Source organism: Neolamprologus brichardi, chromosome 18 (assembly GCF_056152115.1).
Source record: "Neolamprologus brichardi isolate AB-2024 chromosome 18, ASM5615211v1, whole genome shotgun sequence".
NCBI lineage: Eukaryota > Metazoa > Chordata > Actinopteri > Cichliformes > Cichlidae > Neolamprologus > Neolamprologus brichardi.
Window position 1 is genome coordinate 32,667,298 of NC_142121.1, and position 288,358 is coordinate 32,955,655.

The window sequence follows — 288,358 nt, forward strand, 5'->3', positions numbered from 1 at the left end:
ATGTGGATACTGGATTGTTCTTTGTTTATTTGTTTATGTTTAATTGTTTATGTTTAAGTTGCTTTTTAGTTTATCTGTTTTTTCCAGTGTTTCTGAGCTGTCATACCTTCATATAGGAAACAGTAAGATGAAATTTTCAAGGCTGAAAAACCGCCAAATCAATTTTACAATCAGTATAAGTACTTTTAAGTCCCTTTCTATAACCCACTTTGAACATTAATCAACAAAACTGCACCAATTTAACACTCTGAGGTCTAAGTCATCATATGTGCTCAAACTGAACCAAATCCCCCAATCCCAAATATCTGTAAAGGGGATCTAAAATAAAGCACTAAATGTGAAAGAACATTTTTAATTTTGTATAGTTTAACAGTAACTTTATCACGTAAATATCTGCAAAGCTTTTGAGTTATTTACGGTTAGATGTGTCCACAACATAGGCATGGTTATTTTGTCAGCTTCAATCTATTTTTATAGTGCAGAACTTATATGCACCATACTGTTAGGATTAAAAGCTGCTGCATAGTTTGAATTCCATACTTTGGACACAAGTGGAGACGGAGACTTAGTGAGGCTGCAACGTGCTGGGGCGTCCGTTGGCTCCAGAGGGTTAACGTCTGTGAATCAGTGTGATGCCATATTAACTCTATTTAATCTACATTTCAATACAAGCTCATCTTGGCTATCCTCAATTCCTTCTGTGCCAAAATTATTTTCTACTAAAGTCTTACTTTACGCTCAAAAATGTGTTAGTTACAAATGGGTTACTTAAATGTGTTTCAAAGCCCTAAGTGTCAGGATCCTGGATCTCCTGATCCAGTGTTTTGAGTTTCTTGTGTCTCAGGGTTTTTGTATTATGATGTAAGTTCTCTTTGTTGCCCCAGTTTATTCTATAGTCTAGTGTCTTGGTTTGGGTTTCTTGTATTCTGTTTAGTATTTAGTAGCTGCCCTCTGTGCCTCCTTTTTGTTGGTCTCTGTATTTCTTAGTTGCTCTGTCTCCCCTAGTCAAGTCCGCGTCTGTGTTACATTTCCTGTTTCACTTTGAAGGTCTGTGCCCTACGTGAATGTATTGAGTTTCGCTTCCCTTGGGTCTCATTATGTCAGATTTCTCACAGCTGTGTGTGTGTGTGTTGTTAGATTCTTCCCAGTTTAGGTTTTGTACAGTTTTCTGGTCAGCAATAAAAGCTGCCATTTTGAGTTCAGTTCTGTTTCCAGTGAGTTCGCGTTCGGGTCCAATTCCTGCCTGCACACAGCCAGATCATGACACTGAGATTGTATTTTTTATTTCCTAGACTTAAGCTAACCCTTTGAGCCACTGATATTTAGGGGTCAGATTGATTGTTCATGGCTTGACCCACATATATTTTGTAGTTACATGTGGTCAGGGCTTAAGGCTCTTCATTTTGTTTTGTTTTTTTCACAAATAAAGGTCAACCTCTATTCTGTAATACACGAGATATGTGCACCAATTTTGTCAAGAAAAACAGATTAAACAAAATCTCTGAGCTTCAGTCGTTGGATAAAGTAAGCGCAAAATAACACAGACTAAAAATGACAACGTTAAAGATATACTGCAAAATAAAATAAAAACACGGCTGGCCTAAGCTTACGTAATCTATGTGCCAGTTCATTTCCTCTGCCTTTATTTAAACCCACCATCCCCCCTCTACAAAAAGAAACCCTGATGCTCCTCATCAAAAACAGAGAAACACATTTAGCACGAGGAAGGGAGCAGACAGATATTTTGTTCTAAACCTTTGTGCTGATGAATCTACTCGCTAGGTGGATTATAAATTCTGACGTACCAGCTTAGTTGTTGAGGTCAGATTAGACTCCAGCAAAAATAAAACAAACGGTTTATTTTCCAAGCATAAATTCTCACATTTTCCAATATTTTTCCATAACCAGTGGTCAGGGGTTGTGATGTAGGAAGACCAGGTGATGGACGCAACTCAGCCTCAAATCAACAAGGACTCTCATTAATTCTTTCATGTTTCTAACCTATTTCCTCTCCAAGCTCAGCCAGATTAATCCCGTTCATTCCTGTGTGTTTGGGTGTGTTTGTGATGCAACAATACCTTACCAGGGGTTTTACGCCTAATGTAAGATGGAAAAAAGGGGAATACAAAGCCTGTTTTATGAAAATTACTTGTATATTCATCTCATTCAGCGAAAATGAGTGAAAACTTTTGCAGAAATATTTATGTGCATATATCTATATGTGACTGTGTATATTTAGTTAGTTAAACTGTGGCACTGCTTTGCTACACAAACACATCACAGATCATAGACTGTATATTAAGATGGACACAGCCACTCTGACATCATCAATTAGTTTACAAAGACTATTGTGAAACATCAGCATTGTGCAGCATTTTTGGCCATATCTGCTTTAGCTTTTGTTTCTTTCTTTCTTTGCTTGTTTTTGTACCACAACTGACCAGATTAAGTCATGAAGGTGAAGTGCTAAGTTATTAGCTAAAGCTTAGTTAGCAAAGCATCCACAGACTGAGTGCAAAAAACACAGAGTGACAGAGCTAATCAGCCATTAATAAAATACAAATTAAGTGCTATATAGTACAATATAAACATGGCAATGTACTGCATGGGCTTTTAGTGAAGCTAACTAGTGTCCATCAATAATTTTATTAACCAAAAACTTGTGCATTATCAATAAATACTTGACCAAAAACCACCTTGTGGCCATAATATGCTTAAATAGAAATGACTCTAGAGTCAGTCTAGAGTGTGCACTCTTGTTAAATATTCTTTGCAAGCTTGTGTGCATAAGGATGAATTTATTCTCTCCTGCCAACCCCGACGGGTGGAATTAGATGGGAGATTAACATTTGGTATTAAGGAATCATTACATTTGATGTAAACACACAGAAAACAGCTTCTCCTGATCTGCTAATAATGCAAAACATCTTCTTAAAGGGACAATATATGTTAGAAGGCTGTTTGGAAAAAAAGTGCTTCGGTGTACAAAATATATATCCAAATCACCCTAATTAGCTGTAAAAACTGAAAGGGCATGTATATTATCTGAAAAATGTGGAATAGCTAATATTGCTAATGACATGCACATTTGGCAAACAAATTGTGGCAAACAATTTTGGAAAAAACAAAGAAAGAAGAAGAAGAAACAGCACAGGATAGACTCTTAGGGCTGGAGAGTAGAAAAGTGGAACATTCCTTTGTGGAATAAAAAGAATTATGTACTGAGACACAATCAAATTAAAAAAGAAAAAGGAAAGACGGATAGATGACAAACAGACAAAGAGATGCAGATTAGGCTTTGCCCCGTCAGTGTAGGTGGCCTATAAAATCTGCAGTTAATAAAGCATCTGTCTCGGACTCCCTTAAGCTGCTGCTGCGGCTCAGCGCTGACAAGCTGTATTCCCCTGAAGACAAGCTTTCATTAACTGTCCTGTGGGAAGGACTGCGGGAACAAGCCCCTCTGCGTGCGTGTGTTCACGAGTGCATACGCGTGCGTTTCCCTCCTCGTCTCTTGTTAGCTGCAGCTGGTGTGCCTGCACTGCAAATGGAAATGTGAGCACATTCCCAGCAGCATACTGCCAGACTACTATTAAAATTGCAACAGAATGCAACTTTTTTGACATCGTGCTGTCAATTAGCACGAGGGTGTGGTGTATATTTTTTCACATCCTTTAATGCAATCTGGGGATATAAAAAAAAGCTTCTGATGAGTTGAACTTGCAATTTAAGTGCACTGAAAAATACAAGCGTTGATTTGTTTTAACTGCACTCTCAATGACCAGGCAAACAAAAAGGTGGGGGTCAGAAGGGGTAAAAGAGGTGGCTGACTATGCTTTGGGTAGACAACAATGCCAAAGTCACAGCAGTGAAGACTGAGAGCGTGCCAAGGAAAGGAGACACAGGCTTAGAGCTGTGGTGATATTCTGAACAGCCAGCGGCCGCGACAGATGGAGCTACAGCCAGTATGATGTAAGAACAGCAAGATGGCAGAACTCAGGACAAAGTCTGAAAGACACGTTTTCCACTATTTTGTCATGCTCTCCAAAGAGGGTGAGTTCTGTTATAGGTTATTTAGTGAGTCTCCTTATTCCGTTCGATCAGCTGCATAGAAACTCGCTTCACTTCACTCATCAGTTTCTTATGCTTTTATAAGAAACACACAGAACTACAGCACAGAACTACAGGCAAAGGTCAACACTTAGTTTGGATAAAACCAGCCTATTAAAGTGGCTCCAGAGCTAAAAACAGCATGTCTTTTGTCCAGTCTCCCTCATCTCACCCCCAACCAATTGCAGCAGATGGCTCTCTGATAGCGGTGGGTGGATCGATCCAGATTTCGATAGTATTGATCCCAAGTCGGGATCGGTATTGGATCGACACTAGCCTGGTTAGATCGATTCTTTACTTTGAGTTCTGCTTGTTTGCTATGCTGTGCTTTCGGCAAAAACGAAACAGCCAGGTCGCTGGACTCGCCGCTCCTGTGTCAGCGGAGGGCAGGCACACTTTGCCCCCCCCCTCTCTCTTATGTTTCGGTGTTGTGCTGACACGTCACGTGACTTAGACACTTTGGGGGTTATTAAGTTGTTTACATATTAATTATATTTTTACCAATTGTTTTTATTGTTGAGAATTTTAATTGTAATTTTTGTATTATACTTTACCAACAGTATTTGTTTTAATTTGTTTACTGGTTTGCGTGCACTTAAGATTAACAAAAAACAAGAAAAGATCGCCACCACGGCAGGCCCGATGGCATTTTCATGCTTTGCCGCATCATTTATTCTTACAATAATCACACGGTTGCTGTAACAGTACATTCAATGGCTGCAGCTCTCCCGCTGGCAGCCGTACACATCACCACCACCAAACCTGCAGCGGCATTGCAGAACACGCCCTGCCACATACCCCCATCGCCCGCTTCACCCCACCCCGCGAGCAGGCGAGGAAATCGGCCGGACCGCGGCGGGGAAGTGTCCACCCTGGCGGTCGCCCGCGCCTCCGGCCTGATGGCCACCCACATGGCAAGCAGCGGCGGCGAAGCAGGAGTGGAAGTCAGCCGGGGCTCAGAGGCAGCAGGCTGCATGGTCCTGCGTGCCGAAACGGACAGCATGCCGCCCTCAGGCAGGACCCCCAAGCACCTGGCACACCTCCATCTCCAGCTTGGCAGGTCCCGCTGGCGCGCCAGCCTCCGGCTCACCCCGAGCCGAGCGCTGTCCACCCTTACAGTGATCACCCGGTTGCTGTAACAGTAGCCTACATTCAAGTGCTGCAGCCCTCCTGCTGCCAGCTATACACATCAACACCAAAAACAACAACAGCACAAGCAGCGCACAGGTTTTAAGCCAGTGAGGCATGATTGTAGATGCAGTGAAGGTGAGTCCATCTCATCTGCAGCAGCATCGCAGACCACGGCCCCATCACAATAATAAAGCATTTTTTATTTAATTATAAATAAATTATTTCTCCTAATTATGTCCTGGGTTTTAAGTAATTAATAATGCAAAAGGAAAAATCACAAAAAACACTTAAGGTCATGAAAATTAATTGCGATTTAGCAATTCAATGAGGAATCCACCTTTTTTATTGAAAAGTATCGGTATCGGTATTGGTATCGGCGATACTGGCCCGTATTTACTTGGTATCGGATCGATACCAAAATATGCAGTATCGCACACCACTACTCTCTGATCCTGGTTATGCCTGAGGTTACTTCCTGTTAAAAGGGAATTTTTCCTTCCCGCTGTCGCCAAGTGTTTACTCATAGGGGGTTGTCTGACTGTTGGGGTTTTCTCTGCATTATTTTAGGTCTTTACGTTACAATATAAAGTGCCCGGAGGCAACTGTTGTTGTGATTTGGAGCTACATAGATAAAACCAAATTGAATTACATTGAATAAATTGAAACTTTACAGCCAGTTGTCTGACTTTTTTTTATTAAGTCATTACTAAATTAAATAAATGATCAGTAGCGGTTTTTGATATGGGCGACACGGGCGGTTGCCCGGGGCGGCATCATGGTGGGGGGCGGCATCACGGGCATCTGCAAAAAAAAAAAAATTGCTCGTACTCATGCTGCCCTGACGTCATGCCAGCGCATACTGGGGATGGCATAGGCATCGATCGGTTTTCTATTGCCCATTTGCTGGGAGTAAGGGCGCCCTCCGTTTGCGAGGTGCGCCTGCTGCTTGCAGCACAGGGAGGAGAGGGCGGGGCGGCGGGGGATTCTCTGGCTGGCTGGAGCAGCATCTAATAACCAACTCGCAAAATAAAACAAAATAAAAACAAACCAACAAACACAAAAACACCAGACATTATGATACAGACTTATAATTTGCACTGATGTTTTTTTCGCCATTCTGTATGCGAAAAGTGAGCGTGAGAGCCCTCGGTGCGCCTGCTCGCTGCTGAAGTCAAAGTAAACTTTATTGTCATCTCCGCTACATACAGTCCAGTATATAGAGAGACGAGACGACGAGGCTCCAGTTACAGCAGTGCAAGTAAACAAACAATAAATATAAGAAGAGTAAGAAAATAAATATACACTTTAGGACTTGGGATAAAGGGATCAATAACAATTTAAAATTTATAGTTTGATGATTTAAAGTCTCACACACAACCCGTCGAAAGGGCAGGCGGCTGGCTGCTTCCAAATAGAGCACATTTCATTCATAATGTTGTCAGTCCAAGCCCATTATGTATTCATGATTTGAATCCTGGGTTGTGCGAAATCCCAGACATAAACCCTAGACAAAGTAAATCTGTGAACTAAGGTGTAGGTGTAACCCAGTGTTAATTTGGTTATCTGATATTGTGTGATATTCAGTATATATGTATATATCTATATTGGGTGTTCAGTTATAAAATGTTCTTCAATGATTTTGAGTTTTTTTTAATTGCTATTGGTTTGCGGCTCCTTTACGACAGTCGACTGTGGTAGTACTAGTGATGGGATTTCCGGCTCTTTTTAGAGATCCGGCTCTTTCGGTTCGGCTCACTAAAAAGAGCCGGCTCTTTCGGCTCCGAACCGGCTCTTCAGGTTGTTTTGTTGCTTTAATTAATTTATTATTAACAATAATATAAAATTATGCACAAAAGGAATTACTAATGTAAAAAAAAAAAGTGGTTTTGTTTATATATGTTTATATATAAATATATGCGGTGGCCCCTAGAGACAAAACACGTACAAACTCCAAAAAGCATGTACAAACTCCAAAACACATTTCTAGCATGAACTTCCAAAACAGAGCTACCTAGATCACTTAAATTACACAATTGAAAGCATGAAAGCATATGTGTATTGTTTGTATATTTATACACAAGCATTCATATATAGTCAAATAATAAAAAAATAAATAAATGTTAATTTACCTGTTATTACCACACACCAAATTCGGTCGTTGGTACTTGCTGGCTTGTGTAGCCACTAGGTAACAAAAGTTCAACACTGCCCCTAGCATCCTGAAGCACTTATGTTGTCTTTTGTACGTGTTTTGGAGTTTGTACGTGCTTCGGAGTTTTTACGTGTTTTTTACGTGTTTTGGAGTTTTTACGTGTTTTGGAGTTTGTACGTGTTTTTACTAGGGGTGCAACAAATCTTGTATCGATATTGAACCGTTCGATACAGTGCTTTCGGTTCGGTATGCATATGTATCGAACAATACAAAATTTTTAATTTATTTTATCAACTTTCCTTCTGACGGTGCTGTCTGTGTTGAGCGCTCAGTGGATCTGCACTCGACAGTGCAGCCTAGGCGGAGTAGTCGAACGCAGATTCACTGAGCGCAGGGCAAGCTAGCGAGACAGAAGTTAAGCTCTCCTTGCAACATGGCAAATTGAACCTCCCCCACCCTCATTCAGATCTGGCGTTTGAAACTATTTTGGTTTTCATGTGACGTATGACCCTGAAGGTAAGCGCGTCATGGACTGAAGTAAAACAGTATGTTGGATGTGCCACGCAATGCTCAATTACATGGGTGGGAACTAGTGTGTTAGCGCAGTTAGCTCGTTAACGTGTTGGCCATCCAGCCCCATGCACGGGGCGATCCGCGGTAGCTCGTTAACAGAGATTTGCCGTGTTGTGGTGTTAAAGTCATTTCAGATTAACGCTGACAGCACTAGTGGGAACACAACGAATATGACTGCACATTTACTCCGACATCATCCTAGTGCAAAGACAAGTGGAAGCAGACAAAAACAACAAGCACGCATGCTACAAACTTTAGCCGAGTCATTTAGACAGCCGTTAGCACATGATTCTCCTTATGGGGACCTGATATGTTTAATATGCTGCTGAGAATATAGCCCAGAAGAAGCGTATAGTATATGGAACGCCAGGACTGCCATAATGAATTAATTAAATACACCAATAAATAATTAATTAAATGTGGCAATAATTAATTAAAATTGGAAATAATTAATTACATAAATATTTATGACACATGTAATTAATTAATTAATGACACATTTAATTAACTAATGACACATTTAATTAACTATTTCTTTATTTCACATTTTAATTAATTATTGCACAGTTGACTCCTTCAGGTCTCACCATGAAATAATTTTATCTGTCAACCTCACCCATCAAACTCAGGGGGCGGGGCTAACACTGATCGAGTCAAAACCATTGCTTTGGCCTGGTGGCCATTGTTTTTAGCACACAACAAGCAGCATGTGGAAACTAACAGAACTGAACTTTGAAAAACCCTGTTTGTGTGTCACCAAATACCGTTTTAATATTTTTTTAGCCGAGAATGTAGTGGTTTAATCTTCATGTGTCTGGTCGGTTTCTCAAGATACAGCCTCTTTGCAAAAGTGCTTCGATGATTTCGGAGATGTCTGCCCAGTCTCACGGCAAAGCGTGGGATAGACCCGCTCGCCTTGCAAGCAATCGAGCTGTTATTACCACAGACAAAGCGCAGGCCCCGGTACACAGCTGTAATAACCCCCGCTGACACTGGCAGTAGCACAGAGAAAGAAAGAGAGCCAGGGACAACAACGTCACATTAGAAAGGTAGTAATCATCCACAACTATTTTCAGTTGCAGATGATAAAGGATTCAGAAAGTTTATTCATGCAGGCCCATATGACAGAGAATATGCATCTTTTTTACTGAGGTTATATTTATCGGGGTTTTATTTCCTGATGTTCTTATGTGTCCTATGTGTTTCAGTTGCCAATTCTGAATTATAACTAACATTAAAAACATGTTTAAGGAGGAGAGAGAGCAAATAAATTCGATTAACAGCTGATCTTTGGGTTTTTGTTCAGTCATCAGTGTGACCTGCGTATAAACACATAAAAGAAATAACGTTGGTGTTTCCGTCATGTAGTAACTGCTGGCTTTAACTGTACAAAGGTTGTTCGACACTATGAAACACATACAGACTTCATGATGTTCGGCTAATATTTTTATTGTGGATATTAATCATGAGGGTAAACGGACCTGTACACCACACGATATCTTCAGCTCTATGAGTTAACACAGAGTTTCCCAGCTGACTAATCTAACGGTCATCTACGAATATGTCACGGGTCATATCAATATGATTTTACAGAAAATCACCCTTATTACTGCCAACTATTCCAGAGATGTGAAAATCTACAGCATAAAGAACAAAACATCCAGAAGTCTGCACGATGTGTTTCATAGTTTGTAACAAGCCTTTGACAGTTAAACATAACATGACCGAAAAAGAAAAAAAAGAGAAAAATATAACAAATTATATGTTAACCTCATTTATTTTTATTTAAGTAAACTCTAAATATTCTAACAGACAGCTGGTGCTTAGAATACAGTTGCTATAAGTAACTATTAAAAAGCAGATGATATAATATTTCTGTCCAGGTTGCAGTGCTCATGATGAACACGCTGTTGCAAACTCTGCTCCTCTCGGTGGAAATGCGCCTTCTCTTCTCTTTCTTTAAAACATTTTATAAGTCAGTTTACTTTCAAGAGTAACTGTTAAATCCAAAACACACCAGATAAAGAAAAGCGAATAGTTCAGTCTAACACATGTGCCAGTGAACCATTAAACGTCTGTAAAACGGTGCAGTTATGAAACGTAACTTTAACCTCAGCCAAACCGATTTGCTCAGTTGTAAATAAAACAGCGAAGTAAACGTGACCTGACAGACAAAACCTGAGTGAATTAAGTCCAGCGTTTAACACTGAGAGCTAAAACTCAGGTGAGGTTTCAAAGCTGTGTGCCGGTGATTGGACATCAGCCACTGATAAAGTGGGTTCGCCTATAAAGTGCTCTGTTGGGAAACAAGCTCCAGCAGCTCTGCGCTCGGAAAAAAAAAAAATTTACTTATCTTTTGCAGAAAAATGTGCTGACATTGCGTTATATTGTGCACCGGCTGCCCAGTTAAACTGTGACTATCACCAGGTAACGTGGACGTGTTTCTTGAATTAGCAGCAGGTGTTAAACAACCGCTGACAGGTGAGGAGGAGGAGGATGCATGCAGGTAAACTGAGGGCCTGTTGAGCTGATCACTGGTGTCGTGAGAAACACGTCAGCTCGTTCTTTATGTTACAGAAGCACAGAGACACAAGACCAGGCGGAAAGAGACGATCGTTCGGTGAAAATGAGAATCTGCAAATGCAACATGTGGAACACAGAGAGTGGAGTATCTAAACAAACCGGTTAACGTAGCCCCCACCCCTCCAAAACAAACAAATACACACAAAATAAACAGTTAAGCTGGAACACCGGGGCTGTGAGCTCGGTGCACTCTGTCAGCTGACTGTTAGCAGAGCTAGTGAAATGTCTGAAAACATCTGACCACTTTTGCAAACATGTTCTATGTTGACAACCTGACCAGACATTCGCAGCTAAAACACTATTATTAAAACTACACCATTGCTGCCTGTGATTTGAAATGCATTCTGGAATACCAAGTCGACAAAAGCAATCGATTATCTAGGATTGACCTGTCTTGCCTTACTTTGCACGGCAACCAATAAGATGTTAGAGAAGCTGCATGGCAGCGTTAACCCCGCCCCCTGAGTTTGATGGGTGAGGATGGTTTGATGGCTGACAGATAAAATTATTTCATGGTGAGACCTGAAGGAGTCAACTGTGCAATAATTAATTAAAATGTGAAATAAAGAAATAATTAATTAAATGTGTCATTAATTAATTACATGTGTCATAAATATTTATGTAATAAATTATTTCCGATTTTAATTATTTATTGCCACATTTATTTAATTATTTAATGGTGCATTTAATTAATTCATTATGGCAGTCCTGGCGTTCCATAATAGTATAGCTTTTATTTTGGAAAGAGCCATTTCTCTGTAATAAACTCTCTTTTCCAAAGATGAGTGATTCCTCAATCAGATATGAATTTTTTTTATTACTTTGTTGTTTCAGCAACATTAAATTTAAAAACTGTACTTTTGAGTTAAAATATATATTTATTTTAATAAATGACAAATTAAAAAGGCATGAACATTTTTTTTTGTATCGAAAAAATATCGAACCGTGACACCAAAGTATCGAACCGAACCGAACCGTGAATTTTGTGTATCATTGCACCCCTAATTTTTATATATAAATATATGTGGTGGCCCCTAGAGACAAAGCACGTACAAACTCCAAAAAACACGTACAAATTCCAAAACACATTCCTAGAGTTAACTGAACTTCCAAAACAGAACTATCTAGATCACTTAAATTACACAATTGAAAGCATATGTGTATGGTTTGTGTATTTATACACAAGCACTCATATATATTCAAATAATTTAAAAAAAGTTTATTTACCTGTTACTACTACACACCAAATCAGGTCGTTGGTACTTGCTGGCTTGTGTAGCCACTAGGTAACAAAAGCTCAACACTGCACCTAGCATCCTGGAGCACTTCTGTTGTGTTTTGTACATGTTTTGGAGTTTTTACATCTTTTGGAGTTTGTACTTGCTTCAGGGTTTGTACGTGCTTCAGAGTTCGTACGTATTTTGAAGTTTGTACGTGCTTTGTCAATAGGGGCCACCGTAAATATACTTTTATTTATTCACTCCACATAAAATGTAATAAATAAATCATATAATACAAAAACCAGCTATTCACATTTCAACTTTTAACTATTTAAATTTTTAGCTTTTTCCTTTTAAACAAATTTAAAGTGAAACAACACAAAACACTGAAAACCACAACACAATTAAATATAAATTAAAATATGAAAACAAAAAGATGCATATTCTCTGTCATATGGGCCTGCATGAATAAACTTTCTGAATCCTTTATCATCTGCAACTGAAAATAGTTGTGGATGATTACTATACCTTTCTAATGTGACGTTGTTGTCCCTGGCTCGCTTTCTCTCTCTGTGCTACTGCCAGTGTAACTACCGCCCCTCCCACCTCTTCCCAGCGCAAAGCACAAGGCTCACGTGCGGAGTGAAGCGGGAAAAAAGTGCGAGAGAGAGGGTGAGAGAAAGGGGGGAAAAAAAACAACCCATGGCTTGCGATAAGGAGCCAGCTCACGTAGTTCACCTCAAAGAGCCATTTCGTTCGCGACCGACCCATCACTAGTATATTATACTATTCCATGTGTTATCATGTGTTTGCTATGATGTGATGTGTAGTAATGGTTATTAAGGTGCTAATCGCTAATTGGGGATAAGCTAGCAAGCTCGACAATTAGCCGCCATGCTAAGCAGACGTTGGTAGCCAAGTTCATATGTCACTGTGGGGTTACGAGCTCACATGGCTTGTAGCTGTGCCAGAGAGCAAGCTTGGGTGAGCTAGCCTTAAAAAAAGACTATTGTTCATTCTCCTGCCAGACGCCTCGCTGCTGTGCTGCCTCGCTGCTGTGCTGCCTTACTGCCGTGCTGCCTTACTACTGTGCTGTCTCGCTGGTGCCATTAAAGGACCGGCGGCTGCCATCCATTCATCCACCCGGTCCTCGATTATTTGGACCGAAGTACTCACACACACGCCCGCACTCAGTGCCACACTCTCTTTATTTTGCTGGCCAGCTAACACCATTGTTTTTTTGGGGGGGGTTTTGCATTCACAAAGACTATCCAAAGACATTTTGGTTATTGTCAAATAGACACTCTCTGATTACGGACTGAGGAGGTTGTGGTGTTACAACCCCAGGACTGAGAAAAAAAAAAGACTCTTTAAACAATATATTCACAAGTGGCTATTGATGGAAATATTTTTTTTCTTTTTTCTTCTTCTTGTCTTTGTTTACATTGTATCCCAGAGAAGTTTTAAGTTGTTCAGGTTGAAACATTTGCACTTAGAGTCTGTTAAGTTTCCTTTGATGTATCAGCGTCAAGCTGATGTTTAAGAGGGTAGGTTAAGGACGTATGTGCTCCAGTCCATCAATCCTTTAAAGTGCTGGACACAGATGGTAAATTGCCATCAGACCCTAAATAAATTGTCCTCTGCTGTTATCCATATTGCTTCACTCATTATTTGGTGAGTAGACGTATTGGTTACATAGGTCTATTAGGTTATGTTGAGGTGATCCTCGGGTTGGGGAATGGGTGTTCCTACTGGAGTGCAAAATTAAAACCAAGATGGACAAGAAAAGTTCAAAGCCATCAGGTACTCAGCTTAGAAAAAAGAGAAAAGAAGAGGAGGAGAAACAAGCAAAAGATACAGGTAATCAGATGTGTCATTGGATAATGGCAGGTCATGTATCCTGAAACTATCAGAATCAGAATACTTTATTAACCCCTAAAGAAATGATGTGGGCTACAGTTGCTCCAAGAAGAAATGGTAAAAATAGTAACAGTAACAGACTAAACTCCAAACAATACATTATGTTACAGATTATGTTTTAATATTAATTAGTCATTGTCAATTGTTGACTTGTCCTGTTTTCATTGTATGACAAATTATGATGGCTGTCTGGTAGCTGTTTGCATACTATGCATACTCACTCTCTCTCTCTTCATATGTGTGCGTGTGTGTATGTATATCTGGTGAAATTCAGTATGGTTCCGACAACAGTTTTATGTTTGTTATGTTTTATGTACAATCCTTAATATTTATACACACATTTATACACACACATACACATAAATTTTAATGTGTGTGTGTGTGTGTGTGTGTGTGGGGGGGGATGTTTGCCCAGGGCGCCAAACAGGCTAGGACCGCCACTGTAAATGATTAATAAAATACATGCAATAAATGATTAATACACTCATAATTCATCAGACATTACACTCGCAAATTATCCCTGATTTGATTGATTACCTTCCTCAATAAATTAGATTATACAGAACAATCTGCATTTTTCTTTTATTTTTCCTTCCTTTTTTGCAACCATGTTAGCATTCAGTCACATTTCTATTTAAACATACAAGTAAATGCAATCATATCTGTTTTGTCGATGTCAAGCAACGTTTTAGTCTGTGCTGAACCATTTGCATTTGGCAAACAGACACTGTTTGCCAAATGCTGAGTTATATTCTCCACCTAGCTATGCCTTTGACTCCGGGGAAGGTAATGTGCTTCAAATTTATTTAAACATTTTAATGCTTTGTTGATGGAGAACACTTAAGTACATCCTGACCTTAAAACTGAAAGAATGTGCAAGGCAATGCTCAAACTGAAGAGAACTTATTGGGCTACAGTTCTACAAGGGTTTGTCTCTTTGAGTGACTGATTTAAAAAATGATGCTTAATATTAACAATAATTGTTTAGTGTAAAATACAGCTTTTATGAAGACGAAACTTGCTCACGGCTTCATTCACTCACCTTTTGTGAAGTTATACCGTGCTGAGAAACCAATGGCCTCCAGTTCACTATCAGCCACAAATTTGATGTACAAGTACCTCCCACTGGAGCGGACATATGACGGGCTTTCCTGCCCGCAGTAGCGACCAATTATGGGAGAGAAACCAAAGGGACCATCGCGGACTTCAATGTGGTCGAACTTACACTCCCAGGAGGGCTCGATGGAATACTTCTCATCAAAGAACAGGTCGATGCACTGCCGAGGAGAGGCTACAACAGGCCAAGAGGTTGAGAGAAGGTGAAGTTAACAGCAGGAGGAGTGGGAAGTGGTACTGTAAGGATGCTAAAAAAACAAAACAAGATAAGGTCTCACCTTCTATAATATAGATGCATTCCCTCTCAGGTGGGTATTTCTCAGGGTAATTCGGTGATGTGAAATGCCCTCCATCAGGCTTCTTTACCCAGGTCCCACACTCCCCAGCTGGTGTCACACCCGAGTTGTTCTTTACTAGAAGCAGGTACACAGGCAATATAAAGTACACAGTTTACCAAAAGTAGATCACATCCTTGTATCTTTAGTTTTAAAACATCCATATTTTTGTAGCACAAATTGGATTTGTCAAACTTTTCCATCTTTTGAGAAGATACTGCCAGAAACAATGGAAAAAGGTTAAAATAGACTTTCAGCATTACAGGTTATATTCTTATATTAACACGACAAAGCAAATGCAAAGATTATTATTTACTATCTAATTAAAGACTCCCCAGAGAGATGAAGAATCAGGTGGAGCACTTTGATCCAGGAATACACACACCTTTTCCATTTGACTACTTTCAACGGAATCTAATATATAAAATACTTTGGATTAAGCATTTCTCCTCAAAAATTATTGTTATAATGTAAGTATGAATCAGGAATTATGAATGATCATGGTTAACTTTGCGTGTGGGTTGTCTTTTTTGACAAGTTCTACAAGACTGTGTAGATCATGAGAGATTCTGGAAAAGTAACTGTAGAAAAGAATTCCAGAAGCTGAGTTAGCTAATTATTTACTATACTGTGCTACAGTAATTTTTGGCACTATATTGATATTTTATTAGTTTAATATTATCACTGCACTTTTCTCATGAGATCATTATCACAAACTGTCACTCAATCTAATAATTAGTTTTATTATTTTTCATGATAGATTAATATTCATACATTTCACTACATTTTAGGTTAAAACCCAGAGTAGTATTCGAGTATCAGGCCACCTGCCCTCTGTGAATGAATGATATTCACAGAGGGCAGGTGAATGATATGGCAAGATGTGATAGATTACCTTGAGCTTTTGTTTTAGTAGCTGTGGCACTTGATAGCTCAGGTGAGAGGAGGCTTGCTGCTAAAGCTGACAGGACACAAAAAAGAAGACGTTAAAGATGACGTTGTTCGCCGGGAGTTGCTTGTATTTACTTTGAAATAGCAACAACAGATAACTAAACCAGCATAAACACCGGTTAGACTAGGAGACTGTAAATCGGTGGCTACTGTTTTTACTTTCTTATAGATAAAAGCTATTTGATATATTTATTTTTTAAATCACAAGCACGAACAACAAGGGTCGCTTACTTACTGAACTATGTTCAATAAGTGAACATGTTTCAGGGAACTTACCGATTTGCAGCATAAGTTTGTGCAGCATGTCTGTTCCCAGAGGATGTGTAGTTCAGTTTGCTGTTGGTTAAAGAGTGTCGATCAACCCACCAATTCCTCAGATAATTCGCCAAATCCGAGAGCTGGCTTGTCCATCTCTCCCGCCGTGCGTCCCTGTCGGCTCAAAAGATTACACTCTCGTCCGCCACCAACCTTCACAATTTTTGCTCCACCTTTAGGCTGCATTAATCCTCTGAAAAGCCTCCGGTCATTCACAAGGCTGCGCTGTCCCGAGGCTTGGTGCCTTAATCCAGCCTCCAGTAACGCAGTCAGCGCAGTTATCAATACACTGGAATCAATTCAAAAATATTAATAATAGTAACATTTTTTACTATAACAAAAATGCAGTTGTACCCATTAAATGGTTTCATGTTTAATTGGATGAAATAAAATGTTCAGCACTTATCAAACAGGCAAATTTATGTCTGTTTTCATGAAATCTGACGGAAAACCCGAAGGTATATCCAGTGGCGGTCCTAGCCACAACATAACCTAATAGACCTACACCTTAGTTCACAGATTCACTTTGTCTAGGGTTTATGTCTGGGATTTCGCACAACCCAGGATTCAAATCATGAATACATAATGGGCTTGGACTGACAACATTATGAATGAAATGTGCTCTATCTGGAAGCAGCCGGCCGCCTGCCCTTTCGACGGGTTGTGTGTGAGACTTTAAATCATCAAACTATAAATTTTAAATTGTTATTGATCCCTTTATCCCAAGTCCTAAAGTGTATATTTATTTTCTTACTCTTCTTATATTTATTGTTTGTTTACTTGCACTGCTGTAACTGGAGCCTCGTCGTCTCGTCTCTCTATATACTGGACTGTATGTAGCGGAGATGACAATAAAGTTTACTTTGACTTCAGAAGCGAGCAGGCGCACCGAGGGCTCTTGCGCTCACTTTTCGCATACAGAAAGGCGAAAAAAACATCAGTGCAAATTATAAGTCTGTATCATAATGTCTGGTGTTTTCGTGTTTGTTGGTTTGTTTTTATTTTGTTTTATTTTGCGAGTTGGTTATTAGATGCTTCTCCAGCCAGCCAGAGAATCCCCTGCCGTCCCGCCCTCTCCTCCCTGTGCTGCAAGCAGCAGGCACACCTCGCAAACGGAGGGCGCCCTTACTCTCCCAGCAAATGGGCGATAGAAAACCGATCGGTGCCTATGCCATCCCCAGTATGCGCTGGCATGACGTCAGGCAGCATTAGTACGAGCAATTTTTTTTTATTTATTTTTTTTGCCGATGCCCGTGATGCCGCCCCCCACCAAGGCATCATGGCCCGTATCAAAAACCGCTACTGTATCTGAGTCTTCTATCAAAAGATACAGCTAACTTCATGAAGTTGTACAAAAAGGCTTTATTTCGCCAAGACAGTGCGTTTCTTACGATTACATGCATTTGAATGGAGTTCTCGCCCGAAACAAAGTATAGGTTTTCATTTTGTGAATAACTTGAAAATCTTAGCTCAAACAGCTGCAAAACCTGTTTGTCCAACACGGGAATATTGAATTCTACAAGATAAAGCCATAAATACGTATATCTGAGTCTTCTATCAAAAGTTACAGCTAACTTCATGAAGTTGTAGTGTTATGACATGCATAGGTTCTTTCTCTTCAGCACCCTCTGCTGGTCATAGTGGGAATACTCACCAGCTTATATTTTGGTGGGGTTTTTCTGTGTTCCTGTGGGTAGAGGAAACAGGAAGCTGGTCGCTTGTTAGCCTGCAGAATATGTTGTTGCTCTTTAAAACGTTTCTGCCTTGGAGAGTTATTGCTTGTGAGTTATAATGTACAACATGTTTACAAGTTTATTTGGTGCATTCATAGATTTGTTTAGAAACCAGTTATTTCAACTGCTATGTTTATCTTTGAGGAAGCTAAACTCGCTAAGTTGTATTGTGAGCAACACTGAGTCGCTGTTGATTACATATACTATATAACAGTATAGTTCATATTCTAGAAGTGTGAGTAAAAAGGAGAAGAAATCTTGTGACATTTACTTTGTGTTTGTTTTTAGTTTTACGGGAAGAAAAGGATGTCAATCATTGAACTACTGACGAAGTAAAAAGCCTTAAACTTACTTCCGCCCCCAGTGTTCATTGAAACCGTTAGCTGTCTGTCAAGTTGGGCAAAGGGACGCACAATAAGGACAGAATATGTACAAAAAGGCTTTATTTCGCCAAGATCGTGCGTTTCTGACTATTACATGCATTTGAATGGAGTTGTCACTACCAGATCCGTACCGGAAACCCGATCGGTACCCCGCATGCGCGAAAGGTGTCTACTTCCGGTCATAGCGTTTTACGATAGTTACGGGTCAGAGTATCTGTTAAAATGTTAAGAATAATAAGTATATCTTAAAATGTTTGCAATAATGAAGCATTTCAGTACAATGTAGACAAAAACGAAAAATAAAAAGATAGTTACGTGCAAAGTCGGACCGTACAAATCGGGTCTACCCGATAAGTACCGCGCATGTGCAGATGTTTTCTTCTTCTTCTGTTCGTTTAATGGCAGTGTACTCCCCAGTGTACGAGGATACTGCCACCTGCTGACCCAGCGAATGAACCCCATTGTAAAATGAATTGGCGTCATTACAAACGTGTGTTAAATTTGATTTAGTGATAGTCGAGTGTGTTTATGCTTGTCTGTGAGGAGAGGATTGACTGGAATAGTGATGATGATGTCCGCTATCACTGTCAATTGTCAGTAAACACTTAATCTGGCTGATGAATCTTCACGTGACACATTGCTAAATCAATATTATTAAGTCTGTAATTAGGCGCCATTCTTCTTATTTTACGGCGCTGTTGTTCAATCGGGGAATGCTCTCTGTTGAGGAGAAAAGCATGAATTTGTTTGTATACGGATTATCCATTGTTTAAATGTCCCGGGCAGTCGAAAAGGAGGCAGAGCTGTTGAGAAATGCTAGGAGCTAACTGGGCGCTAACCGTATCATTCAAATATATTGAATGTCGCAATGTTGGCAAAGAGAGGAAGTGACGTAAGATTTGTGCATGCGGGGTACCGATTGGGTTTCCGGTACTGATCGGGTAGTTTTTTTTTTGTTTTTTGGGTTTTTTTTTTTTTTTTTTAAATTCGCTTTATTGACAAAGCACAAAATACAGATATACAAATACAATATAGGAAACACAATGTCAGGGGGTTCGTATAAAAAAAACAAAATAGACACAATCTATTAAAGAATCACATGATATTGAACAGGGAACATAAGTTTATGGTTTTGACAGCTTTTTGATTTTGAGAATGTTGTATCGTTTTAACATATTGTTTGGTTTCATTTAAAAAGCACCGAAAGGACGGTTTTGCGTTAGAGAATTTCGACTTATGTATATGAAATTTAGCCAATAATATCAATAAATTAATCAAATAAAATTCGTTTGCCCTGTACATGAGGTACTTAAAGAAACCAAACAATATTTTCTCGTAACAAAGAGAGAGCTCAGAAAAGATAAAGGAAACAACAAAAACACAAAATTCTTGCCAGAAAAGATTCGTGTATAAGCATGACCAAAATAAATGAGAAATATCTTCCTTCACACAATTACAAAATGTACAGTTAATATCAATGTCCTTTTTATAACGTACAAGAAAAGATCTGGTTGGGTAAAAACGATGAATAACTTTAAAGATCGGGTAGTGACAGGAGTTCTTGTCGCTACCTGATCCGTACCGGAAACCCGATTGGTACCCCCATGCGCAAATCTTATGTCACTTCCTCTCTATGCCAACATTGCGACATTCAATATATTTGAATGATACGGTTAGCGCCCAGTTAGCTCCTAGCATTTCTCAACAGCTCTGCCTCCTTTTCGACTACTGAGACATTTAAACAATGGATAATCCGTTTACACACACATTCATGCTTTTCTCCTCAACAGAGAGGGTCCCCCGATTGAACAATAGCGCCGTAAAATAAGAAGAATGGCGCCTAATTACAGACTTAATAATACAGACTTTGTAATATCTCACGTGAAGATTCATCAGCCAGATTAAGTGTTTACTGACAATTGACAGTGTAAGCGGACATCATCATCACTATTCCAATCAATCCTCTCCACACAGACAAGTATAAACACACTCGACTATCACTAAATCAAATTTAACACACGTTTGTAATGACGCTAATTCAGTTTACAATAGGGTTCATTCGCTCGGTCAGCAGGTGGCAGTATCCTCTTATACTGGGGAGTAAACTGCCATTAAACGAACAGAAGAAGAAGAAAACATCCGCACATGCGCGATACGGATCGGGTAGACCCGATTTGTACGGTCCGACTTTGCACATGCGCAGTAAGGATCAGGGAGTCCTGATCCGTAACTATCTTTTTATTTTTCGTTTTTGTCTAAATTATATTGAAATGCTTCATTATTGGAAACATGTTAAGAGATACTTATTATTCTTAACATCTTAACAGATACTCTGACCCGTAACTATCGTAAAACATAAAACGTAAAACCTTCGACCGGAAGTAGACACCTTTCGCGCATGCGGGGTACCGATCGGGTTTCCGGTACATATCAGGTAGTGACAGTTCTCGCCCGAAACAAAGTATAGGTTTTCATTTTGTGAATAACTTGAAAGTCTTAGCTCAAACAGCTGCAAAACCTGTTTGTCCAACACGGGAATATTGAATTCTATAGGATAAAGCTATAAATATGTGTGTCTGAGCCTTCTATCAAAAGTTACAGCTATTTATAGGAAGTTGTACAAAAAGGCTTTATTTCGCCAAGACAGTGCGTTTCTGACTATTACATGCATTTGATGGAGTTCTCGCCCGAAACAAAGTATAGGTTTTCATTATGTGAATAACTTGAAAATCTTAGCTCAAACAGCTGCAAAACCTGTTTGTCCAACACGGGAATATTGAATTCTATAGGATAAAGCCATAAATATGTGTGTCTGAGCCTTCTATCAAAAGTTACAGCTAACTTCATGAAGTTGTACAAAAAGGCTTTATTTCGCCAAGACAGTGCGTTTCTGACTATTACATGCATTTGATGGAGTTCTCGCCCGAAACAAAGTATAGGTTTTCATTATGTGAATAACTTGAAAATCTTGGCTCAAACAGCTGCAAAACCTGCCTGCCCAGCACGGGGATATTGAATTCTATAAGATAAAACCATAAATATGTGTGTCTGAGCCTTCTATCAAAAGTTACAGCTAACTTCATGAAGTTGTACAAAAAGGCTTTATTTCGCCAAGACAGTGCGTTTCTGACTATTACATGCATTTGATGGAGTTTTCGCCCGAAACAAAGTATAGGTTTTTATTATGTGAATAACTTGAAAATCGTAGCTCAAACAGCTGCAAAACCTGTTTGTCCAACACGGGAATATTGAATTCTATAGGATAAAGCCATAAATATGTGTGTCTGAGCCTTCTATCAAAAGTTACAGCTATTTATAGGAAGTTGTACAAAAAGGCTTTATTTCGCCAAGACAGTGCGTTTCTGACTATTACATGCATTTGATTGGAGTTCTCGCCCGAAACAAAGTATAGGTTTTCATTATGTGAATAACTTGAAAATCTTAGCTCAAACAGCTGCAAAACCTGTCTGCACAGCACGGGGATATTGAATTCTATAGGATAAAGCCATAAATATGTGTGTCTGAGCCTTCTATCAAAAGTTACAGCTAACTTCATGAAGTTGTACAAAAAGGCTTTATTTCGCCAAGACAGTGCGTTTCTGACTATTACATGCATTTGATTGGAGTTCTCGCCCGAAACAAAGTATAGGTTTTCATTATGTGAATAACTTGAAAATCTTAGCTCAAACAGCTGCAAAACCTGTCTGCCCAGCACGGGGATATTGAATTCTATAAGATAAAGCCATAAATATGTGTGTCTGAGCCTTCTATCAAAAGTTACAGCTAACTTCATGAAGTTGTACAAAAAGGCTTTATTTCGCCAAGACAGTGCGTTTCTGACTATTACATGCATTTGATGGAGTTCTCGCCCGAAACAAAGTATAGGTTTTCATTATGTGAATAACTTTAAAATCTTAGCTCAAACAGCTGCAAAACCTGTTTGTCCAACACAGGAATATTGAATTCTATAGGATAAAGCCATAAATATGTGTGTCTGAGCCTTCTATCAAAGGTTACAGCTATTTATAGGAAGTTGTACAAAAAGGCTTTATTTCGCCAAGACAGTGCGTTTCAGACTATTACATGCATTTGATTGGAGTTCTCGCCCGAAACAAAGTATAGGTTTTCATTATGTGAATAACTTGAAAATCTTAGCTCAAACAGCTGCAAAACCTGTCTGCCCAGCACGGGGATATTGAATTCTATAGGATAAAGCCATAAATATGTGTGTCTGAGCCTTCTATCAAAAGTTACAGCTAACTTCATGAAGTTGTACAAAAAGGCTTTATTTCGCCAAGACAGTGCGTTTCTGACTATTACATGCATTTGATGGAGTTCTCGCCCGAAACAAAGTATAGGTTTTCATTATGTGAATAACTTTAAAATCTTAGCTCAAACAGCTGCAAAACCTGTCTGCCCAGCACGGGGATATTGAATTCTATAAGATAAAGCCATAAATATGTGTGTCTGAGCCTTCTATCAAAAGTTACAGCTATTTATAGGAAGTTGTACAAAAAGGCTTTATTTCGCCAAGACAGTGCGTTTCTGACTATTACATGCATTTGATTGGAGTTCTCGCCCGAAACAAAGTATAGGTTTTTATTATGTGAATAACTTGAAAATCTTAGCTCAAACAGCTGCAAAACCTGTTTGTCCAAAACGGGAATATTGAATTCTATAGGATAAAGCCATAAATATGTGTGTCTGAGCCTTCTATCAAAAGTTACAGCTAACTTCATGAAGTTGTACAAAAAGGCTTTATTTCGCCAAGACAGTGCGTTTCTGACTATTACATGCATTTGATGGAGTTCTCGCCCGAAACAAAGTATAGGTTTTCATTATGTGAATAACTTGAAAATCTTAGCTCAAACAGCTGCAAAACCTGTCTGCCCAGCACGGGGATATTGAATTCTATAAGATAAAGCCATAAATATGCGTGTCTGAGCCTTCTATCAAAAGTTACAGCTAACTTGATGAAGTTGTACAAAAAGGCTTTATTTCGCCAAGACAGTGCGTTTCTGACTATTACATGCATTTGATGGAGTTCTCGCCCGAAACAAAGTATAGGTTTTCATTATGTGAATAACTTGAAAATCTTAGCTCAAACAGCTGCAAAACCTGTTTGTCCAACACGGGAATATTGAATTCTATAGGATAAAGCCATAAATATGTGTGTCTGAGCCTTCTATCAAAAGTTACAGCTAACTTCATGAAGTTGTACAAAAAGGCTTTATTTCGCCAAGACAGTGCGTTTCTGACTATTACATGCATTTGATTGGAGTTCTCGCCCGAAACAAAGTATAGGTTTTCATTATGTGAATAACTTGAAAATCTTAGCTCAAACAGCTGCAAAACCTGTCTGCCCGGCACGGGGATATTGAATTCTATAGGATAAAGCCATAAATATGTGTGTCTGAGCCTTCTATCAAAAGTTACAGCTATTTATAGGAAGTTGTACAAAAAGGCTTTATTTCGCCAAGACAGTGCGTTTCTGACTATTACATGCATTTGATTTGAGTTCTCGCCCAAAACAAAGTATAGGTTTTCATTATGTGAATAACTTGAAAATCTTAGCTCAAACAGCTGCAAAACCTGTCTGCACAGCACGGGGATATTGAATTCTATAGGATAAAGCCATAAATATGTGTGTCTGAGCCTTCTATCAAAAGTTACAGCTATTTATAGGAAGTTGTACAAGAAGGCTTTTTTTCGCCAAGACAGTGCGTTTCTGACTATTACATGCATTTGATTGGAGTTCTCGCCCGAAACAAAGTATAGGTTTTCATTATGTGAATAACTTGAAAATCTTAGCTCAAACAGCTTCAAAACCTGTTTGCCCAGCACGGGGATCTTGAACTGTATAAGATAACGCCTTAAATATGTGTGTATGCTTCTTCTATCAAGACTTACAGCTATTTATATGAAGTTGTACAAAGACGCTTTATTTGGTCAAGACAGTGCGTTTCCTACGATTACATGCATTTGAATGGGGAACTCGCCCGAAACAAAGTATAGGTTTTCATTATGTGAATAACTTGAAAATCTTAGCTCAAACAGCTTCAAAACCTGTTTGCCCAGCACGGGGATCTTGAACTGTATAAGATAACGCCTTAAATATGTGTGTATGCTTCTTCTATCAAGACTTACAGCGATTTATATGAAGTTGTACAAAAACGCTTTATTTGGTCAAGACAGTGCGTTTCCTACGATTACATGCATTTGAATGGGGAACTCGCCCGAAACAAAGTATAGGTTTTCATTATGTGAATAACTTGAAAATCTTAGCTCAAACAGCTTCAAAACCTGTTTGCCCAGCACGGGGATCTTGAACTGTATAAGATAACGCCTTAAATATGTGTGTCTGAGCCTTCTATCAAAACTTACAGCTATTTATATGAAGTTGTACAAAAACGCTTTATTTGGTCAAGACAGTGCGTTTCCTACGATTACATGCATTTGAATGGGGAACTCGCCCGAAACAAAGTATAGGTTTTCATTATGTGAATAACTTGAAAATCTTAGCTCAAACAGCTTCAAAACCTGTTTGCCCAGCACGGGGATCTTGAACTGTATAAGATAACGCCTTAAATATGTGTGTATGCTTCTTCTATCAAGACTTACAGCTATTTATATGAAGTTGTACAAAAACGCTTTATTTGGTCAAGACAGTGCGTTTCCTACGATTACATGCATTTGAATGGGGAACTCGCCCGAAACAAAGTATAGGTTTTCATTATGTGAATAACTTGAAAATCTTAGCTCAAACAGCTTCAAAACCTGTTTGCCCAGCACGGGGATCTTGAACTGTATAAGATAACGCCTTAAATATGTGTGTATGCTTCTTCTATCAAGACTTACAGCTATTTATATGAAGTTGTACAAAGACGCTTTATTTGGTCAAGACAGTGCGTTTCCTACGATTACATGCATTTGAATGGGGAACTCGCCCGAAACAAAGTATAGGTTTTCATTATGTGAATAACTTGAAAATCTTAGCTCAAACAGCTTCAAAACCTGTTTGCCCAGCACGGGGATCTTGAACTGTATAAGATAACGCCTTAAATATGTGTGTATGCTTCTTCTATCAAGACTTACAGCTATTTATATGAAGTTGTACAAAAACGCTTTATTTCGTCAAGACAGTGCGTTTCCTACGCACTGTCTTGTCCTTAAATATAGATGTAAGTTTTGATAGACGACTCAGACACACATATTTAAGGCGTTATCTTATACAGTTCAAGATCCCCGTGCTGGGCAAACAGGTTTTGAAGGTGTTTGAGCTAAGATTTTCAAGTTATTCACATAATGAAAACCTATACTTTGTTTCGGGCGAGTTCCCCATTCAAATGCATGTAATCGTAGGAAACGCACTGTCTTGACGAAATAAATTGTTTAAACAACTTCATATAAATAGCTGTAAGTCTTGATAGAAGAAGCATACACACATATTTAAGGCGTTATCTTATACAGTTCAAGATCCGCGTGCTGGGCAAACAGGTTTTGAAGCTGTTTGACCTAAGATTTTCAAGTTATTCACATAATGAAAACCTATACTTTGTTTCGGGCGAGTTCCCCATTCAAATGCATGTAATCGTAGGAAACGCACTGTCTTGACCAAATAAAGCGTTTTTGTACAACTTCATATAAATAGCTGTAAGTCTTGATAGAAGAAGCATACACACATATTTACGGCGTTATCTTATACAGTTCAAGATCCCCGTGCTGGGCAAACAGGTTTTGAAGCTGTTTGAGCTAAGATTTTCAAGTTATTCACATGATGAAAACCTATACTTTGTTTCGGACGAGTTCCCCATTCAAATGCATGTAATCGTAGGAAACGCACTGTCTTGACGAAATAAAGCTTTTTTGTACAACTTCATATAAATAGCTGTAAGTTTTGATAGACGACTCAGACACACATATTTAAGGCGTTATCTTATACAGTTCAAGATCCCCGTGCTGGGCAAACAGGTTTTGAAGCTGTTTGAGCTAAGATTTTCAAGTTATTCACATAATGAAAACCTATACTTTGTTTCGGGCGAGTTCCCCATTCAAATGCATGTAATCGTACACAGTAAATTTCCCAGTGTTAAATCAGCAGTGTTAAAGTGTATTTACTCTAATAGAGTCATTATAACAACAGCTGGAGCAAAACGCCCCCCAGTGTGGGTGATGATTCGTGGAGTTAAAAGAGGCAGTGTCAACGTTACTCTAGAAAGCTCCTCCCACCACAGACTCGTTTTCAAACCAAGAGGATTTTTCAGGACGTCATTTTCTCCACATCAGTTGCAGGGTAAGTTGTTCATATTTACTTATTAAACCAACAATTCGACATTTTAAGCACAGGTAGCACGTTAAAATAAGGTTACATTCCTTTTGTCCATGTTTATTATATATTTCATTTTGCACCAGAAGCAAATGTGACACTGTCTGTATGCTAATGTAAGGTTGTTAATTAGCTAAAAAAAGTTGACTGATATCAGTGTTGGACTGTAAGGCTTGTTATCAAAATTTATTTCAGTGTGTAGTGGTGATTGTGTTGTGTTCTAGCATGTTCGAAATTCCATTAAATTAAACCCTCCATGTGTTGGGATTTACATCTTAACATTAGCTAGCTAACTAGCATTTTGGCTAACCTCAGTGCGCGGGCAATTCGCTAGTTATCGTTAAATTTTAAATTACATAACCCAAGCATTAACTAATTAAAGGTTTACACTAAATGTTACATTTTTATTTTTTTGATACCTATGTACCAGATATAGAGGTCGTTTTCAGTAAGGTTATTGTCTTATTTTAACTCGGCTGTCTCCAGCGATTTTACAGTTACAGGAGTACAACCAGCAGGTGTTATAAGCTTGATAAAGTATCCAAAATGTCCAGGATTCAGTTTTTAATGCTTGTTTTTAGTAGGTTGAATTTAAGATGACAGCGTTTGTATTTATTGTGAGTTGATGGTATTGACAAAAGTTACCCCGCTCCTTTTTCCATTTTGGTTACCAGACTGTTCAGTATGTTACCTAATGATGACAAAATACTGACTGCCTAGTGCTAAGTTAGATCAGACAAATGGTAAAAAGTAGTAGTAATTATTTTAGTTTTGTATTGAGGATTATATCTCTTGTAAATGAAATACTCATTTAGTAAAGGGCTAAAAACTACCGCCAAAGAGCTGAAACACCTTGTTACATTGACATAAAAGTAACATACAGTAAGAAATAACATTGCAAGGCTATTTTGCTGGTATTTATTGGACTTTTTTAATATTCACATTTTCTGTTTACTGTAGTTCAATGAAGAGCACTGACTATAAGTCTGTCTACAGGAAGCATGCTGCTTAAAGCAAAACTCGGAGGTGTGCAGAAATTTGTTAGAGTATCTGAGCCAAGCCTTAAGGAGTTTTTGATTGCCGGTAAGAAACCAACATTGTATAAAAAAGGTGTACAGGGAGCTTTAAGTTCTTCTTGTTATTTAGTCTCTTCAAACTGCATTTTATGATTAATTGAAAATGATCTGTGTTTTGGAAGCATCTTAGTTATGAATGTATATTTAGTGGGGAAAAAACTGCATAATGTGAGTGTCACCCATTTTAATCTACCACTTATCAAGCATGTTAGTGGCGCTTAATAATTTAGCTTTTATTTATCTGACTCACTTTTGAAGAAGTATCTTGAAATGATCTTCATTTTAAGCTACAAAACATTAGATGTCATGTAATCTTTTTGTTTACACAAAGTTGTGTGCTTGTTTCCAGCATTTGCAAAGTTTGGTGTGCCAGCCGTAACAGAAGGAGTGAAAGTTTTTGATAGTTCAGGGACTGAGTTGGATGAGGATGTATTTGAGGATATAGTAACAGATCCCTCAACCGGAGTACTAACCATCAAATATGAAACAGGTTTGTTTGAGTGATGTGTGTTTCATTGGATGTCATTTTTGTGTGTGTCATTATTACATTGTTTATTCAAAGAGTGTATAAAATTAGTCTAAACTGATTTGTTTTGCTCCTATTCTTGAGGTCTGGAAACATCTGTTGCAGAAGTGTCTCCTGAGCGGTTCCAGTTATCATCGCCACATTCATCAGATTCACAGGATACTGTCATCCTTTCAGACAGCCCTTTGAGGAAACGTCAGAAGCTGGATGCAGAAGCTAAGCAAGTAAGAGTTAACAGATTTCCACATTCTTCTAATAGTGTCTTTTTTGTTTGTAGTTTAAGTGTTCTGAACTGTAGTGGTTATATCAACATGTAGAATGTTTTTATTGTTTTTTTCAGTTGGTGGAATCCATTCTCACCAGCAAACCTGGTGGAGAATGTATAATAAATGAGTACAATCGGACCAAGTCCCTGGTGGATGAAACCAGAAGAAAAATGGTCAACATACTGGTAGCTGACATGACAGAAAAAAATGGGTAATTTATTTCTGGCCCTGTGATTTTTACTATCATTTTCAAATTATTTTAAATCTCTATTAATTCCAGGGAAGCTGACTAGTTCTTTTCCTTTTGATCTTGCAGTACATCACCACCACGGCAGGTGAAAGAAATGTATGCCAGAGGAATTGTAACCTTTTTCCCTTACCTCAGTGACCCATACTCAAAAAATGGGTATGTAAGTAGTTAACAGTAATAACTGATACAACTAAAATCAAAATTTTTAAATCCTGCCAAAATGTATGTCCTTATCAACTGTTCATGGTTACATAACTTACTGATAAATTAAACAAAATGTCTGTATATGTCCCTCTCCAAGGAACATTATTATGATGGCGAGAGTGGCACTGGGTACTTGGCCTGGAGGATTAAAACCATACAGAGATGCACTGCTAAAGAGAGGCGATTATCATCTGGAGGTAACATTTATAATTAAGTGGAAACATATAATACAGTTCCAAATTGTGGTACTGTATTAATAATGGTTATTAAATGTTATTATTAGTTTTGGTAAAGTTGTATTTCATATTGTCTAGCACCAGGAGATGGATCATCGGGTGAAGACCAGTGTGGTGGACCAACTGTCAGACGAGAGTTGCAGTTTGTTACAGAGAACGTGCTGAGTGAGGATGAGTGTAAGGAAGCAATCTCTCTGATGAAACATTCAGCTGATGAAGACACAGTCAAGAAGAAGATGAAGTTGACATTTGTTTATCGACACAACATGGTCCTTGACCCCCTGCTGTCAAGCAACATACTGTCTGTTTTTCCACGTTTCAAAGATATCAAAGGCTTGGTGAATATTTTTCATTACGTTGACAATGTAAACACATTTTATTTTTTGCAGATAGCAGATATAATTCTCTATTCTCTATCCCTGTTACAGATCGAACAGGATTTTGTACTGATGTTTGGTGAGGATGTATCAGGCAGGTTGCTGGAGAGGTGGCCAACAACATTCAAAAGAAAGATTATCCAACAAGGCAGAAAGCTTCCTTCTACCAGTGACCTGGAAGAACTCTTGCTGGCAGCTGACTCTCCTGAGGATGCCACTGAAGTTAATGCTGACATTGGTGAGCTGTTATTTTTTAGCACATTCACAGCATATATAATGTTTGTCACAGAACAGCTGTCCTTTTGTATTTTGGGTCTACTCAAACATTTTGTCAATGCATTGAAATTTGTTATTGATGATGATGATTCAACTTTATTAAAAACAAATATTTTTTTCAGACTGGGACAGTGACCTCTCAGCGATTCTATTGCTATTACATCTGATTCCACCATCTGGTCAGGGTCGGAAGGGACCAGGAAAGGTGTCAGCTTCTCAAGCAGAAAGGCATCTTGTGGTCTTCAAGAAGGTTTGTTTCTTTTCTATTTTTATGGTATGAATTACCAGTTTAAGAAACACTTGATTCTTATTGCCTGTCTGTATTTGTCTTTTCAGACTGGAACAAATATCCAAGAGCATCTTGATGCCATCACTACCAGCACTCAACCCTACCTCCTGGCTGTTGGGGTGAAAAAGAATGACATCCACCAGTTCTTCATTATTCTTGACAAGAATGCCATACCATGCAAGTCTACCTCTTCACTTGGTGCTTTTGATGAACTGTTTAAAGCACATTTTGTGTTTGGCACATCTTACAACACCATGCTTCACAACATGTACACGTTCATCCAAACCACTGTGTACAATATAGATGTTGGCAAAGTCAAAGAAAGTCCCAGAGTTGCTGAAATAAGGGCAAGGTTGCTTCATTAGGGCTTGAAGGTTAATTCTCCATCATGAAGTGTTTTGTCTGTCAGGCTGAGTTTACTGGTTCAAACATGCTTGTTAGGCATTTACGGTTAGTCCATGGTTACTTACCTGGAAGAAATCTTCGCCTTAAATGTGCCCAGCGTGACTGTGGCTGTGTGTTTGGCACTTTTTCAGGTTTTAGAAAACATTTAAATACCAAACACCTTAACTATTTCGACCAACAGGCTGACACTGATGTTAATTTACAGCCTGATGTGGCAGTTAAAGAAGTTAGCACTACAGGGGAGGTGGTGTCAACTAATGTAGAAGAAACACCCACAACATCTGAAATGTTGAAAAGTTCAAATAAGAGCACTTTGGATATGTGTGCCTCTACTGTTGCACAGCTCAGGGCAGCTGGATTAAGCCAATCTACTGTGAATAGTTTTGTCTCCTCAATGGAGGAAGTGTTTTTTGAGATTCATACTCAGGCTAAAGATGCAGCTTTACAGAGCTTACCTTCACAGGACACTACAAGTAAAAAGAAATTAGAGCAGTCATTCAAAAACTTTGAAAATCCATTCACACTGTTAAATTCAGAAGCTAAACGAAATAGGCACTTTAAACAAAAATGGGCAACTGTTGAACCTGTTGAAATGGTGCTTGGCACAAGATTTGACAGTAGAAGAAACAAGATCACAGGGACTTTTGATCAAGTCATTGTAACTGATAGGTTTGCATATGTTCCTATTTTGGAAACACTGAAAACTATCTTTCAAAACCACCATGTTGTCGACATGTTCAAGTCAAGGAATATGTCCAGAGAAGGTGTGTATGCAGACTTAATCGATGCTGCCTATGTTAAAAGATGTCCCCTATTTTCTGCAGAAAAAGATGCCTTACAAATTCAACTGTTTTATGATGACTTTGAAACTGCAAATCCCCTGGGCTCTAAAAAGGGTGTACATAAATTGGGTGCAATATACTTTACACTAAGGAATTTTCCTCCAATCTTTAATTCGTTGTTGGTCAATATTCATTTGTGTGCTCTTTTTCATGCACAAGACTCAAAGCGTTATGGCTTTAATTCAATCCTTGAGCCACTTGTCAATGATCTGAAAGTTCTTGAGACAGAGGGACTGAAACTTCCCATGTTTAAAAACTTGGTTCATGGCACTGTAATCCAGGTCACTGGGGACAATCTTGGCTTGCATAGTCTGTTTGGGTTCGTGGAGTCATTTGCAGCTCGATATTGTTGTCGTTTTTGTCTGCTGGAGAAGGATTGTTTTCAAAGTGTGTTCTGTGAAGATGATTCTGGTGTTGCACTAAGAACTCTTGATATGCATAAGCAGCACTGTGAAAGTGTACAAAGAGATCCTACGCTACCTCATGTATGTGGTGTGAAACGCACTTGTCTCTTGAATTCACTTAAATATTTCAACACAGCCAACAATTTTTCTGTAGATATCATGCATGACATTTTGGAGGGAGTTGCTCAGTTAGAGGTGAAACTTGTGCTGCAGTACATAAAGGAGAACTTCCTAAGTGCTGAACAACTTGCTGGTAGAATACATGCCTTTGACTATGGCTTCAATCAGCAGCGAAATCGCCCACCAAAGTTGTTTGATGGCAGTAATGATTTAGGACTAAATGCAATTCAATCTTGGTGCTTATTGCGTAATGTACCTTTGATGTTTGGCGATTTAGTACAGGTGGGTGATAGCTACTGGCATCTTCTACTTCTGCTTCTACAAATTGTCAATATTGTGTTTTCACCAGTGCTGTCAGAAGGTATGACCATCTACCTCAAACATTTAATTATTGATCATCATCAGCTCTTTAAGCAGTTATTTCCTACACTCAGTCTCCTACCAAAGCATCACTTCATGATACATTACCCTCGCAGTATACGAAATATTGGCCCAATTCTGCACATGTGGTGCATGCGTTACGAAGCCAAACATAACTTCTTTAAGAAGCAATTAAAAAGCTTTAAAAACATTACAATGACATTGGCCAAGAAACACCAAAGTTGTATGGCCATGTATTGGGAGTCTTTTAGCCTTGAAAGATTAGCTTTAGGACCAGGAAAGATGGTGACACTTGGAGAGCTGAAAGAAGGTCCAGAAATTGCTTTAAAATTTGGAGCTGCGTTGTCTACCAGTGTTTTTTCAGCTAAGTGGATAAAGCATCATGGTATAGAGTACCGCCCTGACTTTATCATCTGTACAGAGGTAGTGTCTGAGATTCCAGTGTTTTATAAGATCAAAAGTATTGTTGTGAAAGATGACATTGTATTGCTCTGTGGAAAACTGATGGAAACCCTGTGTTTTGATGACCATTTTCATGCATTTAAGGTCAGAATGCACCCCAATATGGTGCTGAAGGTGTTGAACATAAAAGAGCTGTGTTACTTCAAACCATTTGATCTTCAAATGAAGTATGGCACTTCTGATTCCTCCCTGTATGTGGTTCCATATTGTCATTTTATGCCGAACTAAATTCATTGTTTTAAAGTGTTTTATGACTCTTTTTGTGTGTGTAGTGTTTTATGTACACTACATGAGATGTTTTAATATTTTGAGCCTGACATCAAAATAAAGCCGTTAAACGTATTATCTAGTTGTGGTTTTTGCTTACTTGTTTTATATTTTAAAGCATTATTAGAAACCAGGTTTTCATGCTGCAAAACACTAAATTGAGTGTAAAGGTAACACTACAGGAAGAGTTTTAGTAACACTACTTGGTGTAAAATTAATTTAAAATTTTACTCTATGAGAGCTAATTTTTCACTAGAGATTAGTGTATGAATAACACAGTATAGAGTAACATCAACACTCATCAGAGTTATTTGAACCCCCAGTGTTAATTTCAAATAACTCAATTCAGTGTTAAAAATGAGTGGAATTTTACTCAAATAGAGTTAATTTATCACTATGATAGAGTAAATAATATGACACTACTAGTAGTGTTAGGTTCATTTAACACTCTGCGGTGTTACTCAGTGTTAAATTTTTACTCTATTTAGAGTTAATTTTACTCTAAAATTTTAACACTATAGGAAGAGTCGATTTAACACAAATTCCGAATGGGACCAAATAGACTCGGGACCAGTGTTAAATTTAACTCTTTAAGTGTTATTTTAACACTCCGAATTTTACTGTGTAGGAAACGCACTGTCTTGACGAAAAAAAACGTTTTTGTACAACTTCATATAAATAGCTGTAAGTCTGATAGAAGAAGCATACACACATATTTAAAGCGTTATCTTATACAGTTCAAGATCCCCGTGCTGGGCAAACAGGTTTTGAAGCTGTTTGAGCTAAGATTTTCAAGTTATTCACATAATGAAAACCTATACTTTGTTTCGGGCGAGTTCCCCATTCAAATGCATGTAATCGTAGGAAACGCACTGTCTTGACGAAATAAAGCGTTTATACAACTTCATATAAATAGCTGTAAGTCTTGATAGAAGAAGCATACACACATATTTAAGGCGTTATCTTATACAGTTCAAGATCCCCGTGCTGGGCAAACAGGTTTTGAAGCTGTTTGAGCTAAGATTTTCAAGTTATTCACATAATGAAAACCTATACTTTGTTTCGGGCGAGTTCCCCATTCAAATGCATGTAATCGTAGGAAACGCACTGTCTTGACGAAATAAAGCATTTTGTACAACTTCATATAAATAGCTGTAAGTTTTGATAGACGACTCAGACACACATATTTAAGGCGTTATCTTATACAGTTCAAGATCCCCGTGCTGGGCAAACAGGTTTTGAAGCTGTTTGAGCTAAGATTTTTTGAAGTTATTCACATAATGAAAACCTATACTTTGTTTCGTGCGAGTTCCCCATTCAAATGCATGTAATCGTAGGAAACGCACTGTCTTGACGAAATAAAGCGTTTTTGTACAACTTCATATAAATAGCTGTAAGTTTTGATAGACGACTCAGACACACATATTTAAGGCGTTATCTTATACAGTTCAAGATCCCCGTGCTGGGCAAACAGGTTTTGAAGCTGTTTGAGCTAAGATTTTCAAGTTATTCACATAATGAAAACCTATACTTTGTTTCGGGCGAGTTCCCCATTCAAATGCATGTAATCGTAGGAAACGCACTGTCTTGACGAAATAAAGCGTTTTTGTACAACTTCATATAAATAGCTGTAAGTCTTGATAGAAGAAGCATACACACATATTTAAGGCGTTATCTTATACAGTTCAAGATCCCCGTGCTGTGCAAACAGGTTTTGAAGCTGTTTGAGCTAAGATTTTCAAGTTATTCACATAATGAAAACCTATACTTTGTTTCGGGCGAGTTCCCCATTCAAATGCATGTAATCGTAGGAAACGCACTGTCTTGACGAAATAAAGCGTTTTTGTACAACTTCATATAAATAGCTGTAAGTCTTGATAGAAGAAGCATACACACATATTTAAGGCGTTATCTTATACAGTTCAAGATCCCCGTGCTGTGCAAACAGGTTTTGAAGCTGTTTGAGCTAAGATTTTCAAGTTATTCACATAATGAAAACCTATACTTTGTTTCGGGCGAGTTCCCCATTCAAATGCATGTAATCGTAGGAAACGCACTGTCTTGACGAAAAAAAACGTTTTTGTACAACTTCATATAAATAGCTGTAAGTCTTGATAGAAGAAGCATACACACATATTTAAGGCGTTATCTTATACAGTTCAAGATCCCCGTGCTGGGCAAACAGGTTTTGAAGCTGTTTGAGCTAAGATTTTCAAGTGATTCACATAATGAAAACCTATACTTTGTTTCGGGCGAGTTCCCCATTCAAATGCATGTAATCGTAGGAAACGCACTGTCTTGACGAAATAAAGCGTTTTTGTACAACTTCATATAAATAGCTGTAAGTCTTGATAGAAGAAGCATACACACATATTTAAGGCGTTATCTTATACAGTTCAAGATCCCCGTGCTGTGCAAACAGGTTTTGAAGCTGTTTGAGCTAAGATTTTCAAGTTATTCACATAATGAAAACCTATACTTTGTTTCGGGCGAGTTCCCCATTCAAATGCATGTAATCGTAGGAAACGCACTGTCTTGACGAAATAAAGCGTTTTTGTACAACTTCATATAAATAGCTGTAAGTCTTGATAGAAGAAGCATACACACATATTTAAGGCGTTATCTTATACAGTTCAAGATCCCCGTGCTGTGCAAACAGGTTTTGAAGCTGTTTGAGCTAAGATTTTCAAGTTATTCACATAATGAAAACCTATACTTTGTTTCGGGCGAGTTCCCCATTCAAATGCATGTAATCGTAGGAAACGCACTGTCTTGACGAAAAAAAACGTTTTTGTACAACTTCATATAAATAGCTGTAAGTCTTGATAGAAGAAGCATACACACATATTTAAGGCGTTATCTTATACAGTTCAAGATCCCCGTGCTGGGCAAACAGGTTTTGAAGCTGTTTGAGCTAAGATTTTCAAGTGATTCACATAATGAAAACCTATACTTTGTTTCGGGCGAGTTCCCCATTCAAATGCATGTAATCGTAGGAAACGCACTGTCTTGACGAAATAAAGCGTTTTTGTACAACTTCATATAAATAGCTGTAAGTCTTGATAGAAGAAGCATACACACATATTTAAGGCGTTATCTTATACAGTTCAAGATCCCCGTGCTGGGCAAACAGGTTTTGAAGCTGTTTGAGCTAAGATTTTCAAGTTATTCACATAATGAAAACCTATACTTTGTTTCGGGCGAGTTCCCCATTCAAATGCATGTAATCGTAGGAAACGCACTGTCTTGACGAAATAAAGCGTTTTTGTACAACTTCATATAAATAGCTGTAAGTTTTGATAGACGATTCAGACACACATATTTAAGGCCTTATCTTATACAGTTCAAGATCCCCGTGCTGGGCAAACAGGTTTTGAAGCTCATTGAGCTAAGATTTTCAAGTTATTCACATAATGAAAACCTATACTTTGTTTCGGGCGAGTTCCCCATTCAAATGCATGTAATCGTAGGAAACGCACTGTCTTGACGAAATAAAGCGTTTTTGTACAACTTCATATAAATAGCTGTAAGTCTTGACAGAAGAAGCATACACACATATTTAAGGCGTTATCTTATACAGTTCAAGATCCCCGTGCTGTGCAAACAGGTTTTGAAGCTGTTTGAGCTAAGATTTTCAAGTTATTCACATAATGAAAACCTATACTTTGTTTCGGGCGAGTTCCCCATTCAAATGCATGTAATCGTAGGAAACGCACTGTCTTGACGAAATAAAGCGTTTTTGTACAACTTCATATAAATAGCTGTAAGTTTTGATAGACGACTCAGACACACATATTTAAGGCGTTATCTTATACAGTTCAAGATCCCCGTGCTGGGCAAACAGGTTTTGAAGCTGTTTGAGCTAAGATTTTCAAGTTATTCACATAATGAAAACCTATACTTTGTTTCGGGCGAGTTCCCCATTCAAATGCATGTAATCGTAGGAAACGCACTGTCTTGACGAAAAAAAACGGTTTTGTACAACTTCATATAAATAGCTGTAAGTCTTGATAGAAGAAGCATACACACATATTTAAGGCGTTATCTTATACAGTTCAAGATCCCCGTGCTGGGCAAACAGGTTTTGAAGCTGTTTGAGCTAAGATTTTCAAGTTATTCACATAATGAAAACCTATACTTTGTTTCGGGCGAGTTCCCCATTCAAATGCATGTAATCGTAGGAAACGCACTGTCTTGACGAAAAAAAACGTTTTTGTACAACTTCATATAAATAGCTGTAAGTCTTGATAGAAGAAGCATACACACATATTTAAGGCGTTATCTTATACAGTTCAAGATCCCCGTGCTGGGCAAACAGGTTTTGAAGCTGTTTGAGCTAAGATTTTCAAGTTATTCACATAATGAAAACCTATACTTTGTTTCGGGCGAGTTCCCCATTCAAATGCATGTAATCGTAGGAAACGCACTGTCTTGACGAAATAAAGCGTTTTTGTACAACTTCATATAAATAGCTGTAAGTTTTGATAGACGACTCAGACACACATATTTAAGGCGTTATCTTATACAGTTCAAGATCCCCGTGCTGGGCAAACAGGTTTTGAAGCTGTTTGAGCTAAGATTTTCAAGTTATTCACATAATGAAAACCTATACTTTGTTTCGGGCGAGTTCCCCATTCAAATGCATGTAATCGTAGGAAACGCACTGTCTTGACGAAATAAAGCGTTTTTGTACAACTTCATATAAATAGCTGTAAGTCTTGATAGAAGAAGCATACACACATATTTAAGGCGTTATCTTATACAGTTCAAGATCTCCGTGCTGTGCAAACAGGTTTTGAAGCTGTTTGAGCTAAGATTTTCAAGTTATTCACATAATGAAAACCTATACTTTGTTTCGGGCGAGTTCCCCATTCAAATGCATGTAATCGTAGGAAACGCACTGTCTTGACGAAATAAAGCGTTTTTGTACAACTTCATATAAATAGCTGTAAGTTTTGATAGACGACTCAGACACACATATTTAAGGCGTTATCTTATACAGTTCAAGATCCCCGTGCTGGGCAAACAGGTTTTGAAGCTGTTTGAGCTAAGATTTTCAAGTTATTCACATAATGAAAACCTATACTTTGTTTCGGGCGAGTTCCCCATTCAAATGCATGTAATCGTAGGAAACGCACTGTCTTGACGAAAAAAAACGTTTTTGTACAACTTCATATAAATAGCTGTAAGTCTTGATAGAAGAAGCATACACACATATTTAAGGCGTTATCTTATACAGTTCAAGATCCCCGTGCTGGGCAAACAGGTTTTGAAGCTGTTTGAGCTAAGATTTTCAAGTGATTCACATAATGAAAACCTATACTTTGTTTCGGGCGAGTTCCCCATTCAAATGCATGTAATCGTAGGAAACGCACTGTCTTGACGAAATAAAGCGTTTTTGTACAACTTCATATAAATAGCTGTAAGTCTTGATAGAAGAAGCATACACACATATTTAAGGCGTTATCTTATACAGTTCAAGATCCCCGTGCTGGGCACACAGGTTTTGAAGCTGTTTGAGCTAAGATTTTCAAGTTATTCACATAATGAAAACCTATACTTTGTTTCGGGCGAGTTCCCCATTCAAATGCATGTAATCGTAGGAAACGCACTGTCTTGACGAAATAAAGCGTTTTTGTACAACTTCATATAAATAGCTGTAAGTTTTGATAGACGATTCAGACACACATATTTAAGGCCTTATCTTATACAGTTCAAGATCCCCGTGCTGGGCAAACAGGTTTTGAAGCTCATTGAGCTAAGATTTTCAAGTTATTCACATAATGAAAACCTATACTTTGTTTCGGGCGAGTTCCCCATTCAAATGCATGTAATCGTAGGAAACGCACTGTCTTGACGAAATAAAGCGTTTTTGTACAACTTCATATAAATAGCTGTAAGTCTTGATAGAAGAAGCATACACACATATTTAAGGCGTTATCTTATACAGTTCAAGATCCCCGTGCTGTGCAAACAGGTTTTGAAGCTGTTTGAGCTAAGATTTTCAAGTTATTCACATAATGAAAACCTATACTTTGTTTCGGGCGAGTTCCCCATTCAAATGCATGTAATCGTAGGAAACGCACTGTCTTGACGAAATAAAGCGTTTTTGTACAACTTCATATAAATAGCTGTAAGTTTTGATAGACGACTCAGACACACATATTTAAGGCGTTATCTTATACAGTTCAAGATCCCCGTGCTGGGCAAACAGGTTTTGAAGCTGTTTGAGCTAAGATTTTCAAGTTATTCACATAATGAAAACCTATACTTTGTTTCGGGCGAGTTCCCCATTCAAATGCATGTAATCGTAGGAAACGCACTGTCTTGACGAAAAAAAACGGTTTTGTACAACTTCATATAAATAGCTGTAAGTCTTGATAGAAGAAGCATACACACATATTTAAGGCGTTATCTTATACAGTTCAAGATCCCCGTGCTGGGCAAACAGGTTTTGAAGCTGTTTGAGCTAAGATTTTCAAGTTATTCACATAATGAAAACCTATACTTTGTTTCGGGCGAGTTCCCCATTCAAATGCATGTAATCGTAGGAAACGCACTGTCTTGACGAAAAAAAACGTTTTTGTACAACTTCATATAAATAGCTGTAAGTCTTGATAGAAGAAGCATACACACATATTTAAGGCGTTATCTTATACAGTTCAAGATCCCCGTGCTGGGCAAACAGGTTTTGAAGCTGTTTGAGCTAAGATTTTCAAGTTATTCACATAATGAAAACCTATACTTTGTTTCGGGCGAGTTCCCCATTCAAATGCATGTAATCGTAGGAAACGCACTGTCTTGACGAAATAAAGCGTTTTTGTACAACTTCATATAAATAGCTGTAAGTTTTGATAGACGACTCAGACACACATATTTAAGGCGTTATCTTATACAGTTCAAGATCCCCGTGCTGGGCAAACAGGCTTTGAAGCTGTTTGAGCTAAGATTTTCAAGTTATTCACATAATGAAAACCTATACTTTGTTTCGGGCGAGTTCCCCATTCAAATGCATGTAATCGTAGGAAACGCACTGTCTTGACGAAATAAAGCGTTTTTGTACAACTTCATATAAATAGCTGTAAGTCTTGATAGAAGAAGCATACACACATATTTAAGGCGTTATCTTATACAGTTCAAGATCCCCGTGCTGTGCAAACAGGTTTTGAAGCTGTTTGAGCTAAGATTTTCAAGTTATTCACATAATGAAAACCTATACTTTGTTTCGGGCGAGTTCCCCATTCAAATGCATGTAATCGTAGGAAACGCACTGTCTTGACGAAATAAAGCGTTTTTGTACAACTTCATATAAATAGCTGTAAGTTTTGATAGACGACTCAGACACACATATTTAAGGCGTTATCTTATACAGTTCAAGATCCCCGTGCTGGGCAAACAGGTTTTGAAGCTGTTTGAGCTAAGATTTTCAAGTTATTCACATAATGAAAACCTATACTTTGTTTCGGGCGAGTTCCCCATTCAAATGCATGTAATCGTAGGAAACGCACTGTCTTGACGAAAAAAAACGGTTTTGTACAACTTCATATAAATAGCTGTAAGTCTTGATAGAAGAAGCATACACACATATTTAAGGCGTTATCTTATACAGTTCAAGATCCCCGTGCTGGGCAAACAGGTTTTGAAGCTGTTTGAGCTAAGATTTTCAAGTTATTCACATAATGAAAACCTATACTTTGTTTCGGGCGAGTTCCCCATTCAAATGCATGTAATCGTAGGAAACGCACTGTCTTGACGAAAAAAAACGTTTTTGTACAACTTCATATAAATAGCTGTAAGTCTTGATAGAAGAAGCATACACACATATTTAAGGCGTTATCTTATACAGTTCAAGATCCCCGTGCTGGGCAAACAGGTTTTGAAGCTGTTTGAGCTAAGATTTTCAAGTTATTCACATAATGAAAACCTATACTTTGTTTCGGGCGAGTTCCCCATTCAAATGCATGTAATCGTAGGAAACGCACTGTCTTGACGAAATAAAGCGTTTTTGTACAACTTCATATAAATATCTGTAAGTTTTGATAGACGACTCAGACACACATATTTAAGGCGTTATCTTATACAGTTCAAGATCCCCGTGCTGGGCAAACAGGTTTTGAAGCTGTTTGAGCTAAGATTTTCAAGTTATTCACATAATGAAAACCTATACTTTGTTTCGGGCGAGTTCCCCATTCAAATGCATGTAATCGTAGGAAACGCACTGTGTTGACGAAATAAAGCGTTTTTGTACAACTTCATATAAATAGGTGTAAGTTTTGATAGAAGAAGCATACACACATATTTAAGGCGTTATCTTATACAGTTCAAGATCCCCGTGCTGGGCAAACAGGTTTTGAAGCTGTTTGAGCTAAGATTTTCAAGTTATTCACATAATGAAAACCTATACTTTGTTTCGGGCGAGTTCCCCATTCAAATGCATGTAATCGTAGGAAACGCACTGTCTTGACGAAATAAAGCGTTTTTGTACAACTTCATATAAATAGCTGTAAGTTTTGATAGACGACTCAGACACACATATTTAAGGCGTTATCTTATACAGTTCAAGATCCCCGTGCTGGGCAAACAGGTTTTGAAGCTGTTTGAGCTAAGATTTTCAAGTTATTCACATAATGAAAACCTATACTTTGTTTCGGGCGAGTTCCCCATTCAAATGCATGTAATCGTAGGAAACGCACTGTCTTGACGAAAAAAAACGGTTTTGTACAACTTCATATAAATAGCTGTAAGTCTTGATAGAAGAAGCATACACACATATTTAAGGCGTTATCTTATACAGTTCAAGATCCCCGTGCTGGGCAAACAGGTTTTGAAGCTGTTTGAGCTAAGATTTTCAAGTTATTCACATAATGAAAACCTATACTTTGTTTCGGGCGAGTTCCCCATTCAAATGCATGTAATCGTAGGAAACGCACTGTCTTGACGAAAAAAAACGTTTTTGTACAACTTCATATAAATAGCTGTAAGTCTTGATAGAAGAAGCATACACACATATTTAAGGCGTTATCTTATACAGTTCAAGATCCCCGTGCTGGGCAAACAGGTTTTGAAGCTGTTTGAGCTAAGATTTTCAAGTTATTCACATAATGAAAACCTATACTTTGTTTCGGGCGAGTTCCCCATTCAAATGCATGTAATCGTAGGAAACGCACTGTCTTGACGAAATAAAGCGTTTTTGTACAACTTCATATAAATATCTGTAAGTTTTGATAGACGACTCAGACACACATATTTAAGGCGTTATCTTATACAGTTCAAGATCCCCGTGCTGGGCAAACAGGTTTTGAAGCTGTTTGAGCTAAGATTTCCAAGTTATTCACATAATGAAAACCTATACTTTGTTTCGGGCGAGCTCCCCATTCAAATGCATGTAATCGTAAGAAACGCACTGGCTTGACGAAAAAAAGCGTTTTTGTACAACTTCATATAAATAGCTGTAACTTTGGATAGAAGACTCAGACACACATATTTATGGCTTTATCTAATACACTTCTATATCCCCGTGCTGGGCACACAGGTTTTGAAGCTGTTTGAGCTAAGATTTCCAAGTTATTCACATAATGAAAACCTATACTTTGTTTCGGGCGAGCTCCCCATTCAAATGCATGTAATCGTAAGAAACGCACTGGCTTGACGAAAAAAAGCGTTTTTGTACAACTTCATATAAATAGCTGTAACTTTGGATAGAAGAATCAGACACACATATTTATGGCTTTATCTAATAGACTTCTATATTCCCGTGCTGGGCACACAGGTTTTTAAGCTGTTTGAGCTAAGATTTTCAAGTTATTCACATAATGAAAACCTATACTTTGTTTCGGGCGAGCTCCCCATTCAAATGCATGTAATCGTAAGAAACGCACTGGCTTGACGAAAAAAAGCGTTTTTGTACAACTTCATATAAATAGCTGTAACTTTTGATAGAAGACTCAGACACACATATTTATGGCTTTATCTAATAGACTTCTATATCCCCGTGCTGGGCACACAGGTTTTGAAGCTGTTTGAGCTAAGATTTTAAAGTTATTCACATAATGAAAACCTATACTTTGTTTCGGGCGAGCTCCCCATTCAAATGCATGTAATCGTAAGAAACGCACTGGCTTGACGAAAAAAAGCGTTCTTGTACAACTTCATATAAATAGCTGTAACTTTTGATAGAAGACTCAGACACACATATTTATGGCTTTATCTAATAGACTTCTATATCCCCGTGCTGGGCACACAGGTTTTGAAGCTGTTTGAGCTAAGATTTTAAAGTTATTCACATAATGAAAACCTATACTTTGTTTCGGGCGAGCTCCCCATTCAAATGCATGTAATCGTAAGAAACGCACTGGCTTGACGAAAAAAAGCGTTCTTGTACAACTTCATATAAATAGCTGTAACTTTTGATAGAAGACTCAGACACACATATTTATGGCTTTATCTAATACACTTCTATATCCCCGTGCTGGGCACACATGTTTTTAAGCTGTTTGAGCTAAGATTTTAAAGTTATTCACATAATGAAAACCTATACTTTGTTTCGGGCGAGCTCCCCATTCAAATGCATGTAATCGTAAGAAACGCACTGGCTTGACGAAAAAAAGCGTTTTTGTACAACTTCATATAAATAGCTGTAACTTTGGATAGTAGACTCAGACACACATATTTATGGCTTTATCTAATAGACTTCTATATCCCCGTGCTGGGCACACAGGTTTTGAAGCTGTTTGAGCTAAGATTTTCAAGTTATTCACATGATGAAAACCTATACTTTGTTTCGGGCGAGCTCCCCATTCAAATGCATGTAATCGTAAGAAAAGCACTGGCTTGACGAAAAAAAGCGTTTTTGTACAACTTCATATAAATAGCAGTAACTTTGGATAGAAGACTCAGACACACATATTTATGGCTTTATCTAATACACTTCTTTATCCCCGTGCTGGGCACACAGGTTTTGAAGCTGTTTGAGCTAAGATTTCCAAGTTATTCACATAATGAAAACCTATACTTTGTTTCGGGCGAGCTCCCCATTCAAATACATGTAATCGTAAGAAACGCACTGGCTTGACGAAAAAAAGCGTTTTTGTACAACTTCATATAAATAGCTGTAACCTTTGATAGAAGACTCAGACACACATATTTATGGCTTTATCTAATAGACTTCTATATCCCCGTGCTGGGCACACAGGTTTTTAAGCTGTTTGAGCTAAGATTTCCAAGTTATTCACATAATGAAAACCTATACTTTGTTTCGGGCGAGCTCCCCTTTCAAATGCATGTAATCGTAAGAAACGCACTGTCTTGACGAAAAAAAGCGTTTTTGTACAACTTCATATAAATAGCTGTAACTTTGGATAGAAGACTCAGACACACATATTTATGGCTTTATCTAATAGACTTCTATATCCCCGTGCTGGGCACACAGGTTTTTAAGCTGTTTGAGCTAAGATTTTCAAGTTATTCACATAATGAAAACCTATACTTTGTTTCGGGCGAGCTCCCCATTCAAATGCATGTAATCGTAAGAAACGCACTGGCTTGACGAAAAAAAGCGTTTTTGTACAACTTCATATAAATAGCTGTAACTTTGGATAGAAGACTCAGACACACATATTTATGGCTTTATCTAATACACTTCTTTATCCCCGTGCTGGGCACACAGGTTTTGAAGCTGTTTGAGCTAAGATTTCCAAGTTATTCACATAATGAAAACCTATACTTTGTTTCGGGCGAGCTCCCCATTCAAATGCATGTAATCGTAAGAAACGCACTGGCTTGACGAAAAAAAGCGTTTTTGTACAACTTCATATAAATAGCTGTAACTTTGGATAGAAGACTCAGACACACATATTTATGGCTTTATCTAATACACTTCTATATCCCCGTGCTGGGCACACAGGTTTTGAAGCTGTTTGAGCTAAGATTTCCAAGTTATTCACATAATGAAAACCTATACTTTGTTTCGGGCGAGCTCCCCATTCAAATGCATGTAATCGTAAGAAACGCACTGGCTTGACGAAAAAAAGCGTTTTTGTACAACTTCATATAAATAGCTGTAACTTTGGATAGAAGAATCAGACACACATATTTATGGCTTTATCTAATAGACTTCTATATTCCCGTGCTGGGCACACAGGTTTTTAAGCTGTTTGAGCTAAGATTTTCAAGTTATTCACATAATGAAAACCTATACTTTGTTTCGGGCGAGCTCCCCATTCAAATGCATGTAATCGTAAGAAACGCACTGGCTTGACGAAAAAAAGCGTTTTTGTACAACTTCATATAAATAGCTGTAACTTTGGATAGAAGACTCAGACACACATATTTATGGCTTTATCTAATACACTTCTATATCCCCGTGCTGGGCACACAGGTTTTTAAGCTGTTTGAGCTAAGATTTTCAAGTTATTCACATAATGAAAACCTATACTTTGTTTCGGGCGAGCTCCCCATTCAAATGCATGTAATCGTAAGAAACGCACTGGCTTGACGAAAAAAAGCGTTTTTGTACAACTTCATATAAATAGCTGTAACTTTTGATAGAAGACTCAGACACACATATTTATGGCTTTATCTAATAGACTTCTATATCCCCGTGCTGGGCACACAGGTTTTGAAGCTGTTTGAGCTAAGATTTTAAAGTTATTCACATAATGAAAACCTATACTTTGTTTCGGGCGAGCTCCCCATTCAAATGCATGTAATCGTAAGAAACGCACTGGCTTGACGAAAAAAAGCGTTCTTGTACAACTTCATATAAATAGCTGTAACTTTTGATAGAAGACTCAGACACACATATTTATGGCTTTATCTAATAGACTTCTATATCCCCGTGCTGGGCACACAGGTTTTGAAGCTGTTTGAGCTAAGATTTTAAAGTTATTCACATAATGAAAACCTATACTTTGTTTCGGGCGAGCTCCCCATTCAAATGCATGTAATCGTAAGAAACGCACTGGCTTGACGAAAAAAAGCGTTCTTGTACAACTTCATATAAATAGCTGTAACTTTGGATAGTAGACTCAGACACACATATTTATGGCTTTATCTAATAGACTTCTATATCCCCGTGCTGGGCACACAGGTTTTGAAGCTGTTTGAGCTAAGATTTTCAAGTTATTCACATGATGAAAACCTATACTTTGTTTCGGGCGAGCTCCCCATTCAAATGCATGTAATCGTAAGAAAAGCACTGGCTTGACGAAAAAAAGCGTTTTTGTACAACTTCATATAAATAGCAGTAACTTTGGATAGAAGACTCAGACACACATATTTATGGCTTTATCTAATACACTTCTTTATCCCCGTGCTGGGCACACAGGTTTTGAAGCTGTTTGAGCTAAGATTTCCAAGTTATTCACATAATGAAAACCTATACTTTGTTTCGGGCGAGCTCCCCATTCAAATACATGTAATCGTAAGAAACGCACTGGCTTGACGAAAAAAAGCGTTTTTGTACAACTTCATATAAATAGCTGTAACCTTTGATAGAAGACTCAGACACACATATTTATGGCTTTATCTAATAGACTTCTATATCCCCGTGCTGGGCACACAGGTTTTTAAGCTGTTTGAGCTAAGATTTCCAAGTTATTCACATAATGAAAACCTATACTTTGTTTCGGGCGAGCTCCCCTTTCAAATGCATGTAATCGTAAGAAACGCACTGTCTTGACGAAAAAAAGCGTTTTTGTACAACTTCATATAAATAGCTGTAACTTTGGATAGAAGACTCAGACACACATATTTATGGCTTTATCTAATAGACTTCTATATCCCCGTGCTGGGCACACAGGTTTTTAAGCTGTTTGAGCTAAGATTTTCAAGTTATTCACATAATGAAAACCTATACTTTGTTTCGGGCGAGCTCCCCATTCAAATGCATGTAATCGTAAGAAACGCACTGGCTTGACGAAAAAAAGCGTTTTTGTACAACTTCATATAAATAGCTGTAACTTTGGATAGAAGACTCAGACACACATATTTATGGCTTTATCTAATACACTTCTTTATCCCCGTGCTGGGCACACAGGTTTTGAAGCTGTTTGAGCTAAGATTTCCAAGTTATTCACATAATGAAAACCTATACTTTGTTTCGGGCGAGCTCCCCATTCAAATGCATGTAATCGTAAGAAACGCACTGGCTTGACGAAAAAAAGCGTTTTTGTACAACTTCATATAAATAGCTGTAACTTTGGATAGAAGACTCAGACACACATATTTATGGCTTTATCTAATACACTTCTATATCCCCGTGCTGGGCACACAGGTTTTGAAGCTGTTTGAGCTAAGATTTCCAAGTTATTCACATAATGAAAACCTATACTTTGTTTCGGGCGAGCTCCCCATTCAAATGCATGTAATCGTAAGAAACGCACTGGCTTGACGAAAAAAAGCGTTTTTGTACAACTTCATATAAATAGCTGTAACTTTGGATAGAAGAATCAGACACACATATTTATGGCTTTATCTAATAGACTTCTATATTCCCGTGCTGGGCACACAGGTTTTTAAGCTGTTTGAGCTAAGATTTTCAAGTTATTCACATAATGAAAACCTATACTTTGTTTCGGGCGAGCTCCCCATTCAAATGCATGTAATCGTAAGAAACGCACTGGCTTGACGAAAAAAAGCGTTTTTGTACAACTTCATATAAATAGCTGTAACTTTGGATAGAAGAATCAGACACACATATTTATGGCTTTATCTAATAGACTTCTATATTCCCGTGCTGGGCACACAGGTTTTTAAGCTGTTTGAGCTAAGATTTTCAAGTTATTCACATAATGAAAACCTATACTTTGTTTCGGGCGAGCTCCCCATTCAAATGCATGTAATCGTAAGAAACGCACTGGCTTGACGAAAAAAAGCGTTTTTGTACAACTTCATATAAATAGCTGTAACTTTGGATAGAAGACTCAGACACACATATTTATGGCTTTATCTAATACACTTCTATATCCCCGTGCTGGGCACACAGGTTTTTAAGCTGTTTGAGCTAAGATTTTCAAGTTATTCACATAATGAAAACCTATACTTTGTTTCGGGCGAGCTCCCCATTCAAATGCATGTAATCGTAAGAAACGCACTGGCTTGACGAAAAAAAGCGTTTTTGTACAACTTCATATAAATAGCTGTAACTTTTGATAGAAGACTCAGACACACATATTTATGGCTTTATCTAATAGACTTCTATATCCCCGTGCTGGGCACACAGGTTTTGAAGCTGTTTGAGCTAAGATTTTAAAGTTATTCACATAATGAAAACCTATACTTTGTTTCGGGCGAGCTCCCCATTCAAATGCATGTAATCGTAAGAAACGCACTGGCTTGACGAAAAAAAGCGTTCTTGTACAACTTCATATAAATAGCTGTAACTTTTGATAGAAGACTCAGACACACATATTTATGGCTTTATCTAATAGACTTCTATATCCCCGTGCTGGGCACACAGGTTTTGAAGCTGTTTGAGCTAAGATTTTAAAGTTATTCACATAATGAAAACCTATACTTTGTTTCGGGCGAGCTCCCCATTCAAATGCATGTAATCGTAAGAAACGCACTGGCTTGACGAAAAAAAGCGTTCTTGTACAACTTCATATAAATAGCTGTAACTTTGGATAGTAGACTCAGACACACATATTTATGGCTTTATCTAATAGACTTCTATATCCCCGTGCTGGGCACACAGGTTTTGAAGCTGTTTGAGCTAAGATTTTCAAGTTATTCACATGATGAAAACCTATACTTTGTTTCGGGCGAGCTCCCCATTCAAATGCATGTAATCGTAAGAAAAGCACTGGCTTGACGAAAAAAAGCGTTTTTGTACAACTTCATATAAATAGCAGTAACTTTGGATAGAAGACTCAGACACACATATTTATGGCTTTATCTAATACACTTCTTTATCCCCGTGCTGGGCACACAGGTTTTGAAGCTGTTTGAGCTAAGATTTCCAAGTTATTCACATAATGAAAACCTATACTTTGTTTCGGGCGAGCTCCCCATTCAAATACATGTAATCGTAAGAAACGCACTGGCTTGACGAAAAAAAGCGTTTTTGTACAACTTCATATAAATAGCTGTAACCTTTGATAGAAGACTCAGACACACATATTTATGGCTTTATCTAATAGACTTCTATATCCCCGTGCTGGGCACACAGGTTTTTAAGCTGTTTGAGCTAAGATTTCCAAGTTATTCACATAATGAAAACCTATACTTTGTTTCGGGCGAGCTCCCCTTTCAAATGCATGTAATCGTAAGAAACGCACTGTCTTGACGAAAAAAAGCGTTTTTGTACAACTTCATATAAATAGCTGTAACTTTGGATAGAAGACTCAGACACACATATTTATGGCTTTATCTAATAGACTTCTATATCCCCGTGCTGGGCACACAGGTTTTTAAGCTGTTTGAGCTAAGATTTTCAAGTTATTCACATAATGAAAACCTATACTTTGTTTCGGGCGAGCTCCCCATTCAAATGCATGTAATCGTAAGAAACGCACTGGCTTGACGAAAAAAAGCGTTTTTGTACAACTTCATATAAATAGCTGTAACTTTGGATAGAAGACTCAGACACACATATTTATGGCTTTATCTAATACACTTCTTTATCCCCGTGCTGGGCACACAGGTTTTGAAGCTGTTTGAGCTAAGATTTCCAAGTTATTCACATAATGAAAACCTATACTTTGTTTCGGGCGAGCTCCCCATTCAAATGCATGTAATCGTAAGAAACGCACTGGCTTGACGAAAAAAAGCGTTTTTGTACAACTTCATATAAATAGCTGTAACTTTGGATAGAAGACTCAGACACACATATTTATGGCTTTATCTAATACACTTCTATATCCCCGTGCTGGGCACACAGGTTTTGAAGCTGTTTGAGCTAAGATTTCCAAGTTATTCACATAATGAAAACCTATACTTTGTTTCGGGCGAGCTCCCCATTCAAATGCATGTAATCGTAAGAAACGCACTGGCTTGACGAAAAAAAGCGTTTTTGTACAACTTCATATAAATAGCTGTAACTTTGGATAGAAGAATCAGACACACATATTTATGGCTTTATCTAATAGACTTCTATATTCCCGTGCTGGGCACACAGGTTTTTAAGCTGTTTGAGCTAAGATTTTCAAGTTATTCACATAATGAAAACCTATACTTTGTTTCGGGCGAGCTCCCCATTCAAATGCATGTAATCGTAAGAAACGCACTGGCTTGACGAAAAAAAGCGTTTTTGTACAACTTCATATAAATAGCTGTAACTTTGGATAGAAGACTCAGACACACATATTTATGGCTTTATCTAATACACTTCTATATCCCCGTGCTGGGCACACAGGTTTTTAAGCTGTTTGAGCTAAGATTTTCAAGTTATTCACATAATGAAAACCTATACTTTGTTTCGGGCGAGCTCCCCATTCAAATGCATGTAATCGTAAGAAACGCACTGGCTTGACGAAAAAAAGCGTTTTTGTACAACTTCATATAAATAGCTGTAACTTTGGATAGAAGACTCAGACACACATATTTATGGCTTTATCTAATACACTTCTATATCCCCGTGCTGGGCACACAGGTTTTGAAGCTGTTTGAGCTAAGATTTTCAAGTTATTCACATAATGAAAACCTATACTTTGTTTCGGGCGAGCTCCCCATTCAAATGCATGTAATCCTAAGAAACGCACTGGCATGACGAAAAAAAGCGTTTTTGTACAACTTCATATAAATAGCTGTAACTTTGGATAGAAGACTCAGACACACATATTTATGGCTTTATCTAATACACTTCTATATCCCCGTGCTGGGCACACAGGTTTTGAAGCTGTTTGAGCTAAGATTTCCAAGTTATTCACATAATGAAAACCTATACTTTGTTTCGGGCGAGCTCCCCATTCAAATGCATGTAATCGTAAGAAACGCACTGGCTTGACGAAAAAAAGCGTTTTTGTACAACTTCATATAAATAGCTGTAACTTTGGATAGAAGAATCAGACACACATATTTATGGCTTTATCTAATAGACTTCTATATTCCCGTGCTGGGCACACAGGTTTTGAAGCTGTTTGAGCTAAGATTTTCAAGTTATTCACATAATGAAAACCTATACTTTGTTTCGGGCGAGCTCCCCATTCAAATGCATGTAATCGTAAGAAACGCACTGGCTTGACGAAAAAAAGCGTTTTTGTACAACTTCATATAAATAGCTGTAACTTTGGATAGAAGACTCAGACACACATATTTATGGCTTTATCTAATACACTTCTATATCCCCGTGCTGGGCACACAGGTTTTTGAAGCTGTTTGAGCTAAGATTTCCAAGTTATTCACATAATGAAAACCTATACTTTGTTTCGGGCGAGCTCCCCATTCAAATGCATGTAATCGTAAGAAACGCACTGGCTTGACGAAAAAAAGCGTTTTTGTACAACTTCATATAAATAGCTGTAACTTTGGATAGAAGAATCAGACACACATATTTATGGCTTTATCTAATAGACTTCTATATTCCCGTGCTGGGCACACAGGTTTTGAAGCTGTTTGAGCTAAGATTTTCAAGTTATTCACATAATGAAAACCTATACTTTGTTTCGGGCGAGCTCCCCATTCAAATGCATGTAATCGTAAGAAACGCACTGGCTTGACGAAAAAAAGCGTTTTTGTACAACTTCATATAAATAGCTGTAACTTTGGATAGAAGACTCAGACACACATATTTATGGCTTTATCTAATACACTTCTATATCCCCGTGCTGGGCACACAGGTTTTGAAGCTGTTTGAGCTAAGATTTTCAAGTTATTCACATAATGAAAACCTATACTTTGTTTCGGGCGAGCTCCCCATTCAAATGCATGTAATCCTAAGAAACGCACTGGCATGACGAAAAAAAGCGTTTTTGTACAACTTCATATAAATAGCTGTAACTTTGGATAGAAGACTCAGACACACATATTTATGGCTTTATCTAATACACTTCTATATCCCCGTGCTGGGCACACAGGTTTTGAAGCTGTTTGAGCTAAGATTTCCAAGTTATTCACATAATGAAAACCTATACTTTGTTTCGGGCGAGCTCCCCATTCAAATGCATGTAATCGTAAGAAAAGCACTGGCTTGACGAAAAAAAGCATTTTTGTACAACTTCATATAAATAGCTGTAACTTTGGATAGAAGACTCAGACACACATATTTATGGCTTTATCTAATACACTTCTTTATCCCCGTGCTGGGCACACAGGTTTTGAAGCTGTTTGAGCTAAGATTTCCAAGTTATTCACATAATGAAAACCTATACTTTGTTTCGGGCGAGCTCCCCATTCAAATGCATGTAATCGTAAGAAACGCACTGGCTTGACGAAAAAAAGCGTTTTTGTACAACTTCATATAAATAGCTGTAACTTTGGATAGAAGACTCAGACACACATATTTATGGCTTTATCTAATAGACTTCTATATCCCCGTGCTGGGCACACAGGTTTTTAAGCTGTTTGAGCTAAGATTTTAAAGTTATTCACATAATGAAAACCTATACTTTGTTTCGGGCGAGCTCCCCATTCAAATGCATGTAATCGTAAGAAACGCACTGGCTTGACGAAAAAAAGCGTTTTTGTACAACTTCATATAAATAGCTGTAACTTTGGATAGAAGACTCAGACACACATATTTATGGCTTTATCTAATACACTTCTATATCCCCGTGCTGGGCACACAGGTTTTGAAGCTGTTTGAGCTAAGATTTCCAAGTTATTCACATAATGAAAACCTATACTTTGTTTCGGGCGAGCTCCCCATTCAAATGCATGTAATCGTAAGAAACGCACTGGCTTGACGAAAAAAAGCGTTTTTGTACAACTTCATATAAATAGCTGTAACTTTGGATAGAAGAATCAGACACACATATTTATGGCTTTATCTAATAGACTTCTATATCCCCGTGCTGGGCACACAGGTTTTGAAGCTGTTTGAGCTAAGATTTCCAAGTTATTCACATAATGAAAACCTATACTTTGTTTCGGGCGAGCTCCCCATTCAAATGCATGTAATCGTAAGAAACGCACTGGCTTGACGAAAAAAAGCGTTTTTGTACAACTTCATATAAATAGCTGTAACTTTGGATAGAAGAATCAGACACACATATTTATGGCTTTATCTAATAGACTTCTATATCCCCGTGCTGGGCACACAGGTTTTGAAGCTGTTTGAGCTAAGATTTTCAAGTTATTCACATAATGAAAACCTATACTTTGTTTCGGGCGAGCTCCCCATTCAAATGCATGTAATCGTAAGAAAAGCACTGGCTTTACGAAAAAAAGCGTTTTTGTACAACTTCATATAAATAGCTGTAACTTTGGATAGAAGACTCAGACACACATATTTATGGCTTTATCTAATAGACTTCTATATCCCCGTGCTGGGCACACAGGTTTTTAAGCTGTTTGAGCTAAGATTTTAAAGTTATTCACATAATGAAAACCTATACTTTGTTTCGGGCGAGCTCCCCATTCAAATGCATGTAATCGTAAGAAACGCACTGGCTTGACGAAAAAAAGCGTTTTTGTACAACTTCATATAAATAGCTGTAACTTTGGATAGAAGACTCAGACACACATATTTATGGCTTTATCTAATACACTTCTATATCCCCGTGCTGGGCACACAGGTTTTGAAGCTGTTTGAGCTAAGATTTCCAAGTTATTCACATAATGAAAACATATACTTTGTTTCGGGCGAGCTCCCCATTCAAATGCATGTAATCGTAAGAAACGCACTGGCTTGACGAAAAAAAGCGTTTTTGTACAACTTCATATAAATAGCTGTAACTTTGGATAGAAGACTCAGACACACATATTTATGGCTTTATCTAATACACTTCTTTATCCCCGTGCTGGGCACACAGGTTTTGAAGCTGTTTGAGCTAAGATTTCCAAGTTATTCACATAATGAAAACCTATACTTTGTTTCGGGCGAGCTCCCCATTCAAATGCATGTAATCGTAAGAAACGCACTGGCTTGACGAAAAAAAGCGTTTTTGTACAACTTCATATAAATAGCTGTAACTTTGGATAGAAGACTCAGACACACATATTTATGGCTTTATCTAATACACTTCTATATCCCCGTGCTGGGCACACAGGTTTTGAAGCTGTTTGAGCTAAGATTTCCAAGTTATTCACATAATGAAAACCTATACTTTGTTTCGGGCGAGCTCCCCATTCAAATGCATGTAATCGTAAGAAACGCACTGGCTTGACGAAAAAAAGCGTTTTTGTACAACTTCATATAAATAGCTGTAACTTTGGATAGAAGACTCAGACACACATATTTATGGCTTTATCTAATACACTTCTTTATCCCCGTGCTGGGCACACAGGTTTTGAAGCTGTTTGAGCTAAGATTTCCAAGTTATTCACATAATGAAAACCTATACTTTGTTTCGGGCGAGCTCCCCATTCAAATGCAAGTAATCGTAAGAAACGCACTGGCTTGACGAAAAAAAGCATTTTTGTACAACTTCATATAAATAGCTGTAACTTTGGATAGAAGACTCAGACACACATATTTATGGCTTTATCTAATACACTTCTTTATCCCCGTGCTGGGCACACAGGTTTTGAAGCTGTTTGAGCTAAGATTTTCAAGTTATTCACATAATGAAAACCTATACTTTGTTTCGGGCGAGCTCCCCATTCAAATGCATGTAATCGTAAGAAAAGCACTGGCTTTACGAAAAAAAGCGTTTTTGTACAACTTCATATAAATAGCTGTAACTTTGGATAGAAGACTCAGACACACATATTTATGGCTTTATCTAATACACTTCTATATCCCCGTGCTGGGCACACAGGTTTTGAAGCTGTTTGAGCTAAGATTTCCAAGTTATTCACATAATGAAAACCTATACTTTGTTTCGGGCGAGCTCCCCATTCAAATGCATGTAATCGTAAGAAACGCACTGGCTTGACGAAAAAAAGCGTTTTTGTACAACTTCATATAAATAGCTGTAACTTTGGATAGAAGACTCAGACACACATATTTATGGCTTTATCTAATACACTTCTATATCCCCGTGCTGGGCACACAGGTTTTGAAGCTGTTTGAGCTAAGATTTTCAAGTTATTCACATAATGAAAACCTATATTTGTTTCGGGCGAGCTCCCCATTCAAATGCATGTAATCGTAAGAAACGCACTGGCTTGACGAAAAAAAGCGTTTTTGTACAACTTCATATAAATAGCTGTAACTTTGGATAGAAGACTCAGACACACATATTTATGGCTTTATCTAATACACTTCTATATCCCCGTGCTGGGCACACAGGTTTTGAAGCTGTTTGAGCTAAGATTTCCAAGTTATTCACATAATGAAAACCTATACTTTGTTTCGGGCGAGCTCCCCATTCAAATGCATGTAATCGTAAGAAACGCACTGGCTTGACGAAAAAAAGCGTTTTTGTACAACTTCATATAAATAGCTGTAACTTTGGATAGAAGACTCAGACACACATATTTATGGCTTTATCTAATACACTTCTTTATCCCCGTGCTGGGCACACAGGTTTTGAAGCTGTTTGAGCTAAGATTTCCAAGTTATTCACATAATGAAAACCTATACTTTGTTTCGGGCGAGCTCCCCATTCAAATGCATGTAATCGTAAGAAACGCACTGGCTTGACGAAAAAAAGCGTTTTTGTACAACTTCATATAAATAGCTGTAACTTTGGATAGAAGACTCAGACACACATATTTATGGCTTTATCTAATAGACTTCTATATCCCCGTGCTGGGCACACAGGTTTTGAAGCTGTTTGAGCTAAGATTTCCAAGTTATTCACATAATGAAAACCTATACTTTGTTTCGGGCGAGCTCCCCATTCAAATGCATGTAATCGTAAGAAACGCACTGGCTTGACGAAAAAAAGCGTTTTTGTACAACTTCATATAAATAGCTGTAACTTTGGATAGAAGAATCAGACACACATATTTATGGCTTTATCTAATAGACTTCTATATCCCCGTGCTGGGCACACAGGTTTTGAAGCTGTTTGAGCTAAGATTTTCAAGTTATTCACATAATGAAAACCTATACTTTGTTTCGGGCGAGCTCCCCATTCAAATGCATGTAATCGTAAGAAACGCACTGGCTTGACGAAAAAAAGCGTTTTTGTACAACTTCATATAAATAGCTGTAACTTTGGATAGAAGACTCAGACACACATATTTATGGCTTTATCTAATACACTTCTTTATCCCCGTGCTGGGCACACAGGTTTTGAAGCTGTTTGAGCTAAGATTTCCAAGTTATTCACATAATGAAAACCTATACTTTGTTTCGGGCGAGCTCCCCATTCAAATGCATGTAATCGTAAGAAACGCACTGGCTTGACGAAAAAAAGCGTTTTTGTACAACTTCATATAAATAGCTGTAACTTTGGATAGAAGAATCAGACACACATATTTATGGCTTTATCTAATAGACTTCTATATCCCCGTGCTGGGCACACAGGTTTTGAAGCTGTTTGAGCTAAGATTTCCAAGTTATTCACATAATGAAAACCTATACTTTGTTTCGGGCGAGCTCCCCATTCAAATGCATGTAATCGTAAGAAACGCACTGGCTTGACGAAAAAAAGCATTTTTGTACAACTTCATATAAATAGCTGTAACTTTTGATAGAAGACTCAGACACACATATTTATGGCTTTATCTAATAGACTTCTATATCCCCGTGCTGGGCACACAGGTTTTGAAGCTGTTTGAGCTAAGATTTCCAAGTTATTCACATAATGAAAACCTATATTTGTTTCGGGCGAGCTCCCCATTCAAATGCATGTAATCGTAAGAAAAGCACTGGCTTGACGAAAAAAAGCATTTTTGTACAACTTCATATAAATAGCTGTAACTTTGGATAGAAGACTCAGACACACATATTTATGGCTTTATCTAATACACTTCTTTATCCCCGTGCTGGGCACACAGGTTTTGAAGCTGTTTGAGCTAAGATTTTCAAGTTATTCACATAATGAAAACCTATACTTTGTTTCGGGCGAGCTCCCCATTCAAATGCATGTAATCGTAAGAAACGCACTGGCTTGACGAAAAAAAGCGTTTTTGTACAACTTCATATAAATAGCTGTAACTTTTGATAGAAGACTCAGACACACATATTTATGGCTTTATCTAATAGACTTCTATATCCCCGTGCTGGGCACACAGGTTTTGAAGCTGTTTGAGCTAAGATTTCCAAGTTATTCACATAATGAAAACCTATACTTTGTTTCGGGCGAGCTCCCCATTCAAATGCATGTAATCGTAAGAAACGCACTGGCTTGACGAAAAAAAGCATTTTTGTACAACTTCATATAAATAGCTGTAACTTTTGATAGAAGAATCAGACACACATATTTATGGCTTTATCTAATAGACTTCTATATCCCCGTGCTGGGCACACAGGTTTTGAAGCTGTTTGAGCTAAGATTTTCAAGTTATTCACATAATGAAAACCTATACTTTGTTTCGGGCGAGCTCCCCATTGAAATGCATGTAATCGTAAGAAAAGCACTGGCTTGACGAAAAAAAGCATTTTTGTACAACTTCATATAAATAGCTGTAACTTTGGATAGAAGACTCAGACACACATATTTATGGCTTTATCTAATACACTTCTTTATCCCCGTGCTCGGCACACAGGTTTTGAAGCTGTTTGAGCTAAGATTTCCAAGTTATTCACATAATGAAAACCTATACTTTGTTTCGGGCGAGCTCCCCATTCAAATGCATGTAATCGTAAGAAACGCACTGGCTTGACGAAAAAAAGCGTTTTTGTACAACTTCATATAAATAGCTGTAACTTTGGATAGAAGACTCAGACACACATATTTATGGCTTTATCTAATACACTTCTTTATCCCCGTGCTGGGCACACAGGTTTTGAAGCTGTTTGAGCTAAGATTTCCAAGTTATTCACATAATGAAAACCTATACTTTGTTTCGGGCGAGCTCCCCATTCAAATGCATGTAATCGTAAGAAACGCACTGGCTTGACGAAAAAAAGCGTTTTTGTACAACTTCATATAAATAGCTGTAACTTTGGATAGAAGACTCAGACACACATATTTATGGCTTTATCTAATACACTTCTATATCCCCGTGCTGGGCACACAGGTTTTGAAGCTGTTTGAGCTAAGATTTCCAAGTTATTCACATAATGAAAACCTATACTTTGTTTCGGGCGAGCTCCCCATTCAAATGCATGTAATCGTAAGAAACGCACTGGCTTGACGAAAAAAAGCGTTTTTGTACAACTTCATATAAATAGCTGTAACTTTGGATAGAAGAATCAGACACACATATTTATGGCTTTATCTAATAGACTTCTATATCCCCGTGCTGGGCACACAGGTTTTGAAGCTGTTTGAGCTAAGATTTTCAAGTTATTCACATAATGAAAACCTATACTTTGTTTCGGGCGAGCTCCCCATTCAAATGCATGTAATCGTAAGAAACGCACTGGCTTGACGAAAAAAAGCGTTTTTGTACAACTTCATATAAATACAGTGGGGCAAAAAAGTATTTAGTCAGCCACCGATTGTGCAAGTTCCCCCACTTAAAATGATGACAGAGGTCAGTAATTTGCACCAGAGGTACACTTCAACTGTGAGAGACAGAATGTGAAAAAAAAAATCCATGAATTCACATGGTAGGATTTGTAAAGAATTTATTCGTAAATCAGGGTGGAAAATAAGTATTTGGTCACCTGAAACAAGGAAAATCCCTGGCTCTCACAGACCTGTAACGTCTTCTGTAAGAAGCTTTTCTGTCCCCCACTCGTTACCTGTATGAATGGCACCTGTTTGACCTCATCATCTGTATAAAAGACACCTGTCCACAGCCTCAACCAGTCAGACTCCAAACTTCGCCATGCCCAAGACCAAAGAGCTTCCGAAGGACACCAGGAAAAGAATTGTAGACCTGCACCAGACTGGGAAGAGTGAATCTACAATAGGCAAGCAGCTTGGTGTGAAAAAATCAACTGTGGGAGCAATCATCAGAAAATGGAAGACATACAAGACCACTGATAATCTCCCTCGATCTGGGGCTCCACGCAAGATCTCATCCCGTGGGGTCAAAATGATCATGAGAACGGTGAGCAAAGATCCCAGAACCACACGGGGGGACCTGGTGAATGACCTGCAGAGAGCTGGGACCAAAGTAACAAAGGTCACCATCAGTAACACACTACAACGGCAGGGAATCAAATCCCGCAGTGCCAGACGTGTTCCGCTGCTGAAGCCAGTGCATGTCCAGGCCCGTCTGAAGTTTGCCAGAGAGCACATGGATGATACAGCAGAGGATTGGGAGAATGTCATGTGGTCAGATGAAACCAAAGTAGAACTTTTTGGTATAAACTCAACTCGTCGTGTTTGGAGGAAGAAGAATACTGAGTTGCATCCCAAGAACACCATACCTACTGTGAAGCATGAGGGTGGAAACATCATGCTATGGGGCTGTTTTTCTGCCAAGGGGACAGGACGACTGATCCGTGTTAAGGACAGAATGAATGGGGCCAAGTATTGTGAGATTTTGAGCCAAAACCTCCTTCCATCAGTGAGAACTTTGAAGATGAAACGAGGCTGGGTCTTCCAACATGACAATGATCCAAAACACACCGCCCGGGCAACAAAGGAGTGGCTCCGTAAGAAGCATTTGAAAGTCCTGGAGTGGCCTAGCCAGTCTCCAGACCTCAACCCCATAGAAAATCTGTGGCGGGAGTTGAAAGTCCGTGTTGCTCGGCGACAGCCCCAAAACATCACTGCTCTTGAGAAGATCTGCATGGAGGAATGGGCCAAAATACCAGCTACTGTGTGTGCAAACCTGGTAAAGACCTATAGTAAACGTTTGACCTCTGTTATTGCCAACAAAGGTTATGTTACAAAGTATTGAGTTGTGTTTTTGTTATTGACCAAATACTTATTTTCCACCCTGATTTACGAATAAATTCTTTACAAATCCTACCATGTGAATTCATGGATTTTTTTTTCACATTCTGTCTCTCACAGTTGAAGTGTACCTCTGGTGCAAATTACTGACCTCTGTCATCATTTTAAGTGGGGGAACTTGCACAATCGGTGGCTGACTAAATACTTTTTTGCCCCACTGTAGCTGTAACTTTGGATAGAAGACTCAGACACACATATTTATGGCTTTATCTAATACACTTCTTTATCCCCGTGCTGGGCACACAGGTTTTGAAGCTGTTTGAGCTAAGATTTCCAAGTTATTCACATAATGAAAACCTATACTTTGTTTCGGGCGAGCTCCCCATTCAAATGCATGTAATCGTAAGAAACACACTGGCTTGACGAAAAAAAGCGTTTTTGTACAACTTCATATAAATAGCTGTAACTTTGGATAGAAGACTCAGACACACATATTTATGGCTTTATCTAATACACTTCTATATCCCCGTGCTGGGCACACAGGTTTTGAAGCTGTTTGAGCTAAGATTTCCAAGTTATTCACATAATGAAAACCTATACTTTGTTTCGGGCGAGCTCCCCATTCAAATGCATGTAATCGTAAGAAACGCACTGGCTTGACGAAAAAAAGCGTTTTTGTACAACTTCATATAAATAGCTGTAACTTTGGATAGAAGAATCAGACACACATATTTATGGCTTTATCTAATAGACTTCTATATCCCCGTGCTGGGCACACAGGTTTTGAAGCTGTTTGAGCTAAGATTTTCAAGTTATTCACATAATGAAAACCTATACTTTGTTTCGGGCGAGCTCCCCATTCAAATGCATGTAATCGTAAGAAACGCACTGGCTTGACGAAAAAAAGCGTTTTTGTACAACTTCATATAAATAGCTGTAACTTTGGATAGAAGACTCAGACACACATATTTATGGCTTTATCTAATACACTTCTTTATCCCCGTGCTGGGCACACAGGTTTTGAAGCTGTTTGAGCTAAGATTTCCAAGTTATTCACATAATGAAAACCTATACTTTGTTTCGGGCGAGCTCCCCATTCAAATGCATGTAATCGTAAGAAACGCACTGGCTTGACGAAAAAAAGCGTTTTTGTACAACTTCATATAAATAGCTGTAACTTTGGATAGAAGAATCAGACACACATATTTATGGCTTTATCTAATAGACTTCTATATCCCCGTGCTGGGCACACAGGTTTTTAAGCTGTTTGAGCTAAGATTTCCAAGTTATTCACATAATGAAAACCTATACTTTGTTTCGGGCGAGCTCCCCATTCAAATGCATGTAATCGTAAGAAAAGCACTGGCTTGACGAAAAAAAGCATTTTTGTACAACTTCATATAAATAGCTGTAACTTTGGATAGAAGACTCAGACACACATATTTATGGCTTTATCTAATACACTTCTATATCCCCGTGCTGGGCACACAGGTTTTGAAGCTGTTTGAGCTAAGATTTTCAAGTTATTCACATAATGAAAACCTATACTTTGTTTCGGGCGAGCTCCCCATTCAAATGCATGTAATCGTAAGAAAAGCACTGGCTTTACGAAAAAAAGCGTTTTTGTACAACTTCATATAAATAGCTGTAACTTTAGATAGAAGACTCAGACACACATATTTATGGCTTTATCTAATAGACTTCTATATCCCCGTGCTGGGCACACAGGTTTTGAAGCTGTTTGAGCTAAGATTTTCAAGTTATTCACATAATGAAAACCTATACTTTGTTTCGGGCGAGCTCCCCATTCAAATGCATGTAATCGTAAGAAACGCACTGGCTTGACGAAAAAAAGCGTTTTTGTACAACTTCATATAAATAGCTGTAACTTTGGATAGAAGACTCAGACACACATATTTATGGCTTTATCTAATACACTTCTATATCCCCGTGCTGGGCACACAGGTTTTGAAGCTGTTTGAGCTAAGATTTCCAAGTTATTCACATAATGAAAACCTATACTTTGTTTCGGGCGAGCTCCCCATTCAAATGCATGTAATCGTAAGAAACGCACTGGCTTGACGAAAAAAAGCGTTTTTGTACAACTTCATATAAATAGCTGTAACTTTGGATAGAAGAATCAGACACACATATTTATGGCTTTATCTAATACACTTCTATATCCCCGTGCTGGGCACACAGGTTTTGAAGCTGTTTGAGCTAAGATTTTCAAGTTATTCACATAATGAAAACCTATACTTGGTTTCGGGCGAGCTCCCCATTCAAATGCATGTAATCGTAAGAAACGCACTGGCTTGACGAAAAAAAGCGTTTTTGTACAACTTCATATAAATAGCTGTAACTTTGGATAGAAGACTCAGACACACATATTTATGGCTTTATCTAATACACTTCTATATCCCCGTGCTGGGCAAACAGGTTTTGGAGCTGTTTGAGCTAAGATTTCCAAGTTATTCACATAATGAAAACCTATACTTTGTTTCGGGCGAGCTCCCCATTCAAATGCATGTAATCGTAAGAAACGCACTGGCTTGACGAAAAAAAGCGTTTTTGTACAACTTCATATAAATAGCTGTAACTTTGGATAGAAGACTCAGACACACATATTTATGGCTTTATCTAATACACTTCTTTATCCCCGTGCTGGGCACACAGGTTTTGAAGCTGTTTGAGCTAAGATTTCCAAGTTATTCACATAATGAAAACCTATACTTTGTTTCGGGCGAGCTCCCCATTCAAATGCATGTAATCGTAAGAAACGCACTGGCTTGACGAAAAAAAGCGTTTTTGTACAACTTCATATAAATAGCTGTAACTTTGGATAGAAGACTCAGACACACATATTTATGGCTTTATCTAATACACTTCTATATCCCCGTGCTGGGCACACAGGTTTTGAAGCTGTTTGAGCTAAGATTTCCAAGTTATTCACATAATGAAAACCTATACTTTGTTTCGGGCGAGCTCCCCATTCAAATGCATGTAATCGTAAGAAACGCACTGGCTTGACGAAAAAAAGCGTTTTTGTACAACTTCATATAAATAGCTGTAACTTTGGATAGAAGACTCAGACACACATATTTATGGCTTTATCTAATACACTTCTATATCCCCGTGCTGGGCAAACAGGTTTTGAAGCTGTTTGAGCTAAGATTTCCAAGTTATTCACATAATGAAAACCTATACTTTGTTTCGGGCGAGCTCCCCATTCAAATGCATGTAATCGTAAGAAACGCACTGGCTTGACGAAAAAAAGCGTTTTTGTACAACTTCATATAAATAGCTGTAACTTTGGATAGAAGACTCAGACACACATATTTATGGCTTTATCTAATACACTTCTTTATCCCCGTGCTGGGCACACAGGTTTTGAAGCTGTTTGAGCTAAGATTTCCAAGTTATTCACATAATGAAAACCTATACTTTGTTTCGGGCGAGCTCCCCATTCAAATGCATGTAATCGTAAGAAACGCACTGGCTTGACGAAAAAAAGCGTTTTTGTACAACTTCATATAAATAGCTGTAACTTTGGATAGAAGACTCAGACACACATATTTATGGCTTTATCTAATACACTTCTATATCCCCGTGCTGGGCACACAGGTTTTGAAGCTGTTTGAGCTAAGATTTCCAAGTTATTCACATAATGAAAACCTATACTTTGTTTCGGGCGAGCTCCCCATTCAAATGCATGTAATCGTAAGAAACGCACTGGCTTGACGAAAAAAAGCGTTTTTGTACAACTTCATATAAATAGCTGTAACTTTGGATAGAAGAATCAGACACACATATTTATGGCTTTATCTAATAGACTTCTATATCCCCGTGCTGGGCACACAGGTTTTGAAGCTGTTTGAGCTAAGATTTTCAAGTTATTCACATAATGAAAACCTATACTTTGTTTCGGGCGAGCTCCCCATTCAAATGCATGTAATCGTAAGAAACGCACTGGCTTGACGAAAAAAAGCGTTTTTGTACAACTTCATATAAATAGCTGTAACTTTGGATAGAAGACTCAGACACACATATTTATGGCTTTATCTAATACACTTCTTTATCCCCGTGCTGGGCACACAGGTTTTGAAGCTGTTTGAGCTAAGATTTCCAAGTTATTCACATAATGAAAACCTATACTTTGTTTCGGGCGAGCTCCCCATTCAAATGCATGTAATCGTAAGAAACGCACTGGCTTGACGAAAAAAAGCGTTTTTGTACAACTTCATATAAATAGCTGTAACTTTGGATAGAAGACTCAGACACACATTTTTATGGCTTTATCTAATACACTTCTATATCCCCGTGCTGGGCACACAGGTTTTTAAGCTGTTTGAGCTAAGATTTCCAAGTTATTCACATAATGAAAACCTATACTTTGTTTCGGGCGAGCTCCCCATTCAAATGCATGTAATCGTAAGAAACGCACTGGCTTGACGAAAAAAAGCGTTTTTGTACAACTTCATATAAATAGCTGTAACTTTGGATAGAAGACTCAGACACACATATATATGGCTTTATCTAATACACTTCTTTATCCCCGTGCTGGGCACACAGGTTTTGAAGCTGTTTGAGCTAAGATTTCCAAGTTATTCACATAATGAAAACCTATACTTTGTTTCGGGCGAGCTCCCCATTCAAATGCATGTAATCGTAAGAAACGCACTGGCTTGACGAAAAAAAGCGTTTTTGTACAACTTCATATAAATAGCTGTAACTTGGGATAGAAGAATCAGACACACATATTTATGGCTTTATCTAATAGACTTCTATATCCCCGTGCTGGGCACACAGGTTTTTAAGCTGTTTGAGCTAAGATTTCCAAGTTATTCACATAATGAAAACCTATACTTTGTTTCGGGCGAGCTCCCCATTCAAATGCATGTAATCGTAAGAAACGCACTGGCTTGACGAAAAAAAGCGTTTTTGTACAACTTCATATAAATAGCTGTAACTTTGGATAGAAGACTCAGACACACATATTTATGGCTTTATCTAATACACTTCTATATCCCCGTGCTGGGCACACAGGTTTTGAAGCTGTTTGAGCTAAGATTTTCAAGTTATTCACATAATGAAAACCTATACTTTGTTTCGGGCGAGCTCCCCATTCAAATGCATGTAATCGTAAGAAAAGCACTGGCTTGACGAAAAAAAGCATTTTTGTACAACTTCATATAAATAGCTGTAACTTTGGATAGAAGACTCAGACACACATATTTATGGCTTTATCTAATACACTTCTTTATCCCCGTGCTGGGCACACAGGTTTTGAAGCTGTTTGAGCTAAGATTTTCAAGTTATTCACATAATGAAAACCTATACTTTGTTTCGGGCGAGCTCCCCATTCAAATGCATGTAATCGTAAGAAAAGCACTGGCTTTACGAAAAAAAGCGTTTTTGTACAACTTCATATAAATAGCTGTAACTTTGGATAGAAGACTCAGACACACATATTTATGGCTTTATCTAATAGACTTCTATATCCCCGTGCTGGGCACACAGGTTTTGAAGCTGTTTGAGCTAAGATTTTCAAGTTATTCACATAATGAAAACCTATACTTTGTTTCGGGCGAGCTCCCCATTCAAATGCATGTAATCGTAAGAAACGCACTGGCTTGACGAAAAAAAGCGTTTTTGTACAACTTCATATAAATAGCTGTAACTTTGGATAGAAGACTCAGACACACATATTTATGGCTTTATCTAATACACTTCTATATCCCCGTGCTGGGCACACAGGTTTTGAAGCTGTTTGAGCTAAGATTTTCAAGTTATTCACATAATGAAAACCTATACTTTGTTTCGGGCGAGCTCCCCATTCAAATGCATGTAATCGTAAGAAACGCACTGGCTTGACGAAAAAAAGCGTTTTTGTACAACTTCATATAAATAGCTGTAACTTTGGATAGAAGACTCAGACACACATATTTATGGCTTTATCTAATACACTTCTTTATCCCCGTGCTGGGCACACAGGTTTTGAAGCTGTTTGAGCTAAGATTTCCAAGTTATTCACATAATGAAAACCTATACTTTGTTTCGGGCGAGCTCCCCATTCAAATGCATGTAATCGTAAGAAACGCACTGGCTTGACGAAAAAAAGCGTTTTTGTACAACTTCATATAAATAGCTGTAACTTTGGATAGAAGACTCAGACACACATTTTTATGGCTTTATCTAATACACTTCTATATCCCCGTGCTGGGCACACAGGTTTTTAAGCTGTTTGAGCTAAGATTTCCAAGTTATTCACATAATGAAAACCTATACTTTGTTTCGGGCGAGCTCCCCATTCAAATGCATGTAATCGTAAGAAACGCACTGGCTTGACGAAAAAAAGCGTTTTTGTACAACTTCATATAAATAGCTGTAACTTTGGATAGAAGACTCAGACACACATATATATGGCTTTATCTAATACACTTCTTTATCCCCGTGCTGGGCACACAGGTTTTGAAGCTGTTTGAGCTAAGATTTCCAAGTTATTCACATAATGAAAACCTATACTTTGTTTCGGGCGAGCTCCCCATTCAAATGCATGTAATCGTAAGAAACGCACTGGCTTGACGAAAAAAAGCGTTTTTGTACAACTTCATATAAATAGCTGTAACTTGGGATAGAAGAATCAGACACACATATTTATGGCTTTATCTAATAGACTTCTATATCCCCGTGCTGGGCACACAGGTTTTTAAGCTGTTTGAGCTAAGATTTCCAAGTTATTCACATAATGAAAACCTATACTTTGTTTCGGGCGAGCTCCCCATTCAAATGCATGTAATCGTAAGAAACGCACTGGCTTGACGAAAAAAAGCGTTTTTGTACAACTTCATATAAATAGCTGTAACTTTGGATAGAAGACTCAGACACACATATTTATGGCTTTATCTAATACACTTCTATATCCCCGTGCTGGGCACACAGGTTTTGAAGCTGTTTGAGCTAAGATTTTCAAGTTATTCACATAATGAAAACCTATACTTTGTTTCGGGCGAGCTCCCCATTCAAATGCATGTAATCGTAAGAAAAGCACTGGCTTGACGAAAAAAAGCATTTTTGTACAACTTCATATAAATAGCTGTAACTTTGGATAGAAGACTCAGACACACATATTTATGGCTTTATCTAATACACTTCTTTATCCCCGTGCTGGGCACACAGGTTTTGAAGCTGTTTGAGCTAAGATTTTCAAGTTATTCACATAATGAAAACCTATACTTTGTTTCGGGCGAGCTCCCCATTCAAATGCATGTAATCGTAAGAAAAGCACTGGCTTTACGAAAAAAAGCGTTTTTGTACAACTTCATATAAATAGCTGTAACTTTGGATAGAAGACTCAGACACACATATTTATGGCTTTATCTAATAGACTTCTATATCCCCGTGCTGGGCACACAGGTTTTGAAGCTGTTTGAGCTAAGATTTTCAAGTTATTCACATAATGAAAACCTATACTTTGTTTCGGGCGAGCTCCCCATTCAAATGCATGTAATCGTAAGAAACGCACTGGCTTGACGAAAAAAAGCGTTTTTGTACAACTTCATATAAATAGCTGTAAGTTTTGATAGAAGACTCAGACACACATATTTATGGCTTTATCTAATACACTTCTATATCCCCGTGCTGGGCACACAGGTTTTGAAGCTGTTTGAGCTAAGATTTCCAAGTTATTCACATAATGAAAACCTATACTTTGTTTCGGGCGAGCTCCCCATTCAAATGCATGTAATCGTAAGAAACGCACTGGCTTGACGAAAAAAAGCGTTTTTGTACAACTTCATATAAATAGCTGTAACTTTGGATAGAAGACTCAGACACACATATTTATGGCTTTATCTAATACACTTCTTTATCCCCGTGCTGGGCACACAGGTTTTGAAGCTGTTTGAGCTAAGATTTCCAAGTTATTCACATAATGAAAACCTATACTTTGTTTCGGGCGAGCTCCCCATTCAAATGCATGTAATCGTAAGAAACGCACTGGCTTGACGAAAAAAAGCGTTTTTGTACAACTTCATATAAATAGCTGTAACTTTGGATAGAAGACTCAGACACACATATTTATGGCTTTATCTAATAGACTTCTATATCCCCGTGCTGGGCACACAGGTTTTGAAGCTGTTTGAGCTAAGATTTCCAAGTTATTCACATAATGAAAACCTATACTTTGTTTCGGCAAAATTCCCCCATTCAAATACATGTAATCGTAGGACACGCACTGTCTTGACGAAATAAAGCGTTTTTGTACAACTTCATATAAATAGCTGTAAGTCTTGATAGAAGAAGCATACACACATATTTACGGCGATATCTTATACAATTCAAGATCCCCGTGCTGGGCAAACAGGTTTTGAAGCTGTTTGAGCCAAGATTTTCAAGTTATTCACATAATGAAAACCTATGCATGTAATCGTTGGAAACGCACTGTCTTGACGAAATAAAGCGTTTTTTTACAACTTCATATAAATAGCTGTAAGTCTTGAGAGAAGAGTCAGACACACATATTTACGGCGTTATCTTATACAGTTCAAGATCCCCGTGCTGGGCAAACAGGTTTTGAAGCTGTTTGAGCTAAGATTTTCAAGTTATTCACATAATGAAAACCTATACTTTGTTTCGGCAAAATTCCCCCATTCAAATTCATGTAAGCGTAGGACACGCACTGTCTTGACGAAATAAAGCGTTTTTGTACAGCTTCATAAAAATAGCTGTAAGTCTTGATAGAAGAGTCAGACACACATATTTACGGCGTTATCTTATACAATTCAAGATCCCCGTGCTGGGCAAACAGGTTTTGAAGCTGTTTGAGCCAAGATTTTCAAGTTATTCACATAATGAAAACCTATACATTGTTTCAGGCGCATTCCCCCATTCAAATCGTAGGACACGCACTGTCTTGACGAAATAAAGCGTTTTTGTACAACTTCATATAAATAGCTGTAAGTGTTGATAGAAGAAGCATAAACACATATTTACGGCGTTATCTTATACAATTCAAGATCCCCGTGCTGAGCAAACAGGTTTTGAAGCTGTTTGAGCCAAGATTTTCCAGTTATTCACATAATGAAAACCTATACTTTGTTTCGGCAAAATTCCCCCATTCAAATGCATGTAATCGTGGGAAACGCACTGTCTTGACGAAATAAAGCGTTTTTGTACAACTTCATATAAATAGTTGTAAGTGTTGATAGAAGAAGCATACACACATATTTACGGCGTTATCTTATACAATTCAAGATCCCCGTGCTGAGCAAACAGGTTTTGAAGCTGTTTGAGCCAAGATTTTCCAGTTATTCACATAATGAAAACCTATACTTTGTTTCGGCAAAATTCCCCCATTCAAATGCATGTAATCGTGGGAAACGCACTGTCTTGACGAAATAAAGCGTTTTTGTACAACTTCATATAAATAGCTGTAAGTGTTGATAGAAGAAGCATACACACATATTTACGGCGTTATCTTATACAATTCAAGATCCCCGTGCTGGGCAAACAGGTTTTGAAGCTGTTTGAGCCAAGATTTTCAAGTTATTCACATAATGAAAACCTATGCTTTGTTTCGTACGAGTTCCCCATTCAAATGCATGTAATCGTAGGAAACGAACTGTCTTGACGAAATAAAGCGTTTTTGTACAACTTCATAAAAATAGCTGTAAGTCTTGATAGAAGAAGCATACACACATATTTAAGGCGTTATCTTATACAGTTCAAGATCCCCGTGCTGGGCAAACAGGTTTTGAAGCTGTTTGAGCTAAGATTTTCAAGTTATTCACATAATGAAAACCTATACTTTGTTTCGGGCGAGTTCCCCATTCAAATGCATGTAATCGTAGGAAACGCACTGTCTTGACGAAATAAAGCGTTTATACAACTTCATATAAATAGCTGTAAGTCTTGATAGAAGAAGCATACACACATATTTAAGGCGTTATCTTATACAGTTCAAGATCCCCGTGCTGGGCAAACAGGTTTTGAAGCTGTTTGAGATAAGATTTTCAAGTTATTCACATAATGAAAACCTATACTTTGTTTCGGGCGGGTTCCCTATTCAAATGCATGTAATCGTAGGAAACGCACTGTCTTGACGAAATAAAGCGTTTATACAACTTCATATAAATAGCTGTAAGTCTTGATAGAAGAAGCATACACACATATTTAAGGCGTTATCTTATACAGTTCAAGATCCCCGTGCTGGGCAAACAGGTTTTGAAGCTGTTTGAGATAAGATTTTCAAGTTATTCACATAATGAAAACCTATACTTTGTTTCGGACGAGTTCCCCATTCAAATGCATGTAATCGTAGGAAACGCACTGTCTTGACGAAATAAAGCGTTTTTGTACAACTTCATATAAATAGCTGTAAGTTTTGATAGACGACTCAGACACACATATTTAAGCCGTTATCTTATACAATTCAAGATCCCCGTGCTGGGCAAACAGGTTTTGAAGCTGTTTGAGCCAAGATTTTCAAGTTATTCACATAATGAAAACCTATACTTTGTTTCGGCCGCATTCCCCCATTCAAATGCATGTAATCGTTCGACACGCACTGTCTTGACGAAATAAAACGTTTTTGTACAACTTCATAAAAATAGCTGTAAGTCTTGATAGAAGAGTCAGACACACATATTTAAGGCGTTATATTATACAATTCAAGATCCCCGTGCTGGGCAAACAGGTTTTGAAGCTGTTTGAGCCAAGATTTTCAAGTTATTCACATAATGAAAACCTATACTTTGTTTCGGCAAAATTCCCCCATTCAAATTGCATGTAATCGTAGGAAACGCACTGTCTTGACGAAATAAAGCGTTTTTGTACAACTTCATATAAATAGCTGTAAGTGTTGATAGAAGAAGCATACACACATATTTACGGCGTTATCTTATACAATTCAAGATCCCCGTGCTGGGCAAACAGGTTTTGAAGCTGTTTGAGCTAAGATTTTCAAGTTATTCACATATTGAAAACCTATACTTTGTTTCGGGCGAGTTCCCCATTCAAATGCATGTAATCGTAGGAAACGCACTGTCTTGACGAAATAAAGCGTTTTTGTACAACTTCATAAAAATAGCTGTAAGTCTTGATAGAAGAAGCATACACACATATTTAAGGCGTTATCTTATACAGTTCAAGATCCCCGTGCTGGGCAAACAGGTTTTGAAGCTGTTTGAGCTAAGATTTTCAAGTTATTCACATAATGAAAACCTATACTTTGTTTCGGGCGAGTTCCCCATTCAAATGCATGTAATCGTAGGAAACGCACTGTCTTGACGAAATAAAGCGTTTATACAACTTCATATAAATAGCTGTAAGTCTTGATAGAAGAAGCATACACACATATTTAAGGCGTTATCTTATACAGTTCAAGATCCCCGTGCTGGGCAAACAGGTTTTGAAGCTGTTTGAGATAAGATTTTCAAGTTATTCACATAATGAAAACCTATACTTTGTTTCGGACGAGTTCCCCATTCAAGAAGCATGTAATCGTAGGAAACGCACTGTCTTGACGAAATAAAGCGTTTTTGTACAACTTCATATAAATAGCTGTAAGTTTTGATAGACGACTCAGACACACATATTTACGGCGTTATCTTATACAGTTCAAGATCCCCGTGCTGGGCAAACAGGTTTTGAAGCTGTTTGAGCTAAGATTTTCAAGTTATTCACATAATGAAAACCTATACTTTGTTTCGGGCGAGTTCCCCATTCAAATGCATGTAATCGTAGGAAACGCACAGTCTTGACGAAATAAAGCTTTTTTGTAAAACTTCATATAAATAGCTGTAAGTCTTGATAGAAGAAGCATACACACATATTTACGGCGTTATCTTATACAGTTCAAGATCCCCGTGCTGGGCAAACAGGTTTTGAAGCTGTTTGAGCTAAGATTTTCAAGTTATTCACATAATGAAAACCTATACTTTGTTTCAGGCGAGTTCCCCATTCAAGAAGCATGTAATCGTAGGAAACGCACTGTCTTGACGAAATAAAGCGTTTTTGTACAACTTCATATAAATAGCTGTAAGTTTTGATAGACGACTGAGACACAAATATTTACGGCGTCATCTTATAGAATTCAATATCCATCCCCGTGCTGGGGAAACAGGTTTTGAAGCTGTTTGAGCTAAGATTTTCAAGTTATTCACATAATGAAAACCTATACTTTGTTTCGGGCGAGTTCACCATTCAAATGCATGTAATCGTAGGAAACGCACTGTCTTGACGAAATAAAGCGTTTTTGTACAACTTCATATAAATAGCTGTAAGTCTTGATAGAAGAAGCATACACACATATTTAAGGCGTTATCTTATACAGTTCAAGATCCCCGTGCTGGGGAAACAGGTTTTGAAGCTGTTTGAGCTAAGATTTTCAAGTTATTCACATAATGAAAACCTATACTTTGTTTCGGCAAAATTCCCCCATTCAAATGCATGTAATCGTAGGAAACGCACTGTCTTGACGAAATAAAGCGTTTTTGTACAACTTCATAAAAATAGCTGTAAGTCTTGATAGAAGAAGCATACACACATATTTAAGGCGTTATCTTATACAGTTCAAGATCCCCGTGCTGGACAAACAGGTTTTGAAGCTGTTTGAGCTAAGATTTTCAAGTTATTCACATAATGAAACCCTGTACTTTGTTTCGGGCGAGTTCCCCATTCAAATGCATGTAATCGTAGGAAACGCACTGTCTTGACGAAATAAAGCGTTTTTGTACAACTTCATATAAATAGCTGTAAGTCTTGATAGAAGAAGCATACACACATATTTACGGCGTTATCTTATACAGTTCAAGATCCCCGTGCTGGGCAAACAGGTTTTGAAGCTGTTTGAGCTAAGATTTTCAAGTTATTCACATAATGAAAACCTATACTTTGTTTCGGGCGAGTTCCCCATTCAAATGCATGTAATCGTAGGAAACGCACTGTCTTGACGAAATAAAGCGTTTATACAACTTCATATAAATAGCTGTAAGTTTTGATAGACGACTGAGACACAAATATTTACGGCGTTATCTTATAGAATTCAATATCCATCCCCGTGCTGGGCAAACAGGTTTTGAAGCTGTTTGAGCTAAGATTTTCAAGTTATTCACATAATGAAAACCTATACTTTGTTTCGGGCGAGTTCCCCATTCAAGAAGCATGTAATCGTAGGAAACGCACTGTCTTGACGAAATAAAGCGTTTTTGTACAACTTCATATAAATAGCTGTAAGTTTTGATAGACGACTCAGACACACATATTTACGGCGTTATCTTATACAGTTCAAGATCCCCGTGCTGGGCAAACAGGTTTTGAAGCTGTTTGAGCTAAGATTTTCAAGTTATTCACATAATGAAAACCTATACTTTGTTTCGGGCGAGTTCCCCATTCAAATGCATGTAATCGTAGGAAACGCACAGTCTTGACGAAATAAAGCTTTTTTGTAAAACTTCATATAAATAGCTGTAAGTCTTGATAGAAGAAGCATACACACATATTTACGGCGTTATCTTATACAGTTCAAGATCCCCGTGCTGGGCAAACAGGTTTTGAAGCTGTTTGAGCTAAGATTTTCAAGTTATTCACATAATGAAAACCTATACTTTGTTTCGGGCGAGTTCCCCATTCAAGAAGCATGTAATCGTAGGAAACGCACTGTCTTGACGAAATAAAGCGTTTTTGTACAACTTCATATAAATAGCTGTAAGTCTTGATAGAAGAAGCATACACACATATTTAAGGCGTTATCTTATACAGTTCAAGATCCCCGTGCTGGGCAAACAGGTTTTGAAGCTGTTTGAGCTAAGATTTTCAAGTTTTTCACATAATTAAAACCTATACTTTGTTTCGGGCGAGTTCCCCATTCAAATGCATGTAATCGTAGGAAACGCACTGTCTTGACGAAATAAAGCGTTTTTGTACAACTTCATATAAATAGCTGTAAGTCTTGATAGAAGAAGCATACACACATATTTACGGCGTTATCTTATACAGTTCAAGATCCCCGTGCTGGGCAAACAGGTTTTGAAGCTGTTTGAGCTAAGATTTTCAAGTTATTCACATAATGAAAACCTATACTTTGTTTCGGGCGAGTTCCCCATTCAAATGCATGTAATCGTAGGAAACGCACAGTCTTGACGAAATAAAGCTTTTTTGTAAAACTTCATATAAATAGCTGTAAGTCTTGATAGAAGAAGCATACACACATATTTACGGCGTTATCTTATACAGTTCAAGATCCCCGTGCTGGGCAAACAGGTTTTGAAGCTGTTTGAGCTAAGATTTTCAAGTTATTCACATAATGAAAACCTATACTTTGTTTCGGGCGAGTTCCCCATTCAAGAAGCATGTAATCGTAGGAAACGCACTGTCTTGACGAAATAAAGCGTTTTTGTACAACTTCATATAAATAGCTGTAAGTTTTGATAGACGACTGAGACACAAATATTTACGGCGTCATCTTATAGAATTCAATATCCATCCCCGTGCTGGGGAAACAGGTTTTGAAGCTGTTTGAGCTAAGATTTTCAAGTTATTCACATAATGAAAACCTATACTTTGTTTCGGGCGAGTTCACCATTCAAATGCATGTAATCGTAGGAAACGCACTGTCTTGACGAAATAAAGCGTTTTTGTACAACTTCATATAAATAGCTGTAAGTCTTGATAGAAGAAGCATACACACATATTTAAGGCGTTATCTTATACAGTTCAAGATCCCCGTGCTGGGGAAACAGGTTTTGAAGCTGTTTGAGCTAAGATTTTCAAGTTATTCACATAATGAAAACCTATACTTTGTTTCGGCAAAATTCCCCCATTCAAATGCATGTAATCGTAGGAAACGCACTGTCTTGACGAAATAAAGCGTTTTTGTACAACTTCATATAAATAGCTGTAAGTTTTGATAGACGACTGAGACACACATATTTACGGCGTTATCTTATAGAATTCAATATCCATCCCCGTGCTGGGCAAACAGGTTTTGAAGCTGTTTGAGCTAAGATTTTCAAGTTATTCACATAATGAAAACCTATACTTTGTTTCGGGCGAGTTCCCCATTCAAATGCATGTAATCGTAGGAAACGCACTGTCTTGACGAAATAAAGCGTTTTTGTACAACTTCATAAAAATAGCTGTAAGTTTTGATAGAAGAAGCATACACACATATTTAAGGCGTTATCTTATACAGTTCAAGATCCCCGTGCTGGACAAACAGGTTTTGAAGCCTTTTGAGGTAAGATTTTCAAGTTATTCACATAATGAAAACCTATACTTTGTTTCGGGCGAGTTCCCCATTCAAATGCATGTAATCGTAGGAAACGCACTGTCTTGACGAAATAAAGCGTTTTTGTACAACTTCATATAAATAGCTGTAAGTCTTGATAGAAGAAGCATACACACATATTTAAGGCGTTATCTTATACAGTTCAAGATCCCCGTGCTGGACAAACAGGTTTTGACGCTGTTTGAGCTAAGATTTTCAAGTTATTCACATAATGAAACCCTGTACTTTGTTTCGGGCGAGTTCCCCATTCAAATGCATGTAATCGTAGGAAACGCACTGTCTTGACGAAATAAAGCGTTTTTGTACAACTTCATATAAATAGCTGTAAGTCTTGATAGAAGAAGCATACACACATATTTACGGCGTTATCTTATACAGTTCAAGATCCCCGTGCTGGGCAAACAGGTTTTGAAGCTGTTTGAGCTAAGATTTTCAAGTTATTCACATAATGAAAACCTATACTTTGTTTCGGGCGAGTTCCCCATTCAAATGCATGTAATCGTAGGAAACGCACTGTCTTGACGAAATAAAGCGTTTATACAACTTCATATAAATAGCTGTAAGTTTTGATAGACGACTGAGACACAAATATTTACGGCGTTATCTTATAGAATTCAATATCCATCCCCGTGCTGGGCAAACAGGTTTTGAAGCTGTTTGAGCTAAGATTTTCAAGTTATTCACATAATGAAAACCTATACTTTGTTTCGGGCGAGTTCCCCATTCAAGAAGCATGTAATCGTAGGAAACGCACTGTCTTGACGAAATAAAGCGTTTTTGTACAACTTCATATAAATAGCTGTAAGTTTTGATAGACGACTCAGACACACATATTTACGGCGTTATCTTATACAGTTCAAGATCCCCGTGCTGGGCAAACAGGTTTTGAAGCTGTTTGAGCTAAGATTTTCAAGTTATTCACATAATGAAAACCTATACTTTGTTTCGGGCGAGTTCCCCATTCAAATGCATGTAATCGTAGGAAACGCACAGTCTTGACGAAATAAAGCTTTTTTGTAAAACTTCATATAAATAGCTGTAAGTCTTGATAGAAGAAGCATACACACATATTTACAGCGTTATCTTATACAGTTCAAGATCCCCGTGCTGGGCAAACAGGTTTTGAAGCTGTTTGAGCTAAGATTTTCAAGTTATTCACATAATGAAAACCTATACTTTGTTTCGGGCGAGTTCCCCATTCAAGAAGCATGTAATCGTAGGAAACGCACTGTCTTGACGAAATAAAGCGTTTTTGTACAACTTCATATAAATAGCTGTAAGTCTTGATAGAAGAAGCATACACACATATTTAAGGCGTTATCTTATACAGTTCAAGATCCCCGTGCTGGGCAAACAGGTTTTGAAGCTGTTTGAGCTAAGATTTTCAAGTTTTTCACATAATTAAAACCTATACTTTGTTTCGGGCGAGTTCCCCATTCAAATGCATGTAATCGTAGGAAACGCACTGTCTTGACGAAATAAAGCGTTTTTGTACAACTTCATATAAATAGCTGTAAGTCTTGATAGAAGAAGCATACACACATATTTACGGCGTTATCTTATACAGTTCAAGATCCCCGTGCTGGGCAAACAGGTTTTGAAGCTGTTTGAGCTAAGATTTTCAAGTTATTCAGATAATGAAAACCTATACTTTGTTTCGGACGAGTTCCCCATTCAAATGCATGTAATCGTAGGAAACGCACTGTCTTGACGAAATAAAGCGTTTATACAACTTCATATAAATAGCTGTAAGTTTTGATAGACGACTCAGACACACATATTTAAGGCGTTATCTTATACAGTTCAAGATCCCCGTGCTGGGCAAACAGGTTTTGAAGCTGTTTGAGCTAAGATTTTCAAGTTATTCACATAATGAAAACCTATACTTTGTTTCGGACGAGTTCCCCTTTCAAATGCATGTAATCGTAGGAAACGCACTGTCTTGACGAAATAAAGCGTTTTTGTACAACTTCATATAAATAGCTGTAAGTTTTGATAGACGACTCAGACACACATATTTAAGGCGTTATCTTATACAGTACAAGATCCCCGTGCTGGGCAAACAGGTTTTGAAGCTGTTTGAGCTAAGATTTTCAAGTTATTCACATAATGAAAACCTATACTTTGTTTCGGGCGAGTTCCCCATTCAAATGCATGTAATCGTAGGAAACGCACAGTCTTGACGAAATAAAGCTTTTTTGTAAAACTTCATATAAATAGCTGTAAGTCTTGATAGAAGAAGCATACACACATATTTACGGCGTTATCTTATACAGTTCAAGATCCCCGTGCTGGGCAAACAGGTTTTGAAGCTGTTTGAGCTAAGATTTTCAAGTTATTCACATAATGAAAACCTATACTTTGTTTCGGGCGAGTTCCCCATTCAAGAAGCATGTAATCGTAGGAAACGCACTGTCTTGACGAAATAAAGCGTTTTTGTACAACTTCATATAAATAGCTGTAAGTTTTGATAGACGACTGAGACACAAATATTTACGGCGTTATCTTATAGAAATCAATATCCATCCCCGTGCTGGGGAAACAGGTTTTGAAGCTGTTTGAGCTAAGATTTTCAAGTTATTCACATAATGAAAACCTATACTTTGTTTCGGGCGAGTTCACCATTCAAATGCATGTAATCGTAGGAAACGCACTGTCTTGACGAAATAAAGCTTTTTTGTACAACTTCATATAAATAGCTGTAAGTCTTGATAGATAAGATAAGATTTATTTTCCTTAAATATGTGTGTATGCTTCTTCTATCAAGACTTACAGCTATTTATATGAAGTTGTATAAACGCTTTATTTCGTCAAGACAGTGCGTTTCCTACGATTACATGCATTTGAATGGGGAACTCGTCCGAAACAAAGTATAGGTTTTCATTATGTGAATAACTTGAAAATCTTAGCTCAAACAGCTTCAAAACCTGTTTGCCCAGCACGGGGATCTTGAACTGTATAAGATAACGCCTTAAATATGTGTGTCTGAGTCGTCTATCAAAACTTACAGCTATTTATATGAAGTTGTACAAAAACGCTTTATTTCGTCAAGACAGTGCGTTTCCTACGATTACATGCATTTGAATGGGGAACTCGCCCCAAACAAAGTATAGGTTTTCATTATGTGAATAACTTGAAAATCTTAGCTCAAACAGCTTCAAAACCTGTTTGCCCAGCACGGGGATCTTGAACTGTATAAGATAACGCCTTAAATATGTGTGTATGCTTCTTCTATCAAGACTTACAGCTATTTATATGAAGTTGTACCAAAACGCTTTATTTCGTCAAGACAATTCGTTTCCTACGATTACATGCATTTGAATGGGGAACTCGTCGGAAACAAAGTATAGGTTTTCATTATGTGAATAACTTGAAAATCTTAGCTCAAACAGCTTCAAAACCTGTTTGCCCAGCACGGGGATCTTGAACTGTATAAGATAACGCCTTAAATATGTGTGTATGCTTCTTCTATCAAGACTTACAGCTATTTATATGAAGTTGTATAAACGCTTTATTTCGTCAAGACAGTGCGTTTCCTACGATTACATGCATTTGAATGGGGAACTCGTCCGAAACAAAGTATAGGTTTTCATTATGTGAATAACGGGAAAATCTTAGCTCAAACAGCTTCAAAACCTGTTTGTCCAGCACGGGGATCTTGAACTGTATAAGATAACGTCTTAAATATGTGTGTCTGAGTCGTCTATCAAAACTTACAGCTATTTATATGAAGTTTTACAAAAACGCTTTATTTCGTCAAGACAGTGCGTTTCCTACGATTACATGCATTTGAATGGGGAACTCGCCCGAAACAAAGTATAGGTTTTCATTATGTGAATAACTTGAAAATCTTAGCTCAAACAGCTTCAAAACCTGTTTGCCCAGCACGGGGATCTTGAACTGTATAAGATAACGCCTTAAATATGTGTGTCTGAGTCGTCTATCAAAACTTACAGCTATTTATATGAAGTTGTACCAAAACGCTTTATTTCGTCAAGACAGTTCGTTTCCTACGATTACATGCATTTGAATGGGGAACTCGCCCGAAACAAAGTATAGGTTTTCATTATGTGAATAACTTGAAAATCTTAGCTCAAACAGCTTCAAAACCTGTTTGTCCAGCACGGGGATCTTGAACTGTATAAGATAACGCCTTAAATATGTGTGTATTCTTCTTCTATCAAGACTTACAGCTATTTATATGAAGTTGTATAAACGCTTTATTTCGTCAAGACAGTTCGTTTCCTACGATTACATGCATTTGAATGGGGAACTCGTCCGAAACAAAGTATAGGTTTTCATTATGTGAATAACTTGAAAATCTTAGCTCAAACAGCTTCAAAACCTGTTTGCCCAGCACGGGGATCTTGAACTGTATAAGATAACGCCTTAAATATGTGTGTATGCTTCTTCTATCAAGACTTACAGCTATTTATATGAAGTTGTATAAACGCTTTATTTCGTCAAGACAGTGCGTTTCCTACGATTACATGCATTTGAATGGGGAACTCGTCCGAAACAAAGTATAGGTTTTCATTATGTGAATAACTTGAAAATCTTAGCTCAAACAGCTTCAAAACCTGTTTGCCCAGCACGGGGATCTTGAACTGTATAAGATAACGCCTTAAATATGTGTGTCTGAGTCGTCTATCAAAACTTACAGCTATTTATATGAAGTTGTACAAAAACGCTTTATTTCGTCAAGACAGTGCGTTTCCTACGATTACATGCATTTGAATGGGGAACTCGCCCGAAACAAAGTATAGGTTTTCATTATGTGAATAACTTGAAAATCTTAGCTCAAACAGCTTCAAAACCTGTTTGCCCAGCACGGGGATCTTGAACTGTATAAGATAACGCCTTAAATATGTGTGTCTGAGTCGTCTATCAAAACTTACAGCTATTTATATGAAGTTGTACAAAAACGCTTTATTTCGTCAAGACAGTGCGTTTCCTACGATTACATGCATTTGAATGGGGAACTCGCCCCAAACAAAGTATAGGTTTTCATTATGTGAATAACTTGAAAATCTTAGCTCAAACAGCTTCAAAACCTGTTTGCCCAGCACGGGGATCTTGAACTGTATAAGATAACGCCTTAAATATGTGTGTATGCTTCTTCTATCAAGACTTACAGCTATTTATATGAAGTTGTACCAAAACGCTTTATTTCGTCAAGACAATTCGTTTCCTACGATTACATGCATTTGAATGGGGAACTCGTCCGAAACAAAGTATAGGTTTTCATTATGTGAATAACTTGAAAATCTTAGCTCAAACAGCTTCAAAACCTGTTTGCCCAGCACGGGGATCTTGAACTGTATAAGATAACGCCTTAAATATGTGTGTATGCTTCTTCTATCAAGACTTACAGCTATTTATATGAAGTTGTACAAAAACGCTTTATTTCGTCAAGACAGTGCGTTTCCTACGATTACATGCATTTGAATGGGGAACTCGCCCGAAACAAAGTATAGGTTTTCATTATGTGAATAACTTGAAAATCTTAGCTCAAACAGCTTCAAAACCTGTTTGCCCAGCACGGGGATCTTGAACTGTATAAGATAACGCCTTAAATATGTGTGTCTGAGTCGTCTATCAAAACTTACAGCTATTTATATGAAGTTGTACAAAAACGCTTTATTTCGTCAAGACAGTGCGTTTCCTACGATTACATGCATTTGAATGGGGAACTCGCCCGAAACAAAGTATAGGTTTTCATTATGTGAATAACTTGAAAATCTTAGCTCAAACAGCTTCAAAACCTGTTTGCCCAGCACGGGGATCTTGAACTGTATAAGATAACGCCTTAAATATGTGTGTATGCTTCTTCTATCAAGACTTACAGCTATTTATATGAAGTTGTACAAAAACGCTTTATTTCGTCAAGACAGTGCGTTTCCTACGATTACATGCATTTGAATGGGGAACTCGCCCGAAACAAAGTATAGGTTTTCATTATGTGAATAACTTGAAAATCTTAGCTCAAACAGCTTCAAAACCTGTTTGCCCAGCACGGGGATCTTGAACTGTATAAGATAACGCCTTAAATATGTGTGTCTGAGTCGTCTATCAAAACTTACAGCTATTTATATGAAGTTGTACAAAAACGCTTTATTTCGTCAAGACAGTGCGTTTCCTACGATTACATGCATTTGAATGGGGAACTCGCCCGAAACAAAGTATAGGTTTTCATTATGTGAATAACTTGAAAATCTTAGCTCAAACAGCTTCAAAACCTGTTTGCCCAGCACGGGGATCTTGAACTGTATAAGATAACGCCTTAAATATGTGTGTATACTTCTTCTATCAAGACTTACAGCTATTTATATGAAGTTGTACAAAAACGCTTTATTTCGTCAAGACAGTGCGTTTCCTACGATTACATGCATTTGAATGGGGAACTCGCCCGAAACAAAGTATAGGTTTTCATTATGTGAATAACTTGAAAATCTTAGCTCAAACAGCTTCAAAACCTGTTTGCCCAGCACGGGGATCTTGAACTGTATAAGATAACGCCTTAAATATGTGTGTATGCTTCTTCTATCAAGACTTACAGCTATTTATATGAAGTTGTACAAAAACGCTTTATTTCGTCAAGACAGTGCGTTTCCTACGATTACATGCATTTGAATGGGGAACTCGTCCGAAACAAAGTATAGGTTTTCATTATGTGAATAACTTGAAAATCTTAGCTCAAACAGCTTCAAAACCTGTTTGCCCAGCACGGGGATCTTGAACTGTATAAGATAACGCCTTAAATATGTGTGTCTGAGTCGTCTATCAAAACTTACAGCTATTTATATGAAGTTGTACAAAAACGCTTTATTTCGTCAAGACAGTGCGTTTCCTACGATTACATGCATTTGAATGGGGAACTCGCCCGAAACAAAGTATAGGTTTTCATTATGTGAATAACTTGAAAATCTTAGCTCAAACAGCTTCAAAACCTGTTTGCCCAGCACGGGGATCTTGAACTGTATAAGATAACGCCTTAAATATGTGTGTATGCTTCTTCTATCAAGACTTACAGCTATTTATATGAAGTTGTACAAAAACGCTTTATTTCGTCAAGACAGTTCGTTTCCTACGATTACATGCATTTGAATGGGGAACTCGTCCGAAACAAAGTATAGGTTTTCATTATGTGAATAACTTGAAAATCTTAGCTCAAACAGCTTCAAAACCTGTTTGCCCAGCACGGGGATCTTGAACTGTATAAGATAACGCCTTAAATATGTGTGTATGCTTCTTCTATCAAGACTTACAGCTATTTATATGAAGTTGTACAAAAACGCTTTATTTCGTCAAGACAGTGCGTTTCCTACGATTACATGCATTTGAATGGGGAACTCGCCCGAAACAAAGTATAGGTTTTCATTATGTGAATAACTTGAAAATCTTAGCTCAAACAGCTTCAAAACCTGTTTGCCCAGCACGGGGATCTTGAACTGTATAAGATAACGCCTTAAATATGTGTGTATACTTCTTCTATCAAGACTTACAGCTATTTATATGAAGTTGTACAAAAACGCTTTATTTCGTCAAGACAGTGCGTTTCCTACGATTACATGCATTTGAATGGGGAACTCGCCCGAAACAAAGTATAGGTTTTCATTATGTGAATAACTTGAAAATCTTAGCTCAAACAGCTTCAAAACCTGTTTGCCCAGCACGGGGATCTTGAACTGTATAAGATAACGCCTTAAATATGTGTGTATGCTTCTTCTATCAAGACTTACAGCTATTTATATGAAGTTGTACAAAAACGCTTTATTTCGTCAAGACAGTGCGTTTCCTACGATTACATGCATTTGAATGGGGAACTCGTCCGAAACAAAGTATAGGTTTTCATTATGTGAATAACTTGAAAATCTTAGCTCAAACAGCTTCAAAACCTGTTTGCCCAGCACGGGGATCTTGAACTGTATAAGATAACGCCTTAAATATGTGTGTCTGAGTCGTCTATCAAAACTTACAGCTATTTATATGAAGTTGTACAAAAACGCTTTATTTCGTCAAGACAGTGCGTTTCCTACGATTACATGCATTTGAATGGGGAACTCGCCCGAAACAAAGTATAGGTTTTCATTATGTGAATAACTTGAAAATCTTAGCTCAAACAGCTTCAAAACCTGTTTGCCGAGCACGGGGATCTTGAATTGTATAAGATAACGCCTTAAATATGTGTTTATGCTTCTTCTATCAAGACTTACAGCTATTTATATGAAGTTGTACAAAAACGCTTTATTTCGTCAAGACAGTGCGTTTCCTACGATTACATGCATTTGAATGGGGAACTCGCCCGAAACAAAGTATAGGTTTTCATTATGTGAATAACTTGAAAATCTTAGCTCAAACAGCTTCAAAACCTGTTTGCCCAGCACGGGGATCTTGAACTGTATAAGATAACGCCTTAAATATGTGTGTATGCTTCTTCTATCAAGACTTACAGCTATTTATATGAAGTTGTACAAAAACGCTTTATTTCGTCAAGACAGTGCGTTTCCTACGATTACATGCATTTGAATGGGGAACTCGCCCGAAACAAAGTATAGGTTTTCATTATGTGAATAACTTGAAAATCTTAGCTCAAACAGCTTCAAAACCTGTTTGTCCAGCACGGGGATCTTGAACTGTATAAGATAACGCCTTAAATATGTGTGTCTGAGTCGTCTATCAAAACTTACAGCTATTTATATGAAGTTGTACAAAAACGCTTTATTTCTCAAGACAGTGCGTTTCCTACGATTACATGCATTTGAATGGGGAACTCGTCCGAAACAAAGTATAGGTTTTCATTATGTGAATAACTTGAAAATCTTAGCTCAAACAGCTTCAAAACCTGTTTGCCCAGCATGGGGATCTTGAACTGTATAAGATAACGCCTTAAATATGTGTGTATGCTTCTTCTATCAAGACTTACAGCTATTTATATGAAGTTGTACAAAAACGCTTTATTTCGTCAAGACAGTGCGTTTCCTACGATTACATGCATTTGAATGGGAAACTCGCCCGAAACAAAGTATAGGTTTTCATTATGTGAATAACTTGAAAATCTTAGCTCAAACAGCTTCAAAACCTGTTTGCCCAGCACGGGGATCTTGAACTGTATAAGATAACGCCTTAAATATGTGTGTATGCTTCTTCTATCAAGACTTACAGCTATTTATATGAAGTTGTACAAAAACGCTTTATTTCGTCAAGACAGTGCGTTTCCTACGATTACATGCATTTGAATGGGGAACTCGTCCGAAACAAAGTATAGGTTTTCATTATGTGAATAACTTGAAAATCTTAGCTCAAACAGCTTCAAAACCTGTTTGCCCAGCACGGGGATCTTGAACTGTATAAGATAACGCCTTAAATATGTGTGTATGCTTCTTCTATCAAGACTTACAGCTATTTATATGAAGTTGTATAAACGCTTTATTTCGTCGAGACATTGCGTTTCCTACGATTACATGCATTTGAATGGAGAATTCGCCCGAAACAAAGTATAGGTTTTCATTATGTGAATAACTTGAAAATCTTAGCTCAAACAGCTTCAAAACCTGTTTGCCCAGCACGGGGATCTTGAACTGTATAAGATAACGCCTTAAATATGTGTGTATGCTTCTTCTATCAAGACTTACAGCTATTTATATGAAGTTGTACAAAAACGCTTTATTTCGTCAAGACAGTGCGTTTCCTACGATTACATGCATTTGAATGGGGAACTCGCCCGAAACAAAGTATAGGTTTTCATTATGTGAATAACTTGAAAATCTTAGCTCAAACAGCTTCAAAACCTGTTTGCCCAGCACGGGGATCTTGAACTGTATAAGATAACGCCTTAAATATGTGTGTTTGAGTCGTCTATCAAAACTTACAGCTATTTATATGAAGTTGTACAAAAACGCTTTATTTTGTCAAGACAGTGCGTTTCCTACGATTACATGCATTTGAATGGGGAACTTGCCCGAAACAAAGTATAGGTTTTCATTATGTGAATAACTTGAAAATCTTAGCTCAAACAGCTTCAAAACCTGTTTGCCCAGCACGGGGATCTTGAACTGTATAAGATAACGCCTTAAATATGTGTGTATGCTTCTTCTATCAAGACTTACAGCTATTTATATGAAGTTGTACAAAAACGCTTTATTTCGTCAAGACAGTGCGTTTCCTACGATTACATGCATTTGAATGGGGAACTCGCCCGAAACAAAGTATAGGTTTTCATTATGTGAATAACTTGAAAATCTTAGCTCAAACAGCTTCAAAACCTGTTTGCCCAGCACGGGGATCTTGAACTGTATAAGATAACGCCTTAAATATGTGTGTATGCTTCTTCTATCAAGACTTACAGCTATTTATATGAAGTTGTATAAACGCTTTATTTCGTCAAGACAGTGCGTTTCCTACGATTACATGCATTTGAATGGGGAACTCGTCCGAAACAAAGTATAGGTTTTCATTATGTGAATAACTTGAAAATCTTAGCTCAAACAGCTTCAAAACCTGTTTGTCCAGCACGGGGATCTTGAACTGTATAAGATAACGCCTTAAATATGTGTGTATGCTTCTTCTATCAAGACTTACAGCTATTTATATGAAGTTGTATAAACGCTTTATTTCGTCGAGACATTGCGTTTCCTACGATTACATGCATTTGAATGGAGAATTCGCCCGAAACAAAGTATAGGTTTTCATTATGTGAATAACTTGAAAATCTTAGCTCAAACAGCTTCAAAACCTGTTTGCCCAGCACGGGGATCTTGAACTGTATAAGATAACGCCTTAAATATGTGTGTATGCTTCTTCTATCAAGACTTACAGCTATTTATATGAAGTTGTACAAAAACGCTTTATTTCGTCAAGACAGTGCGTTTCCTACGATTACATGCATTTGAATGGGGAACTCGCCCGAAACAAAGTATAGGTTTTCATTATGTGAATAACTTGAAAATCTTAGCTCAAACAGCTTCAAAACCTGTTTGCCCAGCACGGGGATCTTGAACTGTATAAGATAACGCCTTAAATATGTGTGTTTGAGTCGTCTATCAAAACTTACAGCTATTTATATGAAGTTGTACAAAAACGCTTTATTTTGTCAAGACAGTGCGTTTCCTACGATTACATGCATTTGAATGGGGAACTTGCCCGAAACAAAGTATAGGTTTTCATTATGTGAATAACTTGAAAATCTTAGCTCAAACAGCTTCAAAACCTGTTTGCCCAGCACGGGGATCTTGAACTGTATAAGATAACGCCTTAAATATGTGTGTATGCTTCTTCTATCAAGACTTACAGCTATTTATATGAAGTTGTACAAAAACGCTTTATTTCGTCAAGACAGTGCGTTTCCTACGATTACATGCATTTGAATGGGGAACTCGCCCGAAACAAAGTATAGGTTTTCATTATGTGAATAACTTGAAAATCTTAGCTCAAACAGCTTCAAAACCTGTTTGCCCAGCACGGGGATCTTGAACTGTATAAGATAACGCCTTAAATATGTGTGTATGCTTCTTCTATCAAGACTTACAGCTATTTATATGAAGTTGTATAAACGCTTTATTTCGTCAAGACAGTGCGTTTCCTACGATTACATGCATTTGAATGGGGAACTCGTCCGAAACAAAGTATAGGTTTTCATTATGTGAATAACTTGAAAATCTTAGCTCAAACAGCTTCAAAACCCGTTTGCCCAGCACGGGGATCTTGAACTGTATAAGATAACGCCTTAAATATGTGTGTATGCTTCTTCTATCAAGACTTACAGCTATTTATATGAAGTTGTACAAAAACGCTTTATTTCGTCAAGACAGTGCGTTTCCTACGATTACATGCATTTGAATGGGGAACTCGCCCGAAACAAAGTATAGGTTTTCATTATGTGAATAACTTGAAAATCTTAGCTCAAACAGCTTCAAAACCTGTTTGCCCAGCACAGGGATCTTGAACTGTATAAGATAACGCCTTAAATATGTGTGTATGCTTCTTCTATCAAGACTTACAGCTATTTATATGAAGTTGTACAAAAACGCTTTATTTCGTCAAGACAGTGCGTTTCCTACGATTACATGCATTTCAATGGGGAACTCGTCCGAAACAAAGTATAGGTTTTCATTATGTGAATAACTTGAAAATCTTGGCTCAACCAGCTTCAAAACCTGTTTGCGCAGCACGGGGATCTTGAACTGTATAAGATAACGCCTTAAATATGTTTGTCTGAGTCGTCTATCAAAACTTACAGCTATTTATATGAAGTTGTACAAAAACGCTTTATTTCGTCAAGACAGTGCGTTTCCTACGATTACATGCATTTGAATGGGGAACTCGCCCGAAACAAAGTATAGGTTTTCATTATGTGAATAACTTGAAAATCTTGGCTCAAACAGCTTCAAAACCTGTTTGCGCAGCACGGGGATCTTGAACTGTATAAGATAACGCCTTAAATATGTGTGTCTGAGTCGTCTATCAAAACTTACAGCTATTTATATGAAGTTGTACAAAAACGCTTTATTTCGTCAAGAAAGTGCGTTTCCTACGATTACATGCATTTGAATGGGGAACTCGCCCGAAACAAAGTATAGGTTTTCATTATGTGAATAACTTGAAAATCTTAGCTCAAACAGCTTCAAAACCTGTTTGCCCAGCACGGGGATCTTGAACTGTATAAGATAACGCCTTAAATATGTGTGTATGCTTCTTCTATCAAGACTTACAGCTATTTATATGAAGTTGTACAAAAACGCTTTATTTCGTCAAGACAGTGCGTTTCCTACGATTACATGCATTTGAATGGGGAACTCGCCCGAAACAAAGTATAGGTTTTCATTATGTGAATAACTTGAAAATCTTGGCTCAAACAGCTTCAAAACCTGTTTGCGCAGCACGGGGATCTTGAACTGTATAAGATAACGCCTTAAATATGTGTGTCTGAGTCGTCTATCAAAACTTACAGCTATTTATATGAAGTTGTACAAAAACGCTTTATTTCGTCAAGAAAGTGCGTTTCCTATGATTACATGCATTTGAATGGGGAACTCGCCCGAAACAAAGTATAGGTTTTCATTATGTGAATAACTTGAAAATCTTAGCTCAAACAGCTTCAAAACCTGTTTGCCCAGCACGGGGATCTTGAACTGTATAAGATAACGCCTTAAATATGTGTGTATGCTTCTTCTATCAAGACTTACAGCTATTTATATGAAGTTGTACAAAAACGCTTTATTTCGTCAAGACAGTGCGTTTCCTACGATTACATGCATTTGAATGGGGAACTCGTCCGAAACAAAGTATAGGTTTTCATTATGTGAATAACTTGAAAATCTTAGCTCAAACAGCTTCAAAACCTGTTTGCCCAGCACGGGGATCTTGAACTGTATAAGATAACGCCTTAAATATGTGTGTATGCTTCTTCTATCAAGACTTACAGCTATTTATATGAAGTTGTATAAACGCTTTATTTCGTCGAGACATTGCGTTTCCTACGATTACATGCATTTGAATGGAGAACTCGCCCGAAACAAAGTATAGGTTTTCATTATGTGAATAACTTGAAAATCTTAGCTCAAACAGCTTCAAAACCTGTTTGCCCAGCACGGGGATCTTGAACTGTATAAGATAACGCCTTAAATATGTGTGTATGCTTCTTCTATCAAGACTTACAGCTATTTATATGAAGTTGTACAAAAACGCTTTATTTCGTCAAGACAGTGCGTTTCCTACGATTACATGCATTTGAATGGGGAACTCGCCCGAAACAAAGTATAGGTTTTCATTATGTGAATAACTTGAAAATCTTAGCTCAAACAGCTTCAAAACCTGTTTGCCCAGCACGGGGATCTTGAACTGTATAAGATAACGCCTTAAATATGTGTGTATGCTTCTTCTATCAAAACTTACAGCTATTTATATGAAGTTGTATAAACGCTTTATTTCGTCAAGACAGTGCGTTTCCTACGATTACATGCATTTGAATGGGGAACTCGTCCGAAACAAAGTATAGGTTTTCATTATGTGAATAACTTGAAAATCTTAGCTCAAACAGCTTCAAAACCTGTTTGTCCAGCACGGGGATCTTGAACTGTATAAGATAACGCCTTAAATATGTGTGTATGCTTCTTCTATCAAAACTTACAGCTATTTATATGAAGTTGTACAAAAACGCTTTATTTCGTCAAGACAGTGCGTTTCCTACGATTACATGCATTTGAATGGGGAACTCGCCCGAAACAAAGTATAGGTTTTCATTATGTGAATAATTTGAAAATCTTAGCTCAAACAGCTTCAAAACCTGTTTGCCCAGCACGGGGATCTTGAACTGTATAAGATAACGCCTTAAATATGTGTGTATGCTTCTTCTATCAAGACTTACAGCTATTTATATGAAGTTGTACAAAAACGCTTTATTTCGTCAAGACAGTGCGTTTCCTACGATTACATGCATTTCAATGGGGAACTCGTCCGAAACAAAGTATAGGTTTTCATTATGTGAATAACTTGAAAATCTTGGCTCAAACAGCTTCAAAACCTGTTTGCGCCGCACAGGGATCTTGAACTGTATAAGATAACGCCTTAAATATGTTTGTCTGAGTCGTCTATCAAAACTTACAGCTATTTATATGAAGTTGTACAAAAACGCTTTATTTCGTCAAGACAGTGCGTTTCCTACGATTACATGCATTTGAATGGGGAACTCGTCCGAAACAAAGTATAGGTTTTCATTATGTGAATAACTTGAAAATCTTAGCTCAAACAGCTTCAAAACCTGTTTGCCCAGCACGGGGATCTTGAACTGTATAAGATAACGCCTTAAATATGTGTGTATGCTTCTTCTATCAAGACTTACAGCTATTTATATGAAGTTGTATAAACGCTTTATTTCGTCGAGACATTGCGTTTCCTACGATTACATGCATTTGAATGGAGAATTCGCCCGAAACAAAGTATAGGTTTTCATTATGTGAATAACTTGAAAATCTTAGCTCAAACAGCTTCAAAACCTGTTTGCCCAGCACGGGGATCTTGAACTGTATAAGATAACGCCTTAAATATGTGTGTATGCTTCTTCTATCAAGACTTACAGCTATTTATATGAAGTTGTACAAAAACGCTTTATTTCGTCAAGACAGTGCGTTTCCTACGATTACATGCATTTGAATGGGGAACTCGCCCGAAACAAAGTATAGGTTTTCATTATGTGAATAACTTGAAAATCTTAGCTCAAACAGCTTCAAAACCTGTTTGCCCAGCACGGGGATCTTGAACTGTATAAGATAACGCCTTAAATATGTGTGTTTGAGTCGTCTATCAAAACTTACAGCTATTTATATGAAGTTGTACAAAAACGCTTTATTTTGTCAAGACAGTGCGTTTCCTACGATTACATGCATTTGAATGGGGAACTTGCCCGAAACAAAGTATAGGTTTTCATTATGTGAATAACTTGAAAATCTTAGCTCAAACAGCTTCAAAACCTGTTTGCCCAGCACGGGGATCTTGAACTGTATAAGATAACGCCTTAAATATGTGTGTATGCTTCTTCTATCAAGACTTACAGCTATTTATATGAAGTTGTACAAAAACGCTTTATTTCGTCAACACAGTGCGTTTCCTACGATTACATGCATTTGAATGGGGAACTCGCCCGAAACAAAGTATAGGTTTTCATTATGTGAATAACTTGAAAATCTTAGCTCAAACAGCTTCAAAACCTGTTTGCCCAGCACGGGGATCTTGAACTGTATAAGATAACGCCTTAAATATGTGTGTATGCTTCTTCTATCAAGACTTACAGCTATTTATATGAAGTTGTATAAACGCTTTATTTCGTCAAGACAGTGCGTTTCCTACGATTACATGCATTTGAATGGGGAACTCGTCCGAAACAAAGTATAGGTTTTCATTATGTGAATAACTTGAAAATCTTAGCTCAAACAGCTTCAAAACCTGTTTGTCCAGCACGGGGATCTTGAACTGTATAAGATAACGCCTTAAATATGTGTGTATGCTTCTTCTATCAAAACTTACAGCTATTTATATGAAGTTGTACAAAAACGCTTTATTTTGTCAAGACAGTGCGTTTCCTACGATTACATGCATTTGAATGGGGAACTCGTCCGAAACAAAGTATAGGTTTTCATTATGTGAATAACTTGAAAATCTTAGCTCAAACAGCTTCAAAACCCGTTTGCCCAGCACGGGGATCTTGAACTGTATAAGATAACGCCTTAAATATGTGTGTATGCTTCTTCTATCAAGACTTACAGCTATTTATATGAAGTTGTACAAAAACGCTTTATTTCGTCAAGACAGTGCGTTTCCTACGATTACATGCATTTGAATGGGGAACTCGCCCGAAACAAAGTATAGGTTTTCATTATGTGAATAACTTGAAAATCTTAGCTCAAACAGCTTCAAAACCTGTTTGCCCAGCACAGGGATCTTGAACTGTATAAGATAACGCCTTAAATATGTGTGTATGCTTCTTCTATCAAGACTTACAGCTATTTATATGAAGTTGTACAAAAACGCTTTATTTCGTCAAGACAGTGCGTTTCCTACGATTACATGCATTTCAATGGGGAACTCGTCCGAAACAAAGTATAGGTTTTCATTATGTGAATAACTTGAAAATCTTGGCTCAACCAGCTTCAAAACCTGTTTGCGCAGCACGGGGATCTTGAACTGTATAAGATAACGCCTTAAATATGTTTGTCTGAGTCGTCTATCAAAACTTACAGCTATTTATATGAAGTTGTACAAAAACGCTTTATTTCGTCAAGACAGTGCGTTTCCTACGATTACATGCATTTGAATGGGGAACTCGCCCGAAACAAAGTATAGGTTTTCATTATGTGAATAACTTGAAAATCTTGGCTCAAACAGCTTCAAAACCTGTTTGCGCAGCACGGGGATCTTGAACTGTATAAGATAACGCCTTAAATATGTGTGTTTGAGTCGTCTATCAAAACTTACAGCTATTTATATGAAGTTGTACAAAAACGCTTTATTTCGTCAAGAAAGTGCGTTTCCTACGATTACATGCATTTGAATGGGGAACTCGCCCGAAACAAAGTATAGGTTTTCATTATGTGAATAACTTGAAAATCTTAGCTCAAACAGCTTCAAAACCTGTTTGCCCAGCACGGGGATCTTGAACTGTATAAGATAACGCCTTAAATATGTGTGTATGCTTCTTCTATCAAGACTTACAGCTATTTATATGAAGTTGTACAAAAACGCTTTATTTCGTCAAGACAGTGCGTTTCCTACGATTACATGCATTTGAATGGGGAACTCGCCCGAAACAAAGTATAGGTTTTCATTATGTGAATAACTTGAAAATCTTGGCTCAAACAGCTTCAAAACCTGTTTGCGCAGCACGGGGATCTTGAACTGTATAAGATAACGCCTTAAATATGTGTGTCTGAGTCGTCTATCAAAACTTACAGCTATTTATATGAAGTTGTACAAAAACGCTTTATTTCGTCAAGAAAGTGCGTTTCCTACGATTACATGCATTTGAATGGGGAACTCGCCCGAAACAAAGTATAGGTTTTCATTATGTGAATAACTTGAAAATCTTAGCTCAAACAGCTTCAAAACCTGTTTGCCCAGCACGGGGATCTTGAACTGTATAAGATAACGCCTTAAATATGTGTGTATGCTTCTTCTATCAAGACTTACAGCTATTTATATGAAGTTGTACAAAAACGCTTTATTTCGTCAAGACAGTGCGTTTCCTACGATTACATGCATTTGAATGGGGAACTCGTCCGAAACAAAGTATAGGTTTTCATTATGTGAATAACTTGAAAATCTTAGCTCAAACAGCTTCAAAACCTGTTTGCCCAGCACGGGGATCTTGAACTGTATAAGATAACGCCTTAAATATGTGTGTATGCTTCTTCTATCAAGACTTACAGCTATTTATATGAAGTTGTATAAACGCTTTATTTCGTCGAGACATTGCGTTTCCTACGATTACATGCATTTGAATGGGGAACTCGTCCGAAACAAAGTATAGGTTTTCATTATGTGAATAACTTGAAAATCTTAGCTCAAACAGCTTCAAAACCTGTTTGCCCAGCACGGGGATCTTGAACTGTATAAGATAACGCCTTAAATATGTGTGTATGCTTCTTCTATCAAGACTTACAGCTATTTATATGAAGTTGTACAAAAACGCTTTATTTCGTCAAGACAGTGCGTTTCCTACGATTACATGCATTTGAATGGGGAACTCGCCCGAAACAAAGTATAGGTTTTCATTATGTGAATAACTTGAAAATCTTAGCTCAAACAGCTTCAAAACCTGTTTGGCCAGCACGGGGATCTTGAACTGTATAAGATAACGCCTTAAATATGTGTGTTTGAGTCGTCTATCAAAACTTACAGCTATTTATATGAAGTTGTACAAAAACGCTTTATTTTGTCAAGACAGTGCGTTTCCTACGATTACATGCATTTGAATGGGGAACTTGCCCGAAACAAAGTATAGGTTTTCATTATGTGAATAACTTGAAAATCTTAGCTCAAACAGCTTCAAAACCTGTTTGCCCAGCACGGGGATCTTGAACTGTATAAGATAACGCCTTAAATATGTGTGTATGCTTCTTCTATCAAGACTTACAGCTATTTATATGAAGTTGTACAAAAACGCTTTATTTCGTCAAGACAGTGCGTTTCCTACGATTACATGCATTTGAATGGGGAACTCGCCCGAAACAAAGTATAGGTTTTCATTATGTGAATAACTTGAAAATCTTAGCTCAAACAGCTTCAAAACCTGTTTGCCCAGCACGGGGATCTTGAACTGTATAAGATAACGCCTTAAATATGTGTGTATGCTTCTTCTATCAAAACTTACAGCTATTTATATGAAGTTGTATAAACGCTTTATTTCGTCAAGACAGTGCGTTTCCTACGATTACATGCATTTTAATGGGGAACTCGTCCGAAACAAAGTATAGGTTTTCATTATGTGAATAACTTGAAAATCTTAGCTCAAACAGCTTCAAAACCTGTTTGTCCAGCACGGGGATCTTGAACTGTATAAGATAACGCCTTAAATATGTGTGTATGCTTCTTCTATCAAAACCTACAGCTATTTATATGAAGTTGTACAAAAACGCTTTATTTCGTCAAGACAGTGCGTTTCCTACGATTACATGCATTTGAATGGGGAACTTGCCCGAAACAAAGTATAGGTTTTCATTATGTGAATAACTTGAAAATCTTTGCTCAAACAGCTTCAAAACCTGTTTGCCCAGCACGGGGATCTTGAACTGTATAAGATAACGCCTTAAATATGTGTGTATGCTTCTTCTATCAAGACTTACAGCTATTTATATGAAGTTGTACAAAAACGCTTTATTTCGTCAAGACAGTGCGTTTCCTACGATTACATGCATTTCAATGGGGAACTCGTCCGAAACAAAGTATAGGTTTTCATTATGTGAATAACTTGAAAATCTTAGCTCAAACAGCTTCAAAACCTGTTTGCGCCGCACAGGGATCTTGAACTGTATAAGATAACGCCTTAAATATGTTTGTCTGAGTCGTCTATCAAAACTTACAGCTATTTATATGAAGTTGTACAAAAACGCTTTATTTCGTCAAGACAGTGCGTTTCCTACGATTACATGCATTTGAATGGGGAACTCGCCCGAAACAAAGTATAGGTTTTCATTATGTGAATAACTTGAAAATCTTAGCTCAAACAGCTTCAAAACCTGTTTGCCCAGCACGGGGATCTTGAACTGTATAAGATAACGCCTTAAATATGTGTGTCTGAGTCGTCTATCAAGACTTACAGCTATTTATATGAAGTTGTACAAAAACGCTTTATTTTGTCAAGACAGTGCGTTTCCTACGATTACATGCATTTGAATGGGGAACTCATCCGAAACAAAGTATAGGTTTTCATTATGTGAATAACTTGAAAATCTTAGCTCAAACAGCTTCAAAACCTGTTTGCCCAGCACGGGGATCTTGAACTGTATAAGATAACGCCTTAAATATGTGTGTATGCTTCTTCTATCAAGACTTACAGCTATTTATATGAAGTTGTACAAAAACGCTTTATTTCGTCAAGACAGTGCGTTTCCTACGATTACATGCATTTGAATGGGGAACTCGTCCGAAACAAAGTATAGGTTTTCATTATGTGAATAACTTGAAAATCTTAGCTCAAACAGCTTCAAAACCCGTTTGCCCAGCACGGGGAACTTGAACTGTATAAGATAACGCCTTAAATATGTGTGTCTGAGTCGTCTATCAAGACTTACAGCTATTTATATGAAGTTGTATAAACGCTTTATTTCGTCAAGACAGTGCGTTTCCTACGATTACATGCATTTGAATGGGGAACTCGTCCGAAACAAAGTATAGGTTTTCATTATGTGAATAACTTGAAAATCTTAGCTCAAACAGCTTCAAAACCTGTTTGCCCAGCACGGGGATCTTGAACTGTATAAGATAACGCCTTAAATATGTGTGTATGCTTCTTCTATCAAAACTTACAGCTATTTATATGAAGTTGTATAAACGCTTTATTTCGTCAAGACAGTGCGTTTCCTACGATTACATGCATTTGAATGGGGAACTCGCCCGAAACAAAGTATAGGTTTTCATTATGTGAATAACTTGAAAATCTTAGCTCAAACAGCTTCAAAACCTGTTTGCCCAGCACGGGGATCTTGAACTGTATAAGATAACGCCTTAAATATGTGTGTATGCTTCTTCTATCAAGACTTACAGCTATTTATATGAAGTTGTACAAAAACGCTTTATTTCGTCAAGACAGTGCGTTTCCTACGATTACATGCATTTGAATGGGGAACTCGTCCGAAACAAAGTATAGGTTTTCATTATGTGAATAACTTGAAAATCTTAGCTCAAACAGCTTCAAAACCTGTTTGCCCAGCACGGGGATCTTGAACTGTATAAGATAACGCCTTAAATATGTGTGTCTGAGTCGTCTATCAAAACTTACAGCTATTTATATGAAGTTGTACAAAAACGCTTTATTTCGTCAAGACAGTGCGTTTCCTACGATTACATGCATTTGAATGGGGAACTCGCCCGAAACAAAGTATAGGTTTTCATTATGTGAATAACTTGAAAATCTTAGCTCAAACAGCTTCAAAACCTGTTTGCCCAGCACGGGGATCTTGAACTGTATAAGATAACGCCTTAAATATGTGTGTATGCTTCTTCTATCAAGACTTACAGCTATTTATATGAAGTTGTACAAAAACGCTTTATTTCGTCAAGACAGTGCGTTTCCTACGATTACATGCATTTGAATGGGGAACTCGTCCGAAACAAAGTATAGGTTTTCATTATGTGAATAACTTGAAAATCTTAGCTCAAACAGCTTCAAAACCTGTTTGCCCAGCACGGGGATCTTGAACTGTATAAGATAACGCCTTAAATATGTGTGTATGCTTCTTCTATCAAGACTTACAGCTATTTATATGAAGTTGTATAAACGCTTTATTTCGTCAAGACAGTGCGTTTCCTACGATTACATGCATTTGAATGGGGAACTCGTCCGAAAAAAAGTATAGGTTTTCATTATGTGAATAACTTGAAAATCTTGGCTCAAACAGCTTCAAAACCTGTTTGCGCAGCACCGGGATCTTGAACTGTATAAGATAACGCCTTAAATATGTGTGTCTGAGTCGTCTATCAAAACTTACAGCTATTTATATGAAGTTGTACAAAAACGCTTTATTTCGTCAAGACAGTGCGTTTCCTACGATTACATGCATTTGAATGGGGAACTCGCCCGAAACAAAGTATAGGTTTTCATTATGTGAATAACTTGAAAATCTTAGCTCAAACAGCTTCAAAACCTGTTTGCCCAGCACGGGGATCTTGAACTGTATAAGATAACGCCTTAAATATGTGTGTATGCTTCTTCTATCAAGACTTACAGCTATTTATATGAAGTTGTACAAAAACGCTTTATTTCGTCAAGACAGTGCGTTTCCTACGATTACATGCATTTGAATGGGGAACTCGTCCGAAACAAAGTATAGGTTTTCATTATGTGAATAACTTGAAAATCTTAGCTCAAACAGCTTCAAAACCTGTTTGCCCAGAACGGGGATCTTGAACTGTATAAGATAACGCCTTAAATATGTGTGTATGCTTCTTCTATCAAGACTTACAGCTATTTATATGAAGTTGTACAAAAACGCTTTATTTCGTCAAGACAGTGCGTTTCCTACGATTACATGCATTTGAATGGGGAACTCGTCCGAAACAAAGTATAGGTTTTCATTATGTGAATAACTTGAAAATCTTAGCTCAAACAGCTTCAAAACCTGTTTGCCCAGCACGGGGATCTTGAACTGTATAAGATAACGCCTTAAATATGTGTGTCTGAGTCGTCTATCAAAACTTACAGCTATTTATATGAAGTTGTACAAAAACGCTTTATTTCGTCAAGACAGTGCGTTTCCTACGATTACATGCATTTGAATGGGGAACTCGCCCGAAACAAAGTATAGGTTTTCATTATGTGAATAACTTGAAAATCTTAGCTCAAACAGCTTCAAAACCTGTTTGCCCAGCACGGGGATCTTGAACTGTATAAGATAACGCCTTAAATATGTGTGTATGCTTCTTCTATCAAAACTTACAGCTATTTATATGAAGTTGTACAAAAACGCTTTATTTCGTCAAGACAGTGCGTTTCCTACGATTACATGCATTTGAATGGGGAACTCGTCCGAAACAAAGTATAGGTTTTCATTATGTGAATAACTTGAAAATCTTAGCTCAAACAGCTTCAAAACCTGTTTGCCCAGCACGGGGATCTTGAACTGTATAAGATAACGCCTTAAATATGTGTGTATGCTTCTTCTATCAAGACTTACAGCTATTTATATGAAGTTGTATAAACGCTTTATTTCGTCAAGACAGTGCGTTTCCTACGATTACATGCATTTGAATGGGGAACTCGTCCGAAACAAAGTATAGGTTTTCATTATGTGAATAACTTGAAAATCTTAGCTCAAACAGCTTCAAAACCTGTTTGTCCAGCACGGGGATCTTGAACTGTATAAGATAACGCCTTAAATATGTGTGTCTGAGTCGTCTATCAAAACTTACAGCTATTTATATGAAGTTGTACAAAAACGCTTTATTTCGTCAAGACAGTGCGTTTCCTACGATTACATGCATTTGAATGGTGAACTCGCCCGAAACAAAGTATAGGTTTTCATTATGTGAATAACTTGAAAATCTTAGCTCAAACAGCTTCAAAACCTGTTTGCCCAGCACGGGGATCTTGAACTGTATAAGATAACGCCTTAAATATGTGTGTATGCTTCTTCTATCAAAACTTACAGCTATTTATATGAAGTTGTATAAACGCTTTATTTCGTCAAGACAGTGCGTTTCCTACGATTACATGCATTTGAATGGGGAACTCGTCCGAAACAAAGTATAGGTTTTCATTATGTGAATAACTTGAAAATCTTAGCTCAAACAGCTTCAAAACCTGTTTGTCCAGCACGGGGATCTTGAACTGTATAAGATAACGCCTTAAATATGTGTGTATGCTTCTTCTATCAAAACTTACAGCTATTTATATGAAGTTGTACAAAAACGCTTTATTTTGTCAAGACAGTGCGTTTCCTACGATTACATGCATTTGAATGGGGAACTCGTCCGAAACAAAGTATAGGTTTTCATTATGTGAATAACTTGAAAATCTTAGCTCAAACAGCTTCAAAACCTGTGTGCCCAGCACGGGGATCTTGAACTGTATAAGATAACGCCTTAAATATGTGTGTATGCTTCTTCTATCAAGACTTACAGCTATTTATATGAAGTTGTACAAAAACGCTTTATTTCGTCAAGACAGTGCGTTTCCTACGATTACATGCATTTGAATGGGGAACTCGTCCGAAACAAGGTATAGGTTTTCATTATGTGAATAACTTGAAAATCCTAGCTCAAACAGCTTCAAAACCTGTTTGCCCAGCACGGGGATCTTGAACTGTATAAGATAACGCCTTAAATATGTGTGTATGCTTCTTCTATCAAAACTTACAGCTATTTATATGAAGTTGTATAAACGCTTTATTTCGTCAAGACAGTGCGTTTCCTACGATTACATGCATTTGAATGGGGAACTCGTCCGAAACAAAGTATAGGTTTTCATTATGTGAATAACTTGAAAATCTTAGCTCAAACAGCTTCAAAACCTGTTTGTCCAGCACGGGGATCTTGAACTGTATAAGATAACGCCTTAAATATGTGTGTATGCTTCTTCTATCAAAACTTACAGCTATTTATATGAAGTTGTACAAAAACGCTTTATTTTGTCAAGACAGTGCGTTTCCTACGATTACATGCATTTGAATGGGGAACTCGTCCGAAACAAAGTATAGGTTTTCATTATGTGAATAACTTGAAAATCTTAGCTCAAACAGCTTCAAAACCTGTTTGCCCAGCACGGGGATCTTGAACTGTATAAGATAACGCCTTAAATATGTGTGTCTGAGTCGTCTATCAAGACTTACAGCTATTTATATGAAGTTGTATAAACGCTTTATTTCGTCAAGACAGTGCGTTTCCTACGATTACATGCATTTGAATGGGGAACTCGTCCGAAACAAGGTATAGGTTTTCATTATGTGAATAACTTGAAAATCTTAGCTCAAACAGCTTCAAAACCTGTTTGCCCAGCACGGGGAACTTGAACTGTATAAGATAACGCCTTGAATATGTGTGTCTGAGTCGTCTATCAAGACTTACAGCTATTTATATGAAGTTGTATAACCGCTTTATTTCGTCAAGACAGTGCGTTTCCTACGATTACATGCATTTGAATGGGGAACTCGTCCGAAACAAAGTATAGGTTTTCATTATGTGAATAACTTGAAAATCTTAGCTCAAACAGCTTCAAAACCTGTTTGCCCAGCACGGGGATCTTGAACTGTATAAGATAACGCCTTAAATATGTGTGTATGCTTCTTCTATCAAGACTTACAGCTATTTATATGAAGTTGTATAAACGCTTTATTTCGTCAAGACAGTGCGTTTCCTACGATTACATGCATTTGAATGGGGAACTCATCCGAAACAAAGTATAGGTTTTCATTATGTGAATAACTTGAAAATCTTAGCTCAAACAGCTTCAAAACCTGTTTGCCCAGCACGGGGATCTTGAACTGTATAAGATAACGCCTTAAATATGTGTGTATGCTTCTTCTATCAAAACTTACAGCTATTTATATGAAGTTGTATAAACGCTTTATTTCGTCAAGACAGTGCGTTTCCTACGATTACATGCATTTGAATGGGGAACTCGTCCGAAACAAAGTATAGGTTTTCATTATGTGAATAACTTGAAAATCTTAGCTCAAACAGCTTCAAAACCTGTTTGTCCAGCACGGGGATCTTGAACTGTATAAGATAACGCCTTAAATATGTGTGTATGCTTCTTCTATCAAAACTTACAGCTATTTATATGAAGTTGTACAAAAACGCTTTATTTTGTCAAGACAGTGCGTTTCCTACGATTACATGCATTTGAATGGGGAACTCGTCCGAAACAAAGTATAGGTTTTCATTATGTGAATAACTTGAAAATCTTAGCTCAAACAGCTTCAAAACCTGTTTGCCCAGCACGGGGATCTTGAACTGTATAAGATAACGCCTTAAATATGTGTGTATGCTTCTTCTATCAAGACTTACAGCTATTTATATGAAGTTGTACAAAAACGCTTTATTTCGTCAAGACAGTGCGTTTCCTACGATTACATGCATTTGAATGGGGAACTCGTCCGAAACAAGGTATAGGTTTTCATTATGTGAATAACTTGAAAATCTTAGCTCAAACAGCTTCAAAACCTGTTTGCCCAGCACGGGGATCTTGAACTGTATAAGATAACGCCTTAAATATGTGTGTATGCTTCTTCTATCAAAACTTACAGCTATTTATATGAAGTTGTATAAACGCTTTATTTCGTCAAGACAGTGCGTTTCCTACGATTACATGCATTTGAATGGGGAACTCGTCCGAAACAAAGTATAGGTTTTCATTATGTGAATAACTTGAAAATCTTAGCTCAAACAGCTTCAAAACCTGTTTGTCCAGCACGGGGATCTTGAACTGTATAAGATAACGCCTTAAATATGTGTGTATGCTTCTTCTATCAAAACTTACAGCTATTTATATGAAGTTGTACAAAAACGCTTTATTTTGTCAAGACAGTGCGTTTCCTACGATTACATGCATTTGAATGGGGAACTCGTCCGAAACAAAGTATAGGTTTTCATTATGTGAATAACTTGAAAATCTTAGCTCAAACAGCTTCAAAACCTGTTTGCCCAGCACGGGGAACTTGAACTGTATAAGATAACGCCTTGAATATGTGTGTCTGAGTCGTCTATCAAGACTTACAGCTATTTATATGAAGTTGTATAACCGCTTTATTTCGTCAAGACAGTGCGTTTCCTACGATTACATGCATTTGAATGGGGAACTCGTCCGAAACAAAGTATAGGTTTTCATTATGTGAATAACTTGAAAATCTTAGCTCAAACAGCTTCAAAACCTGTTTGCCCAGCACGGGGATCTTGAACTGTATAAGATAACGCCTTAAATATGTGTGTATGCTTCTTCTATCAAGACTTACAGCTATTTATATGAAGTTGTATAAACGCTTTATTTCGTCAAGACAGTGCGTTTCCTACGATTACATGCATTTGAATGGGGAACTCATCCGAAACAAAGTATAGGTTTTCATTATGTGAATAACTTGAAAATCTTAGCTCAAACAGCTTCAAAACCTGTTTGCCCAGCACGGGGATCTTGAACTGTATAAGATAACGCCTTAAATATGTGTGTATGCTTCTTCTATCAAAACTTACAGCTATTTATATGAAGTTGTATAAACGCTTTATTTCGTCAAGACAGTGCGTTTCCTACGATTACATGCATTTGAATGGGGAACTCGTCCGAAACAAAGTATAGGTTTTCATTATGTGAATAACTTGAAAATCTTAGCTCAAACAGCTTCAAAACCTGTTTGTCCAGCACGGGGATCTTGAACTGTATAAGATAACGCCTTAAATATGTGTGTATGCTTCTTCTATCAAAACTTACAGCTATTTATATGAAGTTGTACAAAAACGCTTTATTTTGTCAAGACAGTGCGTTTCCTACGATTACATGCATTTGAATGGGGAACTCGTCCGAAACAAAGTATAGGTTTTCATTATGTGAATAACTTGAAAATCTTAGCTCAAACAGCTTCAAAACCTGTTTGCCCAGCACGGGGATCTTGAACTGTATAAGATAACGCCTTAAATATGTGTGTATGCTTCTTCTATCAAGACTTACAGCTATTTATATGAAGTTGTACAAAAACGCTTTATTTCGTCAAGACAGTGCGTTTCCTACGATTACATGCATTTGAATGGGGAACTCGTCCGAAACAAGGTATAGGTTTTCATTATGTGAATAACTTGAAAATCTTAGCTCAAACAGCTTCAAAACCTGTTTGCCCAGCACGGGGATCTTGAACTGTATAAGATAACGCCTTAAATATGTGTGTATGCTTCTTCTATCAAAACTTACAGCTATTTATATGAAGTTGTATAAACGCTTTATTTCGTCAAGACAGTGCGTTTCCTACGATTACATGCATTTGAATGGGGAACTCGTCCGAAACAAAGTATAGGTTTTCATTATGTGAATAACTTGAAAATCTTAGCTCAAACAGCTTCAAAACCTGTTTGTCCAGCACGGGGATCTTGAACTGTATAAGATAACGCCTTAAATATGTGTGTATGCTTCTTCTATCAAAACTTACAGCTATTTATATGAAGTTGTACAAAAACGCTTTATTTTGTCAAGACAGTGCGTTTCCTACGATTACATGCATTTGAATGGGGAACTCGTCCGAAACAAAGTATAGGTTTTCATTATGTGAATAACTTGAAAATCTTAGCTCAAACAGCTTCAAAACCTGTTTGCCCAGCACGGGGATCTTGAACTGTATAAGATAACGCCTTAAATATGTGTGTCTGAGTCGTCTATCAAGACTTACAGCTATTTATATGAAGTTGTATAAACGCTTTATTTCGTCAAGACAGTGCGTTTCCTACGATTACATGCATTTGAATGGGGAACTCGTCTGAAACAAGGTATAGGTTTTCATTATGTGAATAACTTGAAAATCTTAGCTCAAACAGCTTCAAAACCTGTTTGCCCAGCACGGGGAACTTGAACTGTATAAGATAACGCCTTGAATATGTGTGTCTGAGTCGTCTATCAAGACTTACAGCTATTTATATGAAGTTGTATAACCGCTTTATTTCGTCAAGACAGTGCGTTTCCTACGATTACATGCATTTGAATGGGGAACTCGTCCGAAACAAAGTATAGGTTTTCATTATGTGAATAACTTGAAAATCTTAGCTCAAACAGCTTCAAAACCTGTTTGCCCAGCACGGGGATCTTGAACTGTATAAGATAACGCCTTAAATATGTGTGTATGCTTCTTCTATCAAGACTTACAGCTATTTATATGAAGTTGTATAAACGCTTTATTTCGTCAAGACAGTGCGTTTCCTACGATTACATGCATTTGAATGGGGAACTCGTCCGAAACAAAGTATAGGTTTTCATTATGTGAATAACTTGAAAATCTTAGCTCAAACAGCTTCAAAACCTGTTTGCCCAGCACGGGGATCTTGAACTGTATAAGATAACGCCTTAAATATGTGTGTATGCTTCTTCTATCAAGACTTACAGCTATTTATATGAAGTTGTACAAAAACGCTTTATTTTGTCAAGACAGTGCGTTTCCTACGATTACATGCATTTGAATGGGGAACTCGTCCGAAACAAAGTATAGGTTTTCATTATGTGAATAACTTGAAAATCTTAGCTCAAACAGCTTCAAAACCTGTTTGTCCAGCACGGGGATCTTGAACTGTATAAGATAACGCCTTAAATATGTGTGTCTGAGTCGTCTATCAAAACTTACAGCTATTTATATGAAGTTGTACAAAAACGCTTTATTTCGTCAAGACAGTGCGTTTCCTACGATTACATGCATTTGAATGGGGAACTCGCCCGAAACAAAGTATAGGTTTTCATTATGTGAATAACTTGAAAATCTTAGCTCAAACAGCTTCAAAACCTGTTTGTCCAGCACGGGGATCTTGAACTGTATAAGATAACGCCTTAAATATGTGTGTATGCTTCTTCTATCAAGACTTACAGCTATTTATATGAAGTTGTATAAACGCTTTATTTCGTCAAGACAGTGCGTTTCCTACGATTACATGCATTTGAATGGGGAACTCGTCCGAAACAAAGTATAGGTTTTCATTATGTGAATAACTTGAAAATCTTAGCTGAAACAGCTTCAAAACCTGTGTGCCCAGCACGGGGATCTTGAACTGTATAAGATAACGCCTTAAATATGTGTGTATGCTTCTTCTATCAAGACTTACAGCTATTTATATGAAGTTGTACAAAAACGCTTTATTTCGTCAAGACAGTGCGTTTCCTACGATTACATGCATTTGAATGGTGAACTCGCCCGAAACAAAGTATAGGTTTTCATTATGTGAATAACTTGAAAATCTTAGCTCAAACAGCTTCAAAACCTGTTTGCCCAGCACGGGGATCTTGAACTGTATAAGATAACGCCTTAAATATGTGTGTATGCTTCTTCTATCAAAACTTACAGCTATTTATATGAAGTTGTATAAACGCTTTATTTCGTCAAGACAGTGCGTTTCCTACGATTACATGCATTTGAATGGGGAACTCGTCCGAAACAAAGTATAGGTTTTCATTATGTGAATAACTTGAAAATCTTAGCTCAAACAGCTTCAAAACCTGTTTGCCCAGCACGGGGATCTTGAACTGTATAAGATAACGCCTTAAATATGTGTGTATGCTTCTTCTATCAAGACTTACAGCTATTTATATGAAGTTGTACAAAAACGCTTTATTTCGTCAAGACAGTGCGTTTCCTACGATTACATGCATTTGAATGGGGAACTCGTCCGAAACAAAGTATAGGTTTTCATTATGTGAATAACTTGAAAATCTTAGCTCAAACAGCTTCAAAACCTGTTTGCCCAGCACGGGGATCTTGAACTGTATAAGATAACGCCTTAAATATGTGTGTATGCTTCTTCTATCAAGACTTACAGCTATTTATATGAAGTTGTACAAAAACGCTTTATTTCGTCAAGACAGTGCGTTTCCTACGATTACATGCATTTCAATGGGGAACTCGTCCGAAACAAAGTATAGGTTTTCATTATGTGAATAACTTGAAAATCTTGGCTCAAACAGCTTCAAAACCTGTTTGCGCAGCACGGGGATCTTGAACTGTATAAGATAACGCCTTAAATATGTGTGTCTGAGTCGTCTATCAAAACTTACAGCTATTTATATGAAGTTGTACAAAAACGCTTTATTTCGTCAAGACAGTGCGTTTCCTACGATTACATGCTTTTGAATGGGGAACTCGCCCGAAACAAAGTATAGGTTTTCATTATGTGAATAACTTGAAAATCTTAGCTCAAACAGCTTCAAAACCTGTTTGCCCAGCACGGGGATCTTGAACTGTATAAGATAACGCCTTAAATATGTGTGTATTCTTCTTCTATCAAGACTTACAGCTATTTATATGAAGTTGTACAAAAACGCTTTATTTCGTCGAGACATTGCGTTTCCTACGATTACATGCATTTGAATGGAGAATTCGCCCGAAACAAAGTATAGGTTTTCATTATGTGAATAACTTGAAAATCTTAGCTCAAACAGCTTCAAAACCTGTTTGCCCAGCACGGGGATCTTGAACTGTATAAGATAACGCCTTAAATATGTGTGTATGCTTCTTCTATCAAGACTTACAGCTATTTATATGAAGTTGTACAAAAACGCTTTATTTTGTCAAGACAGTGCGTTTCCTACGATTACATGCATTTGAATGGGGAACTCGCCCGAAACAAAGTATAGGTTTTCATTATGTGAATAACTTGAAAATCTTAGCTCAAACAGCTTCAAAACCTGTTTGTCCAGCACGGGGATCTTGAACTGTATAAGATAACGCCTTAAATATGTGTGTCTGAGTCGTCTATCAAAACTTACAGCTATTTATATGAAGTTGTACAAAAACGCTTTATTTCGTCAAGACAGTGCGTTTCCTACGATTACATGCATTTGAATGGGGAACTCGCCCAAAACAAAGTATAGGTTTTCATTATGTGAATAACTTGAAAATCTTAGCTCAAACAGCTTCAAAACCTGTTTGTCCAGCACGGGGATCTTGAACTGTATAAGATAACGCCTTAAATATGTGTGTATGCTTCTTCTATCAAGACTTACAGCTATTTATATGAAGTTGTATAAACGCTTTATTTCGTCAAGACAGTGCGTTTCCTACGATTACATGCATTTGAATGGGGAACTCGTCCGAAACAAAGTATAGGTTTTCATTATGTGAATAACTTGAAAATCTTAGCTCAAACAGCTTCAAAACCTGTGTGCCCAGCACGGGGATCTTGAACTGTATAAGATAACGCCTTAAATATGTGTGTATGCTTCTTCTATCAAGACTTACAGCTATTTATATGAAGTTGTACAAAAACGCTTTATTTCGTCAAGACAGTGCGTTTCCTACGATTACATGCATTTGAATGGTGAACTCGCCCGAAACAAAGTATAGGTTTTCATTATGTGAATAACTTGAAAATCTTAGCTCAAACAGCTTCAAAACCTGTTTGCCCAGCACGGGGATCTTGAACTGTATAAGATAACGCCTTAAATATGTGTGTATGCTTCTTCTATCAAAACTTACAGCTATTTATATGAAGTTGTATAAACGCTTTATTTCGTCAAGACAGTGCGTTTCCTACGATTACATGCATTTGAATGGGGAACTCGTCCGAAACAAAGTATAGGTTTTCATTATGTGAATAACTTGAAAATCTTAGCTCAAACAGCTTCAAAACCTGTTTGTCCAGCACGGGGATCTTGAACTGTATAAGATAACGCCTTAAATATGTGTGTATGCTTCTTCTATCAAGACTTACAGCTATTTATATGAAGTTGTACAAAAACGCTTTATTTTGTCAAGACAGTGCGTTTCCTACGATTACATGCATTTGAATGGGGAACTCGTCCGAAACAAAGTATAGGTTTTCATTATGTGAATAACTTGAAAATCTTAGCTCAAACAGCTTCAAAACCTGTTTGCCCAGCACGGGGATCTTGAACTGTATAAGATAACGCCTTAAATATGTGTGTATGCTTCTTCTATCAAGACTTACAGCTATTTATATGAAGTTGTACAAAAACGCTTTATTTCGTCAAGACAGTGCGTTTCCTACGATTACATGCATTTGAATGGGGAACTCGTCCGAAACAAAGTATAGGTTTTCATTATGTGAATAACTTGAAAATCTTAGCTCAAACAGCTTCAAAACCTGTTTGCCCAGCACGGGGATCTTGAACTGTATAAGATAACGCCTTAAATATGTGTGTCTGAGTCGTCTATCAAGACTTACAGCTATTTATATGAAGTTGTATAAACGCTTTATTTCGTCAAGACAGTGCGTTTCCTACGATTACATGCATTTGAATGGGGAACTCGTCCGAAACAAAGTATAGGTTTTCATTATGTGAATAACTTGAAAATCTTAGCTCAAACAGCTTCAAAACCTGTTTGCCCAGCACGGGGAACTTGAACTGTATAAGATAACGCCTTAAATATGTGTGTCTGAGTCGTCTATCAAGACTTACAGCTATTTATATGAAGTTGTATAAACGCTTTATTTCGTCAAGACAGTGCGTTTCCTACGATTACATGCATTTGAATGGGGAACTCGTCCGAAACAAAGTATAGGTTTTCATTATGTGAATAACTTGAAAATCTTAGCTCAAACAGCTTCAAAACCTGTTTGCCCAGCACGGGGATCTTGAACTGTATAAGATAACGCCTTAAATATGTGTGTATGCTTCTTCTATCAAGACTTACAGCTATTTATATGAAGTTGTATAAACGCTTTATTTCGTCAAGACAGTGCGTTTCCTACGATTACATGCATTTGAATGGGGAACTCGCCCGAAACAAAGTATAGGTTTTCATTATGTGAATAACTTGAAAATCTTAGCTCAAACAGCTTCAAAACCTGTTTGCCCAGCACGGGGATCTTGAACTGTATAAGATAACGCCTTAAATATGTGTGTATGCTTCTTCTATCAAGACTTACAGCTATTTATATGAAGTTGTATAAACGCTTTATTTCGTCAAGACAGTGCGTTTCCTACGATTACATGCATTTTAATGGGGAACTCGTCCGAAATAAAGTATAGGTTTTCATTATGTGAATAACTTGAAAATCTTAGCTCAAACAGCTTCAAAACCTGTTTGTCCAGCACGGGGATCTTGAACTGTATAAGATAACGCCTTAAATATGTGTGTATGCTTCTTCTATCAAGACTTACAGCTATTTATATGAAGTTGTACAAAAACGCTTTATTTCGTCAAGACAGTGCGTTTCCTACGATTACATGCATTTGAATGGGGAACTCGTCCGAAACAAAGTATAGGTTTTCATTATGTGAATAACTTGAAAATCTTAGCTCAAACAGCTTCAAAACCTGTTTGCCCAGCACGGGGATCTTGAACTGTATAAGATAACGCCTTAAATATGTGTGTATGCTTCTTCTATCAAGACTTACAGCTATTTATATGAAGTTGTACAAAAACGCTTTATTTCGTCAAGACAGTGCGTTTCCTACGATTACATGCATTTGAATGGGGAACTCGCCCGAAACAAAGTATAGGTTTTCATTATGTGAATAACTTGAAAATCTTAGCTCAAACAGCTTCAAAACCTGTTTGCACAGCACGGGGATCTTGAACTGTATAAGATAACGCCTTAAATATGTGTGTATGCTTCTTCTATCAAGACTTACAGCTATTTATATGAAGTTGTACAAAAACGCTTTATTTCGTCAAGACAGTGCGTTTCCTACGATTACATGCATTTGAATGGGGAACTCGCCCGAAACAAAGTATAGGTTTTCATTATGTGAATAACTTGAAAATCTTAGCTCAAACAGCTTCAAAACCTGTTTGCCCAGCACGGGGATCTTGAACTGTATAAGATAACGCCTTAAATATGTGTGTCTGAGTCGTCTATCAAAACTTACAGCTATTTATATGAAGTTGTACAAAAACGCTTTATTTCGTCAAGACAGTGCGTTTCCTACGATTACATGCATTTGAATGGGGAACTCGCCCGAAACAAAGTATAGGTTTTCATTATGTGAATAACTTGAAAATCTTAGCTCAAACAGCTTCAAAACCTGTTTGCCCAGCACGGGGATCTTGAACTGTATAAGATAACGCCTTAAATATGTGTGTATGCTTCTTCTATCAAGACTTACAGCTATTTATATGAAGTTGTACAAAAACGCTTTATTTCGTCAAGACAGTGCGTTTCCTACGATTACATGCATTTGAATGGGGAACTCGCCCGAAACAAAGTATAGGTTTTCATTATGTGAATAACTTGAAAATCTTAGCTCAAACAGCTTCAAAACCTGTTTGCCCAGCACGGGGATCTTGAACTGTATAAGAATACGCCTTAAATTTTTGTGTATGCTTCTTCTATCAAGACTTACAGCTATTTATATGAAGTTGGACAAAAACGCTTTATTTCGTCAAGACAGTGCGTTTCCTACGATTACATGCATTTGAATGGGGAACTCGCCCGAAACAAAGTATAGGTTTTCATTATGTGAATAACTTGAAAATCTTAGCTCAAACAGCTTCAAAACCTGTTTGTCCAGCACGGGGATCTTGAACTGTATAAGATAACGCCTTAAATATGTGTGTCTGAGTCGTCTATCAAAACTTACAGCTATTTATATGAAGTTGTACAAAAACGCTTTATTTCGTCAAGACAGTGCGTTTCCTACGATTACATGCATTTGAATGGGGAACTCGCCCGAAACAAAGTATAGGTTTTCATTATGTGAATAACTTGAAAATCTTAGCTCAAACAGCTTCAAAACCTGTTTGCACAGCACGGGGATCTTGAACTGTATGAGATAACGCCTTAAATATGTGTGTATGCTTCTTCTATCAAGACTTACAGCTATTTATATGAAGTTGTACAAAAACGCTTTATTTCGTCAAGACAGTGCGTTTCCTACGATTACATGCATTTGAATGGGGAACTCGCCCGAAACAAAGTATAGGTTTTCATTATGTGAATAACTTGAAAATCTTAGCTCAAACAGCTTCAAAACCTGTTTGCCCAGCACGGGGATCTTGAACTGTATAAGATAACGCCTTAAATATGTGTGTATGCTTCTTCTATCAAGACTTACAGCTATTTATATGAAGTTGTACAAAAACGCTTTATTTCGTCAAGACAGTGCGTTTCCTACGATTACATGCATTTGAATGGGGAACTCGTCCGAAACAAAGTATAGGTTTTCATTATGTGAATAACTTGAAAATCTTAGCTCAAACAGCTTCAAAACCTGTTTGCCCAGCACGGGGATCTTGAACTGTATAAGAATACGCCTTAAATATGTGTGTATGCTTCTTCTATCAAGACTTACAGCTATTTATATGAAGTTGTACAAAAACGCTTTATTTCGTCAAGACAGTGCGTTTCCTACGATTACATGCATTTGAATGGGGAACTCGCCCGAAACAAAGTATAGGTTTTCATTATGTGAATAACTTGAAAATCTTAGCTCAAACAGCTTCAAAACCTGTTTGCCCAGCACGGGGATCTTGAACTGTATAAGATAACGCCTTAAATATGTGTGTATGCTTCTTCTATCAAGACTTACAGCTATTTATATGAAGTTGGACAAAAACGCTTTATTTCGTCAAGACAGTGCGTTTCCTACGATTACATGCATTTGAATGGGGAACTCGCCCGAAACAAAGTATAGGTTTTCATTATGTGAATAACTTGAAAATCTTAGCTCAAACAGCTTCAAAACCTGTTTGTCCAGCACGGGGATCTTGAACTGTATAAGATAACGCCTTAAATATGTGTGTCTGAGTCGTCTATCAAAACTTACAGCTATTTATATGAAGTTGTACAAAAACGCTTTATTTCGTCAAGACAGTGCGTTTCCTACGATTACATGCATTTGAATGGGGAACTCGCCCGAAACAAAGTATAGGTTTTCATTATGTGAATAACTTGAAAATCTTAGCTCAAACAGCTTCAAAACCTGTTTGCCCAGCACGGGGATCTTGAACTGTATAAGATAACGCCTTAAATATGTGTGTATGCTTCTTCTATCAAGACTTACAGCTATTTATATGAAGTTGTACAAAAACGCTTTATTTCGTCAAGACAGTGCGTTTCCTACGATTACATGCATTTGAATGGGGAACTCGCCCGAAACAAAGTATAGGTTTTCATTATGTGAATAACTTGAAAATCTTAGCTCAAACAGCTTCAAAACCTGTTTGCCCAGCACGGGGATCTTGAACTGTATAAGAATACGCCTTAAATTTTTGTGTATGCTTCTTCTATCAAGACTTACAGCTATTTATATGAAGTTGGACAAAAACGCTTTATTTCGTCAAGACAGTGCGTTTCCTACGATTACATGCATTTGAATGGGGAACTCGCCCGAAACAAAGTATAGGTTTTCATTATGTGAATAACTTGAAAATCTTAGCTCAAACAGCTTCAAAACCTGTTTGTCCAGCACGGGGATCTTGAACTGTATAAGATAACGCCTTAAATATGTGTGTCTGAGTCGTCTATCAAAACTTACAGCTATTTATATGAAGTTGTACAAAAACGCTTTATTTCGTCAAGACAGTGCGTTTCCTACGATTACATGCATTTGAATGGGGAACTCGCCCGAAACAAAGTATAGGTTTTCATTATGTGAATAACTTGAAAATCTTAGCTCAAACAGCTTCAAAACCTGTTTGCACAGCACGGGGATCTTGAACTGTATGAGATAACGCCTTAAATATGTGTGTATGCTTCTTCTATCAAGACTTACAGCTATTTATATGAAGTTGTACAAAAACGCTTTATTTCGTCAAGACAGTGCGTTTCCTACGATTACATGCATTTGAATGGGGAACTCGCCCGAAACAAAGTATAGGTTTTCATTATGTGAATAACTTGAAAATCTTAGCTCAAACAGCTTCAAAACCTGTTTGCCCAGCACGGGGATCTTGAACTGTATAAGATAACGCCTTAAATATGTGTGTATGCTTCTTCTATCAAGACTTACAGCTATTTATATGAAGTTGTACAAAAACGCTTTATTTCGTCAAGACAGTGCGTTTCCTACGATTACATGCATTTGAATGGGGAACTCGTCCGAAACAAAGTATAGGTTTTCATTATGTGAATAACTTGAAAATCTTAGCTCAAACAGCTTCAAAACCTGTTTGCCCAGCACGGGGATCTTGAACTGTATAAGAATACGCCTTAAATATGTGTGTATGCTTCTTCTATCAAGACTTACAGCTATTTATATGAAGTTGTACAAAAACGCTTTATTTCGTCAAGACAGTGCGTTTCCTACGATTACATGCATTTGAATGGGGAACTCGCCCGAAACAAAGTATAGGTTTTCATTATGTGAATAACTTGAAAATCTTAGCTCAAACAGCTTCAAAACCTGTTTGCCCAGCACGGGGATCTTGAACTGTATAAGATAACGCCTTAAATATGTGTGTATGCTTCTTCTATCAAGACTTACAGCTATTTATATGAAGTTGGACAAAAACGCTTTATTTCGTCAAGACAGTGCGTTTCCTACGATTACATGCATTTGAATGGGGAACTCGCCCGAAACAAAGTATAGGTTTTCATTATGTGAATAACTTGAAAATCTTAGCTCAAACAGCTTCAAAACCTGTTTGTCCAGCACGGGGATCTTGAACTGTATAAGATAACGCCTTAAATATGTGTGTCTGAGTCGTCTATCAAAACTTACAGCTATTTATATGAAGTTGTACAAAAACGCTTTATTTCGTCAAGACAGTGCGTTTCCTACGATTACATGCATTTGAATGGGGAACTCGCCCGAAACAAAGTATAGGTTTTCATTATGTGAATAACTTGAAAATCTTAGCTCAAACAGCTTCAAAACCTGTTTGCCCAGCACGGGAATCTTGAACTGTATAAGATAACGCCTTAAATATGTGTGTATGAGTCGTCTATCAAAACTTACAGCTATTTATATGAAGTTGTACAAAAACGCTTTATTTCGTCAAGACAGTGCGTTTCCTACGATTACATGCATTTGAATGGGGAACTCGCCCGAAACAAAGTATAGGTTTTCATTATGTGAATAACTTGAAAATCTTAGCTCAAACAGCTTCAAAACCTGTTTGCCCAGCACGGGGATCTTGAACTGTATAAGATAACGCCTTAAATATGTGTGTATGCTTCTTCTATCAAGACTTACAGCTATTTATATGAAGTTGTACAAAAACGCTTTATTTCGTCAAGACAGTGCGTTTCCTACGATTACATGCATTTGAATGGGGAACTCGTCCGAAACAAAGTATAGGTTTTCATTATGTGAATAACTTGAAAATCTTAGCTCAAACAGCTTCAAAACCTGTTTGCCCAGCACGGGGATCTTGAACTGTATAAGATAACGCCTTAAATATGTGTGTATGCTTCTTCTATCAAGACTTACAGCTATTTATATGAAGTTGTACAAAAACGCTTTATTTCGTCAAGACAGTGCGTTTCCTACGATTACATGCATTTGAATGGGGAACTCGTCCGAAACAAAGTATAGGTTTTCATTATGTGAATGACTTGAAAAACTTAGCTCAAACAGCTTCAAAACCTGTTTGCCCAGCACGGGGATCTTGAACTTTATAAGATAACGCCTTAAATATGTGTGTATGCTTCTTCTATCAAGACTTACAGCTATTTATATGAAGTTGTACAAAAACGCTTTATTTCGTCAAGACAGTGCGTTTCCTACGATTACATGCATTTGAATGGGGAACTCGTCCGAAACAAAGTATAGGTTTTCATTATGTGAATAACTTGAAAATCTTAGCTCAAACAGCTTCAAAACCTGTTTGTCCAGCACGGGGATCTTGAACTGTATAAGATAACGCCTTAAATATGTGTGTCTGAGTCGTCTATCAAAACTTACAGCTATTTATATGAAGTTGTACAAAAACGCTTTATTTCGTCAAGACAGTGCGTTTCCTACGATTACATGCATTTGAATGGGGAACTCGCCCGAATCAAAGTATAGGTTTTCATTATGTGAATAACTTGAAAATCTTAGCTCAAACAGCTTCAAAACCTGTTTGCCCAGCACGGGGATCTTGAACTGTATAAGATAACGCCTTAAATGTGTGTGTATGCTTCTTCTATCAAGACTTACAGCTATTTATATGAAGTTGTACAAAAACGCTTTATTTCGTCAAGACAGTGCGTTTCCTACGATTACATGCATTTGAAAGGGGAACTCGTCCGAAACAAAGTATAGGTTTTCATTATGTGAATAACTTGAAAATCTTAGCTCAAACAGCTTCAAAACCTGTTTGCCCAGCACGGGGATCTTGAACTGTATAAGATAACGCCTTAAATATGTGTGTCTGAGTCGTCTATCAAAACTTACAGCTATTTATATGAAGTTGTATAAACGCTTTATTTCGTCAAGACAGTGCGTTTCCTACGATTACATGCATTTGAATGGGGAACTCGTCCGAAACAAAGTATAGGTTTTCATTATCTGAATAACTTGAAAATCTTAGCTCAAACAGCTTCAAAACCTGTTTGCCCAGCACGGGGATCTTGAACTGTATAAGATAACGCCTTAAATATGTGTGTCTGAGTCGTCTATCAAAACTTACAGCTATTTATATGAAGTTGTATAAACGCTTTATTTCGTCAAGACAGTGCGTTTCCTACGATTACATGCATTTGAATGGGGAACTCGCCCGAAACAAAGTATAGGTTTTCATTATGTGAATAACTTGAAAATCTTAGCTCAAACAGCTTCAAAACCTGTTTGCCCAGCACGGGGATCTTGAACTGTATAAGATAACGCCTTAAATATGTGTGTATGCTTATTCTATCAAGACTTACAGCTATTTATATGAAGTTGTATAAACGCTTTATTTCGTCAAGACAGTGCGTTTCCTACGATTACATGCATTTGAATGGGGAACTCGTCCGAAACAAAGTATAGGTTTTCATTATGTGAATAACTTGAAAATCTTAGCTCAAACAGCTTCAAAACCTGTTTGCCCAGCACGGGGATCTTGAACTGTATAAGATAACGCCTTAAATATGTGTGTATGCTTCTTCTATCAAGACTTACAGCTATTTATATGAAGTTGTATAAACGCTTTATTTCGTCAAGACAGTGCGTTTCCTACGATTACATGCATTTGAATGGGGAACTCGTCCGAAACAAAGTATAGGTTTTCATTATGTGAATAACTTGAAAATCTTAGCTCAAACAGCTTCAAAACCTGTTTGCCCAGCACGGGGATCTTGAACTGTATAAGATAACGCCTTAAATATGTGTGTCTGAGTCGTCTATCAAAACTTACAGCTATTTATATGAAGTTGTACAAAAACGCTTTATTTCGTCAAGACAGTGCGTTTCCTACGATTACATGCATTTGAATGGGGAACTCGCCCGAATCAAAGTATAGGTTTTCATTATGTGAATAACTTGAAAATCTTAGCTCAAACAGCTTCAAAACCTGTTTGCCCAGCACGGGGATCTTGAACTGTATAAGATAACGCCTTAAATATGTGTGTATGCTTATTCTATCAAGACTTACAGCTATTTATATGAAGTTGTATAAACGCTTTATTTCGTCAAGACAGTGCGTTTCCTACGATTACATGCATTTGAATGGGGAACTCGTCCGAAACAAAGTATAGGTTTTCATTATGTGAATAACTTGAAAATCTTAGCTCAAACAGCTTCAAAACCTGTTTGCCCAGCACGGGGATCTTGAACTGTATAAGATAACGCCTTAAATATGTGTGTATGCTTCTTCTATCAAGACTTACAGCTATTTATATGAAGTTGTATAAACGCTTTATTTCGTCAAGACAGTGCGTTTCCTACGATTACATGCATTTGAATGGGGAACTCGTCCGAAACAAAGTATAGGTTTTCATTATGTGAATAACTTGAAAATCTTAGCTCAAACAGCTTCAAAACCTGTTTGCCCAGCACGGGGATCTTGAACTGTATAAGATAACGCCTTAAATATGTGTGTCTGAGTCGTCTATCAAAACTTACAGCTATTTATATGAAGTTGTACAAAAACGCTTTATTTCGTCAAGACAGTGCGTTTCCTACGATTACATGCATTTGAATGGGGAACTCGCCCGAATCAAAGTATAGGTTTTCATTATGTGAATAACTTGAAAATCTTAGCTCAAACAGCTTCAAAACCTGTTTGCCCAGCACGGGGATCTTGAACTGTATAAGATAACGCCTTAAATATGTGTGTCTGAGTCGTCTATCAAAACTTACAGCTATTTATATGAAGTTGTACAAAAACGCTTTATTTCGTCAAGACAGTGCGTTTCCTACGATTACATGCATTTGAATGGGGAACTCGCCCGAATCAAAGTATAGGTTTTCATTATGTGAATAACTTGAAAATCTTAGCTCAAACAGCTTCAAAACCTGTTTGTCCAGCACGGGGATATGAACTGTATAAGATAACGCCTTAAATATGTGTGTATGCTTCTTCTATCAAGACTTACAGCTATTTATATGAAGTTGTACAAAAACGCTTTATTTCGTCAAGACAGTGCGTTTCCTACGATTACATGGATTTGAATGGGGAACTCGTCCGAAACAAAGTATAGGTTTTCATTATGTGAATAACTTGAAAATCTTAGCTCAAACAGCTTCAAAACCTGTTTGCCCAGCATGGGGATCTTGAACTGTATAAGATAACGCCTTAAATATGTGTGTCTGAGTCGTCTATCAAAACTTACAGCTATTTATATGAAGTTGTACAAAAACGCTTTATTTCGTCAAGACAGTGCGTTTCCTACGATTACATGCATTTGAATGGGGAACTCGCCCGAAACAAAGTATAGGTTTTCATTATGTGAATAACTTGAAAATCTTAGCTCAAACAGCTTCAAAACCTGTTTGCCCAGCACGGGGATCTTGAACTGTATAAGATAACGCCTTAAATATGTGTGTATGCTTCTTCTATCAAGACTTACAGCTATTTATATGAAGTTGTATAAACGCTTTATTTCGTCAAGACAGTGCGTTTCCTACGATTACATGCATTTGAATGGGGAACTCGTCCGAAACAAAGTATAGGTTTTCATTATGTGAATAACTTGAAAATCTTAGCTCAAACAGCTTCAAAACCTGTTTGCCCAGCACTGGGATCTTGAACTGTATAAGATAACGCCTTAAATATGTGTGTCTGAGTCGTCTATCAAAACTTACAGCTATTTATATGAAGTTGTACAAAAACGCTTTATTTCGTCAAGACAGTGCGTTTCCTACGATTACATGCATTTGAATGGGGAACTCGCCCGAATCAAAGTATAGGTTTTCATTATGTGAATAACTTGAAAATCTTAGCTCAAACAGCTTCAAAACCTGTTTGCCCAGCACGGGGATCTTGAACTGTATAAGATAACGCCTTAAATATGTGTGTCTGAGTCGTCTATCAAAACTTACAGCTATTTATATGAAGTTGTACAAAAACGCTTTATTTCGTCAAGACAGTGCGTTTCCTACGATTACATGCATTTGAATGGGGAACTCGCCCGAATCAAAGTATAGGTTTTCATTATGTGAATAACTTGAAAATCTTAGCTCAAACAGCTTCAAAACCTGTTTGTCCAGCACGGGGATATGAACTGTATAAGATAACGCCTTAAATATGTGTGTATGCTTCTTCTATCAAGACTTACAGCTATTTATATGAAGTTGTACAAAAACGCTTTATTTCGTCAAGACAGTGCGTTTCCTACGATTACATGGATTTGAATGGGGAACTCGTCCGAAACAAAGTATAGGTTTTCATTATGTGAATAACTTGAAAATCTTAGCTCAAACAGCTTCAAAACCTGTTTGCCCAGCATGGGGATCTTGAACTGTATAAGATAATGCCTTAAATATGTGTGTCTGAGTCGTCTATCAAAACTTACAGCTATTTATATGAAGTTGTACAAAAACGCTTTATTTCGTCAAGATAGTGCGTTTCCTACGATTACATGCATTTGAATGGGGAACTCGCCCGAAACAAAGTATAGGTTTTCATTATGTGAATAACTTGAAAATCTTAGCTCAAACAGCTTCAAAACCTGTTTGCCCAGCACGGGGATCTTGAACTGTATAAGATAACGCCTTAAATATGTGTGTATGCTTCTTCTATCAAGACTTACAGCTATTTATATGAAGTTGTATAAACGCTTTATTTCGTCAAGACAGTGCGTTTCCTACGATTACATGCATTTGAATGGGGAACTCGTCCGAAACAAAGTATAGGTTTTCATTATGTGAATAACTTGAAAATCTTAGCTCAAACAGCTTCAAAACCTGTTTGCCCAGCACTGGGATCTTGAACTGTATAAGATAACGCCTTAAATATGTGTGTCTGAGTCGTCTATCAAAACTTACAGCTATTTATATGAAGTTGTACAAAAACGCTTTATTTCGTCAAGACAGTGCGTTTCCTACGATTACATGCATTTGAATGGGGAACTCGCCCGAATCAAAGTATAGGTTTTCATTATGTGAATAACTTGAAAATCTTAGCTCAAACAGCTTCAAAACCTGTTTGCCCAGCACGGGGATCTTGAACTGTATAAGATAACGCCTTAAATATGTGTGTCTGAGTCGTCTATCAAAACTTACAGCTATTTATATGAAGTTGTACAAAAACGCTTTATTTCGTCAAGACAGTGCGTTTCCTACGATTACATGCATTTGAATGGGGAACTCGCCCGAATCAAAGTATAGGTTTTCATTATGTGAATAACTTGAAAATCTTAGCTCAAACAGCTTCAAAACCTGTTTGTCCAGCACGGGGATCTTGAACTGTATAAGATAACGCCTTAAATATGTGTGTATGCTTCTTCTATCAAGACTTACAGCTATTTATATGAAGTTGTACAAAAACGCTTTATTTCGTCAAGACAGTGCGTTTCCTACGATTACATGCATTTGAATGGGGAACTCGTCCGAAACAAAGTATAGGTTTTCATTATGTGAATAACTTGAAAATCTTAGCTCAAACAGCTTCAAAACCTGTTTGCCCAGCACGGGGATCTTGAACTGTATAAGATAACGCCTTAAATATGTGTGTCTGAGTCGTCTATCAAAACTTACAGCTATTTATATGAAGTTGTACAAAAACGCTTTATTTCGTCAAGACAGTGCGTTTCCTACGATTACATGCATTTGAATGGGGAACTCGCCCGAAACAAAGTATAGGTTTTCATTATGTGAATAACTTGAAAATCTTAGCTCAAACAGCTTCAAAACCTGTTTGCCCAGCACGGGGATCTTGAACTGTATAAGATAACGCCTTAAATGTGTGTGTATGCTTCTTCTATCAAGACTTACAGCTATTTATATGAAGTTGTATAAACGCTTTATTTCGTCAAGACAGTGCGTTTCCTACGATTACATGCATTTGAATGGGGAACTCGTCCGAAACAAAGTATAGGTTTTCATTATGTGAATAACTTGAAAATCTTAGCTCAAACAGCTTCAAAACCTGTTTGCCCAGCACGGGGATCTTGAACTGTATAAGATAACGCCTTAAATATGTGTGTCTGAGTCGTCTATCAAAACTTACAGCTATTTATATGAAGTTGTACAAAAACGCTTTATTTCGTCAAGACAGTGCGTTTCCTACGATTACATGCATTTGAATGGGGAACTCGCCCGAAACAAAGTATAGGTTTTCATTATGTGAATAACTTGAAAATCTTAGCTCAAACAGCTTCAAAACCTGTTTGCCCAGCACGGGGATCTTGAACTGTATAAGATAACGCCTTAAATATGTGTGTATGCTTGTTCTATCAAGACTTACAGCTATTTATATGAAGTTGTATAAACGCTTTATTTCGTCAAGACAGTGCGTTTCCTACGATTACATGCATTTGAATGGGGAACTCGTACGAAACAAAGTATAGGTTTTCATTATGTGAATAACTTGAAAATCTTAGCTCAAACAGCTTCAAAACCTGTTTGCCCAGCACGGGGATCTTGAACTGTATAAGATAACGCCTTAAATATGTGTGTATGCTTCTTCTATCAAGACTTACAGCTATTTATATAAAGTTGTATAAACGCTTTATTTCGTCAAGACAGTCCGTTTCCTACGATTACATGCATTTGAATGGGGAACTCGTCCGAAACAAAGTATAGGTTTTCATTATGTGAATAACTTGAAAATCTTAGCTCAAACAGCTTCAAAACCTGTTTGCCCAGCACGGGGATCTTGAACTGTATAAGATAACGCCGTAAATATGTGTGTCTGAGTCGTCTATCAAAACTTACAGCTATTTATATGAAGTTGTACAAAAACGCTTTATTTCGTCAAGACAGTGCGTTTCCTACGATTACATGCATTTGAACGGGGAACTCGTCCGAAACAAAATATAGGTTTTCATTATGTGAATAACTTGAAAATCTTAGCTCAAACAGCTTCAAAACCTGTTTGCCCAGCACGGGGATCTTGAACTGTATAAGATAACGCCTTAAATATGTGTGTCTGAGTCGTCTATCAAAACTTACAGCTATTTATATGAAGTTGTATAAACGCTTTATTTCGTCAAGACAGTGCGTTTCCTACGATTACATGCATTTGAACGGGGAACTCGTCCGAAACAAAATATAGGTTTTCATTATGTGAATAACTTGAAAATCTTAGCTCAAACAGCTTCAAAACCTGTTTGCCCAGCACGGGGATCTTGAACTGTATAAGATAACGCCTTAAATATGTGTGTCTGAGTCGTCTATCAAAACTTACAGCTATTTATATGAAGTTGTACAAAAACGCTTTATTTCGTCAAGACAGTGCGTTTCCTACGATTACATGCATTTGAACGGGGAACTCGTCCGAAACAAAATATAGGTTTTCATTATGTGAATAACTTGAAAATCTTAGCTCAAACAGCTTCAAAACCTGTTTGTCCAGCACGGGGATATGAACTGTATAAGATAACGCCTTAAATATGTGTGTATGCTTCTTCTATCAAGACTTACAGCTATTTATATGAAGTTGTATAAACGCTTTATTTCGTCAAGACAGTGCGTTTCCTACGATTACATGCATTTGAATGGGGAACTCGTCCGAAACAAAGTATAGGTTTTCATTATGTGAATAACTTGAAAATCTTAGCTCAAACAGCTTCAAAACCTGTTTGCCCAGCACGGGGATCTTGAACTGTATAAGATAACGCCTTAAATATGTGTGTCTGAGTCGTCTATCAAAACTTACAGCTATTTATATGAAGTTGTACAAAAACGCTTTATTTCGTCAAGACAGTGCGTTTCCTACGATTACATGCATTTGAATGGGGAACTCGCCCGAATCAAAGTATAGGTTTTCATTATGTGAATAACTTGAAAATCTTAGCTCAAACAGCTTCAAAACCTGTTTGCCCAGCACGGGGATCTTGAACTGTATAAGATAACGCCTTAAATGTGTGTGTATGCTTCTTCTATCAAGACTTACAGCTATTTATATGAAGTTGTATAAACGCTTTATTTCGTCAAGACAGTGCGTTTCCTACGATTACATGCATTTGAATGGGGAACTCGTCCGAAACAAAGTATAGGTTTTCATTATGTGAATAACTTGAAAATCTTATCTCAAACAGCTTCAAAACCTGTTTGCCCAGCACGGGGATCTTGAACTGTATAAGATAACGCCGTAAATATGTGTGTCTGAGTCGTCTATCAAAACTTACAGCTATTTATATGAAGTTGTACAAAAACGCTTTATTTCGTCAAGACAGTGCGTTTCCTACGATTACATGCATTTGAACGGGGAACTCGTCCGAAACAAAATATAGGTTTTCATTATGTGAATAACTTGAAAATCTTAGCTCAAACAGCTTCAAAACCTGTTTGCCCAGCACGGTGATCTTGAACTGTATAAGATAACGCCTTAAATATGTGTGTCTGAGTCGTCTATCAAAACTTACAGCTATTTATATGAAGTTGTACAAAAACGCTTTATTTCGTCAAGACAGTGCGTTTCCTACGATTACATGCATTTGAATGGGGAACTCGCCCGAAACAAAGTATAGGTTTTCATTATGTGAATAACTTGAAAATCTTAGCTCAAACAGCTTCAAAACCTGTTTGCCCAGCACGGGGATCTTGAACTGTATAAGATAACGCCTTAAATATGTGTGTATGCTTCTTCTATCAAGACTTACAGCTATTTATATGAAGTTGTATAAACGCTTTATTTCGTCAAGACAGTGCGTTTCCTACGATTACATGCATTTGAATGGGGAACTCGCCCGAAACAAAGTATAGGTTTTCATTATGTGAATAACTTGAAAATCTTAGCTCAAACAGCTTCAAAACCTGTTTGCCCAGCACGGGGATCTTGAACTGTATAAGATAACGCCTTAAATATGTGTGTATGCTTCTTCTATCAAGACTTACAGCTATTTATATAAAGTTGTATAAACGCTTTATTTCGTCAAGACAGTGCGTTTCCTACGATTACATGCATTTGAACGGGGAACTCGTCCGAAACAAAGTATAGGTTTTCATTATGTGAATAACTTGAAAATCTTAGCTCAAACAGCTTCAAAACCTGTTTGCCCAGCACGGGGATCTTGAACTGTATAAGATAACGCCTTAAATATGTGTGTATGCTTCTTCTATCAAGACTTACAGCTATTTATATGAAGTTGTATAAACGCTTTATTTCGTCAAGACAGTGCGTTTCCTACGATTACATGCATTTGAATGGGGAACTCGCCCGAAACAAAGTATAGGTTTTCATTATGTGAATAACTTGAAAATCTTAGCTCAAACAGCTTCAAAACCTGTTTGTCCAGCACGGGGATCTTGAATTGTATAAGATAACGCCTTAAATATGTGTGTATGCTTCTTCTATCAAGACTTACAGCTATTTATATGAAGTTGTATAAACGCTTTATTTCGTCAAGACAGTGCGTTTCCTACGATTACATGCATTTGAATGGGGAACTCGTCCGAAACAAAGTATAGGTTTTCATTATGTGAATAACTTGAAAATCTTAGCTCAAACAGCTTCAAAACCTGTTTGCCCAGGACGGGGATCTTGAATTGTATAAGATAACGCCGTAAATATGTGTGTCTGAGTCGTCTATCAAAACTTACAGCTATTTATATGAAGTTGTACAAAAACGCTTTATTTCGTCAAGACAGTGCGTTTCCTACGATTACATGCATTTGAATGGGGAACTCGCCCGAAACAAAGTATAGGTTTTCATTATGTGAATAACTTGAAAATCTTAGCTCAAACAGCTTCAAAACCTGTTTGCCCAGCACGGGGATCTTGAACTGTATAAGATAACGCCTTAAATATGTGTGTATGCTTCTTCTATCAAGACTTACAGCTATTTATATGAAGTTGTATAAACGCTTTATTTCGTCAAGACAGTGCGTTTCCTACGATTACATGCATTTGAATGGGGAACTCGTCCGAAACAAAGTATAGGTTTTCATTATGTGAATAACTTGAAAATCTTAGCTCAAACAGCTTCAAAACCTGTTTGCCCAGCACGGGGATCTTAAACTGTATAAGATAACGCCGTAAATATGTGTGTCTGAGTCGTCAATCAAAACTTACAGGTATTTATATGAAGTTGTACAAAAACGCTTTATTTCGTCAAGACAGTGCGTTTCCTACGATTACATGCATTTGAATGGGGAACTCGTCCGAAACAAAGTATAGGTTTTCATTATGTGAATAACTTGAAAATCTTAGCTCAAACAGCTTCAAAACCTGTTTGCCCAGCACGGGGATCTTGAACTGTATAAGATAACGCCGTAAATATGTGTGTCTGAGTCGTCAATCAAAACTTACAGCTATTTATATGAAGTTGTACAAAAACGCTTTATTTCGTCAAGACAGTGCGTTTCCTACGATTACATGCATTTGAATGGGGAACTCGCCCGAAACAAAGTATAGGTTTTCATTATGTGAATAACTTGAAAATCTTAGCTCAAACAGCTTCAAAACCTGTTTGTCCAGCACGGGGATCTTGAACTGTATAAGATAACGCCTTAAATATGTGTGTATGCTTCTTCTATCAAGACTTACAGCTATTTATATGAAGTTGTATAAACGCTTTATTTCGTCAAGACAGTGCGTTTCCTACGATTACATGCATTTGAACGGGGAACTCGTCCGAAACAAAGTATAGGTTTTCATTATGTGAATAACTTGAAAATCTTAGCTCAAACAGCTTCAAAACCTGTTTGCCCAGCACGGGGATCTTGAACTGTATAAGATAACGCCTTAAATATGTGTGTATGCTTCTTCTATCAAGACTTACAGCTATTTATATGAAGTTGTATAAACGCTTTATTTCGTCAAGACAGTGCGTTTCCTACGATTACATGCATTTGAATGGGGAACTCGTCCGAAACAAAGTATAGGTTTTCATTATGTGAATAACTTGAAAATCTTAGCTCAAACAGCTTCAAAACCTGTTTGCCCAGCACGAGGATCTTGAACTGTATAAGATAACGCCGTAAATATGTGTGTCTGAGTCGTCTATCAAAACTTACAGCTATTTATATGAAGTTGTACAAAAACGCTTTATTTCGTCAAGACAGTGCGTTTCCTACGATTACATGCATTTGAATGGGGAACTCGCCCGAAACAAAGTATAGGTTTTCATTATGTGAATAACTTGAAAATCTTAGCTCAAACAGCTTCAAAACCTGTTTGCCCAGCACGGGGATCTTGAACTGTATAAGATAACGCCTTAAATATGTGTGTATGTTTCTTCTATCAAAACTTACAGCTATTTATATGAAGTTGTACAAAAACGCTTTATTTCGTCAAGACAGTGCGTTTCCTACGATTACATGCATTTTAATGGGGAGCTCGCCCGAAACAAAGTATAGGTTTTCATTATGTGAATAACTTGAAAATCTTAGCTCAAACAGCTTCAAAACCTGTTTGTCCAGCACGGGGATCTTGAACTGTATAAGATAACGCCTTAAATATGTGTGTCTGAGTCGTCTATCAAAACTTACAGCTATTTATATGAAGTTGTACAAAAACGCTTTATTTCGTCAAGACAGTGTGTTTCCTACGATTACATGCATTTGAATGGGGAACTCGCCCGAAACAAAGTATAGGTTTTCATTATGTGAATAACTTGAAAATCTTAGCTCAAACAGCTTCAAAACCTGTTTGCCCAGCACGGGGATCTTGAACTGTATAAGATAACGCCTTAAATATGTGTGTATGCTTCTTCTATCAAGACTTACAGCTATTTATATGAAGTTGTACAAAAACGCTTTATTTCGTCAAGACAGTGCGTTTCCTACGATTACATGCATTTGAATGGGGAACTCGCCCGAAACAAAATATAGGTTTTCATTATGTGAATAACTTGAAAATCTTAGCTCAAACAGCTTCAAAACCTGTTTGCCCAGCACGGGGATCTTGAACTGTATAAGAATACGCCTTAAATATGTGTGTATGCTTCTTCTTTCAAGACTTACAGCTATTTATATGAAGTTGTACAAAAACGCTTTATTTCGTCAAGACAGTGCGTTTCCTACGATTACATGCATTTGAATGGGGAACTCGCCCGAAACAAAGTATAGGTTTTCATTATGTGAATAACTTGAAAATCTTAGCTCAAACAGCTTCAAAACCTGTTTGCCCAGCACGGGGATCTTGAACTGTATAAGATAACGCCTTAAATATGTGTGTATGCTTCTTCTATCAAGACTTACAGCTATTTATATGAAGTTGTATAAACGCTTTATTTTGTCAAGACAGTGCGTTTCCTACGATTACATGCATTTGAACGGGGAACTCGTCCGAAACAAAATATAGGTTTTCATTATGTGAATAACTTGAAAATCTTAGCTCAAACAGCTTCAAAACCTGTTTGCCCAGCACGGGGATCTTGAACTGTATAAGATAACGCCTTAAATATGTGTGTATGCTTCTTCTATCAAAACTTACAGCTATTTATATGAAGTTGTATAAACGCTTTATTTCGTCAAGACAGTGCGTTTCCTACGATTACATGCATTTGAACGGGGAACTCGTCCGGAACAAAATATAGGTTTTCATTATGTGAATAACTTGAAAATCTTAGCTCAAACAGCTTCAAAACCTGTTTGCCCAGCACGGGGATCTTGAACTGTATAAGATAACGCCTTAAATATGTGTGTATGCTTCTTCTATCAAGACTTACAGCTATTTATATGAAGTTGTACAAAAACGCTTTATTTCGTCAAGACAGTGCGTTTCCTACGATTACATGCATTTTAATGGGGAGCTCGCCCGAAACAAAGTATAGTTTTTCATTATGTGAATAACTTGAAAATCTTAGCTCAAACAGCTTCAAAACCTGTTTGCCCAGCACGGGGATCTTGAATTGTATAAGACAACGCCTTAAATATGTGTGTATGCTTCTTCTATCAAGACTTACAGCTATTTATATGAAGTTGTATAAACGCTTTATTTCGTCAAGACAGTGCGTTTCCTACGATTACATGCATTTGAATGGGGAACTCGTCCGAAACAAAGTATAGGTTTTCATTATGTGAATAACTTGAAAATCTTAGCTCAAACAGCTTCAAAACCTGTTTGCCCAGCACGGGGATCTTGAACTGTATAAGATAACGCCGTAAATATGTGTGTCTGAGTCGTCTATCAAAACTTACAGCTATTTATATGAAGTTGTACAAAAACGCTTTATTTCGTCAAGACAGTGCGTTTCCTACGATTACATGCATTTGAATGGGGAACTCGCCCGAAACAAAGTATAGGTTTTCATTATGTGAATAACTTGAAAATCTTAGCTCAAACAGCTTCAAAACCTGTTTGCCCAGCACGGGGATCTTGAACTGTATAAGATAACGCCTTAAATATGTGTGTATGCTTCTTCTATCAAGACTTACAGCTATTTATATGAAGTTGTATAAACGCTTTATTTCGTCAAGACAGTGCGTTTCCTACGATTACATGCATTTGAACGGGGAACTCGTCCGAAACAAAATATAGGTTTTCATTATGTGAATAACTTGAAAATCTTAGCTCAAACAGCTTCAAAACCTGTTTGCCCAGCACGGGGATCTTGAACTGTATAAGATAACGCCTTAAATATGTGTGTATGCTTCTTCTATCAAGACTTACAGCTATTTATATGAAGTTGTATAAACGCTTTATTTCGTCAAGACAGTGCGTTTCCTACGATTACATGCATTTGAACGGGGAACTCGTCCGAAACAAAATATAGGTTTTCATTATGTGAATAACTTGAAAATCTTAGCTCAAACAGCTTCAAAACCTGTTTGCCCAGCACGGGGATCTTGAACTGTATAAGATAACGCCTTAAATATGTGTGTATGCTTCTTCTATCAAGACTTACAGCTATTTATATGAAGTTGTACAAAAACGCTTTATTTCGTCAAGACAGTGCGTTTCCTACGATTACATGCATTTGAATGGGGAACTCGTCCGAAACAAAGTATAGGTTTTCATTATGTGAATAACTTGAAAATCTTAGCTCAAACAGCTTCAAAACCTGTTTGCCCAGCACGGGGATCTTGAACTGTATAAGATAACGCCTTAAATATGTGTGTATGCTTCTTCTATCAAGACTTACAGTTATTTATATGAAGTTGTATAAACGCTTTATTTCGTCAAGACAGTGCGTTTCCTACGATTACATGCATTTGAACGGGGAACTCGTCCGAAACAAAATATAGGTTTTCATTATGTAAATAACTTGAAAATCTTAGCTCAAACAGCTTCAAAACCTGTTTGCCCAGCACGGGGATCTTGAACTGTATAAGATAACGCCTTAAATATGTGTGTATGCTTCTTCTATCAAGACTTACAGCTATTTATATGAAGTTGTATAAACGCTTTATTTCGTCAAGACAGTGCGTTTCCTACGATTACATGCATTTGAATGGGGAACTCGTCCGAAACAAAGTATAGGTTTTCATTATGTGAATAACTTGAAAATCTTAGCTCAAACAGCTTCAAAACCTGTTTGCCCAGCACGGGGATCTTGAACTGTATAAGATAACGCCTTAAATATGTGTGTATGCTTCTTCTATCAAGACTTACAGCTATTTATATGAAGTTGTATAAACGCTTTATTTCGTCAAGACAGTGCGTTTCCTACGATTACATGCATTTGAATGGGGAACTTGCCCGAAACAAAGTATAGTTTTTCATTATGTGAATAACTTGAAAATCTTAGCTCAAACAGCTTCAAAACCTGTTTGCCCAGCACGGGGATCTTGAATTGTATAAGATAACGCCTTAAATATGTGTGTATGCTTCTTCTATCAAGACTTACAGCTATTTATATGAAGTTGTACAAAAACGCTTTATTTCGTCAAGACAGTGCGTTTCCTACGATTACATGCATTTGAATGGGGAACTCGCCCGAAACAAAGTATAGGTTTTCATTATGTGAATAACTTGAAAATCTTATCTCAAACAGCTTCAAAACCTGTTTGCCCAGCACGGGGATCTTGAACTGTATAAGATAACGCCTTAAATATGTGTGTATGCTTCTTCTATCAAGACTTACAGCTATTTATATGAAGTTGTATAAACGCTTTATTTCGTCAAGACAGTGCGTTTCCTACGATTACATGCATTTGAATGGGGAACTTGCCCGAAACAAAGTATAGTTTTTCATTATGTGAATAACTTGAAAATCTTAGCTCAAACAGCTTCAAAACCTGTTTGCCCAGCACGGGGATCTTGAATTGTATAAGATAACGCCTTAAATATGTGTGTATGCTTCTTCTATCAAGACTTACAGCTATTTATATGAAGTTGTACAAAAACGCTTTATTTCGTCAAGACAGTGCGTTTCCTACGATTACATGCATTTGAATGGGGAAGTCGCCCGAAACAAAATATAGGTTTTCATTATGTGAATAACTTGAAAATCTTAGCTCAAACAGCTTCAAAACCTGTTTGCCCAGCACGGGGATCTTGAATTGTATAAGATAACGCCTTAAATATGTGTGTATGCTTCTTCTATCAAGACTTACAGCTATTTATATGAAGTTGTACAAAAACGCTTTATTTCGTCAAGACAGTGCGTTTCCTACGATTACATGCATTTGAATGGGGAACTCGCCCGAAACAAAGTATAGGTTTTCATTATGTGAATAACTTGAAAATCTTATCTCAAACAGCTTCAAAACCTGTTTGCCCAGCACGGGGATCTTGAACTGTATAAGATAACGCCTTAAATATGTGTGTATGCTTCTTCTATCAAGACTTACAGCTATTTATATGAAGTTGTATAAACGCTTTATTTCGTCAAGACAGTGCGTTTCCTACGATTACATGCATTTGAATGGGGAACTTGCCCGAAACAAAGTATAGTTTTTCATTATGTGAATAACTTGAAAATCTTAGCTCAAACAGCTTCAAAACCTGTTTTCCCAGCACGGGGATCTTGAATTGTATAAGATAACGCCTTAAATATGTGTGTATGCTTCTTCTATCAAGACTTACAGCTATTTATATGAAGTTGTACAAAAACGCTTTATTTCGTCAAGACAGTGCGTTTCCTACGATTACATGCATTTGAATAGGGAACTCGCCCGAAACAAAGTATAGGTTTTCATTATGTGAATAACTTGAAAATCTTATCTCAAACAGCTTCAAAACCTGTTTGCCCAGCACGGGGATCTTGAACTGTATAAGATAACGCCTTAAATATGTGTGTATGCTTCTTCTATCAAGACTTACAGCTATTTATATGAAGTTGTATAAACGCTTTATTTCGTCAAGACAGTGCGTTTCCTACGATTACATGCATTTGAACGGGGAACTCGTCCGAAACAAAATATAGGTTTTCATTATGTGAATAACTTGAAAATCTTAGCTCAAACAGCTTCAAAACCTGTTTGCCCAGCACGGGGATCTTGAACTGTATAAGATAACGCCTTAAATATGTGTGTATGCTTCTTCTATCAGGACTTACAGCTATTTATATGAAGTTGTATAAACGCTTTATTTCGTCAAGACAGTGCGTTTCCTACGATTACATGCATTTGAATGGGGAACTCGTCCGAAACAAAGTATAGGTTTTCATTATGTGAATAACTTGAAAATCTTAGCTCAAACAGCTTCAAAACCTGTTTGCCCAGCACGGGGATCTTGAACTGTATAAGATAACGCCGTAAATATGTGTGTCTGAGTCGTCAATCAAAACTTACAGCTATTTATATGAAGTTGTATAAACGCTTTATTTCGTCAAGACAGTGCGTTTCCTACGATTACATGCATTTGAACGGGGAACTCGTCCGAAACAAAATATAGGTTTTCATTATGTGAATAACTTGAAAATCTTATCTCAAACAGCTTCAAAACCTGTTTGCCCAGCACGGGGATCTTGAACTGTATAAGATAACGCCTTAAATATGTGTGTATGCTTCTTCTATCAGGACTTACAGCTATTTATATGAAGTTGTATAAACGCTTTATTTCGTCAAGACAGTGCGTTTCCTACGATTACATGCATTTGAATGGGGAACTCGTCCGAAACAAAGTATAGGTTTTCATTATGTGAATAACTTGAAAATCTTAGCTCAAACAGCTTCAAAACCTGTTTGCCCAGCACGGGGATCTTGAACTGTATAAGATAACGCCGTAAATATGTGTGTCTGAGTCGTCAATCAAAACTTACAGCTATTTATATGAAGTTGTACAAAAACGCTTTATTTCGTCAAGACAGTGCGTTTCCTACGATTACATGCATTTGAATGGGGAACTCGCCCGAAACAAAGTATAGGTTTTCATTATGTGAATAACTTGAAAATCTTAGCTCAAACAGCTTCAAAACCTGTTTGCCCAGCACGGGGATCTTGAACTGTATAAGATAACGCCTTAAATATGTGTGTATGCTTCTTCTATCAAGACTTACAGCTATTTATATGAAGTTGTATAAACGCTTTATTTCGTCAAGACAGTGCGTTTCCTACGATTACATGCATTTGAATGGGGAACTCGCCCGAAACAAAGTATAGGTTTTCATTATGTGAATAACTTGAAAATCTTAGCTCAAACAGCTTCAAAACCTGTTTGCCCAGCACGGGGATCTTGAACTGTATAAGATAACGCCTTAAATATGTGTGTATGCTTCTTCTATCAAGACTTACAGCTATTTATATGAAGTTGTATAAACGCTTTATTTCGTCAAGACAGTGCGTTTCCTACGATTACATGCATTTGAACGGGGAACTCGTCTGAAACAAAATATAGGTTTTCATTATGTGAATAACTTGAAAATCTTAGCTCAAACAGCTTCAAAACCTGTTTGCCCAGCACGGGGATCTTGAACTGTATAAGATAACGCCTTAAATATGTGTGTATGCTTCTTCTATCAAGACTTACAGCTATTTATATGAAGTTGTACAAAAACGCTTTATTTCGTCAAGACAGTGCGTTTCCTACGATTACATGCATTTGAATGGGGAACTCGCCCGAAACAAAGTATAGGTTTTCATTATGTGAATAACTTGAAAATCTTATCTCAAACAGCTTCAAAACCTGTTTGCCCAGCACGGGGATCTTGAACTGTATAAGATAACGCCTTAAATATGTGTGTATGCTTCTTCTATCAAGACTTACAGCTATTTATATGAAGTTGTATAAACGCTTTATTTCGTCAAGACAGTGCGTTTCCTACGATTACATGCATTTGAATGGGGAACTCGTCCGAAACAAAGTATAGGTTTTCATTATGTGAATAACTTGAAAATCTTATCTCAAACAGCTTCAAAACCTGTTTGCCCAGCACGGGGATCTTAAACTGTATAAGATAACGCCGTAAATATGTGTGTCTGAGTCGTCAATCAAAACTTACAGCTATTTATATGAAGTTGTACAAAAACGCTTTATTTCTTCAAGACAGTGCGTTTCCTACGATTACATGCATTTGAATGGGGAACTCGCCCGAAACAAAGTATAGGTTTTCATTATGTGAATAACTTGAAAATCTTAGCTCAAACAGCTTCAAAACCTGTTTGCCCAGCACGGGGATCTTGAACTGTATAAGATAACGCCTTAAATATGTGTGTATGCTTCTTCTATCAAGACTTACAGCTATTTATATGAAGTTGTATAAACGCTTTATTTCGTCAAGACAGTGCGTTTCCTACGATTACATGCATTTGAATGGGGAACTCGCCCGAAACAAAGTATAGGTTTTCATTATGTGAATAACTTGAAAATCTTAGCTCAAACAGCTTCAAAACCTGTTTGCCCAGCACGGGGATCTTGAACTGTATAAGATAACGCCTTAAATATGTGTGTATGCTTCTTCTATCAAGACTTACAGCTATTTATATGAAGTTGTATAAACGCTTTATTTCGTCAAGACAGTGCGTTTCCTACGATTACATGCATTTGAACGGGGAACTCGCCCGAAACAAAGTATAGGTTTTCATTATGTGAATAACTTGAAAATCTTATCTCAAACAGCTTCAAAACCTGTTTGCCCAGCACGGGGATCTTGAACTGTATAAGATAACGCCTTAAATATGTGTGTCTGAGTCGTCTATCAAAACTTACAGCTATTTATATGAAGTTGTACAAAAACGCTTTATTTCGTCAAGACAGTGCGTTTCCTACGATTACATGCATTTGAACGGGGAACTCGTCCGAAACAAAATATAGGTTTTCATTATGTGAATAACTTGAAAATCTTAGCTCAAACAGCTTCAAAACCTGTTTGCCCAGCACGGGGATCTTGAACTGTATAAGATAACGCCTTAAATATGTGTGTATGCTTCTTCTATCAAGACTTACAGCTATTTATATGAAGTTGTATAAACGCTTTATTTCGTCAAGACAGTGCGTTTCCTACGATTACATGCATTTGAATGGGGAACTCGCCCGAAACAAAGTATAGGTTTTCATTATGTGAATAACTTGAAAATCTTAGCTCAAACAGCTTCAAAACCTGTTTGCCCAGCACGGGGATCTTGAACTGTATAAGATAACGCCTTAAATATGTGTGTATGCTTCTTCTATCAAGACTTACAGCTATTTATATGAAGTTGTATAAACGCTTTATTTCGTCAAGACAGTGCGTTTCCTACGATTACATGCATTTGAACGGGGAACTCGCCCGAAACAAAGTATAGGTTTTCATTATGTGAATAACTTGAAAATCTTATCTCAAACAGCTTCAAAACCTGTTTGCCCAGCACGGGGATCTTGAACTGTATAAGATAACGCCTTAAATATGTGTGTCTGAGTCGTCTATCAAAACTTACAGCTATTTATATGAAGTTGTACAAAAACGCTTTATTTCGTCAAGACAGTGCGTTTCCTACGATTACATGCATTTGAATGGGGAACTCGCCCGAAACAAAGTATAGGTTTTCATTATGTGAATAACTTGAAAATCTTAGCTCAAACAGCCTCAAAACCTGTTTGCCCAGCACGGGGATCTTGAACTGTATAAGATAACGCCTTAAATATGTGTGTATGCTTCTTCTATCAAGACTTACAGCTATTTATATGAAGTTGTATAAACGCTTTATTTCGTCAAGACAGTGCGTTTCCTACGATTACATGCATTTGAACGGGGAACTCGTCCGAAACAAAATATAGGTTTTCATTATGTGAATAACTTGAAAATCTTAGCTCAAACAGCTTCAAAACCTGTTTGCCCAGCACGGGGATCTTGAACTGTATAAGATAACGCCTTAAATATGTGTGTATGCTTCTTCTATCAAGACTTACAGCTATTTATATGAAGTTGTATAAACGCTTTATTTCGTCAAGACAGTGCGTTTCCTACGATTACATGCATTTGAATGGGGAACTCGCCCGAAACAAAGTATAGGTTTTCATTATGTGAATAACTTGAAAATCTTATCTCAAACAGCTTCAAAACCTGTTTGCCCAGCACGGGGATCTTGAACTGTATAAGATAACGCCTTAAATATGTGTGTATGCTTCTTCTATCAAGACTTACAGCTATTTATATGAAGTTGTATAAACGCTTTAATTCGTCAAGACAGTGCGTTTCTTACGATTACATGCATTTGAATGGGGAACTCGTCCGAAACAAAGTATAGGTTTTCATTATGTGAATAACTTGAAAATCTTAGCTCAAACAGCTTCAAAACCTGTTTGCCCAGCACGGGGATCTTGAACTGTATAAGATAACGCCTTAAATATGTGTGTATGCTTCTTCTATCAAGACTTACAGCTATTTATATGAAGTTGTATAAACGCTTTATTTCGTCAAGACAGTGCGTTTCCTACGATTACATGCATTTGAATGGGGAACTTGCCCGAAACAAAGTATAGTTTTTCATTATGTGAATAACTTGAAAATCTTAGCTCAAACAGCTTCAAAACCTGTTTGCCCAGCACGGGGATCTTGAATTGTATAAGATAACGCCTTAAATATGTGTGTATGCTTCTTCTATCAAGACTTACAGCTATTTATATGAAGTTGTACAAAAACGCTTTATTTCGTCAAGACAGTGCGTTTCCTACGATTACATGCATTTGAATGGGGAACTCGCCCGAAACAAAGTATAGGTTTTCATTATGTGAATAACTTGAAAATCTTATCTCAAACAGCTTCAAAACCTGTTTGCCCAGCACGGGGATCTTGAACTGTATAAGATAACGCCTTAAATATGTGTGTATGCTTCTTCTATCAAGACTTACAGCTATTTATATGAAGTTGTATAAACGCTTTATTTCGTCAAGACAGTGCGTTTCCTACGATTACATGCATTTGAATGGGGAACTCGTCCGAAACAAAGTATAGGTTTTCATTATGTGAATAACTTGAAAATCTTAGCTCAAACAGCTTCAAAACCTGTTTGCCCAGCACGGGGATCTTGAACTGTATAAGATAACGCCGTAAATATGTGTGTCTGAGTCGTCAATCAAAACTTACAGCTATTTATATGAAGTTGTACAAAAACGCTTTATTTCGTCAAGACAGTGCGTTTCCTACGATTACATGCATTTGAATGGGGAACTCGTCCGAAACAAAGTATAGGTTTTCATTATGTGAATAACTTGAAAATCTTAGCTCAAACAGCTTCAAAACCTGTTTGCCCAGCACGGGGATCTTGAACTGTATAAGATAACGCCGTAAATATGTGTGTCTGAGTCGTCAATCAAAACTTACAGCTATTTATATGAAGTTGTACAAAAACGCTTTATTTCGTCAAGACAGTGCGTTTCCTACGATTACATGCATTTGAATGGGGAACTCGCCCGAAACAAAGTATAGGTTTTCATTATGTGAATAACTTGAAAATCTTAGCTCAAACAGCTTCAAAACCTGTTTGCCCAGCACGGGGATCTTGAACTGTATAAGATAACGCCTTAAATATGTGTGTATGCTTCTTCTATCAAGACTTACAGCTATTTATATGAAGTTGTATAAACGCTTTATTTCGTCAAGACAGTGCGTTTCCTACGATTACATGCATTTGAATGGGGAACTCGCCCGAAACAAAGTATAGGTTTTCATTATGTGAATAACTTGAAAATCTTAGCTCAAACAGCTTCAAAACCTGTTTGCCCAGCACGGGGATCTTGAACTGTATAAGATAACGCCTTAAATATGTGTGTATGCTTCTTCTATCAAGACTTACAGCTATTTATATGAAGTTGTATAAACGCTTTATTTCGTCAAGACAGTGCGTTTCCTACGATTACATGCATTTGAACGGGGAACTCGTCTGAAACAAAATATAGGTTTTCATTATGTGAATAACTTGAAAATCTTAGCTCAAACAGCTTCAAAACCTGTTTGCCCAGCACGGGGATCTTGAACTGTATAAGATAACGCCTTAAATATGTGTGTATGCTTCTTCTATCAAGACTTACAGCTATTTATATGAAGTTGTACAAAAACGCTTTATTTCGTCAAGACAGTGCGTTTCCTACGATTACATGCATTTGAATGGGGAACTCGCCCGAAACAAAGTATAGGTTTTCATTATGTGAATAACTTGAAAATCTTAGCTCAAACAGCTTCAAAACCTGTTTGCCCAGCACGGGGATCTTGAACTGTATAAGATAACGCCTTAAATATGTGTGTATGCTTCTTCTATCAAGACTTACAGCTATTTATATGAAGTTGTATAAACGCTTTATTTCGTCAAGACAGTGCGTATCCTACGATTACATGCATTTGAATGGGAAACTCGCCCGAAACAAAGTATAGGTTTTCATTATGTGAATAACTTGAAAATCTTAGCTCAAACAGCTTCAAAACCTGTTTGCCCAGCACGGGGATCTTGAACTGTATAAGAATACGCCTTAAATATGTGTGTATGCTTCTTCTATCAAGACTTACAGCTATTTATATGAAGTTGTACAAAAACGCTTTATTTCGTCAAGACAGTGCGTTTCCTACGATTACATGCATTTGAATGGGGAACTCGCCCGAAACAAAGTATAGGTTTTCATTATGTGAATAACTTGAAAATCTTAGCTCAAACTGCTTCAAAACCTGTTTGCCCAGCACGGGGATCTTAAACTGTATAAGATAACGCCTTAAATATGTGTGTATGCTTCTTCTATCAAGACTTACAGCTATTTATATGAACTTGTACAAAAACGCTTTATTTCGTCAAGACAGTGCGTTTCCTACGATTACATGCATTTGAATGGGGAACTCGCCCGAAACAAAGTATAGGTTTTCATTATGTGAATAACTTGAATATCTTAGCTCAAACAGCTTCAAAACTTGTTTGCCCAGCACGGGGATCTTGAACTGTATAAGATAACGCCTTAAATATGTGTGTCTGAGTCGTCTATCAAAACTTACAGCTATTTATATGAAGTTGTACAAAAACGCTTTATTTCGTCAAGACAGTGCGTTTCCTACGATTACATGCATTTGAATGGGGAACTCGCCCGAAACAAAGTATAGGTTTTCATTATGTGAATAACTTGAAAATCTTAGCTCAAACAGCTTCAAAACCTGTTTGCCCAGCACGGGGATCTTGAACTGTATAAGAATACGCCTTAAATATGTGTGTATGCTTCTTCTATCAAGACTTACAGCTATTTATATGAAGTTGTACAAAAACGCTTTATTTCGTCAAGACAGTGCGTTTCCTACGATTACATGCATTTGAATGGGGAACTCGCCCGAAACAAAGTATAGGTTTTCATTATGTGAATAACTTGAAAATCTTAGCTCAAACAGCTTCAAAACCTGTTTGCCCAGCACGGGGATCTTGAACTGTATAAGATAACGCCTTAAATATGTGTGTATGCTTCTTCTATCAAGACTTACAGCTATTTATATGAAGTTGTACAAAAACGCTTTATTTCGTCAAGACAGTGCGTTTCCTACGATTACATGCATTTGAATGGGGAACTCGCCCGAAACAAAGTATAGGTTTTCATTATGTGAATAACTTGAAAATCTTAGCTCAAACAGCTTCAAAACCTGTTTGCCCAGCACGGGGATCTTGAACTGTATAAGATAACGCCTTAAATATGTGTGTATGCTTCTTCTATCAAGACTTACAGCTATTTATATGAAGTTGTACAAAAACGCTTTATTTCGTCAAGACAGTGCGTTTCCTACGATTACATGCATTTGAATGGGGAACTCGCCCGAAACAAAGTATAGGTTTTCATTATGTGAATAACTTGAAAATCTTAGCTCAAACAGCTTCAAAACCTGTTTGCCCAGCACGGGGATCTTGAACTGTATAAGATAACGCCTTAAATATGTGTGTATGCTTCTTCTATCAAGACTTACAGCTATTTATATGAAGTTGTACAAAAACGCTTTATTTCGTCAAGACAGTGCGTTTCCTACGATTACATGCATTTGAATGGGGAACTCGCCCGAAACAAAGTATAGGTTTTCATTATGTGAATAACTTGAAAATCTTAGCTCAAACAGCTTCAAAACCTGTTTGCCCAGCACGGGGATCTTGAACTGTATAAGAATACGCCTTAAATATGTGTGTATGCTTCTTCTATCAAGACTTACAGCTATTTATATGAAGTTGTACAAAAACGCTTTATTTCGTCAAGACAGTGCGTTTCCTACGATTACATGCATTTGAATGGGGAACTCGCCCGAAACAAAGTATAAGTTTTCATTATGTGAATAACTTGAAAATCTTAGCTCAAACAGCTTCAAAACCTGTTTGCCCAGCACGGGGATCTTAAACTGTATAAGATAACGCCTTAAATATGTGTGTATGCTTCTTCTATCAAGACTTACAGCTATTTATATGAAGTTGTACAAAAACGCTTTATTTCGTCAAGACAGTGCGTTTCCTACGATTACATGCATTTGAATGGGGAACTCGCCCGAAACAAAGTATAGGTTTTCATTATGTGAATAACTTGAAAATCTTAGCTCAAACAGCTTCAAAACCTGTTTGCCCAGCACGGGGATCTTGAACTGTATAAGATAACGCCTTAAATATGTGTGTATGCTTCTTCTATCAAGACTTACAGCTATTTATATGAACTTGTACAAAAACGCTTTATTTCGTCAAGACAGTGCGTTTCCTACGATTACATGCATTTGAATGGGGAACTCGCCCGAAACAAAGTATAGGTTTTCATTATGTGAATAACTTGAATATCTTAGCTCAAACAGCTTCAAAACTTGTTTGCCCAGCACGGGGATCTTGAACTGTATAAGATAACGCCTTAAATATGTGTGTCTGAGTCGTCTATCAAAACTTACAGCTATTTATATGAAGTTGTACAAAAACGCTTTATTTCGTCAAGACAGTGCGTTTCCTACGATTACATGCATTTGAATGAGGAACTCGCCCGAAACAAAGTATAGGTTTTCATTATGTGAATAACTTGAAAATCTTAGCTCAAACAGCTTCAAAACCTGTTTGCCCAGCACGGGGATCTTGAACTGTATAAGAATACGCCTTAAATATGTGTGTATGCTTCTTCTATCAAGACTTACAGCTATTTATATGAAGTTGTACAAAAACGCTTTATTTCGTCAAGACAGTGCGTTTCCTACGATTACATGCATTTGAATGGGGAACTCGCCCGAAACAAAGTATAGGTTTTCATTATGTGAATAACTTGAAAATCTTAGCTCAAACAGCTTCAAAACCTGTTTGCCCAGCACGGGGATCTTGAACTGTATAAGATAACGCCTTAAATATGTGTGTATGCTTCTTCTATCAAGACTTACAGCTATTTATATGAAGTTGTACAAAAACGCTTTATTTCGTCAAGACAGTGCGTTTCCTACGATTACATGCATTTGAATGGGGAACTCGCCCGAAACAAAGTATAGGTTTTCATTATGTGAATAACTTGAAAATCTTAGCTCAAACAGCTTCAAAACCTGTTTGCCCAGCACGGGGATCTTGAACTGTATAAGATAACGCCTTAAATATGTGTGTATGCTTCTTCTATCAAGACTTACAGCTATTTATATGAAGTTGTACAAAAACGCTTTATTTCGTCAAGACAGTGCGTTTCCTACGATTACATGCATTTGAATGGGGAACTCGCCCGAAACAAAGTATAGGTTTTCATTATGTGAATAACTTGAAAATCTTAGCTCAAACAGCTTCAAAACCTGTTTGCCCAGCACGGGGATCTTGAACTGTATAAGATAACGCCTTAAATATGTGTGTATGCTTCTTCTATCAAGACTTACAGCTATTTATATGAAGTTGTACAAAAACGCTTTATTTCGTCGAGACAGTGCGTTTCCTACGATTACATGCATTTGAATGGGGAACTCGCCCGAAACAAAGTATAGGTTTTCATTATGTGAATAACTTGAAAATCTTAGCTCAAACAGCTTCAAAACCTGTTTGCCCAGCACGGGGATCTTGAACTGTATAAGATAACGCCTTAAATATGTGTGTATGCTTCTTCTATCAAGACTTACAGCTATTTATATGAAGTTGTACAAAAACGCTTTATTTCGTCAAGACAGTGCGTTTCCTACGATTACATGCATTTGAATGGGGAACTCGCCCGAAACAAAGTATAGGTTTTCATTATGTGAATAACTTGAAAATCTTAGCTCAAACAGCTTCAAAACCTGTTTGCCCAGCACGGGGATCTTGAACTGTATAAGATAACGCCTTAAATATGTGTGTATGCTTCTTCTATCAAGACTTACAGCTATTTATATGAAGTTGTACCAAAAAACGCTTTATTTCGTCAAGACAGTGCGTTTCCTACGATTACATGCATTTGAATGGGGAACTCGCCCGAAACAAAGTATAGGTTTTCATTATGTGAATAACTTGAATATCTTAGCTCAAACAGCTTCAAAACTTGTTTGCCCAGCACGGGGATCTTGAACTGTATAAGATAACGCCTTAAATATGTGTGTCTGAGTCGTCTATCAAAACTTACAGCTATTTATATGAAGTTGTACAAAAACGCTTTATTTCGTCAAGACAGTGCGTTTCCTACGATTACATGCATTTGAATGGGGAACTCGCCCGAAACAAAGTATAGGTTTTCATTATGTGAATAACTTGAAAATCTTAGCTCAAACAGCTTCAAAACCTGTTTGCCCAGCACGGGGATCTTGAACTGTATAAGATAACGCCTTAAATATGTGTGTATGCTTCTTCTATCAAGACTTACAGCTATTTATATGAAGTTGTACAAAAACGCTTTATTTCGTCAAGACAGTGCGTTTCCTACGATTACATGCATTTGAATGGGGAACTCGCCCGAAACAAAGTATAGGTTTTCATTATGTGAATAACTTGAAAATCTTAGCTCAAACAGCTTCAAAACCTGTTTGCCCAGCACGGGGATCTTGAACTGTATAAGATAACGCCTTAAATATGTGTGTATGCTTCTTCTATCAAGACTTACAGCTATTTATATGAAGTTGTACAAAAACGCTTTATTTCGTCAAGACAGTGCGTTTCCTACGATTACATGCATTTGAATGGGGAACTCGCCCGAAACAAAGTATAGGTTTTCATTATGTGAATAACTTGAAAATCTTAGCTCAAACAGCTTCAAAACCTGTTTGCCCAGCACGGGGATCTTGAACTGTATAAGATAACGCCTTAAATATGTGTGTCTGAGTCGTCTATCAAAACTTACAGCTATTTATATGAAGTTGTACAAAAACGCTTTATTTCGTCAAGACAGTGCGTTTCCTACGATTACATGCATTTGAATGGGGAACTCGCCCGAAACAAAGTATAGGTTTTCATTATGTGAATAACTTGAAAATCTTAGCTCAAACAGCTTCAAAACCTGTTTGCCCAGCACGGGGATCTTGAACTGTATAAGATAACGCCTTAAATATGTGTGTCTGAGTCGTCTATCAAAACTTACAGCTATTTATATGAAGTTGTACAAAAACGCTTTATTTCGTCAAGACAGTGCGTTTCCTACGATTACATGCATTTGAATGGGGAACTCGCCCGAAACAAAGTATAGGTTTTCATTATGTGAATAACTTGAAAATCTTAGCTCAAACAGCTTCAAAACCTGTTTGCCCAGCACGGGGATCTTGAACTGTATAAGATAACGCCTTAAATATGTGTGTCTGAGTCGTCTATCAAAACTTACAGCTATTTATATGAAGTTGTACAAAAACGCTTTATTTCGTCAAGACAGTGCGTTTCCTACGATTACATGCATTTGAATGGGGAACTCGCCCGAAACAAAGTATAGGTTTTCATTATGTGAATAACTTGAAAATCTTAGCTCAAACAGCTTCAAAACCTGTTTGCCCAGCACGGGGATCTTGAACTGTATAAGAATACGCCTTAAATATGTGTGTATGCTTCTTCTATCAAGACTTACAGCTATTTATATGAAGTTGTACAAAAACGCTTTATTTCGTCAAGACAGTGCGTTTCCTACGATTACATGCATTTGAATGGGGAACTCGCCCGAAACAAAGTATAGGTTTTCATTATGTGAATAACTTGAAAATCTTAGCTCAAACAGCTTCAAAACCTGTTTGCCCAGCACGGGGATCTTGAACTGTATAAGATAACGCCTTAAATATGTGTGTATGCTTCTTCTATCAAGACTTACAGCTATTTATATGAACTTGTACAAAAACGCTTTATTTCGTCAAGACAGTGCGTTTCCTACGATTACATGCATTTGAATGGGGAACTCGCCCGAAACAAAGTATAGGTTTTCATTATGTGAATAACTTGAAAATCTTAGCTCAAACAGCTTCAAAACCTGTTTGCCCAGCACGGGGATCTTGAACTGTATAAGATAACGCCTTAAATATGTGTGTCTGAGTCGTCTATCAAAACTTACAGCTATTTATATGAAGTTGTACAAAAACGCTTTATTTCGTCAAGACAGTGCGTTTCATACGATTACATGCATTTGAATGGGGAACTCGCCCGAAACAAAGTATAGGTTTTCATTATGTGAATAACTTGAATATCTTAGCTCAAACAGCTTCAAAACCTGTTTGCCCAGCACGGGGATCTTGAACTGTATAAGATAACGCCTTAAATATGTGTGTATGCTTCTTCTATCAAGACTTACAGCTATTTATATGAAGTTGTACAAAAACGCTTTATTTCGTCAAGACAGTGCGTTTCCTACGATTACATGCATTTGAATGGGGAACTCGCCCGAAACAAAGTATAGGTTTTCATTATGTGAATAACTTGAAAATCTTAGCTCAAACAGCTTCAAAACCTGTTTGCCCAGCACGGGGATCTTGAACTGTATAAGATAACGCCTTAAATATGTGTGTATGCTTCTTCTATCAAGACTTACAGCTATTTATATGAACTTGTACAAAAACGCTTTATTTCGTCAAGACAGTGCGTTTCCTACGATTACATGCATTTGAATGGGGAACTCGCCCGAAACAAAGTATAGGTTTTCATTATGTGAATAACTTGAAAATCTTAGCTCAAACAGCTTCAAAACCTGTTTGCCCAGCACGGGGATCTTGAACTGTATAAGATAACGCCTTAAATATGTGTGTCTGAGTCGTCTATCAAAACTTACAGCTATTTATATGAAGTTGTACAAAAACGCTTTATTTCGTCAAGACAGTGCGTTTCATACGATTACATGCATTTGAATGGGGAACTCGCCCGAAACAAAGTATAGGTTTTCATTATGTGAATAACTTGAATATCTTAGCTCAAACAGCTTCAAAACCTGTTTGCCCAGCACGGGGATCTTGAACTGTATAAGATAACGCCTTAAATATGTGTGTATGCTTCTTCTATCAAGACTTACAGCTATTTATATGAAGTTGTACAAAAACGCTTTATTTCGTCAAGACAGTGCGTTTCCTACGATTACATGCATTTGAATGGGGAACTCGCCCGAAACAAAGTATAGGTTTTCATTATGTGAATAACTTGAAAATCTTAGCTCAAACAGCTTCAAAACCTGTTTGCCCAGCACGGGGATCTTGAACTGTATAAGATAACGCCTTAAATATGTGTGTATGCTTCTTCTATCAAGACTTACAGCTATTTATATGAAGTTGTACAAAAACGCTTTATTTCGTCGAGACAGTGCGTTTCCTACGATTACATGCATTTGAATGGGGAACTCGCCCGAAACAAAGTATAGGTTTTCATTATGTGAATAACTTGAAAATCTTAGCTCAAACAGCTTCAAAACCTGTTTGCCCAGCACGGGGATCTTGAACTGTATAAGATAACGCCTTAAATATGTGTGTATGCTTCTTCTATCAAGACTTACAGCTATTTATATGAAGTTGGACAAAAACGCTTTATTTCGTCAAGACAGTGCGTTTCCTACGATTACATGCATTTGAATGGGGAACTCGCCCGAAACAAAGTATAGGTTTTCATTATGTGAATAACTTGAAAATCTTAGCTCAAACAGCTTCAAAACCTGTTTGCCCAGCACGGGGATCTTGAACTGTATAAGATAACGCCTTAAATATGTGTGTATGCTTCTTCTATCAAGACTTACAGCTATTTATATGAACTTGTACAAAAACGCTTTATTTCGTCAAGACAGTGCGTTTCCTACGATTACATGCATTTGAATGGGGAACTCGCCCGAAACAAAGTATAGGTTTTCATTATGTGAATAACTTGAATATCTTAGCTCAAACAGCTTCAAAACTTGTTTGCCCAGCACGGGGATCTTGAACTGTATAAGATAACGCCTTAAATATGTGTGTCTTAGTCGTCTATCAAAACTTACAGCTATTTATATGAAGTTGTACAAAAACGCTTTATTTCGTCAAGACAGTGCGTTTCCTACGATTACATGCATTTGAATGGGGAACTCGCCCGAAACAAAGTATAGGTTTTCATTATGTGAATAACTTGAAAATCTTAGCTCAAACAGCTTCAAAACCTGTTTGCCCAGCACGGGGATCTTGAACTGTATAAGAATACGCCTTAAATATGTGTGTATGCTTCTTCTATCAAGACTTACAGCTATTTATATGAAGTTGTACAAAAACGCTTTATTTCGTCAAGACAGTGCGTTTCCTACGATTACATGCATTTGAATGGGGAACTCGCCCGAAACAAAGTATAGGTTTTCATTATGTGAATAACTTGAAAATCTTAGCTCAAACAGCTTCAAAACCTGTTTGCCCAGCACGGGGATCTTGAACTGTATAAGATAACGCCTTAAATATGTGTGTATGCTTCTTCTATCAAGACTTACAGCTATTTATATGAAGTTGTACAAAAACGCTTTATTTCGTCAAGACAGTGCGTTTCCTACGATTACATGCATTTGAATGGGGAACTCGCCCGAAACAAAGTATAGGTTTTCATTATGTGAATAACTTGAAAATCTTAGCTCAAACAGCTTCAAAACCTGTTTGCCCAGCACGGGGATCTTGAACTGTATAAGATAACGCCTTAAATATGTGTGTATGCTTCTTCTATCAAGACTTACAGCTATTTATATGAAGTTGTACAAAAACGCTTTATTTCGTCAAGACAGTGCGTTTCCTACGATTACATGCATTTGAATGGGGAACTCGCCCGAAACAAAGTATAGGTTTTCATTATGTGAATAACTTGAATATCTTAGCTCAAACAGCTTCAAAACTTGTTTGCCCAGCACGGGGATCTTGAACTGTATAAGATAACGCCTTAAATATGTGTGTCTGAGTCGTCTATCAAAACTTACAGCTATTTATATGAAGTTGTACAAAAACGCTTTATTTCGTCAAGACAGTGCGTTTCCTACGATTACATGCATTTGAATGGGGAACTCGCCCGAAACAAAGTATAGGTTTTCATTATGTGAATAACTTGAAAATCTTAGCTCAAACAGCTTCAAAACCTGTTTGCCCAGCACGGGGATCTTGAACTGTATAAGATAACGCCTTAAATATGTGTGTCTGAGTCGTCTATCAAAACTTACAGCTATTTATATGAAGTTGTACAAAAACGCTTTATTTCGTCAAGACAGTGCGTTTCCTACGATTACATGCATTTGAATGGGGAACTCGCCCGAAACAAAGTATAGGTTTTCATTATGTGAATAACTTGAAAATCTTAGCTCAAACAGCTTCAAAACCTGTTTGCCCAGCACGGGGATCTTGAACTGTATAAGATAACGCCTTAAATATGTGTGTCTGAGTCGTCTATCAAAACTTACAGCTATTTATATGAAGTTGTACAAAAACGCTTTATTTCGTCAAGACAGTGCGTTTCCTACGATTACATGCATTTGAATGGGGAACTCGCCCGAAACAAAGTATAGGTTTTCATTATGTGAATAACTTGAAAATCTTAGCTCAAACAGCTTCAAAACCTGTTTGCCCAGCACGGGGATCTTGAACTGTATAAGAATACGCCTTAAATATGTGTGTATGCTTCTTCTATCAAGACTTACAGCTATTTATATGAAGTTGTACAAAAACGCTTTATTTCGTCAAGACAGTGCGTTTCCTACGATTACATGCATTTGAATGGGGAACTCGCCCGAAACAAAGTATAGGTTTTCATTATGTGAATAACTTGAAAATCTTAGCTCAAACAGCTTCAAAACCTGTTTGCCCAGCACGGGGATCTTGAACTGTATAAGATAACGCCTTAAATATGTGTGTATGCTTCTTCTATCAAGACTTACAGCTATTTATATGAACTTGTACAAAAACGCTTTATTTCGTCAAGACAGTGCGTTTCCTACGATTACATGCATTTGAATGGGGAACTCGCCCGAAACAAAGTATAGGTTTTCATTATGTGAATAACTTGAAAATCTTAGCTCAAACAGCTTCAAAACCTGTTTGCCCAGCACGGGGATCTTGAACTGTATAAGATAACGCCTGAAATATGTGTGTCTGAGTCGTCTATCAAAACTTACAGCTATTTATATGAAGTTGTACAAAAACGCTTTATTTCGTCAAGACAGTGCGTTTCATACGATTACATGCATTTGAATGGGGAACTCGCCCGAAACAAAGTATAGGTTTTCATTATGTGAATAACTTGAATATCTTAGCTCAAACAGCTTCAAAACCTGTTTGCCCAGCACGGGGATCTTGAACTGTATAAGATAACGCCTTAAATATGTGTGTCTGAGTCGTCTATCAAAACTTACAGCTATTTATATGAAGTTGTACAAAAACGCTTTATTTCGTCAAGACAGTGCGTTTCCTACGATTACATGCATTTGAATGGGGAACTCGCCCGAAACAAAGTATAGGTTTTCATTATGTGAATAACTTGAAAATCTTAGCTCAAACAGCTTCAAAACCTGTTTGCCCAGCACGGGGATCTTGAACTGTATAAGATAACGCCTTAAATATGTGTGTCTGAGTCGTCTATCAAAACTTACAGCTATTTATATGAAGTTGTACAAAAACGCTTTATTTCGTCAAGACAGTGCGTTTCCTACGATTACATGCATTTGAATGGGGAACTCGCCCGAAACAAAGTATAGGTTTTCATTATGTGAATAACTTGAAAATCTTAGCTCAAACAGCTTCAAAACCTGTTTGCCCAGCACGGGGATCTTGAACTGTATAAGAATACGCCTTAAATATGTGTGTATGCTTCTTCTATCAAGACTTACAGCTATTTATATGAAGTTGTACAAAAACGCTTTATTTCGTCAAGACAGTGCGTTTCCTACGATTACATGCATTTGAATGGGGAACTCGCCCGAAACAAAGTATAGGTTTTCATTATGTGAATAACTTGAAAATCTTAGCTCAAACAGCTTCAAAACCTGTTTGCCCAGCACGGGGATCTTGAACTGTATAAGATAACGCCTTAAATATGTGTGTCTGAGTCGTCTATCAAAACTTACAGCTATTTATATGAAGTTGTACAAAAACGCTTTATTTCGTCAAGACAGTGCGTTTCCTACGATTACATGCATTTGAATGGGGAACTCGCCCGAAACAAAGTATAGGTTTTCATTATGTGAATAACTTGAAAATCTTAGCTCAAACTGCTTCAAAACCTGTTTGCCCAGCACGGGGATCTTGAACTGTATAAGATAACGCCTTAAATATGTGTGTCTGAGTCGTCTATCAAAACTTACAGCTATTTATATGAAGTTGTACAAAACGCTTTATTTCGTCAAGACAGTGCGTTTCCTACGATTACATGCATTTGAATGGGGAACTCGCCCGAAACAAAGTATAGGTTTTCATTATGTGAATAACTTGAAAATCTTAGCTCAAACAGCTTCAAAACCTGTTTGCCCAGCACGGGGATCTTGAACTGTATAAGATAACGCCTTAAATATGTGTGTCTGAGTCGTCTATCAAAACTTACAGCTATTTATATGAAGTTGTACAAAAACGCTTTATTTCGTCAAGACAGTGCGTTTCCTACGATTACATGCATTTGAATGGGGAACTCGCCCGAAACAAAGTATAGGTTTTCATTATGTGAATAACTTGAAAATCTTAGCTCAAACAGCTTCAAAACCTGTTTGCCCAGCACGGGGATCTTGAACTGTATAAGATAACGCCTTAAATATGTGTGTATGCTTCTTCTATCAAGACTTACAGCTATTTATATGAAGTTGTACAAAAACGCTTTATTTCGTCAAGACAGTGCGTTTCCTACGATTACATGCATTTGAATGGGGAACTCGCCCGAAACAAAGTATAGGTTTTCATTATGTGAATAACTTGAAAATCTTAGCTCAAACAGCTTCAAAACCTGTTTGCCCAGCACGGGGATCTTGAACTGTATAAGATAACGCCTTAAATATGTGTGTATGCTTCTTCTATCAAGACTTACAGCTATTTATATGAAGTTGTACAAAAACGCTTTATTTCGTCAAGACAGTGCGTTTCCTACGATTACATGCATTTGAATGGGGAACTCGCCCGAAACAAAGTATAGGTTTTCATTATGTGAATAACTTGAAAATCTTAGCTCAAACAGCTTCAAAACCTGTTTGCCCAGCACGGGGATCTTGAACTGTATAAGATAACGCCTTAAATATGTGTGTCTGAGTCGTCTATCAAAACTTACAGCTATTTATATGAAGTTGTACAAAAACGCTTTATTTCGTCAAGACAGTGCGTTTCCTACGATTACATGCATTTGAATGGGGAACTCGCCCGAAACAAAGTATAGGTTTTCATTATGTGAATAACTTGAAAATCTTAGCTCAAACAGCTTCAAAACCTGTTTGCCCAGCACGGGGATCTTGAACTGTATAAGATAACGCCTTAAATATGTGTGTCTGAGTCGTCTATCAAAACTTACAGCTATTTATATGAAGTTGTACAAAAACGCTTTATTTCGTCAAGACAGTGCGTTTCCTACGATTACATGCATTTGAATGGGGAACTCGCCCGAAACAAAGTATAGGTTTTCATTATGTGAATAACTTGAAAATCTTAGCTCAAACAGCTTCAAAACCTGTTTGCCCAGCACGGGGATCTTGAACTGTATAAGATAACGCCTTAAATATGTGTGTCTGAGTCGTCTATCAAAACTTACAGCTATTTATATGAAGTTGTACAAAAACGCTTTATTTCGTCAAGACAGTGCGTTTCCTACGATTACATGCATTTGAATGGGGAACTCGCCCGAAACAAAGTATAGGTTTTCATTATGTGAATAACTTGAAAATCTTAGCTCAAACAGCTTCAAAACCTGTTTGCCCAGCACGGGGATCTTGAACTGTATAAGAATACGCCTTAAATATGTGTGTATGCTTCTTCTATCAAGACTTACAGCTATTTATATGAAGTTGTACAAAAACGCTTTATTTCGTCAAGACAGTGCGTTTCCTACGATTACATGCATTTGAATGGGGAACTCGCCCGAAACAAAGTATAGGTTTTCATTATGTGAATAACTTGAAAATCTTAGCTCAAACTGCTTCAAAACCTATTTGCCCAGCACGGGGATCTTGAACTGTATAAGATAACGCCTTAAATATGTGTGTCTGAGTCGTCTATCAAAACTTACAGCTATTTATATGAAGTTGTACAAAAACGCTTTATTTCGTCAAGACAGTGCGTTTCCTACGATTACATGCATTTGAATGGGGAACTCGCCCGAAACAAAGTATAGGTTTTCATTATGTGAATAACTTGAAAATCTTAGCTCAAACAGCTTCAAAACCTGTTTGCCCAGCACGGGGATCTTGAACTGTATAAGATAACGCCTTAAATATGTGTGTATGCTTCTTCTATCAAGACTTACAGCTATTTATATGAAGTTGTACAAAAACGCTTTATTTCGTCAAGACAGTGCGTTTCCTACGATTACATGCATTTGAATGGGGAACTCGCCCGAAACAAAGTATAGGTTTTCATTATGTGAATAACTTGAAAATCTTAGCTCAAACAGCTTCAAAACCTGTTTGCCCAGCACGGGGATCTTGAACTGTATAAGATAACGCCTTAAATATGTGTGTCTGAGTCGTCTAACAAAACTTACAGCTATTTATATGAAGTTGTACAAAAACGCTTTATTTCGTCAAGACAGTGCGTTTCCTACGATTACATGCATTTGAATGGGGAACTCGCCCGAAACAAAGTATAGGTTTTCATTATGTGAATAACTTGAAAATCTTAGCTCAAACAGCTTCAAAACCCTTTTGCCCAGCACGGGGATCTTGAACTGTATAAGATAACGCCTTAAATATGTGTGTCTGAGTCGTCTATCAAAACTTACAGCTATTTATATGAAGTTGTACAAAAACGCTTTATTTCGTCAAGACAGTGCGTTTCCTACGATTACATGCATTTGAATGGGGAACTCGCCCGAAACAAAGTATAGGTTTTCATTATGTGAATAACTTGAAAATCTTAGCTCAAACAGCTTCAAAACCTGTTTGCCCAGCACGGGGATCTTGAACTGTATAAGAATACGCCTTAAATATGTGTGTATGCTTCTTCTATCAAGACTTACAGCTATTTATATGAAGTTGTACAAAAACGCTTTATTTCGTCAAGACAGTGCGTTTCCTACGATTACATGCATTTGAATGGGGAACTCGCCCGAAACAAAGTATAGGTTTTCATTATGTGAATAACTTGAAAATCTTAGCTCAAACTGCTTCAAAACCTGTTTGCCCAGCACGGGGATCTTGAACTGTATAAGATAACGCCTTAAATATGTGTGTCTGAGTCGTCTATCAAAACTTACAGCTATTTATATGAAGTTGTACAAAACGCTTTATTTCGTCAAGACAGTGCGTTTCCTACGATTACATGCATTTGAATGGGGAACTCGCCCGAAACAAAGTATAGGTTTTCATTATGTGAATAACTTGAAAATCTTAGCTCAAACAGCTTCAAAACCTGTTTGCCCAGCACGGGGATCTTGAACTGTATAAGATAACGCCTTAAATATGTGTGTCTGAGTCGTCTATCAAAACTTACAGCTATTTATATGAAGTTGTACAAAAACGCTTTATTTCGTCAAGACAGTGCGTTTCCTACGATTACATGCATTTGAATGGGGAACTCGCCCGAAACAAAGTATAGGTTTTCATTATGTGAATAACTTGAAAATCTTAGCTCAAACAGCTTCAAAACCTGTTTGCCCAGCACGGGGATCTTGAACTGTATAAGAATACGCCTTAAATATGTGTGTATGCTTCTTCTATCAAGACTTACAGCTATTTATATGAAGTTGTACAAAAACGCTTTATTTCGTCAAGACAGTGCGTTTCCTACGATTACATGCATTTGAATGGGGAACTCGCCCGAAACAAAGTATAGGTTTTCATTATGTGAATAACTTGAAAATCTTAGCTCAAACAGCTTCAAAACCTGTTTGCCCAGCACGGGGATCTTGAACTGTATAAGATAACGCCTTAAATATGTGTGTCTGAGTCGTCTATCAAAACTTACAGCTATTTATATGAAGTTGTACAAAAACGCTTTATTTCGTCAAGACAGTGCGTTTCCTACGATTACATGCATTTGAATGGGGAACTCGCCCGAAACAAAGTATAGGTTTTCATTATGTGAATAACTTGAAAATCTTAGCTCAAACAGCTTCAAAACCTGTTTGCCCAGCACGGGGATCTTGAACTGTATAAGATAACGCCTTAAATATGTGTGTCTGAGTCGTCTATCAAAACTTACAGCTATTTATATGAAGTTGTACAAAAACGCTTTATTTCGTCAAGACAGTGCGTTTCCTACGATTACATGCATTTGAATGGGGAACTCGCCCGAAACAAAGTATAGGTTTTCATTATGTGAATAACTTGAAAATCTTAGCTCAAACAGCTTCAAAACCTGTTTGCCCAGCACGGGGATCTTGAACTGTATAAGATAACGCCTTAAATATGTGTGTCTGAGTCGTCTATCAAAACTTACAGCTATTTATATGAAGTTGTACAAAAACGCTTTATTTCGTCAAGACAGTGCGTTCCTACGATTACATGCATTTGAATGGGGAACTCGCCCGAAACAAAGTATAGGTTTTCATTATGTGAATAACTTGAAAATCTTAGCTCAAACAGCTTCAAAACCTGTTTGCCCAGCACGGGGATCTTGAACTGTATAAGATAACGCCTTAAATATGTGTGTCTGAGTCGTCTATCAAAACTTACAGCTATTTATATGAAGTTGTACAAAAACGCTTTATTTCGTCAAGACAGTGCGTTTCCTACGATTACATGCATTTGAATGGGGAACTCGCCCGAAACAAAGTATAGGTTTTCATTATGTGAATAACTTGAAAATCTTAGCTCAAACAGCTTCAAAACCTGTTTGCCCAGCACGGGGATCTTGAACTGTATAAGAATACGCCTTAAATATGTGTGTATGCTTCTTCTATCAAGACTTACAGCTATTTATATGAAGTTGTACAAAAACGCTTTATTTCGTCAAGACAGTGCGTTTCCTACGATTACATGCATTTGAATGGGGAACTCGCCCGAAACAAAGTATAGGTTTTCATTATGTGAATAACTTGAAAATCTTAGCTCAAACAGCTTCAAAACCTGTTTGCCCAGCACGGGGATCTTGAACTGTATAAGATAACGCCTTAAATATGTGTGTATGCTTCTTCTATCAAGACTTACAGCTATTTATATGAAGTTGTACAAAAACGCTTTATTTCGTCAAGACAGTGCGTTTCCTACGATTACATGCATTTGAATGGGGAACTCGTCCGAAACAAAGTATAGGTTTTCATTATGTGAATAACTTGAAAATCTTAGCTCAAACAGCTTCAAAACCTGTTTGCCCAGCACGGGGATCTTGAACTGTATAAGATAACGCCTTAAATATGTGTGTATGCTTCTTCTATCAAGACTTACAGCTATTTATATGAAGTTGTACAAAAACGCTTTATTTCGTCAAGACAGTGCGTTTCCTACGATTACATGCATTTGAATGGGGAACTCGCCCGAAACAAAGTATAGGTTTTCATTATGTGAATAACTTGAAAATCTTAGCTCAAACAGCTTCAAAACCTGTTTGCCCAGCACGGGGATCTTGAACTGTATAAGATAACGCCTTAAATATGTGTGTCTGAGTCGTCTATCAAAACTTACAGCTATTTATATGAAGTTGTACAAAAACGCTTTATTTCGTCAAGACAGTGCGTTTCCTACGATTACATGCATTTGAATGGGGAACTCGCCCGAAACAAAGTATAGGTTTTCATTATGTGAATAACTTGAAAATCTTAGCTCAAACAGCTTCAAAACCTGTTTGCCCAGCACGGGGATCTTGAATTGTATAAGATAACGCCTTAAATATGTGTGTATGCTTCTTCTATAAGACTTACAGCTATTTATATGAAGTTGTATAAACGCTTTATTTCGTCAAGACAGTGCGTTTCCTACGATTACATGCATTTGAATGGGGAACTCGCCCGAAACAAAGTATAGGTTTTCATTATGTGAATAACTTGAAAATCTTAGCTCAAACAGCTTCAAAACCTCTTTGTCCAGCACGGGGATCTTGAACTGTATAAGATAACGCCTTAAATATGTGTGTCTGAGTCGTCTATCAAAACTTACAGCTATTTATATTAAGTTGTACAAAAACGCTTTATTTTCGTCAAGACAGTGCGTTTCCTACGATTACATGCATTTGAATGGGGAACTCGCCCGAAACAAAGTATAGGTTTTCATTATGTGAATAACTTGAAAATCTTAGCTCAAACAGCTTCAAAACCTGTTTGCCCAGCACGGGGATCTTGAACTGTATAAGATAACGCCTTAAATATGTGTGTATGCTTCTTCTATCAAGACTTACAGCTATTTATATGAAGTTGTACAAAAACGTTTTTTTTCGTCAAGACAGTGCGTTTCCTACGATGATACCAAGATGGCGCTGGAGTGACGGCAGCCTTTCCAAGTAGCTCTGCAACACCACACTTTTTCTTAACTTTTAACTTTTTTTAGACTAGGCTTTCAAACTTTATTTCACCTTCCTCTAGTTACTGTACTTCTACCTCTTAGATATAGCGATACAAGATGGATAATGCACTTTTTAAAACTTCTGGAACCAGCTCCTTCATCTACTCGAGAGCGGAGCTGCTGGCTCTAAGAACAAAGGGACAGACCGGCATGCGACACAACATCCCGGCTGAGATAAAGAGGAGCTACAGAGGCTGCAAGGCTGGAGCGAGGAAAGCGGATCACCGGAGGCAATTCAAACCATCAATCCCGACAGTGATAATGGGCAACGTGAACTCGCTACCGAATAAAATGGACGAACTGTGTGCTCTGAACAACCACCGACTATACCGTGAGTGCAGTTTGTTTATCTTCACGGAGACGTGGCTAACCGAGCTAACGCCACAGGCTAACGTAGACCTATGCGGTTTCACATCCGTGAGAGCCGATAGGGACACGCAGGCCAGCGGAAAAAGCAGAGGTGGGGGACTCATTGTCTACGTTAACAACAGATACTGCAACCCCGGACACGTCTCCGTTAAAGTTTCGGTATGCCGTCCGGACCTGGAGCTGCTAGCTGTTAGCTTGCGGCCATATTATCTACCTCGGGAGTTCAGTCATGTGATCTGTGTGTGTGTTTACATTCCTCCGAGGGCCGACGCAACAGCTGCCTGTGAGAAAATACACACAGTCACAGCAAGACTCCAGACACAAAACCCCGAAGATTTCATTATTATATCTGGAGACTTTAATCATGCCACACTGGATTCTACTCTGGCTGCTTTTCACCAGTTTGTGAATTGTCCCACAAGGAGCAACAGGACAATTGACCTACTGTATGCTAATGTGAGAGATGCATACAGAGCCACCCCCCTCCCCCCACTAGGGAAGTCAGACCACAACCTGGTTTACCTACAGCCACAATACACACCCCTCGTCCAAAGGCAGCCTGTCACAACACGTTCCATCAGGAGATGGACCCCAGAAAAGGAGGATGCTCTGAGAGACTGTTATGACACCACAGACTGGGACGTGCTTCTGAGCCCACATGGTGAGGACATAGAGGGGGCGACACACTGTCTTACAGACTACCTCAACTTTTGTGTGGACACGGTCGCCCCTGCTAAGACGGTACGGTGTTACCCTAATAACAAACCGTGGGTAACACCTCATCGGGTGAGGGCCTCCAGCTCGCACTGGAGCGGTTCGCAGCCGAGTGTGAAGCAGCGGGAATGAGGATCAGCACCTCCAAATCTGAGGCCATGGTTCTCAGCCGGAAAAGGGTGGAGTGCCCACTCCGGGTCGGGGATGAGGTCCTGCCCCAAGTGGAGGAGTTCAAGTATCTCGGGGTCTTGTTCGCGAGTGATGGGAGAAGGGAGCCGGAGATCGACAGACGGATTGGGGCTGCAGCTGCAGTAATGCAGACGCTGCACCGGTCCGTCGTGGTGAAGAGGGAGCTGAGTGTAAAAGCGAAGCTCGCAATTTACCGGTCGATCTACGTCCCTACCCTCACCTATGGCCACGAGCTGTGGATAGTGACCGAAAGGACGAGATCGCGGATACAAGCGGCGGAAATGAGCTTCCTCCAAAGGGTGGCTGGCATCTCCCTTAGAGATAGGGTGAGAAGTTCGGCTATCCGGGAGGGGCTCAGAGTAGAGCCGCTGCTGCTCCACATCGAAAGGAGCCAGCTGAGGTGGTTTGGGCATCTGACAAGGATGCCCCCTGGGCGCCTCCTGGGTGAGGTGTTCCAGGCATGTCCCACCGGGAGGAGGCCCCGGGGCAGACCCAGGACACGCTGGAGAGATTATATCTCTCGGCTGGCCTGGGAACGCCTTGGTGTTCCCCCGGATGAGCTGGAGGAGGTGGCTGGGGAGAGGGAGGTCTGGGCCTCTTTGCTTAGGCTGCTGCCCCCGCGACCCGGCCCCGGATAAAGCGGACGAAGATGGATGGATGGATGGATGGGTAACACAGGAAGTCAAAGCTGTCCTCAACATGAAGAAGAAGGCTTTCAGGAGCAAAGTGAAGGAGGAGATGAAAGCAGCACAGCGGGAGGTGAACCGCTGCCTGAGGGAAGCAAAGGACACCTACAGGAGGAAGGTGGAGCAGAAGTTGGAGAGGAACAATATGAGGGAGGTCTGGAATGGTGTGAAAACTATCACAGGCCACAACACCAAGAACAGCACAGTGGGGGGGACTGTGGAGAAGGCAAACGAACTCAACAACTTCTTCAACAGGTTTGACCAGCCCACAACCCCCCCACCCTCACCCTCACCTTCACTACAGAGCCCTCTCCCCACTCTCCTACCTCCCTTGCTTCCCCCCCTTTCTGACACTATAATGACACCCCCCTCCTCCAATCCCTCTCTCAGCAGCAGGACATCTTCCCCCCCCCCTCCTTCCAATCATCTCCCAGTGTCACAGTGGATCAGGTCAGGAGACAACTGAGGAAGCTTCGCCCCAGAAAGGCAGCAGGTCCGGACAAGGTGTGTCCGAGGATGCTAAAGGCGTGTGCTGCTGAACTTGGGGAGCCGCTACAACGAGTCTTCAATCTCAGTCTGCGACTGGGGAGGGTGCCCACCCTATGGAAGACATCCTGCATTGTCCCGGTCCCCAAAAGGAACCGGCCCAATGAGCTGAATGACTGTGGCACTGACATCGCATCTTATGAAGACTCTAGAGCGGCTCTTCCTCAACCTCCTCCGACCACAGGTGCAACATGCCCAGGACCCACTACAGTTCGCCTACAAGGCGGGTGTGGGAGTGGAGGATGCCATCCTGTACCTCCTGCATAGAGCCCACTCACACCTCGATGGGGGAAAAGGCACGGTCAGGATCCTGTTTCTTGACTTTTCCAGTGCCTTTAATACCATCCAGCCCTGTCTGCTCCAGGAGAAACTGAACAGGATGGAGGTGGACCCCTGCCTGGTGGCTTGGATCTCCGACTACCTCACCGACAGGCCACAGTACGTCAGGCTGAAGGACATCACGTCTGACACTGTGGTCAGCAGCACAGGAGCACCACAGGGAACTGTGCTGTCCCCTCTTCTCTTCACCCTGTACACCTCTGACTTCTGCTACAACTCTGAATTATGTCACATTCAGAAGTTTGCAGACGACACAGCCATCATGGGGTGTATCTGGGATGATCAGGAAGAGGAGTACAGAAGTCTGGTGAGGAACTTTGTCACATGGAGTCACACAAACCACCTGCAACTCAACACCTCAAAGACTAAGGAACTGGTTGTGGACTTTGGGAGGTCCAGAGCAGGTCCACTGCCGGTTCAGATAGAGGGGGAGGAGGTGGAGGTGGTCAACAAGTACAAGTACCTCGGGCTGTGGGTGGACAATAAACTGGACTGGTCATGCAACACAGAGCACCTGTACAAAAAAGCCCAAAGCCGACTGTACTTCCTCAGGAGGCTGAGGTCTTTCAACATCTGCAGGAAGCTCCTGAGGATGTTTTACCAGTCGGTGGTTGCTGGAGTACTTTTCTATGCTGTGGTGTGCTGGGGGAGCAGCACAGCAAAGAAGGACTCATCCAGGCTGGAAAAACTGATCAGGAAGGCTGGCTCTGTGGTTGGCATGAAGCTGGACACTCTGGTGTCAGTGGCAGAGAAAAGGACACTAAAGAAACTGCTGGACATTATGGACGATGCTGGGCATCCTCTGCACACGGCCATAAACAACCAGAAGAGTCTGTTCAGTGACAGGTTGCTTCTCCCAAAGACAAGAACCAACAGACTTAAAAACTCCTTTGTCCCACACGCCATCAAACTGTTTAACTCCTCTCTGGAGGGGAGAGGGAGGAGAAACAGGAGGACAAAGGAGGGGGGAACAACTAAGCTGTAGTGCCTCTCCACTTCACTGTGTAATACCTTTGTGCAATACTTTTTGTTAATAATCATACTTGAAATGTGCAATTCACTTGTATTTTTATTTTTATTTTTATTCCTATTTATTCTATTTATCCCCTTTGTATATTTTATCTATATATGTCTTTGTATTTATATATGTGTGTGTGTATATATATATATATATATATATATATATATATATATATATATATATATATATGTATATATATATAATATTCTTGACTCTGTAACTTCTGTCGGTGCTGTGCTTTTTGGAAAACAAATTTCCCAGAGGAACCTACCCGAGGGATTAATAAAGTTTTATCTTATCTTATCTTATCTCTTACATGCATTTGAATGGGGAACTCGCCCAAAACAAAGTATAGGTTTTCATCATGTGAATAACTTGAAAAACTTAGCTCAAACAGCTTCAAAACCTGTTTGCCCAGCACGGGGATCTTGAACTGTATAAGATAACGCCTTAAATATGTGTGTATGCTTCTTCTATCAAGACTTACAGCTATTTATATGAAGTTGTACAAAAACGCTTTATTTCGTCAAGACAGTGCGTTTCCTACGATTACATGCATTTGAATGGGGAACTCGCCCGAAACAAAGTATAGGTTTTCATTATGTGAATAACTTGAAAATCTTAGCTCAAACAGCTTCAAAACCTGTTTGCCCAGCACGGGGATCTTGAACTGTATAAGATAACGCCTTAAATATGTGTGTATGCTTCTTCTATCAAGACTTACAGCTATTTATATGAAGTTGTACAAAAACGCTTTATTTCGTCAAGACAGTGCGTTTCCTACGATTACATGCATTTGAATGGGGAACTCGCCCGAAACAAAGTATAGGTTTTCATTATGTGAATAACTTGAAAATCTTAGCTCAAACAGCTTCAAAACCTGTTTGCCCAGCACGGGGATCTTGAACTGTATAAGATAAGGCCTTAAATATGTGTGTCTGAATCGCCTATCAAAACTTACAGCTATTTATATGAAGTTGTACAAAAACGCTTTATTTCGTCAAGACAGTGCGTTTCCTACGATTACATGCATTTGAATGGGGAACTCGCCCGAAACAAAGTATAGGTTTTCATTATGTGAATAACTTGAAAATCTTAGCTCAAACAGCTTCAAAACCTGTTTGCCCAGCACGGGGATCTTGAACTGTATAAGATAACGCCTTAAATATGTGTGTCTGAGTCGTCTATCAAAACTTACAGCTATTTATATGCAGTTGTACAAAAACGCTTTATTTCGTCAACACAGTGCGTTTCCTACGATTACATGCATTTGAATGGGGAATTCGCCCGAAACAAAGTATAGGTTTTCATTATGTGAATAACTTGAAAATCTTAGCTCAAACAGCTTCAAAACCTGTTTGCCCAGCACGGGGATCTTGAACTGTATAAGATAACGCCTTAAATATGTGTGTATGCTTCTTCTATCAAGACTTACAGCGATTTATATGAAGTTGTACAAAAACGCTTTATTTCGTCAAGACAGTGCGTTTCCTACGATTACATGCATTTGAATGGGGAACTCGCCCGAAACAAAGTATAGGTTTTCATTATGTGAATAACTTGAAAATCTTAGCTCAAACAGCTTCAAAACCTGTTTGCCCAGCACGGGGATCTTGAACTGTATAAGATAACGCCTTAAATATGTGTGTCTGAGTCGTCTATCAAAAGTTACAGCTATTTATATGAAGTTGTACAAAAACGCTTTATTTCGTCAAGACAGTGCGTTTCCTACGATTACATGCATTTGAATGGGGAACTCGCCCGAAACAAAGTATAGGTTTTCATTATGTGAATAACTTGAAAATCTTAGCTCAAACAGCTTCAAAACCTGTGTGCCCAGCACGGGGATAAAGAAGTGTATTAGATAAAGCCATAAATATGTGTGTCTGATTCTTCTATCCAAAGTTACAGCTATTTATATGAAGTTGTACAAAAACGCTTTTTTTCGTCAAGCCAGTGCGTTTCTTACGATTACATGCATTTGAATGGGGAGCTCGCCCGAAACAAAGTATAGGTTTTCATTATGTGAATAACTTGGAAATCTTAGCTCAAACAGCTTCAAAACCTGTGTGCCCAGCACGGGGATATAGAAGTGTAGTAGATAAAGCCATAAATATGTGTGTCTGATTCTTCTATCCAAAGTTACAGCTATTTATATGAAGTTGTACAAAAACACTTTTTTTCGTCAAGCCAGTGCGTTTCTTACGATTACATGCATTTGAATGGGGAGCTCGCCCGAAACAAAGTATAGGTTTTCATTATGTGAATAACTTGGAAATCTTAGCTCAAACAGCTTCAAAACCTGTGTGCCCAGCACGGGGATATAGAAGTCTATTAGATAAAGCCATAAATATGTGTGTCTGAGTCTTCTATCAAAAGTTACAGCTATTTATATGAAGTTGTACAAAAACGCTTTTTTTCGTCAAGCCAGTGCGTTTCTTACGATTACATGCATTTGAATGGGGAGCTCGCCCGAAACAAAGTATAGGTTTTCATTATGTGAATAACTTGGAAATCTTAGCTCAAACAGCTTCAAAACCTGTGTGCCCAGCACGGGGATAAAGAAGTGTATTAGATAAAGCCATAAATATGTGTGTCTGAGTCTTCTATCAAAAGTTACAGCTATTTATATGAAGTTGTACAAAAACGCTTTTTTTCGTCAAGCCAGTGCGTTTCTTACGATTACATGCATTTGAATGGGGAGCTCGCCCGAAACAAAGTATAGGTTTTCATTATGTGAATAACTTGGAAATCGTAGCTCAAACAGCTTCAAAACCTGTGTGCCCAGCACGGGGATAAAGAAGTGTATTAGATAAAGCCATAAATACAGTGGGGCAAAAAAGTATTTAGTCAGCCACCGATTGTGCAAGTTCCCCCACTTAAAATGATGACAGAGGTCAGTAATTTGCACCAGAGGTACACTTCAACTGTGAGAGACAGAATGTGAAAAAAAAATCCATGAATTCACATGGTAGGATTTGTAAAGAATTTATTCGTAAATCAGGGTGGAAAATAAGTATTTGGTCACCTCAAACAAGGAAAATCCCTGGCTCTCACAGACCTGTAACGTCTTCTGTAAGAAGCTTTTCTGTCCCCCACTCGTTACCTGTATGAATGGCACCTGTTTGGCCTCATCATCTGTATAAAAGACACCTGTCCACAGCCTCAACCAGTCAGACTCCAAACTCCGCCATGGCCAAGACCAAAGAGCTTTCGAAGGACACCAGGAAAAGAATTGTAGACCTGCACCAGACTGGGAAGAGTGAATCTACAATAGGCAAGCAGCTTGGTGTGAAAAAATCAACTGTGGGAGCAATCATCAGAAAATGGAAGACATACAAGACCACTGATAATCTCCCTCGATCTGGGGCTCCACGCAAGATCTCATCCCGTGGGGTCAAAATGATCATGAGAACGGTGAGCAAAGATCCCAGAACCACACGGGGGGACCTGGTGAATGACCTGCAGAGAGCTGGGACCAAAGTAACAAAGGTCACCATCAGTAACACACTACAACGGCAGGGAATCAAATCCCGCAGTGCCAGACGTGTTCCGCTGCTGAAGCCAGTGCATGTCCAGGCCCGTCTGAAGTTTGCCAGAGAGCACATGGATGATACAGCAGAGGATTGGGAGAATGTCATGTGGTCAGATGAAACCAAAGTAGAACTTTTTGGTATAAACTCAACTCGTCGTGTTTGGAGGAAGAAGAATACTGAGTTGCATCCCAAGAACACCATACCTACTGTGAAGCATGGGGGTGGAAACATCATGCTATGGGGCTGTTTTTCTGCCAAGGGGACAGGACGACTGATCCGTGTTAAGGACAGAATGAATGGGGCCAAGTATCGTGAGATTTTGAGCCAAAACCTCCTTCCATCAGTGAGAACTTTGAAGATGAAACGAGGCTGGGTCTTCCAACATGACAATGATCCAAAACACACCGCCCGGGCAACAAAGGAGTGGCTCCGTAAGAAGCATTTGAAAGTCCTGGAGTGGCCTAGCCAGTCTCCAGACCTCAACCCCATAGAACATCTGTGGCGGGAGTTGAAAGTCCGTGTTGCTCAGCGACAGCCCCAAAACATCACTGCTCTTGAGAAGATCTGCATGGAGGAATGGGCCAAAATACCAGCTACTGTGTGTGCAAACCTGGTAAAGACCTATAGTAAACGTTTGACCTCTGTTATTGCCAACAAAGGTTATGTTACAAAGTATTGAGTTGTATTTTTGTTATTGACCAAATACTTATTTTCCACCCTGATTTACGAATAAATTCTTTACAAATCCTACCATGTGAATTCATGGATTTTTTTTTCACATTCTGTCTCTCACAGTTGAAGTGTACCTCTGGTGCAAATTACTGACCTCTGTCATCATTTTAAGTGGGGGAACTTGCACAATCGGTGGCTGACTAAATACTTTTTTGCCCCACTGTATGTGTGTCTGAGTCTTCTATCCAAAGTTACAGCTATTTATATGAAGTTGTACAAAAATGCTTTTTTTCGTCAAGCCAGTGCTTTTCTTACGATTACATGCATTTGAATGGGGAGCTCGCCCGAAACAAAGTATAGGTTTTCATTATGTGAATAACTTGAAAATCTTAGCTCAAACAGCTTCAAAACCTGTGTGCCCAGCACGGGGATATAGAAGTCTATTAGATAAAGCCATAAATATGTGTGTCTGAGTCTTCTATCAAAAGTTACAGCTATTTATATGAAGTTGTACAAAAACGCTTTTTTTCGTCAAGCCAGTGCGTTTCTTACGATTACATGCATTTGAATGGGGAGCTCGCCTGAAACAAAGTATATGTTTTCATTATGTGAATAACTTGGAAATCTTAGCTCAAACAGCTTCAAAACCTGTGTGCCCAGCACGGGGATAAAGAAGTGTATTAGATAAAGCCATAAATATGTGTGTCTGAGTCTTGTATCCAAAGTTACAGCTATTTATATGAAGTTGTACAAAAATGCTTTTTTTCGTCAAGCCAGTGCTTTTCTTACGATTACATGCATTTGAATGGGGAGCTCGCCCGAAACAAAGTATAGGTTTTCATTATGTGAATAACTTGAAAATCTTAGCTCAAACAGCTTCAAAACCTGTGTGCCCAGCACGGGGATATAGAAGTCTATTAGATAAAGCCATAAATATGTGTGTCTGATTCTTCTATCCAAAGTTACAGCTATTTATATGAAGTTGTACAAAAACGCTTTTTTTCGTCAAGCCAGTGCGTTTCTTACGATTACATGCATTTGAATGGGGAGCTCGCCCGAAACAAAGTATAGGTTTTCATTATGTGAATAACTTGGAAATCTTAGCTCAAACAGCTTCAAAACCTGTGTGCCCAGCACGGGGATAAAGAAGTGTATTAGATAAAGCCATAAATATGTGTGTCTGAGTCTTCTATCCAAAGTTACAGCTATTTATATGAAGTTGTACAAAAAAGCTTTTTTTCGTCAAGCCAGTGCGTTTCTTACGATTACATGCATTTGAATGGGGAGCTCGCCCGAAACAAAGTATAGGTTTTCATTATGTGAATAACTTGAAAATCTTAGCTCAAACAGCTTAAAAACCTGTGTGCCCAGCACGGGGATATAGAAGTGTATTAGATAAAGCCATAAATATGTGTGTCTGAGTCTTCTATCCAAAGTTACAGCTATTTATATGAAGTTGTACAAAAACGCTTTTTTTCGTCAAGCCAGTGCGTTTCTTACGATTACATGCATTTGAATGGGGAGCTCGCCCGAAACAAAGTATAGGTTTTCATTATGTGAATAACTTGGAAATCTTAGCTCAAACAGCTTCAAAACCTGTGTGCCCAGCACGGGGATATAGAAGTGTATTAGATAAAGCCATAAATATGTATGTCTGAGTCTTCTATCCAAAGTTACAGCTATTTATATGAAGTTGCACAAAAACGCTTTTTTTCGTCAAGCCAGTGCGTTTCTTACGATTACATGCATTTGAATGGGGAGCTCGCCCGAAACAAAGTATAGGTTTTCATTATGTGAATAACTTTAAAATCTTAGCTCAAACAGCTTCAAAACATGTGTGCCCAGCACGGGGATATAGAAGTCTATTAGATAAAGCCATAAATATGTGTGTCTGAGTCTTCTATCAAAAGTTACAGCTATTTATATGAAGTTGTACAAAAACGCTTTTTTTCGTCAAGCCAGTGCGTTTCTTACGATTACATGCATTTGAATGGGGAGCTCGCCCGAAACAAAGTATAGGTTTTCATTATGTGAATAACTTGGAAATCGTAGCTCAAACAGCTTCAAAACCTGTGTGCCCAGCACGGGGATAAAGAAGTGTATTAGATAAAGCCATAAATATGTGTGTCTGAGTCTTCTATCCAAAGTTACAGCTATTTATATGAAGTTGTACAAAAATGCTTTTTTTCGTCAAGCCAGTGCTTTTCTTACGATTACATGCATTTGAATGGGGAGCTCGCCCGAAACAAAGTATAGGTTTTCATTATGTGAATAACTTGAAAATCTTAGCTCAAACAGCTTCAAAACCTGTGTGCCCAGCACGGGGATATAGAAGTCTATTAGATAAAGCCATAAATATGTGTGTCTGAGTCTTCTATCAAAAGTTACAGCTATTTATATGAAGTTGTACAAAAACGCTTTTTTTCGTCAAGCCAGTGCGTTTCTTACGATTACATGCATTTGAATGGGGAGCTCGCCCGAAACAAAGTATAGGTTTTCATTATGTGAATAACTTGGAAATCTTAGCTCAAACAGCTTCAAAACCTGTGTGCCCAGCACGGGGATAAAGAAGTGTATTGGATAAAGCCATAAATATGTGTGTCTGAGTCTTGTATCCAAAGTTACAGCTATTTATATGAAGTTGTACAAAAATGCTTTTTTTCGTCAAGCCAGTGCTTTTCTTACGATTACATGCATTTGAATGGGGAGCTCGCCCGAAACAAAGTATAGGTTTTCATTATGTGAATAACTTGAAAATCTTAGCTCAAACAGCTTCAAAACCTGTGTGCCCAGCACGGGGATATAGAAGTCTATTAGATAAAGCCATAAATATGTGTGTCTGATTCTTCTATCCAAAGTTACAGCTATTTATATGAAGTTGTACAAAAACGCTTTTTTTCGTCAAGCCAGTGCGTTTCTTACGATTACATGCATTTGAATGGGGAGCTCGCCCGAAACAAAGTATAGGTTTTCATTATGTGAATAACTTGAAAATCTTAGCTCAAACAGCTTAAAAACCTGTGTGCCCAGCACGGGGATATAGAAGTGTACTAGATAAAGCCATAAATATGTGTGTCTGATTCTTCTATCCAAAGTTACAGCTATTTATATGAAGTTGTACAAAAACGCTTTTTTTCGTCAAGCCAGTGCGTTTCTTACGATTACATGCATTTGAATGGGGAGCTCGCCCGAAACAAAGTATAGGTTTTCATTATGTGAATAACTTGGAAATCTTAGCTCAAACAGCTTCAAAACCTGTGTGCCCAGCACGGGGATATAGAAGTGTATTAGATAAAGCCATAAATATGTGTGTCTGAGTCTTCTATCCAAAGTTACAGCTATTTATATGAAGTTGTACAAAAACGCTTTTTTTCGTCAAGCCAGTGCGTTTCTTACGATTACATGCATTTGAATGGGGAGCTCGCCCGAAACAAAGTATAGGTTTTCATTATGTGAATAACTTGGAAATCTTAGCTCAAACAGCTTCAAAACCTGTGTGCCCAGCACGGGGATAAAGAAGTGTATTAGATAAAGCCATAAATATGTGTGTCTGAGTCTTCTATCCAAAGTTACAGCTATTTATATGAAGTTGTACAAAAACGCTTTTTTTCGTCAAGCCAGTGCGTTTCTTACGATTACATGCATTTGAATGGGGAGCTCGCCCGAAACAAAGTATAGGTTTTCATTATGTGAATAACTTGGAAATCTTAGCTCAAACAGCTTCAAAACCTGTGTGCCCAGCACGGGGATATAGAAGTGTATTAGATAAAGCCATAAATATGTATGTCTGAGTCTTCTATCCAAAGTTACAGCTATTTATATGAAGTTGTACAAAAACGCTTTTTTTCGTCAAGCCAGTGCGTTTCTTACGATTACATGCATTTGAATGGGGAGCTCGCCCGAAACAAAGTATAGGTTTTCATTATGTGAATAACTTTAAAATCTTAGCTCAAACAGCTTCAAAACATGTGTGCCCAGCACGGGGATATAGAAGTCTATTAGATAAAGCCATAAATATGTGTGTCTGAGTCTTCTATCAAAAGTTACAGCTATTTATATGAAGTTGTACAAAAACGCTTTTTTTCGTCAAGCCAGTGCGTTTCCTACGATTACATGCATTTGAATGGGGAGCTCGCCCGAAACAAAGTATAGGTTTTCATTATGTGAATAACTTGGAAATCTTAGCTCAAACAGCTTCAAAACCTGTGTGCCCAGCACGGGGATAAAGAAGTGTATTAGATAAAGCCATAAATATGTGTGTCTGAGTCTTCTATCCAAAGTTACAGCTATTTATATGAAGTTGTACAAAAATGCTTTTTTTCGTCAAGCCAGTGCTTTTCTTACGATTACATGCATTTGAATGGGGAGCTCGCCCGAAACAAAGTATAGGTTTTCATTATGTGAATAACTTGAAAATCTTAGCTCAAACAGCTTCAAAACCTGTGTGCCCAGCACGGGGATATAGAAGTCTATTAGATAAAGCCATAAATATGTGTGTCTGAGTCTTCTATCAAAAGTTACAGCTATTTATATGAAGTTGTACAAAAACGCTTTTTTTCGTCAAGCCAGTGCGTTTCTTACGATTACATGCATTTGAATGGGGAGCTCGCCCAAAACAAAGTATAGGTTTTCATTATGTGAATAACTTGGAAATCTTAGCTCAAACAGCTTCAAAACCTGTGTGCCCAGCACGGGGATAAAGAAGTGTATTAGATAAAGCCATAAATATGTGTGTCTGATTCTTCTATCCAAAGTTACAGCTATTTATATGAAGTTGTACAAAAACGCTTTTTTTCGTCAAGCCAGTGCGTTTCTTACGATTACATGCATTTGAATGGGGAGCTCGCCCGAAACAAAGTATAGGTTTTCATTATGTGAATAACTTGGAAATCTTAGCTCAAACAGCTTCAAAACCTGTGTGCCCAGCACGGGGATAAAGAAGTGTAGTAGATAAAGCCATAAATATGTGTGTCTGAGTCTTCTATCCAAAGTTACAGCTATTTATATGAAGTTGTACAAAAACGCTTTTTTTCGTCAAGCCAGTGCGTTTCTTACGATTACATGCATTTGAATGGGGAGCTCGCCCGAAACAAAGTATAGGTTTTCATTATGTGAATAACTTGGAAATCTTAGCTCAAACAGCTTCAAAACCTGTGTGCCCAGCACGGGGATATAGAAGTCTATTAGATAAAGCCATAAATATGTGTGTCTGAGTCTTCTATCAAAAGTTACAGCTATTTATATGAAGTTGTACAAAAACGCTTTTTTTCGTCAAGCCAGTGCGTTTCTTACGATTACATGCATTTGAATGGGGAGCTCGCCCGAAACAAAGTATAGGTTTTCATTATGTGAATAACTTGGAAATCTTAGCTCAAACAGCTTGAAAACCTGTGTGCCCAGCACGGGGATAAAGAAGTGTATTAGATAAAGCCATAAATATGTGTGTCTGAGTCTTCTATCCAAAGTTACAGCTATTTATATGAAGTTGTACAAAAATGCTTTTTTTCGTCAAGCCAGTGCTTTTCTTACGATTACATGCATTTGAATGGGGAGCTCGCCCGAAACAAAGTATAGGTTTTCATTATGTGAATAACTTGAAAATCTTAGCTCAAACAGCTTCAAAACCTGTGTGCCCAGCACGGGGATATAGAAGTCTATTAGATAAAGCCATAAATATGTGTGTCTGAGTCTTCTATCAAAAGTTACAGCTATTTATATGAAGTTGTACAAAAACACTTTTTTTCGTCAAGCCAGTGCGTTTCTTACGATTACATGCATTTGAATGGGGAGCTCGCCCGAAACAAAGTATAGGTTTTCATTATGTGAATAACTTGGAAATCTTAGCTCAAACAGCTGCAAAACCTGTCTGCACAGCACGGGGATATTGAATTCTATAGGATAAAGCCATAAATATGTGTGTCTGAGCCTTCTATCAAAAGTTACAGCTAACTTCATGAAGTTAGCTGTAATTTAGGCTTCATTTCGCCAAGACAGTGCGTTTCTGACTATTACATGCATTTGATTGGAGTTCTCGCCCGAAACAAAGTATAGGTTTTCATTATGTGAATAACTTGAAAATCTTAGCTCAAACAGCTGCAAAACCTGTCTGCCCAGCACGGGGATATTGAATTCTATAAGATAAAGCCATAAATATGTGTGTCTGAGCCTTCTATCAAAAGTTACAGCTAACTTCATGAAGTTGTACAAAAAGGCTTTATTTCGCCAAGACAGTGCGTTTCTGACTATTACATGCATTTGATGGAGTTCTCGCCCGAAACAAAGTATAGGTTTTCATTATGTGAATAACTTGAAAATCTTAGCTCAAACAGCTGCAAAACCTGTTTGTCCAACACGGGAATATTGAATTCTATAGGATAAAGCCATAAATATGTGTGTCTGAGCCTTCTATCAAAAGTTACAGCTATTTATAGGAAGTTGTACAAAAAGGCTTTGTTTCGCCAAGACAGTGCGTTTCTGACTATTACATGCATTTGATTGGAGTTCTCGCCCGAAACAAAGTATAGGTTTTCATTATGTGAATAACTTGAAAATCTTAGCTCAAACAGCTGCAAAACCTGTCTGCCCAGCACGGGGATATTGAATTCTATAGGATAAAGCCATAAATATGTGTGTCTGAGCCTTCTATCAAAAGTTACAGCTAACTTCATGAAGTTGTACAAAAAGGCTTTATTTCGCCAAGACAGTGCGTTTCTGACTATTACATGCATTTGATGGAGTTCTCGCCCGAAATAAAGTATAGGTTTTCATTATGTGAATAACTTTAAAATCTTAGCTCAAACAGCTGCAAAACCTGTCTGCCCAGCACGGGGATATTGAATTCTATAAGATAAAGCCATAAATATGTGTGTCTGAGCCTTCTATCAAAAGTTACAGCTATTTATAGGAAGTTGTACAAAAAGGCTTTATTTCGCCAAGACAGTGCGTTTCTGACTATTACATGCATTTGATTGGAGTTCTCGCCCGAAACAAAGTATAGGTTTTTATTATGTGAATAACTTGAAAATCTTAGCTCAAACAGCTGCAAAACCTGTCTGCCCAGCACGGGGATATTGAATTCTATAAGATAAAGCCATAAATATGCGTGTCTGAGCCTTCTATCAAAAGTTACAGCTAACTTGATGAAGTTGTACAAAAAGGCTTTATTTCGCCAAGACAGTGCGTTTCTGACTATTACATGCATTTGATGGAGTTCTCGCCCGAAACAAAGTATAGGTTTTCATTATGTGAATAACTTGAAAATCTTAGCTCAAACAGCTGCAAAACCTGTTTGTCCAACACGGGAATATTGAATTCTATAGGATAAAGCCATAAATATGTGTGTCTGAGCCTTCTATCAAAAGTTAGAGCTAACTTCATGAAGTTGTACAAAAAGGCTTTATTTCGCCAAGACAGTGCGTTTCTGACTATTACATGCATTTGATGGAGTTCTCGCCCGAAATAAAGTATAGGTTTTTTATTATGTGAATAACTTGAAAATCTTAGCTCAAACAGCTGCAAAACCTGTCTGCCCAGCACGGGGATATTGAATTCTATAAGATAAAGCCATAAATATGTGTGTCTGAGCCTTCTATCAAAAGTTACAGCTAACTTGATGAAGTTGTACAAAAAGGCTTTATTTCGCCAAGACAGTGCGTTTCTGACTATTACATGCATTTGATGGAGTTCTCGCCCGAAACAAAGTATAGGTTTTCATTATGTGAATAACTTGAAAATCTTAGCTCAAACAACTGCAAAACCTGTTTGTCCAACACGGGAATATTGAATTCTATAGGATAAAGCCATAAATATGTGTGTCTGAGCCTTCTATCAAAAGTTACAGCTATTTATAGGAAGTTGTACAAAAAGGCTTTATTTCGCCAAGACAGTGCGTTTCTGACTATTACATGCATTTGATTGGAGTTCTCGCCCGAAACAAAGTATAGGTTTTCATTATGTGAATAACTTGAAAATCTTTGCTCAAACAGCTGCAAAACCTGTTTGTCCAACACGGGAATATTGAATTCTATAGGATAAAGCCATAAATATGTGTGTCTGAGCCTTCTATCAAAAGTTACAGCTAACTTGATGAAGTTGTACAAAAAGGCTTTATTTCGCCAAGACAGTGCGTTTCTGACTATTACATGCATTTGATGGAGTTCTCGCCCGAAACAAAGTATAGGTTTTCATTATGTGAATAACTTGAAAATCTTAGCTCAAACAGCTGCAAAACCTGTTTGTCCAACATGAGAATATTGAATTCTATAGGATAAAGCCATAAATATGTGTGTCTGAGCCTTCTATCAAAAGTTACAGCTATTTACAGGAAGTTGTACAAAAAGGCTTTATTTCGCCAAGACAGTGCGTTTCTGACTATTACATGCATTTGATTGGAGTTCTCGCCCGAAACAAAGTATAGGTTTTCATTATGTGAATAACTTGAAAATCTTAGCTCAAACAGCTGCAAAACCTGTGTGCCCAGCACGGGGATATTGAATTCTATAAGATAAAGCCATAAATATGTGTGTCTGAGCCTTCTATCAAAAGTTACAGCTAACTTCATGAAGTTGTACAAAAAGGCTTTATTTCGCCAAGACAGTGCGTTTCTGACTATTACATGCATTTGATGGAGTTCTCGCCCGAAACAAAGTATAGGTTTTCATTATGTGAATAACTTGAAAATCTTAGCTCAAACAGCTGCAAAACCTGTCTGCCCGGCACGGGGATATTGAATTCTATAGGATAAAGCCATAAATATGTGTGTCTGAGCCTTCTATCAAAAGTTACAGCTATTTATAGGAAGTTGTACAAAAAGGCTTTATTTTGCCAAGACAGTGCGTTTCTGACTATTACATGCATTTGATTGGAGTTCTCGCCCGAAACAAAGTATAGGTTTTCATTATGTGAATAACTTGAAAATCTTTGCTCAAACAGCTGCAAAACCTGTCTGCCCGGCACGGGGATATTGAATTCTATAAGATAAAGCCATAAATATGTGTGTCTTAGCCTTCTATCAAAAGTTACAGCTATTTATAGGAAGTTGTACAAAAAGGCTTTATTTCGCCAAGACAGTGCGTTTCTGAGTATTACATGCATTTGATTGGAGTTCTCGCCCGAAACAAAGTATAGGTTTTCATTATGTGAATAACTTGAAAATCTTAGCTCAAACAACTGCAAAACCTGTTTGTCCAACACGGGAATATTGAATTCTATAGGATAAAGCCATAAATATGTGTGTCTGAGCCTTCTATCAAAAGTTACAGCTATTTATAGGAAGTTGTACAAAAAGGCTTTATTTCGCCAAGACAGTGCGTTTCTGACTATTACATGCATTTGATTGGAGTTCTCGCCCGAAACAAAGTATAGGTTTTCATTATGTGAATAACTTGAAAATCTTAGCTCAAACAGCTGCAAAACCTGTTTGTCCAACACGGGAATATTGAATTCTATAGGATAAAGCCATAAATATGTGTGTCTGAGCCTTCTATCAAAAGTTACAGCTAACTTCATGAAGTTGTACAAAAAGGCTTTATTTCGCCAAGACAGTGCGTTTCTGACTATTACATGCATTTGATGGAGTTCTCGCCCGAAACAAAGTATAGGTTTTTATTATGTGAATAACTTGAAAATCTTAGCTCAAACAGCTGCAAAACCTGTTTGTCCAACACGGGAATATTGAATTCTATAAGATAAAGCCATAAATATGTGTGTCTGAGCCTTCTATCAAAAGTTACAGCTATTTATAGGAAGTTGTACAAAAAGGCTTTATTTCGCCAAGACAGTGCGTTTCTGACTATTACATGCATTTGATGGAGTTCTCGCCCGAAACAAAGTATAGGTTTTTATTATGTGAATAACTTGAAAATCTTAGCTCAAACAGCTGCAAAACCTGTTTGTCCAACACGGGAATATTGAATTCTATAGGATAAAGCCATAAATATGTGTGTCTGAGCCTTCTATCAAAAGTTACAGCTAACTTCATGAAGTTGTACAAAAAGGCTTTATTTCGCCAAGACAGTGCGTTTCTGACTATTACATGCATTTGATTGGAGTTCTCGCCCGAAACAAAGTATAGGTTTTCATTATGTGAATAACTTGAAAATCTTAGCTCAAACAGCTGCAAAACCTGTGTGCCCAGCACGGGGATATTGAATTCTATAAGACAAAGCCATAAATATGTGTGTCTGAGCCTTCTATCAAAAGTTACAGCTAACTTCATGAAGTTGTACAAAAAGGCTTTATTTCGCCAAGACAGTGCGTTTCTGACTATTACATGCATTTGATGGAGTTCTCGCCCGAAACAAAGTATAGGTTTTCATTATGTGAATAACTTGAAAATCTTAGCTCAAACAGCTGCAAAACCTTTTTGTCCAACACGGGAATATTGAATTCTATAGGATAAAGCCTTAAATATGTGTGTCTGAGCCTTCTATTAAAAGTTACAGCTATTTATAGGAAGTTGTACAAAAAGGCTTTATTTTGCCAAGACAGTGCGTTTCTGACTATTACATGCATTTGATTGGAGTTCTCGCCCGAAACAAAGTATAGGTTTTCATTATGTGAATAACTTGAAAATCTTAGCTCAAACAGCTTCAAAACCTGTTTGCCCAGCAGGGGGATCTTGAACTGTATAAGATAACGCCTTAAATATGTGTGTATGCTTCTTCTATCAAGACTTACAGCTATTTATATGAAGTTGTACAAAAACGCTTTATTTCGTCAAGACAGTGCGTTTCCTACGATTACATGCATTTGAATGGGGAACTCGCCCGAAACAAAGTATAGGTTTTCATTATGTGAATAACTTGAAAATCTTAGCTCAAACAGCTTCAAAACCTGTTTGCCCAGCACGGGGATCTTGAACTGTATAAGATAACGCCTTAAATATGTGTGTCTGAGTCGTCTATCAAAACTTACAGCTATTTATATGAAGTTGTACAAAAACGCTTTATTTCGTCAAGACAGTGCCTTTCCTACGATTACATGCATTTGAATGGGGAACTCGCTCGAAACAAAGTATAGGTTTTCATTATGTGAATAACTTGAAAATCTTAGCTCAAACAGCTTCAAAACCTGTTTGTCCAGCACGGGGATCTTGAACTGTATAAGATAACGCCTTAAATATGTGTGTATGCTTCTTCTATCAAGACTTACAGCTATTTATATGAAGTTGTATAAACAATTTATTTCGTCAAGACAGTGCGTTTCCTACGATTACATGCATTTTGAATGGGGAACTCGCCCGAAACAAAGTATAGGTTTTCATTATGTGAATAACTTGAAAATCTTAGCTCAAACAGCTTCAAAACCTGTTTGCCCAGCAAGGGGATCTGGAACTGTATAAGATAACGCCTTAAATATGTGTGTCTGAGTCGTCTATCAAAACTTACAGCTATTTATATGAAGTTGTACAAAAATGCTTTATTTCGTCAAGACAGTGCGTTTCCTACGATTACATGCATTTGAATGGGGAACTCGCCCGAAACAAAGTATAGGTTTTCATTATGTGAATAACTTGAAAATCTTAGCTCAAACAGCTTCAAAACCTGTTTGCCCAGCAGGGGGATCTTGAACTGTATAAGATAACGCCTTAAATATGTGTGTATGCTTCTTCTATCAAGACTTACAGCTATTTATATGAAGTTGTACAAAAACGCTTTATTTCGTCAAGACAGTGCGTTTCCTACGATTACATGCATTTGAATGGGGAACTCGCCCGAAACAAAGTATAGGTTTTCATTATGTGAATAACTTGAAAATCTTAGCTCAAACAGCTTCAAAACCTGTTTGCCCAGCACGGGGATCTTGAACTGTATAAGATAACGCCTTAAATATGTGTGTCTGAGTCGTCTATCAAAACTTACAGCTATTTATATGAAGTTGTACAAAAACGCTTTATTTCGTCAAGACAGTGCGTTTCCTACGATTACATGCATTTGAATGGGGAACTCGCCCGAAACAAAGTATAGGTTTTCATTATGTGAATAACTTGAAAATCTTAGCTCAAACAGCTTCAAAACCTGTTTGTCCAGCACGGGGATCTTGAACTGTATAAGATAACGCCTTAAATATGTGTGTATGCTTCTTCTATCAAGACTTACAGCTATTTATATGAAGTTGTATAAACAATTTATTTCGTCAAGACAGTGCGTTTCCTACGATTACATGCATTTTGAATGGGGAACTCGCCCGAAACAAAGTATAGGTTTTCATTATGTGAATAACTTGAAAATCTTAGCTCAAACAGCTTCAAAACCTGTTTGCCCAGCACGGGGATCTGGAACTGTATAAGATAACGCCTTAAATATGTGTGTCTGAGTCGTCTATCAAAACTTACAGCTATTTATATGAAGTTGTACAAAAACGCTTTATTTCGTCAAGACAGTGCGTTTCCTACGATTACATGCATTTGAATGGGGAACTCGCCCGAAACAAAGTATAGGTTTTCATTATGTGAATAACTTGAAAATCTTAGCTCAAACAGCTTCAAAACCTGTTTGTCCAGCACGGGGATCTTGAACTGTATAAGATAACGCCTTAAATATGTGTGTATGCTTCTTCTATCAAGACTTACAGCTATTTATATGAAGTTGTACAAAAACGCTTTATTTCGTCAAGACAGTGCGTTTCCTACGATTACATGCATTTGAATGGGGAACTCGCCCGAAACAAAGTATAGGTTTTCATTATGTGAATAACTTGAAAATCTTAGCTCAAACAGCTTCAAAACCTGTTTGCCCAGCACGGGGATCTTGAACTGTATAAGATAACGCCTTAAATATGTGTGTATGCTTCTTCTATCAAAACTTACAGCTATTTGTATGAAGTTGTATAAACAATTTATTTCGTCAAGACAGTGCGTTTCCTACGATTACATGCATTTGAATGGGGAACTCGCCTGAAACAAAGTACAGGTTTTCATTATGTGAATAACTTGAAAATCTTAGCTCAAACAGCTTCAAAACCTGTTTGCCCAGCACGGGGATCTTGAACTGTATAAGATAACGCCTTAAATATGTGTGTATGCTTCTTCTATCAAGACTTACAACTATTTATATGAAGTTGTACAAAAACGCTTTATTTCGTCAAGACAGTGCGTTTCCTACGATTACATGCATTTGAATGGGGAACTCGCCCGAAACAAAGTATAGGTTTTCATTATGTGAATAACTTGAAAATCTTAGCTCAAACAGCTTCAAAACCTGTTTGCCCAGCACGGGGATCTTGAACTGTATAAGATAACGCCTTAAATATGTGTGTATGCTTCTTCTATCAAGACTTACAGCTATTTATATGAAGTTGTATAAACGCTTTATTTCGTCAAGACAGTGCGTTTCCTACGATTACATGCATTTGAATGGGGAACTCGCCCGAAACAAAGTATAGGTTTTCATTATGTGAATAACTTGAAAATCTTAGCTCAAACAGCTTCAAAACCTGTTTGCCCAGCACGGGGATCTTGAACTGTATAAGATAACGCCTTAAATATGTGTGTATGCTTCTTCTATCAAGACTTACAACTATTTATATGAAGTTGTACAAAAACGCTTTATTTCGTCAAGACAGTGCGTTTCCTACGATTACATGCATTTGAATGGGGAACTCGCCCGAAACAAAGTATAGGTTTTCATTATGTGAATAACTTGAAAATCTTAGCTCAAACAGCTTCAAAACCTGTTTGCCCAGCACGGGGATCTTGAACTGTATAAGATAACGCCTTAAATATGTGTGTATGCTTCTTCTATCAAGACTTACAACTATTTATATGAAGTTGTACAAAAACGCTTTATTTCGTCAAGACAGTGCGTTTCCTACGATTACATGCATTTGAATGGGGAACTCGCCCGAAACAAAGTATAGGTTTTCATTATGTGAATAACTTGAAAATCTTAGCTCAAACAGCTTCAAAACCTGTTTGCCCAGCACGGGGATCTTGAACTGTATAAGATAACGCCTTAAATATGTGTGTATGCTTCTTCTATAAAGACTTACAGCTATTTATATGAAGTTGTATAAACAATTTATTTCGTCAAGACAGTGCGTTTCCTACGATTACATGCATTTTGAATGGGGAACTCGCCCGAAACAAAGTATAGGTTTTCATTATGTGAATAACTTGAAAATCTTAGCTCAAACAGCTTCAAAACCTGTTTGCCCAGCACGGGGATCTGGAACTGTATAAGATAACGCCTTAAATATGTGTGTCTGAGTCGTCTATCAAAACTTACAGCTATTTATATGAAGTTGTACAAAAACGCTTTATTTCGTCAAGACAGTGCGTTTCCTACGATTACATGCATTTGAATGGGGAACTCGCCCGAAACAAAGTATAGGTTTTCATTATGTGAATAACTTGAAAATCTTAGCTCAAACAGCTTCAAAACCTGTTTGCCCAGCACGGGGATCTTGAACTGTATAAGATAACGCCGTAAATATGTGTGTATGCTTCTTCTATCAAGACTTACAGCTATTTATATGAAGTTGTACAAAAACGCTTTATTTCGTCAAGACAGTGCGTTTCCTACGATTACATGCATTTGAATGGGGAACTCGCCCAAAACAAAGTATAGGTTTTCATTATGTGAATAACTTGAAAATCTTAGCTCAAACAGCTTCAAAACCTGTTTGCCCAGCACGGGGATCTGGAACTGTATAAGATAACGCCTTAAATATGTGTGTCTGAGTCGTCTATCAAAACTTACAGCTATTTATATGAAGTTGTACAAAAACGCTTTATTTCGTCAAGACAGTGCGTTTCCTACGATTACATGCATTTGAATGGGGAACTCGCCCAAAACAAAGTATAGGTTTTCATTATGTGAATAACTTGAAAATCTTAGCTCAAACAGCTTCAAAACCTGTTTGCCCAGCACGGGGATCTGGAACTGTATAAGATAACGCCTTAAATATGTGTGTCTGAGTCGTCTATCAAAACTTACAGCTATTTATATGAAGTTGTACAAAAACGCTTTATTTCGTCAAGACAGTGCGTTTCCTACGATTACATGCATTTGAATGGGGAACTCGCCCGAAACAAAGTATAGGTTTTCATTATGTGAATAACTTGAAAATCTTAGCTCAAACAGCTTCAAAACCTGTTTGTCCAGCACGGGGATCTTGAACTGTATAAGATAACGCCTTAAATATGTGTGTATGCTTCTTCTATCAAGACTTACAGCTATTTATATGAAGTTGTATAAACAATTTATTTCGTCAAGACAGTGCGTTTCCTACGATTACATGCATTTTGAATGGGGAACTCGCCCGAAACAAAGTATAGGTTTTCATTATGTGAATAACTTGAAAATCTTAGCTCAAACAGCTTCAAAACCTGTTTTCCCAGCACGGGGATCTTGAACTGTATAAGATAACGCCTTAAATATGTGTGTCTGAGTCGTCTATCAAAACTTACAGCTATTTATATGAAGTTGTACAAAAACGCTTTATTTTGTCAAGACAGTGCGTTTCCTACAATTACATGCATTTGAATGGGGAACTCGCCCGAAACAAAGTATAGGTTTTCATTATGTGAATAACTTGAAAATCTTAGCTCAAACAGCTTCAAAACCTGTTTGTCCAGCACGGGGATCTTGAACTGTATAAGATAACGCCGTAAATATGTGTGTATGCTTCTTCTATCAAGACTTACAGCTATTTATATGAAGTTGTACAAAAACGCTTTATTTCGTCAAGACAGTGCGTTTCCTACGATTACATGCATTTGAATGGGGAACTCGCCCGAAACAAAGTATAGGTTTTCATTATGTGAATAACTTGAAAATCTTAGCTCAAACAGCTTCAAAACCTGTTTGCCCAGCACGGGGATCTTGAACTGTATAAGATAACGCCTTAAATATGTGTGTCTGAGTCGTCTATCAAAACTTACAGCTATTTATATGAAGTTGTACAAAAACGCTTTATTTCGTCAAGACAGTGCGTTTCCTACGATTACATGCATTTGAATGGGGAACTCGCCCGAAACAAAGTATAGGTTTTCATTATGTGAATAACTTGAAAATCTTAGCTCAAACAGCTTCAAAACCTGTTTGCCCAGCACGGGGATCTTGAACTGTATAAGATAACGCCTTAAATATGTGTGTATGCTTCTTCTATAAAGACTTACAGCTATTTATATGAAGTTGTATAAACAATTTATTTCGTCAAGACAGTGCGTTTCCTACGATTACATGCATTTTGAATGGGGAACTTGCCCGAAACAAAGTATAGGTTTTCATTATGTGAATAACTTGAAAATCTTAGCTCAAACAGCTTCAAAACCTGTTTGCCCAGCACGGGGATCTTGAACTGTATAAGATAACGCCTTAAATATGTGTGTCTGAGTCGTCTATCAAAACTTACAGCTATTTATATGAAGTTGTACAAAAACGCTTTATTTCGTCAAGACAGTGCGTTTCCTACGATTACATGCATTTGAATGGGGAACTCGCCCGAAACAAAGTATAGGTTTTCATTATGTGAATAACTTGAAAATCTTAGCTCAAACAGCTTCAAAACCTGTTTGCCCAGCACGGGGATCTTGAACTGTATAAGATAACGCCTTAAATATGTGTGTATGCTTCTTCTATCAAGACTTACAGCTATTTATATGAAGTTGTACAAAAACGCTTTATTTCGTCAAGACAGTGCGTTTCCTACGATTACATGCATTTGAATGGGGAACTCGCCCGAAACAAAGTATAGGTTTTCATTATGTGAATAACTTGAAAATCTTAGCTCAAACAGCTTCAAAACCTGTTTGCCCAGCACGGGGATCTTGAACTGTATAAGATAACGCCTTAAATATGTGTGTATGCTTCTTCTATCAAAACTTACAGCTATTTGTATGAAGTTGTATAAACAATTTATTTCGTCAAGACAGTGCGTTTCCTACGATTACATGCATTTGAATGGGGAACTCGCCCGAAACAAAGTATAGGTTTTCATTATGTGAATAACTTGAAAATCTTAGCTCAAACAGCTTCAAAACCTGTTTGCCCAGCACGGGGATCTTGAACTGTATAAGATAACGCCTTAAATATGTGTGTCTGAGTCGTCTATCAAAACTTACAGCTATTTATATGAAGTTGTACAAAAATGCTTTATTTCGTCAAGACAGTGCGTTTCCTACGATTACATGCATTTGAATGGGGAACTCGCCCGAAACAAAGTATAGGTTTTCATTATGTGAATAACTTGAAAATCTTAGCTCAAACAGCTTCAAAACTTGTTTGCCCAGCACGGGGATCTTGAACTGTATAAGATAACGCCTTAAATATGTGTGTATGCTTCTTCTATCAAAACTTACAGCTATTTATATGAAGTTGTACAAAAACGCTTTATTTCGTCAAGACAGTGCGTTTCCTACGATTACATGCATTTGAATGGGGAACTCGCCCGAAACAAAGTATAGGTTTTCATTATGTGAATAACTTGAAAATCTTAGCTCAAACAGCTTCAAAACCTGTTTGCCCAGCACGGGGATCTTGAACTGTATAAGATAACGCCTTAAATATGTGTGTATGCTTCTTCTATCAAGACTTACAACTATTTATATGAAGTTGTACAAAAACGCTTTATTTCGTCAAGACAGTGCGTTTCCTACGATTACATGCATTTGAATGGGGAACTCGCCCGAAACAAAGTATAGGTTTTCATTATGTGAATAACTTGAAAATCTTAGCTCAAACAGCTTCAAAACCTGTTTGCCCAGCACGGGGATCTTGAACTGTATAAGATAACGCCTTAAATATGTGTGTATGCTTCTTCTATAAAGACTTACAGCTATTTATATGAAGTTGTATAAACAATTTATTTCGTCAAGACAGTGCGTTTCCTACGATTACATGCATTTTGAATGGGGAACTCGCCCGAAACAAAGTATAGGTTTTCATTATGTGAATAACTTGAAAATCTTAGCTCAAACAGCTTCAAAACCTGTTTGCCCAGCACGGGGATCTGGAACTGTAAAAGATAACACCTTAAATATGTGTGTCTGAGTCGTCTATCAAAACCTACAGCTATTTATATGAAGTTGTACAAAAACTCTTTATTTCGTCAAGACAGTGCGTTTCCTACGATTACATGCATTTGAATGGGGAACTCGCCCGAAACAAAGTATAGGTTTTCATTATGTGAATAACTTGAAAATCTTAGCTCAAACAGCTTCAAAACCTGTTTGTCCAGCACGGGGATCTTGAACTGTATAAGATAACGCCTTAAATATGTGTGTATGCTTCTTCTATCAAGACTTACAGCTATTTATATGAAGTTGTACAAAAACGCTTTATTTCGTCAAGACAGTGCGTTTCCTACGATTACATGCATTTGAATGGGGAACTCGCCCGAAACAAAGTATAGGTTTTCATTATGTGAATAACTTGAAAATCTTAGCTCAAACAGCTTCAAAACCTGTTTGCCCAGCACGGGGATCTTGAACTGTATAAGATAACGCCTTAAATATGTGTGTATGCTTCTTCTATAAAGACTTACAGCTATTTATATGAAGTTGTATAAACAATTTATTTCGTCAAGACAGTGCGTTTCCTACGATTACATGCATTTTGAATGGGGAACTCGCCCGAAACAAAGTATAGGTTTTCATTATGTGAATAACTTGAAAATCTTAGCTCAAACAGCTTCAAAACCTGTTTGCCCAGCACGGGGATCTGGAACTGTATAAGATAACGCCTTAAATATGTGTGTCTGAGTCGTCTATCAAAACTTACAGCTATTTATATGAAGTTGTACAAAAACGCTTTATTTCGTCAAGACAGTGCGTTTCCTACGATTACATGCATTTGAATGGGGAACTCGCCCGAAACAAAGTATAGGTTTTCATTATGTGAATAACTTGAAAATCTTAGCTCAAACAGCTTCAAAACCTGTTTGCCCAGCACGGGGATCTTGAACTGTATAAGATAACGCCGTAAATATGTCTGTATGCTTCTTCTATCAAGACTTACAGCTATTTATATGAAGTTGTACAAAAACGCTTTATTTCGTCAAGACAGTGCGTTTCCTACGATTACATGCATTTGAATGGGGAACTCGCCCGAAACAAAGTATAGGTTTTCATTATGTGTATAACTTGAAAATCTTAGCTCAAACAGCTTCAAAACCTGTTTGCCCAGCACGGGGATCTTGAACTGTATAAGATAACGCCTTAAATATGTGTGTTTGCTTCTTCTATAAAGACTTACAGCTATTTATATGAAGTTGTATAAACAATTTATTTCGTCAAGACAGTGCGTTTCCTACGATTACATGCATTTTGAATGGGGAACTCGCCCGAAACAAAGTATAGGTTTTCATTATGTGAATAACTTGAAAATCTTAGCTCAAACAGCTTCAAAACCTGTTTGCCCAGCACGGGGATCTGGAACTGTATAAGATAACGCCTTAAATATGTGTGTCTCAGTCGTCTATCAAAACTTACAGCTATTTATATGAAGTTGTACAAAAACGCTTTATTTTGTCAAGACAGTGCGTTTCCTACAATTACATGCATTTGAATGGGGAACTCGCCCGAAACAAAGTATAGGTTTTCATTATGTGAATAACTTGAAAATCTTAGCTCAAACAGCTTCAAAACCTGTTTGTCCAGCACGGGGATCTTGAACTGTATAAGATAACGCCGTAAATATGTGTGTATGCTTCTTCTATCAAGACTTACAGCTATTTATATGAAGTTGTACAAAAACGCTTTATTTCGTCAAGACAGTGCGTTTCCTACGATTACATGCATTTGAATGGGGAACTCGCCCGAAACAAAGTATAGGTTTTCATTATGTGAATAACTTGAAAATCTTAGCTCAAACAGCTTCAAAACCTGTTTGCCCAGCACGGGGATCTTGAACTGTATAAGATAACGCCTTAAATATGTGTTTCTGAGTCGTCTATCAAAACTTACAGCTATTTATATGAAGTTGTACAAAAACGCTTTATTTCGTCAAGACAGTGCGTTTCCTACGATTACATGCATTTGAATGGGGAACTCGCCCGAAACAAAGTATAGGTTTTCATTATGTGAATAACTTGAAAATCTTAGCTCAAACAGCTTCAAAACCTGTTTGCCCAGCACGGGGATCTTGAACTGTATAAGATAACGCCTTAAATATGTGTGTATGCTTCTTCTATAAAGACTTACAGCTATTTATATGAAGTTGTACAAAAACGCTTTATTTCGTCAAGACAGTGCGTTTCCTACGATTACATGCATTTGAATGGGGAACTCGCCCGAAACAAAGTATAGGTTTTCATTATGTGAATAACTTGAAAATCTTAGCTCAAACAGCTTCAAAACCTGTTTGCCCAGCACGGGGATCTTGAACTGTATAAGATAACGCCTTAAATATGTGTGTATGCTTCTTCTATAAAGACTTACAGCTATTTATATGAAGTTGTATAAACGCTTTATTTCGTCAACACAGTGCGTTTCCTACGATTACATGCATTTGAATGGGGAACTCGCCCGAAACAAAGTATAGGTTTTCATTATGTGAATAACTTGAAAATCTTAGCTCAAACAGCTTCAAAACCTGTTTGCCCAGCACGGGGATCTTGAACTGTATAAGATAACGCCTTAAATATGTGTGTCTGAGTCGTCTATCAAAACTTACAGCTATTTATATGAAGTTGTACAAAAACGCTTTATTTCGTCAAGACAGTGCGTTTCCTACGATTACATGCATTTGAATGGGGAACTCGCCCGAAACAAAGTATAGGTTTTCATTATGTGAATAACTTGAAAATCTTAGCTCAAACAGCTTCAAAACCTGTTTGCCCAGCACGGGGATCTTGAACTGTATAAGATAACGCCTTAAATATGTGTGTCTGAGTCGTCTATCAAAACTTACAGCTATTTATAGGAAGTCGTACAAAAACGCTTTATTTCGTCAAGACAGTGCGTTTCCTACGATTACATGCATTTGAATGGGGAACTCGCCCGAAACAAAGTATAGGTTTTCATTATGTGAATAACTTGAAAATCTTAGCTCAAACAGCTTCAAAACCTGTTTGCCCAGCACGGGGATCTTGAACTGTATAAGATAACGCCTTAAATATATGTGTATGCTTCTTCTATCAAGACTTACAGCTATTTATATGAAGTTGTACAAAAACGCTTTATTTCGTCAAGACAGTGCGTTTCCTACGATTACATGCATTTGAATGGGGAACTCGCCCGAAACAAAGTATAGGTTTTCATTATGTGAATAACTTGAAAATCTTAGCTCAAACAGCTTCAAAACCTGTTTGCCCAGCACGGGGATCTTGAACTGTATAAGATAACGCCTTAAATATGTGTGTATGCTTCTTCTATCAAAACTTACAGCTATTTGTATGAAGTTGTATAAACAATTTATTTCGTCAAGACAGTGCGTTTCCTACGATTACATGCATTTGAATGGGGAACTCGCCCGAAACAAAGTATAGGTTTTCATTATGTGAATAACTTGAAAATCTTAGCTCAAACAGCTTCAAAACCTGTTTGCCCAGCACGGGGATCTTGAACTGTATAAGATAACGCCTTAAATATGTGTGTCTGAGTCGTCTATCAAAACTTACAGCTATTTATATGAAGTTGTACAACAATGCTTTATTTCGTCAAGACAGTGCGTTTCCTACGATTACATGCATTTGAATGGGGAACTCGCCCGAAACAAAGTATAGGTTTTCATTATGTGTATAACTTGAAAATCTTAGCTCAAACAGCTTCAAAACCTGTTTGCCCAGCACGGGGATCTTGAACTGTATAAGATAACGCCTTAAATATGTGTGTATGCTTCTTCTATCAAGACTTACAGCTATTTATATGAAGTTGTACAAAAACGCTTTATTTCGTCAAGACAGTGCGTTTCCTACGATTACATGCATTTGAATGGGGAACTCGCCCGAAACAAAGTATAGGTTTTCATTATGTGAATAACTTGAAAATCTTAGCTCAAACAGCTTCAAAACCTGTTTGTCCAGCACGGGGATCTTGAACTGTATAAGATAACGCCTTAAATATGTGTGTATGCTTCTTCTATCAAGACTTACAGCTATTTATATGAAGTTGTATAAACAATTTATTTCGTCAAGACAGTGCGTTTCCTACGATTACATGCATTTGAATGGGGAACTCGCCCGAAACAAAGTATAGGTTTTCATTATGTGAATAACTTGAAAATCTTAGCTCAAACAGCTTCAAAACCTGTTTGCCCAGCACGGGGATCTTGAACTGTATAAGATAACGCCTTAAATATGTGTGTCTGAGTCGTCTATCAAAACTTACAGCTATTTATATGAAGTTGTACAAAAACGCTTTATTTCGTCAAGACAGTGCGTTTCCTACGATTACATGCATTTGAATGGGGAACTCGCCCGAAACAAAGTATAGGTTTTCATTATGTGAATAACTTGAAAATCTTAGCTCAAACAGCTTCAAAACCTGTTTGCCCAGCACGGGGATCTTGAACTGTATAAGATAACGCCTTAAATATGTGTGTATGCTTCTTCTATCAAGACTTACAACTATTTATATGAAGTTGTACAAAAACGCTTTATTTCGTCAAGACAGTGCGTTTCCTACGATTACATGCATTTGAATGGGGAACTCGCCCGAAACAAAGTATAGGTTTTCATTATGTGAATAACTTGAAAATCTTAGCTCAAACAGCTTCAAAACCTGTTTGCCCAGCACGGGGATCTTGAACTGTATAAGATAACACCTTAAATATGTGTGTATGCTTCTTCTATAAAGACTTACAGCTATTTATATGAAGTTGTATAAACAATTTATTTCGTCAAGACAGTGCGTTTCCTACGATTACATGCATTTTGAATGGGGAACTCGCCCGAAACAAAGTATAGGTTTTCATTATGTGAATAACTTGAAAATCTTAGCTCAAACAGCTTCAAAACCTGTTTGCCCAGCACGGGGATCTGGAACTGTATAAGATAACACCTTAAATATGTGTGTCTGAGTCGTCTATCAAAACCTACAGCTATTTATATGAAGTTGTACAAAAACTCTTTATTTCGTCAAGACAGTGCGTTTCCTACGATTACATGCATTTGAATGGGGAACTCGCCCGAAACAAAGTATAGGTTTTCATTATGTGAATAACTTGAAAATCTTAGCTCAAACAGCTTCAAAACCTGTTTGCCCAGCACGGGGATCTTGAACTGTATAAGATAACGCCTTAAATATGTGTGTCTGAGTCGTCTATCAAAACTTACAGCTATTTATATGAAGTTGTACAAAAACGCTTTATTTCGTCAAGACAGTGCGTTTCCTACGATTACATGCATTTGAATGGGGAACTCGCCCGAAACAAAGTATAGGTTTTCATTATGTGAATAACTTGAAAATCTTAGCTCAAACAGCTTCAAAACCTGTTTGTCCAGCACGGGGATCTTGAACTGTATAAGATAACGCCTTAAATATGTGTGTATGCTTCTTCTATCAAGACTTACAGCTATTTATATGAAGTTGTATAAACAATTTATTTCGTCAAGACAGTGCGTTTCCTACGATTACATGCATTTGAATGGGGAACTCGCCCGAAACAAAGTATAGGTTTTCATTATGTGAATAACTTGAAAATCTTAGCTCAAACAGCTTCAAAACCTGTTTGCCCAGCACGGGGATCTTGAACTGTATAAGATAACGCCTTAAATATGTGTGTCTGAGTCGTCTATCAAAACTTACAGCTATTTATATGAAGTTGTACAAAAACGCTTTATTTCGTCAAGACAGTGCGTTTCCTACGATTACATGCATTTGAATGGGGAACTCGCCCGAAACAAAGTATAGGTTTTCATTATGTGAATAACTTGAAAATCTTAGCTCAAACAGCTTCAAAACCTGTTTGCCCAGCACGGGGATCTTGAACTGTATAAGATAACGCCTTAAATATGTGTGTATGCTTCTTCTATCAAGACTTACAACTATTTATATGAAGTTGTACAAAAACGCTTTATTTCGTCAAGACAGTGCGTTTCCTACGATTACATGCATTTGAATGGGGAACTCGCCCGAAACAAAGTATAGGTTTTCATTATGTGAATAACTTGAAAATCTTAGCTCAAACAGCTTCAAAACCTGTTTGCCCAGCACGGGGATCTTGAACTGTATAAGATAACACCTTAAATATGTGTGTATGCTTCTTCTATAAAGACTTACAGCTATTTATATGAAGTTGTATAAACAATTTATTTCGTCAAGACAGTGCGTTTCCTACGATTACATGCATTTTGAATGGGGAACTCGCCCGAAACAAAGTATAGGTTTTCATTATGTGAATAACTTGAAAATCTTAGCTCAAACAGCTTCAAAACCTGTTTGCCCAGCACGGGGATCTGGAACTGTATAAGATAACACCTTAAATATGTGTGTCTGAGTCGTCTATCAAAACCTACAGCTATTTATATGAAGTTGTACAAAAACTCTTTATTTCGTCAAGACAGTGCGTTTCCTACGATTACATGCATTTGAATGGGGAACTCGCCCGAAACAAAGTATAGGTTTTCATTATGTGAATAACTTGAAAATCTTAGCTCAAACAGCTTCAAAACCTGTTTGTCCAGCACGGGGATCTTGAACTGTATAAGATAACGCCTTAAATATGTGTGTCTGAGTCGTCTATCAAAACTTACAGCTATTTATATGAAGTTGTACAAAAACGCTTTATTTCGTCAAGACAGTGCGTTTCCTACGATTACATGCATTTGAATGGGGAACTCGCCCGAAACAAAGTATAGGTTTTCATTATGTGAATAACTTGAAAATCTTAGCTCAAACAGCTTCAAAACCTGTTTGCCCAGCACGGGGATCTTGAACTGTATAAGATAACGCCTTAAATATGTGTGTATGCTTCTTCTATCAAGACTTACAACTATTTATATGAAGTTGTACAAAAACGCTTTATTTCGTCAAGACAGTGCGTTTCCTACGATTACATGCATTTGAATGGGGAACTCGCCCGAAACAAAGTATAGGTTTTCATTATGTGAATAACTTGAAAATCTTAGCTCAAACAGCTTCAAAACCTGTTTGCCCAGCACGGGGATCTTGAACTGTATAAGATAACGCCTTAAATATGTGTGTATGCTTCTTCTATAAAGACTTACAGCTATTTATATGAAGTTGTATAAACAATTTATTTCGTCAAGACAGTGCGTTTCCTACGATTACATGCATTTTGAATGGGGAACTCGCCCGAAACAAAGTATAGGTTTTCATTATGTGAATAACTTGAAAATCTTAGCTCAAACAGCTTCAAAACCTGTTTGCCCAGCACGGGGATCTGGAACTGTATAAGATAACACCTTAAATATGTGTGTCTGAGTCGTCTATCAAAACCTACAGCTATTTATATGAAGTTGTACAAAAACGCTTTATTTCGTCAAGACAGTGCGTTTCCTACGATTACATGCATTTGAATGGGGAACTCGCCCGAAACAAAGTATAGGTTTTCATTATGTGAATAACTTGAAAATCTTAGCTCAAACAGCTTCAAAACCTGTTTGCCCAGCACGGGGATCTTGAACTGTATAAGATAACGCCTTAAATATGTGTGTATGCTTCTTCTATCAAGACTTACAACTATTTATATGAAGTTGTACAAAAACGCTTTATTTCGTCAAGACAGTGCGTTTCCTACGATTACATGCATTTGAATGGGGAACTCGCCCGAAACAAAGTATAGGTTTTCATTATGTGAATAACTTGAAAATCTTAGCTCAAACAGCTTCAAAACCTGTTTGCCCAGCACGGGGATCTTGAACTGTATAAGATAACGCCTTAAATATGTGTGTATGCTTGTTCTATCAAGACTTACAGCTATTTATATGAAGTTGTACAAAAACGCTTTATTTCGTCAAGACAGTGCGTTACCTACGATTACATGCATTTGAATGGGGAACTCGCCCGAAACAAAGTATAGGTTTTCATTATGTGAATAACTTGAAAATCTTAGCTCAAACAGCTTCAAAACCTGTTTGCCCAGCACGGGGATCTTGAACTGTATAAGATAACGCCTTAAATATGTGTGTCTGAGTCGTCTATCAAAACTTACAGCTATTTATATGAAGTTGTACAAAAATGCTTTATTTCGTCAAGACAGTGCGTTTCCTACGATTACATGCATTTGAATGGGGAACTCGCCCGAAACAAAGTATAGGTTTTCATTATGTGAATAACTTGAAAATCTTAGCTCAAACAGCTTCAAAACCTGTTTGCCCAGCACGGGGATCTTGAACTGTATAAGATAACGCCTTAAATATGTGTGTATGCTTCTTCTATCAAGACTTACAGCTATTTATATGAAGTTGTACAAAAACGCTTTATTTCGTCAAGACAGTGCGTTTCCTACGATTACATGCATTTGAATGGGGAACTCGCCCGAAACAAAGTATAGGTTTTCATTATGTGAATAACTTGAAAATCTTAGCTCAAACAGCTTCAAAACCTGTTTGCCCAGCACGGGGATCTTGAACTGTATAAGATAACGCCTTAAATATGTGTGTATGCTTCTTCTATCAAGACTTACAGCTATTTATATGAAGTTGTACAAAAACGCTTTATTTCGTCAAGACAGTGCGTTTCCTACGATTACATGCATTTGAATGGGGAACTCGCCCGAAACAAAGTATAGGTTTTCATTATGTGAATAACTTGAAAATCTTAGCTCAAACAGCTTCAAAACCTGTTTGCCCAGCACGGGGATCTTGAACTGTATAAGATAACGTCGTAAATATGTGTGTATGCTTCTTCTATCAAGACTTACAGCTATTTATATGAAGTTGTACAAAAATGCTTTATTTCGTCAAGACAGTGCGTTTCCTACGATTACATGCATTTGAATGGGGAACTCGCCCGAAACAAAGTATAGGTTTTCATTATGTGAATAACTTGAAAATCTTAGCTCAAACAGCTTCAAAACCTGTTTGCCCAGCACGGGGATCTTGAACTGTATAAGATAACGCCTTAAATATGTGTGTATGCTTCTTCTATCAAGACTTACAGCTATTTATATGAAGTTGTACAAAAACGCTTTATTTCGTCAAGACAGTGCGTTTCCTACGATTACATGCATTTGAATGGGGAACTCGCCCGAAACAAAGTATACGTTTTCATTATGTGAATAACTTGAAAATCTTAGCTCAAACAGCTTCAAAACCTGTTTGCCCAGTACGGGGATCTTGAACTGTATAAGATAACGCCTTAAATATGTGTGTCTGAGTCGTCTATCAAAACTTACAGCTATTTATATGAAGTTGTACAAAAACGCTTTATTTCGTCAAGACAGTGCGTTTCCTACGATTACATGCATTTGAATGGGGAACTCGCCCGAAACAAAGTATAGGTTTTCATTATGTGAATAACTTGAAAATCTTAGCTCAAACAGCTTCAAAACTTGTTTGTCCAGCACGGGGATCTTGAACTGTATAAGATAACGCCTTAAATATGTGTGTATGCTTCTTCTATCAAGACTTACAGCTATTTATATGAAGTTGTACAAAAACGCTTTATTTCGTCAAGACAGTGCGTTTCCTACGATTACATGCATTTGAATGGGGAACTCGCCCGAAACAAAGTATAGGTTTTCATTATGTGAATAACTTGAAAATCTTAGCTCAAACAGCTTCAAAACCTGTTTGCCCAGCACGGGGATCTTGAACTGTATAAGATAACGCCTTAAATATGTGTGTATGCTTCTTCTATCAAGACTTACAGCTATTTATATGAAGTTGTACAAAAACGCTTTATTTCGTCAAGACAGTGCGTTTCCTACGATTACATGCATTTGAATGGGGAACTCGCCCGAAACAAAGTATAGGTTTTCATTATGTGAATAACTTGAAAATCTTAGCTCAAACAGCTTCAAAACTTGTTTGTCCAGCACGGGGATCTTGAACTGTATAAGATAACGCCTTAAATATGTGTGTATGCTTCTTCTATCAAGACTTACAGCTATTTATATGAAGTTGTACAAAAACGCTTTATTTCGTCAAGACAGTGCGTTTCCTACGATTACATGCATTTGAATGGGGAAGTCGCCCGAAACAAAGTATAGGTTTTCATTATGTGAATAACTTGAAAATCTTAGCTCAAACAGCTTCAAAACCTGTTTGCCCAGCACGGGGATCTTGAACTGTATAAGATAACGCCTTAAATATGTGTGTATGCTTCTTCTATCAAGACTTACAGCTATTTATATGAAGTTGTACAAAAACGCTTTATTTCGTCAAGACAGTGCGTTTCCTACGATTACATGCATTTGAATGGGGAAGTCGCCCGAAACAAAGTATAGGTTTTCATTATGTGAATAACTTGAAAATCTTAGCTCAAACAGCTTCAAAACCTGTTTGCCCAGCACGGGGATCTTGAACTGTATAAGATAACGCCTTAAATATGTGTGTATGCTTCTTCTATCAAGACTTACAGCTATTTATATGAAGTTGTACAAAAACGCTTTATTTCGTCAAGACAGTGCGTTTCCTACGATTACATGCATTTGAATGGGGAACTCGCCCGAAACAAAGTATAGGTTTTCATTATGTGAATAACTTGAAAATCTTAGCTCAAACAGCTTCAAAACCTGTTTGCCCAGCACGGGGATCTTGAACTGTATAAGATAACGCCTTAAATATGTGTGTATGCTTCTTCTATCAAGACTTACAGCTATTTATATGAAGTTGTACAAAAACGCTTTATTTCGTCAAGACAGTGCGTTTCCTACTATTACATGCATTTGAATGGGGAACTCGCCCGAAACAAAGTATAGGTTTTCATTATGTGAATAACTTGAAAATCTTTGCTCAAACAGCTTCAAAACCTGTTTGCCCAGCACGGGGATCTTGAACTGTATAAGATAACGCCTTAAATATGTGTGTCTGAGTCGTCTATCAAAACTTACAGCTATTTATATGAAGTTGTACAAAAACGCTTTATTTCGTCAAGACAGTGCGTTTCCTACGATTACATGCATTTGAATGGGGAACTCGCCCGAAACAAAGTATAGGTTTTCATTATGTGAATAACTTGAAAATCTTAGCTCAAACAGCTTCAAAACCTGTTTGCCCAGCACGGGGATCTTGAACTGTATAAGATAACGCCTTAAATATGTGTGTCTGAGTCGTCTATCAAAACTTACAGCTATTTATATGAAGTTGTACAAAAACGCTTTATTTCGTCAAGACAGTGCGTTTCCTACGATTACATGCATTTGAATGGGGAACTCGCCCGAAACAAAGTATAGGTTTTCATTATGTGAATAACTTGAAAATCTTAGCTCAAACAGCTTCAAAACCTGTTTGCCCAGCACGGGGATCTTGAACTGTATAAGATAACGCCTTAAATATGTGTGTCTGAGTCGTCTATCAAAACTTACAGCTATTTATATGAAGTTGTACAAAAACGCTTTATTTCGTCAAGACAGTGCGTTTCCTACGATTACATGCATTTGAATGGGGAACTCGCCCAAAACAAAGTATAGGTTTTCATTATGTGAATAACTTGAAAATCTTAGCTCAAACAGCTTCAAAACCTGTTTGCCCAGCACGGGGATCTTGAACTGTATAAGATAACGCCTTAAATATGTGTGTCTGAGTCGTCTATCAAGACTTACAGCTATTTATATGAAGTTGTACAAAAACGCTTTATTTGGTCAAGACAGTGCATTTCCTACGATTACATGCATTTGAATGGGGAACTCGCCCGAAACAAAGTATAGGTTTTCATTATGTGAATAACTTGAAAATCTTAGCTCAAACAGCTTCAAAACCTGTTTGCCCAGCACGGGGATCTTGAACTGTATAAGATAACGCCTTAAATATGTGTGTCTGAGTCGTCTATCAAAACTTACAGCTATTTATATGAAGTTGTACAAAAACGCTTTATTTCGTCAAGACAGTGCGTTTCCTACGCACTGTCTTGTCCTTAAATATAGATGTAAGTTTTGATAGACGACTCAGACACACATATTTAAGGCGTTATCTTATACAGTTCAAGATCCCCGTGCTGGGCAAACAGGTTTTGAAGCTGTTTGAGCTAAGATTTTCAAGTTATTCACATAATGAAAACCTATACTTTGTTTCGGGCGAGTTCCCCATTCAAATGCATGTAATTGTAGGAAACGCACTGTCTTGACGAAATAAATTGTTTATACAACTTCATATAAATAGCTGTAAGTCTTGATAGAAGAAGCATACACACATATTTAAGGCGTTATCTTAGACAGTTCAAGATCCGCGTGCTGGGCAAACAGGTTTTGAAGCTGTTTGAGCTAAGTTTTTCAAGTTATTCACATAATGAAAACCTATACTTTGTTTCGGGCGAGTTCCCCATTCAAATGCATGTAATCGTAGGAAACGCACTGTCTTGACGAAATAAAGCGTTTTTGTACAACTTCATATAAATAGCTGTAAGTCTTGATAGAAGAAGCATACACACATATTTACGGCGTTATCTTATACAGTTCAAGATCCCCGTGCTGGGCAAACAGGTTTTGAAGCTGTTTGAGCTAAGATTTTCAAGTTATTCACATAATGAAAACCTATACTTTGTTTCGGGCGAGTTCCCCATTCAAATGCATGTAATCGTAGAAAACGCACTGTCTTGACGAAATAAAGCGTTTTTGTACAACTTCATATAAATAGCTGTAAGTCTTGATAGAAGAAGCATACACACATATTTAAGGCGTTATCTTATACAGTTCAAGATCCCCGTGCTGGGCAAACAGGTTTTGAAGCTGTTTGAGCTAAGATTTTCAAGTTATTCACATAATGAAAACCTATACTTTGTTTCGGGCGAGTTCCCCATTCAAATGCATGTAATCGTAGGAAACGCACTGTCTTGACGAAATAAAGCGTTTTTGTACAACTTCATATAAATAGCTGTAAGTTTTGATAGACGACTCAGACACACATATTTAAGGCGTTATCTTATACAGTTCAAGATCCCCGTGCTGGGCAAACAGGTTTTGAAGCTGTTTGAGCTAAGATTTTCAAGTTATTCACATAATGAAAACCTATACTTTGTTTCGGGCGAGTTCCCCATTCAAATGCATGTAATCGTACACAGTAAATTTCCCAGTGTTAAATCAGCAGTGTTAAAGTGTATTTACTCTAATAGAGTCATTATAACAACAGCTGGAGCAAAACGCCCCCCAGTGTGGGTGATGATTCGTGGAGTTAAAAGAGGCAGTGTCAACGTTACTCTAGAAAGCTCCTCCCACCACAGACTCGTTTTCAAACCAAGAGGATTTTTCAGGACGCCATTTTCTTCACATCAGTTGCAGGGTAAGTTGTTCATATTTACTTATTAAACCAACAATTCGACATTTTAAGCACAGGTAGCACGTTAAAATAAGGTTACATTCCTTTTGTCCATGTTTATTATATATTTCATTTTGCACCAGAAGCAAATGTGACACTGTCTGTATGCTAATGTAAGGTTGTTAATTAGCTAAAAAAAGTTGACTGATATCAGTGTTGGACTGTAAGGCTTGTTATCAAAATTTATTTCAGTGTGTAGTGGTGATTGTGTTGTGTTCTAGCATGTTCGAAATTCCATTAAATTAAACCCTCCATGTGTTGGGATTTACATCTTAACATTAGCTAGCTAACTAGCATTTTGGCTAACCTCAGTGCGCGGGCAATTCGCTAGTTATCGTTAAATTTTAAATTACATAACCCAAGCATTAACTAATTAAAGGTTTACACTAAATGTTACATTTTTATTTTTTTGATACCTATGTACCAGATATAGAAGTCGTTTTCAGTAAGGTTATTGTCTTATTTTAACTCGGCTGTCTTCAGCGATTTTACAGTTACAGGAGTACAACCAGCAGGTGTTATAAGCTTGATAAAGTATCCAAAATGTCCAGGATTCAGTTTTTAATGCTTGTTTTTAGTAGGTTGAATTTAAGATGACAGCGTTTGTATTTATTGTGAGTTGATGGTATTGACAAAAGTTACCCCGCTCCTTTTTCCATTTTGGTTACCAGACTGTTCAGTATGTTACCTAATGATGACAAAATACTGACTGCCTAGTGCTAAGTTAGATCAGACAAATGGTAAAAAGTAGTAGTAATTATTTTAGTTTTGTATTGAGGATTATATCTCTTGTAAATGAAATACTCATTTAGTAAAGGGCTAAAAACTACCGCCAAAGAGCTGAAACACCTTGTTACATTGACATAAAAGTAACATACAGTAAGAAATAACATTGCAAGGCTATTTTGCTGGTATTTATTGGACTTTTTTAATATTCACATTTTCTGTTTACTGTAGTTCAATGAAGAGCACTGACTATAAGTCTGTCTACAGGAAGCATGCTGCTTAAAGCAAAACTCGGAGGTGTGCAGAAATTTGTTAGAGTATCTGAGCCAAGCCTTAAGGAGTTTTTGATTGCCGGAAAGAAACCAACATTGTATAAAAAAGGTGTACAGGGAGCTTTAAGTTCTTCTTGTTATTTAGTCTCTTCAAACTGCATTTTATGATTAATTGAAAATGATCTGTGTTTTGGAAGCATCTTAGTTATGAATGTATATTTAGTGGGGAAAAAACTGCATAATGTGAGTGTCACCCATTTTAATCTACCACTTATCAAGCATGTTAGTGGCGCTTAATAATTTAGCTTTTATTTATCTGACTCACTTTTGAAGAAGTATCTTGAAATGATCTTCATTTTAAGCTACAAAACATTAGATGTCATGTAATCTTTTTGTTTACACAAAGTTGTGTGCTTGTTTCCAGCATTTGCAAAGTTTGGTGTGCCAGCCGTAACAGAAGGAGTGAAAGTTTTTGATAGTTCAGGGACTGAGTTGGATGAGGATGTATTTGAGGATATAGTAACAGATCCCTCAACCGGAGTACTAACCATCAAATATGAAACAGGTTTGTTTGAGTGATGTGTGTTTCATTGGATGTCATTTTTGTGTGTGTCATTATTACATTGTTTATTCAAAGAGTGTATAAAATTAGTCTAAACTGATTTGTTTTGCTCCTATTCTTGAGGTCTGGAAACATCTGTTGCAGAAGTGTCTCCTGAGCGGTTCCAGTTATCATCGCCACATTCATCAGATTCACAGGATACTGTCATCCTTTCAGACAGCCCTTTGAGGAAACGTCAGAAGCTGGATGCAGAAGCTAAGCAAGTAAGAGTTAACAGATTTCCACATTCTTCTAATAGTGTCTTTTTTGTTTGTAGTTTAAGTGTTCTGAACTGTAGTGGTTATATCAACATGTAGAATGTTTTTATTGTTTTTTTCAGTTGGTGGAATCCATTCTCACCAGCAAACCTGGTGGAGAATGTATAATAAATGAGTACAATCGGACCAAGTCCCTGGTGGATGAAACCAGAAGAAAAATGGTCAACATACTGGTAGCTGACATGACAGAAAAAAATGGGTAATTTATTTCTGGCCCTGTGATTTTTACTATCATTTTCAAATTATTTTAAATCTCTATTAATTCCAGGGAAGCTGACTAGTTCTTTTCCTTTTGATCTTGCAGTACATCACCGCCACGGCAGGTGAAAGAAATGTATGCCAGAGGAATTGTAACCTTTTTCCCTTACCTCAGTGACCCATACTCAAAAAATGGGTATGTAAGTAGCTAACAGTAATAACTGATACAACTAAAATCAAAATTTTTAAATCCTGCCAAAATGTATGTCCTTATCAACTGTTCATGGTTACATAACTTACTGATAAATTAAACAAAATGTCTGTATATGTCCCTCTCCAAGGAACATTATTATGATGGCGAGAGTGGCACTGGGTACTTGGCCTGGAGGATTAAAACCATACAGAGATGCACTGCTAAAGAGAGGCGATTATCATCTGGAGGTAACATTTATAATTAAGTGGAAACATATAATACAGTTCCAAATTGTGGTACTGTATTAATAATGGTTATTAAATGTTATTATTAGTTTTGGTAAAGTTGTATTTCATATTGTCTAGCACCAGGAGATGGATCATCGGGTGAAGACCAGTGTGGTGGACCAACTGTCAGACGAGAGTTGCAGTTTGTTACAGAGAACGTGCTGAGTGAGGATGAGTGTAAGGAAGCAATCTCTCTGATGAAACATTCAGCTGATGAAGACACAGTCAAGAAGAAGATGAAGTTGACATTTGTTTATCGACACAACATGGTCCTTGACCCCCTGCTGTCAAGCAACATACTGTCTGTTTTTCCACGTTTCAAAGATATCAAAGGCTTGGTGAATATTTTTCATTACGTTGACAATGTAAACACATTTTATTTTTTGCAGATAGCAGATATAATTCTCTATTCTCTATCCCTGTTACAGATCGAACAGGATTTTGTACTGATGTTTGGTGAGGATGTATCAGGCAGGTTGCTGGAGAGGTGGCCAACAACATTCAAAAGAAAGATTATCCAACAAGGCAGAAAGCTTCCTTCTACCAGTGACCTGGAAGAACTCTTGCTGGCAGCTGACTCTCCTGAGGATGCCACTGAAGTTAATGCTGACATTGGTGAGCTGTTATTTTTTAGCACATTCACAGCATATATAATGTTTGTCACAGAACAGCTGTCCTTTTGTATTTTGGGTCTACTCAAACATTTTGTCAATGCATTGAAATTTGTTATTGATGATGATGATTCAACTTTATTAAAAACAAATATTTTTTTCAGACTGGGACAGTGACCTCTCAGCGATTCTATTGCTATTACATCTGATTCCACCATCTGGTCAGGGTCGGAAGAGACCAGGAAAGGTGTCAGCTTCTCAAGCAGAAAGGCATCTTGTGGTCTTCAAGAAGGTTTGTTTCTTTTCTATTTTTATGGTATGAATTACCAGTTTAAGAAACACTTGATTCTTATTGCCTGTCTGTATTTGTCTTTTCAGACTGGAACAAATATCCAAGAGCATCTTGATGCCATCACTACCAGCACTCAACCCTACCTCCTGGCTGTTGGGGTGAAAAAGAATGACATCCACCAGTTCTTCATTATTCTTGACAAGAATGCCATACCATGCAAGTCTACCTCTTCACTTGGTGCTTTTGATGAACTGTTTAAAGCACATTTTGTGTTTGGCACATCTTACAACACCATGCTTCACAACATGTACACGTTCATCCAAACCACTGTGTACAATATAGATGTTGGCAAAGTCAAAGAAAGTCCCAGAGTTGCTGAAATAAGGGCAAGGTTGCTTCATTAGGGCTTGAAGGTTAATTCTCCATCATGAAGTGTTTTGTCTGTCAGGCTGAGTTTACTGGTTCAAACATGCTTGTTAGGCATTTACGGTTAGTCCATGGTTACTTACCTGGAAGAAATCTTCGCCTTAAATGTGCCCAGCGTGACTGTGGCTGTGTGTTTGGCACTTTTTCAGGTTTTAGAAAACATTTAAATACCAAACACCTTAACTATTTCGACCAACAGGCTGACACTGATGTTAATTTACAGCCTGATGTGGCAGTTAAAGAAGTTAGCACTACAGGGGAGGTGGTGTCAACTAATGTAGAAGAAACACCCACAACATCTGAAATGTTGAAAAGTTCAAATAAGAGCACTTTGGATATGTGTGCCTCTACTGTTGCACAGCTCAGGGCAGCTGGATTAAGCCAATCTACTGTGAATAGTTTTGTCTCCTCAATGGAGGAAGTGTTTTTTGAGATTCATACTCAGGCTAAAGATGCAGCTTTACAGAGCTTACCTTCACAGGACACTACAAGTAAAAAGAAATTAGAGCAGTCATTCAAAAACTTTGAAAATCCATTCACACTGTTAAATTCAGAAGCTAAACGAAATAGGCACTTTAAACAAAAATGGGCAACTGTTGAACCTGTTGAAATGGTGCTTGGCACAAGATTTGACAGTAGAAGAAACAAGATCACAGGGACTTTTGATCAAGTCATTGTAACTGATAGGTTTGCATATGTTCCTATTTTGGAAACACTGAAAACTATCTTTCAAAACCACCATGTTGTCGACATGTTCAAGTCAAGGAATATGTCCAGAGAAGGTGTGTATGCAGACTTAATCGATGCTGCCTATGTTAAAAGATGTCCCCTATTTTCTGCAGAAAAAGATGCCTTACAAATTCAACTGTTTTATGATGACTTTGAAACTGCAAATCCCCTGGGCTCTAAAAAGGATGTACATAAATTGGGTGCAATATACTTTACACTAAGGAATTTTCCTCCAATCTTTAATTCGTTGTTGGTCAATATTCATTTGTGTGCTCTTTTTCATGCACAAGACTCAAAGCGTTATGGCTTTAATTCAATCCTTGAGCCACTTGTCAATGATCTGAAAGTTCTTGAGACAGAGGGACTGAAACTTCCCATGTTTAAAAACTTGGTTCATGGCACTGTAATCCAGGTCACTGGGGACAATCTTGGCTTGCATAGTCTGTTTGGGTTCGTGGAGTCATTTGCAGCTCGATATTGTTGTCGTTTTTGTCTGCTGGAGAAGGATTGTTTTCAAAGTGTGTTCTGTGAAGATGATTCTGGTGTTGCACTAAGAACTCTTGATATGCATAAGCAGCACTGTGAAAGTGTACAAAGAGATCCTACGCTACCTCATGTATGTGGTGTGAAACGCACTTGTCTCTTGAATTCACTTAAATATTTCAACACAGCCAACAATTTTTCTGTAGATATCATGCATGACATTTTGGAGGGAGTTGCTCAGTTAGAGGTGAAACTTGTGCTGCAGTACATAAAGGAGAACTTCCTAAGTGCTGAACAACTTGCTGGTAGAATACATGCCTTTGACTATGGCTTCAATCAGCAGCGAAATCGCCCACCAAGGGTAAAGTTGTTTGATGGCAGTAATGATTTAGGACTAAATGCAATTCAATCTTGGTGCTTATTGCGTAATGTACCTTTGATGTTTGGCGATTTAGTACAGGTGGGTGATAGCTACTGGCATCTTCTACTTCTGCTTCTACAAATTGTCAATATTGTGTTTTCACCAGTGCTGTCAGAAGGTATGACCATCTACCTCAAACATTTAATTATTGATCATCATCAGCTCTTTAAGCAGTTATTTCCTACACTCAGTCTCCTACCAAAGCATCACTTCATGATACATTACCCTCGCAGTATACGAAATATTGGCCCAATTCTGCACATGTGGTGCATGCGTTACGAAGCCAAACATAACTTCTTTAAGAAGCAATTAAAAAGCTTTAAAAACATTACAATGACATTGGCCAAGAAACACCAAAGTTGTATGGCCATGTATTGGGAGTCTTTTAGCCTTGAAAGATTAGCTTTAGGACCAGGAAAGATGGTGACACTTGGAGAGCTGAAAGAAGGTCCAGAAATTGCTTTAAAATTTGGAGCTGCGTTGTCTACCAGTGTTTTTTCAGCTAAGTGGATAAAGCATCATGGTATAGAGTACCGCCCTGACTTTATCATCTGTACAGAGGTAGTGTCTGAGATTCCAGTGTTTTATAAGATCAAAAGTATTGTTGTGAAAGATGACATTGTATTGCTCTGTGGAAAACTGATGGAAACCCTGTGTTTTGATGACCATTTTCATGCATTTAAGGTCAGAATGCACCCCAATATGGTGCTGAAGGTGTTGAACATAAAAGAGCTGTGTTACTTCAAACCATTTGATCTTCAAATGAAGTATGGCACTTCTGATTCCTCCCTGTATGTGGTTCCATATTGTCATTTTATGCCGAACTAAATTCATTGTTTTAAAGTGTTTTATGACTCTTTTTGTGTGTGTAGTGTTTTATGTACACTACATGAGATGTTTTAATATTTTGAGCCTGACATCAAAATAAAGCCGTTAAACGTATTATCTAGTTGTGGTTTTTGCTTACTTGTTTTATATTTTAAAGCATTATTAGAAACCAGGTTTTCATGCTGCAAAACACTAAATTGAGTGTAAAGGTAACACTACAGGAAGAGTTTTAGTAACATTACTTGGTGTAAAATTAATTTAAAATTTTACTCTATGAGAGCTAATTTTTCACTAGAGATTAGTGTATGAATAACACAGTATAGAGTAACATCAACACTCATCAGAGTTATTTGAACCCCCAGTGTTAATTTCAAATAACTCAATTCAGTGTTAAAAATGAGTGGAATTTTACTCAAATAGAGTTAATTTATCACTATGATAGAGTAAATAATATGACACTACTAGTAGTGTTAGGTTCATTTAACACTCTGCGGTGTTACTCAGTGTTAAATTTTTACTCTATTTAGAGTTAATTTTACTCTAAAATTTTAACACTATAGAAAGAGTCGATTTAACACCAATTCCGAATGGGACCAAATAGACTCGGGACCAGTGTTAAATTTAACTCTTTAAGTGTTATTTTAACACTCCGAATTTTACTGTGTAGGAAACGCACTGTCTTGACGAAATAAAGCGTTTTTGTACAACTTCATATAAATAGCTGTAAGTCTTGATAGAAGAAGCATACACACATATTTAAGGCGTTATCTTATACAGTTCAAGATCCCCGTGCTGGGCAAACAGGTTTTGAAGCTGTTTGAGCTAAGATTTTCAAGTTATTCACATAATGAAAACCTATACTTTGTTTCGGGCGAGTTCCCCATTCAAATGCATGTAATCGTAGGAAACGCACTGTCTTGACGAAATAAAGCGTTTATACAACTTCATATAAATAGCTGTAAGTCTTGATAGAAGAAGCATACACACATATTTAAGGCGTTATCTTATACAGTTCAAGATCCCCGTGCTGGGCAAACAGGTTTTGAAGCTGTTTGAGCTAAGATTTTCAAGTTATTCACATAATGAAAACCTATACTTTGTTTCGGGCGACTTCCCCATTCAAATGCATGTAATCGTAGGAAACGCACTGTCTTGACGAAATAAAGCATTTTGTACAACTTCATATAAATAGCTGTAAGTTTTGATAGACGACTCAGACACACATATTTAAGGCGTTATCTTATACAGTTCAAGATCCCCGTCCTGGGCAAACAGGTTTTGAAGCTGTTTGAGCTAAGATTTTCAAGTTATTCACATAATGAAAACCTATACTTTGTTTCGGGCGACTTCCCCATTCAAATGCATGTAATCGTAGGAAACGCACTGTCTTGACGAAATAAAGCGTTTTTGTACAACTTCATATAAATAGCTGTAAGTTTTGATAGACGACTCAGACACACATATTTAAGGCGTTATCTTATACAGTTCAAGATCCCCGTGCTGGGCAAACAGGTTTTGAAGCTGTTTGAGCTAAGATTTTTTGAAGTTATTCACATAATGAAAACCTATATTTTGTTTCGGGCGAGTTCCCCATTCAAATGCATGTAATCGTAGGAAACGCACTGTCTTGACGAAATAAAGTGTTTTTGTACAACTTCATATAAATAGCTGTAAGTTTTGATAGACGACTCAGACACACATATTTAAGGCGTTATCTTATACAGTTCAAGATCCCTGTGCTGGGCAAACAGGTTTTGAAGCTGTTTGAGCTAAGATTTTCAAGTTATTCACATAATGAAAACCTATACTTTGTTTTGGGCGAGTTCCCCATTCAAATGCATGTAAGAGATAAGATAAGATAAGATAAAACTTTATTAATCCCTCGGGTAGGTTCCTCTGGGAAATTTGTTTTCCAAAAAGCACAGCACCGACAGAAGTTACAGAGTCAAGAATATTATATATATATATATATATATATATATATGTATATATATATATATATATATATATATACACACACACATATATAAATATAAATACATATATAGATAAAATATACAAAGGGGATAAATAGAATAAATAGGAATAAAAATAAAAATAAAAATACAAGTGAATTGCACATTTCAAGTATGATTATTAACAAAAAGTATTGCACAAAGGTATTACACAGTGAAGTGGAGAGGCACTACAGCTTAGTTGTTCCCCCCTCCTTTGTCCTCCTGTTTCTCCTCCCTCTCCCCTCCAGAGAGGAGTTAAACAGTTTGATGGCGTGTGGGACAAAGGAGTTTTTAAGTCTGTTGGTTCTTGTCTTTGGGAGAAGCAACCTGTCACTGAACAGACTCTTCTGGTTGTTTATGGCCGTGTGCAGAGGATGCCCAGCATCGTCCATAATGTCCAGCAGTTTCTTTAGTGTCCTTTTCTCTGCCACTGACACCAGAGTGTCCAGCTTCATGCCAACCACAGAGCCAGCCTTCCTGATCAGTTTTTCCAGCCTGGATGAGTCCTTCTTTGCTGTGCTGCTCCCCCAGCACACCACAGCATAGAAAAGTACTCCAGCAACCACCGACTGGTAAAACATCCTCAGGAGCTTCCTGCAGATGTTGAAAGACCTCAGCCTCCTGAGGAAGTACAGTCGGCTTTGGGCTTTTTTGTACAGGTGCTCTGTGTTGCATGACCAGTCCAGTTTATTGTCCACCCACAGCCCGAGGTACTTGTACTTGTTGACCACCTCCACCTCCTCCCCCTCTATCTGAACCGGCAGTGGACCTGCTCTGGACCTCCCAAAGTCCACAACCAGTTCCTTAGTCTTTGAGGTGTTGAGTTGCAGGTGGTTTGTGTGACTCCATGTGACAAAGTTCCTCACCAGACTTCTGTACTCCTCTTCCTGATCATCCCAGATACACCCCATGATGGCTGTGTCGTCTGCAAACTTCTGAATGTGACATAATTCAGAGTTGTAGCAGAAGTCAGAGGTGTACAGGGTGAAGAGAAGAGGGGACAGCACAGTTCCCTGTGGTGCTCCTGTGCTGCTGACCACAGTGTCAGACGTGATGTCCTTCAGCCTGACGTACTGTGGCCTGTCGGTGAGGTAGTCGGAGATCCAAGCCACCAGGCAGGGGTCCACCTCCATCCTGTTCAGTTTCTCCTGGAGCAGACAGGGCTGGATGGTATTAAAGGCACTGGAAAAGTCAAGAAACAGGATCCTGACCGTGCCTTTTCCCCCATCGAGGTGTGAGTGGGCTCTATGCAGGAGGTACAGGATGGCATCCTCCACTCCCACACCCGCCTTGTAGGCGAACTGTAGTGGGTCCTGGGCATGTTGCACCTGTGGTCGGAGGAGGTTGAGGAAGAGCCGCTCTAGAGTCTTCATAAGATGTGATGTCAGTGCCACCGGTTGGAAGTCATTCAGCTCATTGGGCCGGTTCCTTTTGGGGACCGGGACGATGCAGGATGTCTTCCATAGGGTGGGCACTCTCCCCAGTCGCAGACTGAGATTGAAGACTCGTTGTAGCGGCTCCCCAAGTTCAGCAGCACACGCCTTTAGCATCCTCGGACACACCTTGTCCGGACCTGCTGCCTTTCTGGGGCGAAGCTTCCTCAGTTGTCTCCTGACCTGATCCACTGTGACACTGGGAGATGATTGGAAGGAGGGGGGGGAAGATGTCCTGCTGCTGAGAGAGGGATTGGAGGAGGGGGGTGTCATCATAGTGTCAGGAAGGGGGGGAAGCAAGGGAGGTAGGAGAGTGGGGAGAGGGCTCTGTAGTGAAGGTGAGGGTGAGGGTGGGGGGGTTGTGGGCTGGTCAAACCTGTTGAAGAAGTTGTTGAGTTCGTTTGCCTTCTCCACAGTCCCCCCCACTGTGCTGTTCTTGGTGTTGTGGCCTGTGATAGTTTTCACACCATTCCAGACCTCCCTCATATTGTTCCTCTCCAACTTCTGCTCCACCTTCCTCCTGTAGGTGTCCTTTGCTTCCCTCAGGCAGCGTTTCACCTCCCGCTGTGCTGCTTTCATCTCCTCCTTCACTTTGCTCCTGAAAGCCTTCTTCTTCATGTTGAGGACAGCTTTGACTTCCTGTGTTACCCATCCATCCATCCATCCATCTTCGTCCGCTTTATCCGGGGCCGGGTCGCGGGGGCAGCAGCCTAAGCAAAGAGGCCCAGACCTCCCTCTCCCCAGCCACCTCCTCCAGCTCATCCGGGGGAACACCAAGGCGTTCCCAGGCCAGCCGAGAGATATAATCTCTCCAGCGTGTCCTGGGTCTGCCCCGGGGCCTCCTCCCGGTGGGACATGCCTGGAACACCTCACCCAGGAGGCGCCCAGGGGGCATCCTTGTCAGATGCCCAAACCACCTCAGCTGGCTCCTTTCGATGTGGAGCAGCAGCGGCTCTACTCTGAGCCCCTCCCGGATAGCCGAACTTCTCACCCTATCTCTAAGGGAGATGCCAGCCACCCTTCGGAGGAAGCTCATTTCCGCCGCTTGTATCTGCGATCTCGTCCTTTCGGTCACTACCCACAGCTCGTGGCCATAGGTGAGGGTAGGGACGTAGATCGACCGGTAAATTGAGAGCTTCGCTTTTACACTCAGCTCCCTCTTCACCACGACGGACCGGTGCAGCGTCTGCATTACTGCAGCTGCAGCCCCAATCCGTCTGTCGATCTCCGGCTCCCTTCTCCCATCACTCGCGAACAAGACCCCGAGATACTTGAACTCCTTCACTTGGGGCAGGACCTCATCCCCGACCCGGAGTGGGCACTCCACCCTTTTCCGGCTGAGAACCATGGCCTCAGATTTGGAGGTGCTGATCCTCATTCCCGCTGCTTCACACTCGGCTGCGAACCGCTCCAGTGCGAGCTGGAGGCCCTCACCCGATGAGGTGTTACCCACGGTTTGTTATTAGGGTAACACCGTACCGTCTTAGCAGGGGCGACCGTGTCCACACAAAAGTTGAGGTAGTCTGTAAGACAGTGTGTCGCCCCCTCTATGTCCTCACCATGTGGGCTCAGAAGCACGTCCCAGTCTGTGGTGTCATAACAGTCTCTCAGAGCATCCTCCTTTTCTGGGGTCCATCTCCTGATGGAACGTGTTGTGACAGGCTGCCTTTGGACGAGGGGTGTGTATTGTGGCTGTAGGTAAACCAGGTTGTGGTCTGACTTCCCTAGTGGGGGGAGGGGGGTGGCTCTGTATGCATCTCTCACATTAGCATACAGTAGGTCAATTGTCCTGTTGCTCCTTGTGGGACAATTCACAAACTGGTGAAAAGCAGCCAGAGTAGAATCCAGTGTGGCATGATTAAAGTCTCCAGATATAATAATGAAATCTTCGGGGTTTTGTGTCTGGAGTCTTGCTGTGACTGTGTGTATTTTCTCACAGGCAGCTGTTGCGTCGGCCCTCGGAGGAATGTAAACACACACACAGATCACATGACTGAACTCCCGAGGTAGATAATATGGCCGCAAGCTAACAGCTAGCAGCTCCAGGTCCGGACGGCATACCGAAACTTTAACGGAGACGTGTCCGGGGTTGCAGTATCTGTTGTTAACGTAGACAATGAGTCCCCCACCTCTGCTTTTTCCGCTGGCCTGCGTGTCCCTATCGGCTCTCACGGATGTGAAACCGCATAGGTCTACGTTAGCCTGTGGCGTTAGCTCGGTTAGCCACGTCTCCGTGAAGATAAACAAACTGCACTCACGGTATAGTCGGTGGTTGTTCAGAGCACACAGTTCGTCCATTTTATTCGGTAGCGAGTTCACGTTGCCCATTATCACTGTCGGGATTGATGGTTTGAATTGCCTCCGGTGATCCGCTTTCCTCGCTCCAGCCTTGCAGCCTCTGTAGCTCCTCTTTATCTCAGCCGTGATGTTGTGTCGCATGCCGGTCTTTCCCTTTGTTCTTAGAGCCAGCAGCTCCGCTCTCGAGTAGATGAAGGAGCTGGTTCCAGAAGTTTTAAAAAGTGCATTATCCATCTTGTATCGCTATATCTAAGAGGTAGAAGTACAGTAACTAGAGGAAGGTGAAATAAAGTTTGAAAGCCTAGTCTAAAAAAAGTTAAAAGTTAAGAAAAAGTGCGGTGTTGCAGAGCTACTTGGAAAGGCTGCCGTCACTCCAGCGCCATCTTGGTATCATCGTAGGAAACGCACTGTCTTGACGAAAAAAAACGTTTTTGTACAACTTCATATAAATAGCTGTAAGTCTTGATAGAAGAAGCATACACACATATTTAAGGCGTTATCTTATACAGTTCAAGATCCCCGTGCTGGGCAAACAGGTTTTGAAGCTGTTTGAGCTAAGATTTTCAAGTTATTCACATAATGAAAACCTATACTTTGTTTCGGGCGAGTTCCCCATTCAAATGCATGTAATCGTAGGAAACGCACTGTCTTGACGAAATAAAGCGTTTTTGTACAACTTCATATAAATAGCTTTAAGTCTTGATAGAAGAAGCATACACACATATTTAAGGCGTTATCTTATACAGTTCAAGATCCCCGTGCTGGGCAAACAGGTTTTGAAGCTGTTTGAGCTAAGATTTTCAAGTTATTCACATAATGAAAACCTATACTTTGTTTCGGGCGAGTTCCCCATTCAAATGCATGTAATCGTAGGAAACGCACTGTCTTGACGAAATAAAGCGTTTTTGTACAACTTCATATTAATAGCTGTAAGTCTTGATAGAAGAAGCATACACACATATTTAAGGCGTTATCTTATACAGTTCAAGATCCCCGTGCTGGGCAAACAGGTTTTGAAGCTGTTTGAGCTAAGATTTTCAAGTTATTCACATAATGAAAACCTATACTTTGTTTCGGGCGAGTTCCCCATTCAAATGCATGTAATCGTAGGAAACGCACTGTCTTGACGAAATAAAGCGTTTTTGTACAACTTCATATAAATAGCTGTAAGTTTTGATAGACGACTCAGACACACATATTTAAGGCGTTATCTTATACAGTTCAAGATCCCCGTGCTGGGCAAACAGGTTTTGAAGCTGTTTGAGCTAAGATTTTCAAGTTATTCACATAATGAAAACCTATACTTTGTTTCGGGCGAGTTCCCCATTCAAATGCATGTAATCGTAGGAAACGCACTGTCTTGACGAAATAAAGCGTTTTTGTACAACTTCATATAAATAGCTGTAAGTCTTGATAGAAGAAGCATACACACATATTTAAGGCGTTATCTTATACAGTTCAAGATCCCCGTGCTGTGCAAACAGGTTTTGAAGCTGTTTGAGCTAAGATTTTCAAGTTATTCACATAATGAAAACCTATACTTTGTTTCGGACGAGTTCCCCATTCAAATGCATGTAATCGTAGGAAACGCACTGTCTTGACGAAATAAAGCGTTTTTGTACAACTTCATATAAATAGCTGTAAGTTTTGATAGACGACTCAGACACACATATTTAAGGCGTTATCTTATACAGTTCAAGATCCCCGTGCTGGGCAAACAGGTTTTGAAGCTGTTTGAGCTAAGATTTTCAAGTTATTCACATAATGAAAACCTATACTTTGTTTCGGGCGAGTTCCCCATTCAAATGCATGTAATCGTAGGAAACGCACTGTCTTGACGAAATAAAGCGTTTTTGTACAACTTCATATAAATAGCTGTAAGTCTTGATAGAAGAAGCATACACACATATTTAAGGCGTTATCTTATACAGTTCAAGATCCCCGTGCTGTGCAAACAGGTTTTGAGGCTGCTTGAGCTAAGATTTTCAAGTTATTCACATAACGAAAACCTATACTTTGTTTCGGGCGAGTTCCCCATTCAAATGCATGTAATCGTAGGAAACGCACTGTCTTGATGAAATAAAGCGTTTTTGTACAACTTCATATAAATAGCTGTAAGTTTTGATAGACGACTCAGACACACATATTTAAGGCGTTATCTTATACAGTTCAAGATCCCCGTGCTGGGCAAACAGGTTTTGAAGCTGTTTGAGCTAAGATTTTCAAGTTATTCACATAATGAAAACCTATACTTTGTTTCGGGCGAGTTCCCCATTCAAATGCATGTAATCGTAGGAAACGCACTGTCTTGACGAAATAAAGCGTTTTTGTACAACTTCATATAAATAGCTGTAAGTTTTGATAGACGACTCAGACACACATATTTAAGGCGTTATCTTATACAGTTCAAGATCCCCGTGCTGGGCAAACAGGTTTTGAAGCTGTTTGAGCTAAGATTTTCAAGTTATTCACATAATGAAAACCTATACTTTGTTTCGGGCGAGTTCCCCATTCAAATGCATGTAATCGTAGGAAACGCACTGTCTTGACGAAATAAAGCGTTTTTGTACAACTTCATATAAATAGCTGTAAGTCTTGATAGAAGAAGCATACACACATATTTAAGGCGTTATCTTATACAGTTCAAGATCCCTGTGTTGGGCAAACAGGTTTTGAAGCTGTTTGAGCTAAGATTTTCAAGTTATTCACATAATGAAAACCTATACTTTGTTTCGGGCGAGTTCCCCATTAAAATGCATGTAATCGTAGGAAACGCACTGTCTTGACGAAATAAAGCGTTTTTGTACAACTTCATATAAATAGCTGTAAGTCTTGATAGAAGAAGCATACACACATATTTAAGGCGTTATCTTATACAGTTCAAGATCCCCGTGCTGGGCAAAAAGGTTTTGAAGCTGTTTGAGCTAAGATTTTCAAGTTATTCACATAATGAAAACCTATACTTTGTTTCGGGCGAGTTCCCCATTCAAATGCATGTAATCGTAGGAAACGCACTGTCTTGACGAAATAAAGCGTTTTTGTACAACTTCATATAAATAGCTGTAAGTTTTGATAGACGACTCAGACACACATATTTAAGGCGTTATCTTATACAGTTCAAGATCCCCGTGCTGGGCAAACAGGTTTTGAAGCTGTTTGAGCTAAGATTTTCAAGTTATTCACATAATGAAAACCTATACTTTGTTTCGGGCGAGTTCCCCATTCAAATGCATGTAATCGTAGGAAACGCACTGTCTTGACGAAATAAAGCGTTTTTGTACAACTTCATATAAATAGCTGTAAGTTTTGATAGACGACTCAGACACACATATTTAAGGCGTTATCTTATACAGTTCAAGATCCCCGTGCTGGGCAAACAGGTTTTGAAGCTGTTTCAGCTAAGATTTTCAAGTTATTCACATAATGAAAACCTATACTTTGTTTCGGGCGAGTTCCCCATTCAAATGCATGTAATCGTAGGAAACGCACTGTCTTGACGAAATAAAGCGTTTTTGTACAACTTCATATAAATAGCTGTAAGTTTTGATAGACGATTCAGACACACATATTTAAGGCCTTATCTTATACAGTTCAAGATCCCCGTGCTGGGCAAACAGGTTTTGAAGCTGTTTGAGCTAAGATTTTCAAGTTATTCACATAATGAAAACCTATACTTTGTTTCGGGCGAGTTCCCCATTCAAATGCATGTAATCGTAGGAAACGCACTGTCTTGACGAAATAAAGCGTTTTTGTACAACTTCATATAAATAGCTGTAAGTCTTGATAGAAGAAGCATACACACATATTTAAGGCGTTATCTTATACAGTTCAAGATCCCCGTGCTGTGCAAACAGGTTTTGAGGCTGTTTGAGCTAAGATTTTCAAGTTATTCACATAATGAAAACCTATACTTTTTTCTGGCGAGTTCCCCATTCAAATGCATGTAATCGTAGAAAACGCACTGTCTTGACGAAATAAAGCGTTTTTGTACAACTTCATATAAATAGCTGTAAGTTTTGATAGACGACTCAGACACACATATTTAAGGCGTTATCTTATACAGTTCAAGATCCCCGTGCTGGGCAAACAGGTTTTGAAGCTGTTTGAGCTAAGATTTTCAAGTTATTCACATAATGAAAACCTATACTTTGTTTCGGGCGAGTTCCCCATTCAAATGCATGTAATCGTAGGAAACGCACTGTCTTGACGAAATGAAGCGTTTTTGTACAACTTCATATAAATAGCTGTAAGTTTTGATAGACGACTCAGACACACATATTTAAGGCGTTATCTTATACAGTTCAAGATCCCCGTGCAGGGCAAACAGGTTTTGAAGCTGTTTGAGCTAAGATTTTCAAGTTATTCACATAATGAAAACCTATACTTTGTTTCGGGCGAGTTCCCCATTCAAATGCATGTAATCGTAGGAAACGCACTGTCTTGACGAAATAAAGCGTTTTTGTACAACTTCATATAAATAGCTGTAAGTCTTGATAGAAGAAGCATACACACATATTTAAGGCGTTATCTTATACAGTTCAAGATCCCCGTGCTGGGCAAACAGGTTTTGAAGCTGTTTGAGCTAAGATTTTCAAGTTATTCACATAATGAAAACCTATACTTTGTTTCGGGCGAGTTCCCCATTCAAATGCATGTAATCGTAGGAAACGCACTGTCTTGACGAAATAAAGCGTTTTTGTACAACTTCATATAAATAGCTGTAAGTCTTGATAGAACAAGCATACACACATATTTAAGGCGTTATCTTATACAGTTCAAGATCCCCGTGCTGGGCAAACAGGTTTTGAAGCTGTTTGAGCTAAGATTTTCAAGTTATTCACATAATGAAAACCTATACTTTGTTTCGGACGAGTTCCCCATTCAAATGCATGTAATCGTAGGAAACGCACTGTCTTGACGAAATAAAGCGTTTTTGTACAACTTCATATAAATAGCTGTTAGTTTTGATAGACGACTCAGACACACATATTTAAGGCGTTATCTTATACAGTTCAAGATCCCCGTGCTGGGCAAACAGGTTTTGAAGCTGTTTGAGCTAAGATTTTCAAGTTATTCACATAATGAAAACCTATACTTTGTTTCGGGCGAGTTCCCCATTCAAATGCATGTAATCGTAGGAAACGCACTGTCTTGACGAAATAAAGCGTTTTTGTACAACTTCATATAAATAGCTGTAAGTCTTGATAGAAGAAGCATACACACATATTTAAGGCGTTATCTTATACAGTTCAAGATCCCCGTGCTGGGCAAACAGGTTTTGAAGCTGTTTGAGCTAAGATTTTCAAGTTATTCACATAATGAAAACCTATACTTTGTTTCGGACGAGTTCCCCATTCAAATGCATGTAATCGTAGGAAACGCACTGTCTTGACGAAATAAAGCGTTTTTATACAACTTCATATAAATAGCTGTAAGTCTTGATAGAAGAAGCATACACACATATTTAAGGCGTTATCTTATACAGTTCAAGATCCCCGTGCTGGGCAAACAGGTTTTGAAGCTGTTTGAGCTAAGATTTTCAAGTTATTCACATAATGAAAACCTATACTTTGTTTCGGGCGAGTTCCCCATTCAAATGCATGTAATCGTAGGAAACGCACTGTCTTGACGAAATAAAGCGTTTTTGTACAACTTCATATAAATAGCTGTAAGTTTTGGTAGATGACTCAGACACACATATTTAAGGCGTTATCTTATACAGTTCAAGATCCCCGTGCTGGGCAAACAGGTTTTGAAGCTGTTTGAGCTAAGATTTTCAAGTTATTCACATAATGAAAACCTATACTTTGTTTCGGGCGAGTTCCCCATTCAAATGCATGTAATCGTAGGAAACGCACTGTCTTGACGAAATAAAGCGTTTTTGTACAACTTCATATAAATAGCTGTAAGTCTTGATAGAAGAAGCATACACACATATTTAAGGCGTTATCTTATACAGTTCAAGATCCCCGTGCTGGGCAAACAGGTTTTGAAGCTGTTTGAGCTAAGATTTTCAAGTTATTCACATAATGAAAACCTATACTTTGTTTCGGGCGAGTTCCCCATTCAAATGCATGTAATCGTAGGAAACGCACTGTCTTGACGAAATAAAGCGTTTTTGTACAACTTCATATAAATAGCTGTAAGTTTTGATAGACGACTCAGACACACATATTTAAGGCGTTATCTTATACAGTTCAAGATCCCCGTGCTGGGCAAACAGGTTTTGAAGCTGTTTGAGCTAAGATTTTCAAGTTATTCACATAATGAAAACCTATACTTTGTTTCGGGCAAGTTCCCTATTCAAATGCATGTAATCGTAGGAAACGCACTGTCTTGACGAAATAAAGCGTTTTTGTACAACTTCATATAAATAGCTGTAAGTTTTGATAGACGACTCAGACACACATATTTAAGGCGTTATCTTATACAGTTCAAGATCCCCGTGCTGTGCAAACAGGTTTTGAGGCTGTTTGAGCTAAGATTTTCAAGTTATTCACATAATGAAAACCTATACTTTGTTTCGGGCGAGTTCCCCATTCAAATGCATGTAATCGTAGGAAACGCACTGTCTTGACGAAATAAAGCGTTTTTGTACAACTTCATATAAATAGCTGTAAGTCTTGATAGAAGAAGCATACACACATATTTAAGGCGTTATCTTATACAGTTCAAGATCCCCGTGCTGGGCAAACAGGTTTTGAAGCTGTTTGAGCTAAGATTTTCAAGTTATTCACATAATGAAAACCTATACTTTGTTTCGGGCGAGTTCCCCATTCAAATGCATGTAATCGTAGGAAACGCACTGTCTTGACGAAATAAAGCGTTTTTGTACAACTTCATATAAATAGCTGTAAGTCTTGATAGAAGAAGCATACACACATATTTAAGGCGTTATCTTATACAGTTCAAGATCCCCGTGCTGGGCAAACAGGTTTTGAAGCTGTTTGAGCTAAGATTTTCAAGTTATTCACATAATGAAAACCTATACTTTGTTTCGGGCGAGTTCCCCATTCAAATGCATGTAATCGTAGGAAACGCACTGTCTTGACGAAATAAAGCGTTTTTGTACAACTTCATATAAATAGCTGTAAGTCTTGATAGAAGAAGCATACACACATATTTAAGGCGTTATCTTATACAGTTCAAGATCCCTGTGCTGGGCAAACAGGTTTTGAAGCTGTTTGAGCTAAGATTTTCAAGTTATTCACATAATGAAAACCTATACTTTGTTTCGGGCGAGTTCCCCATTCAAATGCATGTAGTCGTAGGAAACGCACTGTCTTGACGAAATAAAGCGTTTTTGTACAACTTCATATAAATAGCTGTAAGTCTTGATAGAAGAAGCATACACACATATTTAAGGCGTTATCTTATATAGTTCAAGATCCCCGTGCTGGGCAAACAGGTTTTGAAGCTGTTTGAGCTAAGATTTTCAAGTTATTCACATAATGAAAACCTATACTTTGTTTCGGGCGAGTTCCCCATTAAAATGCATGTAATCGTAGGAAACGCACTGTCTCGACGAAATAAAGCGTTTTTGTACAACTTCATATAAATAGCTGTAAGTCTTGATAGAAGAAGCATACACACATATTTAAGGCGTTATCTTATACAGTTCAAGATCCCCGTGCTGGGCAAACAGGTTTTGAAGCTGTTTGAGCTAAGATTTTAAAGTTATTCACATAATGAAAACCTATACTTTGTTTCGGGCGAGTTCCCCATTAAAATGCATGTAATCGTAGGAAACGCACTGTCTTGACGAAATAAAGCGTTTTTGTACAACTTCATATAAATAGCTGTAAGTCTTGATAGAAAAAGCATACACACATATTTAAGGCGTTATCTTATACAGTTCAAGATCCCCGTGCTGGGCAAACAGGTTTTGAAGCTGTTTGAGCTAAGATTTTCAAGTTATTCACATAATGAAAACCTATACTTTGTTTCGGGCGAGTTCCCCATTCAAATGCATGTAATCGTAGGAAACGCACTGTCTTGACGAAATAAAGCGTTTTTGTACAACTTCATATAAATAGCTGTAAGTTTTGATAGACGACTCAGACACACATATTTAAGGCGTTATCTTATACAGTTCAAGATCCCCGTGCTCGGCAAACAGGTTTTGAAGCTGTTTGAGCTAAGATTTTCAAGTTATTCACATAATGAAAACCTATACTTTGTTTCGGACGAGTTCCCCATTCAAATGCATGTAATCGTAGGAAACGCACTGTCTTGACGAAATAAAGCGTTTTTGTACAACTTCATATAAATAGCTGTAAGTCTTGATAGAAGAAGCATACACACATATTTAAGGCGTTATCTTATACAGTTCAAGATCCCCGTGCTGGGCAAACAGGTTTTGAAGCTGTTTGAGCTAAGATTTTCAAGTTATTCACATAATGAAAACCTATACTTTGTTTCGGACGAGTTCCCCATTCAAATGCATGTAATCGTAGGAAACGCACTGTCTTGACGAAATAAAGCGTTTATACAACTTCATATAAATAGCTGTAAGTCTTGATAGAAGAAGCATACACACATATTTAAGGCGTTATCTTATATAGTTCAAGATCCCCGTGCTGGGCAAACAGGTTTTGAAGCTGTTTGAGCTAAGATTTTCAAGTTATTCACATAATGAAAACCTATACTTTGTTTCGGGCGAGTTCCCCATTAAAATGCATGTAATCGTAGGAAACGCACTGTCTCGACGAAATAAAGCGTTTTTGTACAACTTCATATAAATAGCTGTAAGTCTTGATAGAAGAAGCATACACACATATTTAAGGCGTTATCTTATACAGTTCAAGATCCCCGTGCTGGGCAAACAGGTTTTGAAGCTGTTTGAGCTAAGATTTTAAAGTTATTCACATAATGAAAACCTATACTTTGTTTCGGGCGAGTTCCCCATTAAAATGCATGTAATCGTAGGAAACGCACTGTCTTGACGAAATAAAGCGTTTTTGTACAACTTCATATAAATAGCTGTAAGTCTTGATAGAAGAAGCATACACACATATTTAAGGCGTTATCTTATACAGTTCAAGATCCCCGTGCTGGGCAAACAGGTTTTGAAGCTGTTTGAGCTAAGATTTTCAAGTTATTCACATAATGAAAACCTATACTTTGTTTCGGACGAGTTCCCCATTCAAATGCATGTAATCGTAGGAAACGCACTGTCTTGACGAAATAAAGCGTTTATACAACTTCATATAAATAGCTGTAAGTCTTGATTGACGACTCAGACACACATATTTAAGGCGTTATCTTATACAGTTCAAGTTCCCCGTGCTGGGCAAACAGGTTTTGAAGCTGTTTGAGCTAAGATTTTCAAGTTATTCACATAATGAAAACCTATACTTTGTTTCGGGCGAGTTCCCCATTCAAATGCATGTAATCGTAGGAAACGCACTGTCTTGACGAAATAAAGCGTTTTTGTACAACTTCATATAAATAGCTGTAAGTTTTGATAGACGACTCAGACACACATATTTAAGGCGTTATCTTATACAGTTCAAGATCCCCGTGCTCGGCAAACAGGTTTTGAAGCTGTTTGAGCTAAGATTTTCAAGTTATTCACATAATGAAAACCTATACTTTGTTTCGGACGAGTTCCCCATTCAAATGCATGTAATCGTAGGAAACGCACTGTCTTGACGAAATAAAGCGTTTTTGTACAACTTCATATAAATAGCTGTAAGTCTTGATAGAAGAAGCATACACACATATTTAAGGCGTTATCTTATACAGTTCAAGATCCCCGTGCTGGGCAAACAGGTTTTGAAGCTTTTTGAGCTAAGATTTTCAAGTTATTCACATAATGAAAACCTATACTTTGTTTCGGACGAGTTCCCCATTCAAATGCATGTAATCGTAGGAAACGCACTGTCTTGACGAAATAAAGCGTTTATACAACTTCATATAAATAGCTGTAAGTCTTGATAGAAGAAGCATACACACATATTTAAGGCGTTATCTTATATAGTTCAAGATCCCCGTGCTGGGCAAACAGGTTTTGAAGCTGTTTGAGCTAAGATTTTCAAGTTATTCACATAATGAAAACCTATACTTTGTTTCGGGCGAGTTCCCCATTAAAATGCATGTAATCGTAGGAAACGCACTGTCTCGACGAAATAAAGCGTTTTTGTACAACTTCATATAAATAGCTGTAAGTCTTGATAGAAGAAGCATACACACATATTTAAGGCGTTATCTTATACAGTTCAAGATCCCCGTGCTGGGCAAACAGGTTTTGAAGCTGTTTGAGCTAAGATTTTCAAGTTATTCACATAATGAAAACCTATACTTTGTTTCGGGCGAGTTCCCCATTCAAATGCATGTAATCGTAGGAAACGCACTGTCTTGACGAAATAAAGCGTTTTTGTACAACTTCATATAAATAGCTGTAAGTCTTGATAGAAGAAGCATACACACATATTTAAGGCGTTATCTTATACAGTTCAAGATCCCCGTGCTGGGCAAACAGGTTTTGAAGCTGTTTGAGCTAAGATTTTCAAGTTATTCACATAATGAAAACCTATACTTTGTTTCGGACGAGTTCCCCATTCAAATGCATGTAATCGTAGGAAACGCACTGTCTTGACGAAATAAAGCGTTTATACAACTTCATATAAATAGCTGTAAGTCTTGATTGACGACTCAGACACACATATTTAAGGCGTTATCTTATACAGTTCAAGTTCCCCGTGCTGGGCAAACAGGTTTTGAAGCTGTTTGAGCTAAGATTTTCAAGTTATTCACATAATGAAAACCTATACTTTGTTTCGGGCGAGTTCCCCATTCAAATGCATGTAATCGTAGGAAACGCACTGTCTTGACGAAATAAAGCGTTTTTGTACAACTTCATATAAATAGCTGTAAGTTTTGATAGACGACTCAGACACACATATTTAAGGCGTTATCTTATACAGTTCAAGATCCCCGTGCTCGGCAAACAGGTTTTGAAGCTGTTTGAGCTAAGATTTTCAAGTTATTCACATAATGAAAACCTATACTTTGTTTCGGACGAGTTCCCCATTCAAATGCATGTAATCGTAGGAAACGCACTGTCTTGACGAAATAAAGCGTTTTTGTACAACTTCATATAAATAGCTGTAAGTCTTGATAGAAGAAGCATACACACATATTTAAGGCGTTATCTTATACAGTTCAAGATCCCCGTGCTGGGCAAACAGGTTTTGAAGCTGTTTGAGCTAAGATTTTCAAGTTATTCACATAATGAAAACCTATACTTTGTTTCGGACGAGTTCCCCATTCAAATGCATGTAATCGTAGGAAACGCACTGTCTTGACGAAATAAAGCGTTTTTGTACAACTTCATATAAATAGCTGTAAGTCTTGATAGAAGAAGCATACACACATATTTAAGGCGTTATCTTATACAGTTCAAGATCCCCGTGCTGGGCAAACAGGTTTTGAAGCTGTTTGAGCTAAGATTTTCAAGTTATTCACATAATGAAAACCTATACTTTATTTCGGGCGAATTCCCCATTAAAATGCATGTAATCGTAGGAAACGCACTGTCTCGACGAAATAAAGCGTTTTTGTACAACTTCATATAAATAGCTGTAAGTCTTGATAGAAGAAGCATACACACATATTTAAGGCGTTATCTTATACAGTTCAAGATCCCCGTGCTGGGCAAACAGGTTTTGAAGCTGTTTGAGCTAAGATTTTAAAGTTATTCACATAATGAAAACCTATACTTTGTTTCGGGCGAGTTCCCCATTCAAATGCATGTAATCGTAGGAAACGCACTGTCTTGACGAAATAAAGCGTTTTTGTACAACTTCATATAAATAGCTGTAAGTCTTGATAGAAGAAGCATACACACATATTTAAGGCGTTATCTTATACAGTTCAAGATCCCCGTGCTGGGCAAATAGGTTTTGAAGCTGTTTGAGCCAAGATTTTCAAGTTATTCACATAATGAAAACCTATACTTTGTTTCGGACGAGTTCACCATTCAAATGCATGTAATCGTAGGAAACGCACTGTCTTGACGAAATAAAGCGTTTTTGTACAACTTCATATAAATAGCTGTAAGTCTTGATAGAAGAAGCATACACACATATTTAAGGCGTTATCTTATACAGTTCAAGATCCCCGTGCTGGGCACACAGGTTTTGAAGCTGTTTGAGCTAAGATTTTCAAGTTATTCACATAATGAAAACCTATACTTTGTTTCGGACGAGTTCCCCATTCAAATGCATGTAATCGTAGGAAACGCACTGTCTTGACGAAATAAAGCGTTTATACAACTTCATATAAATAGCTGTAGGTTTTGATAGACGACTCAGACACACATATTTAAGGCGTTATCTTATACAGTTCAAGATCCCCGTGCTGGGCAAACAGGTTTTGAAGCTGTTTGAGCTAAGATTTTCAAGTTATTCACATAATGAAAACCTATACTTTGTTTCGGGCGAGTTCCCCATTCAAATGCATGTAATCGTAGGAAACGCACTGTCTTGACGAAATAAAGCGTTTTTGTACAACTTTATATAAATAGCTGTAAGTCTTGATAGAAGAAGCATACACACATATTTAAGGCGTTATCTTATACAGTTCAAGATCCCCGTGCTGGGCAAACAGGTTTTGAAGCTGTTTGAGCTAAGATTTTCAAGTTATTCACATAATGAAAACCTATACTTTGTTTCGGGCGAGTTCCCCATTCAAAAATGCATGTAATCGTAGGAAACGCACTGTCTTGACGAAATAAAGCGTTTTTGTACAACTTCATATAAATAGCTGTAAGTCTTGATAGAAGAAGCATACACACATATTTAAGGCGTTATCTTATACAGTTCAAGATCCCTGTGCTGGGCAAACAGGTTTTGAAGCTGTTTGAGCTAAGATTTTCAAGTTATTCACATAATGAAAACCTATACTTTGTTTCGGGCGAGTTCCCCATTCAAATGCATGTAATCGTAGGAAACGCACTGTCTTGACGAAATAAAGCGTTTTTGTACAACTTCATATAAATAGCTGTAAGTCTTGATAGAAGAAGCATACACACATATTTAAGGCGTTATCTTATACAGTTCAAGATCCCCGTGCTGGGCAAACAGGTTTTGAAGCTGTTTGAGCTAAGATTTTCAAGTTATTCACATAATGAAAACCTATACTTTGTTTCGGGCGAGTTCCCCATTCAAATGCATGTAATCGTAGGAAACGCACTGTCTTGACGAAATAAAGCGTTTTTGTACAACTTCATATAAATAGCTGTAAGTTTTGATAGACGACTCAGAAACACATATTTAAGGCGTTATCTTATACAGTTCAAGATCCCCGTGCTGGGCAAACAGGTTTTGAAGCTGTTTGAGCTAAGATTTTCAAGTTATTCACATAATGAAAACCTATACTTTGTTTCGGACGAGTTCCCCATTCAAATGCATGTAATCGTAGGAAACGCACTGTCTTGACGAAATAAAGCGTTTATACAACTTCATATAAATAGCTGTAAGTCTTGATAGAAGAAGCATACACACATATTTAAGGCGTTATCTTATACAGTTCAAGATCCCCGTGCTGGGCAAACAGGTTTTGAAGCTGTTTGAGCTAAGATTTTCAAGTTATTCACATAATGAAAACCTATACTTTGTTTCGGACGAGTTCCCCATTCAAATGCATGTAATCGTAGGAAACGCACTGTCTTGACGAAATAAAGCGTTTATACAACTTCATATAAATAGCTGTAAGTCTTGATTGACGACTCAGACACACATATTTAAGGCGTTATCTTATACAGTTCAAGTTCCCCGTGCTGGGCAAACAGGTTTTGAAGCTGTTTGAGCTAAGATTTTCAAGTTATTCACATAATGAAAACCTATACTTTGTTTCGGGCGAGTTCCCCATTCAAATGCATGTAATCGTAGGAAACGCACTGTCTTGACGAAATAAAGCGTTTTTGTACAACTTCATATAAATAGCTGTAAGTTTTGATAGACGACTCAGACACACATATTTAAGGCGTTATCTTATACAGTTCAAGATCCCCGTGCTCGGCAAACAGGTTTTGAAGCTGTTTGAGCTAAGATTTTCAAGTTATTCACATAATGAAAACCTATACTTTGTTTCGGACGAGTTCCCCATTCAAATGCATGTAATCGTAGGAAACGCACTGTCTTGACGAAATAAAGCGTTTTTGTACAACTTCATATAAATAGCTGTAAGTCTTGATAGAAGAAGCATACACACATATTTAAGGCGTTATCTTATACAGTTCAAGATCCCCGTGCTGGGCAAACAGGTTTTGAAGCTGTTTGAGCTAAGATTTTCAAGTTATTCACATAATGAAAACCTATACTTTGTTTCGGGCGAGTTCCCCATTCAAATGCATGTAATCGTAGGAAACGCACTGTCTTGACGAAATAAAGCGTTTATACAACTTCATATAAATAGCTGTAAGTCTTGATTGACGACTCAGACACACATATTTAAGGCGTTATCTTATACAGTTCAAGTTCCCCGTGCTGGGCAAACAGGTTTTGAAGCTGTTTGAGCTAAGATTTTCAAGTTATTCACATAATGAAAACCTATACTTTGTTTCGGGCGAGTTCCCCATTCAAATGCATGTAATCGTAGGAAACGCACTGTCTTGACGAAATAAAGCGTTTTTGTACAACTTCATATAAATAGCTGTAAGTTTTGATAGACGACTCAGACACACATATTTAAGGCGTTATCTTATACAGTTCAAGATCCCCGTGCTCGGCAAACAGGTTTTGAAGCTGTTTGAGCTAAGATTTTCAAGTTATTCACATAATGAAAACCTATACTTTGTTTCGGACGAGTTCCCCATTCAAATGCATGTAATCGTAGGAAACGCACTGTCTTGACGAAATAAAGCGTTTTTGTACAACTTCATATAAATAGCTGTAAGTCTTGATAGAAGAAGCATACACACATATTTAAGGCGTTATCTTATACAGTTCAAGATCCCCGTGCTGGGCAAACAGGTTTTGAAGCTGTTTGAGCTAAGATTTTCAAGTTATTCACATAATGAAAACCTATACTTTGTTTCGGACGAGTTCCCCATTCAAATGCATGTAATCGTAGGAAACGCACTGTCTTGACGAAATAAAGCATTTATACAACTTCATATAAATAGCTGTAAGTCTTGATAGAAGAAGCATACACACATATTTAAGGCGTTATCTTATATAGTTCAAGATCCCCGTGCTGGGCAAACAGGTTTTGAAGCTGTTTGAGCTAAGATTTTCAAGTTATTCACATAATGAAAACCTATACTTTGTTTCGGGCGAGTTCCCCATTAAAATGCATGTAATCGTAGGAAACGCACTGTCTCGACGAAATAAAGCGTTTTTGTACAACTTCATATAAATAGCTGTAAGTCTTGATAGAAGAAGCATACACACATATTTAAGGCGTTATCTTATACAGTTCAAGATCCCCGTGCTGGGCAAACAGGTTTTGAAGCTGTTTGAGCTAAGATTTTAAAGTTATTCACATAATGAAAACCTATACTTTGTTTCGGGCGAGTTCCCCATTAAAATGCATGTAATCGTAGGAAACGCACTGTCTTGACGAAATAAAGCGTTTTTGTACAACTTCATATAAATAGCTGTAAGTCTTGATAGAAGAAGCATACACACATATTTAAGGCGTTATCTTATACAGTTCAAGATCCCCGTGCTGGGCAAACAGGTTTTGAAGCTGTTTGAGCTAAGATTTTCAAGTTATTCACATAATGAAAACCTATACTTTGTTTCGGACGAGTTCCCCATTCAAATGCATGTAATCGTAGGAAACGCACTGTCTTGACGAAATAAAGCGTTTATACAACTTCATATAAATAGCTGTAAGTCTTGATTGACGACTCAGACACACATATTTAAGGCGTTATCTTATACAGTTCAAGTTCCCCGTGCTGGGCAAACAGGTTTTGAAGCTGTTTGAGCTAAGATTTTCAAGTTATTCACATAATGAAAACCTATACTTTGTTTCGGGCGAGTTCCCCATTCAAATGCATGTAATCGTAGGAAACGCACTGTCTTGACGAAATAAAGCGTTTTTGTACAACTTCATATAAATAGCTGTAAGTTTTGATAGACGACTCAGACACACATATTTAAGGCGTTATCTTATACAGTTCAAGATCCCCGTGCTCGGCAAACAGGTTTTGAAGCTGTTTGAGCTAAGATTTTCAAGTTATTCACATAATGAAAACCTATACTTTGTTTCGGACGAGTTCCCCATTCAAATGCATGTAATCGTAGGAAACGCACTGTCTTGACGAAATAAAGCGTTTTTGTACAACTTCATATAAATAGCTGTAAGTCTTGATAGAAGAAGCATACACACATATTTAAGGCGTTATCTTATACAGTTCAAGATCCCCGTGCTGGGCAAACAGGTTTTGAAGCTGTTTGAGCTAAGATTTTCAAGTTATTCACATAATGAAAACCTATACTTTGTTTCGGACGAGTTCCCCATTCAAATGCATGTAATCGTAGGAAACGCACTGTCTTGACGAAATAAAGCGTTTATACAACTTCATATAAATAGCTGTAAGTCTTGATAGAAGAAGCATACACACATATTTAAGGCGTTATCTTATATAGTTCAAGATCCCCGTGCTGGGCAAACAGGTTTTGAAGCTGTTTGAGCTAAGATTTTCAAGTTATTCACATAATGAAAACCTATACTTTGTTTCGGGCGAGTTCCCCATTAAAATGCATGTAATCGTAGGAAACGCACTGTCTCAACGAAATAAAGCGTTTTTGTACAACTTCATATAAATAGCTGTAAGTCTTGATAGAAGAAGCATACACACATATTTAAGGCGTTATCTTATACAGTTCAAGATCCCCGTGCTGGGCAAACAGGTTTTGAAGCTGTTTGAGCTAAGATTTTCAAGTTATTCACATAATGAAAACCTATACTTTGTTTCGGGCGAGTTCCCCATTCAAATGCATGTAATCGTAGGAAACGCACTGTCTTGACGAAATAAAGCGTTTTTGTACAACTTCATATAAATAGCTGTAAGTCTTGATAGAAGAAGCATACACACATATTTAAGGCGTTATCTTATACAGTTCAAGATCCCCGTGCTGGGCAAACAGGTTTTGAAGCTGTTTGAGCTAAGATTTTCAAGTTATTCACATAATGAAAACCTATACTTTGTTTCGGACGAGTTCCCCATTCAAATGCATGTAATCGTAGGAAACGCACTGTCTTGACGAAATAAAGCGTTTATACAACTTCATATAAATAGCTGTAAGTCTTGATTGACGACTCAGACACACATATTTAAGGCGTTATCTTATACAGTTCAAGTTCCCCGTGCTGGGCAAACAGGTTTTGAAGCTGTTTGAGCTAAGATTTTCAAGTTATTCACATAATGAAAACCTATACTTTGTTTCGGGCGAGTTCCCCATTCAAATGCATGTAATCGTAGGAAACGCACTGTCTTGACGAAATAAAGCGTTTTTGTACAACTTCATATAAATAGCTGTAGGTTTTGATAGACGACTCAGACACACATATTTAAGGCGTTATCTTATACAGTTCAAGATCCCCGTGCTGGGCAAAAAGGTTTTGAAGCTGTTTGAGCTAAGATTTTCAAGTTATTCACATAATGAAAACCTATACTTTGTTTCGGGCGAGTTCCCCATTCAAATGCATGTAATCGTAGGAAACGCACTGTCTTGACGAAATAAAGCGTTTTTGTACAACTTTATATAAATAGCTGTAAGTCTTGATAGAAGAAGCATACACACATATTTAAGGCGTTATCTTATACAGTTCAAGATCCCCGTGCTGGGCAAACAGGTTTTGAAGCTGTTTGAGCTAAGATTTTCAAGTTATTCACATAATGAAAACCTATACTTTGTTTCGGGCGAGTTCCCCATTCAAAAATGCATGTAATCGTAGGAAACGCACTGTCTTGACGAAATAAAGCGTTTTTGTACAACTTCATATAAATAGCTGTAAGTCTTGATAGAAGAAGCATACACACATATTTAAGGTGTATCTTATACAGTTCAAGATCCCTGTGCTGGGCAAACAGGTTTTGAAGCTGTTTGAGCTAAGATTTTCAAGTTATTCACATAATGAAAACCTATACTTTGTTTCGGGCGAGTTCCCCATTCAAATGCATGTAATCGTAGGAAACGCACTGTCTTGACGAAATAAAGCGTTTTTGTACAACTTCATATAAATAGCTGTAAGTCTTGATAGAAGAAGCATACACACATATTTAAGGCGTTATCTTATACAGTTCAAGATCCCCGTGCTGGGCAAACAGGTTTTGAAGCTGTTTGAGCTAAGATTTTCAAGTTATTCACATAATGAAAACCTATACTTTGTTTCGGGCGAGTTCCCCATTCAAATGCATGTAATCGTAGGAAACGCACTGTCTTGACGAAATAAAGCGTTTTTGTACAACTTCATATAAATAGCTGTAAGTTTTGATAGACGACTCAGACACACATATTTAAGGCGTTATCTTATACAGTTCAAGATCCCCGTGCTGGGCAAACAGGTTTTGAAGCTGTTTGAGCTAAGATTTTCAAGTTATTCACATAATGAAAACCTATACTTTGTTTCGGACGAGTTCCCCATTCAAATGCATGTAATCGTAGGAAACGCACTGTCTTGACGAAATAAAGCGTTTATACAACTTCATATAAATAGCTGTAAGTCTTGATAGAAGAAGCATACACACATATTTAAGGCGTTATCTTATACAGTTCAAGATCCCAGCTTCAAAACCTGTTTGCCCAGCACGGGGATCTTGAACTGTATAAGATAACGCCTTAAATATGTGTGTATGCTTCTTCTATCAAGACTTACAGCTATTTATATGAAGTTGTACAAAAACGCTTTATTTCGTCAAGACAGTGCGTTTCCTACGATTACATGCATTTTAATGGGGAACTCGCCCGAAACAAAGTATAGGTTTTCATTATGTGAATAACTTTAAAATCTTAGCTCAAACAGCTTCAAAACCTGTTTGCCCAGCACGGGGATCTTGAACTGTATAAGATAACGCCTTAAATATGTGTGTATGCTTCTTCTATCAAGACTTACAGCTATTTATATGAAGTTGTACAAAAACGCTTTATTTCGTCGAGACAGTGCGTTTCCTACGATTACATGCATTTGAATGGGGAACTCGCCCGAAACAAAGTATAGGTTTTCATTATGTGAATAACTTGAAAATCTTAGCTCAAACAGCTTCAAAACCTGTTTGCCCAGCACGGGGATCTTGAACTGTATAAGATAACGCCTTAAATATGTGTGTATGCTTCTTCTATCAAGACTTAGAGCTATTTATATGAAGTTGTATAAACGCTTTATTTCGTCAAGACAGTGCGTTTCCTACGATTACATGCATTTGAATGGGGAACTCGTCCGAAACAAAGTATAGGTTTTCATTATGTGAATAACTTGAAAATCTTAGCTCAAACAGCTTCAAAACCTGTTTGCCCAGCACGGGGATCTTGAACTGTATAAGATAACGCCTTAAATATGTGTGTATGCTTCTTCTATCAAGACTTACAGCTATTTATATGAAGTTGTACAAAAACGCTTTATTTCGTCAAGACAGTGCGTTTCCTACGATTACATGCATTTGAATGGGGAACTCGTCCGAAACAAAGTATAGGTTTTCATTATGTGAATAACTTGAAAATCTTAGCTCAAACAGCTTCAAAACCTGTTTTTTTCCAGCACGGGAATCTTGAACTGTATAAGATAACGCCTTAAATATGTGTGTATGCTTCTTCTATCAAGACTTACAGCTATTTATATGAAGTTGTATAAACGCTTTATTTCGTCAAGACAGTGCGTTTCCTACGATTACATGCATTTGAATGGGAAACTCGTCCGAAACAAAGTATAGGTTTTCATTATGTGAATAACTTGAAAATCTTAGCTCAAACAGCTTCAAAACCTGTTTGCCCAGCACGGGGATCTTGAACTGTATAAGATAACGCCTTAAATATGTGTGTATGCTTCTTCTTTCAAGACTTACAGCTATTTATATGAAGTTGTACAAAAACGCTTTATTTCGTCAAGACAGTGCGTTTCCTACGATTACATGCATTTGAATGGGGAACTCGTCCGAAACAAAGTATAGGTTTTCATTATGTGAATAACTTGAAAATCTTAGCTCAAACAGCTTCAAAACCTGTTTGCCCAGCACGGGGATCTTGAACTGTATAAGATAACGCCTTAAATATGTGTGTATGCTTCTTCTATCAAGACTTACAGCTATTTATATGAAGTTGTACAAAAACGCTTTATTTCGTCGAGACAGTGCGTTTCCTACGATTACATGCATTTTAATGGGGAACTCGCCCGAAACAAAGTATAGGTTTTCATTATGTGAATAACTTGAAAATCTTGGCTCAAACAGCTTCAAAACCTGTTTGCCCAGCACGGGGATCTTGAACTGTATAAGATAACGCCGTAAATATGTGTGTCTGAGTCGTCTATCAAAACTTACAGCTATTTATATGAAGTTGTACAAAAACGCTTTATTTCGTCAAGACAGTGCGTTTCCTACGATTACATGCATTTGAATGGGGAACTCGTCCGAAACAAAGTATAGGTTTTCATTATGTGAATAACTTTAAAATCTTAGCTCAAACAGCTTCAAAACCTGTTTGCCCAGCACGGGGATCTTGAACTGTATAAGATAACGCCTTAAATATGTGTGTATGCTTCTTCTATCAAGACTTACAGCTATTTATATGAAGTTGTATAAACGCTTTATTTCATCAAGACAGTGCGTTTCCTACGATTACATGCATTTGAATGGGGAACTCGTCCGAAACAAAGTATAGGTTTTCATTATGTGAATAACTTGAAAATCTTAGCTCAAACAGCTTCAAAACCTGTTTGCCCAGCACGGGGATCTTGAACTGTATAAGATAACGCCTTAAATATGTGTGTATGCTTCTTCTATCAAGACTTACAGCTATTTATATGAAGTTGTACAAAAACGCTTTATTTCGTCAAGACAGTGCGTTTCCTACGATTACATGCATTTGAATGGGGAACTCGTCAGAAACAAAGTATAGGTTTTCATTATGTGAATAACTTGAAAATCTTAGCTCAAACAGCTTTAAAACCTGTTTGCCCAGCACGGGGATCTTGAACTGTATAAGATAACGCCTTAAATATGTGTGTATGCTTCTTCTATCAAGACTTACAGCTATTTATATGAAGTTGTATAAACGCTTTATTTCGTCAAGACAGTGCGTTTCCTACGATTACATGCATTTGAATGGGGAACTCGTCCGAAACAAAGTATAGGTTTTCATTATGTGAATAACTTGAAAATCTTAGCTCAAACAGCTTCAAAACCTGTTTGCCCAGCACGGGGATCTTGAACTGTATAAGATAACGCCTTAAATATGTGTGTATGCTTCTTCTATCAAGACTTACAGCTATTTATATGAAGTTGTACAAAAACGCTTTATTTCGTCAAGACAGTGCGTTTCCTACGATTACATGCATTTGAATGGGGAACTCGTCCGAAACAAAGTATAGGTTTTCATTATGTGAATAACTTGAAAATCTTAGCTCAAACAGCTTCAAAACCTGTTTGCCCAGCACGGGGATCTTGAACTGTATAAGATAACACCTTAAATATGTGTGTATGCTTCTTCTATCAAGACTTACAGGTATTTATATGAAGTTGTACAAAAACGCTTTATTTCGTCAAGACAGTGCGTTTCCTACGATTACATGCATTTGAATGGGGAACTCGTCCGAAACAAAGTATAGGTTTTCATTATGTGAATAACTTTAAAATCTTAGCTCAAACAGCTTCAAAACCTGTTTGCCCAGCACGGGGATCTTGAACTGTATAAGATAACGCCTTAAATATGTGTGTATGCTTCTTCTATCAAGACTTACAGCTATTTATATGAAGTTGTATAAACGCTTTATTTCGTCAAGACAGTGCGTTTCCTACGATTACATGCATTTGAATGGGGAACTCGTCCGAAACAAAGTATAGGTTTTCATTATGTGAATAACTTGAAAATCTTAGCTCAAACAGCTTCAAAACCTGTTTGCCCAGCACGGGGATCTTGAACTGTATAAGATAACGCCTTAAATATGTGTGTATGCTTCTTCTATCAAGACTTACAGCTATTTATATGAAGTTGTACAAAAACGCTTTATTTCGTCAAGACAGTGCGTTTCCTACGATTACATGCATTTGAATGGGGAACTCGTCCGAAACAAAGTATAGGTTTTCATTATGTGAATAACTTGAAAATCTTAGCTCAAACAGCTTCAAAACCTGTTTGCCCAGCACGGGGATCTTGAACTGTATAAGATAACGCCTTAAATATGTGTGTCTGAGTCGTCTATCAAAACTTACAGCTATTTATATGAAGTTGTACAAAAACGCTTTATTTCGTCAAGACAGTGCGTTTCCTACGATTACATGCATTTGAATGGGGAACTCGCCCGAAACAAAGTATAGGTTTTCATTATGTGAATAACTTGAAAATCTTGGCTCAAACAGCTTCAAAACCTGTTTGCCCAGCACGGGGAACTTGAACTGTATAAGATAACGCCTTAAATATGTGTGTCTGAGTCGTCAATCAAGACTTACAGCTATTTATATGAAGTTGTATAAACGCTTTATTTCGTCAAGACAGTGCGTTTCCTACGATTACATGCATTTGAATGGGGAACTCGTCCGAAACAAAGTATAGGTTTTCATTATGTGAATAACTTGAAAATCTTAGCTCAAACAGCTTCAAAACCTGTTTGCCCAGCACGGGGATCTTGAACTGTATAAGATAACGCCTTAAATATGTGTGTATGCTTCTTCTATCAAGACTTACAGCTATTTATATGAAGTTGTACAAAAACGCTTTATTTCGTCAAGACAGTGCGTTTCCTACGATTACATGCATTTGAATGGGGAACTCGTCCGAAACAAAGTATAGGTTTTCATTATGTGAATAACTTGAAAATCTTAGCTCAAACAGCTTCAAAACCTGTGTGCCCAGCACGGGGATCTTGAACTGTATAAGATAACGCCTTAAATATGTGTGTCTGAGTCGTCTATCAAAACTTACAGCTATTTATATGAAGTTGTACAAAAACGCTTTATTTCGTCAAGACAGTGCGTTTCCTACGATTACATGCATTTGAATGGGGAACTCGCCCGAAACAAAGTATAGGTTTTCATTATGTGAATAACTTGAAAATCTTAGCTCAAACAGCTTCAAAACCTGTTTGCCCAGCACGGGGATCTTGAACTGTATAAGATAACGCCTTAAATATGTGTGTATGCTTCTTCTATCAAGACTTACAGCTATTTATATGAAGTTGTACAAAAACGCTTTATTTCGTCAAGACAGTGCGTTTCCTACGATTACATGCATTTGAATGGGGAACTCGTCCGAAACAAAGTATAGGTTTTCATTATGTGAATAACTTTAAAATCTTAGCTCAAACAGCTTCAAAACCTGTTTGCCCAGCACGGGGATCTTGAACTGTATAAGATAACGCCTTAAATATGTGTGTATGCTTCTTCTATCAAGACTTACAGCTATTTATATGAAGTTGTATAAACGCTTTATTTCGTCAAGACAGTGCGTTTCCTACGATTACATGCATTTGAATGGGGAACTCGTCCGAAACAAAGTATAGGTTTTCATTATGTGAATAACTTGAAAATCTTAGCTCAAACAGCTTCAAAACCTGTTTGCCCAGCACGGGGATCTTGAACTGTATAAGATAACGCCTTAAATATGTGTGTATGCTTCTTCTATCAAGACTTACAGCTATTTATATGAAGTTGTACAAAAACGCTTTATTTCGTCAAGACAGTGCGTTTCCTACGATTACATGCATTTGAATGGGGAACTCGTCCGAAACAAAGTATAGGTTTTCATTATGTGAATAACTTGAAAATCTTAGCTCAAACAGCTTCAAAACCTGTTTGCCCAGCACGGGGATCTTGAACTGTATAAGATAACGCCTTAAATATGTGTGTATGCTTCTTCTATCAAGACTTACAGCTATTTATATGAAGTTGTACAAAAACGCTTTATTTCGTCGAGACAGTGCGTTTCCTACGATTACATGCATTTGAATGGGGAACTCGTCCGAAACAAAGTATAGGTTTTCATTATGTGAATAACTTGAAAATCTTAGCTCAAACAGCTTCAAAACCTGTTTGCCCAGCACGGGGATCTTGAACTGTATAAGATAACGCCTTAAATATGTGTGTCTGAGTCGTCTATCAAAACTTACAGCTATTTATATGAAGTTGTACAAAAACGCTTTATTTCGTCAAGACAGTGCGTTTCCTACGATTACATGCATTTGAATGGGGAACTCGCCCGAAACAAAGTATAGGTGTTCATTATGTGAATAACTTGAAAATCTTAGCTCAAACAGCTTCAAAACCTGTTTGCCCAGCACGGGGAACTTGAACTGTATAAGATAACGCCTTAAATATGTGTGTCTGAGTCGTCTATCAAAACTTACAGCTATTTATATGAAGTTGTACAAAAACGCTTTATTTCGTCAAGACAGTGCGTTTCCTACGATTACATGCATTTGAATGGGGAACTCGCCCGAAACAAAGTATAGGTGTTCATTATGTGAATAACTTGAAAATCTTAGCTCAAACAGCTTCAAAACCTGTTTGCCCAGCACGGGGAACTTGAACTGTATAAGATAACGCCTTAAATATGTGTGTCTGAGTCGTCAATCAAGACTTACAGCTATTTATATGAAGTTGTATAAACGCTTTATTTCGTCAAGACAGTGCGTTTCCTACGATTACATGCATTTGAATGGGGAACTCGCCCGAAACAAAGTATAGGTTTTCATTATGTGAATAACTTGAAAATCTTAGCTCAAACAGCTTCAAAACCTGTTTGCCCAGCACGGGGATCTTGAACTGTATAAGATAACGCCTTAAATATGTGTGTCTGAGTCGTCAATCAAGACTTACAGCTATTTATATGAAGTTGTATAAACGCTTTATTTCGTCAAGACAGTGCGTTTCCTACGATTACATGCATTTGAATGGGGAACTCGTCCGAAACAAAGTATAGGTTTTCATTATGTGAATAACTTGAAAATCTTAGCTCAAACAGCTTCAAAACCTGTTTGCCCAGCACGGGGATCTTGAACTGTATAAGATAACGCCTTAAATATGTGTGTATGCTTCTTCTATCAAGACTTACAGCTATTTATATGAAGTTGTACAAAAACGCTTTATTTCGTCAAGACAGTGCGTTTCCTACGATTACATGCATTTGAATGGGGAACTCGTCCGAAACAAAGTATAGGTTTTCATTATGTGAATAACTTGAAAATCTTAGCTCAAACAGCTTCAAAACCTGTGTGCCCAGCACGGGGATCTTGAACTGTATAAGATAACGCCTTAAATATGTGTGTCTGAGTCGTCTATCAAAACTTACAGCTATTTATATGAAGTTGTACAAAAACGCTTTATTTCGTCAAGACAGTGCGTTTCCTACGATTACATGCATTTGAATGGGGAACTCGCCCGAAACAAAGTATAGGTGTTCATTATGTGAATAACTTGAAAATCTTAGCTCAAACAGCTTCAAAACCTGTTTGCCCAGCACGGGGAACTTGAACTGTATAAGATAACGCCTTAAATATGTGTGTCTGAGTCGTCAATCAAGACTTACAGCTATTTATATGAAGTTGTATAAACGCTTTATTTCGTCAAGACAGTGCGTTTCCTACGATTACATGCATTTGAATGGGGAACTCGTCCGAAACAAAGTATAGGTTTTCATTATGTGAATAACTTGAAAATCTTAGCTCAAACAGCTTCAAAACCTGTTTGCCCAGCACGGGGATCTTGAACTGTATAAGATAACGCCTTAAATATGTGTGTCTGAGTCGTCTATCAAAACTTACAGCTATTTATATGAAGTTGTACAAAAACGCTTTATTTCGTCAAGACAGTGCGTTTCCTACGATTACATGCATTTGAATGGGGAACTCGCCCGAAACAAAGTATAGGTTTTCATTATGTGAATAACTTGAAAATCTTAGCTCAAACAGCTTCAAAACCTGTTTGCCCAGCACGGGGATCTTGAACTGTATAAGATAACGCCTTAAATATGTGTGTCTGAGTCGTCAATCAAGACTTACAGCTATTTATATGAAGTTGTATAAACGCTTTATTTCGTCAAGACAGTGCGTTTCCTACGATTACATGCATTTGAATGGGGAACTCGTCCGAAACAAAGTATAGGTTTTCATTATGTGAATAACTTGAAAATCTTAGCTCAAACAGCTTCAAAACCTGTTTGCCCAGCACGGGGATCTTGAACTGTATAAGATAACGCCTTAAATATGTGTGTCTGAGTCGTCTATCAAAACTTACAGCTATTTATATGAAGTTGTACAAAAACGCTTTATTTCGTCAAGACAGTGCGTTTCCTACGATTACATGCATTTGAATGGGGAACTCGCCCGAAACAAAGTATAGGTTTTCATTATGTGAATAACTTGAAAATCTTAGCTCAAACAGCTTCAAAACCTGTTTGCCCAGCACGGGGATCTTGAACTGTATAAGATAACGCCTTAAATATGTGTGTATGCTTCTTCTATCAAGACTTACAGCTATTTATATGAAGTTGTACAAAAACGCTTTATTTCGTCGAGACAGTGCGTTTCCTACGATTACATGCATTTTAATGGGGAACTCGCCCGAAACAAAGTATAGGTTTTCATTATGTGAATAACTTGAAAATCTTAGCTCAAACAGCTTCAAAACCTGTTTGCCCAGCACGGGGATCTTGAACTGTATAAGATAACGCCTTAAATATGTGTGTATGCTTCTTCTATCAAGACTTACAGCTATTTATATGAAGTTGTACAAAAACGCTTTATTTCGTCAAGACAGTGCGTTTCCTACGATTACATGCATTTGAATGGGGAACTCGTCCGAAACAAAGTATAGGTTTTCATTATGTGAATAACTTGAAAATCTTAGCTCAAACAGCTTCAAAACCTGTTTGCCCAGCACGGGGATCTTGAACTGTATAAGATAACGCCTTAAATATGTGTGTATGCTTCTTCTATCAAGACTTACAGCTATTTATATGAAGTTGTATAAACGCTTTATTTCGTCAAGACAGTGCGTTTCCTACGATTACATGCATTTGAATGGGGAACTCGTCCGAAACAAAGTATAGGTTTTCATTATGTGAATAACTTGAAAATCTTAGCTCAAACAGCTTCAAAACCTGTTTGCCCAGCACGGGGATCTTGAACTGTATAAGATAACGCCTTAAATATGTGTGTATGCTTCTTCTATCAAGACTTACAGCTATTTATATGAAGTTGTACAAAAACGCTTTATTTCGTCAAGACAGTGCGTTTCCTACGATTACATGCATTTGAATGGGGAACTCGTCCGAAACAAAGTATAGGTTTTCATTATGTGAATAACTTGAAAATCTTAGCTCAAACAGCTTCAAAACCTGTTTGCCCAGCACGGGGATCTTGAACTGTATAAGATAATGCCTTAAATATGTGTGTATGCTTCTTCTATCAAGACTTACAGCTATTTATATGAAGTTGTACAAAAACGCTTTATTTCGTCGAGACAGTGCGTTTCCTACGATTACATGCATTTTAATGGGGAACTCGCCCGAAACAAAGTATAGGTTTTCATTATGTGAATAACTTGAAAATCTTAGCTCAAACAGCTTCAAAACCTGTTTGCCCAGCACGGGGATCTTGAACTGTATAAGATAACGCCTTAAATATGTGTGTATGCTTCTTCTATCAAGACTTACAGCTATTTATATGAAGTTGTACAAAAACGCTTTATTTCGTCAAGACAGTGCGTTTCCTACGATTACATGCATTTGAATGGGGAACTCGCCCGAAACAAAGTATAGGTTTTCATTATGTGAATAACTTGAAAATCTTAGCTCAAACAGCTTCAAAACCTGTTTGCCCAGCACGGGGATCTTGAACTGTATAAGATAACGCCTTAAATATGTGTGTCTGAGTCGTCTATCAAAACTTACAGCTATTTATATGAAGTTGTACAAAAACGCTTTATTTCGTCAAGACAGTGCGTTTCCTACGATTACATGCATTTGAATGGGGAACTCGTCCGAAACAAAGTATAGGTTTTCATTATGTGAATAACTTGAAAATCTTAGCTCAAACAGCTTCAAAACCTGTTTGCCCAGCACGGGGATCTTGAACTGTATAAGATAACGCCTTAAATATGTGTGTATGCTTCTTCTATCAAGACTTACAGCTATTTATATGAAGTTGTACAAAAACGCTTTATTTCGTCAAGACAGTGCGTTTCCTACGATTACATGCATTTGAATGGGGAACTCGTCCGAAACAAAGTATAGGTTTTCATTATGTGAATAACTTGAAAATCTTAGCTCAAACAGCTTCAAAACCTGTTTGCCCAGCACGGGGAACTTGAACTGTATAAGATAACGCCTTAAATATGTGTGTCTGAGTCGTCAATCAAGACTTACAGCTATTTATATGAAGTTGTATAAACGCTTTATTTCGTCAAGACAGTGCGTTTCCTACGATTACATGCATTTGAATGGGGAACTCGTCCGAAACAAAGTATAGGTTTTCATTATGTGAATAACTTGAAAATCTTAGCTCAAAAAGCTTCAAAACCTGTTTGCCCAGCACGGGGATCTTGAACTGTATAAGATAACGCCTTAAATATGTGTGTATGCTTCTTCTATCAAGACTTACAGCTATTTATATGAAGTTGTACAAAAACGCTTTATTTCGTCAAGACAGTGCGTTTCCTACGATTACATGCATTTGAATGGGGAACTCGTCCGAAACAAAGTATAGGTTTTCATTATGTGAATAACTTGAAAATCTTAGCTCAAACAGCTTCAAAACCTGTTTGCCCAGCACGGGGATCTTGAACTGTATAAGATAACGCCTTAAATATGTGTGTATGCTTCTTCTATCAAGACTTACAGCTATTTATATGAAGTTGTACAAAAACGCTTTATTTCGTCAAGACAGTGCGTTTCCTACGATTACATGCATTTGAATGGGGAACTCGTCCGAAAAAAAGTATAGGTTTTCATTATGTGAATAACTTGAAAATCTTAGCTCAAACAGCTTCAAAACCTGTTTGCCCAGCACGGGGATCTTGAACTGTATAAGATAACGCCTTAAATATGTGTGTCTGAGTCGTCTATCAAAACTTACAGCTATTTATATGAAGTTGTACAAAAACGCTTTATTTCGTCAAGACAGTGCGTTTCCTACGATTTCATGCATTTGAATGGGGAACTCGCCCGAAACAAAGTATAGGTTTTCATTATGTGAATAACTTGAAAATCTTAGCTCAAACAGCTTCAAAACCTGTTTGCCCAGCACGGGGATCTTGAACTGTATAAGATAACGCCTTAAATATGTGTGTCTGAGTCGTCTATCAAGACTTACAGCTATTTATATGAAGTTGTACAAAAACGCTTTATTTCGTCGAGACAGTGCGTTTCCTACGATTACATGCATTTTAATGGGGAACTCGCCCGAAACAAAGTATAGGTTTTCATTATGTGAATAACTTGAAAATCTTAGCTCAAACAGCTTCAAAACCTGTTTGCCCAGCACGGGGATCTTGAACTGTATAAGATAACGCCTTAAATATGTGTGTATGCTTCTTCTATCAAGACTTACAGCTATTTATATGAAGTTGTACAAAAACGCTTTATTTCGTCAAGACAGTGCGTTTCCTACGATTACATGCATTTGAATGGGGAACTCGTCCGAAACAAAGTATAGGTTTTCATTATGTGAATAACTTGAAAATCTTAGCTCAAACAGCTTCAAAACCTGTTTGCCCAGCACGGGGATCTTGAACTGTATAAGATAACGCCTTAAATATGTGTGTATGCTTCTTCTATCAAGACTTACAGCTATTTATATGAAGTTGTATAAACGCTTTATTTCGTCAAGACAGTGCGTTTCCTACGATTACATGCATTTGAATGGGGAACTCGTCCGAAACAAAGTATAGGTTTTCATTATGTGAATAACTTGAAAATCTTAGCTCAAACAGCTTCAAAACCTGTTTGCCCAGCACGGGGATCTTGAACTGTATAAGATAACGCCTTAAATATGTGTGTATGCTTCTTCTATCAAGACTTACAGCTATTTATATGAAGTTGTACAAAAACGCTTTATTTCGTCAAGACAGTGCGTTTCCTACGATTACATGCATTTGAATGGGGAACTCGTCCGAAACAAAGTATAGGTTTTCATTATGTGAATAACTTGAAAATCTTAGCTCAAACAGCTTCAAAACCTGTTTGCCCAGCACGGGGATCTTGAACTGTATAAGATAACGCCGTAAATATGTGTGTCTGAGTCGTCTATCAAAACTTACAGCTAGTTATATGAAGTTGTACAAAAACGCTTTATTTCGTCAAGACAGTGCGTTTCCTACGATTACATGCATTTGAATGGGGAACTCGTCCGAAACAAAGTATAGGTTTTCATTATGTGAATAACTTTAAAATCTTAGCTCAAACAGCTTCAAAACCTGTTTGCCCAGCACGGGGATCTTGAACTGTATAAGATAACGCCTTAAATATGTGTGTATGCTTCTTCTATCAAGACTTACAGCTATTTATATGAAGTTGTACAAAAACGCTTTATTTCGTCAAGACAGTGCGTTTCCTACGATTACATGCATTTGAATGGGGAACTCGTCCGAAACAAAGTATAGGTTTTCATTATGTGAATAACTTGAAAATCTTAGCTCAAACAGCTTCAAAACCTGTTTGCCCAGCACGGGGATCTTGAACTGTATAAGATAACGCCTTAAATATGTGTGTATGCTTCTTCTATCAAGACTTACAGCTATTTATATGAAGTTGTATAAACGCTTTATTTCGTCAAGACAGTGCGTTTCCTACGATTACATGCATTTGAACGGGGAACTCGTCCGAAACAAAGTATAGGTTTTCATTATGTGAATAACTTGAAAATCTTAGCTCAAACAGCTTCAAAACCTGTTTGCCCAGCACGGGGATCTTGAACTGTATAAGATAACGCCTTAAATATGTGTGTATGCTTCTTCTATCAAGACTTACAGCTATTTATATGAAGTTGTACAAAAACGCTTTATTTCGTCAAGACAGTGCGTTTCCTACGATTACATGCATTTGAATGGGGAACTCGCCCGAAACAAAGTATAGGTTTTCTTTATGTGAATAACTTGAAAATCTTAGCTCAAACAGCTTCAAAACCTGTTTGCCCAGCACGGGGATCTTGAACTGTATAAGATAACACCTTAAATATGTGTGTATGCTTCTTCTATCAAGACTTACAGCTATTTATATGAAGTTGTATAAACGCTTTATTTCGTCAAGACAGTGCGTTTCCTACGATTACATGCATTTGAATGGGGAACTCGTCCGAAACAAAGTATAGGTTTTCATTATGTGAATAACTTGAAAATCTTAGCTCAAACAGCTTCAAAACCTGTTTGCCCAGCACGGGGATCTTGAACTGTATAAGATAACGCCTTAAATATGTGTGTATGCTTCTTCTATCAAGACTTACAGCTATTTATATGAAGTTGTACAAAAACGCTTTATTTCGTCAAGACAGTGCGTTTCCTACGATTACATGCATTTGAATGGGGAACTCGTCCGAAACAAAGTATAGGTTTTCATTATGTGAATAACTTGAAAATCTTAGCTCAAACAGCTTCAAAACCTGTTTGCCCAGCACGGGGATCTTGAACTGTATAAGATAACGCCTTAAATATGTGTGTATGCTTCTTCTATCAAGACTTACAGCTATTTATATGAAGTTGTACAAAAACGCTTTATTTCGTCAAGACAGTGCGTTTCCTACGATTACATGCATTTGAATGGGGAACTCGTCCGAAACAAAGTATAGGTTTTCATTATGTGAATAACTTGCAAATCTTAGCTCAAACAGCTTCAAAACCTGTTTGCCCAGCACGGGGATCTTGAACTGTATAAGATAACGCCTTAAATATGTGTGTCTGAGTCGTCTATCAAAACTTACAGCTATTTATATGAAGTTGTACAAAAACGCTTTATTTCGTCAAGACAGTGCGTTTCCTACGATTACATGCATTTGAATGGGGAACTCGCCCGAAACAAAGTATAGGTTTTCATTATGTGAATAACTTGAAAATCTTAGCTCAAACAGCTTCAAAACCTGTTTGCCCAGCACGGGGATCTTGAACTGTATAAGATAACGCCTTAAATATGTGTGTATGCTTCTTCTATCAAGACTTACAGCTATTTATATGAAGTTGTACAAAAACGCTTTATTTCGTCAAGACAGTGCGTTTCCTACGATTACATGCATTTGAATGGGGAACTCGCCCGAAACAAAGTATAGGTTTTCATTATGTGAATAACTTGAAAATCTTAGCTCAAACAGCTTCAAAACCTGTTTGCCCAGCACGGGGATCTTGAACTGTATAAGATAACGCCTTAAATATGTGTGTATGCTTCTTCTATCAAGACTTACAGCTATTTATATGAAGTTGTACAAAAACGCTTTATTTCGTCAAGACAGTGCGTTTCCTACGATTACATGCATTTGAATGGGGAACTCGCCCGAAACAAAGTATAGGTTTTCATTATGTGAATAACTTGAAAATCTTAGCTCAAACAGCTTCAAAACCTGTTTGCCCAGCACGGGGATCTTGAACTGTATAAGATAACGCCTTAAATATGTGTGTATGCTTCTTCTATCAAGACTTACAGCTATTTATATGAAGTTGTATAAACGCTTTATTTCGTCAAGACAGTGTGTTTCCTACGATTACATGCATTTGAATGGGGAACTTGTCCGAAACAAAGTATAGGTTTTCATTATGTGAATAACTTGAAAATCTTAGCTCAAACAGCTTCAAAACCTGTTTGTCCAGCACGGGGATCTTGAACTGTATAAGATAACGCCTTAAATATGTGTGTCTGAGTCGTCTATCAAAACTTACAGCTATTTATATGAAGTTGTATAAACGCTTTATTTCGTCAAGACAGTGCGTTTCCTACGATTACATGCATTTGAATGGGGAACTCGCCCGAAACAAAGTATAGGTTTTCATTATGTGAATAACTTGAAAATCTTAGCTCAAACAGCTTCAAAACCTGTTTGCCTAGCACGGGGATCTTGAACTGTATAAGATAACGCCTTAAATATGTGTGTATGCTTCTTCTATCAAGACTTACAGCTATTTTTATGAAGTTGTACAAAAACGCTTTATTTCGTCAAGACAGTGCGTTTCCTACGATTACATGCATTTGAATGGGGAACTCGCCCGAAACAAAGTATAGGTTTTCATTATGTGAATAACTTGAAAATCTTAGCTCAAACAGCTTCAAAACCTGTTTGCCCAGCACGGGGATCTTGAACTGTATAAGATAACGCCTTGAACATGTGTGTCTGAGTCGTCTATCAAAACTTACAGCTATTTACATGAAGTTGTACAAAAACGCTTTATTTCGTCAAGACAGTGCGTTTCCTACGATTACATGCATTTGAATGTGGAACTCGCCCGAAACAAAGTATAGGTTTTCATTATGTGAATAACTTGAAAATCTTAGCTCAAACAGCTTCAAAACCTGTTTGCCCAGCACGCGGATCTTGAACTGTATAAGATAACGCCTTAAATATGTCTGTATGCTTCTTCTATCAAGACTTACAGCTATTTATATGAAGTTGTACAAAAACGCTTTATTTCGTCAAGACAGTGCGTTTCCTACGATTACATGCATTTGAATGGGGAACTCGCCCGAAACAAAGTATAGGTTTTCATTATGTGAATAACTTGAAAATCTTAGCTCAAACAGCTTCAAAACCTGTTTGTCCAGCACGGGGATCTTGAACTGTATAAGATAACGCCTTAAATATGTGTGTCTGAGTCGTCTATCAAAACTTACAGCTATTTATATGAAGTTGTACAAAAACGCTTTATTTCGTCAAGACAGTGCGTTTCCTACGATTACATGCATTTGAATGGGGAACTCGCCCGAAACAAAGTATAGGTTTTCATTATGTGAATAATATGAAAATCTTATCTCAAACAGCTTCAAAACCTGTTTGCCCAACACGGGGATCTTGAACTGTATAAGATAACGCCTTAAATATGTGTGTATGCTTCTTCTATCAAGACTTACAGCTATTTATATGAAGTTGTACAAAAACGCTTTATTTCGTCAAGACAGTGCGTTTCCTACGATTACATGCATTTGAATGGGGAACTCGTCCGAAACAAAGTATAGGTTTTCATTATGTGAATAACTTGAAAATCTTAGCTCAAACAGCTTCAAAACCTGTTTGCCCAGCACGGGGATCTTGAACTGTATAAGATAACGCCTTAAATATGTGTGTATGCTTCTTCTATCAAGACTTACAGCTATTTATATGAAGTTGTATAAACGCTTTATTTCGTCAAGACAGTGCGTTTCCTACGATTACATGCATTTGAATGGGGAACTCGTCCGAAACAAAGTATAGGTTTTCATTATGTGAATAACTTGAAAATCTTAGCTCAAACAGCTTCAAAACATGTTTGCCCAGCACGGGGATCTTGAACTGTATAAGATAACGCCTTAAATATGTGTGTATGCTTCTTCTATCAAGACTTACAGCTATTTATATGAAGTTGTATAAACGCTTTATTTCGTCAAGACAGTGCGTTTCCTACGATTACATGCATTTGAATGGGGAACTCGTCCGAAACAAAGTATAGGTTTTCATTATGTGAATAACTTGAAAATCTTAGCTCAAACAGCTTCAAAACCTGTTTGCCCAGCACGGGGATCTTGAACTGTATAAGATAACGCCTTAAATATGTGTGTCTGAGTCGTCTATCAAAACTTACAGCTATTTATATGAAGTTGTACAAAAACGCTTTATTTCGTCAAGACAGTGCGTTTCCTACGATTACATGCATTTGAATGGGGAACTCGCCCGAAACAAAGTATAGGTTTTCATTATGTGAATAACTTGAAAATCTTAGCTCAAACAGCTTCAAAACCTGTTTGCCCAGCACGGGGAACTTGAACTGTATAAGATAACGCCTTAAATATGTGTGTCTGAGTCGTCAATCAAGACTTACAGCTATTTATATGAAGTTGTATAAACGCTTTATTTCGTCAAGACAGTGCGTTTCCTACGATTACATGCATTTGAATGGGGAACTAGTCCGAAACAAAGTATAGGTTTTCATTATGTGAATAACTTGAAAATCTTAGCTCAAACAGCTTCAAAACCTGTTTGCCCAGCACGGGGATCTTGAACTGTATAAGATAACGCCTTAAATATGTGTGTATGCTTCTTCTATCAAGACTTACAGCTATTTATATGAAGTTGTACAAAAACGCTTTATTTCGTCAAGACAGTGCGTTTCCTACAATTACATGCATTTGAATGGGGAACTCGTCCGAAACAAAGTATAGGTTTTCATTATGTGAATAACTTGAAAATCTTAGCTCAAACAGCTTCAAAACCTGTGTGCCCAGCACGGGGATCTTGAACTGTATAAGATAACGCCTTAAATATGTGTGTATGCTTCTTCTATCAAGACTTACAGCTATTTATATGAAGTTGTACAAAAACGCTTTATTTCGTCAAGACAGTGCGTTTCCTACGATTACATGCATTTGAATGGGGAACTCGTCCGAAACAAAGTATAGGTTTTCATTATGTGAATAACTTGAAAATCTTGGCTCAAACAGCTTCAAAACCTGTTTGCCCAGCACGGGGATCTTGAACTGTATAAGATAACGCCTTAAATATGTGTGTATGCTTCTTCTATCAAGACTTACAGCTATTTATATGAAGTTGTACAAAAACGCTTTATTTCGTCAAGACAGTGCGTTTCCTACGATTACATGCATTTTAATGGGGAACTCGTCCGAAACAAAGTATAGGTTTTCATTATGTGAATAACTTGAAAATCTTAGCTCAAACAGCTTCAAAACCTGTTTGCCCAGCACGGGGATCTTGAACTGTATAAGATAACGCCGTAAATATGTGTGTCTGAGTCGTCTATCAAAACTTACAGCTATTTATATGAAGTTGTACAAAAACGCTTTATTTCGTCAAGACAGTGCGTTTCCTATGATTACATGCATTTGAATGGGGAACTCGCCCGAAACAAAGTATAGGTTTTCATTATGTGAATAACTTGAAAATCTTAGCTCAAACAGCTTCAAAACCTGTTTGCCCAGCACGGGGATCTTGAACTGTATAAGATAACGCCTTAAATATGTGTGTATGCTTCTTCTATCAAGACTTACAGCTATTTATATGAAGTTGTACAAAAACGCTTTATTTCGTCAAGACAGTGCGTTTCCTACGATTACATGCATTTGAATGGGGAACTAGTCCGAAACAAAGTATAGGTTTTCATTATGTGAATAACTTGAAAATCTTAGCTCAAACAGCTTCAAAACCTGTTTGCCCAGCACGGGGATCTTGAACTGTATAAGATAACGCCTTAAATATGTGTGTATGCTTCTTCTATCAAGACTTACAGCTATTTATATGAAGTTGTACAAAAACGCTTTATTTCGTCAAGACAGTGCGTTTCCTACGATTACATGCATTTGAATGGGGAACTCGCCCGAAACAAAGTATAGGTTTTCATTATGTGAATAACTTGAAAATCTTAGCTCAAACAGCTTCAAAACCTGTTTGCCCAGCACGGGGAACTTGAACTGTATAAGATAACGCCTTAAATATGTGTGTCTGAGTCGTCAATCAAGACTTACAGCTATTTATATGAAGTTGTACAAAAACGCTTTATTTCGTCAAGACAGTGCGTTTCCTACGATTACATGCATTTGAATGGGGAACTCGTCCGAAACAAAGTATAGGTTTTCATTATGTGAATAACTTGAAAATCTTAGCTCAAACAGCTTCAAAACCTGTGTGCCCAGCACGGGGATCTTGAACTGTATAAGATAACGCCTTAAATATGTGTGTATGCTTCTTCTATCAAGACTTACAGCTATTTATATGAAGTTGTACAAAAACGCTTTATTTCGTCAAGACAGTGCGTTTCCTACGATTACATGCATTTGAATGGGGAACTCGTCCGAAACAAAGTATAGGTTTTCATTATGTGAATAACTTGAAAATCTTAGCTCAAACAGCTTCAAAACCTGTGTGCCCAGCACGGGGATCTTGAACTGTATAAGATAACGCCTTAAATATGTTTGTATGCTTCTTCTATCAAGACTTACAGCTATTTATATGAAGTTGTACAAAAACGCTTTATTTCGTCAAGACAGTGCGTTTCCTACGATTACATGCATTTGAATGGGGAACTCGCCCGAAACAAAGTATAGGTTTTCATTATGTGAATAACTTGAAAATCTTAGCTCAAACAGCTTCAAAACCTGTTTGCCCAGCACGGGGATCTTGAACTGTATAAGATAACGCCTTAAATATGTGTGTATGCTTCTTCTATCAAGACTTACAGCTATTTATATGAAGTTGTACAAAAACGCTTTATTTCGTCGAGACAGTGCGTTTCCTACGATTACATGCATTTGAATGGGGAACTCGTCCGAAACAAAGTATAGGTTTTCATTATGTGAATAACTTGAAAATCTTAGCTCAAACAGCTTCAAAACCTGTTTGCCCAGCACGGGGATCTTGAACTGTATAAGATAACGCCGTAAATATGTGTGTCTGAGTCCTCTATCAAAACTTACAGCTATTTATATGAAGTTGTTCAAAAACGCTTTATTTCGTCAAGACAGTGCGTTTCCTACGATTACATGCATTTGAATGGGGAACTCGTCCGAAACAAAGTATAGGTTTTCATTATGTGAATAACTTGAAAATCTTAGCTCAAACAGCTTCAAAACCTGTGTGCCCAGCACGGGGATCTTGAACTGTATAAGATAACGCCTTAAATATGTGTGTATGCTTCTTCTATCAAGACTTACAGCTATTTATATGAAGTTGTACAAAAACGCTTTATTTCGTCAAGACAGTGCGTTTCCTACGATTACATGCATTTGAATGGGGAACTCGTCCGAAACAAAGTATAGGTTTTCATTATGTGAATAACTTGAAAATCTTAGCTCAAACAGCTTCAAAACCTGTTTGCCCAGCACGGGGATCTTGAACTGTATAAGATAACGCCTTAAATATGTGTGTCTGAGTCGTCTATCAAAACTTACAGCTATTTATATGAAGTTGTAAAAAAACGCTTTATTTCGTCAAGACAGTGCGTTTCCTACGATTACATGCATTTGAATGGGGAACTCGCCCGAAACAAAGTATAGGTTTTCATTATGTGAATAACTTGAAAATCTTAGCTCAAACAGCTTCAAAACCTGTTTGCCCAGCACGGGGAACTTGAACTGTATAAGATAACGCCTTAAATATGTGTGTCTGAGTCGTCAATCAAGACTTATAGCTATTTATATGAAGTTGTATAAACGCTTTATTTCGTCAAGACAGTGCGTTTCCTACGATTACATGCATTTGAATGGGGAACTCGCCCGAAACAAAGTATAGGTTTTCATTATGTGAATAACTTGAAAATCTTAGCTCAAACAGCTTCAAAACCTGTTTGCCCAGCACGGGGAACTTGAACTGTATAAGATAACGCCTTAAATATGTTTGTCTGAGTCGTCAATCAAGACTTACAGCTAGTTATATGAAGTTGTATAAACGCTTTATTTCGTCAAGACAGTGCGTTTCCTACGATTACATGCATTTGAATGGGGAACTCGCCCGAAACAAAGTATAGGCTTTCATTATGTGAATAACTTGAAAATCTTAGCTCAAACAGCTTCAAAACCTGTTTGCCCAGCACGGGGATCTTGAACTGTATAAGATAACGCCTTAAATATGTGTGTATGCTTCTTCTATCAAGACTTACAGCTATTTATATGAAGTTGTACAAAAACGCTTTATTTCGGCGAGACAGTGCGTTTCCTACGATTACCTGCATTTTAATGGGGAACTCGCCCGAAACAAAGTATAGGTTTTCATTATGTGAATAACTTGAAAATCTTAGCTCAAACAGCTTCAAAACCTGTTTGCCCAGCACGGGGATCTTGAACTGTATAAGATAACGCCTTAAATATGTGTGTCTGAGTCGTCTATCAAAACTTACAGCTATTTATATGAAGTTGTACAAAAACGCTTTATTTCGTCAAGACAGTGCGTTTCCTACGATTACATGCATTTGAATGGGGAACTCGCCCGAAACAAAGTATAGGTTTTCATTATGTGAATAACTTGAAAATCTTAGCTCAAACAGCTTCAAAACCTGTTTGCCCAGCACGGGGATCTTGAACTGTATAAGATAACGCCTTAAATATGTGTGTATGCTTCTTCTATCAAGACTTACAGCTATTTATATGAAGTTGTACAAAAACGCTTTATTTCGGCGAGACAGTGCGTTTCCTACGATTACCTGCATTTTAATGGGGAACTCGCCCGAAACAAAGTATAGGTTTTCATTATGTGAATAACTTGAAAATCTTAGCTCAAACAGCTTCAAAACCTGTTTGCCCAGCACGGGGATCTTGAACTGTATAAGATAACGCCTTAAATATGTGTGTCTGAGTCGTCTATCAAAACTTACAGCTATTTATATGAAGTTGTACAAAAACGCTTTATTTCGTCAAGACAGTGCGTTTCCTACGATTACATGCATTTGAATGGGGAACTCGTCCGAAACAAAGTATAGTTTTTCATTATGTGAATAACTTGAAAATCTTAGCTCAAACAGCTTCAAAACCTGTTTGCCCAGCACGGGGATCTTGAACTGTATAAGATAACGCCTTAAATATATGTGTATGCTTCTTCTATCAAGACTTACAGCTATTTATATGAAGTTGTATAAACGCTTTATTTCGTCAAGACAGTGCGTTTCCTACGATTACATGCATTTGAATGGGGAACTCGTCCGAAACAAAGTATAGGTTTTCATTATGTGAATAACTTGAAAATCTTGGCTCAAACAGCTTCAAAACCTGTTTGCCCAGCACGGGGATCTTGAACTGTATAAGATAACGCCTTAAATATGTGTGTATGCTTCTTCTATCAAGACTTACAGCTATTTATATGAAGTTGTACAAAAACGCTTTATTTCGTCAAGACAGTGCGTTTCCTACGATTACATGCATTTGAATGGGGAACTCGCCCGAAACAAAGTATAGGTTTTCATTATGTGAATAACTTGAAAATCTTAGCTCAAACAGCTTCAAAACCTGTTTGCCCAGCACGGGGATCTTGAACTGTATAAGATAACGCCGTAAATATGTGTGTCTGAGTCGTCTATCAAAACTTACAGCTATTTATATGAAGTTGTACAAAAACGCTTTATTTCGTCAAGACAGTGCGTTTCCTACGATTACATGCATTTGAATGGGGAACTCGTCCGAAACAAAGTATAGGTTTTCATTATGTGAATAACTTGAAAATCTTAGCTCAAACAGCTTCAAAACCTGTTTGCCCAGCACGGGGATCTTGAACTGTATAAGATAACGCCTTAAATATGTGTGTATGCTTCTTCTATCAAGACTTACAGCTATTTATATGAAGTTGTATAAACGCTTTATTTCGTCAAGACAGTGCGTTTCCTACGATTACATGCATTTGAATGGGGAACTCGTCCGAAACAAAGTATAGGTTTTCATTATGTGAATAACTTGAAAATCTTAGCTCAAACAGCTTCAAAACCTGTTTGCCCAGCACGGGGATCTTGAACTGTATAAGATAACGCCTTAAATATGTGTGTATGCTTCTTCTATCAAGACTTACAGCTATTTATATGAAGTTGTACAAAAACGCTTTATTTCGTCAAGACAGTGCGTTTCCTACGATTACATGCATTTGAATGGGGAACTCGTCCGAAACAAAGCATAGGTTTTCATTATGTGAATAACTTGAAAATCTTAGCTCAAACAGCTTCAAAACCTGTTTGCCCAGCACGGGGATATTGAACTGTATAAGATAACGCCTTAAATATGTGTGTCTGAGTCGTCTATCAAAACTTACAGCTATTTATATGAAGTTGTACAAAAACGCTTTATTTCGTCAAGACAGTGCGTTTCCTACGATTACATGCATTTGAATGGGGGAACTCGCCCGAAACAAAGTATAGGTTTTCATTATGTGAATAACTTGAAAATCTTAGCTCAAACAGCTTCAAAACCTGTTTGCCCAGCACGGGGAACTTGAACTGTATAACATAACGCCGTAAATATGTGTGTCTGAGTCGTCTATCAAAACTTACAGCTATTTATATGAAGTTGTACAAAAACGCTTTATTTCGTCAAGACAGTGCGTTTCCTACGATTACATGCATTTGAATGGGGAACTCGCCCGAAACAAAGTATAGGTTTTCATTATGTGAATAACTTGAAAATCTTAGCTCAAACAGCTTCAAAACCTGTTTGCCCAGCACGGGGATCTTGAACTGTATAAGATAACGCCTTAAATATGTGTGTATGCTTCTTCTATCAAGACTTACAGCTATTTATATGAAGTTGTATAAACGCTTTATTTCGTCAAGACAGTGCGTTTCCTACGATTACATGCATTTGAATGGGGAACTCGTCCGAAACAAAGTATAGGTTTTCATTATGTGATTAACTTGAAAATCTTAGCTCAAACAGCTTCAAAACCTGTTTGCCCAGCACGGGGATCTTGAACTGTATAAGATAACGCCTTAAATATGTGTGTATCCTTATTCTATCAAGACTTACAGCTATTTATATGAAGTTGTACAAAAACGCTTTATTTCGTCAAGACAGTGCGTTTCCTACGATTACATGCATTTGAATGGGGAACTCGCCCGAAACAAAGTATAGGTTTTCATTATGTGAATAACTTGAAAATCTTAGCTCAAACAGCTTCAAAACCTGTGTGCCCAGCACGGGGATCTTGAACTGTATAAGATAACGCCTTAAATATGTGTGTATGCTTCTTCTATCAAGACTTACAGCTATTTATATGAAGTTGTACAAAAACGCTTTATTTCGTCAAGACAGTGCGTTTCCTACAATTACATGCATTTGAATGGGGAACTCGCCCGAAACAAAGTATAGGTTTTCATTATGTGAATAACTTTAAAATCTTAGCTCAAACAGCTTCAAAACCTGTTTGCCCAGCACGGGGATCTTGAACTGTATAAGATAACGCCTTAAATATGTGTGTATGCTTCTTCTATCAAGACTTACAGCTATTTATATGAAGTTGTACAAAAACGCTTTATTTCGTCGAGACAGTGCGTTTCCTACGATTACATGCATTTGAATGGGGAACTCGCCCGAAACAAAGTATAGGTTTTCATTATGTGAATAACTTTAAAATCTTAGCTCAAACAGCTTCAAAACCTGTTTGCCCAGCACGGGGATCTTGAACTGTATAAGATAACGCCTTAAATATGTGTGTCTGAGTCGTTTATCAAAACTTACAGCTATTTATATGAAGTTGTACAAAAACGCTTTATTTCGCCAAGACAGTGCGTTTCCTACGATTACATGCATTTGAATGGGGAACTCGTCCGAAACAAAGTATAGGTTTTCATTATGTGAATAACTTGAAAATCTTAGCTCAAACAGCTTCAAAACCTGTGTGCCCAGCACGGGAATCTGTATAAGATAACGCCTTAAATATGTTTGTATGCTTCTTCTATCAAGACTTACAGCTATTTATATGAAGTTGTACAAAAACGCTTTATTTCGTCAAGACAGTGCGTTTCCTACGATTACATGCATTTGAATGGGGAACTCGTCCTAAACAAAGTATAGGTTTTCATTATGTGAATAACTTGAAAATCTTAGCTCAAACAGCTTCAAAACCTGTTTGCCCAGCACGGGGATCTTGAACTGTATAAGATAACGCCTTAAATATGTGTGTATGCTTCTTCTATCAAGACTTACAGCTATTTATATGAAGTTGTATAAACGCTTTATTTCGTCAAGACAGTGCGTTTCCTACGATTACATGCATTTGAATGGGGAACTCGCCCGAAACAAAGTATAGGTTTTCATTATGTGAATAACTTGAAAATCTTAGCTCAAACAGCTTCAAAACCTGTTTGCCCAGCACGGGGATCTTGAACTGTATGAGATAACGCCTTAAATATGTGTGTATGCTTCTTCTATCAAGACTTACAGCTATTTATATGAAGTTGTATAAACGCTTTATTTCGTCAAGACAGTGCGTTTCCTACGATTACATGCATTTGAATGGGGAACTCGTCCGAAACAAAGTATAGGTTTTCATTATGTGAATAACTTGAAAATCTTAGCTCAAACAGCTTCAAAACCTGTTTGCCCAGCACGGGGATCTTGAACTGTATAAGATAACGCCTTAAATATGTGTGTATGCTTCTTCTATCAAGACTTACAGCTATTTATATGAAGTTGTACAAAAACGCTTTATTTCGTCAAGACAGTGCGTTTCCTACGATTACATGCATTTGAATGGGGAACTCGTCCGAAACAAAGTATAGGTTTTCATTATGTGAATAACTTGAAAATCTTAGCTCAAACAGCTTCAAAACCTGTGTGCCCAGCACGGGGATCTTGAACTGTATAAGATAACGCCTTAAATATGTGTGTATGCTTCTTCTATCAAGACTTACAGCTATTTATATGAAGTTGTACAAAAACGCTTTATTTCGTCAAGACAGTGCGTTTCCTACGATTACATGCATTTGAATGGTGAACTCGTCCGAAACAAAGTATAGGTTTTCATTATGTGAATAACTTGAAAACCTTGGCTCAAACAGCTTCAAAACCTGTTTGCCCAGCACGGGGATCTTGAACTGTATAAGATAACGCCTTAAATATGTGTGTATGCTTCTTCTATCAAAACTTACAGCTATTTATATGAAGTTGTACAAAAACGCTTTATTTCGTCAAGACAGTGCGTTTCCTACGATTACATGCATTTGAATGGGGAACTCGCCCGAAACAAAGTATAGGTTTTCATTATGTGAATAACTTGAAAATCTTAGCTCAAACAGCTTCAAAACCTGTTTGCCCAGCACGGGGATCTTGAACTGTATAAGATAACGCCTTAAATATGTGTGTATGCTTCTTCTATCAAGACTTAAAGCTATTTATATGAAGTTGTACAAAAACGCTTTATTTCGTCAAGACAGTGCGTTTCCTACGATTACATGCATTTGAATGGGGAACTCGTCCGAAACAAAGTATAGGTTTTCATTATGTGAATAACTTGAAAATCTTAGCTCAAACAGCTTCAAAACCTGTGTGCCCAGCACGGGGATCTTGAACTGTATAAGATAACGCCTTAAATATGTGTGTATGCTTCTTCTATCAAGACTTACAGCTATTTATATGAAGTTGTACAAAAACGCTTTATTTCGTCAAGACAGTGCGTTTCCTACGATTACATGCATTTGAATGGGGAACTCGTCCGAAACAAAGTATAGGTTTTCATTATGTGAATAACTTGAAAATCTTGGCTCAAACAGCTTCAAAACCTGTTTGCCCAGCACGGGGATCTTGAACTGTATAAGATAACGCCTTAAATATGTGTGTCTGAGTCGTCTATCAAAACTTACAGCTATTTATATGAAGTTGTACAAAAACGCTTTATTTCGTCAAGACAGTGCGTTTCCTACGATTACATGCATTTGAATGGGGAACTCGTCCGAAACAAAGTATAGGTTTTCATTATGTGAATAACTTGAAAATCTTAGCTCAAACAGCTTCAAAACCTGTGTGCCCAGCACGGAAATCTGTATAAGATAACGCCTTAAATATGTTTGTATGCTTCTTCTATCAAGACTTACAGCTATTTATATGAAGTTGTACAAAAACGCTTTATTTCGTCAAGACAGTGCGTTTCCTACGATTACATGCATTTGAATGGGGAACTCGTCCTAAACAAAGTATAGGTTTTCATTATGTGAATAACTTGAAAATCTTAGCTCAAACAGCTTCAAAACCTGTTTGCCCAGCACGGGGATCTTGAACTGTATAAGATAACGCCTTAAATATGTGTGTATGCTTCTTCTATCAAGACTTACAGCTATTTATATGAAGTTGTATAAACGCTTTATTTCGTCAAGACAGTGCGTTTCCTACGATTACATGCATTTGAATGGGGAACTCGCCCGAAACAAAGTATAGGTTTTCATTATGTGAATAACTTGAAAATCTTAGCTCAAACAGCTTCAAAACCTGTTTGCCCAGCACGGGGATCTTGAACTGTATGAGATAACGCCTTAAATATGTGTGTATGCTTCTTCTATCAAGACTTACAGCTATTTATATGAAGTTGTATAAACGCTTTATTTCGTCAAGACAGTGCGTTTCCTACGATTACATGCATTTGAATGGGGAACTCGTCCGAAACAAAGTATAGGTTTTCATTATGTGAATAACTTGAAAATCTTAGCTCAAACAGCTTCAAAACCTGTTTGCCCAGCACGGGGATCTTGAACTGTATAAGATAACGCCTTAAATATGTGTGTATGCTTCTTCTATCAAGACTTACAGCTATTTATATGAAGTTGTACAAAAACGCTTTATTTCGTCAAGACAGTGCGTTTCCTACGATTACATGCATTTGAATGGGGAACTCGTCCGAAACAAAGTATAGGTTTTCATTATGTGAATAACTTGAAAATCTTAGCTCAAACAGCTTCAAAACCTGTGTGCCCAGCACGGGGATCTTGAACTGTATAAGATAACGCCTTAAATATGTGTGTATGCTTCTTCTATCAAGACTTACAGCTATTTATATGAAGTTGTACAAAAACGCTTTATTTGGTCAAGACAGTGCGTTTCCTACGATTACATGCATTTGAATGGTGAACTCGTCCGAAACAAAGTATAGGTTTTCATTATGTGAATAACTTGAAAACCTTGGCTCAAACAGCTTCAAAACCTGTTTGCCCAGCACGGGGATCTTGAACTGTATAAGATAACGCCTTAAATATGTGTGTCTGATTCGTCTATCAAAACTTACAGCTATTTATATGAAGTTGTACAAAAACGCTTTATTTCGTCAAGACAGTGCGTTTCCTACGATTACATGCATTTGAATGGGGAACTCGTCCGAAACAAAGTATAGGTTTTCATTATGTGAATAACTTGAAAATCTTGGCTCAAACAGCTTCAAAACCTGTTTGCCCAGCACGGGGATCTTGAACTGTATAAGATAACGCCTTAAATATGTGTGTATGCTTCTTCTATCAAGACTTACAGCTATTTATATGAAGTTGTACAAAAACGCTTTATTTCGTCAAGACAGTGCGTTTCCTACGATTACATGCATTTGAATGGTGAACTCGTCCGAAACAAAGTATAGGTTTTCATTATGTGAATAACTTGAAAATCTTGGCTCAAACAGCTTCAAAACCTGTTTGCCCAGCACGGGGATCTTGAACTGTATAAGATAACGCCTTAAATATGTGTGTATGCTTCTTCTATCAAGACTTACAGCTATTTATATGAAGTTGTACAAAAACGCTTTATTTCGTCAAGACAGTGCGTTTCCTACGATTACATGCATTTGAATGGGGAACTCGCCCGAAACAAAGTATAGGTTTTCATTATGTGAATAACTTGAAAATCTTAGCTCAAACAGCTTCAAAACCTGTTTGCCCAGCACGGGGATCTTGAACTGTATAAGATAACGCCTTAAATATGTGTGTATGCTTCTTCTATCAAGACTTACAGCTATTTATATGAAGTTGTACAAAAACGCTTTATTTCGTCGAGACAGTGCGTTTCCTACGATTACATGCATTTGAATGGGGAACTCGCCCGAAACAAAGTATAGGTTTTCATTATGTGAATAACTTGAAAATCTTAGCTCAAACAGCTTCAAAACCTGTTTGCCCAGCACGGGGATCTTGAACTGTATAAGATAACGCCTTAAATATGTGTGTATGCTTCTTCTATCAAGACTTAAAGCTATTTATATGAAGTTGTACAAAAACGCTTTATTTCGTCAAGACAGTGCGTTTCCTACGATTACATGCATTTGAATGGGGAACTCGTCCGAAACAAAGTATAGGTTTTCATTATGTGAATAACTTGAAAATCTTAGCTCAAACAGCTTCAAAACCTGTTTGCCCAGCACGGGGAACTTGAACTGTATAACATAACGCCTTAAATATGTGTGTATGCTTCTTCTATCAAGACTTACAGCTATTTATATGAAGTTGTATAAACGCTTTATTTCGTCAAGACAGTGCGTTTCCTACGATTACATGCATTTGAATGGGGAACTCGTCCGAAACAAAGTATAGGTTTTCATTATGTGAATAACTTGAAAATCTTAGCTCAAACAGCTTCAAAACCTGTTTGTCCAGCACGGGGATCTTGAACTGTATAAGATAACGCCTTAAATATGTGTGTATGCTTCTTCTATCAAGACTTACAGCTATTTATATGAAGTTGTACAAAAACGCTTTATTTCGTCAAGACAGTGCGTTTCCTACGATTACATGCATTTGAATGGGGAACTCGTCCGAAACAAAGTATAGGTTTTCATTATGTGAATAACTTGAAAATCTTAGCTCAAACAGCTTCAAAACCTGTTTGCCCAGCACGGGGATCTTGAACTGTATAAGATAACGCCGTAAATATGTGTGTCTGAGTCGTCTATCAAAACTTACAGCTATTTATATGAAGTTGTACAAAAACGCTTTATTTCGTCAAGACAGTGCGTTTCCTACGATTACATGCATTTGAATGGGGAACTCGCCCGAAACAAAGTATAGGTTTTCATTATGTGAATAACTTGAAAATCTTAGCTCAAACAGCTTCAAAACCTGTTTGCCCAGCACGGGGATCTTGAACTGTATGAGATAACGCCTTAAATATGTGTGTATGCTTCTTCTATCAAGACTTACAGCTATTTATATGAAGTTGTATAAACGCTTTATTTCGTCAAGACAGTGCGTTTCCTACGATTACATGCATTTGAATGGGGAACTCGTCCGAAACAAAGTATAGGTTTTCATTATGTGAATAACTTGAAAATCTTAGCTCAAACAGCTTCAAAACCTGTTTGCCCAGCACGGGGATCTTGAACTGTATAAGATAACGCCTTAAATATGTGTGTATGCTTCTTCTATCAAGACTTACAGCTATTTATATGAAGTTGTACAAAAACGCTTTATTTCGTCAAGACAGTGCGTTTCCTACGATTACATGCATTTGAATGGGGAACTCGTCCGAAACAAAGCATAGGTTTTCATTATGTGAATAACTTGAAAATCTTAGCTCAAACAGCTTCAAAACCTGTTTGCCCAGCACGGGGATATTGAACTGTATAAGATAACGCCTTAAATATGTGTGTCTGAGTCGTCTATCAAAACTTACAGCTATTTATATGAAGTTGTACAAAAACGCTTTATTTCGTCAAGACAGTGCGTTTCCTACGATTACATGCATTTGAATGGGGGAACTCGCCCGAAACAAAGTATAGGTTTTCATTATGTGAATAACTTGAAAATCTTAGCTCAAACAGCTTCAAAACCTGTTTGCCCAGCACGGGGAACTTGAACTGTATAACATAACGCCTTAAATATGTGTGTCTGAGTCGTCTATCAAAACTTACAGCTATTTATATGAAGTTGTACAAAAACGCTTTATTTCGTCAAGACAGTGCGTTTCCTACGATTACATGCATTTGAATGGGGAACTCGCCCGAAACAAAGTATAGGTTTTCATTATGTGAATAACTTGAAAATCTTAGCTCAAACAGCTTCAAAACCTGTTTGCCCAGCACGGGCATCTTGAACTGTATAAGATAACGCCTTAAATATGTGTGTATGCTTCTTCTATCAAGACTTACAGCTATTTATATGAAGTTGTATAAACGCTTTATTTCGTCAAGACAGTGCGTTTCCTACGATTACATGCATTTGAATGGGGAACTCGTCCGAAACAAAGTATAGGTTTTCATTATGTGAATAACTTGAAAATCTTAGCTCAAACAGCTTCAAAACCTGTTTGTCCAGCACGGGGATCTTGAACTGTATAAGATAACGCCTTAAATATGTGTGTATGCTTCTTCTATCAAGACTTACAGCTATTTATATGAAGTTGTACAAAAACGCTTTATTTCGTCAAGACAGTGCGTTTCCTACGATTACATGCATTTGAATGGGGAACTCGTCCGAAACAAAGTATAGGTTTTCATTATGTGAATAACTTGAAAATCTTAGCTCAAACAGCTTCAAAACCTGTTTGCCCAGCACGGGGATCTTGAACTGTATAAGATAACGCCTTAAATATGTGTGTCTGAGTCGTCTATCAAAACTTACAGCTATTTATATGAAGTTGTACAAAAACGCTTTATTTCGTCAAGACAGTGCGTTTCCTACGATTACATGCATTTGAATGGGGAACTCGCCCGAAACAAAGTATAGGTTTTCATTATGTGAATAACTTGAAAATCTTAGCTCAAACAGCTTCAAAACCTGTTTGCCCAGCACGGGGATCTTGAACTGTATAAGATAACGCCTTAAATATGTGTGTATCCTTATTCTATCAAGACTTACAGCTATTTATATGAAGTTGTACAAAAACGCTTTATTTCGTCAAGACAGTGCGTTTCCTACGATTACATGCATTTGAATGGGGAACTCGCCCGAAACAAAGTATAGGTTTTCATTATGTGAATAACTTGAAAATCTTAGCTCAAACAGCTTCAAAACCTGTGTGCCCAGCACGGGGATCTTGAACTGTATAAGATAACGCCTTAAATATGTGTGTATGCTTCTTCTATCAAGACTTACAGCTATTTATATGAAGTTGTACAAAAACGCTTTATTTCGTCAAGACAGTGCGTTTCCTACAATTACATGCATTTGAATGGGGAACTCGCCCGAAACAAAGTATAGGTTTTCATTATGTGAATAACTTTAAAATCTTAGCTCAAACAGCTTCAAAACCTGTTTGCCCAGCACGGGGATCTTGAACTGTATAAGATAACGCCTTAAATATGTGTGTATGCTTCTTCTATCAAGACTTACAGCTATTTATATGAAGTTGTACAAAAACGCTTTATTTCGTCGAGACAGTGCGTTTCCTACGATTACATGCATTTTAATGGGGAACTCGCCCGAAACAAAGTATAGGTTTTCATTATGTGAATAACTTGAAAATCTTAGCTCAAACAGCTTCAAAACCTGTTTGCCCAGCACGGGGATCTTGAACTGTATAAGATAACGCCTTAAATATGTGTGTATGCTTCTTCTATCAAGACTTACAGCTATTTATATGAAGTTGTACAAAAACGCTTTATTTCGTCGAGACAGTGCGTTTCCTACGATTACATGCATTTTAATGGGGAACTCGCCCGAAACAAAGTATAGGTTTTCATTATGTGAATAACTTGAAAATCTTAGCTCAAACAGCTTCAAAACCTGTTTGCCCAGCACGGGGATCTTGAACTGTATAAGATAACACCTTAAATATGTGTATCTGAGTCGTCTATCAAAACTTACAGCTATTTATATGAAGTTGTACAAAAACGCTTTATTTCGTCAAGACAGTGCGTTTCCTAGGATTACATGCATTTGAATGGGGAACTCGTCCGAAACAAAGTATAGTTTTTCATTATGTGAATAACTTGAAAATCTTAGCTCAAACAGCTTCAAAACCTGTTTGCCCAGCACGGGGATCTTGAACTGTATAAGATAACGCTTTAAATATATGTGTATGCTTCTTCTATCAAGACTTACAGCTATTTATATGAAGTTGTATAAACGCTTTATTTCGTCAAGACAGTGCGTTTCCTACGATTACATGCATTTGAATGGGGAACTCGTCTGAAACAAAGTATAGGTTTTCACTATGTGAATAACTTGAAAATCTTAGCTCAAACAGCTTCAAAACCTGTTTGCCCAGCACGGGGATCTTGAACTGTATAAGATAACGCCGTAAATATGTGTGTCTGAGTCGTCTATCAAAACTTACAGCTATTTATATGAAGTTGTACAAAAACGCTTTATTTCGTCAAGACAGTGCGTTTCCTACGATTACATGCATTTGAATGGGGAACTCGCCCGAAACAAAGTATAGGTTTTCATTATGTGAATAACTTGAAAATCTTAGCTCAAACAGCTTCAAAACCTGTTTGCCCAGCACGGGGATCTTGAACTGTATAAGATAACGCCTTAAATATGTGTGTCTGAGTCGTTTATCAAAACTTACAGCTATTTATATGAAGTTGTACAAAAACGCTTTATTTCGCCAAGACAGTGCGTTTCCTACGATTACATGCATTTGAATGGGGAACTCGTCCGAAACAAAGTATAGGTTTTCATTATGTGAATAACTTGAAAATCTTAGCTCAAACAGCTTCAAAACCTGTGTGCCCAGCACGGGAATCTGTATAAGATAACGCCTTAAATATGTTTGTATGCTTCTTCTATCAAGACTTACAGCTATTTATATGAAGTTGTACAAAAACGCTTTATTTCGTCAAGACAGTGCGTTTCCTACGATTACATGCATTTGAATGGGGAACTCGTCCTAAACAAAGTATAGGTTTTCATTATGTGAATAACTTGAAAATCTTAGCTCAAACAGCTTCAAAACCTGTTTGCCCAGCACGGGGATCTTGAACTGTATAAGATAACGCCTTAAATATGTGTGTATGCTTCTTCTATCAAGACTTACAGCTATTTATATGAAGTTGTATAAACGCTTTATTTCGTCAAGACAGTGCGTTTCCTACGATTACATGCATTTGAATGGGGAACTCGCCCGAAACAAAGTATAGGTTTTCATTATGTGAATAACTTGAAAATCTTAGCTCAAACAGCTTCAAAACCTGTTTGCCCAGCACGGGGATCTTGAACTGTATGAGATAACGCCTTAAATATGTGTGTATGCTTCTTCTATCAAGACTTACAGCTATTTATATGAAGTTGTATAAACGCTTTATTTCGTCAAGACAGTGCGTTTCCTACGATTACATGCATTTGAATGGGGAACTCGTCCGAAACAAAGTATAGGTTTTCATTATGTGAATAACTTGAAAATCTTAGCTCAAACAGCTTCAAAACCTGTTTGCCCAGCACGGGGATCTTGAACTGTATAAGATAACGCCTTAAATATGTGTGTATGCTTCTTCTATCAAGACTTACAGCTATTTATATGAAGTTGTACAAAAACGCTTTATTTCGTCAAGACAGTGCGTTTCCTACGATTACATGCATTTGAATGGGGAACTCGTCCGAAACAAAGTATAGGTTTTCATTATGTGAATAACTTGAAAATCTTAGCTCAAACAGCTTCAAAACCTGTGTGCCCAGCACGGGGATCTTGAACTGTATAAGATAACGCCTTAAATATGTGTGTATGCTTCTTCTATCAAGACTTACAGCTATTTATATGAAGTTGTACAAAAACGCTTTATTTGGTCAAGACAGTGCGTTTCCTACGATTACATGCATTTGAATGGTGAACTCGTCCGAAACAAAGTATAGGTTTTCATTATGTGAATAACTTGAAAACCTTGGCTCAAACAGCTTCAAAACCTGTTTGCCCAGCACGGGGATCTTGAACTGTATAAGATAACGCCTTAAATATGTGTGTATGCTTCTTCTATCAAAACTTACAGCTATTTATATGAAGTTGTACAAAAACGCTTTATTTCGTCAAGACAGTGCGTTTCCTACGATTACATGCATTTGAATGGGGAACTCGCCCGAAACAAAGTATAGGTTTTCATTATGTGAATAACTTGAAAATCTTAGCTCAAACAGCTTCAAAACCTGTTTGCCCAGCACGGGGATCTTGAACTGTATAAGATAACGCCTTAAATATGTGTGTATGCTTCTTCTATCAAGACTTAAAGCTATTTATATGAAGTTGTACAAAAACGCTTTATTTCGTCAAGACAGTGCGTTTCCTACGATTACATGCATTTGAATGGGGAACTCGTCCGAAACAAAGTATAGGTTTTCATTATGTGAATAACTTGAAAATCTTAGCTCAAACAGCTTCAAAACCTGTGTGCCCAGCACGGGGATCTTGAACTGTATAAGATAACGCCTTAAATATGTGTGTATGCTTCTTCTATCAAGACTTACAGCTATTTATATGAAGTTGTACAAAAACGCTTTATTTCGTCAAGACAGTGCGTTTCCTACGATTACATGCATTTGAATGGTGAACTCGTCCGAAACAAAGTATAGGTTTTCATTATGTGAATAACTTGAAAATCTTGGCTCAAACAGCTTCAAAACCTGTTTGCCCAGCACGGGGATCTTGAACTGTATAAGATAACGCCTTAAATATGTGTGTATGCTTCTTCTATCAAGACTTACAGCTATTTATATGAAGTTGTACAAAAACGCTTTATTTCGTCAAGACAGTGCGTTTCCTACGATTACATGCATTTGAATGGGGAACTCGCCCGAAACAAAGTATAGGTTTTCATTATGTGAATAACTTGAAAATCTTAGCTCAAACAGCTTCAAAACCTGTTTGCCCAGCACGGGGATCTTGAACTGTATAAGATAACGCCTTAAATATGTGTGTATGCTTCTTCTATCAAGACTTACAGCTATTTATATGAAGTTGTACAAAAACGCTTTATTTCGTCGAGACAGTGCGTTTCCTACGATTACATGCATTTGAATGGGGAACTCGCCCGAAACAAAGTATAGGTTTTCATTATGTGAATAACTTGAAAATCTTAGCTCAAACAGCTTCAAAACCTGTTTGCCCAGCACGGGGATCTTGAACTGTATAAGATAACGCCTTAAATATGTGTGTATGCTTCTTCTATCAAGACTTAAAGCTATTTATATGAAGTTGTACAAAAACGCTTTATTTCGTCAAGACAGTGCGTTTCCTACGATTACATGCATTTGAATGGGGAACTCGTCCGAAACAAAGTATAGGTTTTCATTATGTGAATAACTTGAAAATCTTAGCTCAAACAGCTTCAAAACCTGTGTGCCCAGCACGGGGATCTTGAACTGTATAAGATAACGCCTTAAATATGTGTGTATGCTTCTTCTATCAAGACTTACAGCTATTTATATGAAGTTGTACAAAAACGCTTTATTTCGTCAAGACAGTGCGTTTCCTACGATTACATGCATTTGAATGGTGAACTCGTCCGAAACAAAGTATAGGTTTTCATTATGTGAATAACTTGAAAATCTTGGCTCAAACAGCTTCAAAACCTGTTTGCCCAGCACGGGGATCTTGAACTGTATAAGATAACGCCTTAAATATGTGTGTATGCTTCTTCTATCAAGACTTACAGCTATTTATATGAAGTTGTACAAAAACGCTTTATTTCGTCAAGACAGTGCGTTTCCTACGATTACATGCATTTGAATGGGGAACTCGCCCGAAACAAAGTATAGGTTTTCATTATGTGAATAACTTGAAAATCTTAGCTCAAACAGCTTCAAAACCTGTTTGCCCAGCACGGGGATCTTGAACTGTATAAGATAACGCCTTAAATATGTGTGTATGCTTCTTCTATCAAGACTTACAGCTATTTATATGAAGTTGTACAAAAACGCTTTATTTCGTCGAGACAGTGCGTTTCCTACGATTACATGCATTTTAATGGGGAACTCGCCCGAAACAAAGTATAGGTTTTCATTATGTGAATAACTTGAAAATCTTAGCTCAAACAGCTTCAAAACCTGTTTGCCCAGCACGGGGATCTTGAACTGTATAAGATAACGCCGTAAATATGTGTGTCTGAGTCGTCTATCAAAACTTACAGCTATTTATATGAAGTTGTACAAAAACGCTTTATTTCGTCAAGACAGTGCGTTTCCTACGATTACATGCATTTGAATGGGGAACTCGTCCGAAACAAAGTATAGGTTTTCATTATGTGAATAACTTGAAAATCTTAGCTCAAACAGCTTCAAAACCTGTGTGCCCAGCACGGGAATCTTGAACTGTATAAGATAACGCCTTAAATATGTGTGTCTGAGTCGTCTATCAAGACTTACAGCTATTTATATGAAGTTGTATAAACGCTTTATTTCGTCAAGACAGTGCGTTTCCTACGATTACATGCATTTGAATGGGGAACTCGTCCGAAACAAAGTATAGGTTTTCATTATGTGAATAACTTGAAAATCTTAGCTCAAACAGCTTCAAAATCTGTGTGCCCAGCACGGGGATCTTGAACTGTATAAGATAACGCCTTAAATATGTGTGTCTGCTTCTTCTATCAAGACTTACAGCTATTTATATGAAGTTGTACAAAAACGCTTTATTTCGTCAAGACAGTGCGTTTCCTACGATTACATGCATTTGAATGGGGAACTCGTCCGAAACAAAGTATAGGTTTTCATTATGTGAATAACTTGAAAATCTTAGCTCAAACAGCTTCAAAACCTGTTTGCCCAGCACGGGGATCTTGAACTGTATAAGATAACGCCTTAAATATGTGTGTCTTAGTCGTCTATCAAAACTTACAGCTATTTATATGAAGTTGTACAAAAACGCTTTATTTCGTCAAGACAGTGCGTTTCCTACGATTACATGCATTTGAATGGGGAACTCGCCCGAAACAAAGTATAGGTTTTCATTATGTGAATAACTTGAAAATCTTAGCTCAAACAGCTTCAAAACCTGTTTGCCCAGCACGGGGATCTTGAACTGTATAAGATAACGCCTTAAATATGTGTGTATGCTTCTTCTATCAAGACTTACAGCTATTTATATGAAGTTGTACAAAAACGCTTTATTTCGTCAAGACAGTGCGTTTCCTACGATTACATGCATTTGAATGGGGAACTCGTCCGAAACAAAGTATAGGTTTTCATTATGTGAATAACTTGAAAATCTTAGCTCAAACAGCTTCAAAACCTGTTTGCCCAGCACGGGGATCTTGAACTGTATAAGATAACGCCTTAAATATGTGTGTATGCTTCTTCTATCAAGACTTACAGCTATTTATATGAAGTTGTATAAACGCTTTATTTCGTCAAGACAGTGCGTTTCCTACGATTACATGCATTTGAATGGGGAACTCGTCCGAAACAAAGTATAGGTTTTCATTATGTGAATAACTTGAAAATCTTAGCTCAAACAGCTTCAAAACCTGTTTGCCCAGCACGGGGATCTTGAACTGTATAAGATAACGCCTTAAATATGTGTGTATGCTTCTTCTATCAAGACTTACAGCTATTTATATGAAGTTGTACAAAAACGCTTTATTTCATCAAGACAGTGCGTTTCCTACGATTACATGCATTTGAATGGGGAACTCGCCCGAAACAAAGTATAGGTTTTCATTATGTGAATAACTTGAAAATCTTAGCTCAAACAGCTTCAAAACCTGTTTGCCCAGCACGGGGATCTTGAACTGTATAAGATAACGCCTTAAATATGTGTGTATGCTTCTTCTATCAAGACTTACAGCTATTTATATGAAGTTGTACAAAAACGCTTTATTTCGTCGAGACAGTGCGTTTCCTACGATTACATGGATTTGAATGGGGAACTCGCCCGAAACAAAGTATAGGTTTTCATTATGTGAATAACTTGAAAATCTTAGCTCAAACAGCTTCAAAACCTGTGTGCCCAGCACGGGAATCTTGAACTGTATAAGATAACGCCTTAAATATGTGTGTATGCTTCTTCTATCAAGACTTACAGCTATTTATATGAAGTTGTACAAAAACGCTTTATTTCGTCAAGACAGTGCGTTTCCTACCATTACATGCATTTGAATGGGGAACTCGTCCGAAACAAAGTATAGGTTTTCATTATGTGAATAACTTGAAAATCTTAGCTCAAACAGCTTCAAAACCTGTGTGCCCAGCACGGGAATCTTGAACTGTATAAGATAACGCCTTAAATATGTGTGTATGCTTCTTCTATCAAGACTTACAGCTATTTATATGAAGTTGTACAAAAACGCTTTATTTCGTCAAGACAGTGCGTTTCCTACGATTACATGCATTTGAATGGGGAACTCGCCCGAAACAAAGTATAGGTTTTCATTATGTGAATAACTTGAAAATCTTAGCTCAAACAGTTTCAAAACCTGTTTGCCCAGCACGGGGAACTTGAACTGTATAAGATAACGCCTTAAATATGTGTGTCTGAGTCGTCTATCAAGACTTTCAGCTATTTATATGAAGTTGTATAAACGCTTTATTTCGTCAAGACAGTGCGTTTCCTACGATTACATGCATTTGAATGGGGAACTCGCCCGAAACAAAGTATAGGTTTTCATTATGTGAATAACTTGAAAATCTTAGCTCAAACAGTTTCAAAACCTGTTTGCCCAGCACGGGGAACTTGAACTGTATAAGATAACGCCTTAAATATGTGTGTCTGAGTCGTCTATCAAGACTTACAGCTATTTATATGAAGTTGTATAAACGCTTTATTTCGTCGAGACAGTGCGTTTCCTACGATTACATGCATTTGAATGGGGAACTCGCCCGAAACAAAGTATAGGTTTTCATTATGTGAATAACTTGAAAATCTTAGCTCAAACAGCTTCAAAACCTGTTTGCCCAGCACGGGGATCTTGAACTGTATAAGATAACGCCTTAAATATGTGTGTATGCTTCTTCTATCAAGACTTACAGCTATTTATATGAAGTTGTACAAAAACGCTTTATTTCGTCAAGACAGTGCGTTTCCTACGATTACATGCATTTGAATGGGGAACTCGTCCGAAACAAAGTATAGGTTTTCATTATGTGAATAACTTGAAAATCTTAGCTCAAACAGCTTCAAAACCTGTTTGCCCAGCACGGGGATCTTGAACTGTATAAGATAACGCCTTAAATATGTGTGTCTGAGTCGTCTATCAAAACTTACAGCTATTTATATGAAGTTGTACAAAAACGCTTTATTTCGTCAAGACAGTGCGTTTCCTACGATTACATGCATTTGAATGGGGAACTCGTCCAAAACAAAGTATAGGTTTTCATTATGTGAATAACTTGAAAATCTTAGCTCAAACAGCTTCAAAACCTGTTTGCCCAGCACGGGGATCTTGAACTGTATAAGATAACGCCTTAAATATGTGTGTCTGAGTCATCTATCAAAACTTACAGCTATTTATATGAAGTTGTACAAAAACGCTTTATTTCGTCAAGATAGTGCGTTTCCTACGATTACATGCATTTGAATGGGGAACTCGCCCGAAACAAAGTATAGGTTTTCATTATGTGAATAACTTGAAAATCTTAGCTCAAACAGCTTCAAAACCTGTTTGCCCAGCACGGGGATCTTGAACTGTATAAGATAACGTCTTAAATATGTGTGTATGCTTCTTCTATCAAGACTTACAGCTATTTATATGAAGTTTTATAAACGCTTTATTTCGTCAAGACAGTGCGTTTCCTACGATTACATGCATTTTAATGGGGAACTCGCCCGAAACAATGTATAGGTTTTCATTATGTGAATAACTTGAAAATCTTAGCTCAAACAGCTTAAAAACCTGTTTGCCCAGCACGGGGATCTTGAACTGTATAAGATAACGCCTTAAATATGTGTGTATGCTTCTTCTATCAAGACTTACAGCTATTTATATGAAGTTGTATAAACGCTTTATTTCGTCAAGACAGTGCGTTTCCTACGATTACATGCATTTGAATGGGGAACTCGCCCGAAACAAAGTATAGGTTTTCATTATGTGAATAACTTGAAAATCTTAGCTCAAACAGCTTAAAAACCTGTTTGCCCAGCACGGGGATCTTGAACTGTATAAGATAACGCCTTAAATATGTGTGTCTGAGTCGTCTATCAAAACTTACAGCTATTTATATGAAGTTGTACAAAAACGCTTTATTTCGTCAAGACAGTGCGTTTCCTACGATTACATGCATTTGAATGGGGAACTCGCCCGAAACAAAGTATAGGTTTTCATTATGTGAATAACTTGAAAATCATAGCTCAAACAGCTTCAAAACCTGTTTGCCCAGCACGGGGATCTTGAACTGTATAAGATAACGCCTTAAATATGTGTGTATGCTTCTTCTATCAAGACTTACAGCTATTTATATGAAGTTTTATAAACGCTTTATTTCGTCAAGACAGTGCGTTTCATACGATTACATGCATTTGAATGGGGAACTCGTCCGAAACAAAGTATAGGTTTTCATTATGTGAATAACTTGAAAATCTTAGCTCAAACAGCTTCAAAACCTGTTTGCCCAGCACGGGGATCTTGAACTGTATAAGATAACGCCTTAAATATGTGTGTCTGAGTCGTCTATCAAAACTTACAGCTATTTATATGAAGTTGTACAAAAACGCTTTATTTCGTCAAGACAGTGCGTTTCCTACGATTACATGCATTTGAATGGGGAACTCGCCCGAAACAAAGTATAGGTTTTCATTATGTGAATAACTTGAAAATCTTAGCTCAAACAGCTTCAAAACCTGTTTGCCCAGCACGGGGATCTTGAACTGTATAAGATAACGCCTTAAATATGTGTGTCTTAGTCGTCTATCAAAACTTACAGCTATTTATATGAAGTTGTACAAAAACGCTTTATTTCGTCAAGACAGTGCGTTTCCTACGATTACATGCATTTGAATGGGGAACTCGTCCGAAACAAAGCATAGGTTTTCATTATGTGAATAACTTGAAAATCTTAGCTCAAACAGCTTCAAAACCTGTTTGTCCAGCACGGGGAACTTGAACTGTATAAGATAACGCCTTAAATATGTGTGTCTGAGTCGTCTATCAAGACTTACAGCTATTTATATGAAGTTGTACAAAAACGCTTTATTTCGTCAAGACAGTGCGTTTCCTACGATTACATGCATTTTAATGGGGAACTCGCCCGAAACAATGTATAGGTTTTCATTATGTGAATAACTTGAAAATCTTAGCTCAAACAGCTTAAAAACCTGTTTGCCCAGCACGGGGATCTTGAACTGTATAAGATAACGCCTTAAATATGTGTGTATGCTTCTTCTATCAAGACTTACAGCTATTTATATGAAGTTGTATAAACGCTTTATTTCGTCAAGACAGTGCGTTTCCTACGATTACATGCATTTGAATGGGGAACTCGCCCGAAACAAAGTATAGGTTTTCATTATGTGAATAACTTGAAAATCTTAGCTCAAACAGCTTAAAAACCTGTTTGCCCAGCACGGGGATCTTGAACTGTATAAGATAACGCCTTAAATATGTGTGTCTGAGTCGTCTATCAAAACTTACAGCTATTTATATGAAGTTGTACAAAAACGCTTTATTTCGTCAAGACAGTGCGTTTCCTACGATTACATGCATTTGAATGGGGAACTCGCTCGAAACAAAGTATAGGTTTTCATTATGTGAATAACTTGAAAATCATAGCTCAAACAGCTTCAAAACCTGTTTGCCCAGCACGGGGATCTTGAACTGTATAAGATAACGCCTTAAATATGTGTGTATGCTTCTTCTATCAAGACTTACAGCTATTTATATGAAGTTTTATAAACGCTTTATTTCGTCAAGACAGTGCGTTTCATACGATTACATGCATTTGAATGGGGAACTCGTCCGAAACAAAGTATAGGTTTTCATTATGTGAATAACTTGAAAATCTTAGCTCAAACAGCTTCAAAACCTGTTTGCCCAGCACGGGGATCTTGAACTGTATAAGATAACGCCTTAAATATGTGTGTCTGAGTCGTCTATCAAAACTTACAGCTATTTATATGAAGTTGTACAAAAACGCTTTATTTCGTCAAGACAGTGCGTTTCCTACGATTACATGCATTTGAATGGGGAACTCGCCCGAAACAAAGTATAGGTTTTCATTATGTGAATAACTTGAAAATCTTAGCTCAAACAGCTTCAAAACCTGTTTGCCCAGCACGGGCATCTTGAACTGTATAAGATAACGCCTTAAATATGTGTGTATGCTTCTTTTATCAAGACTTACAGCTATTTATATGAAGTTGTACAAAAACGCTTTATTTCGTCAAGACAGTGCGTTTCCTACGATTACATGCATTTGAATGGGGAACTCGCCCGAAACAAAGTATAGGTTTTCATTATGTGAATAACTTGAAAATCTTAGCTCAAACAGCTTCAAAACCTGTTTGCCCAGCACGGGGATCTTGAACTGTATAAGATAACGCCTTAAATATGTGTGTATGCTTCTTCTATCAAGACTTACAGCTATTTATATGAAGTTGTATAAACAATTTATTTCGTCAAGACAGTGCGTTTCCTACGATTACATGCATTTGAATGGGGAACTCGCCCGAAACAAAGTATAGGTTTTCATTATGTGAATAACTTGAAAATCTTAGCTCAAACAGCTTCAAAACCTGTTTGCCCAGCACGGGGATCTTGAACTGTATAAGATAACGCCTTAAATATGTGTGTCTGAGTCGTCTATCAAAACTTACAGCTATTTATATGAAGTTGTACAAAAACGCTTTATTTCGTCAAGACAGTGCGTTTCCTACGATTACATGCATTTGAATGGGGAACTCGCCCGAAACAAAGTATAGGTTTTCATTATGTGAATAACTTGAAAATCTTAGCTCAAACAGCTTCAAAACCTGTTTGCCCAGCACGGGGATCTTGAACTGTATAAGATAACGCCTTAAATATGTGTGTATGCTTCTTCTATCAAGACTTACAGCTATTTATATGAAGTTTTATAAACGCTTTATTTCGTCAAGACAGTGCGTTTCATACGATTACATGCATTTGAATGGGGAACTCGCCCGAAACAAAGTATAGGTTTTCATTATGTGAATAACTTGAAAATCTTAGCTCAAACAGCTTCAAAACCTGTTTGCCCAGCACGGGGATCTTGAACTGTATAAGATAACGCCTTAAATATGTGTGTATGCTTCTTCTATCAAGACTTACAGCTATTTATATGAAGTTGTATAAACGCTTTATTTCGTCAAGACAGTGCGTTTCCTACGATTACATGCATTTGAATGGGGAACTCGTCCGAAACAAAGTATAGGTTTTCATTATGTGAATAACTTGAAAATCTTAGCTCAAACAGCTTCAAAACCTGTGTGCCCAGCACGGGGATCTTGAACTGTATAAGATAACGCCTTAAATATGTGTGTCTGAGTCGTCTATCAAGACTTACAGCTATTTATATGAAGTTGTACAAAAACGCTTTATTTCGTCAAGACAGTGCGTTTCCTACGATTACATGCATTTGAATGGGGAACTCGTCCGAAACAAAGTATAGGTTTTCATTATGTGAATAACTTGAAAATCTTAGCTCAAACAGCTTCAAAACCTGTTTGCCCAGCACGGAGAACTTGAACTGTATAAGATAACGCCTTAAATATGTGTGTCTGAGTCGTCTATCAAGACTTACAGCTATTTATATGAAGTTGTACAAAAACGCTTTATTTCGTCAAGACAGTGCGTTTCCTATGATTACATGCATTTGAATGGGGAACTCGCCCGAAACAAAGTATAGGTTTTCATTATGTGAATAACTTGAAAATCTTAGCTCAAACAGCTTCAAAACCTGTGTGCCCAGCACGGGGATCTTGAACTGTATAAGATAACGCCTTAAATATGTGTGTATGCTTCTTCTATCAAGACTTACAGCTATTTATATGAAGTTGTATAAACGCTTTATTTCGTCGAGACAGTGCGTTTCCTACGATTACATGCATTTGAATGGGGAACTCGCCCGAAACAAAGTATAGGTTTTCATTATGTGAATAACTTGAAAATCTTAGCTCAAACAGCTTCAAAACCTGTTTGCCCAGCACGGGGATCTTGAACTGTATAAGATAACGCCTTAAATATGTGTGTATGCTTCTTCTATCAAGACTTACAGCTATTTATATGAAGTTGTACAAAAACGCTTTATTTCGTCAAGACAGTGCGTTTCCTACGATTACATGCATTTGAATGGGGAACTCGTCCGAAACAAAGTATAGGTTTTCATTATGTGAATAACTTGAAAATCTTAGCTCAAACAGCTTCAAAACCTGTTTGCCCAGCACGGGGATCTTGAACTGTATAAGATAACGCCTTAAATATGTGTGTCTGAGTCGTCTATCAAAACTTACAGCTATTTATATGAAGTTGTACAAAAACGCTTTATTTCGTCAAGACAGTGCGTTTCCTACGATTACATGCATTTGAATGGGGAACTCGTCCAAAACAAAGTATAGGTTTTCATTATGTGAATAACTTGAAAACCTTGGCTCAAACAGCTTCAAAACCTGTTTGCCCAGCACGGGGATCTTGAACTGTATAAGATAACGCCTTAAATATGTGTGTCTGAGTCGTCTATCAAAACTTACAGCTATTTATATGAAGTTGTACAAAAACGCTTTATTTCGTCAAGATAGTGCGTTTCCTACGATTACATGCATTTGAATGGGGAACTCGCCCGAAACAAAGTATAGGTTTTCATTATGTGAATAACTTGAAAATCTTAGCTCAAACAGCTTCAAAACCTGTTTGCCCAGCACGGGGATCTTGAACTGTATAAGATAACGCCTTAAATATGTGTGTATGCTTCTTCTATCAAGACTTACAGCTATTTATATGAAGTTGTATATACAATTTATTTCGTCAAGACAGTGCGTTTCCTACGATTACATGCATTTGAATGGGGAACTCGCCCGAAACAAAGTATAGGTTTTCATTATGTGAATAACTTGAAAATCTTAGCTCAAACAGCTTCAAAACCTGTTTGCCCAGCACGGGGATCTTGAACTGTATAAGATAACGCCTTAAATATGTGTGTCTGAGTCGTCTATCAAAACTTACAGCTATTTATATGAAGTTGTACAAAAACGCTTTATTTCGTCAAGACAGTGCGTTTCCTACGATTACATGCATTTGAATGGGGAACTCGTCCGAAACAAAGTATAGGTTTTCATTATGTGAATAACTTGAAAATCTTAGCTTAAACAGCTTCAAAACCTGTTTGCCCAGCACGGGGATCTTGAACTGTATAAGATAACGTCTTAAATATGTGTGTATGCTTCTTCTATCAAGACTTACAGCTATTTATATGAAGTTTTATAAACGCTTTATTTCGTCAAGACAGTGCGTTTCCTACAATTACATGCATTTTAATGGGGAACTCGCCCGAAACAATGTATAAGTTTTCATTATGTGAATAACTTGAAAATCTTAGCTCAAACAACTTCAAAACCTGTTTGCCCAGCACGGGGATCTTGAACTGTATAAGATAACGCTTTAAATATGTGTGTATGCTTCTTCTATCAAGACTTACAGCTATTTATATGAAGTTGTATAAACGCTTTATTTCGTCAAGACAGTGCGTTTCCTACGATTACATGCATTTGAATGGGGAACTCGTCCGAAACAAAGTATAGGTTTTCATTATGTGAATAACTTGAAAAACTTAGCTCAAACAGCTTCAAAACCTGTTTGCCCAGCACGGGGATCTTGAACTGTATAAGATAACGCCTTAAATATGTGTGTCTGAGTCGTCTATCAAAACTTACAGCTATTTATATGAAGTTGTACAAAAACGCTTTATTTCGTCAAGATAGTGCGTTTCCTACGATTACATGCATTTGAATGGGGAACTCGCCCGAAACAAAGTATAGGTTTTCATTATGTGAATAACTTGAAAATCTTAGCTCAAACAGCTTCAAAACCTGTTTGCCCAGCACGGGGATCTTGAACTGTATAAGATAACGCCTTAAATATGTGTGTATGCTTCTTCTATCAAGACTTACAGCTATTTATATGAAGTTTTATAAACGCTTTATTTCGTCAAGACAGTGCGTTTCATACGATTACATGCATTTGAATGGGGAACTCGCCCGAAACAAAGTATAGGTTTTCATTATGTGAATAACTTGAAAATCTTAGCTTAAACAGCTTCAAAACCTGTTTGCCCAGCACGGGGATCTTGAACTGTATAAGATAACGTCTTAAATATGTGTGTATGCTTCTTCTATCAAGACTTACAGCTATTTATATGAAGTTTTATAAACGCTTTATTTCGTCAAGACAGTGCGTTTCCTACGATTACATGCATTTTAATGGGGAACTCGCCCGAAACAATGTATAAGTTTTCATTATGTGAATAACTTGAAAATCTTAGCTCAAACAACTTCAAAACCTGTTTGCCCAGCACGGGGATCTTGAACTGTATAAGATAACGCCTTAAATATGTGTGTATGCTTCTTCTATCAAGACTTACAGCTATTTATATGAAGTTGTATAAACGCTTTATTTCGTCAAGACAGTGCGTTTCCTACGATTACATGCATTTGAATGGGGAACTCGTCCGAAACAAAGTATAGGTTTTCATTATGTGAATAACTTGAAAAACTTAGCTCAAACAGCTTCAAAACCTGTTTGCCCAGCACGGGGATCTTGAACTGTATAAGATAACGCCTTAAATATGTGTGTCTGAGTCGTCTATCAAAACTTACAGCTATTTATATGAAGTTGTACAAAAACGCTTTATTTCGTCAAGATAGTGCGTTTCCTACGATTACATGCATTTGAATGGGGAACTCGCCCGAAACAAAGTATAGGTTTTCATTATGTGAATAACTTGAAAATCTTAGCTCAAACAGCTTCAAAACCTGTTTGCCCAGCACGGGGATCTTGAACTGTATAAGATAACGCCTTAAATATGTGTGTCTGAGTCGTCTATCAAAACTTACAGCTATTTATATGAAGTTATACAAAAACGCTTTATTTCGTCAAGATAGTGCGTTTCCTACGATTACATGCATTTGAATGGGGAACTCGCCCGAAACAAAGTATAGGTTTTCATTATGTGAATAACTTGAAAATCTTAGCTCAAACAGCTTCAAAACCTGTTTGCCCAGCACGGGGATCTTGAACTGTATAAGATAACGCCTTAAATATGTGTGTATGCTTCTTCTATCAAGACTTACAGCTATTTATATGAAGTTGTATAAACAATTTATTTCGTCAAGACAGTGCGTTTCCTACTATTACATGCATTTGAATGGGGAAGTCGCCCGAAACAAAGTATAGGTTTTCATTATGTGAATAACTTGAAAATCTTAGCTCAAACAGCTTCAAAACCTGTTTGCCCAGCACGGGGATCTTGAACTGTATAAGATAACGTCTTAAATATGTGTGTATGCTTCTTCTATCAAGACTTACAGCTATTTATATGAAGTTTTATAAACGCTTTATTTCGTCAAGACAGTGCGTTTCCTACGATTACATGCATTTTAATGGGGAACTCGCCCGAAACAATGTATAGGTTTTCATTATGTGAATAACTTGAAAATCTTAGCTCAAACAGCTTCAAAACCTGTTTGCCCAGCACGGGGATCTTGAACTGTATAAGATAACGCCTTAAATATGTGTGTATGCTTCTTCTATCAAGACTTACAGCTATTTATATGAAGTTGTATAAACAATTTATTTCGTCAAGACAGTGCGTTTCCTACGATTACATGCATTTGAATGGGGAACTCGCCCGAAACAAAGTATAGGTTTTCATTATGTGAATAACTTGAAAATCTTAGCTCAAACAGCTTAAAAACCTGTTTGCCCAGCACGGGGATCTTGAACTGTATAAGATAACGCCTTAAATATGTGTGTCTGAGTCGTCTATCAAAACTTACAGCTATTTATATGAAGTTGTACAAAAACGCTTTATTTCGTCAAGACAGTGCGTTTCCTACGATTACATGCATTTGAATGGGGAACTCGCCCGAAACAAAGTATAGGTTTTCATTATGTGAATAACTTGAAAATCATAGCTCAAACAGCTTCAAAACCTGTTTGCCCAGCACGGGGATCTTGAACTGTATAAGATAACGCCTTAAATATGTGTGTATGCTTCTTCTATCAAGACTTACAACTATTTATATGAAGTTTTATAAACGCTTTATTTCGTCAAGACAGTGCGTTTCCTACGATTACATGCATTTGAATGGGGAACTCGCCCGAAACAAAGTATAGGTTTTCATTATGTGAATAACTTGAAAATCTTAGCTCAAACAGCTTCAAAACCTGTTTGCCCAGCACGGGGATCTTGAACTGTATAAGATAACGCCTTAAATATGTGTGTCTGAGTCGTCTATCAAAACTTACAGCTATTTATATGAAGTTGTACAAAAACGCTTTATTTCGTCAAGACAGTGCGTTTCCTACGATTACATGCATTTGAATGGGGAACTCGCCCGAAACAAAGTATAGGTTTTCATTATGTGAATAACTTGAAAATCTTAGCTCAAACAGCTTCAAAACCTGTTTGCCCAGCACGGGGATCTTGAACTGTATAAGATAACGCCTTAAATATGTGTGTATGCTTCTTCTATCAAGACTTACAGCTATTTATATGAAGTTGTATAAACAATTTATTTCGTCAAGACAGTGCGTTTCCTATGATTACATGCATTTGAATGGGGAACTCGCCCGAAACAAAGTATAGGTTTTCATTATGTGAATAACTTGAAAATCTTAGCTCAAACAGCTTCAAAACCTGTTTGCCCAGCACGGGGATCTTGAACTGTATAAGATAACGCCTTAAATATGTGTGTCTGAGTCGTCTATCAAAACTTACAGCTATTTATATGAAGTTGTACAAAAACGCTTTATTTCGTCAAGACAGTGCGTTTCCTACGATTACATGCATTTGAATGGGGAACTCGCCCGAAACAAAGTATAGGTTTTCATTATGTGAATAACTTGAAAATCTTAGCTCAAACAGCTTCAAAACCTGTTTGCCCAGCACGGGGATCTTGAACTGTATAAGATAACGCCTTAAATATGTGTGTCTGAGTCGTCTATCAAAACTTACAGCTATTTATATGAAGTTGTACAAAAACGCTTTATTTCGTCAAGATAGTGCGTTTCCTACGATTACATGCATTTGAATGGGGAACTCGCCCGAAACAAAGTATAGGTTTTCATTATGTGAATAACTTGAAAATCTTAGCTCAAACAGCTTCAAAACCTGTTTGCCCAGCACGGGGATCTTGAACTGTATAAGATAACGCCTTAAATATGTGTGTCTGAGTCGTCTATCAAAACTTACAGCTATTTATATGAAGTTATACAAAAACGCTTTATTTCGTCAAGATAGTGCGTTTCCTACGATTACATGCATTTGAATGGGGAACTCGCCCGAAACAAAGTATAGGTTTTCATTATGTGAATAACTTGAAAATCTTAGCTCAAACAGCTTCAAAACCTGTTTGCCCAGCACGGGGATCTTGAACTGTATAAGATAACGCCTTAAATATGTGTGTATGCTTCTTCTATCAAGACTTACAGCTATTTATATGAAGTTGTATAAACAATTTATTTCGTCAAGACAGTGCGTTTCCTACTATTACATGCATTTGAATGGGGAAGTCGCCCGAAACAAAGTATAGGTTTTCATTATGTGAATAACTTGAAAATCTTAGCTCAAACAGCTTCAAAACCTGTTTGCCCAGCACGGGGATCTTGAACTGTATAAGATAACGTCTTAAATATGTGTGTATGCTTCTTCTATCAAGACTTACAGCTATTTATATGAAGTTTTATAAACGCTTTATTTCGTCAAGACAGTGCGTTTCCTACGATTACATGCATTTTAATGGGGAACTCGCCCGAAACAATGTATAGGTTTTCATTATGTGAATAACTTGAAAATCTTAGCTCAAACAGCTTCAAAACCTGTTTGCCCAGCACGGGGATCTTGAACTGTATAAGATAACGCCTTAAATATGTGTGTATGCTTCTTCTATCAAGACTTACAGCTATTTATATGAAGTTGTATAAACAATTTATTTCGTCAAGACAGTGCGTTTCCTACGATTACATGCATTTGAATGGGGAACTCGCCCGAAACAAAGTATAGGTTTTCATTATGTGAATAACTTGAAAATCTTAGCTCAAACAGCTTAAAAACCTGTTTGCCCAGCACGGGGATCTTGAACTGTATAAGATAACGCCTTAAATATGTGTGTCTGAGTCGTCTATCAAAACTTACAGCTATTTATATGAAGTTGTACAAAAACGCTTTATTTCGTCAAGACAGTGCGTTTCCTACGATTACATGCATTTGAATGGGGAACTCGCCCGAAACAAAGTATAGGTTTTCATTATGTGAATAACTTGAAAATCATAGCTCAAACAGCTTCAAAACCTGTTTGCCCAGCACGGGGATCTTGAACTGTATAAGATAACGCCTTAAATATGTGTGTATGCTTCTTCTATCAAGACTTACAACTATTTATATGAAGTTTTATAAACGCTTTATTTCGTCAAGACAGTGCGTTTCCTACGATTACATGCATTTGAATGGGGAACTCGCCCGAAACAAAGTATAGGTTTTCATTATGTGAATAACTTGAAAATCTTAGCTCAAACAGCTTCAAAACCTGTTTGCCCAGCACGGGGATCTTGAACTGTATAAGATAACGCCTTAAATATGTGTGTCTGAGTCGTCTATCAAAACTTACAGCTATTTATATGAAGTTGTACAAAAACGCTTTATTTCGTCAAGACAGTGCGTTTCCTACGATTACATGCATTTGAATGGGGAACTCGCCCGAAACAAAGTATAGGTTTTCATTATGTGAATAACTTGAAAATCTTAGCTCAAACAGCTTCAAAACCTGTTTGCCCAGCACGGGGATCTTGAACTGTATAAGATAACGCCTTAAATATGTGTGTATGCTTCTTCTATCAAGACTTACAGCTATTTATATGAAGTTGTATAAACAATTTATTTCGTCAAGACAGTGCGTTTCCTATGATTACATGCATTTGAATGGGGAACTCGCCCGAAACAAAGTATAGGTTTTCATTATGTGAATAACTTGAAAATCTTAGCTCAAACAGCTTCAAAACCTGTTTGCCCAGCACGGGGATCTTGAACTGTATAAGATAACGCCTTAAATATGTGTGTCTGAGTCGTCTATCAAAACTTACAGCTATTTATATGAAGTTGTACAAAAACGCTTTATTTCGTCAAGACAGTGCGTTTCCTACGATTACATGCATTTGAATGGGGAACTCGCCCGAAACAAAGTATAGGTTTTCATTATGTGAATAACTTGAAAATCTTAGCTCAAACAGCTTCAAAACCTGTTTGCCCAGCACGGGGATCTTGAACTGTATAAGATAACGTCTTAAATATGTGTGTATGCTTCTTCTATCCAGACTTACAGCTATTTATATGAAGTTTTATAAACGCTTTATTTCGTCAAGACAGTGCGTTTCCTACGATTACATGCATTTTAATGGGGAACTCGCCCGAAACAATGTATAGGTTTTCATTATGTGAATAACTTGAAAATCTTAGCTCAAACAGCTTCAAAACCTGTTTGCCCAGCACGGGGATCTTGAACTGTATAAGATAACGCCTTAAATATGTGTGTATGCTTCTTCTATCAAGACTTACAGCTATTTATATGAAGTTGTATAAACAATTTATTTCGTCAAGACAGTGCGTTTCCTACGATTACATGCATTTGAATGGGGAACTCGCCCGAAACAAAGTATAGGTTTTCATTATGTGAATAACTTGAAAATCTTAGCTCAAACAGCTTCAAAACCTGTTTGCCCAGCACGGGGATCTTGAACTGTATAAGATAACGCCTTAAATATGTGTGTATGCTTCTTCTATCAAGACTTACAGCTATTTATATGAAGTTGTATAAACAATTTATTTCGTCAAGACAGTGCGTTTCCTACGATTACATGCATTTGAATGGGGAACTCGCCCGAAACAAAGTATAGGTTTTCATTATGTGAATAACTTGAAAATCTTAGCTCAAACAGCTTAAAAACCTGTTTGCCCAGCACGGGGATCTTGAACTGTATAAGATAACGCCTTAAATATGTGTGTCTGAGTCGTCTATCAAAACTTACAGCTATTTATATGAAGTTGTACAAAAACGCTTTATTTCGTCAAGACAGTGCGTTTTCTACGATTACATGCATTTGAATGGGGAACTCGCCCGAAACAAAGTATAGGTTTTCATTATGTGAATAACTTGAAAATCTTAGCTCAAACAGCTTCAAAACCTGTTTGCCCAGCACGGGGATCTTGAACTGTATAAGATAACGCCTTAAATATGTGTGTATGCTTCTTCTATCAAGACTTACAGCTATTTATATGAAGTTTTATAAACGCTTTATTTCGTCAAGACAGTGCGTTTCATACGATTACATGCATTTGAATGGGGAACTCGCCCGAAACAAAGTATAGGTTTTCATTATGTGAATAACTTGAAAATCTTAGCTCAAACAGCTTCAAAACCTGTTTGCCCAGCACGGGGATCTTGAACTGTATAAGATAACGCCTTAAATATGTGTGTCTGAGTCGTCTATCAAAACTTACAGCTATTTATATGAAGTTGTACAAAAACGCTTTATTTCGTCAAGACAGTGCGTTTCCTACGATTACATGCATTTGAATGGGGAACTCGTCCGAAACAAAGTATAGGTTTTCATTATGTGAATAACTTGAAAATCTTAGCTCAAACAGCTTCAAAACCTGTTTGCCCAGCACGGGGATCTTGAACTGTATAAGATAACGCCTTAAATATGTGTGTATGCTTCTTCTATCAAGACTTACAGCTATTTATATGAAGTTGTATAAACGCTTTATTTCGTCAAGACAGTGCGTTTCCTACGATTACATGCATTTGAATGGGGAACTCGTCCGAAACAAAGTATAGGTTTTCATTATGTGAATAACTTGAAAATCTTAGCTCAAACAGCTTCAAAACCTGTTTGCCCAGCACGGGGATCTTGAACTGTATAAGATAACGCCTTAAATATGTGTGTATGCTTCTTCTATCAAGACTTACAGCTATTTATATGAAGTTGTACAAAAACGCTTTATTTCGTCAAGACAGTGCGTTTCCTACGATTACATGCATTTGAATGGGGAACTCGCCCGAAACAAAGTATAGGTTTTCATTATGTGAATAACTTGAAAATCTTAGCTCAAACAGCTTCAAAACCTGTTTGCCCAGCACGGGGATCTTGAACTGTATAAGATAATTCCTTAAATATGTGTGTCTGAGTCGTCTATCAAAACTTACAGCTATTTATATGAAGTTGTACAAAAACGCTTTATTTCGTCAAGACAGTGCGTTTCCTACGATTACATGCATTTGAGTGGGGAACTCGCCCGAAACAAAGTATAGGTTTTCATTATGTGAATAACTTGAAAATCTTAGCTCAAACAGCTTCAAAACCTGTTTGTCCAGCACGGGGATCTTGAACTGTATAAGATAACCCCTTAAATATGTGTGTCTGAGTCGTCTATCAAAACTTACAGCTATTTATATGACGTTGTACAAAAACGCTTTATTTCGTCAAGATAGTGCGTTTCCTACGATTACATGCATTTGAATGGGGAACTCGCCCGAAACAAAGTATAGGTTTTCATTATGTGAATAACTTGAAAATCTTAGCTCAAACAGCTTCAAAACCTATTTTCCCAGCACGGGGATCTTGAACTGTATAAGATAACACCTTAAATATGTGTGTATGCTTCTTCTATCAAGACTTACAGCTATTTATATGAAGTTGTATAAACGCTTTATTTCGTCAAGACAGTGCGTTTCCTACGATTACATGCATTTGAATGGGGAACTCGCCCGAAACAAAGTATAGGTTTTCATTATGTGAATAACTTGAAAATCTTAGCTCAAACAGCTTCAAAACCTGTTTGCCCAGCACGGGGATCTTGAACTGTATAAGATAACGCCTTAAATATGTGTGTCTGAGTCGTCTATCAAAACTTACAGCTATTTATATGAAGTTGTACAAAAACGCTTTATTTCGTCAAGACAGTGCGTTTCCTACGATTACATGCATTTGAATGGGGAACTCGCCCGAAACAAAGTATAGGTTTTCATTATGTGAATAACTTGAAAATCTTAGCTCAAACAGCTTCAAAACCTGTTTGCCCAGCACGGGGATCTTGAACTGTATAAGATAACGCCTTAAATATGTGTGTATGCTTCTTCTATCAAGACTTACAGCTATTTATATGAAGTTGTACAAAAACGCTTTATTTCGTCAAGACAGTGCGTTTCCTACGATTACATGCATTTGAATGGGGAACTCGCCCGAAACAAAGTATAGGTTTTCATTATGTGAATAACTTGAAAATCTTAGCTCAAACAGCTTCAAAACCTGTTTGCCCAGCACGGGGATCTTGAACTGTATAAGATAACGCCTTAAATATGTGTGTCTGAGTCGTCTATCAAAACTTACAGCTATTTATATGAAGTTGTACAAAAACGCTTTATTTCGTCAAGACTGCGTTTCCTACGATTACATGCATTTGAATGGGGAACTTGCCCGAAACAAAGTATAGGTTTTCATTATGTGAATAACTTGAAAATCTTAGCTCAAACAGCTTCAAAACCTGTTTGCCCAGCACGGGGATCTTGAACTGTATAAGATAACGCCTTAAATATGTGTGTATGCTTCTTCTATCAAGACTTACAGCTATTTATATGAAGTTGTATAAACGCTTTATTTCGTCAAGACAGTGCGTTTCCTACGATTACATGCATTTGAATGGGGAACTCGTCCGAAACAAAGTATAGGTTTTCATTATGTGAATAACTTGAAAATCTTAGCTCAAACAGCTTCAAAACCTGTTTGCCCAGCACGGGGATCTTGAACTGTATAAGATAACGCCTTAAATATGTGTGTATGCTTCTTCTATCAAGACTTACAGCTATTTATATGAAGTTGTACAAAAACGCTTTATTTCGTCAAGACAGTGCGTTTCCTACGATTACATGCATTTGAATGGGGAACTCGCCCGAAACAAAGTATAGGTTTTCATTATGTGAATAACTTGGAAATCTTAGCTCAAACAGCTTCAAAACCTGTTTGCCCAGCACGGGGATCTTGAACTGTATAAGATAACGCCTTAAATATGTGTGTCTGAGTCGTCTATCAAAACTTACAGCTATTTATATGAAGTTGTACAAAAACGCTTTATTTCGTCAAGACAGTGCGTTTCCTACGATTACATGCATTTGAATGGGGAACTCGTCCGAAACAAAGTATAGGTTTTCATTATGTGAATAACTTGAAAATCTTAGCTCAAACAGCTTCAAAACCTGTTTGCCCAGCACGGGGATCTTGAACTGTATAAGATAACGCCTTAAATATGTGTGTATGCTTCTTCTATCAAGACTTACAGCTATTTATATGAAGTTGTATAAACGCTTTATTTCGTCAAGACAGTGCGTTTCCTACGATTACATGCATTTGAATGGGGAACTCGTCCGAAACAAAGTATAGGTTTTCATTATGTGAATAACTTGAAAATCTTAGCTCAAACAGCTTCAAAACCTGTTTGCCCAGCACGGGGATCTTGAACTGTATAAGATAACGCCTTAAATATGTGTGTATGCTTCTTCTATCAAGACTTACAGCTATTTATATGAAGTTGTACAAAAACGCTTTATTTCGTCAAGACAGTGCGTTTCCTACGATTACATGCATTTGAATGGGGAACTCGCCCGAAACAAAGTATAGGTTTTCATTATGTGAATAACTTGGAAATCTTAGCTCAAACAGCTTCAAAACCTGTTTGCCCAGCACGGGGATCTTGAACTGTATAAGATAACGCCTTAAATATGTGTGTCTGAGTCGTCTATCAAAACTTACAGCTATTTATATGAAGTTGTACAAAAACGCTTTATTTCGTCAAGACAGTGCGTTTCCTACGATTACATGCATTTGAATGGGGAACTCGTCCGAAACAAAGTATAGGTTTTCATTATGTGAATAACTTGAAAATCTTAGCTCAAACAGCTTCAAAACCTGTTTGCCCAGCACGGGGATCTTGAACTGTATAAGATAACGCCTTAAATATGTGTGTATGCTTCTTCTATCAAGACTTACAGCTATTTATATGAAGTTGTATAAACGCTTTATTTCGTCAAGACAGTGCGTTTCCTACGATTACATGCATTTGAATGGGGAACTCGTCCGAAACAAAGTATAGGTTTTCATTATGTGAATAACTTTAAAATCTTAGCTCAAACAGCTTCAAAACCTGTTTGCCCAGCACGGGGATCTTGAACTGTATAAGATAACGCCTTAAATATGTGTGTATGCTTCTTCTATCAAGACTTACAGCTATTTATATGAAGTTGTACAAAAACGCTTTATTTCGTCAAGACAGTGCGTTTCCTACGATTACATGCATTTGAATGGGGAACTCGCCCGAAACAAAGTATAGGTTTTCATTATGTGAATAACTTGAAAATCTTAGCTCAAACAGCTTCAAAACCTGTTTGCCCAGCACGGGGATCTTGAACTGTATAAGATAACGCCTTAAATATGTGTGTCTGAGTCGTCTATCAAAACTTACAGCTATTTATATGAAGTTGTACAAAAACGCTTTATTTCGTCAAGACTGCGTTTCCTACGATTACATGCATTTGAATGGGGAACTTGCCCGAAACAAAGTATAGGTTTTCATTATGTGAATAACTTGAAAATCTTAGCTCAAACAGCTTCAAAACCTGTTTGCCCAGCACGGGGATCTTGAACTGTATAAGATAACGCCTTAAATATGTGTGTATGCTTCTTCTATCAAGACTTACAGCTATTTATATGAAGTTGTATAAACGCTTTATTTCGTCAAGACAGTGCGTTTCCTACGATTACATGCATTTGAATGGGGAACTCGTCCGAAACAAAGTATAGGTTTTCATTATGTGAATAACTTGAAAATCTTAGCTCAAACAGCTTCAAAACCTGTTTGCCCAGCACGGGGATCTTGAACTGTATAAGATAACGCCTTAAATATGTGTGTATGCTTCTTCTATCAAGACTTACAGCTATTTATATGAAGTTGTACAAAAACGCTTTATTTCGTCAAGACAGTGCGTTTCCTACGATTACATGCATTTGAATGGGGAACTCGCCCGAAACAAAGTATAGGTTTTCATTATGTGAATAACTTGGAAATCTTAGCTCAAACAGCTTCAAAACCTGTTTGCCCAGCACGGGGATCTTGAACTGTATAAGATAACGCCTTAAATATGTGTGTCTGAGTCGTCTATCAAAACTTACAGCTATTTATATGAAGTTGTACAAAAACGCTTTATTTCGTCAAGACAGTGCGTTTCCTACGATTACATGCATTTGAATGGGGAACTCGTCCGAAACAAAGTATAGGTTTTCATTATGTGAATAACTTGAAAATCTTAGCTCAAACAGCTTCAAAACCTGTTTGCCCAGCACGGGGATCTTGAACTGTATAAGATAACGCCTTAAATATGTGTGTATGCTTCTTCTATCAAGACTTACAGCTATTTATATGAAGTTGTATAAACGCTTTATTTCGTCAAGACAGTGCGTTTCCTACGATTACATGCATTTGAATGGGGAACTCGTCCGAAACAAAGTATAGGTTTTCATTATGTGAATAACTTGAAAATCTTAGCTCAAACAGCTTCAAAACCTGTTTGCCCAGCACGGGGATCTTGAACTGTATAAGATAACGCCTTAAATATGTGTGTATGCTTCTTCTATCAAGACTTACAGCTATTTATATGAAGTTGTACAAAAACGCTTTATTTCGTCAAGACAGTGCGTTTCCTACGATTACATGCATTTGAATGGGGAACTCGCCCGAAACAAAGTATAGGTTTTCATTATGTGAATAACTTGGAAATCTTAGCTCAAACAGCTTCAAAACCTGTTTGCCCAGCACGGGGATCTTGAACTGTATAAGATAACGCCTTAAATATGTGTGTCTGAGTCGTCTATCAAAACTTACAGCTATTTATATGAAGTTGTACAAAAACGCTTTATTTCGTCAAGACAGTGCGTTTCCTACGATTACATGCATTTGAATGGGGAACTCGTCCGAAACAAAGTATAGGTTTTCATTATGTGAATAACTTGAAAATCTTAGCTCAAACAGCTTCAAAACCTGTTTGCCCAGCACGGGGATCTTGAACTGTATAAGATAACGCCTTAAATATGTGTGTATGCTTCTTCTATCAAGACTTACAGCTATTTATATGAAGTTGTATAAACGCTTTATTTCGTCAAGACAGTGCGTTTCCTACGATTACATGCATTTGAATGGGGAACTCGTCCGAAACAAAGTATAGGTTTTCATTATGTGAATAACTTGAAAATCTTAGCTCAAACAGCTTCAAAACCTGTTTGCCCAGCACGGGGATCTTGAACTGTATAAGATAACGCCTTAAATATGTGTGTATGCTTCTTCTATCAAGACTTACAGCTATTTATATGAAGTTGTACAAAAACGCTTTATTTCGTCAAGACAGTGCGTTTCCTACGATTACATGCATTTGAATGGGGAACTCGCCCGAAACAAAGTATAGGTTTTCATTATGTGAATAACTTGAAAATCTTAGCTCAAACAGCTTCAAAACCTGTTTGCCCAGCACGGGGATCTTGAACTGTATAAGATAATTCCTTAAATATGTGTGTCTGAGTCGTCTATTAAAACTTACAGCTATTTATATGAAGTTGTACAAAAACGCTTTATTTCGTCAAGACAGTGCGTTTCCTACGATTACATGCATTTGAATGGGGAACTCGCCCGAAACAAAGTATAGGTTTTCATTATGTGAATAACTTGGAAATCTTAGCTCAAACAGCTTCAAAACCTGTTTGCCCAGCACGGGGATCTTGAACTGTATAAGATAACGCCTTAAATATGTGTGTCTGAGTCGTCTATCAAAACTTACAGCTATTTATATGAAGTTGTACAAAAACGCTTTATTTCGTCAAGACAGTGCGTTTCCTACGATTACATGCATTTGAATGGGGAACTCGTCCGAAACAAAGTATAGGTTTTCATTATGTGAATAACTTGAAAATCTTAGCTCAAACAGCTTCAAAACCTGTTTGCCCAGCACGGGGATCTTGAACTGTATAAGATAACGCCTTAAATATGTGTGTATGCTTCTTCTATCAAGACTTACAGCTATTTATATGAAGTTGTATAAACGCTTTATTTCGTCAAGACAGTGCGTTTCCTACGATTACATGCATTTGAATGGGGAACTCGTCCGAAACAAAGTATAGGTTTTCATTATGTGAATAACTTGAAAATCTTAGCTCAAACAGCTTCAAAACCTGTTTGCCCAGCACGGGGATCTTGAACTGTATAAGATAACGCCTTAAATATGTGTGTATGCTTCTTCTATCAAGACTTACAGCTATTTATATGAAGTTGTACAAAAACGCTTTATTTCGTCAAGACAGTGCGTTTCCTACGATTACATGCATTTGAATGGGGAACTCGCCCGAAACAAAGTATAGGTTTTCATTATGTGAATAACTTGAAAATCTTAGCTCAAACAGCTTCAAAACCTGTTTGCCCAGCACGGGGATCTTGAACTGTATAAGATAATTCCTTAAATATGTGTGTCTGAGTCGTCTATTAAAACTTACAGCTATTTATATGAAGTTGTACAAAAACGCTTTATTTCGTCAAGACAGTGCGTTTCCTACGATTACATGCATTTGAATGGGGAACTCGCCCGAAACAAAGTATAGGTTTTCATTATGTGAATAACTTAAAAATCTTAGCTCAAACAGCTTCAAAACCTGTTTGCCCAGCACGGGGATCTTGAACTGTATAAGATAACGCCTTAAATATGTGTGTCTGAGTCGTCTATCAAAACTTACAGCTATTTATATGAAGTTGTACAAAAACGCTTTATTTTGTCAAGACAGTGCGTTTCCTACGATTACATGCATTTGAATGGGGAACTCGCCCGAAACAAAGTATAGGTTTTCATTATGTGAATAACTTGAAAATCTTAGCTCAAACAGCTTCAAAACCTGTTTGCCCAGCACGGGGATCTTGAACTGTATAAGATAACGCCTTAAATATGTGTGTATGCTTCTTCTATCAAGACTTACAGCTATTTATATGAAGTTGTACAAAAACGCTTTATTTCGTCAAGATAGTGCGTTTCCTACGATTACATGCATTTGAATGGGGAACTCGCCCGAAACAAAGTATAGGTTTTCATTATGTGAATAACTTGAAAATCTTAGCTCAAACAGCTTCAAAACCTGTTTGCCCAGCACGGGGATCTTGAACTGTATAAGATAACGCCTTAAATATGTGTGTATGCTTCTTCTATCAAGACTTACAACTATTTATATGAAGTTGTATAAACGCTTTATTTCGTCAAGACAGTGCGTTTCCTACGATTACATGCATTTGAATGGGGAACTCGTCCGAAACAAAGTATAGGTTTTCATTATGTGAATAACTTGAAAATCTTAGCTCAAACAGCTTCAAAACCTGTTTGCCCAGCACGGGGATCTTGAACTGTATAAGATAACGCCTTAAATATGTGTGTCTGAGTCGTCTATCAAAACTTACAGCTATTTATATGAAGTTGTACAAAAACGCTTTATTTTGTCAAGACAGTGCGTTTCCTACGATTACATGCATTTGAATGGGGAACTCGCCCGAAACAAAGTATAGGTTTTCATTATGTGAATAACTTGAAAATCTTAGCTCAAACAGCTTCAAAACCTGTTTGCCCAGCACGGGGATCTTGAACTGTATAAGATAACGCCTTAAATATGTGTGTATGCTTCTTCTATCAAGACTTACAGCTATTTATATGAAGTTGTACAAAAACGCTTTATTTCGTCAAGATAGTGCGTTTCCTACGATTACATGCATTTGAATGGGGAACTCGCCCGAAACAAAGTATAGGTTTTCATTATGTGAATAACTTGAAAATCTTAGCTCAAACAGCTTCAAAACCTGTTTGCCCAGCACGGGGATCTTGAACTGTATAAGATAACGCCTTAAATATGTGTGTATGCTTCTTCTATCAAGACTTACAACTATTTATATGAAGTTGTATAAACGCTTTATTTCGTCAAGACAGTGCGTTTCCTACGATTACATGCATTTGAATGGGGAACTCGTCCGAAACAAAGTATAGGTTTTCATTATGTGAATAACTTGAAAATCTTAGCTCAAACAGCTTCAAAACCTGTTTGCCCAGCACGGGGATCTTGAACTGTATAAGATAACGCCTTAAATATGTGTGTATGCTTCTTCTATCAAGACTTACAGCTATTTATATGAAGTTGTACAAAAACGCTTTATTTCGTCAAGACAGTGCGTTTCCTACGATTACATGCATTTGAATGGGGAACTCGTCCGAAACAAAGTATAGGTTTTCATTATGTGAATAACTTGAAAATCTTAGCTCAAACAGCTTCAAAACCTGTTTGCCCAGCACGGGGATCTTGAACTGTATAAGATAACGCCTTAAATATGTGTGTATGCTTCTTCTATCAAGACTTACAGCTATTTTTATGAAGTTGTACAAAAACGCTTTATTTCGTCAAGACAGTGCGTTTCCTACGATTACATGCATTTGAATGGGGAACTCGCCCGAAACAAAGTATAAGTTTTCATTATGTGAATAACTTGAAAATCTTAGCTCAAACAGCTTCAAAACCTGTTTGCCCAGCACGGGGATCTTGAACTGTATAAGATAACGCCTTAAATATGTGTGTATGCTTCTTCTATCAAGACTTACAGCTATTTATATGAAGTTGTACAAAAACGCTTTATTTCGTCAAGACAGTGCGTTTCCTACGATTACATGCATTTGAATGGGGAACTCGTCCGAAACAAAGTATAGGTTTTCATTATGTGAATAACTTGAAAATCTTAGCTCAAACAGCTTCAAAACCTGTTTGCCCAGCACGGGGATCTTGAACTGTATAAGATAACGCCTTAAATATGTGTGTATGCTTCTTCTATCAAGACTTACAGCTATTTTTATGAAGTTGTACAAAAACGCTTTATTTCGTCAAGACAGTGCGTTTCCTACGATTACATGCATTTGAATGGGGAACTCGCCCGAAACAAAGTATAAGTTTTCATTATGTGAATAACTTGAAAATCTTAGCTCAAACAGCTTCAAAACCTGTTTGTCCAGCACGGGGATCTTGAACTGTATAAGATAACGCCTTAAATATGTGTGTCTGAGTCGTCTATGAAAACTTACAGCTATTTATATGAAGTTGTACAAAAACGCTTTATTTCGTCAAGATAGTGCGTTTCCTACGATTACATGCATTTGAATGGGGAACTCGCCCGAAACAAAGTATAGGTTTTCATTATGTGAATAACTTGAAAATCTTAGCTCAAACAGCTTCAAAACCTGTTTGCCCAGCACGGGGATCTTGAACTGTATAAGATAACGCCTTAAATATGTGTGTATGCTTCTTCTATCAAGACTTACAACTATTTATATGAAGTTGTATAAACGCTTTATTTCGTCAAGACAGTGCGTTTCCTACGATTACATGCATTTGAATGGGGAACTCGTCCGAAACAAAGTATAGGTTTTCATTATGTGAATAACTTGAAAATCTTAGCTCAAACAGCTTCAAAACCTGTTTGCCCAGCACGGGGATCTTGAACTGTATAAGATAACGCCTTAAATATGTGTGTATGCTTCTTCTATCAAGACTTACAGCTATTTATATGAAGTTGTACAAAAACGCTTTATTTCGTCAAGACAGTGCGTTTCCTACGATTACATGCATTTGAATGGGGAACTCGTCCGAAACAAAGTATAGGTTTTCATTATGTGAATAACTTGAAAATCTTAGCTCAAACAGCTTCAAAACCTGTTTGCCCAGCACGGGGATCTTGAACTGTATAAGATAACGCCTTAAATATGTGTGTATGCTTCTTCTATCAAGACTTACAGCTATTTTTATGAAGTTGTACAAAAACGCTTTATTTCGTCAAGACAGTGCGTTTCCTACGATTACATGCATTTGAATGGGGAACTCGCCCGAAACAAAGTATAAGTTTTCATTATGTGAATAACTTGAAAATCTTAGCTCAAACAGCTTCAAAACCTGTTTGCCCAGCACGGGGATCTTGAACTGTATAAGATAACGCCTTAAATATGTGTGTATGCTTCTTCTATCAAGACTTACAGCTATTTATATGAAGTTGTACAAAAACGCTTTATTTCGTCAAGACAGTGCGTTTCCTACGATTACATGCATTTGAATGGGGAACTCGTCCGAAACAAAGTATAGGTTTTCATTATGTGAATAACTTGAAAATCTTAGCTCAAACAGCTTCAAAACCTGTTTGCCCAGCACGGGGATCTTGAACTGTATAAGATAACGCCTTAAATATGTGTGTATGCTTCTTCTATCAAGACTTACAGCTATTTTTATGAAGTTGTACAAAAACGCTTTATTTCGTCAAGACAGTGCGTTTCCTACGATTACATGCATTTGAATGGGGAACTCGCCCGAAACAAAGTATAAGTTTTCATTATGTGAATAACTTGAAAATCTTAGCTCAAACAGCTTCAAAACCTGTTTGTCCAGCACGGGGATCTTGAACTGTATAAGA

At 37.7% G+C, this 288,358-nt stretch overlaps 4 protein-coding genes and 1 pseudogene across 4 annotated transcripts; 3 read left to right on the forward strand and 2 right to left on the reverse strand.

Moving 5' to 3' along the window:
• Positions 1 to 14,720: 14,720 nt before the first annotated feature.
• Positions 14,721 to 18,893, reverse strand: neto1 (neuropilin (NRP) and tolloid (TLL)-like 1). Its single transcript, XM_087831349.1, has 6 exons — positions 18,835 to 18,893; positions 18,058 to 18,129; positions 16,365 to 16,692; positions 16,033 to 16,098; positions 15,081 to 15,215; positions 14,721 to 14,977 (listed from the first exon to the last, which is right to left on the reverse strand). Exons 3-6 carry the CDS (start codon positions 16,390 to 16,392, stop codon positions 14,721 to 14,723), a joined length of 486 nt encoding a protein of 161 aa, XP_087687475.1. The 5' UTR covers positions 16,393 to 16,692; positions 18,058 to 18,129; positions 18,835 to 18,893.
• A 7,783-nt stretch (positions 18,894 to 26,676) lies between these two features.
• Positions 26,677 to 30,720, forward strand: LOC148097821 (uncharacterized). The gene is made up of 11 exons (XM_087831710.1): positions 26,677 to 26,812; positions 27,842 to 27,928; positions 28,271 to 28,411; positions 28,532 to 28,671; positions 28,788 to 28,924; positions 29,030 to 29,123; positions 29,265 to 29,364; positions 29,482 to 29,741; positions 29,832 to 30,018; positions 30,179 to 30,306; positions 30,393 to 30,720. Exons 1-11 carry the CDS (start codon positions 26,692 to 26,694, stop codon positions 30,708 to 30,710), a joined length of 1,713 nt encoding a protein of 570 aa, XP_087687836.1. The 5' UTR covers positions 26,677 to 26,691; the 3' UTR covers positions 30,711 to 30,720.
• A 1,435-nt stretch (positions 30,721 to 32,155) lies between these two features.
• LOC148097822 (uncharacterized) lies at positions 32,156 to 155,660 on the forward strand (annotated as a pseudogene).
• Positions 155,661 to 193,693: 38,033 nt separating this feature from the next.
• LOC148097823 (uncharacterized) lies at positions 193,694 to 197,791 on the forward strand. The gene is made up of 11 exons (XM_087831686.1): positions 193,694 to 193,883; positions 194,913 to 195,026; positions 195,342 to 195,482; positions 195,603 to 195,742; positions 195,859 to 195,995; positions 196,101 to 196,194; positions 196,336 to 196,435; positions 196,553 to 196,812; positions 196,903 to 197,089; positions 197,250 to 197,377; positions 197,464 to 197,791. Exons 1-11 carry the CDS (start codon positions 193,763 to 193,765, stop codon positions 197,779 to 197,781), a joined length of 1,740 nt encoding a protein of 579 aa, XP_087687812.1. The 5' UTR covers positions 193,694 to 193,762; the 3' UTR covers positions 197,782 to 197,791.
• Positions 197,792 to 198,845: 1,054 nt separating this feature from the next.
• On the reverse strand, positions 198,846 to 206,226 carry LOC148097824 (uncharacterized). Its single transcript, XM_087831350.1, has 3 exons — positions 205,137 to 206,226; positions 204,100 to 204,335; positions 198,846 to 198,974 (listed from the first exon to the last, which is right to left on the reverse strand). The coding sequence occupies exons 1-3, from the start codon at positions 206,224 to 206,226 to the stop codon at positions 198,846 to 198,848; spliced, it is 1,455 nt and encodes a 484-aa protein (XP_087687476.1).
• Between the last annotated feature and the right edge of the window lie 82,132 nt (positions 206,227 to 288,358).

What these genes read in the sequence shown, in the direction of transcription:
- LOC148097824 (XM_087831350.1), bottom strand. Translation starts at nt 206,226, where the DNA reads ATGGATAATGCACTTTTTAAAACTTCTGGAACCAGCTCCTTCATCTAC. An exon ending in TAACAAACCGTGGGTAACAC is followed by an intron (nt 204,336 to 205,136) that starts CTCATCGGGTGA and finishes GATGGGTAACAC; the next exon opens with AGGAAGTCAAAGCTGTCCTC. An exon ending in TGGGGGGGACTGTGGAGAAG is followed by an intron (nt 198,975 to 204,099) that starts GCAAACGAACTC and finishes GAACCCAAACAG; the next exon opens with ACTATGCAAGCCAAGATTGT.
- LOC148097823 (XM_087831686.1), top strand. Translation starts at nt 193,763, where the DNA reads ATGATTCGTGGAGTTAAAAGAGGCAGTGTCAACGTTACTCTAGAAAGC. An exon ending in TTCTTCACATCAGTTGCAGG is followed by an intron (nt 193,884 to 194,912) that starts GTAAGTTGTTCA and finishes GTCTGTCTACAG; the next exon opens with GAAGCATGCTGCTTAAAGCA. An exon ending in GAGGCGATTATCATCTGGAG is followed by an intron (nt 196,436 to 196,552) that starts GTAACATTTATA and finishes CATATTGTCTAG; the next exon opens with CACCAGGAGATGGATCATCG.
- LOC148097821 (XM_087831710.1), top strand. Translation starts at nt 26,692, where the DNA reads ATGATTCGTGGAGTTAAAAGAGGCAGTGTCAACGTTACTCTAGAAAGC. An exon ending in GACATGACAGAAAAAAATGG is followed by an intron (nt 28,925 to 29,029) that starts GTAATTTATTTC and finishes TTGATCTTGCAG; the next exon opens with TACATCACCACCACGGCAGG. An exon ending in TCAAAGATATCAAAGGCTTG is followed by an intron (nt 29,742 to 29,831) that starts GTGAATATTTTT and finishes TCCCTGTTACAG; the next exon opens with ATCGAACAGGATTTTGTACT.
- neto1 (XM_087831349.1), bottom strand. Translation starts at nt 16,392, where the DNA reads ATGCTGCACAAACTTATGCTGCAAATCG. An exon ending in CAAACTTATGCTGCAAATCG is followed by an intron (nt 16,099 to 16,364) that starts GTAAGTTCCCTG and finishes GTGTCCTGTCAG; the next exon opens with CTTTAGCAGCAAGCCTCCTC. An exon ending in TACTAAAACAAAAGCTCAAG is followed by an intron (nt 15,216 to 16,032) that starts GTAATCTATCAC and finishes ACCTGCTTCTAG; the next exon opens with TAAAGAACAACTCGGGTGTG.